Source organism: Dipodomys merriami, unplaced genomic scaffold (genome assembly GCF_024711535.1).
Source record: "Dipodomys merriami isolate MVZ:Mamm:240054 unplaced genomic scaffold, mDipMer1.0.p SCAF_6, whole genome shotgun sequence".
Lineage (NCBI taxonomy): Eukaryota > Metazoa > Chordata > Mammalia > Rodentia > Heteromyidae > Dipodomys > Dipodomys merriami.
The window spans coordinates 65,306,478-65,537,678 of NW_027206179.1; the positions used below are offsets into that span (position 1 = coordinate 65,306,478).

Consider the following 231,201-nt stretch of genomic DNA (forward strand, 5'->3'; position numbering starts at 1 on the left):
ATGGACTCCTGTGTCCGTCTTGTTGGCACCAGTGCTGTAAGATGCAGGAAACAGCATTTCCTCTCGGCGCTGGAAAATTAACTTGGATCGTGCTTTTCCCTTTTTATTGAGAATCCGCACACACCCCGGGAAACCCAGGCTCCCGGAGAGGGGAAGGAGCGGCAGCAATTGACATCCCAAGGGCTCCTGCCGCGTCCCGGCCCCTTCCCGCTCAGCGCGCCCGCCCCGGCCTCTGCCAAAGGAGGAAGCCAGACCTGAAACAATGAGACCGGCCGGTGTCACAGCCGTGACCCTCCCACTGGGGCCACCAGGGCCGGCCTGCCAAGCCCCCTGCCCGGCGGCCAGGGGGGAGTTGGAAGGGGAATTTGACGAAAGAGGTTCCCCTCCTCCCAGAGACCCCGATATCCACGCCAAGGAGCTTGGGCTACAACAGTGAGCTGCCCCATCCCATACCCCAGTCCTGAAATTTACAAATCAGAACAATGGTTGGGCTCACAGCACTACCAATTTGCATTCTCCTAGACCAAGGATTGGGAGCATATAGTTCAGTGAGGTGTGTGTGTGTGTGTGTGTGTGTGTGTGTGTGTGTGTGTGTGTGTGTGCTCAGTCTGGGTGAATACCCCCATTACATATAGTTCAGTGAGGGTGTGTGTGTGTGTGTGTGTGTGTGTGTGTGTGTGTGTGTGTGTGTGTGTGTGCTCAGTCTGGGTGAGTACCCCCATTACATATAGTTCAGTGAGGGTGTGTGTGTGTGTGTGTGTGTGTATGTGTGTGTGCGCTCAGTCTGGGTGAGTACCCCCATTGTAAGTTCCCAGAACATCCCCCCACCCTCAAAAAAGAAAAGAAAAAAGCAACGACTTAGGCTTTCTGTCTAGGTCTTCTGGTTGTTGTTGTTTTTTTTCTTTTTGTGCTGGTACTGGGGCTTGAACTAAGGGCCAGGGCACTGTCCCTGAGCTCATTTTACTCAAGGCTAACACTACCACTTGAGCCACAGCTCCACTTCTGGCATTTTGTGTCTAATTGGAGATGAGTCTCATGACTTTTCCTGCCCCCCACCCCAAGCTGGCTTCACACCCTGATCTTTATATCTCAGCCATCTGCTGTAGCTAGGAATACAAAGATGAGTCACTGGTGCCCAGCTTCTGTTTCAGTATTCACCTCCCCATGACCTGAATTACATACTATTCCTGGTCTCCTGGGATAACACTAGACTGTAAACTTACGGAGAAAGGGAGGTGTGGAACATAGTAGGTACTTTATCTATGAGTGTGTATTAAATGCATGAACATTCTTGCCTGTCCTAGCTACCCCAGGCACTATCTCCCCTTGTCCACATTTGTAGGCCAGCCATACAGACATCTGCCTGTTGGACATACACAGGGAATGTATATTCTTTTATGCTCACTGCACATGTGCACACACTCTTCAAGACATACAAATCACAACCCATGTTCAGAACTGTCTCTTCTATCTTCCTGCTCTTCTATCACAAACTGTTCAAACCTTTTGTGGAAATCCAATTTGTGAGAATATTATTTCCCATCAAGTATTGAGCCATCAAATGTATTAATTTGTTTATGTGTGCATGCTGGAGGAAGGAAGGAAGCTGGGTCTCTTATATACAAGGGACACTCTCTTACCACTGACATACACCCCCCGCCCAGCCTAACCCAGCCTAACTGAAGTGAAGATCAAAATAAAGGTTGGCCAAGAGCTCTGAGTGCCTGGCTACCTAGGTGATCAGTAAGTTATTACCATTACTGATCTGTTGTTGGCATGGCTTCTAACTGTTGAAATCTCTGCTCTTTTTCCCCCCTTGCTTTTCCCTGCCCTTGCAGCTGCAAGAGTTAATGATCTGTAAAACAAAACATTTAAATCCTATGCAAATCCATAAGGCTACTTATTGTCTATGTCTTTTATTTTGTATAATTTATGTAGCCTTCTATTTTTAGCACAGATCTTGAAATATTTGAAAATGTTACATGTTAAATCGTTTGTACACTTAAATATGTAACTGAAAATAATGTAATGTTTTACCTGTAAATTTTTTTTAATCCTCTCAAGAAGCATGAAAAGGAACGCTCGGGACCCTTTATCATGTGAAAAATCATCTTCTATTCCTTTACCACCACCTTGTCCCATTCCCCCTTCCCCCCCCCTTTCCCCCCCCCCCCCCCGCCCCATCCCTTCCAGTCTGGTATGTCAGAAATGGAATTTTGGAACCCAGGGGAAAAGCCACAGCTGCTCCATGTTTCTTGAAAGAGAGACTGAATGAGCGATCACTTCATGTTGTTTATTAGCCCAGAATAAAAACGATCCTAGCTTATGCTAAATAAGGTGGGTTAAACTCAGTGGAGCTCAATAAATCCTTCTTGAGGAAAAAGGTAGGTCTTAGAAAAGATGTAGTAGAATAGGGCAGCAGTGTGCGAAAGACTTTGGTACTGAGTTCACCTTTGAAGATTCCTCATGGTTTTCAAGAATCCCTTACTGTCTCTTGTGCCTGTGGCTTCTTGATACAGTGTATAGTGCAGAGTGAACCTCACCTTAGCTATCACTGATATTTTTATGTGTGTGCTTCAGCTAAAAGAAAGCCTCTTATGGCACCATTTCCCACAGCTGAAAACAGGTATCTCCTACTTGTCTGCTAGAGATAAGAGAAGTTATCTGGGGATTCAGATGATGTAAATTTAGAGAGGAAAAGACATAGAAGGCCAGGCATGATGGCTCATACCTATAGTCCTAATTACTCAGGAAGCTGAGATGTGAGAATTAAAGCCAGTCTGGGCAGACACATCCATGAGACTCTTCAGTTAACTAGCAAAAAGCTAGAAGTGTAGATGTGACTGAATGATGGAGTTCTTTGAGCAAAAAAGCTAAGTGTGATGCCCTGAGTTAAAGTCCCAATACCAACCAAAAAAAAAAAGTCATGGAAGATCTAAACTTCAGATCTGTAAATTCAGCATTCAAGAAGCAGAGCCAGGAGAATCCCAAGTTCAAGGCCATCCAGGGCTATGCAGGGAGTCTCTGTATATTGGGGGGGGGGCAAGGGGCATCCTGGGGCAAATTCAATGTCAGGTGTCTTTCAGTGATAGTTTTCCAGTGGCATCATGGATATGATCAAAGGACCAGGGTGGAAAGAGCCTTTACCAGAGCAGTGGAATGACAATAGATAAGGCAGGTTAATTATCCCAAATCTGTGGATAAGATAGGAATTATCCAGGATGAAACTTTCTCCATCTCAAATCTTAACTATTTTTTTCTGAACATGTTCTACATAAACTAGAAGGAAAAGAAATCTTTTCAGAAATTAGCTGCTCAGAGATAGGGGAAAACAAGGGAAGATTAGGATCCTTTGTTCTCTTCAAAAGCAAGAGCTGTCTGTACCCAAAATCTCCTAATTTCTAAGTTTCCATCTATCCCCAAATTCCTGCCTTACTTTATTGCTGCCATCTAGTCACCTCCACATTTTCTCAGGAAACAGAAAGCCAGAATCAAAGCTGGACAAATCCGGGGCTTATAGAATGATGTGGTGTTTTTGTTGTTATTTTTGTTTTGGTTTTTTTTTTACAAGTCCTGTGGCTTGAACTCAGGGCCTGGGCACTGTCCCTGAGCTTCTTTTGCTCCAAGCTAGAACTCTACGCTACCACTTGAGCCACAGCACCACTTCCAGCTTTTTCTGTGTATGTGGTACTGAGGAATCAAACCCAGGGCTTCATGCATGCTTAGCAAGCACTCTACCTCTAAGCCACATTCCCAGTCATGATGTGGTATCTTTGATAACCTTCATCCAGGAAGGTTTCCGGGCTCTCTGCTGGCAGATACAGGGTGTTTGCATTTCAGCTTGCCTTGGCAGTATTGGCTTAACTCATTTAGGTGATAATAAGAGAATCTTTTATATTCTTTTTCTGCTACATCTACCAATAAAGTTATTCCTTATCTCCTATCACTACGGTAGTCTACATGAAAGATATTATCTCCAGAAGTTAAAAACAATCTATCTCTTTGGTAGCTGGGCTCTGGTGACTCATGCCTGTAATCCTAGCTAGTCAGGAGGCTGAGATTTGAGGGTTGTGGTTAGAAGCCAGCCCAGCAGAAAGACCTATGAGACTCTTATGTCCAATCCAGCAAATAAAGCCTGAAAGTGAAGCTTTTAGCTCAAGTGGTAGAGCTCTAGCCTTGAGCAAAATAGTTTAGGGACAATGTCCAGCCCCAAGTTCAAGGCCTAGGAATGGTGGATGCGTGCATGTGTGCATATGTGTGCACATGCACGTGTGTGTGTGCGTGTGTGTGAGCACACACACACACAAATTCATTTCTTTGATGCTAGGAGTTTTGATTCTATCTATTGCCCTCCAGGCTTCCTGTTAAATAATTGCCTACTAGGACTGTTGTTAGGACACTTTTCTAGAACTCTGGCCCTGAGGCCGGAACCTAATTGCCTGTACTGCTAGGTGCCACTTGCCTAATGCCTTCTTGTGAAATATATCACAAATTCTTGATGTTCTGTCCATGTCTCAGACATTCTTTGACTCTGTCCCAGGCTCTGTTTCCTATTGTTGATGAGTTTCCTGGACTAAAGGTGAGAATCACCTCTGGATTATGCAGCCTGGGCATCCTCAGCATCACCAGCCTTGGCTCTGCAGCTTTGCAAGCTAGGGCCCCCTTCTCCTTCATTTGCAACCCACTCAAAGACTGAACATTTCCACATCCGAACTGGTGACAAGTTCAAATCTGTTAAAAAACAAAGCTCACTTTCTGGTTTCTTCTTCTGAAGGCACTAAATCCCTTTGGTAAGGGCCTCACCTTCATGATCTAACTACCTCTGAAATTCCTCACCCACAAACACCATCCCATCAAGATTAGAGTTCCAACCTATGGATTTGGCGGGGGGGAGGGGAGGTGGACAAATATCCAGTCCATTGCATCTCTTCAAGGTCCTGAAGGGTGATCTGGCAAACACAGGGTCCCATTAGAGTCCATCATTGTCTTCTTTCCACTCAGAGGATCTTAATGTTTGATTACCTTTTTAAGCTAGGTACATTGACATTTGAAGCTAGAGTTGTGATTGGACATCAGGTATCCTGGCAGCCCACGCTGAGTGTGTATCCACACACCTGCATACACATTTATACCCCCTGGCACCAGGATCAGGATAACCCAATCTCTAAGCCTGACTGAATCCAAAAGATTGAATATTTTGAATTTTTTAACCATGAAAGCAAAATCAGATTGGGCATGTGGCATTTTACTGAGAAAGCCCTAATGATGATAAATACCAAGCATCTACAATTCATTCCCAGTCTTCTCCTGACTATAGTCCTGTGAAGGATGGATGCACTGCTTTCAATCCTGTCTTACAAATGAGGAAACAGAAGCTTGGGGCAGACAGGTCCCTTGTTGAGATTACCCCACTGTCAGTGACAGGCAGAGCACAAAACACCTTCATTCCTGTTGACAGGAAAAGGAAGATCTTGGCTCCATTTGCTGTCCAGGAGGTCCTCCCTTCTGTACCCCTGTGTCTGGTTAAACGTGTAAGTTTTCTAGCATCCCATGAGATCTAAATCCTGACAAACTCCACTTTCTCTGCCACGTTTCCCTTCCTTCCTTCCTTCCTTCCTTCCTTCCTTCCTTCCTTCCTTCCTTCCTTCTTTCCTTCCTTCTCTCTCTCTCTTTCTTTATCTCTTTCTTTCTTTCTCTTTCCTCTCTTTTCCTTCCTTCCTTTCTTCTTTCTTTCTTTCTTTCTTTCCTTCTCTTTTTCCTCCTTCCTTCCTTTGTTTTATTCTTTTTTTAATCTCATCTATTTGTTTAGTTTCCAGTTGCTACCTAAGAACTCTTTAGAGCCAGAGATATTGTGGAAAATCTGAGGCATATCCTGAGAACTGAAAACTTTTTTTCCCCCATTCTTCTAACTTTACATGAAAGCAAGTGAAGGGTCAGATTTTATGACATGAAGGAAGTTCAGCTCAGAAAATGACTAAATTTTTGGATTGCCTCTTCTATTTTCTTGAAGAATATGGTTGGAATATTGATAGGCCCCTCAGTAGATGAATGGATCAAGAAAATGTGGTATATATCCACAATGGAATTCTATGCCTCCATCAGAAAGAATGACATTGCCCAATTTGTTAGGAAATGGAAAGACTTGGAAAAAATTATATTAAGTGAAGTAAGCCAGGCCCAAAGAAACATAGGTCCCATGGTTTCCCTTATTTGCAATAACTAGTATATGTCTGAGACAAGCAGAAAAGGTTAGATAAGTTGATGTTAAGCAAAATGAACCCCAAGATAAGTACTCAAATGTTTTTTTTCTTTCTTGCTATTGTTTCTAACGTATATATATGTATGTATATATATATATATATATATATATATATATATATATATGATGATTTCTTTGTTGCTTTGTATGTCCCTCCCCCACAGTATAACCCCTGTTTTCACTGTATTTGATGTTGGTATAATTTGGGGAGGGGAAGGGAGAAAACAAATTGTTTAAATAGGAATACAGGTGGACCATTGCAACAATGAGATGTACAAGACATTATGTTGAAAAATGAACTTTACAACTTTGGGGGGGGACAGGAATATGGGAAGGGATGGGAAGGGGAAACAAAGGAGGAGGCAACAATGCTTGATAAGAAATGTACTCATTACCTTGCCCAAGTAATTGTAACCCCCACTGTACGGTATTTTCACAATAATAAAAAAAGAAAATGCCTGTGAAGTTAGAGGATAAGTTCACTAGACCTATTATACAACTCAGTGACTATAGTTGCGCTAACAACATATTGTGATCATGAAAATTACTAAGAGTCAAATGACAGATATGTGAAATAATATTTTTACTATGTTATGCTATATATATATATGTATTTTAAAACATCATGTTATGTGCTACAAATATACATGATTTTAATTGTTAAGTTTAAAAAGCAGAAAGGAAGGAAAGAAGGAAAGGAGGAGGGAAGGAAGGAAAGAAAGAAGAAAGCCAGGTGCCAGTGGCTCACTCCTGAAATCCTAGCTACTCAGGAGGCTGAGATCTAAGGATTGCAGTTCAAAGGCAGCCTAGGCAGGAAAGTCCATGAGCCTTTTATCTCCACTAAACTATTAAGAAAAAACCAGAAGTGGTGCTTTGACTCAAGTGGTAGAGCCCTAGACAGCACTCAGGCACTGCATTCAAGCCCTAGGACTAGCAAAAAAGAAAAAGAAAAAGAAAGAAAGAAAGAAAGAGAGAGAGAGAGAGAAAGAAAGAAAGAAAGAAAGAAAGAAAGAAAGAAAGAAAGAAAGAAAGAAAGAAAGAAAGAAAGAAAGAAGGAAAGAAAGAAAGAAAGGAAAGAAAGAAAGAAAGAAAGAAAGAAAGAAAGAAAGAAAGAAAGAAAGAAAGGAAGGAAGGAAGGAAGAAAAGAAAGGAAGGAAGAAAGGAAGGAAGAAAAGAAAGAAAAAGAGAGGGAGAGAAGGAGAGAGGAGAGGAGGGAGGGAAGGTAGGAAGGAAGGAAGAAGGAAGGAAGGAAAGAAGGAAGGAAGAAAAGAAAGAGATGTGGGGGCTGGGAAGGTGGGTCAGTGGTAGAGTGCTTGCCTTGCATGCCTGAGGCCCTGGGTTCGATTCCTCAGCACCACCTAAGCAAAAAGAATAAAAGCCGGAATTGGCGCTGTGGCTCAAGTGGTAGAGTGCTAGCCTTGAGCTGAGGAGCTGAGGGACAGTGCCCAGGCCCAGAGTTCAGGCCCCACGACCAGACCCAAAAAAAAAAAAGAAAGAAAGAAAGAAAGAAAAAGAAAGAAAGAAAGAAAGAAAGAAAGAAAGAAAGAAAGAAAGAAAGAAAGAAAGAAAGAAAGAAAGAGATGTGTTCATCTTTTTTTTTCTTTTTTTCTTTTGTGGTTCAGGTTCTAGGGCTTGAACTCAGGACTTTGCACTCTTGCTTGGTTTTTCTACTTACAGCTGGCATTATACCACTTGAGCTATGCCTCCAGTCTAGCTTTTATCTGTGTCAGTCTTGGGGCTTGAAATCAGGGTCTGGGCATTGTCTCTTAGCTTTTTTGCTCAAAGCTAGAGCTCTACCACTCCAGCCACAGCTCCACTTCCAGCTTTTTGCTGGTTAATTAGAGATAAGAATTTCACAGACCTCCCTAGCCAGGCTAGCTTTGAACCATGATCCTCAGATCTCAGCTTCCTGAGTTGCTAGGATTACAGGCATGAGCCACCAGTGCTCCACTTCAGCCCACTTCTTTTTTTTTTTTTTTTTTTTTTAATTTTTTTATTGTAGAGATACTATACAGAGGGTTACAGTTACATGAGTGAGGTAATGAGTACACTTCCACTTCCTCTTGAACATTGTTACCCCCTCCATTGTTTTCCCCCTACCATCCCCTCCCTCCCTCCCTTCCCCAAGGTTCTTTTTTTTTTTTTTTTTTTTTGATCGTGATTAAGTGATTACTTAATTTCCGGAAATTCACAGTATTGTGGAATAATGATGCTCATTTAAAGTCACAAGTTCATTCTAACTTTCCTGGAGCAAATTGTCTATCACAGTCTGTAATATATAACGGTGCTCATATGTTATATACCATATATGTGATCAGCAGCATGGGGATATTTAGTAGTGGTTCAACCAGATGAGTGGGAGTTCTTTGTTTCTTAAGTCCTGTTAGTTTTGTCATATCACCTAACATTTTGGATTCATCATCCACTTATCAGGGAGACCATGTACTGTTTGTCTCTTCGTTCTTGGCTTACCTCGCTCAACATGATTCCTTCTAGCTCCATCCATTTCCCTGCAAATGCCATTATTTTGTCATTTCTAATGGCTGCATAGTATTCCATTGTGTATAGATACCACAATTTTTGGATCCATTCATCTGTGGTGGGGCATCTAGGTTGTTTCCATATCCTAGCTATTGCGAACAGTGCTGCAATAAACATGGAGGTGCACGTGTCCTTGTATATTGGTTCCTGTTGTTCAGGGTAGATGCCTAGAAGTGGTATGACTGGGTCATAAGGGAGGTCAATCTTTAGCTTTCTAAGGACCCTCCAGACTGCTTTCCAAAGTGGTTGTATGAGTGTACATTCCCACCAGCAGTGTAATAGCGTTCCTCGTTCTCCACATCCCCTCCAGCATTTGTCGTTGGCTGATTTGTGGATGTGGGACATTCTGACTGGGGTAAGGTGGTATCTCAGGGTTGTCTTTATTTGCATTTCCTTCACCACCAGGGATGATGAACATTTCCTCATGTGTTTCTTTGCCATTTTTATTTCTTCATTTGAGAAGTCCCTCTTTAGTTCCCTTGCCCATTTAGTAATTGGTTTGTTGGGTTTGGGAGGAATTAGTTTCTTGAGTTCCCTGTATATACAGGATGTTAACCCCTTGTCTGATATATTGCTGGTAAATATTTTTTCCCAATTAGTTGGTTGTCTTTCTAGCTTGGTTGCGATAGCTTTATCTGTGCAGAAGCTTTTTATTTTAAGGTAGTCCCATTTGTCGAGTCTCTCTCCAATTTGTTGTGACCCTGGGACTCTGTTCAGGAAGTTCCTTCCTGTGCCTATTAGTTCAAGTGTCTCTCCTACTCTGTCCTGCAGTAGTTTCAGAGATTCAGGTTTAATGTTAAGGTCTTTAATCCATTTTGAGTTGATGTTGGTGCATGGTGATAGGCTGGGGTCCACTTTTAGTTTTCTGCATGTGGCTGCCCAGTTTTCCCAGCACCAGCGGTTGAAGAGGCTGTGTTTCTTCCATTGTATGTCTTTGGCTCCTTTGTCGAATATCAGCTGGCTGTAGGCCTGTGGATTTATTTCTGGATCTTCTATTCTGTTCCATTGGTCTTCGGGTCTGTTTTTGTGCCAGTACCATGCTGTCTTTGTTATTATAGCTCTGTAGTAGAGTTTGAAGTTCGGCATGGATAGCCCTCCCATATTGTCTTTATCCCCTAGAATTGTTTTGGCTATTCTAGGTCTTTTGTTGTTCCATATGAATTTTTGGACTGTTTTCTGTATTTCAGAGATGTACGTCATTGGGATTTTAATAGGAATTGCGTTGAATTTGTATATTAGTTTTGGAAGTATTACCATCTTTACTATATTAAGTCGGCCTATCCAGGAGCATGGGAGGTCTTTCCATTTCCTAGTGTCTTCTGCAATTTCTTTCTTTAACTTTTTATAGTTCTCATTAAATAGTTCTTTTACATCTTTGGTTAGGTTAATTCCTAAATATTTTATTTTTCGGGAGGTTATTGTGAATGGGGTTGCTCCCTTTATTTCCCTCTCTTCCTGTACATTATCAGTGTATAGGAAGGCAACTGATTTTTGTGGGTTTATTTTGTATCCTGCTATTTTGCCAAAGTGATTTATGATTTCTAAGAGTTTGGGGATGGAGTTTTTGGGATCTTGGAGGTATAGTATCATGTCGTCTGCAAAAAGGGATAGTTTAACTTCTTCTTTTCCTATGCGGATCCCTTTAATGTCTTTTTCTTGCCTTATTGCCCTGGCTAAGGGTTCTAGGACTATATTGAAGAGGAGTGGAGACAGTGGGCATCCTTGCCTTGTTCCTGATTTTAGGAGAATTGGTTGTAGCTTTTCCCCATTAAGTATAATATTGGCTATTGGTCTGTCATAAATGGCTTTTATTGTTTTTAGAAATGTTCCTTCTATTCCTATTTTCTCCAGAGCTTTTAGCATGAATGAATGTTGAATTTTGTCAAAGGCCTTTAGCCCACTTCTTTATTAGCTAGTTAGGGATACAGTTGCTTATACTTTACTGCCTGGGTGAGTTTCAAATTGGAATTCTCAGCTTCCTGAGTAGCTAGGGTTACAGGAGTGAGCTACCCGAGCCTGGAAAACATTCTTTTATTTTACTAGACTCTATTTTGTTAGAGCAGTTTTTGATTTTCAGAGAAATTGAGAAGAAAGTTCAGAGAGTTCCCATCATCCTTTTTTCAACACACACAGATAGTGCATTCTCCATACCCCTCCCACAAATCAGCATCTGCCCCAGAGTGGTCTTTTGTCACTATGGATGAGGGTACACAGCCTGCGATCCCTTGGAGGCCACAGCTGGCATGAGAGTTCACTCTTAGATCTGTACCAATTTACAAGGACACAGACCCAGTACAGGGCCACACAGAGACGCTTTCTTACTCTAAACACCCTCAATCCCTGTACCCTCCCAAGCTCTGCCACCCACCCATTCATCTTTCCATTGTCCGCCTTTTCCAAAATGTCATACTTGGAATCATACCGTGTGTGGTCTTTGCAGATTGGTTTCTTTCACTTAGTCAAGGTTGAGTTGTTGTTTTTTTTTTCTACTTTCAAGAAGAGTTTAATTAAAAGAAAAACTGTTGGAGTAGAATAAAATCGTTGTGAAAGGCAGGAGTGACATGTGAAGAGAGACAAGTAGAATGTTGTTCAGGGGCCACCACACTTGACTTGTTGGGCAAGGTCTTCCATCTAATTTACAAATCATTCATCTGGGCTCCTCTTTCTTCCTCCCAGGAGAACTTGTCTACCTTCACAGGCTCCGCTGTGCTGCTCCTGTCTCCAGATGTCCCAGGATGTTACCTTAAGAGCACTAACATGAACTACTTTCCAACTGTAATGACAAAAAGTACAATGGGGGCTGGGAAGGTGGCTCAGTGGTACAGTGCTTGCCTTGCATGCATGAGGCCCTGGGTTCAATTCCTCAGCACCACATAAACATAAACAGGGATGTTGGCTGGAGTCAGAAAGGGAAAGATGAAGGTCTCCTGGGAGCAGCTCTCTGCTGTGGAGACTGGCCAGGGTGAGCTCTGGGCAGACCTCAGCCCTCGCTGGGCCTTGAGCTTCACCTTGCCTCTCCCCGTACAATTTGTTTTGAGATACTTGCAAAACCCAATGGGTTTTAAAGGTTCATTTCACTGTTGTAAACCTGGAGTTTACACAGCATTGCTGTGGCATCTCCTAACTTCTCCCATGGTCTCCACCTGACCTTATTGCCACAATAGGGAGTTATTTTAGTCATGAACCTCTGGAAAATGCCATTGGTCATTCTTACAAGGAGGGCAGGACCTATCTCATCTGTCACTTGGCCACACTAACATGAATTATTTACTTCTCTCTGTTAAATCTAGGCTGATTCTTTGGAACTTTCCAAGGAAAGGTTGACCTGGAAAGAGTTTATTGTAGGCTCCTAATGGTGATTGAGTTTGTCTGCTGGTTCCGCTCTTAGATGCAGATAGGCTGAGGCTTTCTGGAAAAATCCAAGGTTGACTTTTTTTTTTGGTCAGCCATGGGGCTTGAACTCAGGGCCTGGGCTCTATCATTTGCTCAAGGCTAGCATTCTGCTACTTTGAGCCACAGCTCCACTTCCAGCTGTGTGGTAGTTAATTGGAGATAAGAGTCTCATGGACTTTCCTGCCAAGGCTGGCTTTGAACCATGATCCTCAGATCTCAGCCTCCTGAATAGCTAGAGTAACAGGTGCAAGCTCCAGAACATGGCAAGGTTGATTTTTTAAGCCAGCAAAGTAATTTCTTGTCATTAAGTTACTATGTTAATGGTTAGCCTGTAAAGGCACATTCTGATTGCTTTCCTCTGCCCGCTGATGGCTGGCCATGCACACCCACTTGGCTCTTAGCATTTTGTACAGTCCCAGGATGTTACCTTAAGAGCACTAACATGAACTACTTTCCATCTGTAATGATAAGAAGTGCAATGGGGGCTGGGAAGGTGGCTCAGTGGTAGAGTGCTTGCCTTGCATGCATGAGGCCCTGGGTTCAATTCCTCAGCACCACATAAACAGAAAGAGCCAGAAGTGGTACTGTGGTTCAAGTGGTAGAGCACTAGCCTTGAGCTGAAATGCTGAGGGACAGTGCCCAGGCCCAGAGTTCAAGCTCCATGACCGACAAAAAAAAAAAGAAGTACAATAGATTTCCTTTCTTCCTTCCTTCCTTCCTTCTTCCTTCCTTCCTTCCTTCCTTCCTTCTTTCCTTCCCTCCTTCTTTCCTTCTTTCCTTTTCTGTTTGTGTGTGTTTGTGTGTGTGTGTGTGTGTGTGTGTGTGTGTGTGTGTGTGTGTGTGTGTGTGTGTGTGTGTTGGTACTGGGGCTTGAACTCAGGACCTGTGTTCCCTCTCACTTGGCCGTTTCATTCAAGGCACTCTACCACTTGAATCACACTGGTATTTCAGCTTTTTGGTGATTAATTGGAGATAAGAGTCTTATGGACTTTCCTTTCCAGACTGTTTTTGAACTGTAATCCTCAGATCTCAGCCTCATGAGTAGCTAGGATTACAGGCATAAACCACTGTCATCCACCCAATGGGATTTTCATAATCAAAACACTTTCTTACGTTCACTTACTATGTCAGTCAATTCAGACTGACAAAAAATACCACTAATGGAGTAGATTTAGGAACAAAAGAAATAGAGTTCTAAAGGTATACCCTCACATGTAGAAGGGGCAGCAGCCCTCTGGATATTTATTCAAGACACTATTCCCAATCAGGATGATTCTAACCACTTGAATAATCACCAATAAAGATCCCATCTCCTAATACTGTCATCTCCATGTATTTATTGTATAAGGAGGTAGAAAGCAGGTAGAAAGTTCATTTGATATAATGTGGCTTTTTGGTTGTTGTTTTGTTGTTTTTGTCTGTTGTGAGGCTTAAACTTGGGGCCTGGGCTCTGTCCCTCTGCTCTTTTGCTCAAGGCTGGTGCTCTAACACTTTAAGTCACAGCACCATGTCTGGTTCTGTGGTGTATTGAAGATAAGAGTCTCACTGACTTTTCTACCCTGGCTGGCTTTGAATTGTGATCTTTAGATCTCAACCTCCTGAGTAGCTTGGATTTCTGGCATGCCACCAGCTCCTAGCCCACATTTGATAGAATTTTTATTTATTTTTATTTATTTTTTTTTTTTTTTTATTTTTTGGTTGGCCGTGGGGCTTGAACTCTGGGCCTGGGTGCTGTCCCTCAGCTCTTCAGCTCAAGGCGAGCGCTCTACCACTTGAGCTACAGCGCCACTTCCGGTTTTCTGGTGGTTTATTGGAGATAGGAGTCTCACGGTCTCTCCTGCCCGGGCTGGTTTTGAACCGCGATCCTCAGATCTCAGCTTCCTAAGTAGCTAGGATTACAGGCGTGAGCCACCAGCGCCCGGCTGATAGAATTTTTAATAGACAAAAAAAAATTTCCATTAAGTTAGTATTTTCTGCAAATTTCTACTCAAAACTTTGGTCCATTCTTAGACCCAAACTTCAGAGAAGCAGGACTGTAAACTTTTAGCTGGTGTCACCTATGGCTCACTCCTGTAATCCTAACTATTCAGGAGGCTGAAAAGTCAGGATCATAGTTCAAAAGCCAACCTGGCAGACAAATCTGAGAGATTCTTATCTCCAGTTTACCAGGAAAGAGCCAGAAGTAGAGCTGTGGCTCAAGTAACAGAGCTCCAATCATGGGTAAAAAATGCTAAGGGACAGTGCCCATTCCCTGAGTTCAGCCCCAGTACTGGCACCAAAGAAAGAAAAAGAAAAAAAGAAAGAAAGAAAAAGAAAAAATTGTAAACTTTTGATTTGAACTATTCAAGAGAAAAGACCTCATACTTTAAAAATCTTGAAGGACAGATGATTCATACTGCAATTTGTTGAATGAATAATCTGCCTAACCAGGAAGTCATTTTTGTGTGTTCATTTAATACCACATCTTGGTAGCATGATTTTCCAAGATGTTCACACAGAAAATGAAGATAGGAATGCCATATTGTGTCAGACTCATGATTTGCCCAGCATTAAGTCAGAGGAATGTCAGAGATGGAGGACTGGTTTGAGAAGCTCACACCATTGATACTTTCTGGAGTTGAATTCAGAAATCAAGTACTGTGCTCAGGCTGTGGGCCTTACTGCAAGGGCAGCCAAGGACAAAGAACTTGAACTTGAACCCCTGTTCTGTCAGTTTCTCATGCAAATCTTTTTCTTTTTTTTAATTTTTTGTGAACATACTGTACAGAGGGGTTACAATTACATGGGCAAGATAATGAGTACATTTCTTATCAAGCATTGCAGCCTCCTCCTTTGTTTCCCCTTCCCATCCCTTCCCAGCCTCCCTCCGTTCCCCCACCCAATCCTCTTCCCCCCCACCCTGCACCAACGTTGTAAAGCTCATTTTCAACATGACAGCTTGTACTTCTCATTGTTGCAACGGGTCCACCTGTATCCTTAAACGACTTGTTTTTCCCCTTCTCTTCCACAAATTATACAGACATCAAATATAGTGAAAGCAGGGGTTATACTGTGGGGGAGGGACATACAAAGCAACAAAGAAATAATCTTATAAATGTGTTAGAAACAAATTCATGCAAATCTCTTCATTTCTCTCAGATTTCCTTTTCTCCATTTGCTCTACCACTTGTGTCATACCTCCAAACCTCCTTCCTGAGCTGGCTTTAAATCATGATCCTCAAGTCTCAGCCCCCTGAATAACTAGGATTACAAGTAGGAGCCATCTGTGCCCAGCAGGAACATATTTTAATATCAAAATATTTTGAGCTTGGTGCAGGTGGCTCACACTACTTAGGAAAGAGGCAGGTTTCCGTAGTGTAGTGGTTATCACGTTCACCTACCACACTACTCAGGAAGCTAAGGTCTGAGGATCTCGGTTCAAAGCCAGCCCGGGCAGGAAAGTTCCTGAGACTCTTATGCAATTAACCACCAGAAAACTGGAAGTAGTGCTTAGCTCAAGTGGTAGAGCACTAGCCTTGAGTTAAAGAGCTCAGAGACAGCACCCAGGCCAAGAGTTCAAGCCCTATGACCGACAAAAAAAAAACAACAACAACAAAAAACAGGGCTGAGGCTTTGGTTGCTATTGCGCTCTGATATATTTTTTGAAAGAGCTATAGATGTGTTGAACTAAGGTTGAATTGGATTTCCTCTGCTCCATTTCTCATTGGGGACCCAAGGTTAGTTCAAGGATTCCTGAAGCCCTTCACATGGCTCAGTTTAGAACTTCCATTCTCCTTCAAGGTAATGCTTCCTAGTTTTTGTAGCTTCATTTGTGTTTAGAATGTTGACCATGGGAGCAGTTTGAGTTGCTCAATGTCATGTACTCTGAGAACAGTAGCTCTTGAGGTTCTAAGCCACCACGCTGACCTTCCTCATACAATTTTGACCTTCAAGTTTCATTTATATTGGAGGCATAATGGGAAAAATAATCCCATCCCCCATGCTGGTAATAGGACTTGAACTCAGGGCTTTCCAATCTTGTTTATCTCTTTTGCTCAACGCTGGAGTACTACCCCTTGAGCCACAGCTCCATTTTAGGCTTTTTGCTGGTTAACTGGAGATGAGTCTCACAGACGTTTTTCCTGCGTGTCATGGCTTTGAACTGTGATCCTCAGATCTTAACCAACCGACTAGCTCGGATGACAGATGTGAGCCACCAACACCTGACTAGATAAAAAGAAAACAAAACTTGCTCAGCCCAACTACCCTCTTCACAGCCTCATAGATTGGGACAAGCTCACATCATCTTCTTCTTTGCAGTCCAAAGAATCTCCATTGCCTTAGTGTATCTTGGACCAACCTAGTTAGCTGGTTGATAATTTTTACTTACCCTTCTCTGTAGGATTGTCTACTTGATCTGCAGTACCCATGGAAAATGAAAATCCCTTTAAAAAGAATGAAGCACTTCATGAAACAATTGCAGAGCACTAAGTCAAGTATGGGGAGTTTTCTTGAGCCTGGGACCAGAAAGGCCTAGAGCCTGTGTGACCAATTAATGGTTCAAGAAACTGACCTTGTTCACCTCCTATCATGTGGATAGCTTCTTGAAGACTATCATAGACTATTCCGGAGCTATAACAAAATAACTTAGACCAGAAAGTTTATAAGCAGCACAAAATCATTTCTTTTGGTTCTAGAGGCTGAGAAGTCCAAAATCAAGGTACAGTAGACCCAAGTGTCTGATGAGGGTCTGGTCCTCATAGCTTGTGCCTTCTGTATCCTCAAAAGCCCTATTTCTTTCTGTGCTTTTCTTTTTTGTCAGACATGGGGCTTGAACTCAGGTCCTGGGCACTGTCCCTGAGCTTTTATACTCGAAGCTAGCACTCTACCACTTTGGGCCACAGCTCCACTTCCAGTTCTCTGGTGGTTAATTGTTGATAAGAGTCTCAGGGCCTTTTCTGCCCAGGCTAAAAAGCCTTATTTCTTAATACCAGTACACTGGGATTCATTTTCAACATATGAATTTTAGAGAGACACAAACAATTGCACCCCAGCAGAGGTTGAGTTACAAAATCATGGAGGTTTTGTGTGTGTGTGTGTGTGTGTGTGTGTGTGTGTGTGTGTGTTGTTGTTGTTATTGTGTTTGTTTTATGTTTTTTGCAATGACAGTCCTCTATTTTCCTTTCTAAAATTCAAATGTTTCCTAGTATTTTGACTTCTCAAAGAATCTATTGAAATTTTAAATTATAGAATTAACCATTATAGAGTGGAATAATCTCTACCTTATCTCTTTTTTATCTGTATCTCTTAAAAATATTGACACAAAAATTAGATGCTGTTCTCAAGTATATCAGGAAGCCTTTCAAAAATTCAAGACTGGGGGCTGGGAAGGTGGCTCAATAGTACAGCAGTAGCCTTGCATGCATGAGGCCTTGGGTTCGATTCCTCAGCATCACATAAGCAAAAAAAAAAGCCGGAAGTGGCACTGTGGCTCAAGTGGTAGAGCGCTAGCCTTGAGCTGGAGAGCTGAGGGACAGTGCCCAGGCCCAGAGTTCAGGCCCCAGATCGGACCCCCAAAAAAAGCCAAACAAACAAACAAACCAAAAAAAAACACTGTAGGGCCGGTCAGTATGGTTGAAATGTCCAAAATGGGATTTTTGTTTCTTTCTCCGATTTCCTAACATTTCATTTAGAATTTCTGTTTCTAATTTTCATCAGTAAAATTGCTTTACATTTTGTTTTGCTTGAGACAGGCTCTTTCTATATAGCCCAAGGATGACCTGAAAGTCACAAACTTCCTACCTCATCTTGCTGAGTGCTGGGACTACAGGTGTGTACCAACCAACATGCCTGACTAAAATGCAGTTCTTTTTTTTTTTTTTTTTTTTTTAATATAGGCTTATCTAAGTTATAGGGGAGATTTTAGTGTTACAGATCCATCTCTATTAACACTATACATTTCACCCTCCTCCACTAAGATGTAGTTTCAACTTTCATGGTAATCTTACTTTTAAAAAATGTGTTTTCAGGCCTCTTCTATAGATCAATTTTATAAAATAGTGATTTTTTGAAAATTATATGATGTATATATATATATATGGAATGGGAATATGAGAGACATTATTTATTTGTTTGTTTGTTTTGGTGCTGTTGGTGGGGCTTGAATTCAGGGCCTGGGTCCCTTAATGGTTTTTTGCTCAAATCTGGCTGTCTACCACTTGATCTACAGCTCTACTTCCAGCTTTTTGGTAGTTTATTAGAGGTAAGAATCTCATTGACTTTCCTGCCCAGGGTGGCTTTGAACTGTAATCCTCACATTTCAACCTCTGAGTAGCTAGAATTACAGACATGAGCACCAAAGCTCATCTTTCAATGTCTCTTTTGCATCTTGTTTCGGCTTTCTAGACCAAGATACTGCCAAGTAGCCCCTTGGTCCTAACTTATTTATTTATTTATTTATTTATTTATTTATTTATTTATTTATTTATTTGACCCAAGGAAAGGAGATCTTCAGACAAGAGAAAGACAATAAGATCTTGGACATTCTCCTTCCAAGGCCAACACACAGATCAGGCAATTTGTTTCACCTAAAGAGTTGCTGGGTTTGCTTACATAAAGGTTTTACACTGGACTTTATCCACAGGAGCCTGTAGGTAACTCAACCTGGACAAGATGCAGCAGAAAGGAAAGAGGAGGACTCTGCAATAATGAGCTGGCCTCTGTAAAGATACCCATGTCATCCATGTCTTCCCAGGGCCCATCCAACAGACAGCATGCAGCTAGAAAATAGAGGCTGGAAACATCAGGAAACACTTGGTCAGACCAGAGACTGGGTCTCAAATGTTGTCCAGGATGACAGGGAAAGGCTGTACTCCTTAAGGAGGAAGCTAATAACAAGTGCAGACAGCATGTGCCAGGATTCAAGACATTGATGCTCCTCAGATGACTGGAATTAGAGGGTGGACAATCAATCAAACTATGCAATAAGCACTGAAAGTTATGCCCAGTATGACTCATGTAGTGACATTTAAGATTTAACTCCATGTTTATCTTGGTCCAAGTACAATTATTAATGTCTGGTTTTTTGGGTGGTGGTGGTATAGAGGTTTAAATCAAAGTCTCCTAATCTCACAAATTGTTCACTTATGCTGGCACTTTACCATTTCAGCCATACTTCCAGCCCAGCTTTTTTGCTGTTTGAAGATGGAGTCTCAAGGACTTTTCTGCCAAGGCTGGCTTTGAACCATGATCCTCTGAATTTCAGCCTTCTAAGTGGCTAGGATCATAGACATGAGCCACAGCAAACCACCTTAATTCTTTTTCTAGATTCTTTCATTACCTCTTATAACAACCTCAATACTCAATTATCATCTCCAATTTGGAGAGTAAGAGGCCTACAGGGGTCAGCTGACTTGGTCAGGGTCACATATACTGTAGTAGACAGAGTCAAGATTCAAACTCTGGTCCTAGAAGTGGTGCATATACTGGCTTTACTAGTAGACACTCTGTTCTCCACTTTGCTTTCTGAATGGGATAGGGATTAAGCCCAAAGGAAGTAGGTTTTGACCTGAATGAGATCCAAGCTGGCCTACAAATAAATTCTGCCTTCCTATCTTCCTTTCACTGACTGATGAGAATATCTTGTATCAGACAAGAATCTTCAGGAACCAGATCTCTCCAAATAAGAGAAAAGAAGAGCTGGGGGTGGAAATGTGTGACATAGCTTAAACTACACGTTTGAGAAGGTCAAGGCCTACCTCAACATTCTGATTTAGTTGTAACTGTAGGTCAAGTGGGTCACCCAATTGCCTGCTTTCTTACAGCAAGATCAGGAAGTTAGATACATACCATTTGCATGTTTATGTTTTAGGATTCAATGTACTGTCCCCACCAGTCAGTTTTCTATCGTTTCTTTCTTTTGTAATCATTGGGCCTTCATCTTCCTAATGACTCTAAGTTCCAGAGAATAAAGTGACCAAATACATTATAATATTTCAAATTGCCTAGGTGCTTGCTAACAAATCCGCTGTGTGTACACCTGTGCACTTAAAACATAGACTTTTTTTTGCAGGGCTAGAAATTGAACTCAGGCTTTGTGCATGCCAGTGCTTTACCACTAAATTGCAATCCTAGCTTAAAAAAACAAAAACAAAAACAAAAGGTCAGGTTGGGCACTAGTGGCTCATAACTACCCTGAGGATTGTAGTTTGTAGCCAGTCTGGACAAGAAAGTCTGTGAAACTCTTATCTCCAGCTAGCCCTCCCTCCCCCCCCCCCCACACACACACAGAAAAAAAGCAGAAGGTGGTGCTATGGCTCAAGTGGTAAAGCACTAGCCTTGAGCAAAAAAGCTCAGAGACAATGCCCAGGAACTGAGTTCAAGCTCCAGGACTGGCATGCAAACACACACATACACACACACACACACACACACACATACACACACACACACACACACACACACACACACACACACTGTAAAAGTCTTAAAATCATGTCACTAGATGATGACACATGGGTTCCTGTCCTTGCACATTTTTCCTACTTATTGATCTCCACACACATTTTTTAAATAAACATAATGCAGAAGAAAGGGATTTAAAAACCTATTAGCTACCTTTTCTCTATCACACAAATTTTCCCAGTTTTTTCTCTCCCCCACGCAAACCCCCACCCCTCACACTCTATGGCCTTGTTTTCCTGGATCAGCCCCTCCCCCCCCCCCCCCAGGGTTTCGCATTTGAGTTGTTTTCTCTGACTGCTTTACAGGTCTCCCATTACTAGGCAGGCACACTGCCACTCATTGAGCCACGCCTCCAACCCTATTAGCATTTTGATTCTTGGGCAGGTCTAGACTGGGATCCTCCTATTTTTAACTTCCCACCATACCTGGGATGACAGGTGTGTACCACCATACCCAGCTTTTTTCTATTGGTATGAATTCTCAATAGAACTTTTTTGCCACGGCTGGCCTGGAACTGTGACTTTCCCCATCCCAGACATTTTCTTTCTTTCTTTCTTTCTTTCTTTCTTTCTTTCTTTCTTTCTTTCTTTCTTTCTTTCTTTCTTTCTTTCTTTCTTTCTTTCTTTTTGTCAGTTGTGGGGCTTGAACTCTGGGCCTAGGCGCTGTCTCTGTGCTGTTCAGCTCAAGGCAAGTGCTTGAGCCACAGTGCCACTTCAGGTTTTCTAGTGGTTTTTATTGGAGATAAGAATCTCATGGACTTTCCTGCCCGGGCTGGCTTTGAACTATGATCCTCAGATATCAGCCTCCTGAGTCGCGAGGATTACAGGTGTGAGACCCAGCGCCCAGCTGAATTTGAACATTTTCAATATGTGTCTTTCACCAAAATTTGACCAGCACCAGTGGCTCAGACCTATAATCATAGCTACTCAAAAGGCTGAGATCTGGAGGATCATGTTTCAAAGCTAACCTGGGCAGAAAAGTCCATGAGACTCCATCCCCAAAATAGCAAGCAAAAAACAAGGCTGAAGGCATGAGTGTAAGGCACTGAAGTCAAATCTCAGAATCCACAAAAAAAAGGGGGGCGGGGCAGAGGGCGGAGTTTTATTTAGAGATTTAACTTTTTTTTCTCTCATGTGGAAACAAGAGTTACGTTGAAAAATACAGGAATAGTGATTGCCATTGTTTACATCAGTGTTCTGAGGACATTTTTTTATCATAACTTACTGATCTTATAGCCTAAAAATGGGTGAAAAAGCAGTTTAGCACATCCTTTTTAGGTAACTATTGGAAGCAATGCTCTAATTTAACTAGAATTCTATTCCATGGACTATTATTTTCACAGAAAACAAAATCTAAAACCACTTCTACTCAGTTCTGTTCTCCAGGGTAGGGTTGAGGGCCAAGGATCTAACATTCTCATGAAGCTGGCTGGCCCACATGCTGTATACCCAAGACAGTGATGGAGTGAGAGGTTGGGTCCCTGCAGCCTGGCTGGTTCTGGGCGTGTTGGGCTGGTGGTCAGGGCAGGACAGAGTGGGCTCTGCCTGGGCTTCTGCTGTTGCTCCTAGACATGAAAAACTTCTAGGAGGAGCCTGGAAGAGGTGCAGGAAGGAAAGGGCAGGTCTTCCACTTTGGAGGCCAGCAGACCTGCCCTCCCTCAGGGTGTGCCTGCACTGAGGGGACCTCTGAAGAAGGAAGGCTGCTGATGGGAACCTGTGCTGGCCGCTACTTAATCAGAAGGGGCGATTAGATTTGTGGCTCTTCCAAGTCAGAGCCCAGCCATGTGCAAAAACCAAGAGGTACGTCCATTTCTTTACACATCTGCATCATCTATATACATACTAACAATCTATCTACCTTTATATCTAGGTATCTATGATCTATTTAAAATCTATCTTACATACATACACATGTATACAATGTACATTTATAATATATGTGTATACATGTAATATATCTGTTCGCATATAATATGTATTATACATATATTACATAGCACACATATTTATATAATATAATTCATATTCTAGACATGAATTATATTATATACTATATCTTATATTCATAAAGCCATATAAATTTATATTCTCTATAATATTTTATATAATATAAATTATATTATAACATAATTTATATCTTATTATATAGTAATATAATATTATAAATATGTATATTAAATTAAACATACAATGTATACTATATTAAAATACATTCACTTTCATTGATGTATATATTACATATATTTATATTATATATATACATGCATATATTAGGCATGTATGCATATACTCACATATGAGATCCGTGTTGTCCAGAGTGTGTCCATATTGCCCAGTTATGGTACAGCAGTTGCACTTTTAGTTCAATACAATATTTGAACCTCAGCTATCATATCCCATTGAATTCTGCTCAACTTGAGCCGAAACCTAAGAGTAATTTGCTTTCAGTTGCCCCCTCGCCTCTGTGTAGCTGAAGCCAGATCCCCCACTCCCACCCCATCCTCCTCACCAGGCAATGCTCAGTGTTCCCTGAGGCCTCCTTAGGACCTTGGCTTCTACTGGGCTGTTTGCCTCCTCTGCCTAAGAGGTGGTTCTCTCTCCTGAGCATCACAGTGCCACACCTGTGTTGTTCCCTCTCCATGGTTAGTTTCTAAATAGACTTATTTCTTTGTAGATTATTCTTTTCCTTTAAATCCCATTCTTCTTGAATCGTTCTACTCATCTTGCCTTTGTGTGTGTGTGTGTGTGTGTGTGTGTGTGTGAATACTGGGGCTTGAACTCAGGGCCTTACATTCTCCCTTTGCTCTCTTTGCTCAAGGCTAGCACTCAACTCCACTTCTGACTTTTTGGTGGTTAACTGCAGATAAAAGTTCCCTTGACTTTGCTTCCCAGGCTGGCTTTGAACCATGATGCTCAGATCTCAGCCTCCTGAGTGGCTAAGATTACAGGTGTGAGCCATTGGCACCTGGCACATCTTGCCATTCTAACTATCCTAAAGCCACCCCTTCTTGGCATAGAAAAGATGACACCCCATTTATACCTACCTAGTAGTCAAGGTTCCTTAAGCTCATCTACTAAGATTCCTGTCCCACCCCCTTTTTCTGGCACCTTCTATCTTCAACTGCTATCTCATCTCCACACTCTTCCTCCCATAGCCAATGCTTTACTTCCCTCTTCCTTTGATCAGAATGCCTTCTCCCTGCTGATATGAAGCTAGTTCAAAAACATGTCCCAACTTAATAACGAATCAGCCCTTTCAGCACTCGGGACCATGTCTGACTTTCCATAACCTTCGGATTGCTTCCCACAGTTTTGTGATAGTGTGGACTTCTCACATGCCCTGTAAGGTCTTCTAGGGCAATTGTTACATCTTTCACTCTGACGTTCACAGTATTGCAGGGGCAGGTGCTCAAAAATTACTCAACTAAATGAAAGACTATATTTCCGGAATCCTGTGCCATGACATGACCATTTCTGACTGATTGTTCTCTGAGGTCCCTGCCAGACTGACCTGGGGAAGTTTGAAGTGAAGAAAGAGTTTTGAGTGTAATTGTGTGTGTATGGGTGTGCACACCCACTCATGTTCACCCAACTGACTGATAACCATTCCTGTGTCTAATTAGCTCTATTTTGGAATCATTTATAACACAGAAACTTGACTATCTAGCGGTAGTATAGTGTTTGCTGCTATTAAACTTATGAAAGCTGTATTCATTCATGAAAAACAAAAGCATGGTATATGAACAAAAGCTACCATGAACTAGCCCAGAGGGACTACTGTAGCGCTAGATAAAATTACCACTCTCCAGTTTGCCATCTTTCTAAAATATTACATTTTGTTTGTTTATTGATTTAGTGCATGTACAAGGGCTTGGGTGCTGTCCCTTAGCATTTTCATTTGAGGCTAGCACTCTACCAACTTGAATCACAACTTTACTTCTGGCCTTTTGGAGATCAATTGGATGTAAGAGTCCTACAAACTTTCCTGCCAGGCTTGGCTTTGTCCCATGATCCTTAGCTCTCAGGCTCCTGAGTTGCTAGGGTTACAGGTATGAGTCACCCACCCCAGCCTCTTACATTAGGTTTAGTGATGACTAGAGGGCATAGTATCATATTAGAGAATTAGACCAAGTGGCTGGGAAGATAAACTCAGTGAATCAGACCTTGGGAAGATGTGAATGAGTGTCTGCATTGAGTCATATAATGTCGTGTCCAAAGACAATTGCTCTTATGGAAAATGTAGGGGTCCTAACCAGCAGTCCTGGATAGGAGCGTGTGGACAGAAGAGGCTCCTTTGGTCTCAGATCACTCTGAAAGCATAATAATTCTGTCACAGCCCCCCGCAAGTAGAAGTAGGAGTAGGACAAATTAGGAATCTCGATCTAGGGCACACAGCCCCAAAGAGCAGCTGGAGTTCTGAGTGAAATCACTTCTACACAGAAACAAGAGTGAGACAATACAGGGCAGTAGCCCCTGAACAGTGGTATCAGTACATGCATGCTGTAGAACTAGTCTCTCTTGAAGGCCAATCTTTGCTTCCATCCTCTTCTAGTTCCTTCTCTCTGAATCCCTTCTCCTCCTCACTCACCTCTGAGCCTTCCCACATGCTTTCCTATTTGCCTGGGAGGAAAAAAAAAACCTTCTCAAGTAATTAATTGAGATGTATATTCAATCCTGAGGATGTAACCTGAAGGATTCTAATAAACTAGAACCTTCAAAGGGAAACTGGAAGGAAGTTTTAGAACTTGTCATTCAAGCAGCAGCTAATGGGTCAAAGACAAATGTTCAGGCCATAGATATCTAAGTGGTCAATACATTTTTCATGTGCACTAAAAGAAAGAGCACTAACCAAGAGAGGATAGTAAAAGAAACTCAGAAAGTGGTCCTTTGGTCCAACATATGAGTTGAAATACATTTTGTGGGGGCTTTTGTTTGCTTGCTTCTTTGTTTTTTGCTGCTAGTACTGTGGCTTGAACTCAGGAACTGGGCACTAACCCTTAGCAATTTTGCTCAAGGCCGGCACTCTACAACTTGAACACAGCTCTACCTCTGGCTTTTTGCTGGATAATTTTGGAGATAAGATTCTCATAGACTTTCCTGTCCTGGCTGATTTCAGGATCCTCAGATCCTAGCCTCCTGAGTAACTAGGATTACAGGCATGAGTCACCAGTGCCCGACAGAATAGTCTTTCACAGTTCTAGGAATCAAACTCAGGGTCCTGTGCAAGCTAAGCTAGTGCTTTACCACTGAGCTATACCCCAGCCTTTGTGTGGCTTAAAACAAAAAGCAAAAACAGTATTGGTCTGGGAATGTGGCTTAGTGGTAGAGTGCTTGCCTAGCATGCATGAAGCCCTGAGTTCTATTCCTCGGTACCACATAAACAGAAAAAGCCAGAGTGGCTTTTTTTTTTTTTTTTTTTTTTGCACTGTGGCTCAAGTGGTAGAGTGCTAGCCTTGAGCAAAAAAAGAAGCTCAAGGACAGTGCCCAGGCCCTGAGTTCAAGCCCCAGTACTGGCCAAAAACAAAACAAACCCCAAAACAACAACAACAACAGCAAACAGTACTCTGCTGGGATGTAGCTCAGAAGCAAAGTGTGTCATTCTGAATTTGAGCCCCATTACCAAAAAAGAAAAGACATAAAAATTAAAAACAACAACAACAACAACAGTACCAAGTGAGGCTACTCAAGATTTGGAAGGGTGTATTTCTTAGAAGGGTGTATTCCTTAGAAGGGTGTATTCCTACTTAGAAGGAACATGGCTTATTCAGAAGATAGATCATGGGAGCAATTTTTTCAATAACACAAAAGGGCTTAATAAGATGCTAATTATGCTATCTACTGGTACATAGCAATAGATTTTTCCTTTTACATGGAGAACCTTCTAACCCACTTAGAGATGAAATTCCTAAAGCTCAGCTTCAGTTACTACCATCTCAGCAGCTCCATGCTTGGTGTACTGCAGGAACACTAGCCCTGGAATCCCGCCTCTCGCCTACTGATGCTCTACCACTCTTATTCAGCCTTGAATATTAAAGCTGTTGGCTGTAACAACAATGCGTTCCTGAATAGGGGTGAGAAAGTAAGCTCAAGAGAATGTTTGTAGCTGATAACAAGAGTGTCTGGTTTTGCTAAACAAACAGAAGCTGAAATGTTCTTTTGTATGTGGGCAGGAAGCAAACAGATAGTCTAACTTCAATAGCTTTTTATACCCACCAGGCGTGTTGAATTTGATCTTTTCCATCAGTATTATCTATAAAACCTTTCATGAGTGATTTAGTCAGAAGAGCCCGGTAGCTCATTATTCTAAGGTATTATCTCCCTTAGGGAAAAGGGTTGAGAGAAAGAGTCATACCTTTCCCCACATCCCTGCTTCAGTTCAAGCAAAAATGAAGTCACCAGTGGAACCTCTTAACAGTTTCTATCACTTTCTGAGTTCAGTTTGAAAAGGCTCATGCCACTGAAGAAATATTGACAGCAATGAAAAGCCTGCAACTTGTAACAAAATCAAAACAGTTGGGGAATATGGTTTTCCTATTAAAGCTAAGAGACGTGATTAGGATCTCCTTACCCTTTAATAACAGATCAATGTGGTAGCATTGTGGATGAGCATCTTAGATTATAAGGGCTGTCTCAGGTGTGCATCGAATACCTGTACTGGCTCCCAAACTCGATGCATATTTCTATCTGGCATCAGGTTTGAGAAGGGTCTTTGAGTATTGAATTGACCAAGATACATTGCACTCACTAACTGACGTGTTGAATTGAAACCCCTTCATACAACTACTTAAGGATAATAAAAATAAATTTAAAAAAGGAAATCTAATAGCATTTGAGGAGAAAAGTAACATAGTGAATTAAACTTTTGTTGGCTGAACCAGGGATCATTTCCCCCAGAGTCTGCTGTCAGGAGCGTGGTGTAGGGTAATGGAACATTAATTAGTAAGGGCTGGTGAAGCACGAAGGTGAATGTGGTTCCCTGCTGGAGAATAGTTGGGGAATAACGAGGGAAATTGGGCCATGTTTCTCCAGGTAAAGACCTGCTTCCTGGAGCAGAACTGCGGATGAGATGGCGGCCACCATGGCCTCTCTCTCCTGGCTGCGTGGCCCTGAGTTGTATGTGGCAAGTTTGCATTACACAACCTTCCAAGGCAGGGAGGTAGTCCAGTCCTTCTAGAAGACTCCCTGGCCGCATTTAGGAGCCATCACTGTCCCTTTTTATCATGGCTAGCTGACAACCTCGAATAGAACTGCTTTTTCAAACCTGTAGTGTTGTCAGGGACTAGACTAGACTGCTCCATGGAGTCCGGGACTTCAGACTTTTGAGCTCACGGAGACATAATTGAGGAACAACGTGGGATTAGTGTCATCGCAAAAGATCTAGTGCCTTCAATTAATTCCCCCAATTTTGTTCCAAGAAAAACAAGAGTGGCTGCTCTTGCCTAGGAAGTTGTCACCAAAAGCCATTTCTTTTTTCCCCCCTCCTCAACATTTCGGAAATAAAGTTCAAGTTCCCCAGGCCCCTTACAAGTTACCAGGAGCAGTTTCACGCGTTCGCTGGGGCTAGGTATCGTGGTACTACTCCTTGTTTTGCTTCTAGGAAGCAGAGGGTTGAGGAAATGACTTGGGCGGGTGCAACCCAGCAGCCGAAAAAGACACAGACGCCCTCCCCTGGGACCGGAGCGGGTGCGCAGCCCTTCCCGAAGATGCCCGGCGAAGCGTCCGGTTCCCTCGGACGCTCCTGGTCCAGTGTCTTAGGCAGAGGGTCTCTGGCGCCTTCCTAGATGTCTTGGGAAGGACAGTCTGGCGGGGTCAGGGACAGCCGGACAGCGCGGGAAGATCAGGCAAGAGGAGAGGGCCCGATTGCGCTTCTTTCTCCGTGCCAAGGACACCAGTCTTCGAGCTTCCCTTCGATTGGACTTCCCGCCCCGGGGGCCGGGCGGGTGCAACTCCATCCCGGTCCTCTTCCAAGTTTCGGGCTCCCCCCTCCCCCCCAAAAGCTGAGTAAGCCGGGTAGAGGGAGCGGCAAGGATTTCCTGCGCGCGATGGGCAGGAGGAGGGGAGGAGGGCAGGAGGGCACCGAGCAAAGACCCTGAACCTGCCAGGGAGCGCGCTCCGGGGCACACGCAGCCTGCGCCTTTGCACGCGTGCTCGGCCAGGGGCCACTCGCCCTGGCCGGCCCCCGCCCCTCTCTGGAGCCGCAGGGAAGCAAGCCCGGGAGGAAGAAGAGGGTAGGTGGGGAGGCGGATGAGGGGTGGGGGACTCCTTGACGTCACTGGAAGGAGGTGCCGGTGTAGGAAGTGGGCTGGGGACAGGTTATAAATCGCCCGCGCCCTCAGCTGCTCTTCATCGAGGTCCGCAGGAGGCTCGGAGCGCACCCGGCGGACGCTTGTCGCGGCTTCTCTCGGCGGCGGCAGCAGCGACTCGGAGCGGGCTCCGGGGCTCCAGCGCTGAGCTCTGCGGTCGCTTGGCGGCCAGGATTACCCGGGGGGTGGGGGGAAGTGGCTGTCTCCTGGCTGGAGCCGCCGGAGAGGGGCTTTTGGGCCGCTAGGGGAAGGAGCGCGGAGCCAGTGGCGGAGGAGCGCGCGACAAGCCGGCCGCGGGGAGCGCGGGCACCGGGAGAGCAGGCCGCGACGCGCTCACCATGGTCAGCTGCTGGGACACCGGGGTCCTGCCATGCGTGCTGCTCGGCGCTCTGCTGCTCACAGGTGAGGCGCGGCCGGGCCCCGAGCCCGAGCGGGGCTGGGAGGGGACGCTTGCCGGGCAGAGTGGATGGGATCCAGGCCAAGAGGCACGCGAGGAGGCGAGGCTAAAGTAGGGAAAGCGAGCCTCGGCGGGAACCTTGGGACACTTGTTGCGCAGCGGGGCACGCCTTGGACCACGGTTCCTTTTCTCCAAATAAGCTTTTCCAAGAGTGGCCGGCGGGGATCGCAGGCATCACGCTCCCAAAGCCACCGTGGCGTTGCGCCCCGGGATGAGTGAAGGGGGTCTCCCAGGAGTCGCTGACCTCTGGCCTTGCTCCCGGGTGCGATCTCGCCCGGATCGCTCCAGGCAACTGGGAACATCTCACAGACTCGACCTGCCAGGCAGCTCCGAGCCTGTTTCCAGGCGGCCTGTTTGGGATCCGCAAGGGCAGCAAGGGGCTGTGGCTCCTGGGAGTCTTAGAAGCTGCGCGGGGCTGCACTGAGACGCGGGCGTTGGCGATGTCGGGCACAGGCCACGACCTCGCAGCGCTAGAAGGAACGGGGTGAACAGATGCCCAGTGGATCGCGTGCCTGCGGAGTGCAGATGGACCCCAGGAGAGGGTCAGCACTGGTATCCTAGGACCCGCTTGGAGCCCTCAGACACTACTACACTTGTCCCTGGGAACTTAAAAGGGAGCGCCTGCTTTTCTCCACTGAGCGCTGCGCTCGACGTGCAGCCACCTGGGTGGGGTGCCTGCGGGGAGCAGGCGGGGCGCACTGCCCAGCCGATACCCGCGACCCTGACCTACCAGAGCAGGGTAGGTCCCAAATGCTATCAGGTCTCAAATTGTCAGCCTAGTTTTTTAAATTCAGAGTCTAGAAAGGGGGGAACAGCTGGAACCAAAAGATGAGTTTGGAGGATTGAGTGAGGTCTACCCCAACCCCCAGGCTTTCTTTTGGAAGTTTCAAAGAGGGAGGTGGAATCATCAAGAGCCAGGGATGTTTTTCAGCAGTTAAGGGTGGAGACCGTCGCCATCAAAGGGTTCAAAGCCAGAGCGGACCTCCGAGCGCGGCTGGAGAGGCGAGTTCTATGGTTGAGTCTCCTGGCGCTCACAGAGAGCCAGATTTTGGAGTGCCTTTCTTTTAAGCATCGCGGAGGAAAGGCAGGATAGGAAATAAAATACAGTGACATAAAATAAACCATTGAGATGGTCCCTGGGAAGAAAAGTGAGCAAGGGTAAACATTATTGAAAAGGAAAAAAACCCAAACGCACTAAACTCAAAAGCCAGTAACTCTCTGCGGGCAGACGCATGAGATTGTTTCTAAATAACAGAAGATAACTGTGGTTGCAAATGAGGTAGAGAGGCCGGGCGAAGTTCTAATGTTAGAGAATTTTCTATAGGTTGGGAAAGGCACTAAAATAAACTATGAATCGAAATATTCTATCCACAAATACATTTTTTTTGCTCTGCCAAGTTGCTTATATTAAAATATAGTTGCGTGGGGAATTTAAATTGTCTATGCGTTTGTTACGCAAAGGTAAACCTAGGGCATGTTACTGTAAAGGTAGGAAGGCAAAGCGCAGGTTTCTAAATTTTCTGCCCATCACACTTTTTTATTTCAAAATAGTGATTGAGTTTGGTGGTGCATGCGATTTTTATATGCATTAAGCATCTCAGACCAGTGGCTACTTTACAGAATCGTGGGTGTGTGTGAGGGGCTCATTTTGCTGTTTTTCTTGAGTATAATTTCTTCAAGCAGAGGCAGAAATGTTGGAATATCTTTGATTTAAAAAAATATAATTTACATGTGCTATAGAAAGAAAGGCGGACAGACATGGATAAAAGTGCAAATCTCCTTACTTGCTTAGGGAATGTTCTGTTCCTAGATAGGTCATCCTGTGCCTTAGAAAACCTGGCTTACAGGACTTTTCAACTGAAATGAGGGTGTGTGAATTGTGGAGAGGGATGGAGGTGCTGCGTTTCTCTAGCCAGGGCATAGAGTACGGCCTGGTAGATTTATTAGGAGTGTGTTTGCTGTCTTCCTGATCCCCTGCTAAAGCTGAACCACCTCATATGTGCTTTACAATCTTTTAATATTTCTGTTATCAATTGTGTGTGTGTATTGGATAAAATAACCATAGATCTTGTAACACAAGAATAATGCCATTATACCCCCTAGAGTAAATACATTTGACTATCTCCAAGTTTGTTGCAATATGAAAAGAGGCCCATAATTCAGATACTTCCAAATTATCTGGGTACTTTCTCTATAAAGGATGTCGACCCTCTTATTATTATTTCTTACTTTTAAGACAATCCAGTCTTAACTAAAACCCACAAATTCCAGTGGGATTCCCTCATGCCCATCCATTTTTCTTGAGTTCTTGAGTAACTAACATTTATAACTTACTAGTTGGAAATGCCTAAACAATTGATATGCTTAAATACTTACCAATACTTAATCAAAATGTGTGCAAAATAACACCTATTTCCAAATTGAATGTTATACACCTCTTTATTTTACATGGCATTTTTTGTTGTTGTTTTCTCCAAGAGTAGTGAGGTTCTTTTTCTATCAGGATGCATTTCTAAATGGTAACTATTTAGGATCTTTGACAGTCCTCATCAATTCCCAGTCATTTACAACTGAACAATAGCTAAGTCCCAATTGTAGTTACTGAAAATACTTTACCTTACTTTTATTACAGCATTTTGTTACATTTTTTCCTGTTGAAAAGTTTAGAATAGGAAGTGTAATTTCCAATGATCACACTTTTTGTTCTCATATATAAAATGCAAAAATTAAAATAGGCATTAATTTATTTATTTGTCCTGAGATTGAGCCCAGGGCCTTGCTAGACACTCGCATTAGCACTGACCTACTTTCTCAGCTACTTTTTTAAGGCCCATATCAAACTCTAAAATTCAATGAATTCAAGAAACAATATCCTACCTATCTCTTTTTTCTCTGCCTACTGAATCACATTTACACAGAATGGATGCTTCAACCTAGAGAATTAACTGTTTTGTTTTCTCTCTCTTTCTCTCTTTTGCTATCAGTGGTCACATTGCGCTGCTTTTTTTTTTTTTTTTTGTCAGTCCTGAAGCTTGAACTCAGGGCCTGGGTACTGTCCTGATCTTTTGTGCTCAATTTTTTAAAAGAATTATTAATTTTATTCTCTATCTTAGACTTTCCAGCAATCTCTTCCTTTTCAGGTTATATATACTTTTTGCTTAAATATACTCTTCAATTTCTAAGATATGAACAATTTATTTTATTTACATCATTGTGCTCAGTTCTTAAATCCAGTGCTCTACCACTTTAGTCACAGCTTTTTTGGTGGCTAATTGTAAATGAGAGTCTCATGGACGTTCCTGCCTCAATGAACCACAATTCTCAGATCTCAGCCTCCTGAGTAGCTAGGATTATGGGCATGAGCCACTATTGCTAGACTTTACACTGAACTCCCTGCGCCCCGCCCCTCCCCCACCCCTCCGCCACTCCAGTGCAATGTATAAGGTTTGTACTTGACCCACCAATTAATTTGGTCTTTAGTGAGCTTGTAAGAGCTGGGCTGCCAGGCTGCCCCAGCCAGTAAATCTTCATCTTAGCATGAAATACAAAAAAAGAATTTGCCTGAAGAAGTTCACTTAATTCTTCTAAAGATATAAGCCATCTCAATCCCAAAGGTGTTCCTTGATTTCCTTCTAAACAAACACTTACTTGATCTAAGAAATGGGACTGTAGTCTCAACCCTAGAGAGATCAAGGCAAGAGGATCATTAATTCTCTGCTCCCTGGTATCCCTGACTCAAAAAAAAAAAAAAAAGGTTTTAGTTTAAAAGAATTACCTTATGTAAAAATCAAACGTATTTTATGTGACTCAAATTTTTTTTAAGTATGGAAGCATTTCTAAATCTATTTTATATATACTTTAGAACTTGAAAAAGATTGAGTCTAAAAAAATGGTTTTACATTGGTCCCCTTCCCCCTCAAAAAAGGAGCTCCCTCGGGGAGATTATGCAGAGTGTAGTTATCTACATAGCAAAGTTGTGGCTGATGTTTACTTGGGCAGTTCTGACAATGAGAACAAATAACAAAGTAGATTTTCCAGTGCTTACAGTTGACCTGTATATAGCTAATGCAGGTGGGCCTAAGAGTGGAGAGGGAGTATGAGGAGCCTGCTGGTAGTCCTAGACAGCAGAAGAGCTCAGGTGGGTTTGGCTGTGTGGTTAAAGGTAGTGGGTGATATCAAATAAACACCATTTGTCAGTGTATTTATCATTGTGGACAAGGGAGGAAGGACATTTGAAATTACACCGGGCTTTTTTTTTTTTTGGAAGTAAGAATACATTACTATGTGTGGTAACAAAGCACAAAAACATCTGTCATGCTGGGCTTAACCTTAGGAGAACAGAACAGGCCATCCTGTTCCATGGTTTCAGTCTGCTGAAGAGATTGGCGAAGAATGAGGGGAATCCCTGCCAGATGCTTTCCAGGATGGCTGATGGATTCTCTCCCACATTAGGTACCAAGAGTAAACTGTGTTGGCTTTGATACCAGATGGAGGAGGGGAAGGAAATGGGAGGAATGGGGTATTCGAGGGAGAACCTCTGGCTTAGCATTTAGGGTTCATTAAGGAAACCGCTCCATTGAGTCCACTGCAGAGAGCAGATTGGATTTCCTGCATTGCTGCTGGGCGGATATGGGGGGATTTCCCATCCGCCTTGGTAAAGCTGAATGCCTAGAACCCATTCCTGATCACTGCTCCTTTTGATATCTGTCTCCTTGGAGACTTGATCTTGCCTCATGGACACGTTGGGTGGCGCCTTATTCATTTAACTACTTATATGAGAGATGAGAAAACTACTCCAGAGGAATTTAAATGATTTCTCTTCCCCAAGGTCAACAGCTGGCTAGTGATAGACTCAGGAACAAATGATTTCCTTTATTTTTTAAAAATTTATTTTATTTTTAAAAGATATTTTTATTATAAATTTCTTCTTTGTGTCTTCCCTCTACCCCAGAGTAGAAATGTTAAAATGTTTGTTGGGCAACATTATTTCATGGTTAAAATTTCCTTTTAAATGATAACATTATTATTATTATTATTACTACTTTGCAGTCCTGGGGAATCAAACCTAAAGGTTTTTAATATGATAGGCAAGTGCTGTGCTGTTTAACTAAATGCTCACACAAAACATTTATTTTCAGGGATTTTTTTTTGGTGTTTTTAAAATTTTTTTATTTTATTGTAAAGGTGAGGTACAGAGGGGTTACAGTTACATAAGGTAATGAGTACATTTTTTGTTGACCATTGTTACCCCCTCCCTCATTTTTTTCCCACTTTCTGTCCCCCCCCACTCCTCCCACCCATCCAAGTTGTAAAGTTCATTTCCAATATATCTTGTCACACAAATCATTTGAAAGTCTTTTTATTTGTATATGTATGTGCATGTATGTATGTGCTGGTGTTGGAGATAAACTCAGGACCTTGCACTCTTGCTTGGCTTTGACTTGAGCCACATCTCTAGCTTTTTGGTGGTTAATTGGAGACCAGAGTCTCACAGACTTCCCTGCCCTTACTGGTTTGGAACCTCATATCTCAGCCTTCTGACTATGATTGTAGGCATGAGCTGCCAGCACAGAGCTGAATGAGTCGTGATTTGGCAGACATCTGGAACACTGAACATTCAGAGGGACATAAGGCCAGTGTAATATGCCATGATTGTTTAAGCCACACCATTCAAAAGGGAGGGAGGGAGGGAGGGAGAGAAAAGGAGAGATTGATTTCAGATGATCAGAGGGAAAATTCATATTATGAAATGTCTGTGTGCGGGCTGGGAATGTGGCTCAGTGGTAGAGTGCTTGCCTTGCATGGGTTCGATTCCCCAGCACCACATAAGCAAAAAGAAAAAAAGCCAGAAGTGCGCTGTGGCTCAAGTGGTAGAGCCCTAGCTGTGAGCTGAGGAGCTGAGCGACAGCAATCAGGCCCAGAGTTCAGGCCTCACCACCAAAAAAAAAAAAAAAAAAGAAATGTCTGTGTGCTACTAAGTAGCTTTCTTTTTGATATTCTTGATTTAATTCTTTTAAAGAAAATGAAAATAAAATCATTTTAAGAAAATAGAAAATGATGAGAACTGGTGGCTCACACCTATAATCTTAGCTACTCAAGAGGCTGAGATTTGAGGAGCAAAGCCAACCTAGACAGAGAAATCCATGAGAGCTTTATCTCCAGTTAATCAGCAAAAAACCAGAAATGGAAATATGGCTCAAGTGGTAGAGCACCAGCCCTCCAAAAAAGCTAAGGGAGGGGCTGGGAAGGTGGCTCAGTGGTAGCATGCTTGCCTTGCATGCATGAGACCCTGGATTCAATTCCTCAACACTACATAAGCAGAAAAAGTCGGAAGTGGCACTGTGCTTAAGTGGTAGAGTGCTAGCCTTGAGCTAAAGAGCTGAGGGACAGCGCCAGGCCCAGAGTTCAGGCCCTATGATGGACAAAAAAAAAAAAAAAAAAAAGCTAAGGGAGAATGCCCTGTCCCTAAGTTCAAGACCCCGTTGCAGTGCATGCACGTGCATACGCGCTCATGCGCACAAACACGAAAAAGATATAGGAATTCAGCTCTGAGAAAGCCAGCTGCTGTCATCCCTTCTCCTGTTGAGCAGGGTGCTTAATTTGAGCCTCAGCCAACAAAGCCTGGCAGGCTTCTTTCTCTGCAAGTTTTGCCTTACCAGCTATTGGTGAGGGGCTAAGTACCTCTGCTTTATCTTGCAATGTCTCAAGCAATTTTTCCAGACAATAGGGCTCTTAGATTTTCTGATTTGATTTAGTTGTCTTCTTCCTGACTCAAATCCATGTCCTTGGGTGCTAAGCACACCTGAAGAGCAATGAAGAATCAACTGTTTCAGTTGGTGCCTTTGTTAGGGACCAAGCTGGTCATGCCAATAGGGTCCTGGCAGGGCTGCCCTGCTAGGCATGAAACATTCTTAATGAGTTAGGCACACACACGCATGCACACATACACACCAGAAGCCACATGTTCTCTCTTGCACGTGGAAACAAAAAAGCTGCTCTCAGGAGTTAGACAGCAATAGATACTAGAGTATTAGGGACAGAGTATTAGGGAGAAAGGCTGCAGACATGCAATTCTACAGGAGAAGAAACTTCTAATATTCTATGGAAGAGTAAGATTGGCAACAACCATCTATTTCAAAACAGCCAGCAGAGGCTTTGAAAATTCCAAGGTGATAGAATGACTAAGGTGATAGATACCTCAATTATCCTGATTGGATCATTATCTATTGTCTAAATATATGCAAGTATTAAATGTCAATTAAAACTAAATAAAACCTAGAGAAGAAACCAGAAAGGAATAGCTAATAAGTAAACAAAAGTACAGTTAAAAATTGCATTAAAGTATAATTTAAAATGCACTAAAAATAATTCTGTTATCTCAAAGTCCAATGGTTTGGGCTCAAGTTGGTCCCTCCTTACCTTTACCTCCATCCTAGCCCTGGACACACCCACATCAGCCCCCAAAATGTGTTTTTCAAAGTGTGGTCCATGGCCAACACCATTACACCCCAATAGCATAATGCATTAAAACCTCTTTTGCATGCTGTGCCTGTACTGGGGCTTAAACTCGGGACCAGTGTGTGCTTGTTTTTTAATTTTTGTTTTGTTTTTGTGGGTTATGGGGCTTGAACTCAGGGCATGGACATTGTCCCTAAGTTCTTTTGGCTCAAGGCTAGCACTCTACTACTTTGAGCCACAGCTCCACTTCCATCTTTCTGGTGGTTAACTGGAAATAAGAATCTCATGGACTTTTCTGCCCAGGCTGGCTTCTAACCTCAATCCTTAGCTCTCAGTCTTCTAGGTAGCTCTGATGACAATTGTGAGCCACTAACACCAACTCTATTTTTTTTTTTTTTTTTGCTTTTTTTGTTCAAGCCTGGCATTCTACCCCTTGAGCCACTGCTCTATTTCTGGCTTTTTGCTAGTTAATTGGAGATAAGAATTTTGTGGACTTTTCTGCCCAGGCTGGCTTTAAAGTGGGATCCTGAGATCTCAGCCTCCTAACTGGATAGGATTACAGGCATAAATCACTAGCATCTTATTCAAAACCTGTTGTGTTAAGAAAAGAATCCCAGGTGTTCTGTTTGTACACTGATTTTACTAGCCTAGTCAGTCCAGGTTCTCTCACTGACAATTCTATAAGCCTTGGACCTGTGTGACCAGGGAACTAGAGACGGGCCTGCCACAAGCCTTTCTGGCTCCCACATTGGCCTTGAGCCCCATCTTCTGCTGGGACACCTGTGTCCTACTTCCAGACTCCTTTTTACAAAATCTTAGGCTTCACTTGGACCTATAATCAAAGTAAACACAAGTTGTGGTCTGGAGGAAAACCCATGGTTAACCAAATCATGAGTGGTAAGATCAAGGTCTAGAAAACAGGGATTTGGTAGAAACTAGTCAAAATGGCATTACATAGCTAGGCTTTAAGGCTTTAACCAGAAATAAAAGCTATGAGGCATTGGCTTCCAACACACAATTGCTGGTGGTGAAAACCAGAGGTGGTAAGTGTCCTTCAGAATTCCTGGCTGTCAGAGCGGCAGTAGCTCATATATTTCCTACCCTTTTCCTTGGCTTGGAGTTCAGTCTTTTTTTTCCTTCTTCACTTGCGCTCTTCCTTGCCTCATTGTCAGCAAATGCTTCTCTCTTTTCACACATTATCACAGAGCTCATAGTCACTTTTCTTAGCCTGGTCTTCTGTCCTTCCATTTAGTGGGTGGGGTGTCAATGCGATTTCCTTTCAAGCCACAGATCCACCCATGTGGTGGACAGAAGCAAAGCTACAACAATTACCAGATTCTTTTGTTGAAAGAGGCCTCAAGTGAACCTAGCACAACTGAAAAGCGTTGGTTTTTATTATATACAAATCCAAACCACTTTAACTCAAGGCTACCTCCAGCCAAATCTTGATGAGCACTTTGCCTGCCAAGGGATTTCTCTGAAACCCTTTGCCTCTCTCTAAGGCCATGGTTACCACTATGGGCTCCCTGTTTGAAGTATCTTGGAGTGTTTTTAAAGCCTTGTACTCCAGCTGCTTCCCTAATGTTTAATCACAATATCCTGAGTGGGACTCAAGCATCAGTAACTTAAAAGGTGCCAGCAATTCTAATCGATGGTTGAGGTCCAGTCTCTCAAATGCTGTCTTATATCAGAATCACCTGGAGGGCAACTGAATGCCAGATTGTAGACCTTACTCTCTAGTTTCTGCTTCAGTAGGCCTGATGGTGGTGTCAACAGTTTGTTGTTCTAACAAGTACCAGGTGATGTTGATATGCCAGATCTAGAAATGACCCTTTGAGAACTATGACTCTTGGGCTAGTTGGAGTCATGTGGCCATGTTGGAGGCACCTGCCCAGCTGCCAGTCTGTAAAAGGCACTAAATTGGCCTGGTGCTGGTGGCTAATTTTACCCCTGTAGTCCTAGCTACACAGAAGGCCAAGATTTGAGGATTGCAGTTCAAAGCCAGCCCAAGCTGGAAAGTCCGTAAAACTCTTTACTTCTAGTTAACCAAACAAAAGCTAGAAATGGAGCTGTAGTTCAAGTGGTAGAGCACCAGCCATGAACCAAAAAGCTCTGATCATATAAAATAATATTTATCAAAATGAACTCCAGGAAATGATAACAAGAGGTTTTTTCTTTGTCACTGTTTGGGTTTTCTTTTTGTTTTGTTGGTTTATCTGTCTTTGGGAGGGTAAGAGGGGACACAGAAATGGAGAGACAAATGCAGTAGTGGTATCACTAGCTACTACGTTGAAAATGAACTATACAACTTGTGGGTCGGGATGAGAGGGAAAATCTGGGAGAGAGCAAGGAAAAGGGTAACATTGTCCAAAAAGAAATGTGCTCTTTATCTGACTTGTGTGACTGTATCCCCTCTGTATATCAGCTTAATATAACAACAAAAAATATTTACATGCTGGGCACTGGTAGCTCATGCCTATAATCCTAGCTACTCAGGAGGCTGAGATCTGAGGATCACGGGTCAAACCTAGCCTGGGCAGGAAAGTCCCTGAGATTCTGATCTCCAATTAACCACCAGAAACCCAGAAGTGGTGCTGTGGCTCAAGTGGTAGAGCGCTTGCCTTGAGCTGAAGAGTTGAGGAACAGCGCCCAGACCCAGAGTTCAAGCCCCATGACCAGCCAAAAAATAAAAAATAAAAATATTTACAAAATAGAAAGAAAGAAGAAGGAAGGAAGGAAGAAAAGAAGGAAGGAAGGAAGGAAGAAAAAGCTAAGCAACACCTTGTAAGACCTGAGTTCAAACCCCAGTACAGGCACACCCACAAAAAAAGAAGGCCACTAAATTATCATGAGACCCGTGACAGGTAGAACAAACTGTGTTTACCATAATTCCTTCCTGGAAGAGTACATGTCAGTGTGGCAGAAAAACAGAGAAAATGGTAGGGTCATATAGCTAGTATGACCGAATTGAAAGACTTCTAGGGGGAATGGGTATGAGCTCTGCCATATTGGGGTATGGAACTGAATACTGATCTAGGCAATAGAGCTAATAAGAGTCCCCCTCCTCCTGTCCTTTCTTTATGTAACACTCAGCTTTTGCTCTAACAAGCACTGCCCATGCCCAGGGTTTCACTGTTGTCTTGTCCTGGGCACTAATGTGCCTCAGTTCAACACTACTTTGCCCCAGTGGGTGCTGTAAAATGTTATCTGAAACCTCCTGCTATATCTGTGTTTCCTTGGCTTAGATCAACATCCCACACTTGGGTGACTTTTTATTGCAAGAGCTCTAATTGTGTCTCTTTTGCCAAAGTACATTGCTGTCAGATAAGGAACTAAGATTCTTGTGTACTGCCAAGAATTCAGCAGCTTCCACTTCCCTTCTGCTCTCACCCTACCTGTCAGGGCATTGAATGCCTTATATCAATCACGTGAGCTCTACTTGGACCCTTTTATTTTTGTTTATAGTATTTATTTATTTATTTATTTATGTTGGCCATTCCAGGGGCATGAACTCAGGGCCTGGGCACTCTCCTTGAATTTTGTTGTTCTGTTTTTCTATTTGAGCCATACAGCTCAAAGCCATACAGCTTTTTGGTCATTGGGGATGAAAGTCTCAAGGACTTTCCTGCCCAGGCTGACATTGAACCATGATCTTACCTCAGCCTCCCGAGTAGGTAAGAAGCCATCATTTATTATTCCATATCAAACTTTACCTAAACAACTGTCATTATGTCTTAGGATACTCTGGAGCCAAACCTCTGGTCTGGGTTTAGCTGGTGACTGCAACTCTCAGCTGGTCACGTGGGCAGCCGCAGTCCCTATCAGTTTGGGACCTGGGCATGGGGTGTCTGGTCTCCAGGCAGTCTTTCCCTCATCATTCAGTCATCAAACTGGGCCTTTCTTACCCTGGGCTCATGGCTGAGGCTGGAATTCCTACATCACTCTGCTACATTCTGTGAGTCAAAGCAAGTCCAGCCCAGATTCCAGGGGTGGGGAGGCCTGCTGATTTGATGGGTGGTGTGGTACCGTGGGGTGACAGTGTTTTCTAAGGTTTGCCACACTGCTGTCCAACACTTCCTCTTTATGGTTCAGTCTAACTCTTAGGATGGCATTGGGCCAAGAATATTGCGTGACTAATAAATAATATTTAACACATATTAGTTCTAAATAATGCCTTGACCCTTTCAAACAGTATCTGGGGATGAAACGAGGCTAGGGGAAGCACTTCCCATTCTTAAATCGTTCATTTAGTCACACAGGCTGCAAACCTTGGCATGATTTGCTGGGACAGCAGCTTCTTAGGGCAACCATGAATGGCACTGGTAAGGTGGCAATCAAACCCCAGAATCTAAATCTGGGCACCTGTGCAGTCTTTTGGGGCCCCTCTCATGAGGCCTTCTCATCTGGCTCCTTCTGGAGAATGTAGTAAGATATCCTTTGGGGAAGGGGGGGAGGGAAGTAGCCAGATAGGTGTTGGCTGTCCAGACATTTTGATTTACCTGTCTGTCACTCCAGTCCCAAAAGGTAGGTCAGGTACTCAGAACCATGAAGAAAATGTTGAGTCTGAGTAAAAGAATGCAATGATTTAAAGTAAAGATGCAATGATTTAAAATCATTTCTGCCAGACTCTAACCCTTCCTCCTCCCCTGCATTACAGCTTGATGGCAAAGCAGAGGAGAAAAGAGCATGTGGGGGGCTGGGGGTGGGGGAGGTTGTTGGACTTTCCTGGTTGTCAAAGCCAGTCTGTCCTTGGAGTTTTGCCATCCCTAAGGAATGTGAGAAGTCACTGCTACTCCGGCTTAAGGCGGCCTTGGGAGATTCCACTGTTGTATGTTGCAGGCATGGTCAAAACTTCAATGAAGACAGAATTTTAATCCTGTGGGTTTCCTTATCATAGATATTCAAGAGCTTTCCCCAAACCTATCAGACTTGAATCCCCAAAGCCATTAAGAACATGGATTTAGGTGGGCTTCCAAACCTTAGTCCTAAGTATGCCTTTAAATTCGTTCAGATGACTAAGGAGGACAGAATAGGCTGAGGCCCAGCATCGGAGTTCTCATCAGGCACATCCTGACAGGCAGTTTCCAGGAATTACACATAGGCTCCTTCGTGCCCCATCTACACCCAGCAACCTGAGATGTGAACATTTTCTGAACGAAACTGGCACACTTGAGGGAAGCCCCCCTCCCCCGAAGTTCATTCTACCCTACCGAGAGCTGCTCAGTTGATCAGAGGGACCAGGACATCCAGCCTGTTGTCCCCAGGGGTGGGGGGGTGGAGTGCAGGCACAGAGCAGCACTTGCTGTGTGAGCTCCCTCAAGGCCCTGAGTAACTATCCAACATGTGAACTTCAAAATCCCTTTGTAGTTGCACAAAGGGATTTCCATACCACGTGTCATTTTGTGAGTACAATGCATCTTGATCAATGCCACCCCTTCCATCATTCTCCCCATCTCTCCCATCCTCTCAGTTTTCCTAGTTCCATTTTGACATATATATCCCCTCCCCTTGACCTTATCCCCTAAGCCTTAAGTTTTAGCTGCCTAGTATTCCTGTATGTTTGTTTGTGTGAGTGCATGTGTATACACATGTGCATGTGAGTGCATGCACACATGCATGTATGCATGTGTATTTATGTGTGCCAATTGTGGGCCTTGATCTCAGGGCCTGGGCACTGTCCCTGAGCCTTTTAGCTCAAGACTAACACTCTACCACTTGAGCTACAGTTCCATTTTTGGCTATTTGTTATTTAATTGGAGATAAGGGGACTCCTAGACTTTCCTGCTGGGTCTGGCTTTGAATTCCAATCCTCAGATCTCAGATTCCTGAGTAGCTAGGATTACAGGTATGAGTCACCAACATGTGGGTGTTGGACTATGAACTGGTGATTTAAAGAACTATACATTATGTGTACTTTAACTCTGATGATTGGAAACCCTGAGCCTGAGGACAATTTGATAACTTGCTGAGAGCTACACATTGGAACAGCCAGGCCAGGATTCAAATGTAGCTCTTCTTCATTTTGAAATGGGTGTTCCTTCTACCAGCCTTTACCTAAAATAGCTTGAATGAGAAAAATCAAACAAACAAAAGAATAAGCTCAGACATAATCAATGAGATCTGTGAGAAAAGCACTGTCCAAGGGCCCTTTTCTCATTTCCGTTCAGTACGGGATGGCCATACTTCAGGCTTTGATTTCCTCGTGTAGCTGAGAGTCCTTTGTGCAGTCAGTAAAACTAGAAACTCTGTGTGTGTGTGTGTGTGTGTGTGTGTGTGTGTGTGTGTGTGTATGTGTGTGTGTGTGAACACCCAGGCCCTTGCACAAGTTAGATGAGCATTCTGCCATTCTGCAGAGCTACATACCCTGCTCTGCAGAATGTCTGCAACCCTGTTGCTGCTTAGGTCTCTTCCTCTTCCTCTATTCTTTAAGATAGTCCTGTAAGCAAATAAAGAGAAAAGGTTTTACTTCTTCCCCCCCACCCCCACACCTATTTTTTTGCCTTAGAAGAAATGAATTTCTAGACTGTGTCTACTAAAGGCTGAGGGAAATCCTATCCTGCCACCTATTGAGGAGTTTTATCTTTTGCTTCAAGGAAATGTCTGGAATGTGTGTGGCCAAATATGGTTCTGCCCTTGGAGAGAAATTACATAAAGTAGTGATAGAAATCCTGTTTGATTTTTAGGATTGTTTTCTTCTTCTAAGTTGGCATGAGAGAAATGAAAACTCTATGGAGATAGATAAAAAGTCAATGATATATTTTAGAAAGCATTGTGAACAAGCTATTTCTAACAGCAATGTAAACTCCTGGAACACCATTTCATCTATGATTAATGGTGTTGTTTTCTTTTGGGAAAACATTGTTTAACTCTTTTTTTCCACTTCATGTATCCTGCTAGATCAGAGTTTTGTTTTGAGATCTTCAGGATCTGTTCCATAGAGAATTCTGCTAGAACTAGAATATAAACACATAGGTGATGAGTAGTTGTATTGGCCTAGAGTGGACTTTGAAAAACTCTAACTTGAGGTTTTCTTGAGGTACAAGGAATATTTGACTTATGTTATTGATATCCAAATTAAGAGCAACTTGGTATTCACACCCAGCCCTCCTTCTGCCTTTAGGACTGGTAAATGGAGAACACCCTAGAAAGGGGATTCACCACACAAATCATTTAGAAGCAAATGGAAACCGTGAGAAATTATCAGGCTTGCTAATTTTCAGGAATTTCAATTTCTCTGTGGTCTTTTTTTTTGTACTAAAACAGCAATTCTATTACTATCTAGATCTCTCGGTTTTTTTTAGGAGTGGTAAAAATTGAAAATGTAGAAACTGGTTTTTGTTGAGGTATTATTGTTGGTGTTACTATTACTATTGAGGTGCATGGGATTGAACTAAGGGCCTCACACTTGCTAGGCAGATGTTCTACCAGTTGAGCCACACCTCCAGGTACTTTTTGCATTGGTTATTTTCCAGGTATGTTCTTGTTTTTATGTCTAGGCAAGCCTGGGCTGTGATCCTCCTATTTGTGACTTCCTATGTTGCTGGGGTTGACAAGCATGTATCATTGTGCCCAGCCATTGGTTGAGATGGAGACTGGAAACCTTTTTTCCTCCAGACTAGCCTCACTCAAACCAATATCCCCGATCATCTCACAAGGTGGTAGACTTATTATTTTTTAACATGTTTTTCAGTGCAAATATATAAACTAGGGACTGACTTTCCCATGTAACATCCCCCTTTTTGGGAGAATGCTAATTACAAGCTGGATAGAAGAGATATAAGAAATATGTTTGCAGCTAGGTTCTGCTGGCTCATGCCTGTACATTTAGCTGCTCAGGAGGCTGAGATCTGAGGACTGCAGTTCGAAGCCAGCCCAGGGAAAAAAGTCCGTGTGACTCTCTCTTTTTTTTGTCCGTCATGGGGCTTGAACTCTGGGCCTGTACTCTGTCCCTCAGCTCTTCAGCTCAAGGCAAATGCTCTACCACTTGGGCCACAGTGCTACTTCAGTTTTCTGAGTGGCTTATTGGAGATAAGAGTCTCACAGACTTTCCTGCCTGGGCTGGCTTTGAACCATGATCCTCAGATCTCAGTCTCCTGAGTAGCTAGGATACAGGCATGAGCCACCAGTGCCCAGCTCCATGCAACTCTTTAACCAGGAAGAAGCCAGAAGTGGAGGTTTGGTTAAATAGTAGAGTGCCAGCCTTGAGCAAAAAAAGTAAGGGGTAACACTCAGACCCTGCGTTCAATCCCTACTACCAGCACACACAAAAAGAATTTTTTAAAAAGACAGGGAAAAAGAAAGGAAGGAAGATGTTTATTTGATTGCTTATAATGATGTATGCTTATAATGATATAATGGAATGATATCTTCTTCCATGATTTCATGAGAAGACATAAATAATATAAACGGTAATTCTGATGTTAATTTCATAGACATTGAAAATTTGATTCTACTTTCCAATTTGTTAGACCCACATAGAAAACACTTTCAGTTCATTTAAAGAGATTCACTTAGAAGGTATTCAACTGGTTGTCATCAAGTAACCTTTTATGTTTGATTTATGAATATAAATTTTGTTATATGTTCTGTGCTCCGTGCTTAATTTTGAATAAGTTCTTTATTATGTGTATGCCAGTTTGGGGGCTTGAACTTTAGACCTGGGCATGGACCCTGAGCTTTTTACTTAAAGCTGGCGCTCTACCTCTTGAGCTACACTGCTGCTTTCTGCTGGTTTATTTGTGTATGTGTGTGTGTGTATGTATGTGTGTGTATGTGTGTGTGTGTGTGTGTGTGTGAGAGAGAGAGAGAGAGAGAGAGAGAGAGAGAGAGAGAGAGAGAGAGAGAGAGAAAGTGTCATGGTGCCTGAACTCTGGGTCTGGGTGCTGTCCCTCAGCTCTTCAGCTCAAGGCTAGTACTCTACCACTTGAGCAACAGCTTCACTTCTGACTTTTTTCTGCTTATGTGGTGCTGAGGAATCGATCTCAGGGCCTCATGCATGCAAGGCAAGCACTCTACCACTGAGCCACCTTCCTAGTCTTCTGCTGGCTTATTGGAGATAGGAGTCTCATGGACTATTCTTCCTGGGCTGGCTTTGGACTAAGTTCCTCAGATCTCAGTCTCCTGAATAGCTAGTACTACAGGCATTAAATGCCTAGCTTTGAATAAGTGTTAGTATTTTGTGAAAGGTTTGCAGTGATTTTTAAAAATAAGTTTTTTATTGTGAAAATACTGTACACAGTGGGGCTACAGTTACATGAGCAAGGTAATGAGTACATTTCTTTTTTGTTGTTGTTGTTGTTGTTCGTGGGGCTTGAACTCTGGGCCACGGCGCTGTCCCTCAGATCTTCAGCTCAAGAATAACACTCTACCACTTGAGCCGCAGTAACACTTCCGGTTTTCTGGTGGTTTAATGAAGATTAGAGTCTCACAGACTTTCCTGGCTGGGCTGGCTTTGAACCATGATCCTCAGATCTCAGCCTCCTGAGTAGCTAGGATTACAGGCATGAGCACTGATGCCCAGCATGAGTACATTTCTTATCTAGCATTGTCGCCTCCTCCTTTGTTTTTCCCCCACCATCCTGTCCCTCCTACTCCTCAACTACACTCCTCCCATCCCCCACCTCCCCAACCCTGCCTAAATTGTAAGGTTCGTTTTTCGACATAGCATCTTGTACATCTCATTGTTGCAATGGATCAATCTGTATCCCTATTTAAACAATTTGTTTTTTCCCTTCCCCTCCACAAATTATACCAACATCAAATACAGTGAAAGCGGGGGGGGAGGGGGACATACAAAGCAACAAAAAAAAAATCACATGATACTTTATAAATATGTTAGAAACAATAGCAAGGAAGAAAAAAACCACTTGTGTCCCTATCTTGGGGTTCATTTCACTTAACATCATCTTTTTTTGGGGGGTCTGGTCGTGGGGCCTGAACTCTGGGCCTGGGCACTGTCCCTCAGTTCTTCAACTCAAAGCTAGCACTCTATCACTTGAGCCATAGTGCCACTTCCAGCTTTTTTTCTTTTTGCTTATGTGGTGCTGAGGAATCGAACCCAGGGCCTCATGCATGCAAGGCAAGCGCTCTACCACTGAGCCACCTTCCCAGCCCTCGCTTAACATCATCCTATCTGACTTTTTCTGCTTGTCCCAGACATATACTAGTTATTGCAAATAGGGGAAAACATGGGTATAGTGATTTTTTTTTTTACCAAGGTGAAATGCTTGTACTTAGTGAACTTGCAACTCCATATACCCCGCACCCCCCAAAAAAATCCATTAACCACAAGTTATACCTAGTGTGGAGAAGATCTCCATTTGCAGACTTGCTATCTTAGAAATTTCTAGGTATTTATCTATTCTCCTTCTAAATGACATCTTCTAAGAATTCAACTTTGGCTTGGAAGCTGTTGAAGAGAAAGGACTGTTTCTGGTCCATCTTTGCAGTTGTGAGTCTAGAAGAGTACCTTGCATATAGAGGAGTCACCCTGTAATCCTGGATGGACTGATGCTGTATTGTCAGCCATTTCCCTGGGTCTGAGGAGGCCATTAAAGGAGTCATTGCTCCATGTTAGTACCCCTGTATGTATGTATGTGTATGCAACTGGCTATAATACTTCCAGGGGGAGGGGTAAGGCTAAGTTGTAGGTATAGTAATGAAAGTATATGAGTGAAAGTGTCCTGAGAATTAACTTAGTATTCCTCAGATTTGAGATCCAAATGACTCTAAAGTCTTCAATGGATGTTTGGAAGAAAAGCCTCAATACCACATATTGAAGAGAGTTGTATGTTCAGTACACTATTTCTTTTAAAAATTAAGATGCTTACTGGGCACCAGTAGCTCACACCTGTAATCCTAGCTACTCAGGAGGCTGAGATCTGAGGATCTCAATTCAAAGCCAGCCCAGGCAGGAAAGTCTGTGAGACTCTTATCTCTAATAAACCACCAGAAAATCAGAAGTGGCACTGTGGCTCAAGTGGTAGAGTGCTCGCCTTGAGCTGAAGAGCTGAAGGACCATCACCCAGGCCCAGAGTTCAAGCCCCACGACCACCCCCCCCCCCAATCTGCTACTTGTGATAGTTCACTTTTCCTTCTAGAACTTTGACTCTCAGCAAAGCTTGTACAACACAAATTCTCCATCTAAGACAAGACTTAAGAGAAAAAAGTCTATAAAATCTTAGGAAGGCATGGCTAGTAAATATTTAAGGAAACTGAAAATAAAAGGACCTAGATTTAAAAAGAACAGTCTAGCTGGGCAATGGTGGCTTGCACCTGCAATCCTAGCTATTCAGGAAGCTGAGATCTGAGGACTGTGGTTTGAAGCCAGCTTGGGCAGGATAGCCCATGAGACTCTTACCTCCAATTAACCACCAAAAAGCCAGAAGTGGAGCTATGGTTCAAGTGGTAAAGTGTTACCCTTGAGCAAAAAAATGCCCAGGGACAGCACCCAGACCCTGAGTTCAAGTTCTAGCACCAGCACACCCAGCAAAAGAACAGTCTAATTAACATATCCATCTCAATTGTCTAAGCATGACTAAACTACGTGTAATGGAGGGGAATTATATTTCAGATAGTTTAATTTAGAAGGAAACTGATTTGACACAATGGTGCAAAACAGTGTTAAATGAGACTAGAAAGAGTGTAGAATGCTATAGTACTTCTATAATGTGGTCACACTATCATGGATAAGCTTCTAATGACAGAGAGCTTGTATATGTTATTGGTTGCAAAGACAAGAGATCCTCTTGGCTTTCTTCTTGGTAAATTTAAAACATGTTCTTTATCTATATCCTAAAGAATTTCAGAAAAATGTTTTCTATGGAATTTGGACTACATAAACGATCAAAAGAAACTGAAACTTAACAGGAACTTTGTCCCACTCAGCCTTGCAATCTTGCTTCTCTCTTTCCTTTCTTATTCTTTTTCTTAGTTTTGTTTTGTTTCTTTGAGAGAGTCTTGCTGTGTAGTCAGGCTGGCCTGGAACTCCTAATATGACCCAAGATAGTCTTGAACTTTTAGTCTCCCAGGCTCAATCTCCAAAATTTTGAGTTCGCATGTATCATTAAGCTCAGCTTCAATTTCTTTTGACTTGGGAGACAGAGACCAAGAAAATCATGAGTGCTCATCTCAAAAAATAAGCTGGGTATGGTAACATACATCTATAAGCCTAGCTTTGTGGAAAACATAGATAGATTGTGATACAAGGATGGTCCTGTGCAAAACTGTGAAATCTCATCTGTAAAATAAAGCAGAAAAAAAGTTGGGGGAGACTAGTAGTCTGGCTCAAGTGATAGAATACATGCTAATCTTGTGTTAGGCACTTAGTTAAGCCCTAGTATCCCTCTCCCCAAAAAAGAAAAAAAATTACTTATTTCCATGAAGTCAAGAGTTACACTTTTAATCTTGTGTATTTTATATTGTATAATAAGCCCACACCTGTACCAAAGAATCAATTATGGTATTCTTTTTTTTGAATGTTTGTGATGGGAAAATGCAAATATTCTAGCTTGAAATAATAACTTTCAACTTGAATGACAGCATAGTACTGCTAGAGATTATGAAACATCCTATAAGACATGACAACAGAATCCAGTTATCATTGAGCCCTCTGAACAGTATGGGGGGGGGAGGAAGAGAATAAGCTCAGGAGAGCATGCTTCAAATGGAACAGCTTCTTGGTATTTGTGTGTGTGTGTGTGTGTGTGTATGTGTGTGTGTGTTAATACTGAGGCTTGAACTCAGGGCTACATGTGTTACCTTGGCTTTTCCATTGAAGTCCGGAGCTCTACCAGTTGAGACACCTTCATTTCCACCTTTTTGCTAGTTAGTTGGAGATAAGAATCTCACAGACTTTTCTGCCCAGGCTAGGTTCAAACCATGATCCTCAGATCTCAGCTTCCTGAGTAGGAGCTCACAGGTGTGAGCTACCAGTGCCCAGAACCTTCTTACTATTAATAGAGGAAACAGAGATGATGTGTCTAAGACAATGTTGCCTCTGCATTTTGGGGGTGTCAGAAGCATTTGTTCCGTTCCCAGGTCTTTGCACAACCAGATGAAGCTCTCCAAATTTTTCTGCTGAATGTCTTCTGAGCCATGTAGTGCCCTGTCAGCCAGAGCTTGACCTATGTTCCACATAGCTCAGACGATACTATGACATATAGCAGTAAAATGAAACAACAGGTTGTCAGACAGCTCTATGGAGGAGAGTTCTGAACCCAGTCGGTAAAAGAACAGCAGTGTGGGAGGAGAGCATTTGAGCATCTCCTGGGCCAATCTTAATTAATTCAGAAGTCACGTGAAAGGAGTTGTGTGAACTGTAGGGCACTGATGGTGGGTGGTGAAAGGCCTAATGATCAATGACTGTGCCTTGTTAACTGACCCTCCAATAAGCCAGTCAAGTAAAAAGCCTCAAGGGGTACACTGAGAACATGCCCCTCCCAGGGTGTGGGTGTGATTATAGCAGCGTCATTTTAACATGTGTATGTTTCCCTTTGAAATAACATTGATAAAGTTGATGGAAAAAATGAATGACTTCAACACCCGTGGATGGATGGATGGATGGACCAGTTCTGATCATTTTAGACATCACCAGAAAACAGTGTGACATCTTGTGCTGTGAGCTGAAAATCTATCTATGGGTTTTACTGACTGACAGAAAAATATAAGTTGTAGGTATCCAGGGTGAAGCTTGGTTGTACAGTGCTTGCCTAGGGTATATGATGTCCTGGATTCCATCTTCAGAAGTACATATACACACATGTGAACACACACACACATGCAATTGCCATGCAATTTCCTGTGGTCATCACATCTCCTGTATAGTCTGTTGGCAGATGGAACAGAAACCTCTGGTTTTTCTCCATCATTCTAGAAATGAAAGTGTTTTCAGTGCCCTCACCCAACCATGTCTCTGTCACCTTAGCCATTGCATGTGTCTTCATTCAATGTAATTCTAATCAGTGTACTCAGTTATAATATCCATATTGTGTGAGCAGAAAAATATATGAGCCAGGAACCAATGACTCATGCTTGTAATCCTGGTTACTCAGGAGAGTGAGATCTGAGGATCAGGAAGTTGGAGACAGCCCAGACAGGCAAGTCCATGAGACTTAACTCCAATTAACTACCAAAAAGCAAGAAGTAGAGGTGTGTTTCAAATGGTGGAGCACTAGCCTTGGGCACAAAATTTTAGCAGCAGGACTCAGACTCTGAGTTCAAGCCATAGTACTGGTACGTACACACACACACACACACACACACACACACACACACACACACACACACACACACACACACACACACACACACACACACACACACACACACGAGGCATGACACTGAGTTAAAACCCAGATTTAATTTAGTACCAGAGCCCTGCAGAAATTAGCATCACAAATAGGAATGTTGGTAGCTTCTAGAAATTTGTAGTTGCATTCTTCACCCCTTAACCACCAACCAAAAAGGTTCTTTCTGTGAGATTTCAGGTATGAGCTTTTAGTAAGGTCCATCTTGAAGAAGGGACCTTCTTTTATTTTGAATTATGTTTAATTAACCTCACACAACCTTGGTAAATAGCTCATAGTCTTATGTTCCAATTTTAGAAACATGAGACTCAGGGAATTATATTTTGATAAAGAGGCCATTTATCATGTAGGATTAGGTCTTATTGAAAACACAGTCTGCAAAATGAAAGACAGATGCTTCTTGTTGGACACAAATCTACTATCCAAAGCTCTGAGTTTAAAACAAATTTGAAATCACCAACTTTAATAGAAAAGAAAACACCAGTAGATTCCTTCAGAGCATTCTAGCAACCTACTTGTCAATGTGACTCAGGTTGTTAAAAAAAATTCCCATTTAAATAGTTCAAATTCAAAATATGTGCCTTTAGAAATGATTTTAAATTAACATTCAATTGAATTTATAAGACTGCGTTTAGATAGATAGCAAAATTGCTTCTAAAACTTCTCCGTGAATGACATCACTAAGAAGAAAAGAAAAATGATTTCTCCAAATTTCAGCCTCCTAAAATTTTAAGGAAGAAAGCAACTAGTATAGCTAGGTGCTGGTGGCTTATGCCTATAATTCTAGCTACTTAGGAAGCTGAGATCTGAGGATTGTGGTTCAAAGCCAGCCTGGGCAGGAAAGTCCCTTAGACTATCTTCAGTTAACCACAAGAAAACTGGAAGTAGTGCTGTGGCTCAAGTGGTAGAACACTCACTGAGCTGAAGAGTTGAGGGACAGCGCCCAGACCCAGAGTTCAAGCCTTAAGACTGACAAACAAACAAACAAACAAACAAAAAAACCTAACTAGTATAAAAGCTTACACCAATGGTCAGATGCAGCCACGCAGCCACAGACGCCAAAACAGTTCAGTGCTCAGTGCAAGCTTCAGTGTTAAGTCTGGGGTCACTTCAGTAATAACTCATTGTTGTCCTTAGTAGCTACTTCACAGAGAGAAAATTCACTTTTGTGGGAAACAGAATATGATACCCAAATGTAACTGTAGGAGATTACAACACTGACACATTTAAATCAATAGTTTCTAGTATGTGGAATTGTACACCCATCACCACTAATTTAAAAACATTTCTATCCATCACCCCAAAACTCCACACCCCACTATTCTCCTCTACCTAGCAACTTCCCCTCTCCCTTTTGTTTTCCTGAGACAATCCTTGCTACCTGGCATAGCTTAATCCTCCTGGCATAGGCTCCCAAGTGCTAGGATTGCAGGTGTGTACCACCATACCTGACTTCTGATTTCTATCTATGGGTTTATGTATTTTGGATACATTATACAAATGGACTTATATAATATGTAGCCTTTTATGATTGGTTTTTATTTAGTGTGGTGGTGGTGGTGGTGGTGGTGGTGGTGGTGGTGTGTGTGTGTGTGGTTATTTTTGTTAATTTTTTAAAAATGTTATGCTGGTTCTGGACTTGAACTCAGGGTTTGGGCACTGCCCCTGAGCTTTTTTGCTCAAGGCTGTCACTCTACCTTTTGAGCCATAGTTCAATTTCTGGCTTTTTTTTGTGGTTTAATTCGTGATAAGAGTCTCATGGACTTTTCTGCCCAGATTGTCCTTGAACTACAATCTTCAGATCTCAGCTTCCTGGGTAGCTAAGATTATAGGCATGAGCCACCTGCACCTAGCTAGTGTAGTGTTTTTAACAACAGAAGTTTCCTTTCTTATAATTCTGGAAGCTGAACATTAAGATGGAGCTGCTAGAAGGTTGAATTTCTCCCAAGGCCTCTCTGTAGTAGCAGATGATCATTTTCCACTGTGCCCTTATGGGTTTTTCTTTGCATGCACTGACACAATGTTCCAGGGTTTGTCTATATGATAGTACAAATCAGTTCAACAAATCAGTTCAACATTCCTTTTAATGATCCAACCATAGTCCATTGTTTGGCTTTTCCTAATCCATTTGATAGACACTGGGTTGTTCCCACATTTTGGCTAGTATATGTGTTGTTATGTGGGCGTATGTTTTCAGTTTTCTTGTGTAGCTATGTAGGCATGTAATTGCCCATCCAAGAAGCTGCTGCCCTGCTTTCCAAAGTGTCTGCACCATTTAAAAATCATACCTGAAATGTCTGAGCGTTCTAACATTTCTACCAACATTCATTGTTGCTTTCATTGAAGTTATCCAGTTATCCAATATGCATGAAATGGCATCTTATTGTGTATGTAGGGGTGTGTGTGTGTGTGTGTGTGTGTGTGTGTGTGAGAGAGAGAGAGAGAGAGAGAGAGAGAGAGAGAGAGAGAGAGAGAGAGAGAGAGAGAGAGAGAGAGAGAGAGAGAGAGAGAGAGAGAGAGAGAGAGAGAGAGAGTGTTATGTGTTGATACTGGGCCTTTTACTCCGGCTAGATTCTGTCCCTTAGCTTTTATTGTTCAAGATTGGTGCCTTACCACATGAACTACAGCTCTATTTCTGGCTTTTTGCTGGTTAATTGAAGATAAGGGTCTCATAGACTTTTTCTGCCCTGGCTGGCTTCAAACCCAATCTTCCGATATCAACCTCCTAAGTAGCTAGAATTACAGGTGTGAACCATCAGCTCCCAGCTCATTAACAATTTGATTTCACTTTCCTGTCTTTTATCTTTTCATATCTTCTTTGGGAAAATGTCTATTCAACCCCTTAAGTTTTAAAAATTGGACTGTCTTTTCATCATCATAATTTTTAAAAATCAGATGTCTGACTTATACCTTTTGTTCATTGACTGTGACCTCAGATTCAGAATTTTTAGGCTGGAAGGGATTAGGCAAATCAAAGTCTCACCTCCTGTGTTGACGGATGAGGAATCTGAGATGAAGAGTGTCTTTATCCTGGCTATATAACAGGACTCATTAGGAGTAGATCTGGAAGATGAATGGCTAAAAATGAAGAAAACAGATGTTTCATGATTAATGCAGTTGTATGTTATTTAATAACAGGGCTACATTCTGGGAAATGTAAGGCAGATTCCTTGTATGAACAACGTAGTGTATGTACCCAACGAAAGACAGCTACAATATCACCAGGCTTCTGGGACCACCATCACTTAAGCATAGTGCTGTTCAACAAAGTACAGTTGCTGAGTTTGGCTAAAGCTCTTTTCTAACAAAATAATCCTTTAATTTCAACACAATAGAGCTCCAGGCTAGCATCTGGTAGAAAGAAGAGTTAAGGGATTGTCTTGAAGTGGCACACAGCAAGTGAGAATTCTATTTTTATCTAAGTCAATGCTATTGGTAGTTTTCTAAAGACATTTTTAGTTCATCTTTCTATAAGAGTATTATTAATTTTTTATTTTTATATTTTATTTTTTGCTGATACCAGGGCTTGAACTCATGTCCTAGCGCTGTCCTGGAGCTTCTTTTGCTCAAGCTAGTGCTCCACCACTTGAGCCATAGCACTACTTCTAATTTTTGTTTTTTTGTTTTGTTCCTTTTTTATTGTAATAAACATCTCATGGACTTTTCTGCCTGGACTGGCTTCAAACCACAATTCTTAGATCTCAGCCTCCTGAGTAGCTGGGATTATAGGTGTGAGCTACCAGTAACTAGCATTACTATTATATCGAATCTTAAAAATGACAGCAAAGCCAACTGCTGGTAGAACATGCCTGTAATCATTCCTACTTAGGAGGCTGAGATCAGAGGATGGTGGTTTGGTGTCAGTCAGGTCCAGAAAGTACTTTGAGACTCTTATCTCCAATTAACCACTCCCTTGTCCAAAAAAGCCAAAGATGGAGCTGTGCTTCAAGTGGAAAAAGCTAAGCAACAGTGCCCGAGGCCTTAGTTCAAGCCCCTGTACTGGCACACACACACACACACACACACACACACACACACACAAATTCCATTTTGGCTAATGAAATGAAGGTGGATGGAAGGCAGTTTTCTATCAGACATTTGGCATATAGGGAAAGAGAACTGGGATTTTTATTAGAGATGTAAAGTTTGACACTACCTATTGGAAAATGTAGAGACATTATGATGAAAAAAATCAACACAACGTGCCAGAAAGAACATTTTTGATTTTTTTGTTTTGTTTCAAGCTTTTATCCACACTGCCTAACCTTAACAGTTCTAACAAAGAAGCAGGCGAGAAAGGCCATTTTTTAATGGTCTGTGGTGTGGTTTTGTTTTTTTTATTGTGGTTAAACATCACTTTTCCTGATATAAAAAACAAACTTTCTTCCCTCCTGATTCTACTGTAGTTGACCTTGGGGGAAAGGGAGAGAATAGTTCTTTAAGTCAGAGTTCTATTGTGGCAAAAAGTGGAAAATTTGGACACCCACCCAAGCTTTATAATGAGGAAATCATTGTTAACTGAGGGCAGGCACTCCACCCTTGAAATGGAAATATCCTGTGGATGGTTCTCTCCATGGGCCATGTGGCTCTGAGTTACTGGAAGGTGCTACCCGCTTGCCCACAAGTACATGATGGAGTATGTGCATATTTATTTCTTTATATGCATTGCTAATCGGATAGCAAGTGTCTGGCAGGCCGTCAACATGCTAGTTAACTAGTCATTCGTCAGGCAGAGATGGAGATTCATTTGCCTCAAAGAAAATGTGATTTGAAAGCATTTGAGAAATAATATTTTGCTTTCCTTTCTCCTTATCAGTTTTCCTGTTAAGCTATAGGGTTGGCATTTCCAGTCATCATTTTTTCCCCTAAAGTAGTATCCTCACTAGTTGCTCTGGCTGGCCTGCAACTCACTGTCCTGTCTCAGCCTCTAGAGTGCTGGGTTACATGTATAAATTGATCTTCATTGATTTCCGTTTATCTTTATGAGATCTGAGTTTCTTATAGGTACTTGGAAATACCATTTTCTTATACTTATCTTTATATTTACTTGTTCTACTTGTCTTAACTGCTTTTTCTAGCTTTCTCATTCCAAGTACAAAGTTTGTTAATATATCTTTTCTTAGTATTTTCTCCTGTAAACTTTCCATAAACACTACTTTTCCTCTAGTGTCTTTTCTCTATACTCTGTTAGGTTATCTTTAGGTTAGACAGTATGAGGAGGGCAGACAGGAACTTATGGTGGCATTTACCTTAAAGCACCTTCTAAAAACACATCTCATAGCTGGACATGCATGGCTCAGGCCAGCCCAAGGTTACAGGTTCTCCTTGATGAAGATTAGGAAAACTCAGATTCCCTGATAAAGATTCTTTGGGGGCTCTGTCTTCCAAAAGTCTTGCTACTTTCCTTTCACTTTCAAATAAACTTACTCTGTTTGCCTTCGGGGAGAAGTTTCATCTCATTTGGAAATCTATCATGAATATGGAGGTTTTGCCCTGTCATCTCCTAGATGGAGGTATCCATCCTCATGGAGACTACAGATAGGACCACAAGCAATGCCAGAATTTTCCGCAGGATATTGTGCTGGGTCTTTGCCAGCATATGAACCATTGTTCAATTAAAGTTCTGGAGTTCTGTACTGGAAAAGCAGAAACTATTCTGATGTAGAAAGTTTTCAGAACAAGCGATATCAATTACTGGCTCTGTGGGTCCAGGAAAACCAAATAACTCACATGGACCACTGATTTTCATTGACACACTGTATCAGAAACAATGAGCAAAGAGCAAAGTGTATCCCTGGGTACCTGAGCAAATTTCTGTTTGATGGGAAAATGTTATTTATATGAAATGGTGATTTAAAATTGTTAGCTAGTTTGTTATTTAGTAGTAATTTTATACCATAATGAATTGTCTATAAAAGTTACTTTTATGATACTAATCTGGGAAGAGAGTAACGAGATGATATTTTCCAAAATGAAATGTACTCTTTACCTGACTCATATCACTGTAACCCCTTTGTACATCACCTTTATAATAACAATACAATTGTTTTTTTTTTTAAAAAAAACAAACAACTCTTAATGTAGCTGGGCACCAGTGGCTCATGCCTGTAATCCTAGCTACTCAGTAAGGGGAGAGCGGCCTGGGCAGGAAAGTCTGTGAGACTCTTATCTCCAATAAACTAATCAGAAAAATCCAGAAGTAGCGCTGTGGCTCAAGTGGTAGAGTGTTAGCCTTGAGCACAAAGAGGCTCAGAGACAGTGCCCAGACCCTGAGTTCAAGCCCAGGACCAGCAAAACATAAAAATAAATTAATGTAACTAGGAAGTGAAAGCATGTTTTAGGGAGCTTAAAGGGTGGGTCCAGGAATGGAGGGAGGAAGGGTAAGCAAATACAGTCATTACATTATGTAAAAAAATGAACTATGTAACTTGAGAGTAAGACAGGAGGGGAATATGGGGGAGACTGAAGAATGGTGACATTGACTAAGAAGCATTGTTCTCATAACCTGAGTTACAGAATTGCAATCCTTTGTACAATACTTACCAACAATAATAAAAAAGATTAATCTGTATCATCAGCAACATAAAAAACATCAAAACAAAGCAAAAAACATATAGACAAGTCCTAGTGGCTTATGTCTGTAATACTAGTTACTCCAGAGGCTGAGATCTGAGAAAAGAGGTTCAAAGAGAGCCAAGTTAGACAAATCTATGAGACTTTTATCTCCACTAAAAAAAAAAAAAAAATAGAAGTGGAAGTATGGCTCAAATGGTAGAGCATCTTCTTGAATGAAAAAGCTAAGGGACAGTGCCCAGGTCTTGAGCTCAAGACTGAATACACACACACACACACACACACACACACACACACACACACACACACACACACACACACACACACACACACACACACACACACACACACACACACACACACACATAAGGGACAGTGCCCAGGTCTTGAGCTCAAGACTGAATACACACACACACACACACACACACACACACACACACACACACACACACACACACACACACACACACACCAAAAGAAAAAAAAGGAGGCTCAATCACAAAGGACTTTTAGCCCAAAGAATCCTACAGAATCCCTGTGGATGGGAAAGTCAGTAGATCAGACATCCATGAGTATCCAGTACCATGTCTTCTTTCACAGATGAGAGAACTAAGAGCTGGAGGAAGAGGGGACTCGTGCAGGCTCACAAAGCTGGTAGCTAGGATGGACAGCATTGCCAAGTTGTGTAAGATATGTACATCATGTTTCTCCCTGCTTCCCATGCCATGTGCTTGTCAAATGTCACGTAAAAACGAACATTTCCCTTTACTGTACCATCCTAGAAGAAACTCAGAGATTATGTAAGATGGACTAAACAGCTTCTAAAACTGACTCTGATTCTAAAATTAGTTTTCCGAATAAGGAAGCTAGTTCAGAAAGGAAAATGACTAGACCAAAATCTTGCTTAAGCAATGACTCAGTTACGTTAAAAATCTAGAGAAGTTTCCATACTCTTCTCCTCCCACCATGATTCTGAGGCCTCAAGCTCACTCTTCTTGTTTTTCTTTTTCTGTTTATGTGGTGCTGAGGAATTGAACCCAGGGCCTCAGACATACGAGGCAAGTACTCTACCACTGAACCACCTTCCTTCCCAGACTTCTTCTTGTTTCTCAATGAGTACTCTACCACTTGAGCTACACTTCCACCCTAGATTTTTGTTCACTAATTGGAGATGGAGTCTCATGTACTTTTATTCCCAGCCAGGCTTAAACAACTATCCTCTGGATCTCAGTTTACTAAGTAGCTAGGATTATAGGTATGAACCACCAGTATGTAGCTTTATACATTTTAAGAAAGAAATTATTAAATTAGGTAATTGCAATGATTTGATATGTGTATCAATAATGATCCAGTGAAGGTAGCATTTCCAAACATCAAAAGAACTTTATTTTTATACAATAATTATTCCTACTTATGAGGTAAATGTCATCTTTATGCTGTGTGTGTGTGTGTGTGTGTGTGTGTGTGTGTGTGTGTGTGTGTGTGTGTGTGTGTACTGGGGCTTGAACTCAGTGCCTGGTGCTCTCACTTGGCTTTTTTGCTCAAGGTTGGTGCCTACCACTTGAGCGACACTTTTACTTTCAGCTTTGGGCTGGTTAGTTGGAGATAAGAGTCTCTTGGACTTCCTCTGCCTGTGCTGGTTTTGAACCTCAATCTTCAGATCTCAGCCTCCTGAGTAGGTAGAATTACAGGCGTGAGCCACAGCACCCAGCTATATTTCATACCTAGAAAAAAAATGAAATAGTTGGACCCACATCAGTAGAAAGACACCCGCTAATAAAAATGTACTTCACATGACAATACTTCTTCTTGAGAGTTTTAAATAAGTTGTTATATATTCTCAGGATGGTTACATTTTGAACCATATTGTAATCTATTGCTATTTTAAATAGATGGGCTTTTCAATGATATTTAGATCATTTAGTATAAAAGGATATATTGTATTTGTGAGCAAGACTAAGGAAAAAATTGTGAATTAAGGAAATTGATGTTTAGTGTATCTTTATGCATCTGTAATCAAATTAAAAAGAGAAGCATCTTTACAAAAAAATAAAAAGAAGAAGCTGGTGCTGGTGGCTCATGCCTATAATCGTAGCAACTCAGGAAGTTGGGCAGATAAGTCTATGAGACTCTTATCTCCAATTAACCACCAAAAAACAGGAAGTGGACATGTGCCTTACGTAGTAAGAACAGTAGCCTTAAGTGCTAGTACTGGGAGACAGAGAGAGAGAGAGAGAGAGAGAGAGAGAGAGAGAGAGAGAGAGAGAGAGAGAGAGAGAGAGGAAAGAAAGATGATGCAAATAACCGTACAAAATTTTGTTTTCCAGGATCTAGTTCAGGTTCAACACTAAAAGGTCCTGAACTGAATTTAAAAGGCGCCCAGCACGTCATACAAGCAGGCCAAACACTGAATCTTCAGTGCAGGTAAGAGGATCTGTTGGTTTGAGAATAATTAACTTGTCCTTCTCAAGGCAAAACCCTTCATTCCTTGGTAGGACAGAAAGGCTTCCTCAAATAACAGAAAAGTAGGGACCACTGAGGTCTCCTGTGTGTTGAAATGTGCCAGCTGTGTGTGTTGACCTTCGATGGAGGATAAACCCATGGAGGGAACAACATTACTCAGGGAACAAAGGCATGATGTCCAAGCATTATTTGCATTTATTCTGAGAATTCTCTGGAAGCTGTTCTGAATATATTACTTTTCTGTCAAAAGAGCCTTAAGATCTCAAGATCAGGCATAGTGGCTTAAGCCTGTAATCCAAGCCACTCAGGAGGCTTAGAGATTTCAAAGGAGATCGCAGTTGGAGACCAACCTGAGGAAAAAGAAGTTCCTGAGTCATTTAGTCAGTGGCTGAGTGTGGTAGTACATGCCTATTAGCCCACCTGTGGGGGGAAACACAACTGCTTGGCTCTGTGGTACATTCCTGTCATCCCTAGGCATAAAACAACAGTCTTATCTTTAAAATAACCAATGCCATTAGGGGCTGGAGGTGTAGCACAGTGGTAAAGCAAGTGTGAGGTCTTGAGTTCAATCCCCAGTACCACCAAAAAATAAATAAAGGACCTCAGAATGCTTCCCAATAAAAATGTATGCTTTGGATTTAATGCTGTGCCCAGCCTTGACTGTGTTTTCTTTCCTTATTGTTGATTGCAGGGGAGAAGCAGCCCACTCATGGTTTTTCCCTAAAACAGTGAATAAGGAAAGCAAAAGCCTGAGCATAATTAATTCTGCCTGTGGAAAGGACAACAAACAATTCTGCAGTACATTGACCTTGAACATGGTTCAGGCGAACCACACAGGTTTCTACAGCTGCAGATACCTACCTACATCTGCTTCAAAGAAGAAGGTCGAATCTGAAATCTATATATTTATTAATGGTAAGACTTCCATTTTTCTATGTTCTGTTTGCTACTGGTGGGTAGGGGATCCTAAAAGTGTACCCTGATCCATTGGGAAAGTGGCTTTTCTTAGCAAGAAAAGAAGAAATGGGCTAGGGAAGAGATTGTATGTTAATATAGTTCTTGATCATCAATTTCAACAAGAATTTTCAATTCTAAGCAATAAATTATGTACACTGTATTGGGGAGAAGATCAAGCAGTTCATCACTGTAACTACCATATATAGCAGTGTCTGCCACAAAGTTTGGTGATATGAAAGGCCCTCATTTGATTGCTTAATAGTTGAGAAATCTCAAGCTGTGTGCTGGTCAATGAGATCTGAGGATCACAGTTCAAAGCCAGCCCAAACAGAAAAGTTCCTATGAGACTCTTCAATTACCACTCAAAAACCAGAGGTGGCTCAAAGTGGTAGAGTGTGAGCCTTGAGCAAAAGAACTCAGGGACAGTGTCCAGGCCCTGAGTTCAAGCCCCACAATCAAGAAACAAACAAACAAAAATTGACTGGGAATGTGGCTTATTGGTAGAGTACTTGCCTAGGATGCATGAAATCCTGAGTTTGAGTCCTCAGTACCACATAAACAGAAAAGGCCGGAAGTGAGGCTGTGGCTCAAGTGGTAGAGAGCTAGCCTTGAGCAAAAGAAGCTCAGGGACAGTGCCCAGGCCATGAGACCAAGCCCCAGGACTGACCAAAAAATAGAGAAATCTCAAATTAATTATGACCTTTAATACAACTGTATTCTCGTATGTTAAAAATCATCAAATGATTTTTTTTTCTAAGCTGATGTAGTTCAGTAATACTGTGCATAGTTCCTGGATTTGATACCAAACACCACACATATGCACACACACACACACAAACTCAAACACTGAGTTTTTTTAAACTAAATGGATGAATCTGATGTTACTGATGTCGCTTGATTATTACGAAATGGGTTCTAGTTGACAATGTTGCATTACATCATGTTCCAGAAGCAAATATTGCAGGACCGCTGAAGAGTGCAGAGGACAGGAGATAAAAATCAATCCTGTTGGTTATTTCTCTCCTTACAGGAGTGAATGAAGTAGTAGTCATAGGAAAGAATGAAAATCCATAAAGAAGTATACATTAATGACAGGAGTGGATCTCTGAGGGAAAAGATCTTTAAAAATGCCCTGTCATCATGTTCCTCCTTGGTTACTTCCTGTCAATTTCTAAAACTTGTGAACGGATCTAAGGAACAGAAAGTGAAAATAGTGGATGCCTGAGGCACAACACATCAACTGTGGGCACCGGTGACTCATGCCTATAATCATAGCTATGTGGGAGACAGGAAATTAGGGGATTTCAGTTTGGGACCAGCCTGGGAAGATAAGCTCAAGAGACATATTTGCAACTTGGACTCAATGACATGTGCTTGTTACTCCTAGTTATAGGGAAGACTGAGATTTGGAGGGTCCAGGTATCAGGCCAGCCTGGGCAGAAAAGTCCCCAAGACTCAATCTTCATGGAGAGAAGCTGGACTTGGTGGTGTGTGCCTGTGATTCTAAAAACCTCAGGAAACCTAAAGTAGGCAAATCTCAGCTTAGGCACTAACCTGCATAGGAAGCAAGACCCTATCCTGAAAATAACCAGTACAAAAACAGGGCTGGAGATATGGCTCTGAGGTACTAGCAAGCATGAGTCCTTGAGTTCAAACCAAAACAAATGAACACCCAACTTGAGTACAAATGTGCATTAGTGTCTTCCTAGTGGAGGTCTATGTGCTGGAGTTAGTAGGTTTGAAATGAAGCAACTATACAATTTCCCAAGTATTCTGTGTCATTCTCCAGTTGAGGGTTGGTCCTAGGAGACAATAGCGCTATTCCATGGTGCCAGGTGCTGGTGACTCACATCTATCATCCTAGCTACTCAGGAGCCTGAGATCTGAGTGAGGATTGCATTTTAAAGCCAGCCTGGGTAGGAAAGTCCATGAGCTCTTCGCTCCAATTAACTACTAAAAAGCAATTAACTACTAAAAAGCTGGAATTGGAGCTATGGCTCAAGTGGTAGAACAGAACCTGTGCCTGGGTCAATGTCCAAACCCTGAATTCAAGCCCTAGGATTGATACACACACACACACACACACACACACACACACACACACACACACACACACGCACAATTATTACATGGTATTGGCAGGAACCTCTGTTTAAGCATTGTCAGCTTTGTTGTGATTGAGCTACTTTTCCCTTTCTATTTCTCAAACTGTTTTGATATCTTGCACTCTTCCAACAGTAGCTAACCCAGACATCCTAGCCTCTTGCTATCACAGAAATGTATCACCTTACCTAAACCAGGGACCTGCGCAGGGCAGGGCAGCTCACTCTTACAGGAGGAAGAGTGTGGTGAGTAGCTAATGAGGCAAGAACACAAGATGTAGAATTAACAGAGCCTTTCAGAGAGGCAATCGTGCAGCCCAAGAGTGGCGAGAGAAAGATCATATACACGGCTGTTCACTTTTTCTAGTTTCATGGTTTAGTATGCTGCATCTGACTCTTGAGGAGAAAAGAGAGCATTTTATTATGGGTCCTGAATACATCCCTGTCTCTTCCACAAATGTGAGAGAAAAATGCATCCCGACTAAAATTCGGCAGATTTCACAATTTTCTTGGGCCAACTGTAGACACTATGCACCCCTTTTGTGACAGATCAGAAATGTAGCTGCTTAGAATGCTTTCCATCTCAACCACACAACAGGGCAGATCTGGGTGGCAAGTCCATTCTTCATCTAAAAGGTCAGGAAGACAAGGTCTAGGTGTGTCTGCAATGCATCTCCTCAGCACAGTGCCTGGCACATAGCAAAATGCACTATTCATTAAATAACTGACTTGGTTAACAGGTATTCTGTGGAATGCTATGTGAGAATTGATATTAAAGATAAATTCCAGGGGCTGGGAAGGTGGCTCAGTGGTAAAGCGCTTGCCTTGCATGCCAGAGGCCCTGGGTTCAATTCCTCAACACCACATAAGCAAAAAGAAAAAAGCTGGAAGTGGCGTTGTGGCTCAAGTGGTAGAGCACTAGCCTTGAGCTGAAGAGCTGAGGGACAGTGCCCAGGCCCAGAGTTCAGGCCCCATGACCAGACCCCCCCCCAAAAAAAAGATAAATTCCAGGTTTAGTGAGCAAGAGTGCCAGGATTGATTATTGATATCTGAGAAGGGCTGAGTACAGGTAGGAGCAGCATGTGTTTAGTTTATCAGGTTTGCTCTCCTCCAACAATTCTAATATTTTAAAACTCCTGCAACATCTGTTAGACATCAGGAAATTGTGTGTTTCAAAGATTGTTCTAGAAGGAAGGGTTGTGAAATGCACTCTATGACATAGGTTGGTATTATGAAACATATGCAATAATATGAGTTTGAAGTAGGCATCATTGGGTCATCCCTATAATCCTAGCTACTTGGAGACTGAGATCTGAGGATTGTGATTCAAAAGCAGCCCCAGCAGGAAAGCTTGTGAGACTCTTATCTCCAATTAACCAGCCAAAAGCCAGAAGAAGCAGTGTGGCTCAAGAGGTACAGTACTAGTTTTGAGCATAAAAAAGCTAAGGGAGAGTACCCAGGCCTTGAGTTCAAGCCTCAGTACTAGTACTCACACACGCACACACACACACACACACACACACAAGGAAATATATATTGTGAGTTTGGGGAACATTATATGAGACCATTAAAAACAATGTTAGGATATATAATGAGATTGTTTTTATATTTAGTTGTTTATTTATTTTGTCACTCACGGGGCCTGAACTCTGGGCCTGGGTGCTGTCCTTCAGCTCTTCAGCTTAAGGCTAGCGCTCTACCCCTGAGCCACAGTCCCACTTCCGGCTTTTTCTGCTTATGTAGTACTAAGGAATCGAACCCAGGGCCTTATGCATGCAAGACAAGCACTCTACCACTGAGCCACCTTCCCAGCCTGATTGTTTTTAAATAGCACTGATACTTAATGGTACTTGGATCAATTACTACAGACATAGGAAAGTACTCCAAATCTTAATTGTTTGCTAGTAAATGTAATCAGATAATATTAGGGAACACTTGCCATGTGCATCTAACTGTCCTACTATGAAAAGTAACTCTTTTTTTTTCCTGGTAGGTGTTAGTAGTCTCATAACCACAGTAAATTAACATCCAGGGTGACTCTGATATAAGCCTTTAAACAATTCTAACTTTTCCAAGTGGCCAAGCATTTTATGTATTTGTTTTCTTATTTTGTTTTCTTTTGTCTTTTTTTTGAACACTTTCAACACTGGTTTATTTTAGTCCAGGGGCACAAAAGTTGTCTCTGATGACTCAGACAATGGGCTCTGGGATTAATAAAAGTCCAGCCATCATCTCTCCACAGCTGAGATTACTCACTACTACTGACTGGCTCTCACTTATTTATTGCTGAATATTTACTTCAGGACATGCTGTTCTGTTTGGAGGATGGATTTCTACCCTTGATAAGTATCTGCAGATGTGCTGGCATTTCATTCATTTTAGGTTTCCATAAAAATGAGAGCCTCTGTTTACATATATTTTGGAGAAGGCAAATTTACAGGCTATAGAATTTTGAGGGGGAAAAAAAAACAATTGAGATTGTATAGCTTTCTCTACAAATCACTAAATCCAATAGTTGAGTTCTGAACAAACCAGTATTTAGACATTTGCATGCCTGCTGTACACCAGGCCCTGCTTCCAGCCACAGCAGTGATTTAGATCCACAATGGTCTAGTTAGTGTACATAAGAATTGTCAGCGCTCTGCACATCAAGCATCCACCAAACCTTGATATCATACATCCAATCAATGTAATTATTCCAGTAGTTATAGTTAACTACTAAGTGATTACTAAGTGAAACTAAAATGTCCACTAATTATAACTTCTCCTATTCTCTATCAATTAAATAAATGGTAGTACTGGATGCAGTGGCTCATGCCTGCAATCCTAGTCACTCAGGAGGCTGAGATCTGAACTGAGACTCAAAGCTAACCGGGGCAAGAAAGGCTGGGTCATACTTATGTCCAATTAACAAGCAAAAATCTAGAGGCGGAGGTGTGGTTCAAGTGATAGAGGGTCAGCTTTGAATGAAAAAGCTAAGGGACAGCACCCAGGCCCTAATTTCAAGCCCTGGTACTTAGTAGCGAGCGTGCGCGCGCACACACACACAGAGCCCTGCACTGCACTCCCTAATTTGTTACTAATTGCAGCAGATTCTGGAGGGATGGTACTATTAGGGCTGCTTAGGTAATATCTATTCTCTTGGGAGAGGAGAGGGAAGGATACTGGTGCTCTGTTGTGTATAAGAAATAGGCTCTAGGACCATCTTTTCTAAAGGTGAGAAGATTTTGTTAAAATTATTCTTTAATGAATTATGGCTGGGAAACAAGAAGGCTGACCAGAAAAGTTCTGTCAAAGTATCCAATTTAGTTGGAAAGACCTTGAATCTAGCTCTTCATACTCAAAGTGAGCTGGAGCCTCCCTCCCCACTCCTCCAAGCCTTGAGGCACTACTAAAATATAATGTCTGAGGGCTGGGAAGGTGGCTCAGTGGTAGAGCGCTTGCCTTGCATGCATGAGGCCCTGGGTTTGATTCCTCAGCACCACATGAGCAAAAAGAAAAAAGCCGGAAGTGACGCTGTGGCTCAAGTGGTACAGCATTAGCCTTGAGCTGAAGAGCTGAGGGACAGTGCCCAGGCCCAGAGTTCAGGCCCCACAACCGGACCTCCCCCCCCCCAAAATATATATAATGTCTGAGAACTTATCATTGGAAAGTGAGTGAAAAAGAAATGGATACAGATGCATGTTCCTTTAGTTCCTCCCTGTAAAAGGAACTCATCTCTTTCCTTCTGTTTTGGGGGTGGGGGAGGTGGGTAAGAGGTGGGGATGTGGGTATGCAAGCACATGTGCATGTTGCTATCAGGGTTTGAACTCAGGGCCTAGGCACTGTCCCTTAGCTTATTCACTCAAGGCTGGTAGTCCACTACTTGACCCACAGGTTCAGTTCCAGTTTGGGGGTTGTTTTTTCTGATAATTGGAGATAAGTGTCTCATGGACTTTTCTACCATGGATGGCTTTGAACTGTAATCTTCAGATCTCAGCCTCCTAAGTAGCTAGGTTATATGCATGAGCCATGGGTGCCTGTTGTCTCTCTTTTCTTGATCACTTTCCTGTCTGAGTCAACTGGAGCAAATGGTCTGAAAGATTCTCATCGCAGGTTCTCCTCCATTGGTTCTCCTCCACTGGTATTCCCATGGACACAGAACTGGTGAGATCTTATAACAGCCTGACTTGAAATAGAAGGGTAAGGAGATGTGCATTCTCTAACCAGAGTTGAGAAGGCAGAGCAGCGCAGATCTTCTAGGAGAGAACAGCAATTAGGTGTTTGATGAATGTGCCTCATGGGAGAAAAGCTCTCACCTGACTGTGTGACCTTGAAGCAGTACAAGGCCTAATGGTACAGCTGTTCTGAGAAAAGATCCAATGCACAATTTGTACAGAACTTGAGTTTTCTTCACTTTAACGGCTGAGGAGTGACCATAAGATTTTCTTAAAGACTTTCACATACTTTATCTCCGAGAGAAATGGAGCTGATATCATTTAAACGTGGTTCTTAACCAGGTACTGGTGGCTTGTAATCCTAACTACTCAGGAGGCCAAGATCTGAGGATCAAAGTTTGAAGCCAGCTTGGGCAGAAAAGTCCCCGTGAGATTCTTATCACCACTCAAAAACCAGAAGGGGAGCTATGGCTCAAAGTGGTAGAGTTAAAAAAATAGGGCTGGGAGAACAAGGGAAGGAATGATCTTGTTCAAGAAGAAATGTACTCTTTACCTGACTTATGTAACTATAACCCTTCTGTATATCATCTTTATAATAATTTTAAAATAAATAAAAGGTTGGGAATGTGTCCCTAAGCAACTACCATCGTCTCACACCGAGGAGTGCCAAAGACTTCCTCTCTGTTCTTGAGGAAGATCCTGTTAGTGTTACATTGGACACTCACACGTTTGATTCCAATGTTAGTTTTCTTTTGACTCCTTCTAAGACTTGATACAATATGGTTTAAGTACACAAAGCTCCACCAACACTCCAGACTGGGTAGCTGAGCAGCGGTGTGTATGCCCAATAGCCACCCTAGGATGGTGAGTCTAGTAAACGATGCCATTCTAACAAGCAGGACGTCAGTAGAGAGTGATGGGCTAAGCCTTGCTGCTTCCCTTCTCCTGTGACGATCAGAGATGACACTTCATCCCAAGCCAGTATTGAAGGCTCCCTGTAGCAGTCGTGATGAACAGGGACTGTCACAGCCTCTAGCATACCTCAGCAGAATCTTCCTCAATGTCCTGAGAATCTTTAGGAGGAAAATACAGGTTCTATGCAGCAACATTCTCCTTTTGGGGAAAACAGACTAAAACAATTGACTTTTTATAGAGAAAAAAATAAAAAATCTACTTCTTGAAAAAAAAAAGGTTCACTAATCCTAGCTATTCAGGAGGCTGAGATCTAAGGATTATGATTCAAAACTAACCCAGGCAGGAAAATCTGTGAGACCCTTATCTCAGTTTAGCACCAAGAAGCCAGAAGTTGGAGGGAAAGTGGGAGAAAAACATGGGAGGGGATCACAATGTTCAACAAGAAATGTACTCTCTACATTATGTAGGTAGCTGTAATCCTTTTGTACATCATTGTGACAATAAAATTAAATTAAAAAATAAAATATCTTACACACACACACACACACACACACACACACACACACACACACACACACACACACACACGAAGCCAGAAGTGTAGCTGTGCCTCAAGTGATAAACTGTCAAGCCTTAAGCAAAAATACTAAAGTATAGCACCTGGGCTCTGAGTTCAAATCCCAGTACTGGCACAAAAGAAAGAAGGAAAAAGAGAGAGGGGGGAGGCAGGGAGAAAGAAAGAAAAGAAAGGAGAAAGAAAAAGGAAGGAAGGAGAGAGAAAGCAGGCAAGCAGGCAGGCAGGCAAGCAGGCAGGGAGGGTAGGGGGGAAGGAAGGAAAAGGAAGGAAGCAAGCAAGCAAGGAAGGAAGGAAGAAAGGAAGGAAGGAAAAAAGGAAAGAAGGAAGGGAAGTTTAGCCGCACTAGTTGGCTGAATTCTGTAGATCTGGGGTTCTTAGGAAATCTATGACATTGCCTACTATTGCCTGATTAATGTCTAAAGTCTTCTCTGGCTTACGTTTCAACTCAGCCAGCGAATTTACCTCACCTATCTCCTACTTGTTTTACCTCTATCTCTAATGCATGGCTTCTTCCACTCATTTTCTGATAATCATGTTTCTTCTAGCACAAATCTCCCAGTAAAGATGGTTCCCAAGTTTTGTCTTGGGGATGATCCCTGATTCCTACCATAGCAATCCCTTGTGCTGCTCCATTGAGCCCACATTATTGGGAGTAGCAGGAGCAGACAGGGAAATGGTTTCCTTTCCCACATCCTTGCTCAGAAGATGCAAAATACATTGGAACACACCAAGTGGACACTCTCAGTCTCCAAAGCCCGAGCAGGTTTCTTAGAGTGATGGCAGTGTGAGACGGCTTTGTGTTTGCAGAATTTTACTTCAGATGACCTTCTATAGAGAGTTCCTAGGGATTTTCTTGGAGTATCTATCTGCAGTATCATTCAAAAGTGGAGAACAAGGTCAGGTTTTGCTTGATTTTTGTTTGCTTTTGTTTTTTATTTTGTTGATATTATGGAAGAAGAGAAACAAATCTTTCTAGGGTTGAAAATCTGCCCTTGCCAATGTCCAGAATCACAGAGTTTTCTTTGGGAAACAGAGCCCTCCACATCTGGGCTGTGTCCGGGCTGGGTGCCTTCTGTAGGGCTGAGGCATGGAGAAGATTATCTATTCTATCCATCACCAGAGGATAGCTGATTAGGACCACATGGCATGAGCTTAGACAAGAGTAACCTAACTCCTAACCATTTTTCTTTCCAGCTACGTGAGAATTTTGATGGAAGGCAGTCATGGTATCTTCAAGCCCTGCCATTTCACATTTCCCTTCTAGAAACATTTTGCCATTAAATCCCAAGACCTTGACTATAGCATGGAGACAATTACACATGATTGGGAAGGAAGCCATTTGTGTTGGGAGAGTTGTTGGCAGCTGACACATTGAATCTTTTTTTCCTTGACCTTTGCCCCAGACCTTAGGTTCACCTAGTTATGTTCTTAGGAATGCCAACCTTAGTACTTGATGCTACTGTCAAATATTCAGGTCATTCTTGAGAATGATCCTGGTTGTTCCCCAGGATACATATCAGGAAAATTTTAGCATGTCAGCTCTCTAGTATTGTACTGTTAAGTCTTGTTAGCCACAACGAAATTGTGTATCACAAAGCATTTAGCAGCGCTACATAAACACTCAAACATAATGAGAATGGGCATAGTCTGGAATGAGCCACTTGGACAATCTGAGCCTTGGTTAAGTTGATGATTGGGGCAGAATTAGGAAACTCAAGATGGCTGTGAAGTCTAGAGGCAATAAAATTGACTATACATCTACATCCTCCCCCCCACCCCCCACCCAGTAATCAAGGAATATGAAACATAGGAGACCAGAACTTTCTGGTTTTAATGATTTAAAAAATCCCTCAGTAGACACTATATCAAAAGTGAGCTATACAACTTGTGGACAGAGATGGGAAGGAAAAACTGGGAGAAAACAAAGGAAGGAGTGGCATTGCCTATAAAGAAATGTACTTATTACCTGACTTATGAAACAGTAACCCATTTGTATATTACCTTTATAATAATAACAAAGATACTTACTCATAAAAAAAAAGAAATTAAAAAATCCTTGGCTAGGCGCCAAGGTGCCTATAATTCTAGTTACTCAAGAGGTTGAGATCTGAGGATTGTGGTCTGATGCCAGATGAGGCAGGAAAGTCCATAAGACATCTCTGATTAACCACCAAAAAGCCTGAAGTGGAGCTGTGGCTCGAGTGATAGAATGTCCCTTGAGCAAAAATGCTCAGGGACAGCACCTAGACCCTGAGTTCAATTACACACACACACACACACACACACACACACACACACACACACACACACACACACACACACACATTCCTCTTCATATAGTCTTTTAAGAAAAATGAGTAGAAGTGGAGCTGTTGCTCCAGTGGTAGAGTGCTACTCTTGAGCAAAAGCTCAGGCACAGTGCCCAGGCCCTCAGTTCAAGATCCAGGACAAAAAAACAAACAAACAAAACCCACTGAATTTCTGGCCAGGCACTAGTGGCTCATGCCTGTAATCCTAGCTACTCAGGAGACTGATATCTGAGGATAGTGATTCGAAGGTTCGAAGCCAACCCAAGCAGGAAAGTCTGCAAGACTTTTTTTTATTTTTTTGGTCAGTTGTGGGGCTTAAACTCTAGGCCTGGGCACTATCCCTGAGTTCTTCAGCTCAAGGTGAGCGCTCTACCACTTGAGCCACAGAGCTATATCTAGTATTCTGGTGGTTAATTGGAGACAAGAGTCTCATAGACTTTCCTGTCTGGGCTGGTTTTGAACCGTGTTCCTCAGATCTCAGGCTCCTGAGTAGCTAGGATTGCAGGAGTGAGCCACCGGTGCTCAGCTTTCTGCGAGACTTTGATCTCCAATTAACCATCAGAAAACCAGAAGTGATGTTGTGGCTCAAAGTGGTAGAGCACTAGCTTTGAACAAAAAAAATGTTCAGGTACAGTACCCAGGCTCTGAGTTCAAGCCCCATGACAAGAAGGGGGAGGGGGGGAAGGGAGAGAGGGAGGGAGGGAGAAATGAGCAAGGGACTTTTTCACAAGAAATCTCCTTATGCTGAAAGGCATTAAGTTGCTGACATTTCATAACTGACCATGATAACTGCAAGGCCTAAACTGACTGTAGGTGAGAAGATGATGGGCTGTTTTGAGCTTGAGGGTCCTGGCAGTTCTTTAGCTTGGTCTCCTCTGAGACCCTGTTTTCATCCCTGCTAGGTCTTCAGCTTTGGACAAACTGCTTTTAAGAATAATGGTTAACACTCCCATGTTCTCTGCAGGGTACATCCTAAGCTCCTTGAATATGTTCATCAATTTTATCCACACACCCCTGTAAAGGGTTGGTTTGTTTTTTTTTGGTGGGCAGGGGTCCAGTCGTGGGGCCTGAACTCTGGGCCTGGGCGCTGTCCCTCAGCTCTTCAGCTCAAGGCTAGCGCTCTACCACTTGAGCCACAGCGCCACTTCCGGCTTTTTTTTCTGCTTATGTGGTGCTGAGGAATCGAACCCAGGGCCTCAGGCATGCAAGGCAAGTGCTCTACCACTGAGCCACCTTCCCAGCCCATCTCTTTGTGTTTTTTTAATGATCATGTCAGTGTATTTTTTTTTAACAGTTTCTTTATCATTTAGTTTCAGGTTCACAGCAAAATTGAGAGGAAGGTAGAGAGAGATCCCATATGCCTCCTACTTGCCACACATAGCTTCCCCTATTATTAAGATCTGCCTTAGAAAGGTACTTATATCATAGCTGATGACCTATGTGAAGACATCGAAGTCATCCAGAGCCCACAGGATGAACTCCACTAGGAGTTCATCCCTGGTGTTGTGCATTGAAAGACTGTAGGCAAATCCATAATGCCATGAATCCATCTTCATGCTGTGTATCACACACCATATTTCCACTACCCTAAAACTCTATTCTCCACCTGTTCGTCCCTTTCACCAATCCTCATCCCAGGAAACCACCAGTCTTTCTATCATTTCCATAGTTTTGCCTTTTTCAGAATTCATATAGTTGGAATTAGACATTACCCTTTTTTGATTGGCTCCTTTCATTCAATAATCTGCATTCAAGTTTCCCCCATGTCTTAAAATCTTTTCTTTCTTTCTTCCTTTTTTCCTTCTTTCTTTCTCTCTCTTCCTCTTCCTTTCTCCTCTTTTCTTTCTTCTTTCTTACTTTCTTCTGGGGGGGGGGGGATATTAGGGCTTGAACTCAAGGCCTAGACCCTGTCCCTCAGCTTTATCACTGAAGACTGGTGTTTTACCACTTGAGCAACACTTCCACTACTGTCCTTTTCATAGTTTATTGAAGATTAAGAGTCTCAGACTTTTCTGCCCATGTTGGCTTCAGTCTGAGATCCTCAGAGCTCAGCCTCCTGAACAGCTATAATTACAGGTGTAAGTCACCAACTCCCAGCCAATCATTTCCTTTTCACAGTAAATAGCATCCTATTGGATGGCCCACAGTTTATCTATCCATTCACCTATTTAAGGACATTTTTGTCGCTTCCAATCCTTGGCAATTAGGAATAAAGCTGATATATATATATATATATATATATATATATATATATATATACACACACACACATACATATATATGCATACACATATATACATGCACATATATATGTGTGTGTATGTATTTATATATATGAATAAAACTATACATGTTTGTGTGAACATAAGCTTTCAAATTCCAAGGACCTGATGGTGGATTTGTCTGCTAAGAGTGTGCTTAGTTTTATATGAAACTGCCAAGTTGGTTTTCATAGCATCCATACAAATCCATCTTCCCACCAGCAATGATGAGATCTCCCCTTACTCACATCCTCACTAGTATTTGGTGGTATCATTGCTCTGGATTTGACATTCAGTCATATCTAATTGTGCCCGCGTTTCTCTGACATGAAATGAAGTATCTCTTCTATCATATACTCATTTGCCATCGATATGTCTTTTCTGAAGAAATGTTTGGTAAAGTTTTGGGCCTGTATGCAAAAATAAGATCATTTTCCTAGTGTTGAGATATAATAGTTCATTTGGCATTTTGGATAATTATCCTTTATAGACTGTGTCTTTTTCAAATATGTTTTCCCAGGTGGGCCTGTCCTTTTATTCTCTTGATATTTGTCTTCAGTAGAATAGACATTGTTCATTTTAATCAAGTCCAGTTCTTAATCCTTCCTTTCATGTATTACACCTTTGGTGTTATTGTATTTACCTCTCACAGCTGGAGAATATCTAGGGGCACAGGACGTGGCTGGGTGGTAGAGCACCAACCTAGCATGTGCAATGTCCTCCAGCCCTTAACAAAATTAATTAGGTCTTTTTTGTGTGTAGAGGTCACTACACAAATGCTTCTTCTTAGTGTCTTTATCAATGGAATAAGGAAAGTATTAATACCTGAAGTTGTTAGTAGATGCTTGACTTTCACGTAACCTACATTTTTGAATGAACTTGGTTATATGCAACTGTATTGCAGGGACACTAAGGGAAGAGAGCAGTAAGAGGTGATGCTCCTTCTGGAATCCATTCTGCCCTTTTCCATTCCTCTCCCTAGATCCTCTGTACCAAATTACTCATTTTCTAGGCCTTAAATTAAATATCATCCATTCTGGAAAGCCACTCTCTGACCAAAGGGGCTTCTCTTGACTCCTTCCTTCCACACAGGCCCTAGCTCTCACCAGCTCTGTGAGTCCAAGGCTAAATCTGTTTTGCCTACCCTGATAGACCTAGGACCCAGCCCAGGGACTAGTATAAAGAAGGTGCTTAGTACATGATTGTTCAATAACAGAAACATAGGGTTTGAAGTTTCTACTAATTTGACCTGGTTGCCTTGAGTTTTGAAGAATGCATTTAGGGCACACTGACTGACAAAGTAAAACCTGGGGTTCACAACTCATATGCTATATAACTAAATGATGTCCAAAAAAAATTCCAATGGACTTTAACCATGAATTAGCAAGATGTGATTTGGACCGGATAGATGTAAAGGCCCATATTTGGCTTCAATGCTTATTAATTAGTATGGCTGAGCTGTGGCTGAGACAGCACACTTAGGGGACATTAAGCTTTCACCAAGAAAATCCATCCCGTGTTGGGCTATCTTAATAAATATAGAGTGTCCAGCCTTGAGATGGCACCAGTTTTACAAGAGAGACACTGAGAGACACAAGAGAGACACTGTAAATAGGAATTCCAAAGCGAATTATTTAAGCCCTCTAAACTTTTGTTTTTCATTTGTAAAAAAGGAATCTGCCTCATAACATTGTATTAAATGATTGGATGATTTTGTTGTTTTTATTGGCAAGAAGCAGAACTGTTTAATCTAAAAAAAGTAATGAGAGCAGGTGCCAGTGGCTCACATGTGTAATCCTTGCTAAGGAGGCTGAGATCTGAGGACTATGATTTGAAGGCAGCCCAGGAAAATCCATGAGACTCTTATCTCCAATTAATTACAGAAAAAGCCAGAAGTGGTGCTATGGCTCAAGTGGTAGCATGCTAGCCTTTAGCAAAAGAAGCCCAGGGACAGTGCTTGAGCTCAGGGACATTGCTCAAGCCCGGAGTTCAAGCCCCAGGTTTGGGGCGGGGGGGAAAAAGTAATTGGACAAAAGGAGACACGAGTGTGATTGTCTTCTTGCAAGTTTTGTTATGTGAAAAAGACGAGAAGCTTTATCTTTATAATCCAAGCTGGTACAGCAACCATCTAAAAACAAAAACAAACAAAAAAAACCAAGACAGAAGGATTCCAGCTTGACATAAATAAATAGTTTCAAATATCTAAAACTTTCCAAGCCAGGCACTGGTGGCTCATGTCAGTAATTCTTGCTACTCTGAAGGTTGAGATCTGAGGATTATGGTTAGAAGCCACCCAGAGCAGACAAATCTGAGAGACTTTTATCTCTCTAATTAAACTTGAATTGAAGGTGTGGTTAAAGAGGTAAAGTGCAAGCCTTGAACAAAAAGGCAAAGTAGAGTTTGAGGCTCAAGCCCCAATATTGGCACAACAACAACAACAAAAAACTATGCAAAAGTCAAAATGAGTTCCCCAGGAATGGAGGTATTTAAGTCTAGGATAGGTGTTTGTTGGTGAGACTGAATTTGATGGTGTAACGGGACCTTTCCACTACTATGATTTATTAAGTGCACAGTGTGTGTCACTATCATTTACCAGTTATCTGGCCCAGACTCATTTCACAACAACCCAATGAGATAAACTATCAGTCTTTTACAGAAAGTTGCAGAAATTCAATACTATGTTTAAAGCTGCATACTTTCTCAATTACCAAATCAGGCTTTGGGCCCAGGTCTGATTGCCTGTGAAGCTCCTGGCCTTTCCAACATAGCCTTTCCTTGGCTTCCATTCCAAAGTTCTCAGACTTTTGTGGGCAATGCAAGGTTGCAAACTGGAAGTGTGCAGGCCTGGCTCAGATCAGATGGGCAGGCACAGCAATATTGGCTGCCAATGAGTCATCATTGGAAGAGTTGAACATCTGATTTCCTACTTATTTTAAAAACTGGGAACTTAAGCCACATTGGCCCATATTCCCACTTGGCAAGAACTGCCTACAGTGAGTAGTAGCTGCCTTTTTAGACATGGCTGCCACAGGCTAAACTGCCACCAGTCAGTCCTTCTGTCTCCCATCCAGTTCCTCCACTCATCAGCCTTCCTTGCCTGCTCCTAGAGAGCCCTCAGTATCTTGTATCTAGTGTGAACCTTGTGTTTGTGTGTATATGCAAGCATGTCCCAATACTGGGGCATGGTGCTATCCTTTAGCACTTTTGCTCAAGGCTGGTGTTCTATATTTGAGCCACAGTTCCACTAATTGCTTTTTTGTCTTTTTGGTAGGTAGTTGGAGATAAGAGTCTTAACCACTTCCCGCCTAGACTGGCTTTGATCTGTAATCCTCATGTCTCAGCCTCTTGGGTAGCTAGGATTATAGGTATGAGCTACAGGCACTCACAAGATCTTCCGTAGTTTTCCCCAAAATGTCTTGTACATCTCTCAGTGTAAAATTTGCACCTTTTGTGTGTGTGTGTGTGTGTGTGTGAAATATAGTCCTAAGCACTGTTTTCTTTTTTGATGATGTGAAAAGTAGATTGTTTTCATAATTTCTTGTATTGTTCATTGTAAGTATAAACATAGAATTCTTCTTGTATAATTATCTTGTCTCCTGAAATCTTGCTGAAGTTACTATTAGTTCTAGTAGTTTTAAACTGTTTTCTTTTTTCGTTGATCATGGTGCTTGAACTCTAGGCCTGGGCGCTGTGCCTCAGCTCTTCAGCTCAGGTCTAGAGCTCTACCATTTGAGCCACTTCTGGCTTTTTCTGCTTATTGGTGCTGAGGAATCCAGGGCCTCATGCATGCAAGGCAAGCACTCTACCACTGAGCCACCTTCCCAGCCCCTAGTTCTAGTACTGTTATAATGGATTCTTTAGTATTCCCTATTTAGGAAGATCATGTCATCTGAAAACAGAAACTTTCCAAACCAAATGCATCATTTTGATCTTTCCAATGTTAATGTCTTTCCTTCTTTTTATTATTACTAACTATCAATGATGGGAATGAACACTGCTGTTTTGGTCCTGATCTTAATTAAGGGAAATCATCCAGTATTTTACCATTAAATCTGATGTTAACTGTATTTTTAGGAATGCTATTTATTAGGTTGAGAAGGTTCTGTTTGAATATTCATGCTTGAGTATTTTTATCATGAAAGGAGTTAGATTTTGTCAAATACTTTTTCTGTTTCACGATGATCATGTGGCTTTGGTTTATATTCTATTGATCTATTACTTGTTGGTTAATATTTAGACATTAAAGCAATCTTTTATTGCTGAAATAAATCCAGAGGAGGTTATTGTATATAATGCCATTTATATGCTAGATTTAATATGCTATTATTTTGTTAAGATTTCTTTCTTTGTATCCATACTCATAAGAGATAAAGTTCTGTAGTTTTTTTGTAATGTCTTCAGTTTGGGTATTGTACTGGCCTCACCGAATGAATGAGTTCAAAAGTTCTCCTTGCTTGACTATTTTTGGGGAAGTGATGAATTGGTATTCCTTACTTTCCATCTGAGTCTTGGTTTCTCTTTATGGGCAATTTTTGTTGTTGTTGTTTTAAGTTACTAATTCAATCTTTTATTACAGGTTGACTTGGATTGTCTATGTTTTCTCAGTTGCAGTAGCTTGCATGTTTGACCTTTTTGTCTGTTATCTAATTTATTGACATAGAATTCTATTTCTCTATCCTTCTTTTTACTCTGGGAATAGTATTAATGCTTACATAGTTCACTTCCAATTCGATTCTCCTCATCTAAGTCCTCTCTCTCTCTTTTTTTCTCTCTCTCTTTCTCTCTCTTTTGTCGGTCTCTCTTTCTCTCTCTCTTTTTTTTTTTTTTTTTTTGTCGGTCGTGGGGCTTGAACTCTGGGCCTGGGCGCTGTCCCTCAGCTCTTCAGCTCAAGGCGAGCGCTCTACCACTTGAGCTACAGCGCCACTTCCGGTTTTCTGGTGGTTTATTGGAGATAGGAGTCTCATGGTCTTTCTTGCCCGGGCTGGCTTTGAACCGCGATCCTCAGATCTCAGCCTCCTGAGTAGCTAGGATTACAGGCGTGAGCCACCAGCGCCCGGCTCTCTTTCTCTCTCTTTTGTCGGTCTCTCTTTCTCTCTCTTTTGTCGGTCGTGGGGCTGGAACTCTGGACCAGGGCGCTGTCCCTCAGCTCTTCAGCTCAAGGCTAGAGCTCTACCACTTGAGCCAAGCGCCACTTCCAGTTTTCTGATGGTTTATTGGAGATAAGAGTCTCACAAACTTTCCTGCCCAGGCTGGCTTTGAACCATGATCCTCAGATCTCAGCCTTCTGAGTAGCTAGGGTTACAGGCACAAGCCACTGGTGCCTGGCCAGTCTTTTCTTCTTGTACCTTGGCTTTTCTGGCTAGAGGGTTAGCAGTTGTGTTCATCTTTTTAAAAAATCAACTGTGACTAGTTTTCTCTGCTGTTTCTCCATTCTGTTTCATTGGTTTCCACTCTAGTATTGTTTCTTGCCTTTTTGTTGCTTTAAATTTCATTTACTGCTCTTTACCCAATGTTTTAAGTTTGAAGATAGGATTTATTGATTTTTCTTTCTTTTCTTTTATAGACATTTATAGACATAAAATTCCTCAATAATGTGTTAGCTTTATCCCAAAGTTTTATTATGTTATAATTAATTTTCATTCATCTCAAAATATGTACTAATTTTCCTTTTGATTGCTTCTTTTACTCATTCACTGGTTATATAGAAATATAGTGCTTAATTTGTGTATTTTTGAGACTTTTTTCCCCAAATTCCTTTCTGTTATTGCCTTCAAATTTCATTTCACTCTAGTCAGACAATATATATTGCATTATTTCTATTCTTTTAAATGCTTTAGGGTTTTATGGGCTATCATTTATCTTTAATTTTTTTTTCCATTTGCACTTGAAAAAACACACATCTTACTGTGGTGAGCCAAGTGTTCTACAGATGCCTGTTCAGTAGAGTTAATCAATAGTAGTATTCAAGAAACCAACATTTTCATTTTTGAAAAATCTGTCCAGCTGTCTATTAGTTATTTAAAGTGAAATACAGAAATCTTGGTATATTATAGTTGAAAGTGTTTGCTTCTCCTTTAAATTCTGTCCATTTTTAATTTATGTGTTCTAATGTGTCCTGTTGTTTGGTACTTATGTGTTTATAATTGTTATATCTTTCTAATAGGTTGGCCATCTGATTATTATTAAGTGTCCATCCTTATCTTTACTAATATTTCCTGTTTTAAAATCTGTTTTGTCTGTTGTATATATGGCCATACCAGCTTTCTTGTCATTGTCCCAAAGCTGTTTTGAATTGTCAAAGACTTTAGGTAGACAGTGTGAGTCATTGAAGAATTTGCTTCTTTCCATTTTCTGCTCATATTGTAAACATACAGTTTCACTCTCCCAGAGATCTATAAATGCTTCAAATATGAAGACTCTTAGTTTCATGTCTAGATAGGGTTGTCTTCATGGGATTTGTTGATGAGTTTTTATTCTCTCCATTTCTTCCTCAATCAATGGAAATCACACCCTCCTTTAATAGATATGAGACTCTTCATGATGATAACTTAGAGAAAAAGAGAATGAAACGAAAGAAAAGGAAGTCAGGAAGAGGTTTATTTACAAAAGGAAAATCTTTAAAATGTATATGTGTTAGGAAATGAGATATTTACTTTTTTTTTTTTTTTTTTGCCACTCCTGGGGCCTGAGTTCAGGGCCTGAGTTCAGGCCCTGAGCTTCTTTTTGCTCAAAGTTAGTTCTCTACCATTTGAGCCACAGTGTTACTTTTGGCTTTTTCTGAGTAGTTTATTGTAGATAAGAGTCTCACAGACTTTCCTGCTTGGGCTGGCTTCCAACTGCAATCCTCAGATCTCAGCCTCCTGAACAGCTAAGATTAAGGTGTGAGCCACCAGCACCCTGCAAAGTGTTTATTCTTGAACCCCATTTCCAGTCAAAAGAGTTTCCTAAATTTGGTGATCCTTTCTTTGCTTTGAGTCCAAACTAACTCCCAAGTGATGCTAGTCAGAAATGAAGAATAAGAATGGTAGGCTGAGGCCTGTATGTCTAAACAGACATAATGTGCCAACATAATTATAGATTTCTAAAAGAAAAAATCCATGTATTAAAAATAGACATACTTCCATCTGAACAAGGGTCCCTGTTTGAGACAAGCTCACTTATCCTGGAGGAAAAGTGATAAACCAGATAATCCCAGCGGGTAAGAAAACCTCATATTCTCTGCCAGTTTCCTGTCAGTGCTTTGAGCTCTGAGTTCAGAGAGGCAGCATGACTTTACCTATCCAGTGCTGTCGTGAGTCCCTGGGGACAGTGTTTCTGAGCTACCAGTATGCTGGCAGTCTTTTGGAGCAGTTCTTCCTTACTCTTTCAACAACTAGGCAATTTGGTCTCAGGAAACCCTATTCCACTGCTGGTGGGTTAGAAGCCATTTTTAATTTTGTGACAAAGATGAATATGTCCCAGGGGAGTAGTAAGTGGTTTTGCAGTTGATATTAATGGAGTCATGACTTTGCTTGTATCTATGGTCCTACAAAACAAACTATATTTGTATTATGTCAGGCAAGTTCTTCCTTAGCCCTTCCTTGAAGCAAATTGCAGTGGAAGCATTCTGTAAGTCCAGATTGTATTGGACTGGTGTGTGTGTGTGTGTGTGTGTGTGTGTGTGTGTGTGTGTGTAGAAAGAATGACAGATCTACAGCCATAAACTCATTTGGAAGCAGTGGATTAGAATGTCACTATTAACTGTCATGTAAATGATGTGTTTTGAATTGGGTTTGAATAGACACAAATCAGTGAAGTTATGGCATCTTTAAACATAAATTGCGTGGGCCCCCGGGTGACAAAGGAATTGACTTTCAGAGGCCAGTAGCTGTAGTAAAATGTGTTTGGGGGACCAAAGAGACAAAGGAAGAAGAAAGTCAGAGTCATATTGAATTCATCTTTTCTATTTGCATTTGGAGCTGGCATTTCATTAGCCTGGAAATGACTTCACTGATGTTTACTATTTCCTGGAGGAACTTTTTATGCCAGTGTCTTTTGTTGAAAATGGCTGTTTAGGGAGACAGTAAATTAAATATGAAGGATGTACAACTTAGTTAAATGAATTAAACCATTTCCTGGTGTTTGTGTTTTACCTTGGGACTCACAAAGGAGACAAAAATATAGACCCACAGGAGGAAGGAAAGGAATGATCAAATCCCCGTGGTCTCTAGCTGAATGTCTAACTCAGCAGCTTTATTTAGAGGAAGAATTTAATGCTGATAAGGAATGCTTGTCACCATATAATTAACTTTTCCTCTTTGCCTATGTTATGCACCCATTGCAAATTCCTAAAGAACACATGACTTTATGGTGACAGATAAGTCTCATTCTGTTTGAGAACACAAAGCTAAAAATGCAAAATGTATAGTTTTCTCAAGTTAAATGGCTAGTGTTTTGATAGTCTTAAATTTTAATAATTATTAAATGATAAATGGTCATTCTAGAAAATCTGATAATTATGGTAGAAGATAGGTAAGAAGATAATTCATAAAATTATCACCCAAAAATAATCATAGTGAACATTTTAATGTATTTATTTCTAGTCTTTGTTGTTTCCTGTGCTACACTGAAATCAAGGTGTTTTTATTGTTGAGCCCCATCTGAAATCTGTCGAGGAATTCATATTTGTTTCTTAGTACTGCCTTCCGGTGGTTGCCCAGAAATCCCTGGCATTCATTGGCTTACAGATGCCATACCAAACTCTGCCTTTATCCGCATATGGGCATCTTCTTACCAGGATGCCAGCAGATAGATCAGATTAGGAGTATACTCTCCTTAATTGAGGTCATTACATTTGTAACAACCCTATTTCCAACTTAGGCCACATTCAGAAGTTCGAGGGTCAGGACTTCAGCATATCTTTATTCTTTTTGTGTGTGTGTGTTTGTGGTGGTGGGGTAGGATCACAATTCAATCCATAACTGGATAGCCACCACCTGCTCATTTTCCACTTGGCATTTAGAGTGAGAGAGGCGTTTAGCATACAGATCCAAGACAGCATCCACAAGCAAGGCTGGGCCAGGTCGGTTTTTTCAGGTCCAGATGGAGAGAGTTCACACAGGATTTCTGGGCCATTAAGTTTGAGCCAAGGGTGGTATGTGTGTGTGGGTGATGGTGGTAAAGGGGTGGGGGGGTGTTGAGAACTTTGATTCCAGAAAAGCTTCTTGCTCCTGAGGTTAAAGTCGAGGTGATAGGAAGGATGATTCTAAAAGGAAGTGATACCTATCTGGGTTTTTTAAGGAATTCCAGGGAAGCTGAACAGGTGGTTCAAATCTTCTTTGCCTCTGGGATATCAAATGCCACTTTTTTTTTTTTTTTGGTGCCAGTACTGGGATTTGAACTCAGAATCTGAGCACTGACCCTTTTCCAGTCTTTTTCTATATAAGGCCAGCACTCTGCTACTTGAGACATAGCTATACTTCTGTTTTGTTCTGTCTGTTTGCTTGCTTCATGGTTAATTGGGAATAAGCATCTCTTGGACTGTCGTGCCTGGGTGGTGCTTCAAACTGTGATTCTCAGAACTCAGCCTCCTGAATAGCTAGGATGACAGGCATGGTCCACCTGTGTCTGGCTTATACTTTCAAATAGGTTATTATTTTGGTAATTACTTAAGGTCTTTAGCAGACCTCTGTGCAAGTACATGAACATACTTTTCTCTTGGTAGATACCCTGAGCAAGGTAAAGAAACAGACTTAAGTGCATCTGAATACAGGCAGTTTTCCACGCTGCTCCTGTGGCCCCTCCCCACTCTTCCCCAGCACATCACACTCTCATTCATTCTTAGCCGACCAGGAAAGGTCTCAAAAGCCTTTACTTCATGCTCTGTCATTCAAATGATAATCTACACTAGTTTACTACACTAGTATCACCTCAATACTAAAGGTGTTGACTTTGCTCACTTGCACCTGCGCCCTTTGTCACAAAGGCTCTGGAGGGCACTTCCTGGGGACATTTAACATAGCTGCAGTAAGAATTTTATGCAAAATAGTCTTCTCATTGCAAGTTCCTCTCCCCCGCACCCCGCCATGGCCTATTAGCGCATCCAGGTAATGCAAGAACTGAATAGGAAATTAGAGGAGCTTTTTCTTTTAGGGTCAAATTCAGAGGTGAAGTTTGAGAATGTGCAAGTTAGTTTAAGCACTAAGGGGACAGCCTGCTGGGTCAGCTACAGCATCTATTTGTTGGTGTTTCAATTACAAAGTCTTTCTTTTTCCTCAGATGCAGATAGGCCTTTTGTAGAGATGCACAGTGAAATACCTGAACTTATACATATGACTGAAGGAATGGAGCTCATCATTCCCTGCCGGGTTACGTCACCAAACATCATTGTTACTCTAAAAAAGGTACATTTGGGTGATGCTTCTCTCAAGAGTATTTTCACTGCAAATAAGCAGAGGAAAGTGGTTTGTTGTGGTGGTGGTGGTGGTGGTTGTTTATTCACGTCCTGGGGCTTGAACTGGGAACTGTCCCTGAGCGTTTTTTGTTCAGGGCTAGCACTCTACCATTTGAGTCACAGTTCCACTTCTTGGGGTTTTTTTTGTGGTTAATTGGAGAAGTTTTCATCATTTTTGTTCTGCTGGAATAATTTCCCAATAGTCTTTTGGCTCTCATTTTTTCTCAAGGATTGTCTGCCTCTTATAACACACACAGCCATGGCCACAGTGGATGGGGCTAAAAACCCATTTTCTAGTTTTGCCCTTGTCAGCTAAAAACAAAAGTACTTCCTCTATGGAAGAGTACTAGTAGTAGTAACAGGTAGATTAAAGTAAGAAACACCTTCAAAGAAATGCAAATCCATTTTTTAGCTCTGCTGAGGTCTTTTAGCAAGCTTCACTTTTAGATTCAGCACATAACTTGTTTTTGCTTATTTCAATCCCTGACTTAAATTGCTCTGTTCTTTCCCCCTAATTCTTTCTGCCATATTAGAGGGAATGATATCTTTTCCTTCTGAAAGCTAAGCATTCCTAAAGGAACAGGTAAATTCTTCTGCATGTACTGAAACATGAAAGGCATCTCTCAATTGCTTTCAGTTTTCCATAAACAAGATGTAATTAACTTTAATTACAACACTAGCAACTCATAGCAGACAGAGGCACTAGTGACTTTTGGACTAGAAATTTCTGCCGTAGGAGCATAGATCCATATTCAGAACTCTAACAAGCAGTGTCAATAAATAAGATGTGGAGAGGGGTATGTAGTGTGTCAGGTGTACTTTGAAAAGAAGAGAGGAGATTTCCAATTTCTTCATGGACATTTGGGCATTTCTTCTATAATTTGCTGAGGGAAGATAATTTTTTTCTTTCATCCACCTATGGTAAGTAAGTGGTATTCAAACTGTATTTCAGAAACTGGTCTGGCAGCCTGAGTATCTGGAGAATTTGGCTGGGCCATTCTATGAAGCAATGACAGTTTTCTAGAGTTCAATCCCAAGATGCTAATACCGTAGTGTTTAAATATTACCTTCTTAGGGTCTTAGACTGTAGCTCAGTAGTGGAGCACTTGCCATGCATGTACAAGGCCCTGGATTCGACCCCCCAGTACATACATAAGAAAAGAAGCAAGTCATGTATGAGCTCCCTGTGCTCAGGAACACTGGAGAGCTCTTCATTATGAACAGTGTCTGCAGCTTCTAGATATACCATCTTCACTGAGCAGCCTGCCTTGTGTATAGCAAGATTCTCAGAATAACCCCAGCAAGTGCTCCATTAGTGTTACAAATCTTGGAGGATGAGGAATTACTGATAGTCCCTTCTTAGTAAGCCAGGCAGAATGTGAAGACACAGTTTTGGCTTACCAAAATTCCAGATGATAGAGACACATGAAGATAATCTGCAATTTCGGTGGGGTAAAAGTGCAGATTGGATTTTGAAAACTAGACCAGTTTACTATGGAAAGTTTCAGAAGCCAAAAAATTACAGGCTCTGACTAAAAAAATCTGATGTAACAGCTTCAGATTTGACCATCCAAGCCTATCCTGGGTACATGCATCTTGTTGCCAAGGCTGGTCACACATGACCATCATTTCCATCATTCATCATGATATGAATATATCTTATTATCTGAAAAGGGCTAAAGAACCAATGACAATAAACTGGTGTTTTTTTTTTCCTTGAACTCTCTTCATTTTGTTCTTTCGTTAATTTTATTTGTGTCTTTAAGTCATGGTACAAAGGAGTTGCCATTCAACAAAGTCAAATATGAGTACAATGCATCTTGGTCAATGTCATCCCTTTCATCATTCTCTCATCCCTCATGAAAAATGTGTTCACCCTAATGACCCATGAGAAAAGTATTACACGTTCCAATTATGATGTTAAAGCCTCTTTTTCCTTTTCAGTTTCCTTTTGATATTCTGCTCCCTGATGGAGAAAGAATCATTTGGGACAGTAGGAAGGGCTTTATAATACCAACAGCAACATACAGAGAAATTGGGCTTCTGAGCTGCGAGACATCTGTCAATGGACATGTGTATCAAACAAACTATCTCACACATCGGCAAAGTAAGTGTAAGTGATACTCTCTAAGACATGAAAGGAGCCAGAATGTTCTAGGGTTCATCTGCCCATTGGAATCCTGACTTGTACGTTCTCACTCTCTTATGCTTGCAGCTAATACCATCACAGACGTCCAGATAAGCCCACCAAGCCCCGTGAGATTACTCAGCAGTCACACTCTTGTCCTCAACTGTACAGCCACCACTGCCTTGAACACGAGAGTACAAATGACCTGGAATTACCCTGGTAAAGTGAGTGACCCACTTTCAATTTTTTAATCTCTTCTGAGAGCCATTTTTTAAGCAAGTTACATCCCACTGGATTTTTTTTTTTAGGATGAAAACCATGAGAAAATTCTGATTTCTGTGTCATTGTGACTACCTTGATAAGAAAGCTTTGCTGGCCTGCCAGTTCATGAGTATGATATCATCCAGATACTGTCTTTTGATGTTGGGGGTTTGAAGTGAATAGGTTGCTGTTTCTATTGGGTTTGAAGTGAATAGGTTGCTGTTTCTATTGTATGGTTCTGTGTGGAAAAAGGAATTGTTTCATCCTTGGAAGTGATGCACTAGGATTTAGCGATGAGAGAGAAATTTATCACTAAATGACAGGTGGGGGGAACTGTCTTCTGTAACAACAAGTTTTCAGGAGGCTGCCTTTGTTTGTACATTCACTTAAGGTCCTGGCAGACTGTCAGGCACCTGATGAGGGCATGTTTGGAGAAGATACAAGCCAGCCACCCATCTTCCATTAACTAACTGTCAAAGGAGCAATTCTGCCCTTCAGAAAAATGAGAAGGCTGACCACTGAGTCAAGGTTCCCTTACTCAAATGGAACATCTGTGCCAACAACCATTATTTTAAAATATATGGATGGGGAAACTATGATAAACTGTTAAGAAGACTCTGGCCACTCCCATTTCTTGTGTGTTAGGGTGACTTATGTGGTGTTTCCCAAGTACAATTTGTTATGTCATTGAGCTATGCCTGATCCCAAAGTTAATTTTTGATTGAACTGTATACAAAAGATGAATGCACGATCCTATTGTTGTTTCGCCACATTTCTTGCCATGGAAAATAGAATGACTTAGTAACTCTGTAGAGACAATGATAAACTATTTTCTATGAAATGGTATTGTTCCATTCAACTTAAAAAATGCAGTGGTTTGTAGCAGTATTTCTATAGTTTGCTAAAAGTAAGGTATTTCAATAAATGCCAAGAGAAGAAACTGTTGTTCTGTTGCCATTGCTGCTATGAAGAACATTGATAGTACAAGGCTACAAGTAAGCTCACACTTAAAATCCCAGCTACGAGCCGGGCGCCGGGTGGCTCACACCTGTAATCCTAGCTACTCAGGAGGCTGAGATCTGAGGATCAAGGTTCAAAGCCAGCCTGGACAGGAAAGTCCGTAAGACTCCTATCTCCAATAAATCACTCAGAAAATCATAAGTGGCAAAGTGGCTCAAGTGGTAGAGCACTAGCCTTGAGCTGAAGAGCTGAGGGACACTGCTCAAGCCCAGAGTTCAAGCCCCCTGACCAACAGTAACAACAACAAAAATCCCAGCTAGGTAGAAGGCAGAAATGAGAGAATTGGAGTTTAAGGCCAGCCTTGGTAGAAGCATAAGGGACCCTGCCTGAAATATAGAATGAGTTGTTTTCCAAGGCGGAAACAATACCAGTGTTACTCAAAGTTGAGAGGGAAAGAGTTCTCACAGGAAGTAAAATCTCTTGTTGAGTTGAAATTTGTTACAGACTGATCCTCTGACTTTTGATGGTAGTGACTGGCTTCTTTTCTCTGGTTACTGCTGAAGAAGATGTCCTAAACATGTCTGTGCCAACAGAGAAAGCCATTGGATTATTTATTAAGCACAGCAAAGGGAAGAGCTAAATTCAAGATCCAAAGATCAGTCTGGACCATTCCCAAAGTCTTTTTTTTTTCTATGAAAAGATCGAGAGGAGGAAATGATGCCAAATGGATTATAAAATGAACAATTAACAGGGCCATATAGGCAAGTTCATATAGCTGAGCCTCAGGGCCTTTTCCCTTGGCCTTTTCCTGAGAGATCACCCTCCAAATTGTTGCCTAAATTTTTCTATAGCTTTGATTTGCATGTCCTGGATCCAATTATTAGGATTTCACCAAAATTGACAGTATTGTTCAAATAGTGAGACAATGAAATGAGTATTCTACCTTAATAGGAGAAGCTAGGATCCATCCAGTATTAGCAAAGAAATACATGTGCTAATTTTTAAAACTTAATTTTACTTCATTGTAAAAGTGATGGACAGAGGGAATACAGTTATTTCTGAGGGGGAACACATGCTAATTTATGAGAAGCACTGTCATTATTTTAGACACTAAAGATACTTGTGGCTTATGTTTGTGGTTTCTACAGCTAGGGAATAGACTACTCTTTAGAAAAGTATGTGTGCTAGAAGAGAAACACTAGATTCCAACTCAAGTGCTGTGTTCCTAGCTGACATTGGCCAATGTCTGTTGCTTCTGTTTCTTCATTGGTCAAAGGGCAACAAGCATGCCAATTTCACTAGGTGGTTATAAAAAATAATTGAGATAATGATGTGAAAGTCCATTTGAAGAAATTAAGTCTAGATAAAGGCTACTCTACTGCCTATTTGAAGCACGTCTAGACAGATATAATTTCCAAACATCTTGCTCCAGGCCTTGCTTTTAGCCTATGAAAAGCAGCAGTTAGCAAAATCGTGCTGTGAGATATCCTAAAATCTCATGATGTTAAACACTTAAAGTTTCATACATTGTTGTTTGCTGTGTTTTCTTTAAAGGCAATGAAGAGGGCTTCCATAAGACAACGGCTAGACCAAAGTGATCCCCTTGCCAATGTGTTCTACAGTATTCTTACTATTGAGAACGTGCAGAAGCGAGACAAAGGCATTTATACTTGTCGTGTGAAGAGTGGACCATCATTCAAATCTGTGAACACCTCTGTGCATGTGCATGGTAAGCAACGGTTCAGCAAGGCTAACTTGTGTTCTACTTCCTAATAATTTCACACTTTGAGTTCTATAAACAAGTAAACATACTTTTAGCTGATAGTTATCCCATTGTGAAAGCTTTGACGTGGTCTTCTCTTTACCTTCAGCCAAAGAGACAAATTAAGCATGTTAAGTACTCTTTAAATAGCCTTTGGAATTGGGCAGTCTTTTCCTTACAAGTTTATTATGGTTAATAACTCAGTTAGGTCATATTTATGAAATTCCTCACTTAGAGTCCTATATAAACAAAACAGAAAATGCTGATCAATTTTACCTTTATTAGCTGGGGAAAGAAAGTCTCCCTGGTACTACTATGAAGTAGAGAAATAAAAATAGGATGTGGGCCTGACAACAGTAGCTCATGCCTTTTTTCCTAGCTACTCAGGAGGCTGAGATCTAAGGATCCTGGTTTGAAGCCAGCCTGGGCAGGAATGTCCTTGAAACTCTTACTCGTCTTCAGTTACCTATCAAAAAGACAAAAGTGGAACTGTGGCTCAAGTGGTAGAGTGCTAGCCTTGAGCGAAACAACCAACCAAACAAACAAACAAAAAAAAGCTCAAGGACAGTTTTCAGGCCCTGAGTTCTAGACCCAGTACCAGCACACACAAAAAAAGAAAAAGAAATGTTTTCTCCATTGCTCAACCTTTGGTCTCACTGATAGGCATCATCTTAATTCAGCTATGCCATTTATTTGTTGATGTCATCCTCCTGTACTGGGGCAGTTTTATTTATGTAACTCTACTCTTTTTTCAATTTATTATTTCTCCTTTAAAAAAAAAAACCAAGAAAATGGATTCATCACTATGAAACATCGGAAACAGCAGGTGCATGAAACCATAGCGGGCAAGAGGTCCTACAGGCTTGCCATGAAAGTAAAGGCCTTTCCCTCACCAGAAGTTGTATGGTAAGCTCATCATTTTTATATCAGTTAAAGATGTTTTTGTAAGTAAGCACAGGCAAGAGTAAATTCCTGAAAACAAATGCTGTGAGAAGTTGTTCAGGGTAGCACAGCCAAGGGCTGTGGGGTGTTTGGGTGGTGTTGGTGAAGAGGGCAGAGGAGGGAAGGAAAGGGAAAACAGGCACTAGAATGAAGCAAGAGCTGGAAGTTTGAGGGCTTGTTTCGGTTTACTCAGTCCCTCAGCAAGACTGAATTTCTGCATCTTAAAACCTACATATGATGTCAACATTCTCTGAATGGGATGTATTAAGCAATAACTAGGAAGCATCTAGAATGTAACATGCTCTATTAACCCTGAAGAAGTGGGTCCTTGTAATGAGCATACCGAAAATAATTCTTTTACATCCAGCTGGATTGAAAGTTCCAGTCTTGTTGTAAAATTAAACATTAATAGAGACAAGACTTATTCATTTGAAGGAGTAGACAAATAGACCTACTTGAACTAATGAAGTTGTTTTTGGCTTGAAGGTTGCATATTCAGAAAGCCCTTACATGTTTTTTTTTTCTTCCTTGAAAAAAAATGCCCGTACAACACCTATATAAAACAATGTAATCTGTTTATAATCTGTAGTCATTTTATTAAATTCCAACATCTCTGGCTTAAGTCATTGCCTTTTAAACAAAGGATTTGGTATAAAATAGATTGGGAAAAACAATCTACAGTTTACAGAAGTGGTGCCATTTTGGAATCTCCTCAACTCGGACTTAGTTTGGCTTTCAGTATCATACAAGTGGAGTGTTTGGAGTTTCCTCAAATAATGAATAGAAAATTCATAACAAAAATTCAATTGTGTCTATGCCTTCATGCCATCACAATTAGAAAAGCAATATTTTTGGTTTATGATCTTTTAAATTATGATATCTTGCTTATGATAATATCTTTAAAGGTTTGATAGTAAATTATTATCCCTAATAGAAAATTTAATGGTGATTGAATGACTAAAAGGTACATCTATTCTTTCTCTGTCTGAGCATGTTGTCTTTAGTGCTTATTTCTCCACTACCTAAGTAACAAAGGTCACTGTTTTGTCCATAGGAAGTATCATTAATATTAAGATACTTATAATCATAAAGTACAACACAGTCATTCTAATTGCTTTGGAACTGGGGTCCGTAGTAACAGGAACTTGCTTGCAGGACTGCAGATCTGATTATAAACTGACACCATTTCCAATATTAGGCCTTCTTACAGAACATACTAACCTCCTAACAGATCCAAGAGGCCTATTTAAAGAAGTGCACATTTATGTGAAATCATTGGACTTTTGAATTGAAACAATCTTTGGGAACCTATAGAAAATCTGAGGGCACTGAAGCTCACGCTGGACAGTCACACATTCAACCAAGTACAGTTGGTGGCAGAGGCAGGCCAAGGTTGCAGGACTCCTGAGACACAAGTGAAGATATCAAGGCATTGATTCTATATTTAAAGTGGTTTCAAAATTGTTTTAAATTGATGCTTTGTTCTGCTTTAGCAATTCTTCCATGGGGGTGTGGAGGGGGGGGCTATGAACGGGACAACTGGTGTGACCATTTATATGACTAATAAAAACTCCACATGAGACCACAATAGGAACGTCTATTTTTATGTATTTTTATCTGGAGAAGTGATCTAGTTGATCTGACTTACAATGGCTCTTATGCTGCTCCTGGGGCCTCATGGAAAACTCTGGAAAACATCTGGGGAGGAATCAGAGCCTGTTCCTCTGGGTTAATACTTATACCAGCATCCCTGTAGGTACTTTAAGTCACTTTACTTTCTTCTCCTAGTTTATGTCTTCCTCCCTGCCAAGAAAAGCAAAACATTAGCCAATCTAAAACCCACACATCCCTTTCTTTACTGAACAGTTAGCACCATTTAAAAATCAATGTGACTGTTCAAAGGCTCAAAATGGTCCACTTGGAATCCCAAACATCAATGTTCAAAATGGGAGTGTGATGCCAAAGTAAAGCTTGTGAAGGGACTTACCAATTGCTTGTGATTTCAGGTTAAAGGACGGCTTCCCAGCAACAGAGAAATCTGCTCGCTACCTGGTTCACGGCTATTCACTAACTATTAAGGATGTAACCCCGGAGGATGCAGGCGACTACACACTGTTACTGAGCATACGGCAGTCCAATATATTTAAAAACCTCACTGCCAACCTCATCGTAAATAGTAAGTTTACAGTTCTTGCCTTGGGCAAGAAAAAACTAATGAAAAAAAAAATCAGTTCAAAAGTCAGTATACAGCACCCAGGCTCTGAGTTCAAGCCCTATGACCGACCCCCCCAAAAACAAAAGTCATTATGATACTGTCAAAGAAAACTTTGGTTTTAGTTTGGTTTGGTTTTTTGAACTCAGAGCCACTTGTGCTCACTTGGCTTTTTCCATTGAAGGCTGGCCCTCTACCACTTGAGCCACACTTCTACTTTCAGCTTTTTGTTGGTTAACCAGAGATTAAGAGTCTCGCCAGGTGCTGGTGGCTCACGCCTGTAATCCTAGCTATTCAGGAGGCTGAGATCTGAGGATCTCGGTTAAAAGCCAGCCCGGGCAGGAGAGACCATGAGACTCCTATCTCCAATAAACCACCAGAAAACCGGAAGTGGCGCTGTAGCTCAAGTGGTAGAGCGCTCGCCTTGAGCTGAAGAGCTGAAGGACAGTGCCCAGGCCCAGAGTTCAAGGCCCATGACCGACCAAAAAAAAAAAAAAAAAAAAAGAGTCTCATGGACTTTTCTGCCTGGCCTGGTTTCAAACGGTGAGGATTATAGACCTGAGCCACGAGGCCTATTATTTAAACAATAATAGTTCAAAACTGAATTTTAGATTATTATTTTTAAAACATTTCTCAGGTTGGGAGATGCGGTTTCACTGGTAGAGGGCCTTCCTAACATGTGTAAAGTCATGGGTTTGATCCCCAGTACAGAGGGGGGGCGTGGAAAGAGAAAGAGAAAGAGAAAGGGAGAGGGAGAGAGAAAGGAAAGAAAGAAAGAGAGAGAGAGAGAGAGAGAGAGAGAGAGAGAGGAAGAAAGAAAGAAAGAAAGAAAGAAAGAAAGAAAGAAAGAAAGAAAGAAAGAAAGAAAGAAAGAGCTCACTCCTAACACCATCCAATTTCATGTTTGCTTATCTTCCGTAGGCAACATGATTTTAATCACTGACATATTAAAAGTGTAATGTACATACCATGAAATCCAGCCTTTAATGTTATTCAAACAGGTCTGCTTTTTAAAGTAGGCATTCTCTTGATAACTAGGGGGGTTGGTTTTTGTTTCTTGGACATCAAAACCAATGAAAGGGGTACTTCCTGTGATACCTAGAGGATAGTCACAGGAACAGTTCTTAACTTCTGTCCTGCTCTGTCTCCTTGCCAGTGAAACCTCAGATTTATGAGAAGTCAGTGTCATCCCTCCCAGACCCAACTCTCTATCCACTTGGCAGCAGACAGGCCCTGACCTGCACCGTGTATGGACTCCCTCAGCCTGAGATCAAGTGGTTCTGGCGGCCCTGCAACTACAGTTATTCCAAGACAAGGTAGGGACAGGGTGTGTCTTGACATCTTTCCAGTATCTTCTGCCACTTCGAGTGAAGATTCTTTGGTAGAGGCAGATGGGCAAATGTGTTCCCTTTGGAAACAGGTAGACAGTGGCTACTCTTCCTCCTTAAGAAGTCTTTCTCTCCCCTCCTCTCCCTTCCCCTCTTCTCTCTTTTCCCCTCCTCTTTAGCCTCCCTCCTCCTATACTCTCTCTCTCTCTCATTTTTTAAAATAGTATTTCACTTTGTAGCCCAGGCTGGTATGGAATTAACAATCCTGCCCTCCTCCCCCCACCCCCAATACTGGGATTACAGGCTTGTGCTACTATACCTGGCAAGACTATCTTTATATTAAGCCCCTAAGCTGAGCTCTTATTCTACCTTCCCTGGGAAGCCTCCTGACTATCTCTCTCAGACTTATTTCTCCCTTCCCAGCATGAACAGTACTAGTTCACACTATTGTTGACACTCAGTAGGCACATGTTTGTCTCTCTCTAAGCTGTGAGCTGGCTAAGCTTGCCTCCCTCCCTGCAGGGCTGGGCAGGCCTGGCATACCCAGCACGTGTTCAGAGTGCATCTGCTGAATGAATCCATCCCCGCCCCTGCTCACTGTGCAGTGTTTCCTTCCATCCTGTTTTGCTTTTCCCCTTTTTGTTTAGTCTAGAGAGTTGATACTTAGGATAGTTCATGGGAGCGAATCGGAAGGACAGGAATAGAGTTGATAGGTACAACAATAAGACATGACTGAAATGGGCCAAGAATTATCCTTATTCCAAAAATATATTTCTTCATTGCTTTTCACTCCACTTGCAGAGTGTTTGGGAGGATGCAACCAAAACAAAACATAACAACAACAATAAGAAACGAGCTTGATAAAAATGTAAATGAGGCCTAATTCTTCTATTAACAAATAGAAGTGGCTGTTTTGGTTTTCTAGTTTCTTACCATAATTGCAGGCTTCATCTTGTATCTTAACCATGCTGGTAGCAGGTAGCACTCGGATAGTGGAAAGTTACTGCTGAATATGGAATTCCTGAGAAGTGGCTATTTCCACACTTGTCTGATTTCTCATGTGAGTGCCATTTCCTAAGAACTGATACATAGAGAGAACTTGCAGATCTCGAATACATCCTTTTCCACTGTGTCTGGTTTACCTTCACTAAAAACAGTGAGAACTACTGAGACTTTTGTTAGCCTGCTGATTTGTGTAGTCATCTATATTTATGGACCCAGCTTTTTGAAGTGCTAGTGTTTGTGCTATCATGCAAATAAGTAAAAATAACTAAGGATACTAGATTCAGATAAATGTGAAGAATTGAATTTTTATGGAGCCACATAGCCTTTTATAGATATTTCAAACTTGTATTTCAATATCAAATCTTAAAACCTTGATTCTACTTACTTTGAATAAACTGTTAGAAATAATGAGTGACATAATAGTCTAAATTTGAAGTACAATGGTGCTAATAAAATATGATTTGTAGCCAGGCACTGGTGGCTCACATCTGTAATCCTAGCTACTCAGGAGGCTGAGTTCTGAGGATCATGGTTCAAAGCCAGCCCAGGCAGGAAAGTCCATGAATCTCTTATCTCCAATTAACCACCAGAAAACCAGAAGTGGTACTTTGGCTCAAGTGGTAAAGCTCTTGCCTTGAGCTGAAGAGCTGAGGGACAGTGCTCAGACCCAGAATTCAAGCTCATGACCAAAAACAAAAAGATTTCAGGAGTTGAACTGAGGTGAAGAACTGTGAACCTGAACCTACCTTTTCAATTGCTTCAAGGCAGATGAGATTTTTCCCCCAGACTATGGAGTTTTCTCACAAGGCCTAGAAAGATACCTTCTTATTCCTTTTGGAATTCTTCCAAGATCCAGAACCCTGCCTTAAATGTTTCTTAGCCACTTGAATTCTGTTCAAAGCACATTTTTAAAAATTATTATTCACAAGACAGATCAGGAATGGAACCACACTGGTTCATTTCTTTAGGATGTCTTTGCTTAAAATAATATGCCTAAGGTGAGTGAGCAGATCATAGAGACTTCTTTCTAGATATTGCTAGCATCTCTCCTTCTTTGAATCAGCAAGACTTGATTACTGATCCAGTGTCCTATCTGTGGCAGGACTAGACCTGGTCCTTGGTAATTAAGCTAGTGTGTACCGGTTACATAGTTTTGAGATCTTTGTATACTAGGGCACTAATCAAACAGTTCTATTTCACTTTATCATAGGGAAAGTAAAATCTCAATAAATGAAACCCTCTGTCTTAAAGCTTTCCAAATGTCTTTATAAAAATAGATTGCTTACACACTTAAATCAATGTACATTCATTTGTAGACATTTTCACTAGTTTCATTAAAAGAATATTATATCAGACTTATTTGCTCAGTGGGATTTGACACATGATCTTTAAAAGAGAGTGAACTACTAATACATATGGTTACCCTTAACTATGTGAAATAAATTATTAGCGCTTAAATTTTAGGCTCTACTTAATAGGTACATCTAACTATGGCCACAGTCGAAACATTAATTTATTTCTGAAGCTAGAATACATTTCTCTAAGTTCTCTAAAATTATTACTTGATTTAATATGGTCAGCTAATTAATGTATCTAAGTTAATATAAGAAGAGATTCAAACAACTCAAATGGTATTTTCTGGAGACTGATAAATATATAAATGTATTTTAAAACTACCAGGTCTATTACTCAACTAGAAATTTTTTCCCTAAAAGAAAATGTGGTAGCTAGGCACCAGTGGCTCATGTCTATAATCCAGCTACTCAGGAGGCTGAGATCTGAGGGCTGTAGTTCAAAACTAGCCCAGGCAGGGAAGTTCATGAGACTCTTTATCTCCACTGAAGGCCAGAAGTGGAGCTGTGGCTCAAATGGTAGAGTGCCAGCCTTGAGCTTTTAGGACAGCACCCATGCCCTGAGTTCAAGCCCACGGACTTGCACCAGAACTAATAAAAGCATATGGTAAAATATGCAAATGAGCTCTGGTTTAACTGAGTGTCCAATGGTTTTGTTTTGCCTACAATTTGTTCCTAAAAGGCACTAGTAGGAAACCCTGGTGTGCTATTAACACACTAGAGTAACTAGAAATATCAGTCATGCCCTGTACATCTCAGAAAGCAATAGGTAAAAGATATTTGAGTGTTTTCATCCTGTAAAAATGACAAATGTTTAAGGAGATAGCTTAAACCTGATTTAAGCATTGAACAATGTACATAATTACCAAACATCTCATGGTATCCTATTAATATGTATCATTTACAAGTTTTGGCAGGGGGGTTGTTTCTTTGTTTTAGTGCTGGTACTGGGACTTGAACTCAGGGTCTGAGCACTGTCCCTGAGCTTTCTCATTCAAGGTTGGCACTCTATTACTTGGGCCACAGCTCCACTTCTGGCTTTTTGGTGACTAATTACAGATAAGAGACTCATGGACTTTGCTGCCTGAGCTGGCTTTGAGCCTTTATCCTCAGATCTCAGCCTCCTGAGTAACTAGAATTACAGGTGTGAACCACCAACACCTAGCTTACCCCTTAGCTTTTTGCTCAAAGCTGAGCAGACACTCTTCCACTTGAGCCAAAGCTCCACTTCTGGCTTTTTGGTGGTTAATTGGAAATAAGATTCTCACAAACTTTCCAGCCCCGGCTAGTGTCAAATTGAGATCCTTAGATCTCAATCTTTAGAGTAGCTAGGATTTCAAACACAGGCCAGGGTATAGGGTTTTTTGTTGCTGTTGTTGTTGTTGTTTGCCAGTCCAGGGACTTGAACTCAGGGCCTGAGCTTTTTTTGTTCAAGGCACTTTACCACTTAAGCCATAGCACACTTCTGGCTTTTTCTGTGTATGTGGTACTGAGGATTGAACCCAGGGCTTCATGCATTGTAAGCATGCACTCTACCACTAAGCCACATTCCCAGCCCAATTTACAGGGTTTTTTTGGGGGGGAGGGGAGGGGGTCTGGTCGTGGGGCCTGAACTCTGGACCTGGGCGCTGTCCCTCAGCTCTACAGCTCAAGGCTAGCGCTCTACCACTTTTGCCACAGCACCACTTCCGGCTTTTTTCTTTTTGCTTATGTGGTGCTGAGGAATCGAACCCAGTGCATGCAAAGCAAGCACTCTACCACTGAGCCACCTTCCCAGCCCCCAATTTACAGGTTTTGATGTACCAGTTTAGAAGAAAACAGTAAGGACAAAGGATGTGACACAGTTACTTTAAATTCATACAGCTAATGAACCACGAAGAAATAAAGTAGAATCTTTTTCTCTTTTACTATCCTGCACGTTTAGGTACTAATATGGGAAGAGAAATAGATCGTTCTTTTTGAATGTTTAATAACATTAAGTTGTCAACACTGAATGAAGAGGGATTTGGGGATTTTTTTTTTCCTTATCTTCAACAAAGGATAGAGATTTCTGGATATTGTTAGACCTACTCCATGTTAAGCTGGGATAAACATAGGAAGCATTCCTAAGAATGTTGAGCTTTTAGTATCTTTCAACACCTGTACTTTACAGCTTCTGATCACATGAAATAAAGATAATTAAACACACCTCACGGAGAGGCTCTACTGAGATAACAAAACTGGGCAAGGTACATTATTATTGCCAGCATTGTGGAGAAGGGGGAGGGGGAGGAACTAATTCTCTAAGACAGACCCAAGAACTTCTAAGGAACTTCTAAGGGCATTTTTTTACATATTACTTACACAATAGTGAGAAAGCTTAACAACTCTTTCCGAGAAGTGAAGAGAAATTGTGGAAAGTAAAATGTAATTTTGTTCTGTGTTATAAATAGCCATCTAGTAGGTCTGAGGGGGAAAAGGAGGCAGAATTGAAGAAAACCGAGTTTATGACTTTCGGAAGGAGGAAAAAAAAAAATAAGGGGCTATTGAAAAATTAGGCCAACGTAGAAGACAGAATCAACTGAAGAGTACAGTAGGAGAATGAGGCAACTTTCCTTGCTCTGTGAGCCTCCCTGGTCCCACTCACCCTTTCCCATCCCGGGAGGAAGTGGCTCTGCCCTGCCATATCCTAAGTCTGGGTGGGGCAGGGCGGGCATGTGGAACAGCTGTCTCTGGCTCTACCAGTCCACACTGGATTTCTGGAACAAATAAGACTACAATCTCTCCCAAGCCAAGAGCCACTCTTGATCTCACAGGTCCCTGGTGAGTTTTGCCAAAGTACTGGCTTGTAAGTCTTCTCTAGAACAAGTGACAAGACAGGATTGGAGGAAGCGGGCCCCTCTAGGGCCTTGAGGTTCTGCAGTTTTTGCCATCACTTGTTCATACTCAGGATCATCGGCTCTATTTTCTCAGGAAGAACCTAAGGTATTGAAGATTGCTTTCAAACATGTGTGTTTGAGTGAAAGCCCACCCTCGGGTCTGACTGGAACTTCTTGCCCAGTTGGATGTTTGAGCTATTTTGACCAATTCCCTATAAACACAAGATGGATGGGTTTCTGTAGGTCACCCTTTCAGGGCCTCCCCAGTAACTTAGATCCTCTATCTCATTGAGTGTTTCTGGGTATCTTTTCTCCTTTTTAAAAACATGGGCTTGTCTTGTGCTGGTACAGGGGCTTGAACTCCAGGCCTCCTGCTCTTGTTCAGCTTTTATGTTCAAGGCTGGTGCTCTACCACTTGAGCCGCTGGAGCTGTGCTTCTACTTTCAGCCTTTTGATGGTTAATTAGTCCCACAGATATGTCTGCTTCTGTGCTAGCTTTGTACAGTAATTCTCAGATCTCTGCCTCTTGAGAAGCTACCATTATAGAAATGAACCACAGTTAACCCAGCTAAAGCTTGTTTTCTAATCATATACTATGTGTGTCTTTGCTACAAAGAGGTTGAAGAGCTAGAACACTTGATTATTGTGGTTTTGTTTGGGGAGCACAAGAAACTTCTCTCTCTCCATCTAACTGTCATAAATCTTAAGTACAGAGGAATAAAGAGCATTAATTATAATAAATACAGTGATAAAAACCTATTAAGTTCTCTCTAAGGAAAAAAATGCTGCACAATATTTCCTTGCAAAATACATTTTTTCCCAAGTAAGTGTTTAAAAATCTGTTATTTATATTACATTAATGTTGCCCATATCATACAAACTGATTTTGTGTATCATCAGTATTCATTTTAAATATATAATGTCAACCATATGTCCTCATTACATCAATATTTGTTAGGTACCAACAGTATAGAAAATACAAACATCATCTGTCTTCAACACTTAAGTTTTAAACTGCAGAGGATCAAAGTTTTTTGGTGATTACTTATTGGATGTACTTGCAGAATATCTATTCTGCAGTCTCAGAGCCAGAGACTTGGGAATCAAGGAAATGGGCTCTATTCTTGGCATAGTCCCTGACTTCTGAGTGACCTTGACTAGCTATTTAATCTGCGTTCCAACTTCCCGTTCTGTAAATGGTAACTGCTGAGTTTCCCTTTTCCTCCTAACACAGAGCTATGAAGGAGTTAAAATGAAAAACTTGCTTTACATTTTCTCCTTTCAAAGAAGCTTGAAATAATTTCCAAGTTGTTACACACGGGTAGTTCCCTTCTGCTTCTCACAAATTTTAAAGCAATCTGACCATTTAACTCTGAGGGTTAGTGTCAAATTAACAGAAAATTTTAACTTATGCAAGTAGACGGTTTATTAGAGAAGTCTCACATTAAGTATTATAAAAGTAATACTCTGACACAGAGTTGACTCATGATCATAATAATAATTGCCCAGTCATTTAAAAATGAAGGGCTAGGGAGTATAGCTAAGAGGTAGAGCTTGTGTCTAACATGTCTGAGGCCCTGAATTCCATACTCAGCACAATAAATATATTTATTGGTTTATTTTTTATTATATGAGTAGTGGCACTAAGGCATTTTAATTCAGCCTGTCAATAAATATATGAGTACAATGCATCTTGATCAGTGTCACTCCTTCCATTCTTCCCCCATCTATATCAAAAAAAAAAAAGAAGAAGAAAGAAAATGTAGCAACTATAGTGTCCAATTGTATTTTCTTCAGCAAAAGCATCGTATTCTCTGCCTATTGGCTCTCAAGCCTTACATTCTTCATTAGTCTTTTGCCAACAAATCCCTTCAGGATGCAAAGTATGGTTCTGGGTTCTCAACTTATGGAAGACCGAGGGAATAATCTTTACTAATTTCTTAACTAAATGTTGGGACTTGTGAAGAAAAAACCCTTAGACACACATGAAACCTCAAAGAACTGCTTCTAGAAGTTAAGGTATGTTAGATCTGGAAACTGGAGGTGTAGCACAAAGGGTAGAACAAAAAATGTTGAGCAAGAGTGGGAAGCCAGCTGGGCACTGGCAGCTCTAATCCTAGCTACTCGGGAGACTGAGATCTGAGGATCACAGTTCAAAGCCAGCCCAGGCAGGAAAGTCTGTGAGACTGTTACCTCCAACAAACTACTCAGAAAAGCCAGAAGTGGCTCTGTGGCTCCAGTGATAGAACACTAGCCTTGAGTACAAAAAGGCTCAGGGACAGCACCCAGGCCCTGTGTTCAAGCTCCAGGACTGGCAAGAAAAAAAAATGAGTGGGAATTCCTCCCCACCCCAAAAAAAGTAGGTCAGATCTGGCATCTAGAATAATTACATAGTTTACAATTTAAATAGAGAGTAATATTCCTTGCTACTCTCATTTCTGAAACACTCAGGAGAGTACTACCAGGGGTGGGGGACTAACAAAAGCTGACCATTCTGGGACTGTGAGGTTTGCCCTTTACTCTTGTGGGGAAGAGGGTTGGCTTGCAAAAGCAGGGAAAGGCAGGGCTCTAAGAACTCCAAAAAGCGCTCGCCTAATTGCATTTCTCTATTGTTTATGTACACAAATTGGCAAGGGAAGGACGTCTGGGATCATTAGGGATGTGTGAGGGATAGATCATTCCAGGGAAACATAGTTTTGTGCATCAATAGAGTATGTGAAATTAACAGGACAAAAACAAAACAATTGTTAATGGTAGTTAATTAGAAATGCACTCAAGGACCCAAATTTAATCCATTCACCGTCATCATGTTGACTATTTTTATACTGTAACAATTTAATGCCCTATATTCTGTTTTCTGCCTACAAAATGAAAGCTTTAATAATTGAATCAAAAGAGTCAACATTTCCTGGAGCAAAATATAGGTCAGATGTCTAAGGGAAGAGGTCATTTAAGAAAACCTTTGCATTTGCAAATATGATCACTCAACCTCATGTTTGAATATTTCCCACATTCTTCTTAAATATACTTAAAATCTGTCTTCGTGTGTCTCAGCGTGTATGTGCAGTGTGTATGTACATATGTAGGCTCAAATCAGGCATGTGACAGAGAATTTGAATCTATTCCAAACAAAACTTTGAATCTAAATAAGGACTTTCAAGACCACTTGACCAAAGACCATTTGAGCAGGACATTTGAGCTTGAACACAGCCAAATAAAACTGGCCATCTTATACAAGAGGCTTTCATCCTGCGCCAAAATTGAATGTTCATTTACTAATGAGAAACTTCTTCCATTCTGTTATATAATTACTGGATGGGGAAGTGCACACTGTCCAATGTGAATGTTCAGACAACAGACCTTATTAATATTTCATACAAAATCCTGAGAACAGTGCACGAGTTCATTTGCCAAAGACCTCTTTTCCACTTTTCTATGCTTTGTGAAGATTTCTCCCTCCCTTTTTTTTTTTTACAGTGAACCTGATGAGTAATTGTTTCTAATGAATTAACTGTCTTCTATCATTGCTGTCAACCATTTCATTATGTGTTTTAAATCAAGCCAAAGCTGAGTCCTAGGCAGTTCATGGCTTTTGTAGGGATTTCTTCAGCAAGGTTCAATATAGCTTTCTGGGATGAGAAATAACCATGAGACAGTGATGAACAATTTGAAAAAAAAAAAAAAAAAAGTTTCTCTCCGGGGCTGGGAAGGTGGCTCAGTGGTAGAGTGCTTGCCTTGCATACATGAGGCCCTGGGTTCAATTCCTCAGCACCACATAAGCAGAAAAAGCCAGAAATGGTTCTATGGCTCAAATGTAGAGCACTAGCCTTGAGCTGAATAGCTCAGGGATAGCGCCCAGGCCCAGAATTCAGGCCCCACAACTGACCAAAAAAAAAAAAAAGTTCTTCTCAGGTGCTGGTGGCCCATACCTGTAATCCTAGCTACTCAGAAGGCTGAGATCTAAGGTTTGCGGTTCAAAGCTAACCTTGGCAGGAAAGTCCATGAGACTCTTATCTCCCAATTAACCACCCCCATACTGGAATTGGAGTTGTGGCTTAAAGTGGTAGAGCACTAGCCTTAAGTATAACAGTCTCAGGGACAGAGCCCAAGCCCTGAGTTCAAGCCCCATGACTGACAACACAACAACAAGAACAAAAATTCCTTAAGAAGACTGGCAAAATATCTCACATTTTCTTTGGCTATACACAAAGATTTAAAAAAAAAACCAAAAAATAAAAAACTAGAGCCGGGCGCCTGTGGCTCACGCCTATAATCCTAGCTACTCAGGAGGCTGAGATCTGAGGATTGAGATTCAAAGCCAGCCCAGGCAGGAAAGTCCATGAAACTCTTTATCTCCGATAAACCACTAGAAAACCGGAAGTGGTGCTGTGGCTCAAGTGGTAGAGTACTCACCTTGAGTTGAAGAGCTGAGGGACAGAGCTCAGACCTAGAGTTTAAGCCCCATGACTGACACACACACACACACACACACACACACACACACACACACACACACACAAATGATAATAAACAGGGCATATGATAGAGGAAATAAGTTGTCTGTTGTCTGCTTGCATGTGTTAGATGTGTCTCTATTGATTTGTTGGGTTCTTTCTTGAAGTGTGGACTCTAGCCTGTCAACTCAATGCCCTTTTGAATGCACAGAAGAACCTGGTGGTTGGAAATGACAGAAAAGGTATGAAGGATTTAGATGATGGTCTAGGCAGTGCCTCCTAGAGCTTCTTCTAGTCACTAGGCCTTATTTCTTCATTCTTTCTCTAGATGCCTCCTCAGATGTTTGTTTGTCACCTTCAGCCTGATGGGCTACTGGGTTTATTTAGAATTAGCACGCTACCTTTTAGAAATGAGAGAAAGCTTGTTTTTATAGATGAGATGCTATGTTTCAAAGTAAGACTATATCTCTTCCCTCAGGGCTAGTCATGTCCCTGATCACCTGTTGATTTTTATTTCCACCCCAAGAACTGTGCTGACAAGTGTTTATGATCTTGTGAGCGAAAGGGTCAGCCATGGATGGTAGAATGTCATTTAGATGGTCATTTAGAGGGGGCCACGTGTAGAAAGACGGAGCTGGGCCCTTGAAGATAATGAGCAGGTCAAATGGAAAACAACAGGGACAGAGATGGAACAAGGTGTTATAGGAGTTGGAAGGCATTGAGGTGTTAGGACATGCCACTTTCCTTCTCATGTCTGAAAATCAGAGCTGTAAATTTTTATACGGGCTTTCAAAAATTTACATGTGGGTACATTGTTCCATTTTCTCAGAGTTCTATAGGCCCTGACTCATTATTATGAGAATTGTGAAAGATAACCACCCATTATCACCTGATTGGCACATTCTGCCTTGTGAGTATAGGAAAAAAAATTCCCTGACCAAGTAAGTTGAGGAAAGCAAGAGTATGTAGGCACTATCCAGAGCCAAGTAGATTACGACTGGAAGATATATAGCCTACAAATTTCTTTTTCTTTTTTTTTTTGGTCAATCATGGGGCTTGAACTCTGGGCCTAAACGCTGTTCCTCAGCTCTTCAGCGCCACTTCTAGTTTTCTGGTGGTTCATTGGAGATAAGAGTTTCATGGATGGGCTGGGAAGGTGGCTCAGTGGTAGAGTGCTTGCCTTGCATGCATGAGGCTCTGGGTTCGATTCCTCAGCACCACATAAGCAAAAAGAAAAAAGCCAGAAGTGGCGTTGTGGCTCAAGTGGTAGAGTGCTAGCTTTGAGCTGAAGAGCTGAGGGACAGCGCCCAGGCCCAGAGTTCAGGCCCACGACTGGACCTAAAAAAAAAAAAAAAGTTTCATGGACTTTCCTGCCCAGGCTGGCTTTGAACCATGATCCTCAGATCTCAACCTCCTGAGTAGCTAGGATTACAAGTGTGAGCCACCAGCGCCCGGCTACAACTTTCTATTTTTAATTCTAAAGGTAAAGGCCATTAAGCACTTCTCTATGGGATGTTAAGTGCATATAGGTATGTACATATATATGTATACATGTGAATATATGTATAGGTATATATATGCATATATACCTACATAAAAATAGGTACATATAGATGTGTATATCTAAGCATATATGTATACATACTATGTGTATATGTGTGTATATATCACATATATGTATGCATATGTGTATATAGGCCTACATATGTATATATACATACATACACATATACATATGTGTATGTGTATACACACGTGTGTAAAACCAGAAGTAGTGCTGTGGTTCAAAGTGATAGAGCACTAGCCTTGAGTAGGAAAAGCTCAAGGACAGCATCCCGGCCCGGAGTTCAAGCCCACAACTGACAAAAAAACCCTTCATTTAATCATCAGAATTTCATTAAGACAGAGACTAAAATCCTCATAGTAGTCCAGATCAGGCACAGAGCTTAAGGGCTTGTCAGGCAACAGCCATGGTTGCTATGTCAAAAGAATCACAAATGGGTGGTTTTCTCACACATCATGACCAGGCAACTGAAAGCACTGCATAGGTGCTTTATACCAGGATTGGTTCTGTGGTTGCTACTAGACAGTAAAATGAGTAAATTTTGGTCAATAGGCCAGAATCAAATACAGTTTAAGAAGGCTTTGTTGTGAAATCAAGGCCAATTTTTTAAGGGGTGTTAGGTTGCCAAAAGGTGTCAGTCTGAAGTTTAAAGACAAGGGCTCTGGAGCATGAGTCCAGGCTCTCTCTGTTACATACTGCCATCTACCAGCTGTGGGATTCTCTGCAAAAGAACCATCTCAGAAAGTCTGGGGCTGGTACATTGTAGGTTCCAAGTTTGTTTGCTGAAAGTTGCTTAGTGCTTTTAGGTACTTAATAGGCAGTTTGGGGCTGTGTACCACAGAAGCACTTCCCTCTGAAGGGACACAGTCGACACACTGATATCCTATGAAAAAGGACACTCAATAAGCTGGCAAGGTGATTTGTACTGCTCAATTAGTACTCTCCTAAGCAACATGCTTGCATCTTTGGAGAAGTCCTCTCACTATAATGACTTATTCCAAAGAAATCAGAATGGGACCCCTCAATGTCAAGTGTTCCTGATTATTTAGGAAGATAGAGTGTTCTAAGGGCCTGGATCTACTCTCCCATGAATTCTTTTTCAGCTGTTAAATACTCCCTGATTCTATCTTTATTCAGCTCATGGTGACACGTGGCTCTTATCATTGTACTTGCCTGTTCTCAGTGGTGTTCTGATATTTTTTCATGACTTTGACTTGTCTCTTCACTAAACATAGTTTTGTGTGTGTGTGTGCACACGCGCACACACACACATTTGTGCACACCGATACTGGAGCTCGAACTTAGGGGCTTGCATTCTCCCTTAACTTTTTGGTTAAAGCTTGTGCTCTATCACTTGATCCATACCTCCATTTCTGGCTTTTTGCTATTTAATTAGAGGTAAGAGTCTCATGAGACTTTCTGCCCAGGCCAGCTTTGAACCATGATCCTCAGATCTCAGCCTTCTGTGTGGATAGGATTCAAGTGAGAACCATCAGCATCTGGTTAAACATAGACATTTCTTAATAGAAGAAAATAAATCATATGGTTTTTTTTCTGTAAGAACCATGATTTGACCTTTTAAATGGAATATGAACAGGAAAATTGCTTTATAATTTGAACAGAGCTGTATTAGTAATTATGAGGCAGCATTTTTACCACCACACCTTTTTGCCCCCCACTAGTTTAGAAAGACACCTCTTCATGTCAGTATCATTGCCTAAACTGAAATTATCCAGGACTATCAGTTTGTCAGGGACTGATACGGCTAAGCCCATCAGATCTCCTGGCTTCATTAATATTCATCATTGTGACTGATAGGCACTGATGGTGGTGACATAGTGATTAGCTTAGAAGGCTTGTGTGAGGTCAGTGGGTGGTCACTAATGCCCTGTTTGCAGCCAAGTGATGGGTGGCAGATTTGACACCAGACATGAGGTTGGGTATATATGTAGTCAGGCCATTCCACCAGGCTTTACTCTTCTCACCCAATTAACTGGGCAAGAGACATTTACTACCCATCTACTGTTTGCCAGGTGACTGGACTAGGCACTGTGGCAATAGTAATCAATGAGGTAGAATCTCTGCTCTTCAGTAGCTCTCTGTGTAGTCAGATGACCAAACGATGGCTAACATTACAGATGAACTCATTCAGAATCCCCTTGATATTTGCTGACATTCCAAGGGATCTTTTGTAAATTCTTTATTTAGATCACTGTTTTGGCCTTTTTTTTTTTTTTTTTTTTTTTTTTTTTGGTGCCTAAAAGAAAACTAGAAAGACATAGCATGGGATTGCATCTTTGGAACTGGCAAAGCTAACACATCCATTCCCAAAGAATGAGAAGTGGTTCACACAAAATACAGTAACTAATCAAGCAACTCTGAACAAACAGAAAAAAGATTAGATGGTGCAAAGATATGGTCCACATGCTACTTGTTGTGAGAGGAGAAAGGAGACAAACATTTGCAAGATTAATGGGCCCATGAGATTAAAAGAAGCCAAGAGAAATGCAACCCTTCCAGGACCTGAGATCTGAGAGAAATGGTTTCATCTCAGCTCATCCTCTCAGGGACAGGGTAGACAAACTACTTGACCCCATTTCATCAGTCAGGGGTACAGGACAGATTATTCTAACATCCCCTAGTGTCAGCCAATGGCAGAACACCAGAGTGGACTTATCAAAAGTGATTTTTGTAGCTTGTGACCCAAAGACAAAATTTCAGACTCATCCAAGAAACCAAAGAGACTACAAGTCCTCTGAGTAATTTTTTTTATAACTATGATACTCACAGTTGAGCTTTTGCTATCCAGTACTAGATGACTAGAAATTTATGAATCAATCCATCATTTGAACTTGAGTCTGATAACTCTTCTTTTCTTGGAAATCTCTTCTTTATGCTAAACCTTACCTTACTCCTAACCCTGAAGGCTTTCTGGATGTTTCCACCTTGACCACTATATATCATGTTAGCTCTCTTGGTCAGGCAGTCCTTCACTAAGCAGAGAAATGAACGAGGTGTCTAGCTGGATGGAGCAAAGGACCTGCCCTTTCCAGCCTCCTGGCCACCGTTGGGTGGGGTTAAGGCCTAAGGATCTCTATCCCTTGCTGAGCTTCTATAGAGGAGCTGAGGAAATGGGGGTTGAGGCGGGGAGGGGTGCCGGAGCCTGTCTGAGTTCATGCTAGAAGCTGAGAGAAGAGGAAGGGAAGCAGAGGCTAGAAGACAGACCTTGTCCTGAGTGTGAATGGATCATGGTCCCTGGAGGACAGGAAGCAGGACAAGCCAAGGTGCTGAAGGAAAAGTAAACAGAGGTGGCCCAGGAGGCTGGATCCCCTCCACCATTGTCCAGGGAGCTGACCCAAAGCCCTCATTCCCCAAAACTCTTCTCCACTGTCCTACCCTCCCCCCTCCTCCCCTAGCGTCAAGAACAGAAGTCATTTTCAGTATGGGCTCCAAGGTGTCACAAGGTCTATTAGTGCACCAGAGTCCCCTCCGTCTGACCCTGTGACCACCCTGAAGGCCTAGGCTCTCTTCCTGAAGCTGAAGGAACAGGAACCCTTCTGTCTAAACATGCCTTCCAACTGCACGCCTTCTCCTGCCAACCAGCATCCTCTCGCCTATATTGTTTTATTTGTTTGAAGAGAATGTGAGAGGAGGGGAAAAGATAGTGTTTGCAGATTCTATTAATCTGATGGCCCAGACACACTATCACCAGTGTTTTCACACAACACCCACAGTATCAGGCAATGTTTACATCAGGCCTCCAGCAGGAGAGCCGCCAATGGCCCCTGGCAGGGCCCCAGGTGGTCTTTCTTTCCCTTTCTATGTTTTTTAAAGATGTTTTCTAACCTTGATTTGCTTCTGTATCACTCCTCTACCCTTTTGTTTCTTAACTTGCAAGTGAGTGTGTGTGTGTGTGTGTGTGTGTGTGTGTGTGTGGAGGGAGATTGTACTGTGTCTTAGGACTTTGTAGAACTTTCTAAAGCCTTTTTTTTGGGGGGGGGGGGGAGGGGGAAAGGGAAGGTGAGAGGATGGGCCCTAACTGAATGTGTGCTTTAAGTACATATTTAACACATGCATTCATTCTTAGGCCACACAGCTGAGACTTAATAGAGGTAGCTGCCAAGTATTGGAGAACTCAGCTTCCCTTCAGACAGCACTGGCCCTCCATCCAACCTCAGGGTTGCTATTTAAAGTATTGGAGTTCATCGTAAAATAGGCACACTATATCCAGAATATGCTTATTGGTCATACAGACAAAAAAGTTATCAAAGAAAAAGATTGTAATTAAAAATTGGATTTTCAGCTGGTTGCTGGTGGTTCACATCTGAAATCCTAGCTACTCAGGAGGCTGAGATCTGAGGATCGTGGTTTGAAGCCCTCCTGGGCAGGAAACTCTAAGGCTCTTATCACCAATAAACTATTCAAAAAAGCCAGAAGTAGCACTGTGACTCAAGTGGTAGAGTGCTCACCTTGAGTAAAAGAAGCTCAGGGACAGTGCCCAGGACCAGAGCTCAAGGCCCGAGATCAGCAAAAAATAAATAAATAAATAAAAATAAGAGTAAATTGATTTTCAAATTTGTTGCAAGATTTTACAAGAGAAGATGAGTTCCTGCCATTTCAGCATCAAAGCATTTTTATGACCTAAAGCAAACACACTTTTTTGTGTAAACTATAATTACAACATATCCCTTTCCACAAAGGACCAGGTACATCTTCTCCCTCTAGGAAATAAAAATCTCATTTCTCTTGCTAGGTGACTTTCAGAGGACTCCCAGAGTTTTTCTCTGAGCCATATTTCCCCCTGGGAAGCATGACAGGAAAGGTTTGGGAAGGTCCTTGGAATAAAGTCTCCCGCAAGGTGGACTGGACTCTAGCATAGGAAATCTGAGTTCTCTCATTTCTGTCCCTCTCTATGATGCTGCCCCAGGCATCTGATCTTGCTGGGTCCAAGTCTCCTTATTCACAAAAGGATTTCCAAAATTGGAACCACAATATCTGCTTCACCGGGGAGGCCATGAGAACTTGTTAAGGCAAGACTAATCCACAGAGCTCCTGGGCCAAGCCTGGCACCTTGGGACCCTCAGCAACTACCAGTTTCTCTTCAGCTGACCAAGAGTAAGGAACAGTGCAACAGATTTTCCATGAAAGGTCAACATCACCTGTGCTAGAGTAAAAAGGGAGCTTTAAAGAAACACAACAAAATGTGCTTCTTTATCCTAACACTCAGGCTTCAGCACAGACCTAGAATTGATGTGGTTATTTACTGATGGGAAACCATGTATGGAACAAGACATTTGTACAGAAAGACAGCAGGAGTCTTGAGTCACAAGTGCCCCAACAGATAGCAGTTACTAGAAAAGCTAGAAAGTTCAATCCTTCTCCCCAATTCCTGAGAGAACTCTATTGTTTTCATCCAGTTCTGAAACTACCACCCAATTCTCTCCTCTTCTCACATATAACAGGGCCACTTCAAAGAAAATATAAATATCCCAGAGTGGCTCAAGCTCACCCATCTAACCTCTCTCTTTAGATTCTACCGATGCTCTAAAGAGAAGACAAGCACAGGGCTAAGTTTTAAGCAGGGAGAGAAAACAAGAAACAGGAGGAATGAAGAAACTCTGAAAAGCTGAATTGCTAAAAGCCGGCACTGTAGTTTGAGTGCTGGATGTGTTAAGGTGAACGAGAATTGAGCTCAGTTCATGAACTACAGGATGACAAAGGCAACTCTATCATAAACTGAAACTTCAAGCTTCTCATAGACTGATCATTCGGTGTATTTTGGTTGTGTGTGCAAACCTTTTCTTCATGTACAAAAAGTATCATCACCCAGGGACTGTTGGCTCATCCCTGTAATCAATCCTAGCTACTCTGGAGACTGAGATCTGAGGATCTTCCCCCCCACACACACACACATACCCTGAATAGGAATGTCCATAAGACTCTTTATCTGCAATTAACAATCAAAAAGCCAGAAGTGGAGCTGTGGCTCAAATGGTAGAGCACTACCCTTGAGCAAAAAACGATTAGGGATAGTGCCCAAGCCCTGAGGTCAAGCCCCAATACAGACACAAGGGGATGGGACAGCATTGTATTCCAATAATATCTTTGTGCACAGCAGTAGTATATGGTGTAAGTGATGAGTGCAGACAGGAGCAGAACAGAGGACAAATTCTGCCAGCAGTCCAAACTGCCAGATTAGAGGTTCTGCCTGTGTTGACTTTGCTTTTTCCTATGGGCCCAGCTTTTCTTCATTTGATTGTTGGTCCCAGAAGAGCCAACTATTTATCAGTGTGGAAGGAACAGAGCAAACCCCTCACTGCCACAAGGAAATCAACCTAAAGCATGTGGGTCATTAGTGACATCTGTATTTATGGGGCGGGGGGTGGCAGTCTCCCATTATGTGTCAAGAGAAGATGATTACTAACTTGGACCAGATGGGAGAGAGATACAGATGGCTCCCAGTTGGAGTTCAACAGATTGATATGTCACATATAGGGTCCCAGCTCCAGTGAGAGACATATAATTGGCTGAGTTTTTTTTTTTTTTTAATATCAATTTCTGGTCTGAAACGAAGTTGTGTCAACTCCAGAACAATCGGCAGCGCTGATACAGAATACATTGCTACCCCAGCGATGTTTCTCCCTTGGACTGATTATAAATCTCTCCATACCATTGGACTTGGCATGCTGTATGCAAATGGAGGCCGGAGTTCTGAAGCTCATTAGAAAAGGGACTGAAGGTTGGAGCATGCAGAGGACAGCCCCACACGGAGGCAGATAACGTGGCCTTGTCCAGAATAGTGCATGGGAGCTTTCTTATCTCGCTTTGGCAGGAGGTACTGTGGGCTTCCTGTGCGAAATCAGGAGCAAACGCTGCTTTCCTCTTGTTGTTCGGCTTCCTCCCCCCTCAAGACGGTTCCCAGCACAGTGGTTATCTTTGCATCTTCAAACATGGCACAATCCACTTCCTTAAGAGCTTGATGTATTCTTAAGGCTTAGGCAAAGTCCCCTCCCCCTAAATCTCTTTTCAAGTGCTGTTATAGAGTCAGGCTCTTAAATGGCATTCTATTTTTGTGGATCCAATTTACAAAGAGGGAAAAATAACAGCCCCTAAATTAGAAAAGAGCCACAAAATCTGTCCTTTCCCTTTGTAGGACCTGGCAGGCAGTCAGGCCTATGGTTTCCATACGAGGCTCTGGGCAGTTTGAAACTACCCTGAGAGGGAGAGGGTAGGGGACCAAGTGGGAGTCAGAGGCTGACAGCCCCAGAGTCAGACAGCAGCTGGTATGTTCCCTGGGCATTGCCTACACTTAGTTTCCTCTAACATTTTTCTTCGCATTTTCTAAAAACCAAGTATATTAAGTTTTGATGATTGTGCTTAGGTAAATATGGCTAGTAGAAATCACAGAAATTCCTTAGTGAATTCTTTTTTCTTCAATTTTGCAATCTAATTGTAAAAAACAATTTTTACATGATACAGAGTCTAGGTATAAGCACCATCGTGGAATTATTATTATTGTAGCTCTGATAGGCATAAAGATAGCATTGTGGTTATATTTGAAAAAAAAAAAAAAGTCTTTGAAGCATACTGGATAAGAATGGTAAGAATTTGGGATTTAAGCCGGGCGCTGGTGGCTCACACCTGTAATCCTAGCAACTCAGGAGGCTTAAATCTAAGGATTGCGATTCAAAGCCAGCCCAAGCAAGAAAGTCTGTGAGACTCTTATCTCCAATAAACCACTCAGAAAACCATAAGTGGCATTGTGGCTCTAGTGGTAGAGCACTTGCCTTGAGCTGAAGAGCCTGAGGGACAACGCCCAGGCCTAGAGTTCAAGCCCCAGAACCCCTCCCCCCCCCAAAAAAAGAAGAAGAATTTGGGATTTAATATAAAAAAATTCTAAACAGAAAAAAAAAAAGAACTCAAGAGCTAGATAAAGCAAATGTGGCCAAATCTTAATCACTATGAAATGAAATAAACAGTAATGAGCATAGGATGCTGTTTAGTGTAAAGCATTTGTCTGATACACATAAGGCCCCCTGAGTTCCATCCCCAGCAAAACACACACAGACACACACACAGACACACACACACACACACAATCCTGATTGATGGGAACATATGGTTTATCACGCTGTGCTTCTACTTACAAGTGTTTGAAAATAATGAAAACTCTCCTATTAATATTATATATCATGTACTTTGTATCAGTTCATATGTTTACCGGTGTTTAGAGTGCTGATTATATGCTAGGTCTTTGCTTGGCTATGGGGGCAGGTAAATAGACAGATGTAGCATTGTCCCCCTGTATCAGTTGTCCCTGTAGGATCTCAGAAGTCTCTAAATGGACTATAAATGTGCAGGGCACATTCCAAACCATATAATGGGAAGAAAAAGCTGGACCCAGCAGACTGGGCCATTTAACATGTGGGGACTTTCTCAGCTCAAAGTCCAGAGAGGATAAACAATAGAATTTTTCTGATCTTCACAATCTCTTCTCTCCTACTTTCTTCTTACATTATCTTCCTGCCTTTATTTCATATAAGTCATTACTGATTTGGGCCACTTAAAATGAGCTACTCATTCTTTCTGGAAATTGGTCTTCAAAATTCTTCCTGATTGGATAAACTCCAGAATCTGCCTGAAACATGAACACACTCAAGACCAGCAAGCTTTCTGATCACACTAGTTCAGAAGATAAAAATATAAAATAATTAGATGTTTGGGAAGGGAGTGATAGATCTTATGGACCTTAAAGCCAAATATCAAGAGCCGGGTGCTAGTGATTCATGCCTGTAATCCTAGCTACTCAAGAGGCTGAGATCTGAGAATCATGGTTCAAAGCCAGGCCAGGAAGGAAAATCTGTGAGACTCTTATCTCCAGTAAACCACCAGAAAACCAGAAGTGGCATTGTGGCTCAAGTGGTAGAGAGCTAGCCTTGAGCTGAAGAGCTGAGGGACAGTGCCCAGGCCCAGAGTTCAAGCCCCTTAACTGACCAAAAAAAAGCCAAATATCAATACCTTTATTTTATAATGAAACACTTAAAGACTAAGAAACAAAAGAATTTGTCACCATATTCCCAAAACTTGAAAAGAAGTAGACTGAATTTAATAACTACTCTGTTTCCATATGAACCTAATTAGCACTGGAAAAAAAAATAAGCTGTCCAATGGAATAGTCTGAATAAAAGCCAGCCTTTGTAGATGTGAAATGCTAGTGTTTCCCTGAGGTTTCCATTCATTAACTTTACTTGCCCTTATGTTGCATGTTACTTTCAACGTGTCTAGATTGAAATACATTTGCTATTTTTAAGTTCTAGGTATGAAGATAGGAAATAAAAAGTTTAAGGAAAAGATCATTTGCATAAAACTTGTGATTTTGTTATCTAAAGACGTCTCCAAACTTTTACATTTTACCTGTTACAACCGGCTGGACCATGCAACAAAGCAAAATTGTGATAACTTACTCTTTTTGGTTTGGTTTGGTTTTTTAAATAGGTGTGACTTTTGTTCTACCAATGAAGAATCATTTATCCTGGATTCTGCCAGCAACATAGGAAACAGGATTGAGAGCATCACCCAGCGCATGGCAGTAATTGAAGGAAGAAATAAGGTACTATTCATAAAAGTGATTAGTGGGATGTTCTCAAAATACACTCCTCAGTCTCAGTTCTAGGTTTGTTGGAACCTGAAGCAATTTAAATACTCAAAATCAAGAGAGAAGAAAGGCAATACCTGACATATGTCTTTGTGGAGAGAAACATGAAGATTATTCCAAGATAAGGACTTGTCCTTAATGAACAGGTGGAGCTGACATGAATATCAGACAAATGGTCTACACACAGTGGACATATACAAAATAAGATCCCAGGAAACGATAGCTAGTAAAAGACTTAAACCATCCTATTTCATAAAATGTCATGTTTTCCCCCCTGTCTTTGCTAGGGCAAAGCCTAGGTTGGGGTATGCAGGTATACATGGTCTATCAAGACTTTTCCATCTCGGGGCTGGGAAGGTGGCTCAGTGGTAGAGCGCTTGCCTTGCATGCCTGAGGCCATGGGTTCGATTCCCCAGCACCACACAAGCAAAAAGGAAAAAACCGGAAGTGGCGCTATGGCTCAAGTGGTAGAGTGCTAGCCTTGAGCTGAAGAGCTGAGGGACAGTGCCCAGGCCCAGAGTTTAGGCCCCACGACCGGACCCAAAAGAAAAAAAAGATTTTTCCATCTAATGAAGTCCCTGCTCCTCTCTCTCTGGGCCCTGGCAAATCACAGTGGATTGCAGAGCTAGGGCCTGCTTTCCTGTTGAATTAGGGAAAAATGTACTTATAAATCTGCTATTCTCAGGCACAGGGATAGCGATGCTTTAAAAAAAAAACGATGGGCTGGGAAAGTGGCTTAGTGGCAGAGTGTTTGCCTTGCATGCATGAAGCCCTGGGTTCAGTTCCTCAGTACCACATAAGCAGAAAAAGCCAGAAGTGGCACTGTGGCTCAAGTGGTAGAATACTAGCCTTGAGCTGAAAAGCTGAGGGAGAGTGCCCCGGCCCAGAGTTCAGGCCCCACAACTGGCAAAAAAAAAAAAAAAAGAAGGGAAAAAATCAGATTATTCCTTGCTGAAATGTCTCTTTATGGCAACACGCCTTGATTTTTGAGTAAAGATGGTTAACTGTTGGATTCTTACAAAAAATTTATGAGTATAATTTCAATAGAACTTCTAGTCTGATTTTAGAATTTTATCTACAAAAAAAGAGATAAGGAAATAAAATGGAAAATGAGAAAGGTATCTTTTCTGATTAGATTGAATTAAGAAGCAACCCAGTTCCATATATAAAACTCATTTTTTAAAAAAATGGTGAGAAGCTAGGCGCTGGTTGCTCATATCTGTAACTTTAGCTACTCCTTAGTAGCTTAGTAGGCTGAGATCTAGGGATTGCAGTTCAAAGCCAACCCAGTCAGGAGAGTCTATGATACCCTTATCTTCTATCAGCTACCAAAAAGCCAGAAGTGGGGCTGTGACTCAAGTGGTAGAGTGCTAGCCTTAAGCATAGAAGCTCAGGGACAGAGCCCAGGCCCTGAATGCAAGTCCCAGGACCAGCACAAAAAAATAAATGATGAGGTGGAGTTACAACTTGGCTAAAATCGAAACAACTTTTTCAGACAGGCTTGAAATAAGCCTATTGTATTGTAACTTTATACTGGGGCAGATTGATGGGCACCCTTGGTCCTGGGCTACCTGACTTATATTCAGGAGCCCCAGGATCAAGCTCCACCCCTTTCTGTTGCTATAACAATATGCAAATCAGCTAACAGCTCTCAACCATGGTTTTCTACTTCCAACAAATGGAACTATGATGTTGCTCTATCTAGCTTCCTGATAGAAAGATGGCATGGAATAGCATTATGAGAAAGGCTCTACAAATACTTTAGTAAAAACAATTGACTTATATACCCTAATTCAATTCTTGAAAACTGTAATCATATACAAGAAAGAATATGTATTAAACAATTATTTTCATGTTTTAAAAAACTTTAAACACTAAAGAAGGCAGAAATATACAGTGTTCTTATCCTACAAGCAGCTCTAATAAGCTCAAAGAAAATTACTGATTTCATACTCAGAATTGAGGAGAATTTACTAATTTCCAAATGATATGGAATTTTTTTCTTTTACAATTAATACTGTTCTGTGTTTTTCTGTACATTTTAGGAAATAAATTAAAGTCCCAACTTAGACCACACTGATCCCTTTATCCGTGGTCATACAGGTAACCTGTATGCAATGCTACTCCCTAGATATGGGTGGGAGGGAGCACTCACAATAGCTTTATTATTTATTATTGGAGAATTTCACGAACTTTTTTTATGGTTGTTTGGTTTGCTCCCCCTTTGTTGTTTTGTTTAGTTGTTTAACTCAATGTGAGGTAAAGAAGAAAATAAAATTTAATCCCTTCTAGTAAGTTTTGGCCCAGATTTTTTAAAAGTGAGTCATCAATTAGAGATGATAATAGCCAATGTGAAGTTTTCATATTGTTTAAATGACTTGCCACGACACTTGGGTGTATGAATAAGGAATAGGAAGTTGAAGGAACCCTGTGTTAGGGAAAAAATAATAAAACCGGAAATGTGTGTCACAGCGTCGATTCTGTAAGGCTGGAGAATCGTGACAATTTGAATGTTGTAGCAACATTCCTACTACAGTCATTTGAAGGCACAGAAGTGTGTCTGTGTTGAATGAGACAGATCCTTGGCAGCAGCAACTACACCAAAGGATTACAGCTGTGTTTTAGTTGCCACTGGCCCCCAGTTTGTTCTCAATTCTTATGTAGTATTTCTCCATCAGTTGGCTTTAATGTGCCACCCTATGTTAATTTTAGGTTCTTCCATGACCTTTATACATTGGTTTCTCCCTGAATCATTTAAAAGCAAACTATATTAGAAACATCCTGAGATTAAAATCACTCTTCCATATATAGATTTTTTTAAAATACTAGTTCTGGAAATTAGGCTGAATGACACATCACCCCATTCATTCTATTCCATGTGGTGGATATGACATTGTAGGAGTGAATTACTAATACTTAGCAAAGGGGAAGGAAGGAACATGAAGAAATCCAAGCTTACAGTACTTGATAACAGTTGTCAGGAGTAGTTCCTGGGTCATAGAAAATAGGCCAGAGGATGGAAGTAAACTCTTTAAGAGTTTGCTTTAAGAGTGTAAAATTACAGTGGGCCAAAAACCTCTCTAAGGCTGCTTGTCTCATGAGTTAATCAGCAGAACTCAAGTGTGTATATGTGGTACGCTGGTGATTGAAGCTAGCATGTGCTTTGCATATGCTAGACGACTGTTCTATTGTTGAATGCATCTCTGGCTCTTGAATTTTTGAACCTGGATGTCATCATGTAGCCCAGGTTTGTCTTGAACGAAGGCTTTGCTGTCTCTGCCTCCTCATGCTGAAATTACAAGACATGTGCCACCATGCCCAGCTTAAAATTTTTAAACATTGTAAATTGATGAGAATTAGAAGCAGATGTAAAAGAATGTCAACCTTATCTTCTGACAGAGAGGAGCTTAGAAATCCTAATTTCATTTTAGCACTCCTCCTTTCTGTCTGTTCCTCAGCCCTCTTTCACTGATTGTTGGTGAAGAATGAAAACTAATTATAGAGCTAATACAAGCAGACGGCCTTAAGACATTTTTTGGTGTGCCCTATAAAACAAATGATTATGATTTCCAACACCTGTTTCAGCTCAAACCTTGGCACTTTCCTTTGAAAGTAGTCCAGGTGATATTTGGTGCTCCAACTGTTATTTTCCATTTTTCCCCCCCTTGGAACAATAGTCTTTGGTGGTGAGCATACGGAAAGAGGTGTGTCCCTTAAACACAGATTTGTGCATCAACACTTACTGTGCCACTAGAAGTCACCTTCTGGTCTAACCAAATGACACTGGCCCTACCGCTCATACTTGAGCTCCGTTTTCTGACCTTCTAGTCAAGTACCTTTTGTCAAGAAACTTTTATGTTTTATGAACATAAGTTTTAAGTTCATAGTTTAAAAATAATCTCTGGAAGAGACATTTTCATAAAGTTGATTATTATAAATTTTTCTTCTGTAATTCTAACCTCTTTATTAATAATATTTTCAAATCACTCATGATATTTGAAAAACAGCTTGCTGTTTGTGTAAACTGCTATGAAAGCAGGAAGCCAGCATCTCTGCATATAGTGGCATTTAGCTTATGTGATTTATTCCTGCTGATCAAAGGAGGTATTCTCAAGGAAAAGCCAATACAGAGTGGACAGAGCTTTAGATCTAGGTTATTCAACTTAAAGTGTTTCAGTGGGAAAGGCAACACAAACAGCACACAGGCTCGAGTTAAACAGCCTGGGGCAGATGTTCTACTCAGGCTGGTCTATGGGCCTGTGTATCATCAGTCCATCACTTAATCTCTCATTTGCTCTGTCTGTACAATAGGGTAATGAAACCATCCCATAAGAATATAGGGAAGATTAAATGAGATACTACCTGTAAATTGTCTTGTACTCTGTCCATTACATAGCAAGTACTACACAAAGGTCCCCCAAACAAGGAAATAATGTACACATGTATCATATCAGCTTCTTTGATCTTAAGGGCTTTAGTGAGGTGAATTCTGAAGTAGGTCTAACTATGATTAAGATGTTTTGGAAGGTATTCAGGCAAAGAAGAAGGTATGAATACATTCTTTCTTCATGGTTTATCATCTGGCATGATTCATGTCACTTCTGGGTACCTCAGTTTACTTCTGACTGCATAAAAATTCTGATCTGATTTATGTTGGAATCTTGAAAATAGCTATAGTCATTCTCAGGTACCTGCCCACATCTCAGATGAGCACTCTACGATTTGAGCCCCAGTGTTCGCTGTGTATTACCCAGGTCTGAATATAGCAATTGTATACATGTGAATTGACTTTTCTTGCCACAAAACAGTGCTTGTTCTTAGTTGCTCTGAGTTTAGTGAGATGGAAATCATTTGAATAAACGCCCAAACACAACTATGGATGCAGATCATTTCACTGTCTGAAATTTCAAACATCCTCAAGCCAAGAGAAATAGGGTTTCCACTTACTGAGCAACAATAAATCTGAGAACCCAAATAAGTTTCTTCTTAGGAGAAATATTTGAGAACTAAGATAATAATAATTTTTTAAAAGATTGATATCAGCTCTTTAAAATTTCCCACCTCTTATCAAGATTAATAATCAAATTAAGGGGGAAAAGATCGAGCTCTCCTTCAAACATATCTCCATTAGATATTCGCCTTTGTATTAGTGTTTTCTTACAAATAGTAGGACATGCATTTGATCTTAAGATAGGAAAATTATTTTCTGTGAGCTTAAAAGTTAAGAGTAAGAGCCAGGTGCCAGTGGTTCATGCCTATAATAATCCTAGCTACTCAGGAGGCTGAGATCTTGAAGCCACCCTGGGCAGGAAAGTCCCTGAGACTCTTTTGTTTTGTGGGGGGGCCCAGTCGTGGGGCCTGAACTCTGGGCTTGGGCACTGTCCCTCAGCTCTTCAGCTCAAGGCCAGCGCTCTACCACTTGAGCCACAGCACCACTTCCGGCTTTTTTCTTTTTGCTTATGTGGTGCTGAGGAATCAAACCCAGGGCCTCAGGCATGCAAGGCAAGCGCTCTACCACTGAGCCACCTTCCCAGCCCCCCCTGAGACTCTTATCTCCAATAAACTACTCAGAAAAAAGCCAGAAGAGGTTCTATGGCTCAAGTGGTAGAACACTAGCCTTGAGTACAAAGAGGCTCCCGGACAGCACACAGGCCCTGAGTTGAAGCTCCAGGAGTAGTAAAGAAAAAAAAAAAGTTAAGTCATACACATTTCTGGTCCCCTTGCAACATTTGGGAAGTACCTTGATAATCATGCAGTAGCTGTCTGCTAAATTGAGGAAAAAATTGCCATATATTACAGATATTTTTTGGGAGGGGGAGTGGGGGGAGATCGGTCATGGGACTTGAACTCTGGGCTTGGGCGCTGTCCCTGCACTCTTCAGCTCAAGGTGAGCGCTCTACCACTTGAGCTACAGCACCATTTCCGGCTTTCTAGTGGTTTATTGGAGATAAGAGTCTCACGGACTTTACTGCCTGGGCTGGCTTTAAACTGCGATCCTCAGATCTCAGCCTTCTGAGTAGCTAGGATTACAGGCTTGAGTCACTGGCACCCAACTCAGATATTTTTTATTAATACACGGAGTTTATGAGTAGCTGTAATTAAGCAGATACTCCCAACAAACAAGAGAAATCATTTGGAGCAATGTTTTTGTTGGCTTAAAAAAAACAACTCAGAGCATATTTTAGTCTTCTTTAGATAGAAATACTGTAATTTCTTAATGGAAATAAGATACCACAAAGTACCTTGCATATTACTTAGCCGCTCAGAAAAATATCAGGACCCTTCTCAAAGACAAAGAATACATTTAGCACCTAGGAAAGCCCATTACCATATGTGAGCCTATGCATTAATGTCAACCTAGAGGTCACTTGATCATTATTTTTTAGTTAGGACACCCAAGTGGTGTCCTACAATTTCACAGCTATAGTGCACTATAGCTGTGTATAAGTGTGTGTATGTGTGTGTGTGTGTGTGTGTGTGTGTGTGTGTGTGTGTGTGTGTGTGTGTGTGTGTGTGTGAATTAAGTCTTAAAAACTAGCCTTTTCAATCAGGCAATCCTAGCTACTCAGGAGGGTGAGATCTGAGGATCACGGTTCAAAGCCAGCCCAGGCAGGAAAGTCTGAGACTGTTATCTCCAGTTTACCACCAAAAATCCAGTAATGAAACTGTGGCTTAAAGTGCTAGAGCACTAGTCCTGAGCAAAAAGGAGCTCAGGGACAGAGCCCAGGCCCTGAGTTCAAGCCCAAGGACCTGAACAAAAAAAAGCAAAACAAAAAAGAGCAGCACTAAAATCTAGTGAAACAGTATTACATTAATCCACAGTCTGTATATCTGCATTTTTCTAGAAGAGGAGTTGAAAAACTGAACTATTACATAACTTGTGTAACCTACATACAAACTCTTAGTGAGCTTTTTGGCATCCTGTAACCTTAAGGCCATATGGGGCTTGCATGCCTCATACTTAGAGCTCATACAAGAAATTGTTTGGCCACATACTTCTTTTTTTTTTTTTCTGAACATGGGACCTGAACTCTGGGCCTGGGTGCTGTCCCTCAGCTCTTCAGCTCAAGGCTAGCGCTCTACTACTTGAGCCACAGCACCACTTCTGGCTTTTTTTGCTTATGTGGTGCTGAGGAATCGAACCCAGGGCCTCACGCATGCAAGGCAAGCGCTCTACCACTGAGCCACCTTCCCAGCCCATCTCTTTGTGTTCACTAGAGCACAGGAGCCTCTGGTTACCATTGGCATTTGAGCTCTCAGGTCCCCAAACAAGGGAAGGCCTCAGCCTCACCTGTTCCTCCCATTGATGTGAAATGACCACCTCATGGGGTGAGACGTGCAGTCCCACAGCTCAGGTCTGTTCATTGTTAGGCCAGTAATACAAGATAAGCCTGAAACCCTCATATGAGTCGGATGTCATGGGCTCCGGTCTCCTGAGGACCTGCTTTCCTGTTATTTTCCCATTCTTGCTGGGGCTCAGCAAGGAGAGAACTTTCTGGTAACCACCCACCCATGCAATATTATCTTTGCTGAATGAATGGGATCGTTGAATCATTTCAACCTCGAGAAGCCGCTTAGAGATGTTCCAGTGGTTCTCTGTCCCATTGCCAGCTAAAGTTTCTTTTTTTCTTTTGCAGATCGCTAGCACCTTGGTTGTGGCTGACTCCAGGATTTCTGGGATCTACAGTTGCATGGCTTTCAATAAAGTAGGGACTGTGGAAAGAAACATAAGCTTTTATGTCACAGGTAAGCAATGTATTCTATATATATCCAGAAAGACAGTCTGGTGACTTTGGCCTTTTGATGCTGTTTGCATTTAGTACACTTATAGCTTGAGTGCTTTTTTTTTTTGGTCCAGTTTTAAGTACCTTCATCCTTGTTCTCAGAAATAGAATGCTACAACATCATTAGCTCTCCTGAAGAGTTATTTCCCTGAATTCTCTTTTAAGAGTTATTTGTGTTTGTCTTTTTTCCAGACTGTATTGCAAATGTGGGATCTCGTATACTCACTTTTGAATTCCCTTTAGTACCTAACACAAGGTTTGGCACACTGGTTGCTCCCTAACAAAGAAACCAATGAGAACACCAGTATAAGAATGCCAGTTAAAATGCAGTATTTCTTTTAGCCTAGAAGTAAGTTAAGTAATAGAGACTGATGAATGAGGCTCTCCTATAGAAATCTGAAACTAAACTTGGCTAAATATAATTAATAGGCTATTTTCGAGCATGTAAGAATTAATCATTTTAAATATGATCTCTGCAAATCTTACAACCTCTGAGGCACACAAATGGCACTCCTTATGTCCCTGCCATGGGTACAGGAAGGAAATAAGTAGCTCAAAGTATAAAAACAATTGCCTGGCTCCATACAACCCCAATTTCGGAAGAAACCTAGGCAGGCTGCCAACTCCCTGGAAACTTCACACTGCATGGGGCAGGCTGCAGACATTGTCTACAAGTCTCCAGAAAGAAAGAGGCAGGACAAATTTCATAAGATGGTTGGCTTGTCAGATGATAGGAACCTTTTGGTAAGTGAGCCAAGCCCTAGTTTCCCTGGGCCATGGGACACATCCTGCAGTTGATTCTCATAGTAGATCAGAGCCAAAAGGCAGTCAGAGAAGATACTCATCTTCCCAGTGCTCCCATATGATCAGAGGAGAAAATGGCATCAGGAGAGTTGAGGAGGAGGTAGACAGTTGAGCCATGCTAGACCAAAGCAAGCCCCCTTGTGTCACCAGACAGAATCAGGTAGAAAGCACTTCTACATCCATTCCGAGTAGGGAAGGCCTTCCCTTAGGAGGGATTCTAATTAACCTCATCCAGACTAATTCTCAGTGAATCCAGATGACTTGGATGAATTTAATACAAAGTTTCTATTGTTCTTCATATTTGTTGGGAAACAAGTTAATATCCAAATCCATGGATTTAGAATATTAAAAATGGGAGCAATTGCTTTGTTCTTTTCTGAACGTTCAACAATTTTGCAACGATTTTATAGGCACTGGCTATTAAACCATACACTTCTTCTTGGCACTGATCACTTGTTTTTAATCAGCTGAAATAAATAAACGGGATAAAATGTAAAGCTTAGAAGCTACAGGTAACCCATAGGTACCACGTCAGATGGTACAGCTCAAGGCCTCTGAGAAGGAAGCAGGATGGAGGGGCCCTGGCTAAGGGTAGAATTTGAATAAAGAGAAGTAAGAGGCTAAGACTTGCCCTGACATTTCCAGATCCAAGGCAAGAGTTCCATTGGAGACCCACAAACCCTTCATCTAACCACTGACAAAGTTGAAGCCATGCCAGAAGCCTTTGCATGTCAACATAACCTTTGGAGGTCCCAAAATCCAGGAGGAGTTTAGAACCTTGGGACTACTCTGAGTTGCAGAGTAGGACACAGTGCAGAAGGCCTTACTCCCTGACCCTCTCTCTTCTCTGTGAGGGATCATGTACCACTTGTGTGGTCTCCCCAGTCCATTGAGTGTCTCTCCTCCCCCCCCCCCCCCCCCCCGAGCCAGGCCTTTCTATAGAGTCATCTCTTGGCTATTTCTTCAGTTGACCTAGACAAGTGGTCTGACTCAGGAGGGGAGACCTCTGGAAAAGGAAAAGGTCTGAGCCAACTTAGAAGCAGATTTGGGATCAAAGTTTGGGGGATTTCTGGGATCACAAAGCCCCTGGCATAATCACAAAGTCCCCAGGAATGGACTGACACAGGTTCTGGATGGAAATGTTCCCCATGGATTCCTCATAGAAGAAGGAGATGTCCATGCCAAATAAAGTCAGATAAAGACTCAGGACAAGGACACTTTCATGCCTGGTGTGAGTATAGTTCCAGAAGAGGATGTGACAAGCATGGAGATGAGAGACAGGCTCACATCCTCCAAATATGCCTGCCAGGAGCTCCTGGATCTTTTCCTCTAGAAACTCAAGAGTTTGTATATCTTGAAAATGAACACAAGTTCAATGAATCCAGTCCCCATTGTCTAGAAAATGCACTTTCTGAAAACTTCTCTTTTACCAGTCCTGAAAAGTTCTAGATTGGATTGGTGATGGATAAAAATTACTATATTCACAACTTTTTGTTAGCTAATTATTATCTTTTTCTTGCTTGAACCTTTGTCCCAAGATTTATCCTTAGTCAAGACTAAATACTCCTAAGAAATCGTTTGCCTTATGTCTGTTTTATGGAGAAACAAATGTGTGTTCAGTGCTTATACTTGATATAGTGAGAGTAATTCTTGAAAAGTAATTTTAGAGCTATAAAGTATAGATTTGGATATTTATTGATCCTCATTTCAGTTATGTTGCCCTTTTTTGAAATAGAGAAACAAATTGTGGTGGCTCATACCTATGATCCCAGCACTTAAGAGGCAGGAGAACTGAGAAATGAAGTTCCATAGTGGGACTGTGTCCCAAGAAAAATAAAAAGAAAGGAGAAAAAAATAGCAAAACACAAAAGAGCCAGGAGCTGGCTTCTCACATCTGTACTCCTATCTGCTCAAAAGGCTGAGAGCTACGAATCATAGTTCAAAGCCAGCCTGGCCAGGAAAGTCCATGAGAATTTTCTCCAATTACCCACCAAAAAGCTGTAAGTTGAGGTTTGGCTCAGATTATAAGAATGCCAGCCTTGAGGGACAGTGCCCAGGCCCTGAGTTCAAGTTCCCAATATTAGTATGCATGCGTGTGCATGTGCACACGCGCGTGCACACACACAAAAGGAAAAGTGGTTAACTATGGCTCTAACCTGTACATTGCAATTATTTGAAACAAGTAAAACTTCCTAGGAGCTGGCTTTCTTCAGAGAATGCTATTTCCATGTTTGTGTTTAAGTCAGATTTTCTCCACCTCCCCCGATGAACAAGATCGCCTTCATCTTTCTAAGAGTCTAAATGTCTTAAGTGCTTGTCTCTCATGAACTTCATGTCCAATCAATTCAAAGCATCTACTTGCAATTTGCACCTTTGTAGAGAAATTAGTATTTCCCTTTATCCTAGGTTGAATATCTTTTCTAAGCAAGTGTTGACTCTTCTCCCCAATACCCCCTAAGACGCTATGAATGTGACTACTGGACTGTTGACATTATTTGGTGATGACAATGACTGGGATGAATGTGCCACAGATAGGAAAGTGTGGGAAGATTGCTTGTTTTCACTTTAGATGGTTAGAAGGCAATATTTTCCTTGGGTCTGTTTTTATACTCAGGGTTTTAAAATGTCATTGTGAATTAAGAAGAAAATCCCTCTGGGTTCATTAATCAATTGAGGACATTTTCTTTATCTTGCATCTTCCATGGATCAAAAGAAAATACCAAAGGGGTTAGCTTGGGCGCCTGGGGCTCACGCCTGTAGTCCTAGCTATTTAAGGGGCTGAGATCTGAGGATCCCAGTTCAAAGCCAGCCCACTCAGAAAAGTCTGTGAGATTCTTATCTCCAATGAACCATCAAAAAATCTAGAAGTGGAGCTGTGGCTCAAGTAATAGAGCACTAGTTTTACGGGGAGGGGCAGAAACTTAGTGCCCCAGGCCCTGAGTTCAAGCCCCAATATCGACATGAAATTTTTTTTTTTTAAGTACCAAAGGAATTACATTGAGAAATAGATAATTCTGCTTAAGAGGCTGTTTGGTGACTTCAACCAAATTAGCTTCAGTTAACTGTCTCCCCACACAAGAAACTGATCTGGAGATGGATTTGCTTCTTTTCTTTTCCCCTGTGTATGTTTTTGCAATTTTGCTGGCACTCAGCGTGGACTATGGGTGTGTGAGCAATTACAGAGGGTGAGACAGGACCAGCACTGCCTTATCTCCCTGGCTTCCCAATGTCACTAAATGCATTTTATTTTGAGATTCCTGGTGGTGCTTGGCAAAGATAAACAAAATCTTCCATCAGGAAACCTGTGAGCTATTTCCACAGGAAGTTTCAAATCACTAAAGTAAACAAAAACTCTCTACATGATCTCAGTGGTGTTAACTGGGCTTGCTAAGGGTTCTAACGACCAGGATAAAACTTCATATGTGAAAAGTCGGTGGTCATTTCAGAAGTGATCTTGATTTCATAGTATCTCTGACCTACCATCTGTGTAAAAGTTGTTTTGTTCTTCATACTTGGAAAATGTCCAAAATGTAAAAAGATACTGAGTTAAAACAGCTATCACTAATTCCTTGGAAGTATAAAATGACTATCAATTACTGTTGTATCTTCTAACACATTCTTAGATTTTTTTTTTCATTTAAAAGCAGGGAAAGCTGCACTAGGCTCTTCTCTCTCCAGCCACTGTCCCCCCCCCCCACTTCCAGGTTTCAAATGAATACTTTGGCATTTCTTCAGACGTGACACTTTATAATAAAGCCAATGCCAGAAAAATCAGAAAAAACAAGCAAAGTGAGATTTAGGAAAGAGTTGATACGGTATCTAATTTTGGACTATTGTCCTCTTCAGGTTTAAAGGTTTCTTTATAGCTTTGTGTGCAAAGGATAATAACAACAACAATAATAATAATAGCATCACATAGAGCTTTTCATCTTCAAAGCACTTTGTCAAATGTTGGCCCAAATTCTTTGCTCAAATAAAGATACACCATTAGTAACAAGCAATGGGAAGGTTTTGAGAGTGATCAGCTCAGGGCCATAGCTGAAGATTTTTTTAAAGTCTTCCAGTGAAATGGTCCAAAATGACACTAAGGGACTTGCAGCCTATCCCTTAAGTAATGAGGCTGGGCAGAATGCATGGGATGTTGTTGATAGAGATGGAGATGGAAGGAAAATGAAAAGAAGGTGAGCTGGGATAGACAAGGGACAAAATGGCTTTGAGTGACAGCTGCCTTAGGAATAGGTTTGAACTGAGTAAATATGATTTTTTTTGAAGTCTTGTGATGCTGATCAAACACCAGGGCCTAGCTAGGCTGTACTGCTGGGCTCCCCCTCGAACCTTAAATCAGGTTTTAAAATCAGCTGCCTGTGATGGAGCTCTTTCAGATGAGTTGTCTATATTTTTCAGAAGCAATCTTTGCTCTTTTATTTCTGAGTCAAACCAGCTCCATCAAAGGGATCCTGAGTAAGGAAAGAGTCCCGGTGCCCTCAGCTTCACTATGCCAGAAAAGAGCAAGGGGGGAGGGAGTGGGATGCAGCTCCTGTCACTGGAGAGGATAGGACTGACATGGTATTGAATGCCAGGTACCTGTGGGTAAGTGTCCCATGCTGTTTTTGTTTGGTTTGGTTTTTGTTTTATTTACTCATTTATTTACTTATTTATTGGTGTTGGTACTGGTGCTTGAACTCTGGGCCTAGGCACTGCCCCTTAGTTTTTTCACTCAGGGTTGGCACTCTACCACTTGAACCACAGCTCCATTTCTAGCTTTTTTGGGGTGGTTAACTGGAGATAATCTCACAGACTTTTCTGCCCTGGCTGGCTTCATCCTCAGATCTCAGTGTTCTGAGTAGTTAGGATTACAGGTGTGAGCCATCAAGGCCCAGGCTATTTTGAATAGGTTTGCCTGTACAAGTATTATTGGGTTTTAGGACCATGATGCTCAAGTTACTTTACTATTTTGTCCTCTTCAAATTCTCACTTCTCAGTAGGAGGATTGGATATATAAACAAATGGGGAATGAGGTTATTATCCCAAGTTGGAAAAAGCAGCCGTTCTACTGTGAAGAGCAAATTCTGGACAAATAAAGAAAAATCACCATCTTAATGAACTGTTTTTCATTTCCTGCCTCATTTTTGATGGAATGAATTCACCTGGTTCTTCCCTTCTCTGTTTGATCCATTCCCCTAAAATAAAAAGTAAATACTATCCTCTTTAACGTTAATATTGAGAGAACTTGTATCATAATAATATACTCTTTTTCTTAGTGCCAGTACTGTGGTGTGAACTCAGGACTTGGGTACTGTCCCCTTTCTTAGTTTTTTTTTTTTTTTTTTTTTTTTGCTCAAGGCTGGCAAAGAGTCTCATGGACTTTTCTGCTCAGGCTGGCTCAATTTTAAGACCTCAGCCTCCTGAGTAGCTAGGATTACAGGTGTGAGCCACTAGCCCCTGGCTGTATCAGAATAATTCTTAAAACTTTTACTATCTTAAGTCTCTCAGACTATTTCCTGAGACATCAGTTTCTCTAGGAGCTAAAGTTCTTCCTTCTTAATTTTACAGATGTGCCAAATGGGTTTCGTATTAACTTGGAAAAAATGCCCACAGAAGGAGAAGACCTGAAACTGTCTTGCACAGTGAATAAGTTCTTGTATAAAGATATTGTTTGGATTTTACTGCGGACGGTCAATAATAGGACAATGCACCACAGCATCAGCAAGCAAAAAACAGCCATCATTTCAGAATACTCTATTACGCTTAACCTTGTCATCAAGAATGTGTCTCTGAATGATTCAGGCATTTATGCCTGCAAAGCCAGGAATGTCTACACAGGGGCAGTGGTCCTTCAGAAGACAGAAGTTACCATTCGAGGTGAGCACTGCACCAAAAAGGCTGTTTTCTCTCGGATCTCCAAATTTAAAAGCACAAGGAATGATTGTGCCACACAAAGTAATGTAAAACATTAAAGGACTCTTGCTTAAAAAAAAAAAAAAGTAACAGTTCCCTCATATCAGCTTGATATATTGTCACTGTTGCTAACTTTGAGCTTGGAGGAGAGGTTTCTCCACAAATGATCGGAGATGATAGGAGTAATGAGACCCCCCTGGGGGGCCAATTCAGGGCTCCCTGGGGCCCGCCTGGTGCCTCTTTGGATTTGGAGGGTCCCTGCACTGCCTTCTCTATGTGTCTGCTCTTGCTGTCTTCTCCTGCCTGATAAGCAACAACTTGGAACTGATCCTTTCCCTCTACTTTGATGCCAACCTCTTTTTATTTTTAAGTGGTGAAGCTGCACGAACTGAATAACTAAAACAAATGCTGGTTTCTGCCAAAGATGGACAACGAATAAGTTAATTTTTCAGCTCAGACTGAGTACAGTTGAATTGAAGACTCTGTTGGACTTCTGCCTGGTTTGACTTTGTCCTATTTCATCTGCTCCTGGTTTTGTAAATAGCACGTGAAATAGCAAGTTAGAATGCTTATTTATTTGAAAATGCTTCTTCTTTTTATATTAAGCACGCTGATCTTCAACTGGAGTTTTCTAACATGGGCCCCCTAGATTGCAAGACTGTTGTAATTCAGTAAAAAGTTTCCTCACTGTGTGAATTAGGAGTCCACCCAAGTCATCCCTGCTCCTTCCTCTCTTTCCTTTCAGGCAATTAGCACCCCAGTAGGGAGGCCAGGGGTAGATTTTCCTCCTCCTTGCCCTAGACTGGACTGACAGCCACTTATGACACCTGACAGTGAATGGAGCTGTCACTTTAAATAGTTCCATCCCCTGGGTATTCTTTTGAAGAACTTCCTCATGTTAAAATGATAGCATTCAGAGTTGGTCCATGATCAACTTATTTTTTCGCAAGATCAACTTATTAAGGAAATACTGCGACCACAGATACAATGCATTCTTCTAAATATCCATTGCAAATCTATCCATTTAAAAAGAGTCCACTTTCCCCAGATGCAAATGTGAATAGGATTTTTATGGGGATTAAGAAATTGTCAAACTAGGGAAGCAGGGTTGAAGTCATTTCAAATACATGTCTTCTTTTTTTCAATTATGATCTCTTGTTTTAAGCTTCTATTTGAGGAAAAATGAATTCTTTTCAGCAATTTATTATACATTGTTCTGGTTTCATTTAAGATTGATCGTTATATGTAATTTACATGAATGACAGAAGAAGAAAGACAACAAACTTATAATGACCAAAATAGCAGTCACTGAGAAACAGAGTGGCTAGGCAGTTCAATGGGAGGTGACAATATGACAGCTTTTCAAGCTTGGGAACTCACCAGCCTGTTTCCTCCTTTAGGTAACAAGACTGTGTCCCACGGCTAAACTTGTCTTTCACGTGGGAATTGCTTTTGTCAAGTGTGAAAGAGTAAACAATAGCATTTCCCCTAATGCCAGGTTTATGGAGCCCCCAACGCTCTGAAAACAATTAGTAACCTGGAAGTTGTCAGCCCAAAGGAAAGAATAATCAATTGTATCTTGAAATTTTACCTATGGCTCTTTGGCCTGGCCTCTTTGTTCATTATAAGGCAATGAGCTCCTTCAGAGAACAATGCCTTAACCCCACAGAACTCTAATGCCTTGGGTTTTGAGGAAAGCTTAAAAAGCAAATGGAATGACGAATTGGCCACCTACTTTCCCCTCATTGCGATTTTTGTGGGGAGAGAAGGTGTTCCTATTCCAGGAGATGATTTTAAGAATTCTGTGGACTCATTCCTTGTTCATTGCAATTAAGCCTTTCAGAAAGATTTTTGTAAAAAAGAAAAGGAAGAATGAAAAAGAAAGAAAGAAATGAAACGATTGAGTAGGGTTTTCTTTAGTTATTCTGTGGGGGTATTAAGTGAGGTAAGGGTAAGAGAGAACAAAAGAGCCTACAGAATAAGGCTGGAATTGAGGGGTATGAGGCTGGCTCCTCAGCCCCATTTCAGATAAAGGAAAAGCTATGCATCTGTGGGCCTGAACACCATCTGGAGGAAAAGAAGAGCCAGTGGGGCAGCTACCTTTGCCTAACCAGTAGAAATGTTCTCTTACATCCAGTTTCCTCAGCTTTAAGGGACCAGTGACATTTTGTTAAGTTTTGGAAAGCAGGCTTCCAACAAATATGTATGGATTCAATGTACCTTTCTTATTTAAAATGTTTTGTGTAGTTTTTTAAATTACGGTGTATGAAGTGAGAGACGGCAAAATACGATTCCTAGGCTGAGTGGTCGTTGAGAAAGTAGCTGAAAATGAGATGCTTGGCATAGGAGGACTTCTTTCCCCCAGAAACAAATCCTAATACTGTATTTTGTAGACTGTTTATGTGAACCCTGTATTTAAGTGATTTTATGTTTATTCTGCAGTGGGTGTTCCGTTGATTTTTGCTGCTCATCTGAAGTTTGTATAGTACACACAGGGCCTTTGGAGTTCTCCGTGACATTTTTGTTAACATAAAATGTTCTCTTCTATATAAGCATTATTTTCCAATTCACCTGTCAGGGAAATCCAAATCCTGTCTCTGTTGATGGTGTTATAGATTGTAGTTACAAAAAATAATGTGGGAGTTATAGGCCTCATAGTTAGACTTTCTTCTTGTAAGACCTAAGAGCAATGATAAATTGTATTTAATTCATTAGAAATAGTCAACTGTACTGGAGAAAAAAATTAAGAGTGTAACTCACAAACTGGGTCTTAGTTTTAAAGGAGATAGGCCAAAGTTGGCTTGTCACTGTAAAAGACACTAAATGAGTCATATGATACTGTTATTTCTCATCTCGTCATGTTTCTCTGATATGTTTAGGGTGTGTGCTGCATAAAAATGTCAAAAGTGTAAAGAGCAAGCATGCACAAGTCAGCATAAATTGAAGATTTTTGTATGGGGCTGAATTTCAATTAAGAAAAGCTTTTGGCAGATTGCACAGAACACAAACAGAAATACTGTAAAGGCTCTGCCTTTCATTTCAAGATAGGCTAGGAAAGCTCTGAAGGAGGCAAAAGAATCATTGCTTTTTTTGAAGAAAGTTTGACAAATCAGAGTACTTCCTTCAACACTCTTTTTCCTTCAGATTTCATTTTATATAAAATGAGAAGACTAATGATCAGTTATAAAAATCAAATTTTATTAAGAAATCTATTCTCCTAACCGATAGTAATCCTGCACACTATAGTACTTCCATATATTATCAAAGTTACATGGTAATATACTTTTTACTGGGATATCTAAATGGCTTTAATCAATGCTAATCTAGAGAGCATTCCTGCAGGAATTTAAAGAGAAAGGTTTGGGAACTCAGCAGAATCCTATAGGGCTGTAGAGTCAGTCTTTGCCATGTGTCACCTTTTATTTTTATTAGGCATAGGGCTTGAATTCAGGGCCTGTCCCTTACTGTCCCTGAGCGGTGGTAGACCATCTTCAGTCACAACTCCACTTCCAGTTTTCTGGTGAATAACTGGAGATAAAAGTCTCACAGACTTTCTTGCCCAAGCTGGCTTTCAATTGTGATCCCCAGATCTCAGCCTCCTAAGTAGCTAAGATTACAGATATGAGCCATCAGTACACGGCTGTGTCACCTTTTATAGTGATGTAATCGCTCTTTATCTTCTTTCATGGTATTAGTTCACTGAGGTGAGGAGATCCAAAGTCATCAGAGAAAGCTCACGCTGTATAATTGAAACCAATGGTGCCGAATGTGTAAGGCTATGCCAAATCTTTTCATTTCTCTTTCAGGATTTTCAGTACAGAGGGAAAGGGAAGATTTAAGAGACTGAAAAAGACATTAAGAGTTTTGTTTTTTTTTTTAATTCCCCCTTGAGCTTGAACTACCAATCCAGTACCCACCTAACTAGAATGTATACACATCAGCAGGACTGACTGACTACTTCATTAAATAGACACTGTACTCATTGGGGCATTGGGGGTACTGTTGCTCCTATGTGGGATTTTAATATTGTAATGTGTTGCATCGTAATGTATTAAATTCATGTTGTTGTATTATATTGGTTGGCATTTTATTAAAATTGTATTGTATCATATTTGTATGTTCTAAGAGAAAATAATATAAAATATAATATTTGTACTATTATATAGTGCAAAACCTACAAATCTGTGCCTCTGCCTCTTGAATTAATCCTTTGGTCACTTACTTACATTTGAGAAGAGAAAGGAGGAAAGGAACAATCAATAAAGCTTTCACAATTTAAGAATTCTTTTGTTTGTTCTGCTGCCTTTCAACTTAGGTTACAGGGTGACAAGTACATACTCTCGTGAATATCAATAAAAATCCATACAGAAAAATTGATAAAATTAGGCTGGAGGTGTCATTCAGTGGTAGAGCACTTACCTAACATGTAAGAGTTCCAGAGTTTAATCTTCAGAAATGAAGAGAAAAACATGAAATTATACTAACCCATCACTATAGATGATTATCAAAAATGCATTATATGAATCTACATACCAAACTATATTTTTTGTTTTTAGCTTGTAAAATAGTATATGAAACCCTTGGGTTTTAGAAATGCATTTCTCAAAAAGAAAAAAAAAAGAAAAAAGGGAAGGAAATGAGGTAGACAAAAACCTTTGTATTAAATATAAAATCTATGGGAGCCCTTGGTTTTACTGTATACTAACACACAGCAATTTATTGTAGCATCTCTTTAAAAAGGAAACAGGAGGTTAACTACTGAGAAGAAAGGAAAGGAAATGCAACTGCAACCTATGGTCGAGGTTGCTGTTTGTCCCTATATTTAAAATGTTGACATGTACCTACAATAAAAGAGAAAAGTTGACAGACAAGTAACCACAACTGCCTTTCTTTCCTCTCTAGATCAGGAAGCGCCACATCTCCTAGGAAACCTCAGCGACCACACGGTGGAGATCAGTGGCTCGGCCACCTTAGATTGTCATGCTAGTGGAATTCCAGAGCCTCAGATCACCTGGTTTAAAAATAACCACAAAATACAACAAGAACCTGGTAAGGCACACTTTTTCTTATATTTATTCCTTACCCTTGCTTAGCCCTTTCCCCCTAACTTCCCTATTGCCTGCTTCCCCATACCTAGAACCACTTGCTGATACAGCAAAAATTGAGCTCTGGTTCATGCCCATGGAACCTTCTAATATGGAATGTTTGGGTGGGTTCTTCTATAGTCCTAGCCCTATTTAAAAAAAAATCTTACAGAATCTATACAGTTAGAATGCTTTAGTTAATAAGAAAGAAATGAGTAGAGCTACCTAGACAATGTGTTAGTTCACCTACACAGCTGGGAAAGTGTGAAGTTTGATTTCTTGACTTGAGCACCTGCCGAACTCTGCACACCTGACATGTATAAAGTTCAGAAGAGTAGAAGTAGAACTTTTTAAATTTTCCCTACACTAAAATTTTAATGATTTGGAAAGCAGATGGCTATTCTGACTGCTATTTTATCATGTTGGTTAAAAAACAACAACAACAAAGGTACTTTCTAAACTGAGTTGTTATGGATTTATTTTCTTGCAACAAAAAATATTCTTAAAAACAGGTACATGTCCACCAATGAAATATAAACCCTAACTAATGCCCGCCTCACAATTACACATTAAACTTAAGCTTTTGATTAATAAAATAAAAATTAGCAAAAATAAAATTTCCACCCACCTGGCATGTACAAGGCCCTACTACCACAAATAAAATAAAATTAGAACATGATTTATTTGTAAGGGTCCAACAATATAAATCAAATAAGCTACACTATGGAGGAGTCCTTAAATGTGAATCCTGTACTCAAAATAAAGCTTTCATTTCAGTCTGACTCACTGGACAAAACGTAATGAAATGACTCAAATTTTATGGTTTTGACACCTATCTTAGAAAGGTCTTGTATTCTACAGGTCCCAGTCTACATCACATCATTTTTCTCCATAAAGTAGCCCCTCCTCTTACATTGACAACATAGACTTAATCATCCAATCAAGGATGAGTCACTTGTCCACCTTAGCCAATCAGTCACCAGATGGTAGATTCTAAATACTTTCTGAGAGCTTTCCTTCCCTCTGCTTCTTGATCTTACTGGTTTAGGAGCTCGCTTGTTACCTATCCTCTGAACATCTTCAGTCATCTCTTGGCTTGTCTCCTCCTTCCTTCTCTTCTCCATGTTTGTTTTCCACACACTTGTCTAGAATGCAGGGGTGATGCTGTTACTTCCTTGTTTAAGACGCACTGCGGCTTCCTGTCATACTGCCTAAGCCACTTCAAGCATCTGACAGAGAAAGCCCTGGACACCTGGTCCTGCCTGCTTTAATTCTGCTCCTCCTCTGCTGTTTTGGACTTGCTGCTCTAGCAGTGCCAAACTCCTGATCTATCACTGCACATTCTGTGCTGAATCTGCCTTCTAAGCTGTTTAGTTCTTGTGTCCTTCCACCTCAAGTGCCTTCCCGTTGGCTGATCTGAGAACCAGATTCATGGGCCCCTCTCCCATAAAGAGGAGCTCTCCATGAGTCTCTTTAACATAAGGTTTTTACTTCTCTTTTACTGAGGTTTTCCAAAAACTGCAATCCTTCATTCATATGTCTGTATTACACACATTTCTTCTGTTACTATATTCCTCTGTATGTGTGTGTGTCTGACTGTCTGTGTGTCTGTGTGTGTCTGCCAATACTGGGGCTTAAACTTGGGACTTGCATGGCTTTTTCACTCAAGGCTGATGCTATACCACTTGAGCCACTCCATCCAGCTTTTTGGTGGTTAATTGAATGTAAGAGTCTTATGAACTTTTCTGCCCAGGCTGGCTTTAACCCTTCCTTGATCCTCAGATCTCAGCCTCCTGTGTAGCTAGTTGTTATAGGCATGAGCCTAGCACTTTACTCATGAATTGATAGTGTTTCCCACCAGATAGCAAACCATGTATTTTAACTTGTCTTATTTGTATATGGTTTCTGTATCCTCAGAACCTAATGGGGTACTTGTAAATTAATCAGTGTTCCATAAGTTAATGACTAAATGGTTTTCAGAAAACTGTATGCTATCTTCAGTAAATTCATTTCAAAGCACATATGCCAGGATAGGTAGTTTCATGGAAAAAAGAATTTGGGAGATATTCTATAAGAATAAAAGGAATGCATGGATACATTAAATAGCTTGTGAAAAGATGCACGTAAAGCCCTTCTCTTAGAGCATATGAAAGACCTATACAAATCCCATATTTTTTTTATTTTGATTTTTTGCCAGTCCTGGGGCCTGAACTCTGGGCCTAGGCTCATTGGCTCTTCAGCTCAAGATTAGCACTCTACCACCTGAGCCACACGGCCACTTCCGGCTTTTTCTGCTTATGTGGTGCTGAGGAATGGAACCCAGGGCCTCATGCACGTGAGGCAAGCACTCTACCACCGCGCCACCTTCCTAGCCCCTATAAATCCCATAATAAAAAACTGTTACTCTAGGTTGAATGCTGTGTTCCCCAAACTTAACTTAGCCACAGAACATATTTCATGAAATGTTCACATGAGATGTTGAATGGTTCTATGAAAGAAGTAAACTTGACTTCAGTTCAGCTTTCATAGCTTGGACGGGAATTAACAAATCAAAGTTAAACCAATACTGAAAGCCCATGACTATTACAGGACTCAAGGAAAGACAGAGCAAGAAAACAAGCCCCAGATACAAATGGAAAAGGAATAGGAAATGCTAGGAGACCAGAGCTTGAGTCTCAGCACTGTTCTAATGGGCCAGTTAAGCTTTATGGTCATTCACTTGTGCCATTCTCTGAGCCTTATTGCTAAAACTGGGATAATACTAATCATACAGGGATGTGGTAAGGAGGTGAACATAACTATGCTGGCCCATCATCACTGCTTAGTCAATACCAGCTTCATTCCTTCAGAAACTAGCCTGTAAGTTGTCACAATCCACTGATAGGCCCAGAGCCTTAACAGATCACTTCAAATGTCAGACAGTTCTAGAACAAAATAAGAAGGCTATCTACCCCTAAAGAATTTTCAAAAGGGATCTTAGATAACCTTCTTATAGAAATATTTCCTAATTATTCAAATACACTACCCTTGGCAGTTTTTAAGCTTAACTATTCTAAGTCATTCATTTTCCCCTCTTTATGTACTCTTTAAAACTACTACATCCTTTTGGAAAGAAATTCTCTCTTTTCTTCATTTCTTCCTCCTCCTTTTCTTCTTTCCCTTCTTGTTGTGCCAGTACTGGGCAGGACTTGAACTCAGCGCCTGAGCATTGTCCTTGGCTTTTTTTCACTCAAGGCTGGTGGCTCTGCCATTTGAGCAACAGCTCTACTTCTGGCTTTCCCTGTGCCCTCCCTCTCCCCCACCCCCCGATCCCCCCCTCCCCCCGTTTCCACCCCTCCCTGCTGGTTAATTGGAGATAAGAGTCTCATGGATATTTTATGTTTACATTGGCTTTGAACCTCAATCCTCAGCTCTCAGCCTCCTGAGTAGCAAAGATTACAGGTGTGAGCCACCAGTGCCCAGCTGGAAAGGAATTCCTTAATTTCTTGGAGATAAACTTTTACACACCTGTAGTTTATTTAAGATTTCCCGGGTAGCATTCCCACAGCTCAAGTAGCAGGTGATACAGTATGTTCCATGTCTGTGACTCTTAGGTTCATAAATATGTATCTTTAGAAGTGACAACTCTTGGGCTGGAAATGTGGATCAGTGGTAGAGTGGTCTGCCCAGCAGGCACAAGGTCCTAAATTCAAACCAGATGAGTCCCCCTCACCTCAATTTTTAAGAAAAATCAACTCTTGTAACAATTCCTTTCACAAACCCTGAGTAATGAATGATTAAAGGTAACCATCATCATCATCCTTGACTCACCAGTGTTCCAAGGCAAGGAGAAAACACCCAGCTCAGAGCCTGAAGAGCCTGAAAACTCAGTCATATTGTACTAAGTCATGGAGCCAGCCTGACTTTCAAACCCTGAGAAGATGTGGCTCCTTCTGAGAACGGAAATGCCTCTTTTATTGGAAGCCTGGCAGCTGGAAAAGGACGCGCACACCAAGAGAAGTTTAGGGGGCCATGGATCCTTCATAGGATCGGGTCCTCCGTTATTGTTATTTTCTAAATGATAACGCCTCTCCACTCCAAAGAAAATAAGAGGGAGGAAACATGGCCCACAGGCAAGCTCACGCTCTGGTGGTCATAAAATGCCTGCTGAAACAACTTGGTGGGGTGGGGAAAGTTGGAGCTTTTGTTTCCCTCCTTATTTCCTCTCAGGAAAACCCTGGCGCTTGGGTACAGCCATGTTTCCCGAAGAAATGCAATCACAAGAAAGTGTTACAAAGAGCTGAGCAGTCAATTCTTGGGCCAAAGGCCATCAGACAGGAACCAAAAGGAACTTTTAAGTGTGCAGCCCTGGAAGGCGTGTACACAGGGGCTGGAGATGATCTCAACCAAGTGCAATGGAAACAAGAAGAGAAGGCGCCTGCAAACCACATCGTAGATTCCTGCAATGATGACAGCTCCTCCTGGCATCCCTGCCTGACTCAACTTGACAACTACCAGCATATTTCCCAGCTCTCCCAGCCACCCCTCACTCTGTTTCCCTCAACATTCTGGGGTACAGGCTACTCCAAGTCCTCTCTCTTTCCTCTCTTTCCTCCAAGCTCTTCTCGTCCCACATTCATTCATGACACCAGGGATCTTTCTCTCCTATTCCAGAACTGGATTCTTCCTCTTGTTCCCCATCAGGGTCTGTGTGCACTTTGTGCCATAGAGCGACCACTTGCTTGTTCTCTGGTTTTATGTGTGCTTGTTTTGTAAACCTCTGGAGATAGATACGGTATCTTCTTTCCTAAGAATAATCCTACGAATTGTATTGTGCATTCTTCAGGCATCAAGGCACTGTGTTACGTGGTCTAGAAATGTTGCATTTGATGTCCATAAGTATCACATAAGGCAGGTACTACTGTGAGGTGTATTTCACAGATGGGTTTTGTTTTTACTTGAGAAACAATGAGTAGATGCCCAGGACTGCTCTAAGCACTTTACTGGTATCAACTTGCTTTCTCCTTCTAACAATTGGACAAGGTTTGTTAAATGATTATTTCTATCTCATAGACTAACAGATGAGGAAACTGAGGCACAGAGAACTAACTAGCTTCAGGTCATAGAGTTAGTGGAAAGCGGATCAAGGTTTGAACCTGAAGAGCTTGACTCTGCCGTGTGCACCCTGAAAGCTAAGCATGCGACCAAACGCTAGCTTGCCTTCTTCACACGAAAAAGAGAAGCTGCAGTGTAAAACCAGCTTGTGGGCATCAACAAACTCATATTTAAAACAACGGACATCTCCACAGTCCTCACCCTCAACCGTGAAGTTTCTTTAACACTGGAGCTTAACTTCAAGCATATTTTTAAACATTTTAAAGCAGATTAAAATAAAGCATTAAAAAAAAAAAGCTGGACCTGCCATGTCCAGAATTCATGTCACATCAGCCCAACACTCATTTATTTATTTATTTAACAAATATTTATGAGGTGCTACTTTATGTCTGGCGCTGGGCTAGGCTCTGCAGATACAGCACTGACCTTGAAAATTAAACTCTGGATAAAGAAAAATGGAAAGTGATGAACTCAATGTATCTGTTTCAATGAAGTATGAAATATAATTTCTTTAAGCAGCAACCATGTGTGTCCTGACTTATTCACTGTCACCATGCCAACTGGCCTAAAAGTGGGAGAAGTTGAATTAAATGGAACAAGTAGAAAATACTAGGACTTAACCATAAGATGAAAACATCTTTACTTCTGAGATGGGGAAAGGTTGGTCAATGGGAGCTAAGATGCATCTAAGAATGAGAAGTTCTGGTGTGGCCATTCCACACGAAGGTGGCTAGGTAACAGTAATTAAAACTGTACTGTACAAAAAGCTAGAAAAAAAGTACTCATCATGAAGAAGTGATAACTGTTTGAAGTGACAGATCTGTTTAACCTGACTTTAACTATTACATGATGCATACATCCATCAAAATACCACATGGTACCTCATTAATACATGCAATTTGATGTTTCTGTATCAGTTAAAATAACTTTAATTTTTAAAATATTTAATATGTTAGATAACAAAAAGATATTCTTTGTGCTTAAATTTGCTACTCTTTTTTTTTTGCTTTGTGACAGTACTGGGGCTTGAACTCAGGGCCTTACACCCTAGCTTGGCTTTTTCAATCTAGGTTGGTGCTCTATTACTTGAGCCATAGGTCCACTTTCAACTTTGTTCATTTTGTTTTGTTTTGGTGGTTAGTTGGAGATAAGAATCTCACAGACTTTTCTGCCTGGGCTGGCTTCAAACCACAATCCTCAGATCTCAACCTCTTCATAGCTAGGATTATAGGTGTGAACCACCAGCACCTGGCTAATTTTGCTAACTCAATGCCATACACATCCTAGGTTTTGATCACTGATCAGTGATTCCCTGACTGTGTAGTATGGAGAGGAGATGAGTAGGAAATAAGAGAAAACTTGGGGAAAGCAATAAAGGTAATAGAGCCTCCCTATCAGAACGGAGTAAAGAAGCGACAAGGTGCCATGAAGAAGGCCTGAAGGGGCAAAGTGTTCACAGATAAAAGTGACAGAAGACATAGTAACTTTGAAGAGACAGGAACTGAAAGAAGACAAGCTATAGTGAGTGTCATATGTTGGACTATGATCAGGGCAAAAAAAAAAAATGTAGTGTGAGAAGACTAGTTTCCAGAGAGCAATGTACAAGAGCTCTAAGCTGGAAATGGTTCTAGCAGCTGCTCTAAGTGTGGTCTGGCTCCAGGAGCAGGCAGGCAGCAAGCCTTCTTTGAGAAATATTCATTTCTATTGGGTTAAAAATAGAAAGAAAGGGGGGGGGGAATTCTCCAGACTTGGAGCAATAGCATGAAATCACTTTGGAGAACCTGGCTTACCATGTTCTTTCTACTTCTTCTCTAGGCCACCTGTCCCAGGGGCTGGCAAATGAAACAAAAGCTTTCTTTCTACCTCATGCACCTGTTTCACAAGTTTCTTGCTGAGGCCTGAACGTGTTTGAAGCTGTGATAGGGCTAAGCAGGCACCATGAGGAGCTTTTGGTGACCCACTTCATCGTGGCAGTGTAAGGAGCTAGAATATATTAGCAAAGCTGATCCAGCAACAGAGCTGATCTAACTTAGGTTTGTGCTGAGACCAGCACAGAACCCCTCCCAGCTCAGAGTGCAGAGGACAAACCATAACAAACTCTACTGGCCTTAAAAATACTTGAGACTCGAAGGCAGTATTGACTTGAGATGGTTTCAGTGAAGCCTGCATAAAGCTACAATGGATGGCTTCAATAAGATTTCTACAACAGTGAAACATTTTTAGAGGACTTGAAGGTTAAAATGGGAGTACTGAAACAAAGTTCAGAATGAGTAAGCCCTGGATTCAGGAGACTGAAGCTGGACAGGACAGATTAATGTGCTTCCTTAAGTGTGATATCCAGGGTCACTAGGTGTATTTAGTAGGATTTATCTACTCTCCTGAAAGGACCATCTTTCAGGTCAGTGTATCCAAGCCCCAAATACCTGTATCAGCAGGCATCATACTCAGATAAAAATGACCCACCTGCTTCATCCCTGTATTTTACAAAAAGCCAGAAAAAAGTATTCATCATGAAGAAATGATAAATCATAACTGCGGAGCAGGGAAGAATCATCTTTGAACTGCTAAGCCAATGGAATAAATCTAAGGAGAAGTAAAAAGGAGAGATGGAGGATGCTATTGCCCAGGGCTGAGAAGTTGACCTATCTTCATCCTCTGGCCATTGAATGCAGGAGTTTTGCTGGATTTTTAGTAAAGAAGTTCAGCCATGTCTATTATCTTTGGTCAGCCATTAGCAGGAATTGCCTTTCTGTTCTTGTGAGATCTCCCCTATGGAGTACAGTGAAGGCAGAAGGATTCTTATGTGTGACTCCCAAGTACACACAGGTCAGTAGACAAGAAGGAAGCTGCTAGAAGATCACTTCCACCAAAGCAGTTTCCCTGACTAAGTAGCTGTCCTCACTGGTCCTTTCCCTTCACTGTGGGTTGCTAAGGTCAAGAAGAACCAAGCTCTGTTAGTGGAGACACAGGGAGCTCTTCTTCCTACTGGTACCTCAATGCCATAATAAATATAGGACAGGGGCTGGGAAGGTGGCTCAGTGGTAGAGCGCTTGCCTCGCATGCATGAGGCCCTGGGTTCGATTCCTCAGCACCACATAAGCAGAAAAGCCAGAAGTGGTGCTGTGGCTCAAGTGGTAGAGTGCTAGCCTTGAGCTGAAGAGCTGAGGGACAGCACCCAGGCCCAGAGTTCAGGCCCCACGACCAGACCCCCCCCCAAAAAATATATAGGACATATTTATAGTAAATATGAGACAGACGCTAAATACACCAAATCAATACTCAGTCTTTTTCCCTTTAAAAGAGGAGGAGTGTCGGCCATGGATCAAGTAGTATATCACCCACCCCAGCAATACTGCCAAAAGAACAAAATCTTGATAGAGCAGAGGGGAACACAGCATAGGAAATAGTCTGTTGACACAGCTGAAGTTCAGAGCTCTAACTCTGACTTCAGCCAAGAGAAGACCCTGACTTAACCACAAGCCCAGCTTAGATGAAATGTAACTGCCTAGACCTCCTACAATTGCTTTATAGAGCTCTGCAATTGCTTATGAATGTTTGGCTAGTCCAATGGGTGTGAGAAGTAGTTTAGAGTTCTATGGTTTATATCCAGAAAAGGAAAGTCACCCATGAATAAAGCCCTGTATTGGAAATCTGTTGATTCTATTATTGAGAATCAATCTTAGTATATCTTCTTATAAGTACCACGCACTAACCGATTGCGCCACTGGAGCTCCTCTAGTATATCTTCTTATTGACATATTTCACCTTGTATAGGTCTTGCTCACACAGACATATGTACATACATACATACATACATACATACATACATACATACATACATACATGCATGCAAACATACCATCTCAGAGCCGAATGCTTAGTCCCAAGTAAATTTCTTGGGGACATTTCACCATCAAACATCTTCATCTCTGTTCAGTCCACAACAAAGCTGATAGTCACAGCAAGACCCAACAAATAGGTCTCACCTAGCTGTTGAAGTGTGTGTGTCTTGAGGGCAGGAGTAAAGTTCCCAAGTAAAAATTTAGAATGTAATTTGAAGTAGGGAACAGGGCTGAGGATGTAACTCAGGGTTGAGCAATTTCAGAACACAATGGCCTTGCATTCTGGCATTTGACCCACTGGGGGAACTGCAAAGAAAAGAAAAAGTGAGGAGAGGAGAGGAGAAACGAGAGACAGAAGGTAGAGAAGAGAGAGAAGAGGAGGCAAGGAGAGGGGAAGAGAGAAAGGGAAAAAGGAAGTGGGAAGAGGAGGAAAGAAAGGAGGAGAGAAGAGAAAGGGGAGCGGAAAATGAGGGAAGAGGAGAGGAAAGTGATGTGAGGTGAGGGGAAAGGAGGTGACTGGAGGACAGGGAAGGGGAAGAGAGGGAAAAAGATTTGCTAACATGGACATCATCTGAGTCTTTCCCTTGTCTTTGTTTAATTGTGGTAATAAGCATAACAGCAATTTTATCACTTTATATAAGTCAGGGGGCTGAATCCATTCACTATGCTACATAACCATTACTATTATCTAGTTCCTTTTTTATAACCCCAAATGGAAATCCCATATCCATCGAAGCTTTTGTGTGTGTGTGTGTGTGTGTGTGTGTGTGTGTGTGTGTGTGTGTGTGTGTGTGTGTGTGTGTGTGTGTGTGTGTGTGTGTGGTTCCATAGAGTGAACCCAGAGCTTCTCTTATACCAAGCACATGTGACACTATACTCCCTCTACAAATAAATAAATAGAACAAAACCTTCTTGAATATGAATTAGCCTCAAGTCTTTCTGAGACCTCTTACACAAAACTCTACTCAGAGCCTGGCCAAGATCAGCAAGCAGCTGGTTAGGTCGGAAGAGCAGTCATTGCCTGAGAGACTGCTGGTGGAGGAAAGGAAATGAGGAACAAAATAACCAAAGAGAAGATAAAGAGACAAAGGATCCTAGGGGCGAGGGGGGAAGCGTACTATCCCAGCAGTCATCTCAGGAGTCTCTAGGGAACTGAACTCTGTGCAAAGACACTAGCTCCAAAACCTAAGAGCCTCTCCTGGGGCCCTTAGAGCCAGAGGGATTTAATGCCCAGTCAACACAGGCCTCCCCATCCTGAACTGGATGAAGATGGGGAGTGCACATGCACTGTTAGATCTCCTCCACTTTTTAGCAAAGCAACTGATAAGGTTATTCTGCTTCACATGTCTCGAATTACATGCCAGTCCCCACTCTTCCTGCCCACTTCCACAAACTTGAAACAGTTTAGTCAGGACCGAACATGACACACATAATAGGACTAGGCCACTAGAGGTATCTTCCATACCCAGTGACAGCAAATAGGCAAATGAACATTTCGATAACCTGTTCAGTGAACTTAGCTCATTGTTCCCATAGCTCTAAACCACCACTGAAAAAAAAGCCAAATCCACGCAGCCTCCTCCATCCACAAACGATGAACTTCACTTAGTTATAATTAAACTGGCCATAGCTGAAAAAGAAAATGGAATGCAGGAAATATTGTCTAGGTCACATCCCCACCCCACACTTGTATACATGTCTCCCCAGGGACAGTCTTCTAATAGCATGCAATTTGGCTTGCCCTTTTATTTCAGTAATCTAAAATTAGAAATTGTCACAATGTATAAGTCTACTTTTCTTGCTTTAGAAACATCTCCTCACTCTACATAGTCAATACTAAGTTATACAAGTGTTTGACTCTAATGAAGCCTTTATATTCTCATTTAGTGGTTCTTTGCTGATGGTAAAGAGGCACACAATTCCACTTTTATTCATTTTTATTCAACAAGTAGTACACAAATACATTCTCACTATAAAATATTCACAAAGTACAGAAATAAAGTGAACTATAACATTTTCCTTTATCAAGGCAGACATCAGTAGTTTAAACCTGTACTAGTCTGAGATCAGAAAGATCACATTCAAAACCAGTCTGGGTAGAAAAGTTCGACAAAAAAAGCGACCAGCTGGGGCTGGAGAGGTGGCTCAGTGGTAGAGAGTTTGCCTTGCATGCATGAGACCCTGGGTTCTATTCCTCACCACAACATAAGCAGAAAAAGCCAGAAGTGGAACTGTGGCTCAAGTGCTAGAGCACTTGCCTTGAGCTGAATTGCTGAGGGACAGTGCCCAGGCCCAGATTTCAGGCCCCAAGACCAACAACAACAAAAAAGCAACCAGCAAAAAAGCAGGGCTAGAAATGTGTAGTTGAGCACTAGAAGAGCACAGCTCAAGGCTCTGAGTTCAAACCCTGTTACCACCTTAAAACAAAATGTCCTTTTAGACTGAAAGTGTAGCTCAGTCATAGAGAATTCACCAGTATTTGGGGGGAGGAATATCTTCAGGAAAATTAACACATGTTAACTGTGTTATATGTATCTTAGCAGTGATTTTTTTCCACTTTTCACTGGTGTATATGCATACATTAAAATGTGGGCTTTTCTAAACAGGCACTGGTGGCTCACCCCTATAATCCTAACTTCTCAGGAGGCTGAGATTTGAGGATCACAGTTCAAAGCCAGCCTGGGCAGAAAAGTCCCCATGAGATTCTTATCTCCAATTAGTTACTTGAAAACCAGAAGTGGTGCTGTGGCTCAAATGGTAGAGCACTAGCCTTGAGCACAAAGAGGCTCAGGGACAATGCCCAGTTCCTGAGTTCAAGCCCCACAACTGAAAAAAAAAAAAAGTGGTTTGTTAAATGGATTCAATCATTCACTCATTCAACAGATACTCACTGAGAGCCACCTATGTCACAGGCATAAACTAGGTGCTCTTTACAAGATGGGACCTTAAATTTATATTCTAATAAAAAAAACAGGCATAAATTTAAGAAGCAAAACTATAAACATGTAGTATATAATCAGATAATAACTGCTATGATTAAAAAAGAGAGATAATAGACAGATGCTGATGGCTCATGCCTATAATCCTAGATACTCAGGAAGCTGAGAGCTGAGGATCACAGTTCAAAGCCAGCCTGGGCAGGAAAGTTATCTCCAATTAACTACAACAACAACAAAAACAAAACAAAAACCAGCCAAAAAAATGGTGCTGTGACCCCAAATAGTAGAATAACCTTGAGCACAAAAGCTCAGGGACACAGTGCTCAGGCCCTGAGTTTAAGCCCTATAACTGGCATGTTAAAAAAAAAAAAAAAAAAGTAAGCCGGGCATCGGTGGCTCACACCTGTAATCCTAGCTACTCAGGAGGCTGAGATCTGAGGATCGTGCTTCAAAGCCAGCCTGGGGAAGGAAAGTCCGTGAGACTCTTATCTCCAACAAACCACTAGAAAACCGGAAGTGGTGCTGTGGCTCAAGTGGTAGAGCACTCGCCTTGAACTAAAGAACTGAGGGATCACGCCCAAGCCCAGAGTTCAAGCCCCACGACTGACCAAAAAAAAAAAGTAAACCAAAATAGTATCCTTGTCAAAAGGTATGCTCCCTGCTGGAACAGAGTCTGCATTCTAAGGATTGGGTTGTAGAAAGTGAGTTTTGGCATTATGGAACCCAGGGAAATACAAGTGAGTTAGGTATGGTTAGATTTAAGGGATGGGACCCAGAGGGGTCTCTCAGTGTTACAGCACTTGGCTAGCATGTGTGAGGCCATAAGTTCTATCCTAAGCACCACAAAAACAGGAGGAAAAGAGGATTGAGGGATGAGTAAAAAAATAATACTAAAAGGAACTTCAAGTCTTGGCTTCTTTGGTTCACAGCATTAACCTTAAATTGGGATTTGGCAATAGAACAGTGGCTGAGGGTCAAATCTGCCTGCAAAGGAAATGACAGTAGGTAGCAAGGCAACTGCACTACAAACACTCATGGACTCTCTCTCCCTACCCAGCCATGCTTCGCTTTTCTACGATTGCCACTTATCCTCTGTCTTAAGCTTTTCCAAGTTCCAAAACTTTCACTTAAACTACCTCAATGGATCCTCACAGAAATACCATGAAATAGGCAGAGTACATATTCTCCTTTTACAGATGACAAATAGCTCCCAAAGAGATTCAATGACTTAGCCCACATGACGGGGAGAGTGATCCTGTTAACTACAATTAAAATGTTGGAATCACTTTGGACTTCTTTCTTTCTGCTCCTGGATCTAACAAAGAACCAATGCCTGTAGGTTGATTCTACCCAGTATGTTTCCATTTCTTTCTCCCCACTTCCTTTCCCCGGACCAGGGTTGAGGCCTCTTGATTTCTTGTCTGAATTACCTCTGCTGAGCCAGACTTCCCGATACAGCTCTTTCCTCATTCCAGGCCATCCTGCAGCCCCCCGCTAGACTAAACTTCCCTAAACACCACTTCCATTGTGTCATTTCCATGCTCAAAAATCTTCCAGACTCTTCTTCCCTCAAGTAAGAATGGAAATTGTTCCTCAACCAAGATTTGAATGTTTTTCTTAATTTAAATGCACTTTTTCCAGTCAATACTCAAAAGAGGTGCTTTGAAAACAGAAATGACTGACAAGCAATGAAGGGTGTCCAGATAATACAAATTGAAAATTATGTTCATCTTTCAAATCAACGAAGATTTTTTTTTATCTTTTAAGTAATAGTGTTCAATATAGGCAGGAGAGTGATAAAATAGTATTTTATCCACTGCTGGTGAAGTGCTAACTGGTAAAATCTTTTTGGAAAGGCAAGTTGATTATGTGACTCACAAGTGTTTGACCCACAACTCTTCAGTCTAAGAAAAAAATTAGAGAAGTCTTTTTGTCTAACTGTTAACTGTACCCTTATTTATAGTTATGAAGCAGTAGCTACAACTAATATCCATCAGTTGAGGAATTGATAAAATATTATGCATACATATGATGGATGACTATATTAAACATATATAAAACCGTGGAGATACGTATGCTATATATTAAAGAAAGGAGAGGGACAGCATTTAAAGTTGGAGGTTTAGAAAAAAATCTTACTGTGGATCACTAATGCTGTTCTTTCCAGACCTAAACACCTTCTGTGCAAAATTCCTTCCTCTTCTTTTTTTTTTTTTTTTTTTGGGGGGGGGTCCGGTCATGGGGCCTGAACTCTGGGCCTGGGCACTGTCCCTCAGCTCTTCAGCTCAAGTCTAGCCCTCTACCACTTGAGCCACAGCACCACTTCCGGCTTTTTTTCTTTTTGCTTATGTGGTGCTGGGGAATCGAACCCAGGGCCTCAGGCATGCAAGGCAAGCACTCTACCACTGAGCCACCTTCCCAGCCCCTCCTTCCTATTCTTTATTTTAACACATGAGTAACTTATTTATTATACTAAAAAATGTTCCAGATCACCGGTAGCTCACACATGTAATTCTAGTACTCAGGAGGCTAAGATATGAACATCGTAGTTCCAAGCCAGCCTTGCAGGAAAGTCTGTGAGAATTTTCTCTAATTAACCAACAAAAAGCTAGAAATAAAGTCATGGCTCAAGTAGCAGAGTGCTGGCCTTGAGCAAAAAAAAAAAAAAAAAATGAAGGGGACAAAGTCCAGTCCCTCAATTCATGCCCCAGCACTGGCACAAAAAAAAAGGGAGAAAAAAAAAAGAAAATGAAAATGTTTCATCAAATTGTCCAACCTACCTCTCTCTTCATACCTCTCATCTTTCCTTTGAAATAAATGGCCAGCTACAATGGCACTAGAGAAGATGAAGCCAGCTTTGGCTGCATAGCAAGTTCAAGGCCAGCCTGAGCTACACAATATATGGTCTCAAAAAACACCAAAAAAGAAAACCCTGACTGTCCTTGATCCTATTCCAGGTCACCTTGGCCTCTAGATTCCAGTCTTCTCACCCCAGGAACTCTGCTCTGGGCACTATCCTTCTGTCTCCTGCATTGGCAAGTTCATCCCCTCCCAGGCTATTTCTATCCACACATACACAAGCTATAAAATTTCACATCTTGAAAAATAATTCCTTCCATGGTATTTGCCAGTCACCTTACCATCTGCGCTCGGTCAGTTCTCTCTTTTCCATGGCTTTGCTCTGACTTTTCTTTCACACTTCCCTGAACTGGCTTATCGTGGACAGTTAACTCCCTCCCCAGAGTCTCTCAGCAGCACTGATCAGAGCTGACTGCCCTCTCCTGTGCCAGAGTTTGGGATCCTAAAAGCCACACTGTCTGTGTTCCTCCCTGCTCCTCTCCCTGGCTCCTCCTGTTCTAAAGTTCTCAAGCTTGGCCTTCAGCCTTCTCCTCTTCTATCTTCACTTGTGCATGACACACTTTTCCCTACGTTATCCTCACTTGTCTTTCTGTGCGCTGACTCCATCCACATCTCCTTGGGTTCCCTTTTTCCCTTTACATGTGCAATACCCATCTGGAGTTGAAAGTGTGCAGACCACAGCAAACCCCTTGATGTGTCTCCTCCAAACTGCTCTCCCACAATCATTTCCATCATCATTTTCTCATGCTTAAACCATTCACCTGCACATCCACCTGTTGTGACTTCTCACATATCACACACCAGTTTATACACGAGCCAAAAGCACTCTCCAGAGCCCTTTATCTCTTGTTGCACTGATTCACGCCACCATTGCTCTCCTTGGAAGACTTAAGAAGCCACCATCTGCTCTTCCCATTTCCGCCTGGTGGCCATACTATCTGAGAAGCCTCCAATAAGCTTTTGTTTATGTCTTGTAGTGCTAGGGATGGAACCTGTGGCCTTATGTATGCTGGGAAGCGCTCTGCCACTGAGCTCCACCCCAAGATCTGTCTCTACTGGCCTTATTTTTAACCACACTTAGAACAGAATTCTAAGTCTTTACCATGGACTATGGAGTCATGAAGAATCTGGACCCTGCCTTTTTTTTTTCTTTTGGATTTGAAATCAAGGTTTCAAACTTGCTACGCAAGTGCTCTACCACTTGAGCTATGCCCTCAGCCTTTTTTGCTCTCATTACTTTTCGGATAGGGACTCACATTTTGCTCAGTTTGGCCTGGATGATGATCCTTCTATATATGAATCCCAGTTAGCTGGGATGATAGATGTGTGCCTCCACACTCAGCTGTTTATTGGTTGTGATGGAGTCTCATGAACTTTTCGCACAAGCTGGTCTCAAGCCCAATACTCCTGATTTTAGCCGCCAAAATAGCTGGTATTACAGGTGCAAGCCACTGCATCTGGCTCTTGCTATTTCTTAAACAAGCATTCCTGCCAAAGGGGCTATCTGTTTGCCATTCTCTGAGCCTAGAATGCTGTTTTACAGCTCTTTAGCCAGCCTATTCTTTTCCATCCCACAGGGCAGGTCACTTCCTCTGAAGGCATCACAAGTACCTGATCTAAACATAGCTCTCTTCTCCTCCTACACCCAAGATCCTCTTAACCTGGTTTGTTTTCCTTCATAGACTTTACTGTTGCCTGAAATTACATTTTCTGTACTAAGTACTCCCAAACTTAGAACTTATACCCTTTGTAGACAAGGATTTTGTCTGATTATTATATCACCAGCATCTGGAGTATTACTACCCAGTACATAGTAGGAGCTCAAAAGTAGTTGACACATGAACAAACTGTATTTTTGAAAGTCTACTTGAAAAAGACTAAAAGGGTTCTGTTTGTGGTAGAATGCTTACCTAGTATATATGAAGCCAGGGATTTGATCTCTAGCACTTGAGGGAAAAATACAATACAGCTGGGAGATAAGAGTATAGATGTTTAGGGGCTGGGAAGTTGGATCAGTGTTAGAGTGCTTGCCTCGCATGCATGAGGCCCTGGGTTCGATTCCTCAGCACCACATAAGCAGAAAAAAGCCAGAAGTGGTGCTGTGGCTCAAGTAGTAGAGCGCTAGCCTTGAGCTGAAGAGCTGAGGGACAGTGCCCAGGCCCAGAGTTCAGGCCTCACATTTTCTAGAATTGAGTGCATCTTTTTTGGTCATGTGTGCAGGTCCTGAGGCTTGAGCTCAGGGCCTAGAAGTTATTTCTTTTGCTCGAGGTCTTTCCTGCCTGGGCTGGCTTCAAACCATGATCCTCAGATTTTAGCCTACTGGGTAGCTAGGATTAGAGGTGTGAGCCACTCATGCCCAGCAGTTGAATTTTTTTGTAGTCAGAAGTATAAACTATTTAAATGACAAAGTATAACCCGTAGTTTAGTCAAGAGCAACTTATCACTTTTCCAGAATAACCCCTCAATGCATAGACCTACCAACATCAAGCCTTCCTTTCTTACTTAACCTCTGAGAATTCTTCAAACCTTGGCTTAAGGCCCTGTCCTCCTAACAGCCTTCCCTGAGGATTTATTCCCATTCTTGTTACTTTTTCCTTTCTCAGAGTTTGTATCTGGTTAGTAGATAGTCCTATGTTTATTCATTTTCACTCATACAATAAATTTCTGTATGATGTTTTATGTGTGAGATAGAGACAGAGACAGAAGGAACATATATGTATGTGTATGTATGTATGCATGTTTTGCAGAAATTAATTTTCCTAGCCATCCCTCCAGATGTCACATCTTAGCCTGCTACACAGAAGTTTCTAATTCAGACTGACAGCAGAGTAACTATGCAATAAATGCATGCTTATAGTATTTGGTCTAGGAGCCTTTCAAAGGTCTGAAGTTCAAAATATTCTCTCCATCATCCTAGGCTCTTACAACTTAATACTTGCATTTACCAGCCATGCGCTTTGCCATTCATTTTCTGAATCTTAAGATTCAGAAAACTACTTGTGGGTACAGATGGGATGGAGAAAGAGGGGAGAGAACAGTGAAAGGGGTGAAATGGATCAAGATACATTGTACTCCCAATCTGACTTGTGGAATTGAAACCTCTTTGTGCAGCTACAATAAATATTTTTTTACAAGACTGAGAAAAAATGAAAGTTAGAAAGGATAAGTCATTTGCCTAAAGTGACCAAGCTGTAATGATATAGCATGGATTCATACCAAGCCCAAACTCCTTATCACTGTCCTATGTATTACGATTCCACCAAGTACATGACAAAATCAACATGATTTCTCTTGACCCCGCACCACAAATGTGCTTTAGGATAGAGCCCTTGGGTGAGTTACTTGACTGTGGGGAAACTCATTCTCCTTGTGTGTAAAGAAGAGAAAATGTTGCCTTCTAGGGCAGTTGGAAATGTCGAGATGTATTGGAATGGAGGCTGTGCTGCAGGGTGCTGAGCACAAGGGGTAAGCACAGAGTAAGTGTGATTATTACTAGATCCGCTAGCTCCTCCATATTGGTGACTTCAATGAGGGCTGTGGCAGCTTCCCGTCACGTCTCCCCAATGGTACATAGTTCTGTATGGTAATGAAGGTGCTGGTAGAAAGCTAGACAGAGCCAGGCTTTGATGGCTCATGCCTGTACTCCTACTCAGGAGTCTGAAATCTGAGAATCGAGGTTCAAAGCCAGCTGGGGTGAAAGTCTGTGAGACACTTCCTTAGCTCCGATTAATCACCCAAAACCCAGAAGTGGTGGGGTGCCAGCTTTGAGCAAAAAACGTCAGCCCCTAGGTCCTGAGTTCAAGCCCTAAAACTGGCACCAAGAAAAAAAAAAGCCAGACAGAGAGGAGACAAGTGAGCAGCACTGCACCAGGTCACTGGGTCAAGCGAGCTCGGATTCCTGTCTGATGCATAGGATAGCCACACACTTGGCTTACAGAAGGAGCTGTTTGCATTTGTCATCCAGTCTGGCTAATCCAAACATCTCTCCCTCCTCAGGAATTATTTTAGGACCAGGAAACAGCACGCTGTTTATTGAGAGAGTCACAGAAGAGGATGAAGGTGTGTATCAGTGCAGAGCGACCAACCAGAAGGGGGCCGCAGAAAGCTCAGCCTACCTCACCGTGCAAGGTAAGCAGCTGGGAGGGAAACAACAAGATGCCCGGCATACACCTGTTTCCCTGTTTGTTTAACTTCCCACCTCCGGGTCCCCTGCAGCCAGCTGGCCACGTCTGTTCCTTTCTCTGACCTCCCACTCCCCTCGGCTCTGGGAAGATGCTGTCCCGTTTTGTCTGGCACTGGACAAGGCAAGGACATGGGCTAGCATCCTCACAAGCCTGGACTCCGAAGGAGCTCAGTGGGGAAGTACTTCCTGGAAGAACGATTCCCTGCTGGGCGGCTGACACATAGCAGTCTACACCTGTAGGAAATAAGTCAAAGAAGAATGAAAAAAAAAAAAAGAGGGAAGGGGGAGGCCCTGGAACAAGGGGAGGAGCCACACACTTGAAATTGTTAAATTTGTTTGACTTTCTGAGTTCCATAAGTTATCAGGGTCTGAGTGCTGTCCCTTAGCTTTTTCATTCAAGACTCGTGATCTACCACTGGAACCAGAACTCCACTTCTGGCTATTTGCTGGTTCACTGGAGACAAGAGTCTCATGGACTTTCCTGCTCTGGCTGGCTTCAAACTGTGATCCTCAGATCTTAACCTTCTGAGGAGCTTGGATTACAGGTGTGAGCCATCTGTGCCTGGCTGTTTTGTTTTTGTTTTTAAATAGGAATAGGTGCAAACTATTACCAGAGTAAAACAACACATAATAAACCAGATTATTCCAGGGTTTCCTCTCTCTAGACCTCAGCTTGTTGAACAGCAAAATACCAAAAGGCCAAAAGCTACCCTGGCTGAGTCCATGTGGCTTCCATTTGGAAAATAGTTAAGACCTCGCTTTCAATTTTCCTATACAGGGGCTCAGATGTGGCTTAGTGATAGAGTGCTTGCCTAGCATGCATGAAGCCCTGGGTTCAATTCTTCAGTACTACATAAACAGAAAAAAAATGGAAGTGGCTCTATGACTCAAGTGGTAGAGTGCTATCCTTGAGCAAAAGAAGCTGAGGGACAGTGCCCAGGCCCTGAGTTCAAGCCCCAACACAATATAACAAAACAAAACAATTTTCCAATACAAGGAACCATCCAAAATATAAAATTTACAACATCATAAAATATAAAATTGGTGCCGGCTAGAGATAAATATCAATAGCACGTTGAGGTCCGACATTGTAATTTGTTCAATAGCTTATTTTCAAACACTCACCAGTCTATCTCAGAACATTCAAGAACTTCTGGGGGAAAAACTGGGACAAAGGCAATGTGCTCTTACTTTGGATTCTTTTGCCTTGGAAACTTACCTTGCTTACAGATTGTGAGTCAAATCCTCTAAGATCCTTCCAGATCCCTTAAAACTGAACACCATCTCCCTTTTTTTCACAAGGATATGACTTCAGTCTTCTGAAACACTGAAACCACTCTTCCACAAATGTCTACTTCCAGAAAAAATGAGAGTGTGGCATTGCCCAAATATCCTTAGCTGTGTTCCTATCTGTCTCCCCAAGTGATCCTTCCAGGTATTCTTCCAACTCTCCTATTCATACATAGAGAAACCAGCTTATTAAGTTTGCATCTCCCTTGAACACCTCCTCCTCTGTCTTTTAACAAGGGCTTGAAATATGGCCTTCAGGAGTGGCTGAGCCAAGCAGGAACTTTGCCTCATCCTAAGAGTGAAATGAGCTTTCCCCTAAGTCCTCACAACCCCATCTGAAATGTGGGCTACTCATGATGAATGTCCAGAGAGACATGAAATGAGGAGCAGAAATCAAATGGTTGCAATGGCAGACCCAAGGTGAATAGCGGCTGTTCTTTTTGGACCCCTCAACTCCTGGTATGGCTGTCTTGTCTTGCCAGGGGTTTGGTCCCACCTGCTCCACAGAGCCTGGAAGTAGCAATGTCAAGGTATCTGATGGCTTCAGAGAAGCCTGATGTGAAGCTGAGCCATTTCTGTGTCTGTAGGTCTTCTCTTCTCCTTCCAGGTTGATGTGGGTTTCTTAGTTGCTATTCACTTAAACCTATGCTTTTTGACATCTACGAACCTTGGATTTGTCACATGACTGCTCTCCAGAGCCTCCCAGCAACTATGGCCATTGGTGAATCTGACTCATTCCAGAATGCTTCGTGTGGCCTTTGTGTGTGATGTGCATCCCACAGCCCCGACCATTCCCAATTCCAGCCGAATCTTCTTTGTCTTCTGAGGCTGGCTTCAGGGCTTTCTACCTGTGATATCCCATCCTCCAGCTGGCCCAACACTCAGGCTCTTCTGCTCTCTCACACAAGAGTTCTAGAATTATCTTGTTTTATTTTGATATCATGCTTCTCTTCCCTATGGAGCTATAAATGTTTTGAGGCCAGAAACTATATGACATACTTTAATATCCCTTTCCTATCATCAGTACTCAGCAGGAAACATATCCATTTAATATCTTTATTTCCAGCCACTGTTCTAGACACTGAACAGTACATACAGGTCCACAGGTTTGAAACCAGCAGATTCAACCATTCATTGTGGAATGAAAATCTGTAGGACAAAACAACTGTGTGTATATTGAATAGGTGCAGACTTTTTCTTGTCCAGTTGCCCTAAGTCATGCATTATAAGTGCTATGAAAATCATAGTACATACTGTAGTGTATACAAGTGTATTAATTATTATATGTCATTACAAGAAGTAATTTAAACCAGTATCCCTGTAGGATACTAAGAATCAACAATACTTAACCTATGAACCCTGCAAGAATTCAAAGAAGTCACTGGTGTTATCCTCCATCTATCGCTGAGTAAGATGGAGACACAGAGAGGTTAGGTAAGCTACTCACAGTCATCTAGACACATGGTAAGACATGAGTCCATGTTGGTAAAATCCTCTGGATTTTCCCACCCTTCCTCCATTCTCCCTTTTCAGAAGCTGCTCACAGGTCTTAGAATAAAGCTGGACCTTTACCCCTTTTGGTCAGTTATCCCGTTTTGGTCTTCTCTTAATTCCTGCATCTTAATTCCTTATCCTGACTCCTCCCTCCTTCCACATGCTCTCGGGAAAAGTCACATGACATAAAGAATGCTGTGCCACTGGTCATTTGTGTGTCTGCTGGCCTCTATCTTGGAGGCTTCAGAAAAGAAGTGATTCCACCTGCACTGTTCATGTGGCTGCCACTGCAGCAGATCCAAACCCCATCATCTCTTCAATATAACCACTGATCCTCCTCACCCACCACCCTACATTCACAGTGGTGTTCCATCCCATTGTAGCATCGTGCAGTGGCTCTCCACTGCTCCTATCCTCCTCTGCACACACACGATCTCCTGCAGGCTCCTTCTCCAGCTCCCTGCTCACCCATCGCATGGCTGGAGAGTCAGGACATATACAGACCCCTCACGGCCTCTCCACAACGGTCTCTGCCCTCCCACTGCATATCCCACTCTCCCTCTGGCATCTCCCATCTCTCTATCACAGTCTCCCTTTGTGCTCCTCATCCCCCAGTGGCTCTCTATTCTATTTTATTCTATCCTGGGAATGCTTAATACATTTTTCTGTAGGATTAGTACATTTAGAAACTACCATTTCATGTCAGAAAAAAGTAAAAGGATCTAGATCAATACACTGGTTTAGAACAATGGTGAGAAGCCATACTAACTGGCTGTTAACTTATGTACTTGTGCTGGATTCCACAAGCTATGGAAGTGTAAACTCAGTGCCTTTGAAACCATAGCTGAAAGACTGAGGTGAATGTGAACCACATCAACACCCACTGTAGGCACCTCCCACAGGGGAGTAGGTTGGGATAAAACAGACTATACAATGCTGCTAATAAGGGTAACAGCATTCCCTGGAGACTCATGCACACTATGCATGTGCACATACACACACATATACATACACACACACAGAACATGAAGTGTAACCTGACCTGTGGAACAGCCCTCTTGAGGCTGTGTACTGGCCAGGTAGATGAGGCAGGAAGAGAGAAGGCAGTGAGCCATGAGCTACTTTGAACCTTTTCCATGGATATCCCCTTGGACAATAATAAGCTTGAATGACTGGCATGTCATCCTGGAATTTTCTCCAGAATTAGTACTTGTGATTCATGGCCTCTCTTTTTCTACTCCCTTGTCTTCTTCTGTATTTCTTCCTCTGCTCTCACAGTAATGACTGTACCCAACTTGTTTGCTTAAAAATTATAGTTAGACTATATTTGTGTAAAGTTTGTTATTTCATATTCCATACATTACAGGTGCCATCATTGATCCCCTGTTTTGCTGACTTTAAAGCTACTTCATCAAAAATCCTGCTTCCTTAAGACATAGAGAGTTAATGAGCATCTCAAGCTTTTTCTTTTCCTTTTTAATGACACCTGCACTATCAGAGTATTCTACTGTTCTCTCTTTCGTTTGACATATAATCATGTGCAACCTTTTTTTTTTCTTTGAGGTGGGAGTATATTTTATTTCCTAAATGTCATACTACAAAGATCAACTTCTTTTTTATTTTTTAGTCAGTTGTGGGGCTTGAACTCTGAGCCTGGGCACTGTCCCTGAGCTCTTCAGCTCAAGGTAAGCACTCTACCACTTGAGCCACAGCACCACTTCCGGCTTTCTGAGTGGTTTATTGGAGATAAAAGTCTCATGGACTTTCCTGCCTGGGCTGGCTTTGAACTGTGATCCTCAGATCTCTGTCTCCCGAGTAGCTAGGATTACAGGCGTGAACCACCAGTGCCCGGCTAAAGATCAAATTCTTAAGTGTGTTTGTGCAGGTCAAAAATAAAAGATATATTAAGGGAGGGGGAAATACTGGTCTAGGTGCAAGGCATACTTGAAGCAAGTTTTATGTTTGGTTTTATTTTATTTTATATATTTATTTTATTTTATATTATAAACATTTGTTTAAACTTGTTACAGTTTGAAGTAAATTTCCAAAATGTATGCTCCACAATAATCATTAAAATGCTTGCCATGTTAAAAAAAGTTATAGTTTGAAGAGAAAACAGATCACGTGAGTCAGCAGTCATGAAAATACATCTGAAATCCTGTGCCATATGTAAGAGAAGCATAAACAAATGGAGCCATTTACCTGGATAGACAAATAGAATAATCATGAGACAGAGACAGAAACAGAGAATATTAAGCCCAGAAGGGATACAACACGACTGTTTTCTTCAAATAATTGAGGAGGATTCTCATAGAGGTGACACAACACACATGATATCTGAAGGAAGGGAAATGGCCGTAAGATTTCCCAGAGATAGGGTTCAGCCCCACAGAAGATATCATTTAGTATAGGAAGAATATTTGCCACTGAGACTTAGGAGAGGTCACATGTACAAGTTGTCTGCAATATCTTGAACAGAGGTGCTCTGGGCTCACCAGGTAAGTTCAATCCTGGGCTGTCCATAACAGGTGAATGTAGTTATCAACTACTGAGTAATTCTAGACTTAGATTCCTGCTGAAGAGCCTAAATCATCATTTAGAGCACTCTGGTCCTCTAGCTTTAGGTCTGATTTCCTGTTAGATGCATGTGATCTCTTCACACCACCCTATCTTGTCAAATTGAGTTTGGGAAATGAAACCAGGCACCCGAGTTGTATCTGTAACTATGTTTAACAGATTTAAAGAGTCTCAGGAATGTGCCAGGAAGGAAACTGTCTGCTCTTTTTATTTCCTTTGAAAAAGGATTCTTATACTCATAGATAAAACAATGTGTTATTTTTATATCTGCAAAGGATGAATGGACTGTGGAGTCAAAGTAGCTTCTTTAAATAATCACAGGTCTTGTTTGGTTTGGATGGGGCCTGAGTACACGTGCAGCCCTCAAAGGGGAAGCTCCAGTATGGAGACCAACAGTAAAAATGTGAGCATCCAGAATCATTTTGAACTGAAAACAGTGCTCTGCATTCAATGCACTGTGATGGTGCAAGTGGGGCACATTTTCATCCAAGGATTTGATGATGAGTTTCACTTAATGGTTGCAAATAATAAACCACACCAGGGGCTGGGAAGGTGGCTCAGTGGTAGAGCGTTTGCCTTGCATGCCTGAGGCCCTGGGTTCAATTCCTCAATACCACATAAGCAGAAAAACTGGAAGTGGCGCTGTGGCTCAAGTGGTAGAGCACTAGCCTTAAGCTGAAGAGCTGAGGGATAGCGCCCAGGCCCAGAGTTCAGGCCCCATGACCGACAATAATAATAATAATAATAATAATAATAATAATAATAATAATAATAATAATAATAATAACAATAGCAACCATACCATCTGCAAGGCCTTTCTTATAACAGATTTGGGCCTTACTAGTTCATCATTCATTATTTACACAGGAGGGCACAAATTTTAAGAGCAAATGCCATTGTGAACATGCATTGAGAATAACAGGTAGATGACAAAGATATAGAATACCTTCCTCAGGACCCAGTAGTCTCAATACTTATGGCCATGGTGGGAATTGCAGTCTGTGCCACAACAACTGCACACTACTGCTTATTTGAGATAAGAATCATTCAATAGAAAGCATACACTATGTTCTCTAATAAACATTTCAAGAGTCAAGAAAAAAAAGAAAGCTCAAAATCAAACCGCCCTGAGTCTCTAGCTTTTACAATTTGATTACCTTTAGCCAGCTTTCAATTCTCAGTTCTTTTATGACCCTCCTCTGACCCCTACCTGGACTCCACCTGAGCACTTTCTTCTTGAATTCTACCTCCACATTCACTCCCATATCTCTCCTGGCATTGAGAATGGGTGTGATAAACAAATTCACATGAGTATGGTGCGGTTGATGCTGTTCTCTCATGGGTATTGGCAAACCTCAAAAATGTCTCTCCTTTGGATATAACTGCTCAAAACTGAGGGATTTCCTGCTTACTACCTCCACACATGGGATCGAGGCTCAGGGATATGTACATCTTATTTCAACTCCAGACAATGACAAAAATTTTCCCTTAAGCAAGAATCCAAAAAATGGTGCCAGAATACAGTTAGGGATTGAACTCTTTGTAGATAGTTCTCAAAACAAAACAACAAAAAAGGCAGTTTTGAGCTAAGATACAGCTCAGTGGTAAAATGCTTGCCTAGCAAACTCAAAGCTCTAGGTTTTATCTCCAACACCAAAAAAGCACACACACACACACACACACACACACACACACACACACACACACACACGAAAACCGAAAACCCATCCTAATTCCTCTCTGCTGTGAATCAGCATATAGTATCACAGAAGTGTTCATTTCTGTGAAGGCCTGGATCTATGTAATTACATCGTATAACTACTAAACATGCAGTATACTGTTTGAAGCCTGCACTGTCTTGTTGGTTTATTTTTGACACAATCCTATTCTGTGCAAAGCAAAACAACTTGTCAAGATCATACAACTAAGGTCATACTTTCTAGTGGCAGAGCTGAGAATTGGAAACATGGTTAGCCAAGGTACTCTACTGTCCAAGTCCAAGGCAGCATAACATAGTGGTGAAGAAGGTGCTTGTGCTGGGCTCTGGTGGCTCACACCTGTAATCCTAACTACTCAGGAGGCTGAGATCCCAGGATCATAGTTCAAAGCTAGCCCAGGCAAGAAAGTCTACAGGCTCTTATCTCCAATTAACCAGCAAAAAGCTGGAAATGAAGATGTAGTTCAAGTGGTAGATACCTGGCACCAAAAATAAATACATAAATAAATAATGATAATAATCCTTTCAGGGCTGTAGGAAGGATTGACAGAGTTGAAACAGAGTTCTCTACTATTAGCAAACATTGGGTTTAACCATATGACATACGAAGTTCCATTTCAACCCAACTATGTCACATACTTTGCCTAAACTGAAGGAAGGTCACACACATAGTGATCCAAACAACAGAACCCTTGCTTGACTTAAGATTACCTTATTTTAATAACGTTGTGCTCCAGAAATACTGTGACACATAGCAAATCTAAATATCTTTACCTAAAATTACTCTTACAAACAAACTTCAACTATAATCTGAATTCAGTATTTCATAAGTTACTGTCCTTAAGAGGGGGCTCATGTTGGTGTACATAGATGTCTAAGCAGTCAGAAAGGTCTGCAGGCCAAGTTTGTACTTCAGCAAACTGTAGTGAAAACACATCATAACTGGGACCTGGGATTTAGACATAAGAAGAAATGATACTGCTTGATTCGCCTAAGTTGGTCAGGAACCCCAAGAATTAGGGCTAGGTGTGGCTGATTCATATTCTTCTCATCCCTACATAGTTTTTATTGAGAATTTCTGGGTTGTCAATGGTAGACATGGAAAATGAAGTTTTGTTCCTATATTGAGTTACCAGAAATTACAATAACAACAGAACCAGAGGACACCTACAACCATCACGTTATGCCAGGCAACTTTCTCAGGGAAAGTAGGAGCTCAGGTACTGGCAAAAAAAAAAAAAAAGCAAAGTACTTGTGTCAATCTGAATTGTTTTAGGCAGAAAATAATTGTGATACATACAACATAATTGGATGTGGGGGGGGGAAAAAAACCACTATCCTTCCCTTGAGATCTAAAATGTAATTTTCAAAAAAAAAGTGGGGGGAGGGGAAAAAGAAGTAAAAGAAGCAGCCTTCAAATAGCTTATAGCAGATGTATACATTTTACCTGCGACACTTTTCTCTCTACTACTTAAAGATGAGGAAACTGAGGCATGATGCTCTTGTTCTTGTCTATGTGACCCAACTATTCTCTGAGTCACATAATGGCTTCTTGCCAATTCCTAATAGATTCGGTGCTTAGTCTGAGTTAAGGCAGGCTTTGGGCCAAGGTGTTCATTTGATCATTCATTCATTTGCTTTCTTTTTTTTTTTTTTTGCTACTCCCCTTCCTTCCTTCCTTCCTTCCTTCCTTCCTTCCTTCCTTCCTTCCTTCCTTCCTTCCTTCCTTCCTTCCTTCCTTCCTTCCCTTCTTCCTTCCCTCCGTTTTGGCAGTACTTGGGATTGAACTCAGGGCTTTGTATTTGATAGGAAAGTACTCTACTGACTTGATCCATGGCACATCACAGTTCTTTTTGATTTACTTTATTTTTCAGCTAAGATCTCATACATTTTTGTCCTGGCCAGCCTTGGACTTCAATCCTCCTACCTCTGCTTGCTGAGTAGCTAGAATTTCAGGGATATTTCACCATGCCTAGCTCATTTTTAAGATAGAATCTTTCTAATCTTTTTTGCTTGGGCTGGGCTTATATAGAAATCCTCCCATCTCTGCCTTCAAAATAGCTGGAATTAAAGGCATATTCCATCATGTCTAGTTTATTATTTTAAGATTGAATCTTTCTATGTAATCTTTTTGCTTGGGCTGACCACAAATTGAAATCTTCCTCTCTCTGCCTCCAAAATAGCTGAAATTATAGGCCACTATACCCACTTGTCTTGATATTTCTCTTCTTGGGAAACTGTTATAGCTAATGAACTGAGTTATTAGCTCTGTTGCCTACAATTCTAGCAGTCTGATGCCATAAGAATGCCACGTGCCAGAGCTGGTGTGAGCTACCAGACCATCTGACCCAGGCTGTATATACAGAGAGCCATTACCATCAGAAAGTCTCAGGACACTGTATAGTTGTAGAGACTTTGAATACCCTCTGTCTACCCGATGTGGCACCTGCCCTTTCTATTCCAAGAGGGATAAAGTCTAGGAGGGGAACTGATGTGGAATATTCTATTCTACGGCGGCAGTAATCAAAGGCACAATTATCATACACTCCTCAAATTGCCCACATTCTTGTCAGAATCATAAATAAAAATAGCTTGTCCTATATCCTCCTACTGCCCCTTTGCACACACTGTGTAGGAATGATGTCCCTGAGAACCCGCACTCACTCCTAATTATTGTCAAGTCCCACCTATGTTTCCACTGGCCTTCTTTTCCTTGCCACATGCAGCTATGCTCTCGCATAGACTGAGCTCTTCAGCTCTCAACCAGCGAGGCCAAGCTGGGTTTAAGCCAATGAATGGCCGTCTGACTACTGAGTAGACACCTGAGATCTTGCTTAAATTAGTCTCCTCAAAGAAAAGGTGGAGATGAAGCCATCAAATGAGAGAAGAGTATACATGCATTGTAAAAATGTGATTATTTTTCATTAAGTAATGATGAATGTTAACATTAAATAGATCTTTCCTGCCCAAGACACATTCATCTGGGGGGACTTTTTTTCATGAAGTTACTCCTTCCATGTGGAAGTGTTTGCACCCAAACACATTCCCTCTGAAAGGAATGTTGCTTGAGTAAGGACTGTGGAATTAGACTTTGGGGTCAGTTTCCTGCCCCACAAAATGCAGGGAGAAAGTTCCCACAATCAGAGGGGCTTCCTGCAGCACATTCCATGGGGAAAGTACATGTAGAGGGTCCACACAGGCAGTAGTATGTATCAAGATGCTATCAGCATCTGTGACAGCCAGAGGTCACTGAGCTGTGTCTTGGGCAGGTCACACAGCAGCATTCACCATCAACCTGCAGAAGAAATCCAAACGCCTATGATCTCAAGCTTACACTCAGCCCACATTGAGGATGCATAGCGAAAGAGGAGGTGACCATACTTTGGAAGTTACTCTCAATCTCAGCAAAAGTTGTGCTCAGTCTCAACCCCAAAACTGACAGACAGCAAGTGGAGCCAAGTCCACAAATTGACTCAGTGACTGTATTCAGGGTGTCTTCTATGTGCCAGGCATTCTATATTCTCCTAAACACTGGCAATGTGGCAAGAGCCAAAGATCCTTGGTCCTGTACTCTGCTGCTGTACAGAACATATACATCATATATACTCACATATACATAATCATACATACACAATCATACATGCCCACTACCATCTTATCAAGTACTACTGTGCACCAGCCTCTAGAACAGATCTGAGACTTAGGTGGTAGGCTATGTTTAATGAGCTAACATGCAAGAACAGGGATTTGACCCTGTATTCTTTGAAAGCCTCATGAGACTCTTTGGAGATAAGCGAAACAAAACTTATCCATTCATTCACTCATCCTGAGGAATGAGGTAAGAGGAACAGGATCTGGCCAGCAGATGAAATTGAAGCGATAGCCAAGGCTGGGTATAAATAACCTAGGAAGAGTGGGGGGGGGGAATATAACAGTAGGAGAGGGCTTGCCTAGTATGTGTAAAGTTATAAAATCCATCTCTGGCACTGCAAAAATAAACGAACAAACAAACAAATAATAAAATAGAAAATACTAGGGCTGAGATGTGTAACTCATGTGGTAGAGTGCCTGACCAGCTAGCATGAGGCTCTGAGGTCATGTCCCATTACCTTCAAAAAATAAAACTAATAGGGAGGACAAGAGGGGGAGACAGAAAAGGGACAAAGGGTGAACAAATACAGTAGTACTCAGTAGACACTATGTTGAAAATAAACTAAGCAACTTGTGGGTGGGAACAGGAGGGTAAAACTGTGAGAGAATGAAGGAAGGGTTGGCATGGTTCAAAAAGAAAAATACTCATTACCTGTTTTATGTAACTGTAACCCCTCTGTTCATCACCTCTACAATAACAATAAAATATTTAAAAAATAAAATAATAAATAAAATATCTAATCAGATGCTGGTAGCTTACACCTATAATCCTAGCTACTCAGGAAGCTGAGATCTAAGGATTGCAGTTCAAAGCCAACCTGGGCAGGAATGAGCAGGAAAGTTTTGAGATGCTTATCACCAATTAACCACCAAAAAATCCAGAAGTGAAGCTAAGGCTCAAATGGTAGAGCACTAGCCTTGAGCCAAAGGCCTAGGTTCTGAGTTCAAGTCCCAAGTCTAGCACAAAGAGAAAAAAAGAAAAGGAAAGGAAAGATCTGAGGATTTACTTAATGTTTTTGTGATGGTGCAGACAGAACACTGCCTGAAGTATGCTAAGCACATGGCTCACCACTGAGCAACCCACCCAGCCTGGCACTAGCAAGTGCTAGAATCCAGACAAAAGAACACCAGGACTGGATCTGTGACCTGACAAGACCAGTCTGTGGCTTCTGTGATAGTGTTAGCCTCAAGCAAAAAAGCTAAGGATAATATCCAGGCCCTGAGTTCAAGCCCCAGTATCCACACACGCACACACGTACATGCGCAACTCAAACACACACAAACAAATAAAAATGCAAACTAAAGAGCATCCTGCTGCAGGAATGGAGGAGGTAGAGGCAGTGAAGTTTGAGGAGGAGGCTACAGCAGCTGTCCAGTAGGCAGTGATAGTGGAGGAGGAGAAGTGGTAACAGTTTCCTAAGATGTGAAAGTGGCATGGGCAAGACTCTGATGGACTGGATGAGAAAGGACATGTCCTTTTCCCCTTCAAACTGAAGACACTTTATGGCAGGGAACATGGCCAATCAGAAGTGGTTAATGGAGTACTTATAAAGGCCCAGATGATAAAAAGAGGAGGAGGAAGTGGTGTGCTCTGAGATGCATGGTGATTAAGCAAACTGAGTCAAATTATCTGAGTTTATATCGCAGGCCCACCACTTGCAGACTATGTGACTGAGCAAGAGTCTTAATCACTCTATGTCTCAATTTCCTCACTCATAAAATGGTCATTATCCAGCTCATAGATCAAGGTGAACACATACATGCCCATCCTTATCAGAGTGCCAGAATAGCAAGCACTCAGTGAGTACCATTGCTGTTATCCACAGTTTTCCAATGTGTCCATTTGCAGTGATGCAAGACAGGGGACCCTCACGGTCTCTGACCGCCTGTAGCATTTATTTTAGCATGCAATCTCATTCAGATGCTCCAAACCCTCTATGCTGTGGGACCTGTCTTACTGCAATGGCCCTCATGGACTGTTCCCATGACCTACAATGTCAACCTCTGCCTCTGTCTCTGCAGATCCTGGCCTTGCACTCTTGTTTGGGTTTTTCCATTCAAGGAAGGTGCTCAGCAACTTAAGCCACATTTCCACTTCCGGTTAACTGGAGATAAGAGTCTCAGGGACTCTCCTGCCCAGGCTAGCTTGGAACCACAATCCTCAGATCTCAGCCTCTTGAGTACATAGGATTGCAGGCATGAAACAGTACCCAGCTCCTCTGAAGCTTTTTAAAAAGTGAATTGATTTGTTAGGGGCTTTTTAAAAGTAGCAACTCCTGGCTGGGAAGGTGGCTCAGTGGTAGAGTGCTTGCCTTGCATGCATAAGGCCCTGGGTTCGATTCCTCAGTACCACATAAACAGAAAAAGCTGGAAGTGGTGCTGTGGCTCAAGTGGTAGAGTGCTAGCCTTGAGCTGAAGAGCTGAGGGACAGTGCCCAGGCCCAGAGTTCAGACACCACAACCAACACACACACACACACACACACACACACACACACACACACACACACACACACACACACACACACACACACACACACACAAAGTAGCAACTCCTCTTACTCCATCCAGTCCCTGCCTTCCTTGCCTGAGGCAGGATTTAGCACCTGTATGCTGAATTGAAACAAAGAACTTAGAAGACAAAATCCTCACCTAGGGAACTGCTATACATTGCCACCTACCTACTCATAGGGTGGTCATGGGAACACAGTCATTGTTCAACACCTCATCATCACGCGTAAGAAAATATCTCTTGGCTTCCCTTAGTGTAAACCTCTGTCTTGTTTTAATGGAAAAGGGTGAGGACATTGCTTACAATTCCAGGGGAACTGTCCCCTGGAATCAGTGCCCTCCCTTGGGGCATTTCTTTACAAATTCCAGAGTCACTTTCTGGAGACATGATTTGAATACTTTGGGTCTTTTCTTTTTGGTCTTGAGTAGCACTGTTTGGCTTTAGAGCTTTGTAATCCCAAGGAGGATCTAGCCCAACAGTCCTTGTGTCTTCTTTCAGCCCGCCCAGCCAGCTGCTGACAAAGTCAGGCGTAGCTAAGCCTGCCAGGAGCAGGACTGTGGGTGGGTTGGAGTGGCTGTCCCAAAAGGAGCAAAGCAGGCTATTGTGACAGTCCTTGAGTTTTATTTTTATTTTTAAAATCTACTTTGAAGAACTTTGTGAGTCCCAGAGGATCTCTTTTATGTCATTTTTTTTTCTTTTTCTTTAGAATTTCCTCTAAAACCCATTAGGGAGATTTAACATATTCCAGATTTAGCACTTGAAGGAGCTTTTGTTCCTGCCTTAATTTTGTCACATTTTTAATTTCTCCTTTGATTTTTTTCTTTAATTAGCTATCTCTGGGATTGCAAAGTTTGCAAACTCAAGAGCAGAATTTCTGGAAAGTCTTTCATGTGTGAGTTCATTTTAGTACTACTATGTTCCTTGTCATACCATAAGCCTTAAAAGGTAAGTCTATCCCAGAGACTCATTCTGAGCCAGGAAATGGCCTTCACCGGGGTAAACCACTTAAGAATATTGGTCTCTTTTCTAAAACACAGACAGCCTGAATGTTTCTGAGCATTTCTTCTTTTCTGATTTGGTTTGGTTTGCATTTGTTGTTGGTGGTGGTGGTGGTGGTGGTTTGGTTTGGTTTGGTTTTGGTGTTTGGCTTTTTGAGTCATGGTTTCATTACATACATCAGGCTGGTCTCAAATTCACTCTGTAACTCAAGCTATCCTCAAACCATGGTCTCAGTCTCAGTGTGTCTCAAGTGCTGGGTTCACAAGCGTTCACTGCCACACCTAGCTTGGAAGATTTCTTTGTAAGCCGCCATCTTGGTGATTGTCTTTCTCCAGGAACCTCAGACAAGTCTAATTTGGAGCTGATCACTCTAACGTGTACCTGTGTGGCGGCCACCCTCTTCTGGCTCCTGCTGACTTTGTTTATCCGAAAACTGAAAAGGGTAAGAACATTATGCTCTCTGTTTTTAAACTATTCTAATCTGTCCGCTCTGCCATTTATAGTGAGCACTGTACCTGAACCCTGATACAGAATCTTTAAAATTAAATTGAGCATGGGTCCTGTGAAGTCTTCTTTGTCTTCACTCTCTATAATACAAGGAAAGGACAACAAAAACCCACCTCTTCCTGGGCTCTGGAATATTATGGACATATAAGTAAGGAACGTATCTTTTATTGTGTGTCCATAATATATTGAGTATGTATTGTTCTGCATAGTCTGGGCCCTACTGTAACACTGTGGGATCTACAGTTTGGTATGCAACGTGACTTGCTTCACCACAACCCAATGGGAAGAGTAAAATCCATTCATTTATTCATTCATTTATTCATGCCTGAAATATTTACTCTTTACCTATTCAGTGCAGAGTGCCAGTCCTGGTGACAGTGATAGGTAAGTGCCACTGGGTACAGTCTGGGAGGAGACTGACTTGTGACAAACCACATTATCCAGTGTCAGACTAACATGTCACATTCCCTGAAAGACTTGGCTGACCCAAAGCTGTGTCAGAGAGGAAGTCTGGCAAAGGAGGGAAGAAGAGGCATTGCAGAGGGAACAGAATGTCTGTGGCTGGGGCAGGCGAGGGAATACACTGAGAATGAGACACCACCAGGATCAATAAAGCCGCCGTGGGAAGAACAAGGGGCAGCAGCTAGGGGGTGAGGCTGCCAAGGTAAGGTCGGGATCAGACTGCAAAACCTGGCCAGGCTGGGCCTTGGCAAGAAGAGTCTATATTCTGAAAGCATTAAGGAAGGAGGGATATTAAGTAATATGTGTCTGGAGAGATTACCTGGGCTGCTGTGAGAAGAATGGACCAGGAAAGGAAGAGTAAATAGAGACACCTAAGAGAAGGCTTATAGGAAGTAGTCCAAGTAAGAAGTGATGGTAGATAGCCAGGCACCAGTGGCCCACACCTGTAATCCTAGCTACTCCAGAAGCTGAGATCTAGGATCATGGTTCAAAGGCATGCTCCCCCCAGGCACTCCCTATAGTAAATGTGTCACAACAGCCTTTTGCCTGATGGAATAGTTGGTTTTGAGACGTGATAGAGCCATTACTTTTCAGAAGAAACTTTTTTTTTCTTTTTGTTGGTCATGGGGCTTGAACTCTGGGCCTGGCCACTGAGCCTGAGCTCTTCAGCTCAAGACTAGCACTCTACCACTTGAGCCACAGCACCATTTCCAGTTTTCTGAGTGGTTTATTGGGAATAAGAGTCTCACAGACTTTCCTGCCCAGGATGGCTTTGAACTGCAATCCTCAGATCTCAGCCTCCTGAGTAGCTATGCTTGCAGGCATGAGCCACCAGCGCCTGGCAAGGAAACAAAATTTTTATGTAATAATTTTTTTTCAGGTCTTTTTGGTTAGTTTTGTTTATTTTGTGCCAGTTCTGGGACTTGGGTTCAGGGCATGAGCTCTGCACCTTAGGTTTCTTGCTCAAGGAGCTCTAACACCTGAGCCACACTTCCACCTTAGGATTTCTGGTAAATGGAGATAAAAGTCTTTTGGACTTTCCTGCCCAGTCAGGCTTTGAATCATGATCCTCATTTCTCAGCCTCCTGAGTGAGCCACTGGGAACAGCCATGTAATGATTTTTTAAAAGAAAACACTTTATCTGGGAAAATATAAAAGCAAGACTTGCCGAACCTGTAGAGGATATACAAAGCCAAGCGTGGGGCAGACGTTGAAAGTTGTAGCTGGTAGGAAAATAGAAAATCACGGTCCATCCTGCGTCTCCCTACACTGCCACAGTCCACACTCCTGATTGGGAAAGAGCCTGGAGGAGCAAAATCAACAAGGACTGAGAGGGAAGGCAAAACAATTGGAGGCAAGAGGAGCAAGGAATCCAAAAATACTTCTACGTGGTTTCACTGCAAAGGAAATTCCTTATTTGATATGGAGTGTATATATTTTCCTCTTTTATCCCTGCCATGTGCCAGTGTTAGAATGAGCACTTTTTGATGTTTGCTATAAACCAGGTCCCAGTCTAACAGCTTTATGTGGATTATTTCATTTCATAGTCACAACCACCCCAGGAGATAAGTACCTTACTATCACTCCTTTACAGATAAGGAAAACAGTGTCAGAGGGGGTCAGCCACTTGCCCCGGGTTATGTGGCTGCTCAGAAGTCCAGCAATGACTCAAATCCAGGCAGTTGGCCTCTATGCCAAGAGCCTAGAAAATGTTCAACGCTCATGTCAATGGCAAGAATAAATATTTGTCAACATTTTGCCGAAGCCCTGACTTAAGCTGGGTGTGGTATCTCTCCTAATGAGAAAACTACACAATCCCATTGATGCTACATGGGAGATACTTCCACACACCACCTCCACCACCACCACCACCACCACCACCGCTACCCTGGACCTGTTCCCTAACCTCTGTCAATATTACTGCCACCATCCGTGCCAACATCCTGAATGAACTCAAGGTTCATTCTAGGTTTCATGCTAGGTTTCAGCTATCCTGTGCTCTTTGAGGGTTGGAGACTTTTCTTACAATCTTGGACCATTCTAGAATTGAAACATTTAGTCATAAAAGTGATCAGTGGTGCACACCTGTAATCCTAGCTATTCTAGGGGCTGAGATCTGAGGATTTCAGTTTGTAGCATGAAAACCCATGAGGCTCTTGTCTCCAATTAAGCTCAGGACCAGTGTGCCCCAGCTCTTAATCCAAGCCCAAGTTTCACGCACATGCATGCATGTGCAACACACACACACACACACACACACACACACACACACACACACACACAACTATTCCAGTTTCTTGAACACCCAGCAGCTGGTAGAAGAAGTTATACTCTTCTGCAGGCTGACAGGCTGGCTGGTCCCTAATAGTCTAACACCAATGGTAGATGCAGTTCATGATGAATGAGTTTCCTATCGTTCATTTCCATCCTTGATGAAGCCAGTCAAGCCTTTCTGTCTTAGGCTATTTGTTACACATTTCAGTGATAATTTTTGTGAGAAGGACGATTATAAGTGATGGATGAGGTGAGCTGTGGCAGTCTGTAACGGGGTGAGTAAGAGCTGAAGCATGTGGCAATGAGAAATGGCATGTATGGAAAGGCTGTCTTCCCCACTCCAGCTCTGAGCCTGGTGAGGGAAAAAGTCCCAAAGGAGGGCCCCAACTTCATTGAAATCACCTCAGGGATGTTCACTTCTAGGCAAGAATCCTTTCTGTTGCTCAAGAGTCTGCCTTCAGAAATGTAGGCACGGATGCTGTAAATTCGTCCACTAATAGGAAATGAACTCATTGAAATGGATCTGCCAATAAATGCAAATCTAATTATCTATGCTGTGACTAAAAGAGTATTTTCTGGGCTTGATTTGTGTTACCAAAAAAACAAGCACTTCAAGGCACATCCCTATCTTATTCACTTGATATCTTACCAATGGTCTAATAGATGCAGAATGTCCTGGGAATGTCTTAAGTCCCGTTTTACTCCTTAGCCTTTGGAATGATCAACTTCCATTTCTTAGAAAAAACAGTTCTGAGAATAGGATAAGCTTTATGCTCATCTCACTAATGGAGTCAATAGCCTTTCGAGGAAGGGAAATGTAACTAAGAGGTCTGTCCTTGAGTGTTGCTTGTATTTCATAAGGGCCCTTGGGTTTACTTTGCCCCATCTGGCCTTTATTATTTGATTTGATTTCATTTATTTTTGTGTGTGTTCCAGTACTGAGGCTTGAACTCATGGCCCCACATTCTCACTTGTCTTTTTCACTCAAGGCTTTTAACCTACCACCTGAGCCACACCACTTCTAGCTTTTTGCTTGTTAATTGGAGATAAGGGTCTCATGGATTTTTCTTGCTGAGGCTTGCTTCAACTCACAATCTCAGATCTCAGTTCCTAAGTAGCTAGAATTACAGATGTGAGCCACTGGCACCCAGTGTCTTGCCTTGATTACAAACGTAGAAAAGCCACAGTGTCCCCCACTGGCTGGCTGCCCATCTGTATTGTACAGAATGCCATGGAAAGCTATTTTTAGCCACTGTTTGGAATTTTCCTGAAATACTTTACATATACAAGGTCACTGGAGAATTTGAGAGTACACTTATTTAATATGGGATGTGAAAGCCAGTACTAGTAGAAATGTTGTGTGAGAAAAGAAAGTTGTATCATAGAAACTGCACACCCAAGGATATGTGTGTGTGTGTGTGTGTGTGTGTGTGTGTGTGTGTGTGTGTGTGTGTGTGTGTGTGTAGGGGCACTCTCTGTACCTGACACACATTTGCAACCAAATGACCCCAGGGAGCAGCAGGTGTTAGTACTATTTTATTTTATTTTTGTGTCAGTACTGGGTCTAGAACTCAGATCCTGGATAGTGTCTCTTAGCTTTTTCACTCAAGGCTAGTGCTCTACATGAGTCAGAGCTCCAATATCCTGTGTTTTGGTGGATAAGTGGACATAAGAGTCTCACAGACTTTCCTGCCCAGGCTGGCTTTGGATGGCAATCCTCAGAGCTCAACTTCTTGAGTAGCTAGGATTATAGGCATGAGCCATCAGTGCCCAGCTACCAAGTACTGTTTTAAATTGGATATCTGAGGTTTGTTTTCTTTGTGGTGACTTTGAGGTCTCTTCTCCTTTCAGTCTTCTTCTGAGGTAAAGACTGACTACCTGTCGATCATCATGGACCCCGATGAAGTTCCCCTGGATGAGCAGTGCGAGCGGCTCCCTTATGATGCCAGCAAGTGGGAGTTTGCTCGGGAGCGACTGAAACTAGGTAATGCGTCTCCTCCCCAGACCCCCAAATCCTTCAAAGCACCTACTGTGTACAAACCACTGTGCTTTGATGGATACAAAAGGAAACCCTGTCTGAAATTCTCCCCTCCAGCATGCCCATAAACTAGGAGGGCCAGGCACACAGCAGTAAAGAATTCTCAGGAAATGGGAGCCAACAGGACAAAGCAATAAGAGAGCACCTGCGGCTCATCCAGAGATGAGTACCAGAGTAAGTACCAGAGATGGTACTTACCATCTCTGAGCAGCAGCCATTCAGGCACCTGGGAATGCAAATGTGCTTGGCGTTTAAAAGATTAGTCTGGAGACTGATGTTAAAAAAAAAAAAGTTTTTTTTTTAAGTAGATAAATAGAGGGGAAAAGGGAGAGAGATAGAGGCTCGCCAGGCCCTCTTGAATAATGGAAGTTAGACATGTGAGAACCAACACATAATTCATCCTGGTAAGGAGCAAGTGAAATCAGACATTTGGTATAAGAATTAGTACTCATCAAGGCTGTGGATCAGAAACCCATCTACGCAAATCCACAAATGACATCCCCCGAGCATGCTGGTGTTGGAACTGCCCAGACCAAGTGGAAAGCCTTAGGGGATTGCTCCAGTTTCTCTGCTGAAGAGCAGAGACTTGTTTTCCAGGTAGGGCGGATGCTGTAAACAGCAGGCAAATATGCTTTGTCTTGGTTTACCCTCCGTTCCCCCCCTTCCCTCCCCCTCAGACGTCACAGTGCACACCCATCTCCAACCCTAAAATCCACTCCTACCCAACAGATTTGCATTGTGGCCTCGGAAAGTTTTCCACTCACTCCTGTATATGCCAGAGTCATTAGTGCTCAGAACTAGGAAAACAGATTGTGAATCCAGGGATCCTAGAGTTGGTCGCTGTTGGTGTAAAAAACAGGCTGTTCCCAGTCCCCTGGCTCAACCTCTCTCCCTGCACGCAAACCATACTGGAGTGAGAACAGAAAGAAAGGAGAAAATGATTTTCCTTGTTTTTTCTCTTGGGGTCTTGAAAAGATTCTGCTTACACTGAGAAAGGACAGCACCTGGAGCAGATTCTGTTTGCCTTGGAGAAAAAGATTGGGAGTTAGCTCAAAGCTGGAGAGACAGGAGAAAGCCAGCAATGGCTGCAAACCATTGAGGCATGAGGAGCAAACAACTAAATTTAGAGAAGTTCAGGGCAGGTGGCACACTGCATGAGTTCCTGCTGCTGCAAGTCTGAATTAGGTGGCAATGTGCCCAGCCCCGCGGTGACCTTGGCAGGGAACACAGGTCATTTTCCCCACTCAGGAGCCATTCTCAGGCCACACTGCTTTCCAAGGTTATCAGTCACAATCAGACAGAACACCTGAAGATTCCTTCCTCGTACGACCAGCACATGCAAGGAGATTGTTCCTCCTTCTCTTGGGGCTCAGTGAGCCCCTTTTTTCACAGAAGCCCCTTTCAGTAGATTCTCCTTGTTAAGATATTCTCTACCATTCCTTTCCCTTGCCTGAGTAGCCATGTGCTATGATGTGGTCAGTGTCTACAATGTCAAATCCGAACTGTTAAATCCTTTGATGCCTGGTGTGGCAGCAAGATCTAGATCTGCTTGCTCATCCATCTGATGGACATGGCTCAAGAGGTCAATGGCCCAAAGTGACTTGAAGTCATCATTGGCAAGGGAAAGTCATCAAGATTATAGTGAGATGGATGGAGAGAAAAGGCCCATTTGATGGGTAGCGTTACACTGGGTTGTAACATTAGAGCAGGGGTGATTTCCAGCGTGTTTACTTGTGTTCATTGTGATTCCAGGCCCTGGGGAAGGAAGTCAGAGATTAAGAGTACCTAATAGATGGATAGTGGGAGCCTGGGCCAGAGGTGTTGCTACCACTGAAATTCCTGAACTCCAGGAACAAAATATCACCTCCCTTTCCATGATTCTTCACCAACCCTGGGAGAGAAGTTAGTTTCTATAAATTAATACCAGAAGTTGGGATAATCTCTGACATTGCATGTTCTGTTGTACAATGATTTAAAAAGGAGAATTACCTAATATGGAAAACCAGAGTTTGGAATTTGGCAAGTCCATGGTGCCTGGGCTAGTGCTGTGTCTTGTGAAATCAGCATCCTTAATCGTCAGAGGGGCCCAGTTCATACTGCTCTGAGCTGTCCCCAGAGTGGCCAGCGATCTTGGCCATTCCAGGACATTCCTGGAGGAGATTCTAGTATTGTTGCATTGCATGACAATGACCTAACACATTTCTGAGTGAGTTAGTGACATTCCTTCCAGGCAACACGAGAGAGACTTTCAAGGGAAAAGATCAGGATGGGATGAGGTCAAATCCAGTGCGACTATGCTCCCTGAAACTGGAGCCATGGGCCTGCAGAAGGATTCTAACACGCCAAATGATTAAAAGCCTCTAATTGCTTCTTGCTGTTTTATGAGGCAGCAGTTGGCTTCCAAGAGAGGACTAAGAGAAGCCAATGAGAACCAGTGTATTCGCTGTGATAGAAGCAGAGCCCCCAAACACTTGTTAAAACAAAGTGTGTTGTGACGGCTGAGAAGGGAATGTGTGGGGGTGGAAATTCTGGAAAGGGGAGGTGTCTGTGTGCCCTGAAGAAGCCAGAGACTTAGGAGTGTATAGAGACTTTTCCTGATAATTCTCAAGCACGGGATCTTCTTACATTAGATGGAGAGGGGTACGGCAAAAAGAAAATGATGTGCTTTCTTTCTCTCTTTTTTTCTTTCTTTTTTCTGCTTCTCTTTCTTCCTTTTCTTTGTTTTTTCTTCCTTTCTTTTTCTTTCTTCCTCCCTCCCTCTCTTTCCTTCCTTCCTTTCTTTTCCTCCCTCCCTCCCCCTCTTTCTCTCTCACTTTCTTCCTTCCTTCCTTCCTTCCTTCCTTCCTTCCTTTCTTCCTTCCTTCCTTCCTTTCTTTCTTTCTTTCTTTCTTTCTTTCTTTCTTTCTTTCTTTCTTTCTTTCTTTCTTTCTTTCTTTCTTTCTTTCTTTCTTTCACTGTGTCAATACTACTGCTTGAACTCTGGGTCAGGGCACTATCTCTTAGCTTTTTCCCTAAAAACTAGGACTCTAGAATGACAGCTCTCTTCAAGCTTTTTGATGTTTTAGTTGGAGATGAGTCTCATGGATTTTCTACGAGTGCTGGCTTGGAACCATAATCCTCAGATCTCAGGTTCTGAGTAATAAACAATTATAGGCATGAGCCACTAATGCCCGGCATTTTTTTCTCTAAAAGCAGAAAATAAGCCTCAAACCAAAATGCACAACTTTTTCCAATCTTGAGAAAGTCCTTTCCAGAGCTCCCCCACCCCAATTTCCATGTGCAGCAACTATAGGGACTACTGGATGCCTTTTAATCTTAACTTAGGAACCCCCATTCTGGTCTATTTGGAGGATAATTTTACATGAACGTTTATGCTCTGGGAGAAATAGGGTTTAGTAATACCATAAGTACATGTCTGACCAGAGAAAAAATATGTCATCTCTCCAGTGTTCCCCTTCTGAAGCACAACGTGTCCCAGTGACAGCCACACAGAGAGGCTTACAATTACACAGTACTGGAATTCCCCATGTCCTAACTGGATGCCTGAGTTGGTAGCAGACGAAGATACTAAGCAGAGGCTTAACTGAGTAGTTGTGCCTACAAGCATGAAAGATGAGGAAGCAGGCCTGCTTCATTACAAACTAACAATAACCATAAAAATGTATACATCCTTGGGGGGAAGGGCTTAGGGCATGAGGAAGGAAGAGAGGAAGGAAGGCTGAAGGTGCAGTTATCAAGCAGGCTGAGAAAGAGGACTGAGTTGGAGAAAAAAGGGTTGTGTTAACTGAACAGTCTGTCAGGATTTACTTTGTATTGCTGCTTATACCCACCCCACTCCCAAAGAACACATACAAAAAAAAAAGAGGGAGAGAGACTTTCTTGGCTTAATATTCTTATAGCATATTATATTTATAGCATATTAGGCTGTTTTTTGTTTATTTGTTTGAGGTGGGTCTGGTCGTGGGGCCTGAACTCTGGGCCTGGGTGCTGTCCCTCAGCTCTTCAGCTCAAGGCTAGCACTCTACCACTTGAGCCACAGTACCACTTCCGGCTTTTTTCTTTTTACTTATGTGGTGCTGAGGAATCGAACCCAGGGCCTCAGGCATGCAAGGCAAGCGCTCTACCACTGAGTGCTTTTTTTTTATAGATCTGTTTTTTATAGATCTGTTTATCTGTGTGTTTCCTCATTGGGCAAAAGAAAATCCCCTGACATAAAAGTAGTTAAAGTATTCTCTAAAGAGCATCAATCATCCTTCAGGCCCCTCTATTGGCATTGTTTGGTATCCCAACAATTCCTAGATACTGCTCTCCATTCTATTCTATCCAGGAGCCCTGTTGTATACCAGGCATGGGGAGAGGACAGGGGTGATTCAGTATCTTTGTCTCTCTGAGTCAAGGTGGCGTATTCAAGGGTGGAGAAAGAAACATACGAAGAGCTATTGTAGTATAACCTAATGGGTACCACAAAGGAAATCCTGCTTTGTTATTACATTTGGCAACTACCTCTGTGGGGTTACAACGAATTACACTCATGGTAAGAAGGAGCATGTAGTAAAAAAAACCAAGAGATGTGATGATGATCTAACCATAGGGAATAAATATTCTGCCTGGCAAGGAGGTTTGAGAAATGACTTAGTATTTACGTGTTTAGATTATGAAGCATATTATAGCTCAGAGCAGTAAACATCATTCTCCATGTCTCCTTACCCCACCCCCTTTTTAAAAAAAAAAACTGAAAACCAAACAAAAGGAATGACCTTAAGATGCCAAGCAAAGGGGCTAACGTGAAACACCGAAAAGTCTTCTTGGACAATGTCATGAAACAATGAGTGTACCTAGCCAGGGCAGTCATGCCTTCCTTCTGGAAGGATTCTATGTCAAGGAAACTGGTCATTTACCTTCCTGCAATGCTCAAGGGATCTACCCAAGATCTAAAGAATGCCAGGCCTCAGAGGCAGAGGAAAGAGAGGAAGAGACCCTAGAAATTTGTCCCTTATTATGTCTCCTTTGAGTTCAGTTCATTGCTGGGCCCATTCAAAGCAAAAAGCCTCACATAACACATAGGAAAAGGCATTTCCTTCCTGAAAAATACAAAAACTCACTCAGCCGGCTTGGCTTACAAACCAAGGTCTCCTTTTCATTGTAGGCAAATCCCTTGGAAGAGGGGCTTTTGGGAAAGTGGTTCAAGCATCTGCATTTGGCATTAAGAAATCACCCACTTGCCGGACTGTGGCTGTGAAAATGCTAAAAGGTACGTTGTCACCAGCTTTCTGTTGATGGGTCACTGTTTTGCATTCCCTAATTGTACATGCACATTAAATGTAGCTATTTCTGCTTCAGCCACATCGCTTTCATCCACTACTGGGAACCCCCTTGCTCCAAGACTTTTATATTAGGCCTATACTCATTCCAAAGAAAGCTTGTCAATGGAACAATCCAGAACTGTCTATGGGAAAATGATCTCTGTCACCTGAAGATCTCTCTTTTCTTGTGTCTCAAAGTAGACCTCCAGGGACTCAATGCTCATTGTGATCATAAGTTCAAAAATGTTGGCATGGGGCTGGGAAGGTGGCTCAGTGGTAGAGTGCTTGCCTTGCACTCATGAGGCCCTGGGTTCGATTCCTCAGCACCACATAAGCAGAAAAAGCTGGAAGTGGTGCTGTGGCTCAAGTGGTAGAGCACTAGCCTTGAGCTGAAGAGCTGAGGGACAGTGCCCAGGCCCAGAGTTCAGGCACCATGACTGGCAAAAAAAAAAAAAAATGTTGGCATGATCCAGTATGACACTGTAATGGAAACTTAGTTGCTACACGTCATAAATCGCACAGCTTAGCCTGGTCTTGCCCTAACTATAAAACAAAACTAGAAAGCTAGAACAACTTAGTTGCTCAGACCTTTTATTTTCTAACCATAAAACATATCCTCTTTGGAAATTAAACATATAGATCATCCTCTTCCTAATGTTGAAAGAAGCTACCACTTTGGAAAGTACTGGAAGGCCAAGCCAAATCATGCCATGATTTATGACTATCACTAGCACCAAAGATGAAACTCAGTGAAAAATGTATAAACTAAATATCTCAGAGTCATGTGTCCTTTAAAGCATTTGGGATGAAAATTTTGTTGCTTCAATCTTTAGATTCCAAAATTAAAAAGAAATAGGCTCTAAAAACTCAAATTAAAGAACCAGGGGCCCATGGCTCATCCCTGTAATCCTAGCCACTCAAGAGGCTGAGATCTGAGGACAGAGGTTTAAAGCCAGCCCAAGCAGGAAAGTCCTGAGACTCTTATCTCCAAATATCCACCAGAAAACTGGAAGTAGAGCTGTAGCTCAAATTGGTGTAGTGCTACCCTTGGGCACAAAAGCTTTGGGACAGTGCCTGTGCCCTGAGATCAAGCCCCACAACAACAACAAAACACACACACACACACACACACACACACACACACACACACACACACACACACATACAAAAGAATAGAACCAGGCACTAGTGGCTCAGACCTGTAATCCTAGCTACTCAGGAGACTGAAATCTGAGGATAGCGATTCAAAGCCATCCTAGGTAGACAAAAAAAGACTCTCATCTCCAATAAACCAGCAAAAAGCCAGAATTGGAGGTGTTGCTCAAGTGGTAGAGTTACAGCTTTGAAAGAAAAGCCAAGTCAGGCACCTGTGGCCCATGCCTGTAATCCTAGCTATTGAGAATGCTGAGGTCTGAGGATCATGGTTCAAAGCCAGCCTAGGCAGGAAAGTCCCTGAGACTCTCATCTCCAATCAACTATTCAAAAAAAGCCAAATGTGGATTTGTGGCTCAAGTGGTAGAGTGCTAGCCTTGAGCAAAAGAAGCTCAGGGACAGAGCCCAGCCCCTGAGTTCAAGTGCTGGGAAAGAAAGAAGGGAAGGAAGGAATGGAGGGAGGGAAAGTAAGAGAGAAAGAAAGGAAGGAAGGAAGGAAGGAAAGAGAGAAAGAAAGAGGGAGGGAAGAAGGGAAGAAGGGAAGAAGGAAAGAAAGAAAGAAAGAAAGAAAGAAAGAAAGAAAGAAAGAAAGAAAGAAAGAAAGAAAGAAAGAAAGAAAGAAAGGAAAGAAAGAAGGAAGGAAGGAAGAAAGGAAGGAAGGAAGAAAGAAAGGAAGGAAGAGAAGAAAGGAAGGAAGGAAGAGAAGAAAGGAGGGAGGGAAAAGAGAGGAAGGAAAGAAGGAAGAGAAAGAAAGAAAGAAGAGAGATAGAGAGAAGAAAGGAGGGAGGGAAGAGGTAGGAAGAAGGAAGAGAAAGAAAGAAAAAAGAGAGAGGGAGGGAAGAAGGGAGGGAGGGAAGAGGGAGGAAGGAAGGAAGGAAAGAAGGAAGAGAAAAAAAGGAAGGAAGGAAGGAAGGAAGGAAGGAAGGAAAGAAGGAAGGAAAGAAGGAAGGAAGGAAGAAGGCAGGCCAAGCAAAAGTTAAAGACCCTGAGTTCAAGCACAGGGGAAGGAAGGACTCTTAAAGAGCAGTGTTTAGCTTTTCAAAGATTCCAAGATGATGCTAGGATACTTTGAGGCCAGTCAATTGGTACCCAGTGAAGTAGGTACTCAGAGCAGACTCTAAGAAAAGTGACCCTGGGTTTTGGGACATTTTCCAAGTTCTCACTTTTCTCCACCATTGTACTGTTACTTCAGAAGCCCTATGTAAACACATGTGCTACTTCAAAAGCTGTCCTCGACAGAGGAACCCTGATAAAACTCTAAAAAGGAGACTGCACACAATGAGTTGAAAACTCAGTAAAGAGAAAGTCCAGCAGCACCGTGGGATAGCTATAATTTACAACCATTTTTAAATGTATATTATTAAAACAAAATAACAGTGGCTCATGCCTGGCTACTCAGGAGGATAAAATCTAGAGGACTGCATTTCAAAGGTAGCCCAGGCAGAAAAGTCCAAGAGACTCTATCTCCAATGAACCAGCAAAATGCTGGACCAGAGGTATGGCTCAAGTGTTAGCACACCAGCTGTGAGCAAGCAAGCTGAGTAATAGCATATTTATTTAAATAAATATTTAAATACTTATATTATATTTATTATATATTATATATAATAAATATTTAAATATTTATTTAATATTTAAGGAAAAGATAATACTAATTTCTCTTCTCTGACAATTATACATGAGACACCTGTGAATACATTGTACTCCATAAATACCCACAATTATTATGTGCCTTCCCCCTACAAAACGACAAAACCAAATCCAACATCTACAAAGAACCTGACAGCTTCCCCCTGAAAGTAGGGGAGGAATTTAGGGTTCACAAGTCAGGACTTTGGTTCAGGGTGGACTACTCAGATGCTACAGACATTTCCATGAGAATACAGGCATTGGCAGATTCTCCCATGACTCCTATGTGAAAAAGCAGTTGGCCCTTGAATATAGTAGGCTGAACAACACAACCTTGCTGCTTTTCTTATTCTGCCTTGTGAGGTAGACATTTATCCCCAGTGGGCAGAAGAGGAACCATAGCCCACAAAAGTGGAACAGCCTCTGTGCGTCTGTACTGCTGCTCTGAAACAGAAAGGGTCTTCCAGTCTTGAGCTCCACTGCTCCCCAATCTCCGCATCCCAGAGACAATCCTGTGTCCTATCTGGGATAAGGTGAAACCAAATGTGGAACCAGATTCAGCAGGAATCAGGTCCCATTTCCCTGATATTACCATACATGTTGTCTAAGAGGCAAATCTAATGTCCATACTACTTTCTCATGCACCCCTGATCACCCCTATGGCCTTAACTAGAAATGGAACCATCAACAGGGCCTGGCCTTTTCTCTGTGCCAAAGGTATAAAAGCTTCAAGGAACTGATGAGCTTGAAAGGAGAATATTTTATTTCGTTAGTAATTGGTGGTACTGGGATTTGAATTCAGAGCCTTATGCTGCCACTTGGCTTGATTTATTGACTTATTTATTTATGGTGCTGGTCCTGGGGCTTGAACTCAGGGCCTGGGTGCTATCCCTAAGCTGCTTTGCTCAATACTAGCACTCTACCACTTGAGCCTCAGCTCCATGTCTTTTCAATGGACATTTTCACTCAAGGCTGGTGTCTACAAACTTCAGCCATAATTTCACTGGGTTTTTACTGGTTAATTGGATTTTCCCGCCTGGGCTGGTGTCAAACTAGGATCCTCAGATCTCAGCCTCCTGAATAGCTAGAATTACAGGTGTGAGCCAGCAGCAAGTCCGGAAAATCTGTTCTAACCCAGAAATACGAATATCTTCATAAATGTGTATTTTAGGCTATCAGCATTGACTGAAAAGGGCTGCCAAGTCCCCTACTCTGTCAAATTTATGAAAAAAAGAAAAAAAGATTTTAAATGTAGCATTCTTGTGTAAGTTGATTGGCTATCTGTTTCAAAGAGAAATAGAAAAGACAAAATGTCAAACCCAGACCTTAAGTCAAAAGCTCTTTCAAAGACTCCCAGAAGAAAACCTTAACCTTTTGGACCTCATACCCATATCTGAAATGAAAAGAGTAACCATGTTGTTTGTTTATCCAAAATGATTTGCTGAGTGTCTTCTATGAGGCTACCTCCCTGGGAGGCTTCTGGATTTTATCTGGTTATTATTAAAAAATGGTTTTTGTGCATGAAATATGATGTCAGTATCTACCACAGAGTCACATGGCACATACCTTTGACCCATTTCCAGAACTGTGTCCCACAGACCCACTGACACATGTGCATGAAGATTTCACACAGGCTTTCTGTTACATCATGTGTGATCCCTGATAATATTTAAAGGGGGTAAAAATATATACACATACACACCCAACACACAAATACATGACTCTATCTGTGGAAACCCCCAAAAGATAACTTTTACTGGGTGTCTAAAAGTTCACAAAAAAAAAGTCTAAACTCCAAAATGTTAACAGTAACTGCTTCAAGGAAGGTAAGATTAAGGTAGGAAATTTGATTGTAGTTTTTATCTTTTTAATCCTTTGACTCCCTATCTTTTTTTTTTAATTTTATTTGTTTTTTTTTTTAATCTTTTGATGCTGGGATTGAACCCAGAGCCTTGTGCATGCTAAACAGACACTCTACCACAGAGTGGCCACCTCCTCTTCCACACTTTCTCCACCATCTTTTCACTCCCAACTTATTGTTGGACTATTTTACAGCAACATAATTTTTCATATTTCTTAAACATTAGTGAATACCCTAGACATTAGCCAATAAGAACCAACAGCATAAACTTAACTTGGATTTTTCAACCCTGCTAATTCTTGGGCTGACCTTGCTGACTGATCCCAGAGTGTGAGGATGAAGTCAGATGCTATGAATCTTAACCAAGCTAATTTTAGGAATGAAAGTATATATAGAGAAAACATCACAGGGCAAAGATGTTGACAGAAGACGCACTCTGTTGGTCCCTTGCGCTCCTTCTTTGGAACTCCCTGACCAAGGAGAATGAGAAGAAAGGTGTAAGTGGAATGTATCTGCAAAGTTCTTGCTACACCTGTTTTGGACACCAGGGACGTCTTTTGGCAGGCACACTCAGGAGGTGGCCAGCTCTGCCTCAGCACATTGCTGAAACACCACTAAGACACCAAGAGGAAATGTGCAGTGACTAACCCCACCACACACTGGGCCTCTCTGTAATCAAAAGGATGTTGGCTCAGGAGGGTAGGAGTAATGAAAACAGTCTGGAGACCCAGCCTTTTGGCAGAATGTGGGGAAGTTAATGAAGCAACCCATTGAGCATTGACAAACAAGGAGGGCAGGAATGCAGCCTCCTGTGGAAGTAACCCCATTGTCCTGTTGCCCTGACTCTTCCTTGCTTCTCATACAGAGGGGGCCACAGCCAGCGAGTACAAAGCTCTGATGACGGAGCTCAAGATCCTGACCCACATCGGCCACCATCTCAATGTGGTGAACCTGCTGGGTGCCTGCACCAAGCATGGAGGTAAAGGCAAAAGGGATGGCCTGGTCCATCTGCCGGGCACTCACTGAGGAAAGGGCTCTCAGACCCTACACCCCGCCCCTTCTCCCTAGCCCTGTGCTTCCTCGTCTGGAAGTGATGAGGATAGCTGGGGAATCTCTCCTTTCTTTCCCTTCCCTTGCATTAGCCCTTCCCTCAATCCCAGCCTCCAGTCTCTATTTCTATTGTATTTTGTAAATTTTTTACTGTGTTCTAATAAAGGTGCTTTATTTTTTAAACCCCTTCACAGCTGGATGCTGTGGCTCTTGCCTGGAACTACTCAGGAGACTAAGATCTAAGGATCATGGCTCAAAGTCAGCCCAGGCAGGAAAGTCCATGAGACTCATCTCCAATTTGAACCACCAAAAAGCCAGAAGTGGAGCTGTGGCTCAAGTGATAGAGCATTAGCCTTGAGGGAAAAAACTCAGGGACAGAACCCAGGCTCTGAAGAGTTCAAGCTCTAGGACCATCACCAAAACACAAACAAAACACCTTTCTTGGGTGCCATTGGAAAACTCATCCTTTTCATCTCTTCTCTGCCCTAAGGGTAAATCCTAGGTCATAACCAATATAAAGGCAGTTTGGTTTGAGGTTTCCCAGGCCAGCTCAAGGTGGAAAGTGGCTGACTGACTTGTTGTGTCTGAGCATGTATGTGCTGTTTTGGCTGCAGGCCCTCTGATGGTGATCGTTGAATACTGCAAATATGGAAATCTCTCCAACTACCTCAAGAGCAAACGGGACTTATTCTTTCTGAACAAGGTAAGGTGTTTAAGGACAGCAATTGGTTGCCATTTTTAGACCTGGGCAATAAGACAGGAGAAACCTATTGGCTTCTATGCATAATTATACTTAAAACTCAATTTTTACTCCTTTTCCTTTGCCCATCTTTTCCTTCCATGCTAACCTGTCAAAATCTTGTCAATAGCATAGAGAAGTTGAACTTATGCCTGAAATCTTAGCTACTCAGCAGACTGAGATCTGAGGATCACAATTTGAAGCCAGGTGGGCAGGAAAGTCCATACGATTCTTGTCTCCAGTTAACCACCGAAAAGCCAGAAGTAGAAATGTGTCTCAAGTGATAGAGTGCCAACCTTGAGCAAAAAGCTAAGGGATAATGCCCAGGCCCTGAATTCAAGCCCCAGTACTAGCACAAGAAAGAAAGAGAGAGGGAGGGGGAGAAAGAAAGAGGAAGAAAGAAAAAGGAAGGAAGGAGAAGGGAATGGAAAGGAAAAAAGGAAAAGAAAAATAGCACAGAGAATGACTTAATTGTATGTAACAATAATGGTGGGGGTAAACTTACCATCTACCTAGTGCCTATCAAATCATCTTAATAACTTTATTTCCCCCTTCTTAATGTGTGTAAAAGCAAGCACACATCACTTGCTCAAATATATTTGTCTTTCAGACAAAGACATAGTCAACTGAATGATTTGTATCATCCCTAATGCACCAGTGATGTAACCAGAGCTAGGAGTCATTTTGTTCACTTCCTACTGCCATTTCTCCTACCTCTTAGACCTGTACCAAGCACTTTAACTCAATCTGAATAAGTCACATGCATTGAATAAAAGCTGTGGGATTAAACAAACAAAAAAACAAAAATGCCTAGAGGACTAGGTGCAGCTCTGTGGAGTATTTGTCAAGTTGGTGGTACAAGACCCTGGATTTGATTCCCAATCAACACACACACACACACACACACACACACACACACACACACACACACACACACACACACACACACACACACACACACACACCACACACAGAGTGTGCACTGGGCCTAAACCTAAAAGTAAACAAGATTTCAAATAAATATTGACCGAGGTCTGGGCACAGTGCCTCATACTTGTAACCCCAGCTACTTGAGAGGTAGAAATAGAAGGATTATGGTTTAAGTCCAATGAAAGCAAAAAAAGTTACCAAGATCCTTATATCTTTATATAAAATCTTTATATCAGCAAATAATCCTGGATGTGGTAGTCATACCTACAATCTTAGTTATATATAAAGCTTGAGTAAAATGATAGTGGTCCAAGGCTTGGTCAAAAAACAGAAGATTCTGAAAGAATTACAAAAGCAGTGGGACACTGGTGGCCTAGCGAGATTTGAGGATCGTGGTCCAGACCAGCTCAGCGCCAGGCCAGTGGCTCATGCCTATAGTCCTAGCTACTCAGGAGGCTGAGATCTGAGGATCGCAGTTCAAAGCCAGCCCAGGCAGGAAAAGTCTGTGAGACTCTATCTCCAATAAACCACCAGAAAACCAAAAGTGGTGCTGTGGCTCAAGTGGTAGAGCACTCGCCTTGAGCTGAAAAGCTGATGGACAGCACCCAAGCCCAGAATTCAAGCCTCATGACTGACAAAAAAAAAAAAAAAAAAGACCAGTTCTGTCAGGAAAGTCTATGTGACTCGTATCTCCAATTAACTACTAGAAAACTGGTGGGTCAAAGTGGAAAAATGCTAGCCTTGAGAGAGAAAGCTCAGGCAACCACTCAGACCCTGACTGACAAAAAAAAAAAAAAAAAAAGAGGGCTGGGAAGGTGGCTCAGTGGTAGAGTGCTTGCCTTGCATGCACAAGGCCATGGGTTTGATTCCTCAGCACCACATAAGCAGAAAAAGCCGGAAGTGGTGCCATGGGTCAAGTGGTAGAGCGCTAGCCTTGAGCTGAAGAGCTGAGGGACAGAGCCTAGGCCCAGAGTTCAGGCCCCACAACTGACAAAAAAAAATAGAATTACTAAAGCAAAAAGGATTGGGGACATGGTTCAAGTGATAGAGAACTCTCCTAGTTCAAACCCCAGTACCTGCCTCCTTCCCTACCCCCCAAAAAGAAATACTGACTCAAGGAGAAATACTTTACTAAAATTTTTCAGTGTGTCATATGCCACAAGTGCCATGTCCTTCTCCTGACTGGAAATACCCAGGAGAAAATGATTAGAAATCATTAGCCAGTAAATGGCATCAATAGTGATAAAAAAAAATTTAATGTAGAAGTCAAGACTGCAGAAGCACACTTCCTACTCACCTCCTTTAAGTGTCAGTTCCCTCGTGTAATAAAAGGAGCCAATAGCCAGATATCAGTGGCTCATGCCTATAATCCTAGCTATTCTGGAGCCGAGATCATGGATCAAAGACAGTTCAGGCAGTAAAGTCTGGGAGACTCTTATCTCTACTTACCACCAAAAAAACCTGGGAAGTGGAGCTGTGACTCAAATGGTAGCAAAAAAGCTCAGAGACAGCCCCCAGGCCCTGAGTTCAAGCCCCCAGACTGGCACCAAAAAAAAAAAAAAAAAGGAGCTAAATAACAGAAACCAACTGACAGGATTACTGGGAGAATCAGAATCTCTCAGTTAAGCACACAGTAAAAATTCATCAACATTATCATTTTCCCACTGAGTGGGCTGGGAATTTCTTCCATGGTAAAGCATTAATTTTTTTTTATTTAAAAAATTGCTGGGTCTGGTGGTTCATGTTGGTAATCCTAGCTACTCAAGAGAAGCTGAGATCTGAGGATCGATTTTTGAAGCCAGCCAGGAAGAAAAACCCTCAAGATTCTTTATCTTCAGTTAAAAAAAAAAGTAGAGATGTAGCTTGAGTAGCAAAAAAAAAAAAAAACTAAGTAAGAGCTCGAGGTCCTGTCAGCTTCAAGCCCTTGTGCGCGCGCGCACACACACACACACACACACACACACACACACACACACACACACACACAGAGTTTGGTTGAATACAACTTACTTAACTCATCTATATGATAAATGAACTGTCAGACAGCTAGCCCATTCTATCTTCCAAACATGGATCTACCAGAGATACAAGTGTTCATCCAAACTGACTGTATATATGTGCAAGAACTTACTTGTTTTCCTCAGTTTTAAATCAGACTGTCCAAATCCTTGGAATCTTTAAGCAGAAAGTTCACACTCAGGTGAGGAAGGTGCCAGGGGAAGTCAAGTTATTACCTTTCAGTGAATTCAAGTCAGAAAAAGACATACTTAATCCCTAACTCCCAATCAACAAACCAAATATGTTACCAGAAATTCACAAGCTGCAGGGAAAAATTGGGGGCAGCTAACTTGACTCTCATCCTTATGTCTGACAAGAGAAGGATTGAGGCACAAAACGGGAACATAGGTAAAGATGAAAATGTTTACTAAAAGAGGAATAGGGCAGAGAAAGAGAGTCTGTGCCATAGATATACCACATGGAAGTGAGCAGCTCAGCCCACCTCAGCCATTTCGCACCATCTTCCAGGGTTACAGGCTAAGGCCTTGCATTAAGTAGGGAGGCTTGGAGTCCTTGAATATGCTTTCTGATTGGTGAGTCAATGATCTAGTGTCCCATCTTTATTTCCTTGTTCTCTTCTTGCTTCCTCGTTCTTTTGTAGCTTCCTACTCCAATTTTGTAGTCAGGCAAGTTTGAGTTTACCAGCTTGTTCTGCCATTTTTTTTTAACAGACTTGGATCAAAGCGATTAGTTTAAGGGCACAGAGTTTTACCACAGGGTGAGATCAGAGCATTCCTGACACCCTCCCAATACTTTGTCTAGGCACCCTCATCCCCTACCCCCCATACCCAAGGTGGGGAAGAAAAAAAAAACATTAGCTAAAGGGGGCCAGTGGTGCCCTGGGCTGAGAACAGTAAAGATTACTTTCAGTCCTGAAGTCCTGGCCTGAATTCAGGAAGCTCTAAGCCAACAGAACACCCCAGGGACCCAAGCAGGATGGAACGTTTGGGTTCGTGTGTCCTTTGTTTTGAAGAGTGTGCTTCCTTCTCTGGCTATATTTAATGACTCGCCTCCCTATGCTGCTCCATGAGATGGTGTTTTTGTGGAAAACCCATGGCTATCTTTTGCATTTGGAACCTAAAGGGATTAAAGAGAAGCTGAAGTGGGAAAAGAAACTGAAAGACTAACTTGAAAATAGGTATGTTATTTTCTGTATCAATTCACCAGGATCCTTAAATAGTATTTTTGTGATACATTTCCTAGTCTGCTAGAGTCCTAAGGACGCTAAATAGTTACCCATACACATAGCTGGATATACCTTGGATTGGAGGCCAGCAAATGGGTGAGGGAGTGGGGAGACCAGTCCCATGCTATGACTCTTAAAGGTGTGAAGATGGGTTCCAGAAGTGTTTTCTACAGGAATTGAGCCCAAAGAGCACTTTCCCCCACATTATAGCCCCTGATTACACCACTTGTGGGAAAGGGTTTATTTTTCTATTTTGTGACAGTACTGGGGCATAAACTCAAGGCCTCACTCTTTCCCTTGGCTTTTTCTCTAGTGCTTTCCCACTTGGGCCACACCTCCCTTTCTGGCATTTTGCTAGTTGATTGAAGGATCTTGCCACTTTTCTGCCTGAGCTGGCTTCCACTTAGGATCCTCAGATCTCAGCCTCCTGAGTAGTTAGAATTACAGGAATGAGCCACCAGTGCCTAGCTAAAAGTGTCTTGTGGGAAATCAAATTCCAGTCCCCAGATGAGCTGAACCAAATTTAATTTCCTCATGGAGACAACAACAAGAAATACTTAAGTTCTCTATCTGCCTTCAGGCAAAGGTAGTGCTATGCTAAGAGCAGCCCACATTCCCTTCAGTCCTGAAATCCTGGTCTTGATTCCCAAAGACCTAATTCTACAAGTCTCCAACTCTTCACCCAGCCAGACCTGACCAGGGGCAAGGTTTGGTGGTGGTGAGTGGTCACGAGAAGCCTGAACTTCATCAGTCCCCTGGATGCTGGCAGGTTTGTGAGGATAGCTTCTCCCAGAGGCTCACTGTCCCTCTTCTCTGCTTGCTCTCACTGTGCCCTCTGCTGGAAGGATCATTCTAGCTTTGTGGCATTTCTAGAAAAGCCCAGGGAGGAGATAGAGGCTAGTTAATCCTCATGCTGCAGTAGTGTGCAGGTAAGGCACATCTCAGCCCTTGTTTTAGTAGTACCATCTAGAAGAATTCAGATGAATCCATGGTCCAATCCTGAAATCACTTTGCATGCTGTTACTGATGTCATGATTACTAGATGAACTTTTTAAAATTGTTACTATAAAGGTGATATACAGAGGGGTTACATAAGTCAGGTAATGAGTATATTTCTTTTCAGACAATGTCACCCCTTCCCTCACTTATATGAATTATTAAAGGCAATGAAAATCTTTTCTCAGCCAGGTACCAGTGGCTTATGCCTGTAATCCTAGCTATTCAAGAGGCTGAGATCTGAGAATCCCAGTTCAAAGCCAGCGCAGGCAGAAAAGTCCCTGAGACTCTTATCTCTAATTACTACCACAAAGCAGGAAGTTGAGGTATAGCTCAAGTATTAGAGTGCTAGAATTGAGCCAAAAAACTCATGAGTTCAAGCCTTGGGAGCAGCACAAAAAAGAAAAGAGACAGACAGACAAAGACAGGGACAGAGGTGGAGAGGGGGAAGAAAGAAAGAGAGAGAGAGAGAGAGAGAAAGAAAGAAAGAAAGAAAGAAAGAAAGAAAGAAAGAAAGAAAGAAAGAAAGAAAGAAAGAAAGAAAGAAAGAAAGAAAGAAAGAAGATGAAAAGAAAGGTCTTTTTTCATTCTACCTAAGAACCTACAACACCTTTCTCATGAATCAGAAAATAATGAGCAGGATGCCAATGGCTCAATGTAATCTTAGTTACTCAGGAGGCTGAGATCTGACGATCATGGTTTGAAGCCAGCCTGGGCAGGAATGTCCAAGAGACTCTCATTTCCAATTAATCATCAAAAAGCTGGAAGTGGAGTTGTGGCTTAAATGATAGAACACTAATCTTGATTTAAAAAAACAAAACAAAAACCTCACAGATAGCACCCAGGCTCTGAGTTTAAGCCCCAGGGTTGGCACCATGAAAAAAGAAAAGGAAAGAAAGAAAGAAAGAAAGAAAGAAAGAAAGAAAGAAAGAAAGAAAGAAAGAAAGAAAGAAAGAAAGAAAGAAAGAAAGAAAGAAAGAAAGAAAGAGAGAGAGAGAAAGAGAGAGAGAAAGAGAGAGAGAAAGAGAGAAAGAAAGAAAGAAAGAAAGAAAGAAAGAAAGAAAGAAAGAAAGAAAGAAAGAAAGAAAGAAAGAAAGGAAGGAAGGAAGGAAGGAAGGAAGGAAGGAAGGAAAAGAAAGAAAGAAAGAAAGAAAGAAAGAAAGAAAGAAAGAAAGAAAGGAAGGAAGGAAGGAAGGAAGGAAGGAAGGGAGAAAGAGAGAGAAGAATGAAGGATAGAGAGAAACAGAAAAGTAAGATGACTTTCATAAGATGGCATGTAAAATGAACAGTGCAGGTTCAAACTGGACTGAAGTGCCCAGTACACAGTGAAAGATCTTCTCTATACTTAGGATCATCTCGAATCTCAGTTTTGGATACTGCATGTTCCCCTTCTCTGAGAAACCAGAGAAACTGGCTAACTACAGCCTTTTTTCTGACTTTCCACAGGGATTACAAATGAAGCCCCCAGTATACTGAGGATTTTTTTTAATATTATGTGAATAATATGAACATGGAAAGTGTTTGCCACCTCTCACAGATGCAATGGGAAAGGGATTAAGGGCACACAGATAGAGATGTTGGCCAAGCTGGGCTGAGGCTCTTGTCATTTACTAGTTGCATGTGACTTTGACTACTTAACTTCTCTGAACATGTGTCTCTATGATAAGAAAAATACTTTATAAAATTGTAGGGAAGATTAAATGAGAAAACAGAGTCTGGGGGCTGGGAAGGTGGCTCAGTGGTAGAGCACTTGCCTTGTATTCATGAGGCTTGGGCTGGATTCCTCAGCACCAAAAAAGCCAGCAGTGGTGCTGTAGCTCAAGTGGTAGAGCGCTAGCCTTGAGCTGAAGAGCTGAGGGACAGCACCCAGGCCCAGAGTTCAGGCCCCATGACCGGACCCCCCCCCCAAAAAAAACAAAAAACAAAAAACAAAAAACAGATCCTGGCTCACACCGAGGAAGAATTCAATATGCACCAGCTGCTACTAACCTTCGTATTTGGCTGGTTTTCTTTTTGTGCCAGTCCTGGGGCTTGAATTCATTCAAGGCCTGGGTGCTGTCCCTGAGCATTTTGCTTAAGGCTAGCATTCCATATTTGACCCATACCTCTAACTTGTGGCTTTTTGGTGGTCAATTGAAGGCAAGTGTTTTACACACTTTCCTGACCAAGCTGGCTTCAAACCATGATCCTCAGATCTCAGCCTCCTGAGGAGCTAGGATTACAGGCATGACCCTTCTTTTACTATTCTTCTTCATCTGACCTAAGATGCTGTCTAAAAGCCCTGGCAAGAACAGAGTAGATGCCACAAGCCCTGGCCATCATGCGGCCCTTACAACTGCATTCAGAATCTCTGTTGTGGATGACACTTTCCAACTGAGCCGATGTCTTCCTCGTTTGCGAGGCTGAAGGCCCACTGTTGTGCTGAGGTCCCCTTTCATCCAAGTCCTTCTCCGTGTGTTCTAAGGATGCCTCATTGTACGTGAAGCCTAAGAAAGAAAAACTGGAGCCGGGCCTGGAAGCAGACAAGAAACCCAGATTAGACAGTGTCACCAGCAGCGAGAGCTTCGCAAGCTCTGGGTTCCAGGAAGATAAAAGCCTGAGTGATGTGGAGGAAGAGGAGGGTAGGTATCCATTCCTTCCTGTCCTACAGCCTGAGATATTTTTATAGCATACTGTGCATCTCTGACATTTTTTTCTTATTTATCACCCTAATAAACATCCGTGGGAGACTTGAAGGGTAGTGTCCTAAGGAGATAAGATTTGAATTAAGATTATTTACAGAGTTACTAATTTTGACGGGGAAGCGTGCGATTGTCTTCCCCTCAGGCCTTTCGGTCCTCCCAGGTCATCTTCCTCCTCCATGTTCCCAGTCCTATGAACTAGAAGCCTGGAAAATTTTTCTAACATTCATGTGGAGACTCAGCTGCTCTTGAGAGTGAACTTTGATCCATTTGTTGGTTTATGTTTTGTTAACATTGTTCTAGTAAACTGGTGTGTGTGTGTGAGTGAGAGAGACAGAGAGAGACAGACAGAGAGTGAGTGTGTGTGTGTGTGTGTGTGTGTGTGTGTGTGTGTGTGTGTGTGTGTGTGTGACTGTCGAGGGGCTTGAACTCAGAGCCTGAGCTCTGTTGTCCCCAGGCTTTTTTTTTTTTCTCAAGAGTTGTGGTCTACCATTTAAGCCACAGATTCATTTCCTATTTTTCCTACTTTTTCTGGTAGTTAATTTGGAGATAAGAATCTCACAGATTTCCCTATCCAGGCTGGCTTGGAACCATGATCCTCAGATCTCAGCCTCCTGAGTAGCTAGGATTATAGATGTGAGCCACTGGCACCTGGCATAAACTGGGATTTGGTGGAATCAGAAGAGCCGTGACAGAGAGTTTGGGTTCAAATGTTTTGCAGATTCTGATGAGTTCTACAAGCAGCCGCTCACTATGGAAGATCTGATTTCTTATAGTTTTCAAGTGGCCAGAGGCATGGAGTTTTTGTCTTCCAGAAAGGTCAGTTGATCTCTTTACTATCTTTATTTCTTTTATATTACTGTTATTTTTATTACTTTCTTTTTGAGATAGGATCTCACTATGTGGTCTAGGCTGGCTCTGAATTTATGTGATCATCCTGCCTCAGCCTCCCTGAGTGCTGGGATTATGGACATGCACCACCATTCGTGACTTTTTTCCCCTTAAAAATGTCTACATAAGCCAGGTGCCAGTGACTTACACCTGTAAACCTAGCTATTCAGGAAGCTGAGATCTGAGGATCGTGATTCAAAGCCAGACCAGGCAGGAAAGTCTTCAAGACTCTTATCTCCAATAAACTACCAGAAAACCGGAAGTGGCGCTGTGGCTCAAGTGGTAGAGCACTAGCCTAGAGCTGAGGAGCTCAGGGACAGCAACCAGGCCCAGAGTTCAAGCCCTACCAACCAAAAAAAAAAAAGTTTAGATAGATAGATAGATAGATGTATCAATAGATAGATAGATAGATAGATAGATAGATAGATAGATAGATAGATAGATAGATAGACATATATTTATGAGAGACAGGTTTTGTTTCTTTTTGTTTTCACTTTTAAAAATCATACATTTTGTGTGTGTATGTGTGTATCAATAGTGGATCTTGAACTCCTTAGCTATTTTGCTCAAGGCTGATGCTTGGTAGTTAATTGGACTTTTCTATCCCACCTGGCTTTGAACCTCAATCCTCAGATCTACACCTCCTGAGTAGCTAAGATTATAGGCATAAGCTACTTGTACACAGAGATAATTACACATTATAATAAAGCATGAAGTCATGTTTGAATATATGTATACAATGAAAAATGTTTTAAAGTTAATTATATTTAAAGCATTTATTGTTTTTCTTTAGGGTGAAAAAAATTCAGAGTCATTTCTTCTGCTGTTTCTAATTTTCAAGGCCTGTTCTAGACCTATGCCTTTGCTGTGAATTCATTTTTCCTAATATTGGCCCAGACCTGTGGCCTCAACTCCAAAATAAGCATCACCCCAGGGTCTTACCTTGCCTCATATGAGGAATTTTGAGAATCATGAGCCCGGGGCCCCAGTTGGTAGAATTTAATTTTAGGAGAACCTTGCCTAGGAGCAGGTAAATCCAGTGGCTGTTCAATATAGCAGCTTTTGGCATGCTTTTTAAAGCTGGCCAGACTCTCAGAGTACACAGCTGCCCAGGAGAGCCGCTAGCAATGCGGGCACATGGGGCCTCCCACAAAACTTTGGCTTGAGTAAATGAGGTACCACATGCCTATGGCCCCAATATTCAGCAGACTGAGGCAGGCTGATCATCTCAGGAATTGTTTAAAGTCAGACTGGGCTATCAAGAGAGAGCCTGTGAAGATGTCATAATGAAATCCATTATATTATATGATTACTATCCACTAATAAAAATTGAAATAAATAAAAGATATTTAGGATACAGTTTAAAAATGTTCCTTTTAAGCAGAGTGGGTGAATACAATCAAAGGGGATAGTATGTACATGTATGAAAAGTTCACAACAAAAATGCTCACTTTGTACAATTAACACACACTAATAAAAATCATTTATTTGGAATGACTTAGTAGCCAGACGCTGGTGGTTCGGACCTCTGATCATAGGTACTCAGGAGGTTGAGGTCTTAGGATCAAAGCAAGTCTGGGCAGCAAAGTCTGATTTCTAATTAACTACTGAAAAGCTGGAAGTGGGGCTGTAGCTCAAGTAGTAGAGAGTCAGCCCTGAGCAAAAAAACTAAGGGACAGCACCTAGGCCTTGAGTTCAAACTCCAGTACCAGCACACACAAAAACAACTTAGATCATTGATTAAGATTAAAATTGTAGACAGAAAAGGGGGAGGGAGAATATCTGACCCGGTGTCTGGTGAGTAATATTATTTTCTGTTGAGATGAAAAAAAATGAGGCTTCTACAGGTCTGATTCAGCTTCTTAGGATAAAAGGCTGCAGGCAGTTTTGCTCTGTGGTGGAGCTCAGTCTATGTGGTTGGCCAGGATGCTGACTTGTAGAACAGATTCCGAGCAATTCTTGGCTGGGGGCCTCCAGGGACCTGTATCTGTAAAGAAGCGCTTCCATGTTTGTGGTAACTCTGTGCTCCAACTCGCTTCCTTTGCAGCATGTGAAATGGATCCACGAGTGAATAATAATGACCCTGAGAGGGCACAGGAAATTAGTCGGTTAGATTAAGGAAGTGCATTGATTATGCAACTGTTTTATTATAGTGCATTCATCGAGACCTGGCAGCGCGAAACATTCTTTTATCTGAGAACAATGTGGTGAAGATTTGTGATTTTGGCCTCGCCCGGGATATTTATAAGAACCCCGATTATGTGAGAAAAGGGGACGTAAGTCAGCCTGATGTTTATTTGTCTCATTTATACCCTACCATTTTTTTTAAAAAACCACACACTGAAGTCCTTGATAAATATTTACACTTCTCAAACAGTAGTCACCAAACACTCTCCTGGGTTTCCTATGATGACAAGCAGTTCCGATGAGCTGCGTGCCAGCCAGCACTGGCGTGGGCAGAAGGCCACCGTCATCTGCTTCTGCTGGTCCCTACCCCTGGGCTTGCTGTCCATCCTTTGGGCAGTGCTGACTGTGATTTGCTTACTAGTTTTATGCTCCAGGAGCCTTTTTTGGTGAGACCACCTCCTTCCCTGCCTGGAGCTCCTATGGGAGTTCGTTGTCCTGCTGAAAAGAACAGCCCGGCCTCTTTTCCTCAAATAAACCTGGGTGATGGATTCAGCAGGTGTCTGTTCCCGGGCTTAGGGGAAAGGGTGGGGGAGGGGATGGCTATCTTGCTGGGGAGGAAACTCTCACCACCCCTACCTTCCACGGCAGCATCCCCCTTCTGGGTTCCCTCCCCCATTTGTTTTTGAACACAGTGTTATTTGTGGGTGACCTCCTGTGTCCTCCCCTGTCCGACCTCTTCCAGAAGGGTTTTAGCTTGGGTCTGGGCTCTGCTGGTGGCTCTCCAGCAGAGATTATACATCACCTAGAAGACCTGCTGAACCGCAGCCAGCCCCACCCCAGAGCCCTGATGCAAATTCTTAGTGTTGGAAGTGTGTGTGTGTGTGTGTGTGTGTGTGTGTGTGTGTGTGTGTGTGTGTGTGTGTGTGTGTGTGCAGTCTTAAGGCTTGAACTCAGGGCCTAGGCACTGTTCCTAAGCTATTTTGCTCAAAGCTAGCACTCTACCTCTTGAACTACAGCTTCATGTCACTTCTGACTTTCCTGCTTGGGCTAGCTTTGAACTGTGATCCTCAGATTTTAGCCTCCTGAGTACCTAGGATTACAGACATGAGCCATCAGCACCCAACCCCTTGAGCTGTTTTACTCAAGGCTGGCACTCTAGCACTGGAGCCACAGTTCTACTTCTGGGTTTTTGTTGGTTAAGTAGTGATCAGAGTATAAGACTTTCCCTTGTGGGTAAACCCACAAGGTTTCCCTTTGGTGGGTAAACCACCAAAATCCAGCAAAAACCCTCATTTCATAAAGCTTTGTTTTTGGTGGTGGTGGCAGAGATTAAACCCAGAACCTTTCATGTGCTAAGCAAGCACTGTACTTCTGAGCTTTATCTCTAGCAAGTTTCTAGATGATGATGTCTATTCATAGCAGGCCAAAAACATACACTGAATACTACCACTCCAGAATCACTGTTTAGAAGAGACCTCTTTAAAAAAAAAAATCTCTTTGTCTCTCCATTTTTCCCTATTTCCTGCCACTGCCCATTCATCTCTTTCCCAGGATAACTCACTGGGATTCCTGTTATCTGGAAGAAAAGGAAGTTTTGTCTGCATGCTTGAAACCAGCCATACATTCTCCTAAAAACCAAGTCTCCCATCTCCTCTCCTTTGGTGGGCATACTAGAGACTGAAGCCAGTATCTGCACATGCTAACCCAGTGTTCCCACTGCGATGAAACCTAAACCCTGTGCAATGACTTAGCCTCCTATCTTTTTACATCAGGATGTCTTTTTAAACATGGCTCAAGTGAACCTCAGATCTCAGCCTCCTGAGTAGCTAGGATTACAGGCATGAGCCTGGCAGAGGTTTCTATTAAAGCCACAGAGTTAGGACAGGCTGGGCCTACCAGAGGAACTTACTAACCATGTATTGCCTCCAGCAGCTCTGCGAAGCTTGGATTACACTTTTAGCACAACACCCTGTGCTTTAGGAGTTTTCTGTTAGGAAACTGTAGCTGCTCTAAGAAACAGTTCTGGGCAATCTCATGTGGGAGGTGACCCTGGGAAATGGCGTTGGATGTGCTTTGCTTTCATGTTCGTCTACTCAAGATTCCCTTATTCTGTTCTAGACCCGACTTCCTCTGAAATGGATGGCACCTGAATCCATCTTTGACAAAATCTACAGCACCAAGAGCGATGTGTGGTCTTATGGAGTGTTGCTGTGGGAAATCTTCTCTCTAGGTAAATATGGAAGCAGCCTAGAAGTCAGTCTGTGGCCTCTGCTAGGCATTCTCTGAATAGACCCAAACTTAAGGTCAACCCCTGAGCCAGTTGCAAAGACTAGGGGAGGCTGAAGCCTCTCAGATAAGCAGTGATTTATGTGTGCACACACATCCAGACTGGAGGAATGATTTATGAGATTATGAAGAAGGTAGTTCTCCACACAGAGCTCTAATATCCTTCACCCTTCCTTCCCTGCCTCACCTTTACCACCGAATATCTTAAGAAAGGCCCTCGTGGCCCACTGAGCCAATGGGAAAGTGAGGCTGGAATGAGCAGGCTATAGGGTACCAGTGGTTCACACCTGTAAGCCTTGTTACTAAGGAGGCTGAGATCCTAGGATTATAGTTCAAAGCCAGCCTGGTCAGAAAAGTCTGTAAGACTCTCATCTCCAATTAACACTCGAAAAACTGGAAATAGAGCTGTGGCTCAAGTGGTAGAGTGTTAGCCTTGAGAAAACAAACAAACTCAAAATACTGCTCAGGCCCTGAGTTCAAGCCCTATTACAGGCACAGAAAGGAAGGGAAGGGAAGAGTAGGAAAGAGAAGGGAAGGAAGGAGAGAGGGAGGGGAGAAGGAGGGAGGAAGGAAGAGAGAGAGAGAAAAAGAGAGAGAGAGAGAGAGCAAGCCCAGCTCTTATCCTGATATTCACAAACAACACAGGTCTGCATGCTGCTTTCTTCATGCCAACCATGAAGAACACTGGTTTATCTTTCTTAGCCTGCACTCTTGTCCACTATGGATTTCTCGAAACCTTGCTGAAGCCCCTATGCACAGATGTCACATCTGCTCCTCAACACAGTAGTAATGTGAAGCCTCTCAAACACGAGTTCTAGCTAGGAGTCTTTTGGACATTGCCAAATAAGCAAATAAGTCAGCCAGTAACATCCCTGGCTTCCTGTAATGTGTAAAAATCATTGCCCTGCTTTCAATGACAACACCTGTTGCTTCCAGTCTTTGAAAGCAGCTTGGCGGACACAACGGCCCTCCAATGACACAGTGCCAGCACTGCATGTCTCCCAGCTGCTTCCTACCAGCAGCAATGACTAGAAAGCACACACACACACACACACACACACACACACACACACACACACACACACACACACACACACACACACACACACACACACACACACACACACACACACACACACACACACACACACACACTGAAATGGCTTAGCTTGAAGACTAGCTCAGAATGGACCAGGAGGCCTTGCCTGCCCTGCCCCCAGTCAGACTCACTGAAAACAATAGCTACAGGGAGCATCCTCATTTTCACTGGAGTTAGATTAATCCATAAGCAACCTAGCTTTAAAAAAAAAAAAAAGAAAGAAAGAAAAGAAAAAAAGCCAAGCATCAGTGACTTGTGCCTGTAATCCTAGCTACTTAGGAGGCTTAGATCTGAGGATTGAGATTCAAAGCCAGACTAGGCAGGAAAGTCTGTGAGACTCTTATCTCCAATGAACCACCAGAAAACTGGAAGTGGCACTGTGGCTCAAGCTCACCTTGAGCTGAAGAGCTGAAGGACAGCACCCAGGCCCAGAATTCAAGTCCCACGTCCCCCACCCCCCAAAAAAAGTCATTAGCCATGTGTTGGTGGCTCACATAGGAGGCTTAAATCTGGAGGATCAATGTTTAAAGCCAGCCATAAAAAGTCCATGAGAATTTTATCTCCAAAATAGCTAGCAAAAAAGCAATGCTTGTAGGCACGGCTCAAGTGGTAGAGCACACCAAGCTGAAGGAGTGAGAGGCCCTGAGTTCAGACCCAAGTAGCACCAAAACAACAAACAAACCCATGTCATTAATTGAAGGAATGTCTGTAATGATGGGATTTCTTTAGAAATTCCTGTGGGTACAGGGCAGGGACCCATGATTGCCCCTTCCCTGACCATATGGGCAGGAGTAGCCTTTGAGGATCAGACAGGGACTAACCATACCATTCATGCATCCTGCCAAAGATATGCTGAATTCCAAAGAGGTTCCTTGCACAGCCCCTGGGAATGATTACTGAACCATCATTGTGAATAGCCAGAAGAAACGAAACACTGAACTGCCTCCTCCCACCATGGTGCTTTTGTACCTAGCCCCCCAAACCATAACATGCCTGCGTCTCCATCCCCTGCAGGTGGGTCTCCCTACCCAGGAGTGCAAATGGATGAGGACTTCTGCAGTCGCCTGAAGGAAGGCATGAGGATGAGGGCCCCTGAGTATGCCACTCCTGAAATGTGAGTCCTGGCTTCCCTCTTCCTCCACCCAGCAGACACAGAGGGCACAAATGATCGCTTTTTCTTCAGGGAATGGATCCTTGACCCTATTTGGGCTCAGTAGTGCGGGGAGTGTTTTCCTGGAATAGGGCACATTGTCCTTGATCCACCCCTACCTCCTCCTCTCCTAACTACTGACATGACTCTCTCTGCAAGACCTCTAGCTGGAGTTTTTAACTTTACCAACAAACTTCATGATCCATATTCTCCTCATATACAGTATTTGCTGCACCTTAGGATTGGTTCAAGTAAAGTGAAACTCAAGTCTTCTGTCAAGATTTCTAGCTTTGGTCTGTATATTTTGTTTTGTATGAGTATATGTGTGTGCCTGCATGTGCGTGTGAGTTTGTGTGTGTGTGTGTGTATGTGTGTGTGTGTGTGTGTATGCCCATCCTGTAGTTTAAACTTAGTGCCTGTTCACTCTCCCTGAGCTTTTTTGCTCAAAGCTAGCGCACTACTACTTGAGTCACAGCTCCACTTTGAGTCTTTTTGGGTGGTTAATTGGAGATAAGAGTCTTACAGACTTTCCTGCCTAGACAGGTTTTGAACTATTATTCTTAGATCTCAGCATCCTGAGTAGCTAGGATTACAGGCGTGAGCCACCAGCACCCAGCTGTCTGTATGTTCTTAGTACCGGAGCTTTTTTTTTGGGGGGGGGGTCCGGTCGTGGGGCCTGAACTCTGTGCCTGGGCTCTGTCCCTCAGCTCTTCAGCTCAAGGCTAGCACTCTACCACTTGAGCCACAGCGCCACTTCCAGCTTTTTTCTTTTTGTTTAAGTGGTGCTGAGGAATTGAACCCAGGGCCTCAGGCATGCAAGGCAAGCACTCTACCACTGAGCCACCTTCCCAGCCCCAGTACCGGAGCTTTTTATGCCTATCACTTTTGGGAGATTTGAGAACACTGTCTTTGGGAGAAATTAAGGAATATATAAGAGAATGAAACAGTTAAAAAATCCAACTTTTAGAGCACTAATACTGGATTTAGTCTTACAATTTCAATTTCTGAGTCTGGTAGTTAATAAATCCCAAAGGTCTGTATAATATTTAATTGTATAAAACTCAGTTGTGACTCTCTAGCCTGTAATAGTGTGACTGTATGCTTTTTAAACCTGTTGCAATCACTTTAATGTTGCTGAAATCTTAACCCATTAGTAAATCTTTCTTAAGCAATAACAACAAAAAAGATCACTAGCCAGGAATTCAAGTTCAAAACTCAGTTTCTAGGTGGAAATCTGAGCAAAACAAATAGACTACCAAGATGTTGACCTCTCTCACTAAGGGAGAACCTATCAGTGAAGCTGTCATGGAAAGAGACCAGAAGCCCTATTTCTTGCTCAGTCAGCTTTTGCTCAATCATCCTCCCACACCAAGGACTCACAGAGCTCCGTGTGGATTTGGGGAAAACAGTGTGGGAGGAGAAGGGAGGCCTTCCTTCCACAGAGGCTTCGTGGGCAATGGGGCTCCTTTACAATTCTTTAGGAGACCAGCTCCTGGCCCTGATGCCTGCGGGGGCACCTTCCTGCCATGCAATAGGGTGACTCTGGGCAGAGCCTGTCCAATGGAGGGCGCTCCATTGTCAGCCTGTTCTCCGGCCTCTCCTGGGCATGCTTCCTGTGACTTTGTGTGTGTTGTACACGTTGAGGCCTGAGTGGGAATGTGATGACGGTTGCAGTTGTGTTGAGCTGCTGACAAGGACGTGGGCTTCCCTGAGGCAGCACCACCTTTCCTGAACTGGCCAGCTGGTCCCCACCAACCCCCCCCCCCATCTCACCCATACAATGAGGTCCCTGCTGAGCCCTGGGATGGTCTGTGGGGAGGAGTCAGGGGAGGTGAAGGAAGTGAGGACCTGGGCAAGATCACTATCTCCTTCCTTCATCATCTCAGGACAAAGCTACGTCAGACCCAGGATGAGGAGCTGGAGGAAGGGAATGGAGGAGTGCGGGATGAAGGCAGGGCTTGGGACAGTCTGAAGGCCAGGAGAACCTGGGATTCTTGTCATGCTGCAGGGTGATATCCTCATTGAAGCCTCTCCAAAAGCCAGGGAAAAAGCGGACCATCGACACTGTAGTGTGTTGCAGGCTTGAGAGTTTGCATTCAACATCAGGAGACCTGGTTGAAAATAAGGTACATAGCCAGACACTGGGAGCTCACACCTGTAATCCTAGCTGCTCTGAGAATCCTAGTTCAAAGCCATCCAGGTAGGAAAGTCTGTGAGACTCTTATTTCCAATCAACCAGCAAAAATCCTGGAGGTGGCAATGTGGCAGAGTTCCAGGCTTGAGTGAAAAGCTAAGGGGCAGCACCCAGACTCTGAGTTCAAATCCCAATACTGGCACAAATGAACAAGATCATAAAAATAGAATAAGCTAAGGACACTTTATGCCTATGGTGTCCTGAGTGTTCCCCCCACATAGTCTCATAGGGGGAAGCTTGCAACCTTAAGAAGGCATGGTGGGCTTCTGTCTTCTGAACTTAAGTAGCAGACTCAGGAAGGAAGCCATGTGCCCTCTGCCGGGTAAGCAGCAGAGGATACGGGTTGAGAAACCAGGCCCCCAGCCTGATAGTTGTTCTGGATCACAAAGCCATGCCCTCCCCCCTGCAAACCCCTCCCCCCCAATTTCCCAGGAGAAATTATTTTCTCATATACCCACTGATGCTTTGAATTAAATATTTCCATCCACTTTCCATGTAATCTGAAAGTAAGGAGAGAGTTCTCAATTACTAATGGGAACAATAATAATTGCAGTTATTATTACATCATTTTTTGATGTGCTCATTTATTGAACTTCAGAACGTATTTTTTCATTAATTTAATTTTGAATGTACATTAATTGTACAAATGGGTTTTGCCAGGAAGATTCACAAAACATACATTGTACTTTAATTACATAATCTTCCTCGATTGCTCTTTCTCCTTCACCTCTACATCCTATTATTCAATAGCTTTCAGTAGTTTTTTTCTCGCCATATATATTTTTATTGGAAAAATAGTGTACAGAGGGGTTACAGTTACATTAGTAGGGTAATGAGTACATTTCCTATCAAGCATTGTTACCACCTCCTTTGTTTTTCCCCTAGCATCTCTTCCTTCCCCACCTCCCCAACTCCTCCCTCCCTTCCCCCCCAAAAATTGTAAAGTTCGTTTTCAACATAGTGTCTTCTACATTTTACATCATTTTTTTTTTTTGTACGCCATTACTGGGGCTTGAGCTCAGACATTCATACGCACACTTGGCTTTTTTACTCAAGGCTGGCACTCTATCACTTGATCCATACCTCCAACTTTCTCTTGTTAATTGGAAATGAGTTTCATAGGGTTTCCTGCCCAAGCTCGCTTGGAATCTCAATCCTCAGTTCTCAGCCTCCTAAATAGCTAGGATTATAGACATGAGCCATCAGTGCCTGGCTCTTATTAATATTAACCAAGTGGATATTTAGTGCCTTTAAGTGGCAGACACTGTTTAACCATTGTTTTTATTTAATATTTGTTTATTTATGTCATTTAATATATAAATTTCCCTAGTGCTAACAGACGGGTAAAACAGAAAGTGTTAGCTGCTGCATTACACAGATAAGTCCACAGCAGAGAGCAGTTATGTGACTTTCCCAGGGCCACATTACCAGTCATTCAGCAAACTTGGTCTGCTTTTAGTCCACATCACTTTTCTGCCTAATGGGACAGCTTCCCAAATTCTGGTCCAGAATAATTCCAAAGGTACAAAATCACCTCAGCTTTGAACCAAAGACTTCCTTGGGCTTGATCAAACATTAAATTTTTCTTAATGGTGCTGGGATTTGAACTTAGGGCTCACACTTAGGGCTGGCATGATACTGCTGAATCATGCCTCTCGCTCAGTTTGTCACTGGTTATGTTTAGAATACCACTCTCTCTTCCCGGGGCATATACCTGAGCTGTGACCCACCTACTATAGGCTTCCCATTATCCCTGAGATTAGAGGCCTGTGCTTCCTCATCTATCTTCCCTATGTGCAGATGGAGTCTGGTTGCTTTCTGCCTCAGCTAGCATCATAATCTTCCCAATCTCTGCTTCCCATATAGTTTGGGGTGCTGGACCCCCGCCACGGCACCCAGTTAGGGGGTGAGAAAGGATCTCTTAGTTTTTCTGTCCAGAGATCCTCTCATTTTCAGCCTCTGAAATAGCTAGAATTACAGGCATGTGCCCTGGTGCCTTACTTCAAACCTTCAGATCTTTGCCCAACTCCTCCCAGGTAGCCCCAAACAAGGCTATAGAGTCCACTACTCTGGAAATAACAAAACAAACAAACAAAAAAGAAGCTTGCGTTAGAAATTTAACAGATAAGTCCATGCTTTGTGAAATGTTTCCATAGGCAGCTGGGGTCATACTGTTTACCAACTTCAGTGTATGAGAGCAGTAATCTCATTTATTTCAGTAGTAAGAGGGTCTGGGCAGGGACACAGGAAACGTCTCAGATCTGGGGTTCTGTGGTCAAAACTTGGCCTAGTGGTGTGTATATTGGAAACTTGAGCAATAGTGTGGAAAGGGAGCCCTTTTACCCCAGGGCAACAGATGTCATGAAACCTGTTTACTTAGTGACGAAAGCTATGCAGTGCAGAGTAGAGTTGCTTATTCCTCGCCCAGAGCCTGTTTAATCAGATGCTTTTCAGTATGTTTTCTTTTCCCTTCTCCTTTGGTGTTTGTTGAGATTCATTTGGGCTAAATGATACGCCCCAAAGAGTGGAATCTAGGAATCAGAAACCATGAGTGAAACTAGAAAATTGCAGGTGGTCCTTGTTGCCAGCTCCCTCCAAGTTGCAGTTTCATGACCTTGATGCTGGTGGACAGGTGCCTGGGGCCTTCGTTGAATGGAACAGGCCCCCAACTCCCGGGACTCAGGCCTGGCTTCACCAGGAGCTCTTGATGCATTCTGCAATTGACAGAGGTAGAAGGAGCTCTGAAGATGTTTAGGCATTCCTCCCCCCCGCCCCCCCAGGTAGTATCCAGTTTCCGGTACTACAAGTAATGTTTCAGATGTGCCTGAAGAATTTGCAGAAGGAAGCAGAGCTGTCTGGCTTAACTATCTTTAGCACATATTTACTGAGTGCTTCCTACTTCCTAGCACAATGCTAGGCCTGTGCTGCGTGAATGAAATCAGGATGAGATCCCAGGCCACATACTGCTTATGGGATGGTTCTGACTTTTTTTTTTTTTTTGGCCAGTATTAGGGCTTGAACTCAGGGCCTGTGCCCTGTTACTTAGCTCTTTTTGCTCAAGGTTAACACTGTACCACTTGAGGCACAGCTCCATTTCCCATTTTGCTTTGTTTTTGCTGTTTGGTGGTTAGTTGGAGATAAAAGTCTCATGGATTTTCCAATCCAGGCTCCCTTTGAACTGGGATCCTCAGATCTGTGGCTCAGAATTGAGCCACTGATGCCCAGCTCTGAACTAATTCGAGACCCAGCCCATTCAGATTTTGATCTTAGATTCTTCTATGATCTAGATGATTTTCTTTCATCAGTCTCTGGGCTTGAACTTTGGGCCTGGGCGCTGTCCCTTAGCTCTTCAACTCAAGGCTAGCACTCTACCACTTGAGCTACAGCACCACTTCCAGTTTTCTGGTGGTTTTACTGGAGATAAGAGTCTCACAGACTTTCCTGCTGGAGCTGGCTTTGAATCTCGATCCTCAGATCTCAGCCTCCTGAGTATCTAGGATTAGAGGCATGATCTATCAGTACCTGGCAATCTAGATGATTTTCTAAAAGAAAATGTACAATCAACACCCTACAAAGAGCACAAAGGACCCAAAGAGAATAAGCCCTGTGTCATATGTTTTATAGAAGCAGATAGGGACTGAGCTCTAAGCAGACATGATCAACAGGAGCCTGATTCTTTCATATCTGCAGTGGGAGAAGAGCAGAGGACCCTGTTGATATTGGAACCCTAGGACAAGAGTTGGCCTCTGGGCTATTAAGACAGATGTTTCAAATACAGAAGTTTAGCCTGTACTTTTTTGCCTTAGTGGTAGGAGGTCATTTTGTAACAAGAGCTTTGAAATGTTGGGTGAAAAATAATCAGCCACACCCAGGAACTTTAAACACAGCCTGAGGAACTACTGAGGTCCTTAGTGGGTGGGCCTCCCCTTTCAGAAGTGATGGGTCATGTACCCTGTGCTTTCTCCATCCGTGTCCACTACACAGCTTCAGGGACTGTGAGAACATGGAATTGCCATGCACATATTGAGACACATCTTGTAACAACCTTTGTTACGATGCAAGAATGAAATGGGTGTGGCAAGCCAGTCATTCATTCAAGTCCACAGCTCTCTTCAACTTTCAAGACGTCATCACACTTTTTGATTGGGTTTTGGGGGTTTCTTTTGGTCTTATGTTGTTTTCATTTTTTTTTTTTTTTTTTTGGTGCTGGTCTTGGGGCTTGAGTCCAGGCCCTGGGCACTGTCCCTGAGCTTTTTTGCTCAAAACAAATGCTCTACCACTTGAGCCACAGCTCTACTTCTGGTAGTTTGTGATTAAATGGAGATAAGAGTCTCACAGACTTTTCCTGCCTGGGCTGACTTTAAACCATGATCCCCAGATCCCAGCCTTCTGGGTAGTTAGGATTAGAGGCATGAGCCACCAGCACCTGACCATCATGTTTTTGAAAGAATCTAACTGCAGGGAGCAATGTGTTTCTAAGCTTAATCCATAGTCCTTCTATTCCACAGAGGCCACTGACACTGAACAAGCTTGGGTCAGGAGAGTTCTAGAAGGGTGGTGGACATGTATTTCCCACTCTTGGCAGAACTTCACCCAGACGGATCCTTGTCTATTAGGGCTAGAGACAAACCTAAACATGAAGCCAGGCCACATATGGTTAAAAGTCAGCCTTGCCAGGTGGAGGGTGATCTGTATACACATCACTGCTCTCCAGCTCTCTCTGTGCTTTTTCCCAACAGCTATCAGATCATGCTGGACTGTTGGCACAAAGACCCTAAAGAAAGACCACGGTTTGCAGAGCTTGTGGAGAAACTAGGTGATTTGCTTCAAGCCAATGTACAACAGGTAAAACTCAGTCTGGAATATCAGAAGGCCAAGGGCTTTTGAATGTCAGCAAGAGATGCTTTGCTGGTTGGGGAAATGATACGCTTGAAATTGATAGGCTGCACCGAAATTGGTTGCAATTGGACCGTGTGCAATTAGAGCTCTCTTTTTGGTGTTTTAGGACGGTAAAGATTATATCCCACTCAACGCCATACTGACTAGAAACAGTGGCTTTACATACTCAACTCCTGCCTTCTCTGACGACTTCTTCAAGGATGGTATTTCAGCCCCGAAATTTAACACGGGAAGCTCTGATGATGTCAGGTAAGTTCCCCCCCCCAACTTGATTACAGACTTTGATAACCTACAAAAGAGCTGGGTACCAATGGCTTACACTGGTAATCTTAACTACTCTGAAGGCTGAGATCTGAAAATCATAGTTCAAAGCCAGGCTGGGTTAAAAAGAAATCTGAGAGCCAGATTTTCACTAGTTGAGAAGTTAGGATTATAGGCATGATGCGCCAGCAGCTGGGAGGATGGCTCTTGCCACATCCCCTCCCATTCTCTATGCTGTCAGAATCCTTTTTAGAATTAGTCTGTCCTGTGGGCCTGCTAGCATCTTTATTTTCAGTAGGCATAGCCCTGCACTTTGACCTCAATTGTGCCACCAGGGAAAGCACAAGAGTTGCATCAATAGGAAGACATTGACAACTATCAGGGATAGGCTTCCAAGTCAAGGCACATGGAACCAATGAACCATCATGGCTCAGTCTCAGAGCTCCACTACACAGGGAGCCCAGGAGGCTGGAGCAGAATTGTCATCCATGTTTGAAAGATGAGCCAATTACCTTGGAGTAAATCCCATACCAAGGCCTGATTGGATTAGACTTATGGAGGAGTGGAGTTGTCAGAGTAACTTGGGCCCTAGTATGTTGCTTAGCTGTAGGTTCTTTTTGTTTATCAGTACAGAGGCTTGAACTCACGGCCTCAAGCTTTCTCATGTATGTTCATTCAAAGCTGTTGATCTATCACTTGAACAATACCTTTTCACCTTATAGCATTTTGCTGGTGAACTGGAGATCAGAGCCTCTTGAGAAGCTAGGATTACTAGGTTTAAACCACGAGCATTTGGCTACGCATAGGTTAGAAAGCTTGTCTAATAAGTTAGGCCTGGCAGTGAGTAACAGACTACCAAATTGAGGAAATTCAATCATGGGAGGGATGACCTTGCTGCGAACAACCATCTAGTGGATGTCCTTGATGGTAGTTTCTCGGAGGTCATCAACAAAAATTGACAGGTTGAAGTAGACAATTGCTGCAGGTACCACACATCTCCCCATCTGTATTCACAGTACAGAATATTTTAAGACTTGCCCTAGCACTCAACTGAACAATTAAATCAGCTAGGCAGCCTTGACAGGTTGTTTTATTTATCACCCCACATCCTTTGAGGAAGTAGGCAACTATATGTGCTAAGATAAAGTCACTCTCTTCCTGTGGCATCATTTCTCCTGTTTGTAGCATCAGGTGCTCAAGCCACACAATGCCTCATGTCCCCTCTCACCGATGTGAGAGGGACCAGACTGGGCCCTTCTGAGGTTTTGCTGTACACTGTACAAAATGTGACTTGACAACCATGGGAAGAAGCGGCATTGCCCTGAAGAGCTCTAGAGGGTATAGCAAGACATTTGAGCCATAGGACTTAGACAACTGGTGTTGTGGTTCATCTTAGCTGTGTTATACCTGGAGCCCATGGGCTCCTAACATCAGAGCTGCATATATTTTCTTGATGATCCCTCCTGCTTCTTCCTTAGATACGTGAATGCTTTCAAGTTCCTGAGCCTGGAAAGAATCAAAACCTTTGAAGAACTTTCTCCAGATACCACCTCCATGTTTTATGTAAGTCATTTGTGGTGAACCTCAGGCAGAAGCCTTGGTGTGACTCTATCCAGACACCAACCCTAGAAGTCCTGATCAGTGAGGGCCACTCACCAGTGGAGAATGACATGACAATGCCAAGAGAACTGACGGATAAGCAGAGTTAGCTGTGCAGAGTTGATTTGAATGTAGAAGTTCATGTTTTGAAAATGGGCCCAAAGTTACTCTAGGGCCCATTCTATAGAATCTGATAGTAACATGGTCCCTTAGAAAACTTCATGTGTTCCTCATGCTTTGGAAATACAGCAACCCCATACAGGTGATTGGCTGGGCCTTGTGATGTAACAGATGCCTTGTGATGTAGCACAGAGACCAGAGTCCAGAGACCACCACCTAGTTCTACACCCCTTCCTCCAAGGTGCTTTAGGACAAACAGCCAGATCCCTGCCCAGATCAAGACACCTTAGCACACCAGAGTCTTCTATCAGTTCTTCTCTTTGAAGACGGGAATGGAGCTAAGAGACTAAAGGGAGGAGAGGAAGCTAGGCAGGAATGCGCTCCTGGTATGGCAGACCCTTGTGCTCAAGGTGGGATCTCCAGGCAGACATGGGGCTGAAATCTGGCTGGATCTGCTGGCACTTGGACCTACCACTGTCACTAAGTCAGACACCCCCCCCTTGCCACAGGCAGATTCTGTGGATCCCTAAGGGATTCCTGTGCACATTAAAGTTGGACAAGTACTAGCAATGTCGTGTCCCACACAAACAACCTGGAAATGTAACTCTAGTGTGAAGGGGATCACCTTAAGACCACCACAATCACCCTTAAGATAAAGTGACAATGACTTTAAAGATGTAATAGTAGCTGGGTACTGGTGAAAGTCCATGAGGCTTGTATCTCCAATTAACCACACAAAAAAGCCAGAAGTGGAGGTATGGCATAAGTGGCAGAGTGAAAAGACTGAGAGTGCAAGGCTCTGAGTTCAGGCTCTAGTACTAGCATGTGTGCACACACGTGCACACACATACACACTCACTCATTGTGTGTATGTGTATATACACTATACAGTGTATAAGTATATATATATATATATATATATATATATATACACACACACATATTTACATAAATATGTATACACACATTTAAACTTTAAGCTGCAGGAAGAAATTTTGTTGCTTGGTCTGTTGGTTCAAGTCCCATGAAACAATACTGAACAAAATAGAATCAGCCTTAATAAGCCTAGTACATGGTAATTTATGACCACTTCCTTGTTTGCCTAGGTCTTTGCTTTCTGATAACTAAAATTAGAAACACAGTCTAGTTAGAGACTCAGAGAGTGGGAGGAACAAAATGTGATATCCATTTTCTAAGATATATACTGTACTAAAGATAATGAGTCTGTGTACAACTCAGTGTTGGAAATGACTCAAAGGAAATGCAATTACTAGAAACAATTGAGTATGGCCTCAAAATTCTATAGTCTCCAAGGAACAAAAATTGAATCACCTTTATAATAATTTCCTCTAATTTTTACATATTATGGTTACTGAACAACAACGTACCCATATTCATACTGCCATGAAATAATTTGCAAATGGAAAGAGCTAACCTGTTACCTACAGTTTTCCCTTTTATTTACTTCACCTTTTGGAACAGAGCTACAACGTTGCTGGGAGTGAGCATTGCTTGTAATTGCCCAAGACTATAGTTGCTGATATGGAGAAGATGTTTTTTTGTCACTAGGCAGGGATTGGGGAGTATGTGGACAGTGACTGGAGGAACTTCAGGGGTACATTGCAGTATCATCCCCAGATTTAGTGTGGACCTATCTTGGCCAGACAAGCACATGACCTTCCTACCTTTCCCCACCAGGATTACCAACTGGACAGTAGCACTGTGCTGGCCTCCCCACTGGTGAAGCGCTTCACCTGGACTGAAAGCAAGCCCATGGCCTCGCTAAAGATGGAGTAAGGAAGCTGCATGTCTTTCCTATGATTATTGAAGGGGAGGTGTGGAGGAAGATTCTTGCGATGTTGGTTAAGAGAGGGCTCTAGGGGGTTACTTGCCATCATGAATTGTAACATTTAGGCATTGTATAAAAGTACTGTTCTAGCTGGCACTGGGTGCTCAAGCCTATAATCCTAGCTTCTCAGGAAGCTAAGATCTGAGAATCAAGGTTCAAAGCCAGCCAAGGCAGGAAAGTCCACAAGACTTATCTCTAATTAACCACCAGAAAACAGGAAGTAGTTCTGTGGCGCAAAGTGGTAGAGCGCTAGCCTTGAGCAAAAGAATTCAAGTCCCATGATCAACAACAACAAAAATGATGTAAATAAAATGGTGGCTCAAGTATATTTAAGAAATATGACCAGCAGAGCTTCATAAAGTCAGTTGGATTGACCCGAAGCTGGGCACTGGTGGCTCACACCTGTAATCCTAGCTATTCAGGAGGCTGAGATCTAAGGATTGCAGTTCAAAGCGAGCCCAGGCAGGAAAGTCTGTGAGACTCTCATCTCCAATAAACTACTCAAAAAAGCTGGAAAAGTGGTGCTGTGGCTCAGATGGTAGAGCACTTACCTTGAGTGAGAGGGGCGGGGAAGAAAAAGCTCAGGGACAGCATGTTTTGTTTTTATGGGTTTTTTTGGTTTCTTGAATTCAGGACATGGGAGGGATTCCCTTAGTTTTTTCACTCAAAGCTGGTACTCTACCACTTAAGCCATGACTCTACTTCCAGCTTTTAAGATTTTTATTTTATTGTAAAGATGCTGTACAGAGGGTTTAGTTACATGAGTAAGGCATGAGTAAAGCAATGAGTACATTTCTTGTTGAGCAGTTATCCCCTCCTTTGTTGTTCTCCCACTATTCCTTCCCTCCCCCACCTCCCTCCCCCCACACTTCCAACTTTTTTTATGTTAAATTGCAGATAAGTCTCACAGACTTTCCTGCATAATCTGGCTTTGAACAACTATCCTCAGATCTCAGCCTTCTTGAGTTGGTAGGATTATAGGCAAAAGCCACCAGCACCAGGCATAATATTGTAGACCACAGCATAACATGGTGACTACTTTTTTTTTCTTAATTTTTGCTTAAGAAAACTATGAATGGGGGCTGGGAAGGTGGCTCAGTGGTAGAGCGCTTGCCTTGCATGTATGAGGCCCTGGGTTCGATTCCTCAGCACCCCATAAGCAAAAAGAAAAAAAAGCCGGAAGTGATGCTGTGGCTCAAGTGGTAGAGTGCTAGCCTTGAGTTGAAGAGCTGAGGGACAGCACCCAGGCCCAAAGTTCAGGCCCCATGACCGGACCCCCCCCCACACTCCCCCCAAAAGAAAACTATGAATAGTTATCTTCTACTATGAAAATCATAGACCATGGGTGTGCTAGTCCACAGCACACTAGACCAATTAGCATGGTGTATGAAGTTCTCTGCTTCATCCCAGAGCCTGTTAAACAAAAAACACATGTGAAAGGACTTTCTTCCCCACATATGTAACTCAGGTTGGTTGTAGCAATATTGAACTTGAGTCATGCTGGCAAAATAGTCTCAGTAACACAGAACTCTTTTAGAATATAACAATGAAGAGGGGACAAATGGACTGAATTTTGAGTGTGATGCTCTGAGTTTCTTGAGACCACTGTAGCAAATTGCCACCAATAGTGACTTTAAGAGAGGAATTTTTTTTGGGGGGGGGAATTGGTTGTGGGTCTTGAACTCAGGGCCTGGGTCCTGTCCTTGAGCTTTTTCGCTCAAGGCTAGTGCTCTACTACAGGAGTCACAGCTCCACTTCCAGCTTTTGGTGGTTACTTGGAGATAAGAATCTCACTGACTTTTCTGTTCCTGTTGGCTTTGAACCATTATCCTCAGATCTCAGCCTCCTGAGTAGCTAGGATTACAGGTGTGAGCCATTGGTGCCCAGCTTTAAAGAGAAGGCTTTATTTCCTTGCATTTCTGGAGGCCAAAATCAAGGTATCAACAGGGCTACACTCTATCCAAATGATCTAGGAGAGAGTCCATTCCTGGCCTTTCCATCCTGTGGTAGCTTCTGGCACTCTTTGGCTTGTGGCTGCATCTCAGCTCTTTGTTTACAAGTCCTTCTCTCTGGGCCTGGCCATGAGTCTCCCTCTGCCTCCATGTGATTGTATTTGGAGCTCATTTGAATAATTCAGGATAAGCTTCTCTCCCTAGCACTTGGCCTGTCTTTTGTCACATTAAGGTTGTATTCTTCACACATCCCAGGATTTGACATAGATATTGGCAGGAAGGAAGGGACTTTTTCTGCCTATAAGAGCTATGTGACCCACAAGTAGGAGAGACTTAATTTCCATATAGACTTGTATTGTCTCAAATTCCATCCCCAGCTACTGGCATGTCTCTTTCTGCCTAGAATCCAAGTAGCACAAGGAAGGCAGTATGCAGTTTTACAACAGGAACAATCCGATCATAGATTGAGATTCCATAAGAGGTATGGACAAAGGACCCAAACAGGAGGAGTGGGAATAGGCACTAGTGGTTCTTCACTGAAATCCTCTAGCTATTCAGATCTGAGGATCACAGCTTAAAGCCAGCCCAGTCAGAAAAATCTGTGTGAATCTTGTCTCCAATTAACCAGGAAAAAGCCAGAAGTAGAGCTGTGGTTTAAGTGTTGGAGTATTCACCTTGAGTGAAAAAGCCAAGTGAGAATAAGGCTCCACTACTGACTCACGCACGTGTGTGCGTGCAGAGTGAGGTTTAGGGTTTTTGAGAAACCCATCTGATTAATCTCTCTCTCTCTCTCTCTCTCTCTCTCTCTCTCTCTCTCTCTCTCTCTCTCTCTCTCTCTCTCTCTCTCTCTCTCTCTCTCTCTCTCTCTCTCTCTCTCTCTCTTTCTCTTTAGCTTGAGAGTTACTGATAAAAGCAAGGAGTCAGGTCTTCCCGACGCCACCAGGCCCAGCTTCTGCATTTCCAGCTGTGGCCACATCAGATCTGTGCATGACAACCTGGAGCCAGGAAAGGAGGAGTTGTGCTGCTCGCCACCCCCAGACTACAACTCAGTGGTCTTGTACTCCTCACCTCCCGCCTAACACTTGACACACACTTTCTTTCTAGAAGCACATGTGTATCCACACTCCCCAGAAAACTAGTTTCTGTCAGTATTATGCATATATGAGTTTACACCTTTTCCTTACCACAGGAGCCAGCTGCTTTTGACGACTTTAATAGTGCTTTTTAATGTTTTGACTAACAAGAATGTAACCCCAAATAGAGTTAATAGTGACAAGAGAAAGAACACTACTCTCCATCATAATGTTATTCCCATTAGAGAAACTCTAAGCCCACCAGCTCCCAAGGGATCAAGGCACACAGGACAGGGGTCAGGAGATGGAAATGCACTGATTGCTCTGGCAACCTTGGTACCAGACACAAGCAGCACAGGAACTGAAAGGAATCACACACACATTGGTGTAGGCAGTGCCTCTGGAGTTCTCTAGCATGCATGAGAAAGGGAGGGAGAAAGGAAGGAGGAAAGAGAAGGCAGGGGAAGGAGCAGTGTCGCCTCCATGACCCTACAACCCTGACTACTGACAGGGCGGAAAGGAGGCGACATTTCCTGGGTTCTGGAACTAAAGCAAATCTTTAAAAACTACCTATGGGACTGGTTCTATTCCTATGCCATGGCTCGTCTTGATTTTATAGCACTCTGAGCCTACCACTGGCTTTAGTGAAATACACTGAGAACCTATTAGAATTGGATGACCTGATGTTAAGTGTGATGCTCATAGGAAGGTAGGTGAAACCACCTCCTGATTCTATTTCAAGTACTGATTTATAGCTAAGACATTTTTTCCTTTAGTATCCCATTTGCACAGCTAGCTATATAGGAAGCTGGAGAGAGTGCAGGTGTAATCATGTAGCGGGTTTTCTGTGTCCAAACTAGATCAGATGGAATAAACCCCAACAAGGCAGAGTGGAAACTCCATCTATACTAGCTAAAGCAACTTATCCAGGGAGTTGGGACCCATAATGGAGGCAGTCATGTTTTTCTAATGGGGATTCCACTGTTGCATGGAAGGATGTGAAGGATGTATAGAAGAACATTAGTCAATGTTTATTAAGCACTTTATATTCCTTGAGAGAGAAAAAAACAAGGTGATGCAGGATATTATATATCAATGCAAGATATTCCTACAGTTGGGACCTGGCATACTAGTCAATAAACCATCAAAAGAAGGAAAGGCAATTTTCATTGGCTTTGGACCTGGCCTTGGGTCTGAGGATGATAGCAACAGGAAACAGGGTAGAAATAAGGAAACAGGGTAGAAAAAGGGGACCTACTTTCCGTGGTCTCAAAATTCAGTGGGCCCCAAATGCCTACGCTGACTCTGTTGGATATTATCTACACAAGTTGCAGTGAAGAGAGAGAAAGTATCTGCTGAGCAGAGAGCAGTGAACTACTGTTTCTAGAGAATGCTTTCTGTGAAGCATATCACTTCTCTGTAGAACCTGGACTCTGCGACAGCAGAAAGAAGCCCTTCTTCCCTTTGCACTACACTCTAGTGCAAGGTTCTTTGTAAGACATGGGAGAACCGGGCACCGGTGGCTCGCTCCTGTAATCCTAGCTATTCAGGAGGCTGAGATTTGAGGATCACGTTTCAAAGCCAGCCCAGGCTGGAAAGTCTGTAGGACTCTTATCTCCAATTAACCACCAGAAAACCGGAAATGGGGCTGTGGCTGAAGTGGCAGAGCACTTACCTTGAGCTGAAGAGCTCAGGGACAGCACCCAGGCCCAGAGTTAAAGCCCTCCCGACCAACAACAACAAAAAAGACATGGGAGAAGTCAGCATCCTCCAGTGAGACAGTGGGTGCCCCAGGGTGGCTCTCAGGACTCCTTGGCCAGGATAGAAGCAGGTTTCTCCATAATGAATTAAATTCAACACAGTCAAGTAGAGTCAGAATTGGGGATGGGGAGTAAGAACTCTTGGACCTTTCTCTTCTTTCCATACACAAAAGTTCCTAACAACCAGAAATAACATGACTCAGATAACAAAGATAGAGGTAAGACAGCAAATGAAAGAACCCAGTCCTCTACTTCTTTCAGCTAGATAAGGATCCAACTAGTGATAAAAAGAAAACCTTAGCAATCCTATGATACCTTGAGTTTAATGATCTAATTCTTAATCATTAAGAATCTTCAATAAAAGCCCCTTTCCAAAAGAAACAAAAACCTATTAGGATACTGTTAGAATATATATTCTGCTTCTTTAAAGGAGCTCCATCAGCCGAAACAGTGGTACTGTCTGAATCTTGGTGTAGACAGAAAAGTGAGTGGGTCTGATGACATAGTGCTTGTTTATCAAAACAGCATTGAAAAGCTCAATTACTGAACATAATAGGACTATTTGCCATTTAAGACAAAAATGGGTGGCACCAATGAACAGCATATCAGTCTAAGCCTTATGAGATAACCTATGTGTAAAAGAGAACAGAATGGGAATGAATGCTTGGACAATAGTTTTAGACCAGGGGGGCAAATTTGTCCAAATCTGAAAATGGTTGCTTAGGTCTTTTGAGTCATGCCTTGTTTCCCAGCCTATAAGAATGTCAAACATGAAGTACTTTCCAGCTCCATTTAAATTGATGAGAGGAGGAGGAGCATCTTTTGACTGACAATGGTAGTAACTGTGTGTGTATGTGTGTGTGTACATTGTGCATAATTATTTAAGGAAACTGGAATTTAAAAGTTACTTTTATACAAATCAAGAATATATGCTACAGATATATGATCTGGTTCTGCCTTCCTAGTTATGATGAATGTATTTTGTATATTATCTTCATATAATAAAAATTAACTTCTAAAAGCATTCACATAATTTCTCTCCCTGCTTTGACTATAAGTAAAAAAAAAATGGGTCATAGGTTGTCCCTGGGGGGTGGAGAGAACTGGTGTTCTAGGAGACTTCATTGAATACCAAGTGCATGTGTATGTGTGCACACCCACACATGCATATACACACACATACATTGATCCTGAGGCTTCAACTCAGGGCCTGGGCACTGTACCTGAGCTTTTCTACTCAAGACTAGCATTCTGCTATTTGAGCTAGAGCTCCTTTCAGTTTTTTTGGGGGGTGGTTAATTGGAGATGTCTCTCCTGACTTTTCTTCCTGCCTGGGCCAGCTTCAAACTATGATCCTCAGATTTCTGCCTCCTGAGTAGTTAAGGATTACAGGCATGAGCCACCAGTGCCTGGCAAATACCACTTATTAAGCATGGCACAAGATATAGCAAACAAGTATTGCTAAAGAGAATGCAAAGACAGAACCTTCCATCAGTATGATGAACAGCTGCTTGAAGCAATGGGGACACTGCAAACTACTAATACAAACCAAAATCAAGTAGGTAGATTGTCCAGAAAACCAGACACTAAAATAAATCAGATAATGAAATAAAGCATGCCCTAATGAGCACTAGGCAGTGCTCACTCATACTAATAGCAGTGTCCTCAAAAAGAGGCAGTCTTCCCTACACACTAATTTTCTGCTAGTAAACAACACAACTGTGGCATATGTGTATGAGCATACACGTGGATTAAAGGTCATGTGCAAAAAGGCAAACAAATAATGGGCAAAAGCATAAAACAGAAATCATTCCCCCTTATGACAAATGCTTCAATAGAGTCATCTATTTCGTTTTGTGGGTTATTCTTGGATGTGAAAAGCCCAGGTGGTAGCTGGTAGCTGGTAGCACATGCCTGAGATCTGAGGATCACGGTTCAAAGCAAAGCCGGGCAAGGAAACTCTGTGACACTCTTATCTCCAATTAACCACCAGAAAACTAGAAGTAGTGGTCTGGCTCAAGTGGTAGAGTGCTTGCCTTGAGCTAAAGAGCTCAGGGACAGTGCCTAGGCCCAGAGTTCAGGCCCCATAACTGACAAAAAGCAAAACAAAACAAATCCCAGGTGGTAACTACCAGTATAAATGACCACCATCTTGTCTTAGAAAGTGGCCATACTTCAACTAGGAATGTGGCTTAGTGGTAGAGTGCTTGCCTAACATGCATGAAGCCCTGGGTTTGATTTCTTTGTACCACATAAACAGGAAAGGCTGGAAGTGGTGCTGTGACTCAAGTGGTAAAGTGCTAGCCTTGAGCATAGAGAGGCCCGTGGGCAGAGTCCAGGCCCTGAGTTCAAGCCCCATGACTGGCAAACAAAACAAGAAAAAAAAAGTGGCCATACTATCAATTTGATTGACAACACAAGAGGTTAATCTGGAAAAACAACAGAAAAGAAAATGGGCCTCCTTTATTCAGGACAAAGGTGAGAAAAGGGATAAAAGCCTAATATCTGCTGGGCTGCTCAGGAGACTAAGCTCTGAGGATCTCAGTTCAAAGCCAGACTGGGCAGGAAAGCCCGTAAGCACACACACGCACGTGCATGCGCATGTACACACACACACAGAGCACATAAGCACGTGCATGCACACGTACAAACACACAAACACACACACACACACACACACACACACACACACAGCTGGAAATAGAACTGTGACTCAAGCCTTAGCACAAAAGCCAGGGGACAGCACCTAGGCCCTGAGTTCAAGCCAGGACTGGCACCAAAAAAAAAAAAAAGCCTAATCTCATAATCTCAACAAATTTGAAGAATTAGCTAGGAACTGGTTTCTCATGCCTATAATTCTAGCTGCTCAGGAGGATGAGATTGGAGAATCATGGTCAGAAAAGTCTATGAGACTCCAAAACATAAAAATAAATAAAAGCCAAAATGGAACTGTGGCTTAAGAGGTAGAGTGCTATCCTTGAGCAAAATAGGTCAGGGAGAGCACCCAGCCCTGAGTCCAAGCTCCAGGATTGGTACACACAAGACAGTAATGAACAGAAGTTAACTGAAGAGGGCAAAGGGCATTTTATCTTCAAGAATCTGAAATTCTCTTAAAATGCTGGTTTTCACAAAAGAGTAAAGGCACTCATTTGGGCAAATGATTTGAAGAATGTTTGAGGAACCAGCATCACATCCGAGTGTTAAAATTTTTCTCATGACTCTGGGAACTTACAGCACATTTGGGAATTTATTTTTTTCTCCCACCACTAAAAAGATAGCCTCATAAGGGTTATTGGACTTTTCAGTACTAAACACATTACCAGATTTGGGGATTTCACATGTCAGGAAAATATGAAAATTATTCAACACTTAGCCAGCTTTCTATTTTGTGAACTAAAGATATTTAAGGAAAGAAAAAAGAACAAAAATCAGCCAGGTGCTGTTGGCTCATGCCTGTAATCCCAGCTATTTAGGACACTGAGATCTGAAGATAGCAGTTCGAAGCCAGTCTGAGTAGGAAAGCCTGGGAACCTTATCTCCAATGAACTAACTGACCCACCCTCCCCACAAAAAGCTGGAAGTGGAGCTTTGGCTCAAGTAGTAGAGCACTAGCTTTGAGCAAAAAAAGGAGTTCAGGGCAAGATGGCGATGGGGCAGTAGGGAAACGCCACAGCTCTCTCCAACCAAAAAGAGAGTTCGAGTTCCAACGCTTAATCTCCCCAAGAGACCGACAACAACAAAAAGATGAACACCCAGAGAAAAACAGGAGGTGGAAAATAACAAAAAAGAGAGGAAAAGAAGAATTTCAGAACAGAAAAGCACGAAGACCCCTTCCCCAACCTTTACTGGCCGCGTGGCAGCGCGCCAAGCCGCGGCCAGCCTGCCCGGTGGGGGCTGCAGGAGCACCAGACCCACCTATCTCGCTATGACCTGGCGGGGACCGCCCGGTCCCCGAGGCACAGGGAGCTGCCTGCAGACCACCCTCCCAGAAGCCGCCTGAGGCACCAGACCTGCCCGATTGCAACGACCTGGCGGGGGGCCTCCTGTGTCCTAGAGGCACAGGGGGCTGCCTGCAGATCACCCACGCAGAAGCCACCTGAGCGTGGACACTGTGGACCCGACAGCATCGATAGAGGCAGAGACAGAAAAGAATCACACAGAGCCACCACCGCCCAGCCTAGCCCGCAACCACCCCAACTGAACTCGGATTGCAACAGCAACTGACGACCTACACCACACAGAAACAACTAGCTCCAGGGTGAGTACCCCACAGGGGACAGTGTATCCCTCAAGGGAGACCAGAGCTGGAGGGAATCCCTAGACCCTGACCCAGACTCCCTACCCCAACACCCAGACCACAGGACGCACTAAAACTGGGAACTGTTTGAGAGCTCGACTAGCCCGTGGAGCACACTCCGCTGGCCAGGCCAGAGCAAGAGTGCCCCTGGAAGGGAGCTTAAATGCCCAAGCCAGGAACAGCACCCCTGGGTCAAGACAACCAACAGTAGAAGTAATTTGAACTGTGTACCCCAGGCTGCATAACCTACGTGGTATACACATCAGCACAGGCCTAACGAGCGCGCTCCAGGCGGGGGCCAGAACCAGGCCCGGGGATCCAGCGCCTGAACAACACAACCAACTCCTCCCAACTGAACTCAAAAGCTGAGCATATGCCTCAGCAGAGGGGAGAATAACAGGGAACAGCACCCCCCGGGAAGCACGCTTGTGACAACAAAAGACCTGGAGGCTCAGGACAAGATAAGCCCAAACCCCACCAAAACTCCACCCATATACTCTAGGCTGGGAATTGGGCAACACAGGCCGCCAGCACCTGATAGTAAGCAGGAGCTCAGGCTGATTAAGGCGGCTCAGCAGTAGAGTGATAGTCTTGGATGTATGAGGCCCTGGATCTGATCCTCAGCATCACAAAAGCAAAAAGGGTCAGAAGTGGTGCTGTGGCTCAAATGGTAGGGTGCCAGCCTTGAGTTGAAGAGCTGAGGGACAGCATCCAAACCTAGAGTTCAAGCCCACAACCAGCCCAAAACAAACAAACAAAAACACATCAGGAGCCCATAGCAGACTCCAGCATCTGGGAGAGTGCATCCAGAGCACTCCAAAAGCACCTGTAGGAGCAAACACAAGCAGTCTAGGCTGCTCAACCCTTCCAAAGGCAGGAATTGCCAGCGATCTACAGCAGAGAGCCGAGAATCCTAAGTAGGTCAGACCAGCAATCAGAAATTGAAAGAGCACAAGGATGAACTATCAAAAAACCTCACAATGAGGTGAGATCAGTACTATGAGAACCAACATCGAATCCATAAAGGGATCCATTTCCTCCATGCGAACCACAATAGAAGCCACAGTAAACAGAGTGAATGAAATGGAAGGTAGAGTGTCAGATACAGAAGACAGAATACACCAACTGGACCAAAAAGTGACAGATATGGAAAAATCACTCAAATTAAACCAAAGGGAAATTCAAAAGCAAGCAGATAATGCCGAGAAATTTAACCTTCGTATAATTGGAGTGGACGAAGGTGAGGAATTTCAGAGCAAGGGAATGCAACACCTATTCAACAAGATAATCGGTGAAAATTTTCCCCATCTCAAAAAGGAGCATCTTACCTACATAACAGAAGCGTATAGAACACCCAACAAGCAAGATCCCAGGAGAAACACTTCTAGACACATTATAGTAAAAATGACAGATCTGAATAATGAGGAAACAATCTTGCATGCAGCAAAAAAGAAGAAGGAGCTATACTACAATGGGAAAAAAATTAGAATCACTGCAGATCTCTCCACACAACAATGAACACAAGAAAGGCCTGGGAAAGCACCATACGAGCCCTGAGAGCCAATAACTGCCAACCCAGACTGATATACCCGGCAAAGCTAGCATTCACATTCGATGGAGAAACTGAAAACTTTTAATAAAGAAAAAGTAAATGAATACATAAACATTAAGCCAGCATTACAAAGAATTCTAAGAGGGGGGACACAACCTGAAGAAAGCAACCAGGAACTGGGACCTGCCCCAGACAGGCATTACTCAAAGTCTAACTGAGCAAGCACAGGAGGAAAGGAAAGAAGAAAAACTTAGGAAAACGGAATGACAGGAACAAGAATGCATCTCTCTATACTTTCTCTTAATATTAATGTGCTTAATTCACCAATTAAAAGAAAACGAACTGAGGACTGGGTCAGAAAACAAGACCCATCCATCTGTTGCCATCAGGAGACCTACCTCTCAGCCAAACATACAAACGAACTCAGAGTGAAGGGTTGGAAAAGGATCTACCAATCAAATGCCCCCAGTAAGAAAGCAGGTGTAGCTATCCTGATATCTGACAAAATAAACTTTTCATTAAAATCAGTACAGAAAGACAAGGACAGACACTACATATTAATACAGGGAACAATCCAAGAAGAGGATATTACCATCATCAACTTATATGCCCCAAATATTGGTGCACCCAGATATGTTAAACGCTCTCAAACTTACAGAATAAAATAGGTCCCAATACGATAATACTAGGAGACTTTAACACACCACTCTCACCAAAGGACAGGTCTACCAACCAGAGGATTGGCAAAGAAGCTACCGAATTAAGTGAGGCCATACTTCAAGTGGAATTAACTGATATCTACCGAGTATTTCACCCTAAAACAACACAGTATACATTCTTCTCAGCAGCTCATGGAACTTTCTCCAAAATAGACCATATCATAGTTCATGCAAGGAACTTAAGCAAATACAAAGGGATCGACATAATCCCCTGTATCTTATCTGACCACAGTGGAATCAAGCTAGTTCTTAATAACAAAGCATACCCCAGAAATTTCTCTAATACATGGAAATTGAACAGCATACTCCTTGGCAATGCCTGGGTAACGGAAGAGATCAGAGAAGAAATAAAACATTTCCTACAACTCAATGAAAATGAAAACACCTCACAAAGAAACTTGTGGGACACAGCAAAAGCAGTCCTGAGGGGCAAATTTATTGCCCTCAGTACCCACATCAAGAGAATGGAGACAGACCAAGTAAATAATCTCATGTTGCAATTAAAACAGCTAGAAAAACAAGAAAAAAGGGAACCTAAAGTTACTAGACGAAGCCAGATAACCAAATTAAGAGCAGAGATTAACCAATTAGAAAATCAGAAAATTATAACCAAAATAAACCAAACAAAAAGCTGGTTCTTTGAAAAAATAAACAAAATTGATGGCCCATTGGCAAGATTATTTTAAAAAAGAAGAGAGGAAATCCATATTAACAGGATTAGGGATGCCACAGAAAAAATCACAACACGTACCCAAGATATCCAAACAATTCTAACGGACTACTTTCAAAAGTTATACTCTCTAAAGGAAGAAAATCTGGCAGAAATGGATGCATTTTTAGAGAAATACAAGTTGCCCAAACTGAGCAAAGAAGAAGTAAACCAATTAAATAAGCCAATATCCTATAACGAGATACAGGAAGCTATCAAAAGTCTTCCAACAAAAAAAGCCCAGGACCAGATGGATTCACAGCAGAATTCTATAAGACCTTTAAACAAGAACTAATACCCATACTCCTCAAGCCCTTCAGAGAAACAGAGAAGGAGGGAGCTATCCCAAACTCATTCTACGAAGCCAATATCACACTCATCCCCAAACCAGGCAAAGACCAACCAAAAAGGAGAATTACAGGCCAATTTCCTTGATGAACACAGATGCAAAGATCCTTAACAAGATTCTAGCTAACAGAATCCAGAAACACATAAAAAAATTATACACTATGACCAGGTAGACTTCATCCCAGAGACGCAGGGATGGTTTAACATACATAAGTCAATAAATGTAATCCAACACATCAACAGAGCCAAGGTCAAGAATTACATGATTATCGCCACAGATGCAGAAAAGGCCTTTGATAAAATTCAACATTTATTCATGCTAAAAGCTCTGGAGAAAATAGGAATAGAAGGAACATTTCTAAAAACAATAAAAGCCATTTATGACAGACCAATAGCCAATATTATACTTAACGGGGAAAAGCTACAACCAATTTTCCTAAAATCAGGAACAAGGCAAGGATGCCCACTGTCTCCACTCCTCTTCAATATAGTCCTGGAACCCTTAGCCAGGGCAATAAGGCAAGAAAAAGACATTAAAGGGATCCGCATAGGGAAAGAAGAAGTTAAACTATCCCTTTTTGCAGACAACATGATACTATACCTTCACGATCCCAAAAACTCCATCCCCAAACTCTTAGAAATCATAAACCACTTCGGCAAAATAGCAGGATACAAAATAAACCCACAAAAATCAGTTGCCTTCCTGTACACTGACAATGCACAAGAAGAGAGGGAAATAAAGGGAGCAACCCCATTCACAATAACCTCCCAAAAAATAAAATATTTAGGAATTAACCTAACCAAAGATGTAAAAGAACTATTTAATGAAAACTATAAAAAATTAAAGAAATTGCAGAAGACACTAGGAAATGGAAAGACCCCCCATGCTCTTGGATAGGCCGACTTAATATAAAGATGGTAATACTTCCAAAACTAATATACAAATTCAATGCAATTCCTATTAAAATCCCAATGACATACATCACTGAAATACAGAAAACAGTCCAAAAATTCATATGGAACAACAAAAGACCTAGAATAGCCAAAACAATTCTAGGGGATAAAGACAATATGGGAGGGCTATCCATGCCGAACTTCAAACTCTACTACAGAGCTATAATAACAAAGACAGCATGGTACTGGCACAAAAACAGACCTGAAGACCAATGGAACAGAATAGAAGATCCAGAAATAAATCCACAGGCCTACAGTCAGCTGATATTCGACAAAGGAGCCAAAGACATACAATGGAAGAAACACAGCCTCTTCAATCGCTGGTGCTGGGAAAACTGGGAGGCCACATGCAGAAAACTAAAAGTGGACCCCAGCCTATCACTATGCACCAACATCAACTCAAAATGGATTAAAGACCTTAAACATTAAACCTGAATCTCTGAAACTACTGCAGGACAGAGTAGGAGAGACACTTGAACTAATAGGCACAGGAAGGAACTTCCTGAACAGAGTCCCAGGGTCACAACAAGTTGGAGAGAGACTCGACAAAAGGGACTACCTTAAAATAAAAAGCTTCTGCACAGCTAAATCTATCGCAACCAAGCTAGAAAGACAACCAACTAATTGGGAAAAAATATTTACCAGCAATATATCAGACAAAGGGTTAACATCCTGTATATACAGGGAACTCAAGAAACTAATCCCTCCCAAACCTAATAAACCAATTACTAAATGGGCAAGGGAACTAAAGAAGGACTTCTCAAATGAAGAAATAAAAATGGCAAAGAAACACATGAGGAAATGTTCATCATCCCTGCTAGTGAAGGAAATGCAAATAAAGACAACTCTGTGATACCATCTTACCCCAGTCAGAATGTCCCACATCCACAAATCAGCCAACAACAAATGCTGGAGGGGATGTGGAGAAAGAGGAACCCTATTACACTGCTGGTGGGAATGTACACTTATACAACCACTTTGGAAAGCAGTCTGGAGGGTCCTTAGAAAGCTAAAGATTGACCTCCCTTATGACCCAGTCATACCACTTCTAGGCATCTACCCTGAACAACAGGAACCAATATACAAGGACACGTGCGTTTATTGCAGCACTGTTCACAATAGCTAGGATATGGAAACAACCCAGATGCCCCATCACAGATGAATAGATCAAAAAATTGTGGTATCTATACACAATGGAATATTATGCAGCCATTAGAAATGACAAAATAATGGCATTTGCAGGGAAATGGATGGAACTAGAAGGAATCATGTTGAGCGAGGTAAGCCAAGAGCAAAGAGACAAACAGTACATAGTCTCCCTGATAAGTGGATGCTAAATCCAAAATGTCAGGTGATACGACAAAACCAACAGGACTTAAGAAACAAAGAACTCCCACTCATCTGGTCGAACCACTACTAAATATCCCCATACTGCTGATCACATGTATGGTGTATAACATGTGAACACCGTTATATGTTATAGACTGTGATAGACAATTTGCTCCAGGAAAGTTAGAATGAACTTGTGACTTTAAATGAGCATCATTATTCCACAATACTGTGAAATTCGGGAAATTATGTAATCACTTAATCACAACCAAAAAAAAAAAGAACCTCGGGGAAGGTAGGGAGGGAAGGGATGGTAGGGGAAAACAATGGAGGGGGTAACAATGTTCAATAGGAAGTGTACTCATTACCTCACTCATGTAACTGTAACCCTCTGTATAGTATCTTTACAATTAAAAAAAAAAAAAGAGTTCAGGGATAGTGCCCACGCCCCGAGTTAGTCCCAAGATGACAGTGCGTGTGCACATGCACACACAGTTCATATACTGAACTAGACACTATTACTATCCCATTTCTTCATCTGTTGTTCAGTGGGCTATTATAGTTCAACATGATCTAATTATAATTTCTTGTGCCGTACACTTGTGAACTTTAACGTATGTGCATGCATGTATGTTATTCTTCAGAAAAGAAAAAATCAACTTTTTATAGAATGTCATTTTAATAGGAGGAAAGGAAAAATGGAATTGTGGCTCAAACTGGTAAGGCACTAGCTTTGAGCACAGAACCCATGTCCTGAGTTCAAACCCAAGGACTGGCACCAAAAAAAAAAAAGGAGGAGGAGGAGGAGGCTTGGGATGTAGCTCAGTGTAGAGTACTTGTCAAATACACACCAAGTCCTAGGCTCCATCCCCAGGACCAGAAAAAGAAATAAGCAAACAAACAAATGAACAAACTAGCCAATGGCTTCTCAGGTTGAAATATATTAACTTTATATTTGAAATACAACCTCCTTACCTGAAAAGATTACATCCAGACAAATCCATCATAAATAAGTTGAAAATGTATTTAACACACCTAACTTACCCACATCCTGGCTTACTGGTGCAGCACAATGTGGTGCTGGTTATTTCCTGTGTGGTCTCAGGATGCTGGAGCTGTGGTCAACATTGCTACTCAGTATCTCAAAAGAAGACTAGATTATATAATGCTAGCGCCAAAAGATATCCAAATTTAAAGTTCCAAATACACTTTTTCTAAATATGTACTGCTTGTGTGTCATGAAGTAAAAAAAAAAAAATTAAGCTGTTAAGTGAGGCCATTGTAAGCCAGCAACCATTTGTACCAGCTTTCTTCCCCTATCCCATTTTGTTTTTGTGTGCCAATATCGGGGCTTGAACTCAGGGTCTGGGTCCTCTACCACTTGAGTCACAGCTCCACTTCTGGCTGTGTGTGTGTGTGTGTGTGTGTGTGTGTGTGTGTGTGTGTGTGTGTGTGTGTGTGTGTGTTCTTGGGCTTGAACTCAGCCCCTAGGTGCTGTTCCTGGCTGTGTGTGTGTGTGTGTGTGTGTGTGTGTGTGTGTGTGTGTGTGTGTGTTCTTGGGCTTGAACTCAGCCCCTAGGTGCTGTTCCTGGCTCTGTGTGTGTGTGTGTGTGTGTGTGTGTGTGTGTGTGTGTGTGTTCTTGGGCTTGAACTCAGCCCCTAGGTGCTGTTCCTGAGCTCTTTTGCTCAAATCTAGCACTCTACCATTTGAATCACAGCTCCTCTTCTGATTTTTTGGGTAGTTTTTTTTTTTTTCTTTTTGAGATAAGAATCTCAGGGACTCCTAAGCTGACTTTGAATTGTGATCCTCAGATCTTAGCTCTAGAGAAGCTAGGATTATAGGCATGAGCCACCAGAAGCTGGCTTTTTCCTCCATCTTAATTTGCAACTCTAGGTAAGCAATTTTAATGAACAAATGCTATTGAATACATTGGGACTTGAACATCCCCTAGTAAATGCTATCATTTCAGAGCTTAATACCAACAACTATTCTAAATGCCCTACCTGGCAGAATAAAAATTTGTGAAGCAATCTATGAAGTGATAAGTACATTATTATACCTTTCAACTTCAGTGGGAAAATGAATAAAACTTCAAAAGTACCTGCGCTCACTCTACCCTCCCTCTGAACGGCACACCCCAAGTACTCATTTGAGCACATGGACTCTTCCTCTCCTCTACTCAGGCTCACTGATCTATTCACCATCCCTTCCTCCCATCAACACCTTCTTCACTGGACCACATCAACAAGCTGCTACTTTCCTAGTTTATAGAAAAATCTCACCCCTCCTTTCTCCTTCTGCTACTTTTCCATTTCTCTCTTCTTTACAGCAAAACTCCCCATGGCTCTTACAAAGCTTCTCAGTCTAGCAATGAAATGTCTCTGTACCAATCAGCTGACACAATGGCAGCTGACCCTTATTCCTGAAAAATGCCTGCCAAACTTGGGATTGTAGGACATATCCCTTTCTCCCTATGTCACCGGCTGCTTGTGTCTCTGGTCAGCTTTGCCTCTCCCTGTACCTTTTGTATGTTGCTCTAGGAAGCCTTGGGATCAACCCTTGGAGCTTTTCTGTCTGTACTAACCCTGGGCATAAGCTCAACCCACCTCTGGGTTAAAAATTGCATTCATGTCATCATTCCTATGTACAAACCAGGCTGTCCTAAATTCACATGTACATCATATATAAACCTATGTCTGACTGCCATTTTCCTCTTAATGTTCTGATGGTCTGTAATTTCCAGAATGCTGCTCCAACACCTTCCACCCACTTGACCTCTTTGGCAATGTGGCCTTCACCCCCACTCCCATCAGGTTCTCTTCCCCTACAGTTAGAGCTAGCATCACTCGTAACCATGTAATGAGGCAAAGTCATACTTCATGACTTGGAGGTCAGGCCAGAAAATAGCATTCACATGCATTCACTGGTGTTCTACCCACCTCTCAAGGCAATCATTCTCTAACGATCACAGGCCAGTGCCAGGTTTGAAGCCCAACATACACAGGAAGGGTTCTAATTGTGTCTACTCTACAGTCCACTCTAGCCACTGGAATTTAGCAGCTTAGAACCCAAGTACAGCCAAGATTAGCCATCTATTTCTACTGCACCCCAACCAAACCAGACCTACAGAATCCAAGGAGCTGTGACTGGAGATGTTTCACAAATAACCAGAACACACGTGTAATTTCAGGCCCCAGTCTAAACCCTTCTGTCTTGCTATACTCATCCTCCCTGCCTTCCTCCAAGTTTTTTCTCTCTCCAAGTTTCAACTAGGCAGAATCTTCCCTCCTGACTGCACAAAGTCAAAACCTTACAAGTCATTTCCTTGCCCCACTTTCATCTAATTAGGATATCCCAGGCTACCCAGAATCCAACACTTCCTCTCTGCATCACCCTAGCCACACAGCTTTCTAATCTTGTCCCCTTTCCATTGCCCTGACATCTCTTTAGGCTGATGTTCATACAATGCTCCTCTTGAAGTATTGTAGCATGGTCCTCTCTTGTTCAAAATCCCTTATCGTCCTCTTTCCCTAAGGGTGTAGCTAAAATATTTTCAGTGGTCCACAGGTCTCTATCACCCAAAACTTTGAGGTCACTCTTACTGTTCTAGCTATAGTCACTCCCTTTGTTTCCCCCAAAACATTCCTGGCACTTCCCTCAGTGAACACCTTGTCCTCACTTATTCTTGGCTTCTTACTTCCTTAAAATCTTGTTCAGCTATCCTGTGAGGACTACATCCCAGACCACCCCTATTAATTTACACCATCACCACTAACCACCACCTTCTCCGTATCTACAAGGGCAAGATGAAATGCAGGAAGAACAGGAAAATGAGACTCACAGATATTTTTATATAGATTGCCCTGAAGGAGTATCTGTGAAAAAAAAAAAAAAAAAAAAAAGCTATGGAGCCTGGCACTGATGGTTTATGCCTGTAATCCTGGCTACTCAGGAGGCAGGGACCCCAGTATCAAGGTTTCCAGCCTTGTGAGACTCCAGTTAATCACCACAGAGCCATGAGTGGACAAGTACTTCAAATAGTAAGGCCTTCACAAAAGCTCAGGGATAGAACCCTGCTAAATGCAGCCCCAGGACTGACAGACACACACATATAGTCATCCATTATCTGGAATTCACCTTCAACTGTATCTAGCACCACCATCCATATCCTTTACACTGCTTGGTTTTTTTTGTTTTTTTTTTTTTCCTCTCATAACCATTATTACTGTTGAACATACACAGTTGTATGTTGTACCTCAGGACCGAAGGGGAATTTGCTCCAGAACCCACCTCCTCATGGGCATAAAAATCCATAATGCTCAAGGTGTCACCTTTACCTTGAACTCTTTTTTTTTTTTTTTTTTTTTTTTTTTTGGCATGTAAAGGACAATTCTTCCATGGTGGTGATGGGGTGGAAAACAGCTTGGGCACATCATCAGCTATTTTTGGGGTACAGACATTTGCCTTCAGTTAAATAAGGAGACTTTGGCTGGGAATGTGGCTTAGTGGTAGGGTGCTTGCCTAGCATGCATGAAGCCCTGGGCTTGATTCCTCAGTACCACATACACAGAAAAAAACAAAAGCAGTGCTGTGGCTCAAGTTATAGTACACTAGCAAAAGAAGCTCCAGGACAGTGCCCAGGCCCTGAGTTCAAGCCCCAAGACTGGCAAAAAATAAAAAATAAGGAGACTTGAGGACAAAGGTATGCCAAGTTAAAATGGCCACCAGTCCCTGTGTGGCCTAGGTGGTGATCATTCTGGTCCTTGTTTCTGGTGGATTCTGGAGAGGCATGATGGCTGTCTCAGCTGGTCAGGATGAGCATATCCTGTGTCCTGTGGGGTGATCTGTCCTGAGGAGCTCTGCTGGCCCTCAGTGGTGGCTTCATCCCTTGTCAAATTATCAATTTGTCTGGTCCTTCCTGAACCCTTTGAGTATCACCAGTGGCACTATTTGAAGAGTTTACACTCATGGTAAGTCTTGCAACTCCTTAAAAATACCCCACTGTTTCTTAATGATATAGTTCTTTATTGGCGATTGAAATTGTTCAAGATGTCTGTGTTACAGGTTAGGTGGACTAAAGTCTGGTTCTTATCAAGAATTGACCAACAAATATTCAGAGTAGAGAAGTAGTGTGGACGTGGATGTGAAGGCAGCAATGGTATCGATGCGTTGATTCCGCCGCAGACAGACTGGTTCGCAAAAGGCCGTCAGAAGTGGTATTCAGGTAAGGGGTAGGTTTATTCAGTAGCCCTGCTGGGACCAGGCAAGGTTGGCACTCCACGTGGCTGGCAAAAGAAAGAGCTAGAAAAGAGCAGAGAGAGCAAGAAAAGAACAGAGAGAGCTAGAAACGAACAGAGAGAGAGCTAGAATAGAACAGAGAGAGCTAGAATAAAACAGAGAGAGAACTAGAATAGAACAGAGTGAGCTAGAACAGAGAGAGAGCAGAGAGAGCTAGAAAAGAAGAGCAAGAGAGAGGTAAGAACAGAGAGAGAGCTAGAATAGAATAGAACAGAGAGAGAGGAGAGAGCTAGAAATGAACCAAGAGAGAAAAAGCTACCTTGAACTCTTATACATTCTCCCGCATGCTTTAGATCAACTCCATAGATGACTGGAAACACCTAATACAATGCAAATGCTATGGAAACAGTTGTTACACTGTAGTTTGGGCAATGACAAGAAATGTCATTATGTGTTCAACACAGATAAAACTTTCCCCTTAATACTTTCAATATGACATTAGTTGAATTTGAGAGCATACAACCATGGGAACCATAGATGCTGAAGGCCAACTGCCCTTGTCTTTTCACTGGTAGAAATGGAAGCAGACCTTCTATTGCAGTCACAGAATTTCCATTGCTTCCTAAAACTATGCCTGACATACAGTAAACAAACCAGTGAATATTTAATGAATTGTTAAATCCTAAATCAACTGTGGCACTGAGGTACTGAAGAGACCAACCAGGATCACAATTCTAAGTGGCATAGTCAGTATTCAGAGTCAGGCTGTCTTATTCCTATCAGCTGGCTTGTTTTAAAGACACAGGTTTAAGCACTT

The 231,201-nt window shown here is 42.1% G+C and overlaps 1 protein-coding gene across 3 annotated transcripts; it reads left to right on the forward strand.

The window, feature by feature from the left end:
* The first annotated feature begins 28,999 nt into the window (after window positions 1-28,999).
* Flt1 (fms related receptor tyrosine kinase 1) lies at window positions 29,000-216,254 on the forward strand. 3 transcript variants are annotated; one of them, XM_070003052.1, is made up of 30 exons: window positions 29,000-29,339; window positions 60,059-60,155; window positions 60,886-61,109; window positions 83,730-83,854; window positions 85,849-86,017; window positions 86,120-86,256; window positions 88,808-88,982; window positions 89,804-89,921; window positions 91,964-92,133; window positions 93,326-93,485; window positions 114,226-114,340; window positions 122,023-122,131; window positions 128,527-128,835; window positions 133,774-133,920; window positions 152,686-152,817; window positions 167,447-167,553; window positions 172,206-172,338; window positions 177,539-177,643; window positions 183,203-183,316; window positions 184,002-184,090; window positions 191,761-191,917; window positions 192,699-192,796; window positions 195,022-195,144; window positions 197,114-197,225; window positions 199,395-199,494; window positions 206,464-206,569; window positions 206,730-206,872; window positions 208,363-208,447; window positions 210,302-210,396; window positions 213,297-216,254. In XM_070003052.1, exons 1-30 carry the CDS (start codon window positions 29,276-29,278, stop codon window positions 213,481-213,483), a joined length of 4,005 nt encoding a protein of 1,334 aa, XP_069859153.1. In that variant the 5' UTR covers window positions 29,000-29,275; the 3' UTR covers window positions 213,484-216,254. The 3 variants fall into 3 exon arrangements, with proteins under 3 accessions (XP_069859153.1, XP_069859155.1, XP_069859156.1); XM_070003054.1 differs by having other exon boundaries at window positions 85,849-86,011; XM_070003055.1 differs by lacking the exon at window positions 29,000-29,339 and adding an exon at window positions 33,787-33,846.
* The last annotated feature ends 14,947 nt before the right edge of the window (window positions 216,255-231,201 follow it).

What these genes read in the sequence shown, in the direction of transcription:
- Flt1 (XM_070003052.1), top strand. Translation starts at nt 29,276, where the DNA reads ATGGTCAGCTGCTGGGACACCGGGGTCCTGCCATGCGTGCTGCTCGGC. An exon ending in AATCTATATATTTATTAATG is followed by an intron (nt 61,110 to 83,729) that starts GTAAGACTTCCA and finishes CTTTTTCCTCAG; the next exon opens with ATGCAGATAGGCCTTTTGTA. An exon ending in CACCTCTGTGCATGTGCATG is followed by an intron (nt 88,983 to 89,803) that starts GTAAGCAACGGT and finishes AAAAAAACCAAG; the next exon opens with AAAATGGATTCATCACTATG.